This window comes from Grampus griseus (genome assembly GCF_964374135.1).
Source record: "Grampus griseus genome assembly, chromosome: 10".
Classification (NCBI taxonomy): domain Eukaryota; kingdom Metazoa; phylum Chordata; class Mammalia; order Artiodactyla; family Delphinidae; genus Grampus; species Grampus griseus.
In genome coordinates, this window is record NC_139004.1 from 7,665,547 (window position 1) to 7,923,189 (window position 257,643).

Genomic DNA, 257,643 nt, shown 5'->3' on the forward strand with positions numbered 1-257,643 from the left:
GCATGTGGGATCTTCCCGGACTGGGGAGTGAACCCGTGTCCCCTGCATCGGCAGGTGGACTCTCAACCACTGCGCCACCAGGGAAGCCCACAAGTTTGTACTTTTTGACAGCCTTCCTCCAGTTCTCCCTCCTGCCATCCTCCTGCACCCCCTCAGCAACCCCCCTCCCCGTAACCAGAAATTTGATATCTTTTTCTATGAGTTTTGCTGCAAAATTTTTAATCTCTCCGTGAAATCTGAATGAAAGCCTTGCCAGGTAGAGTATTCTTGGTTGTAAGTTCACCTCCTGGTGGGTGTGGATGGTTGATAACATGGCCGGCTGTGGGTTCCATGGTCTCCCAAAGATGATGCTGGCCCACTGCTGAGCAGGGCTGGGTCCTCGTGCTACTGGCTGAGGGGTACAAGGGATCTCAGAGCTGGTCGGTCTGCTGGTGGGTGGAGCTGAGTCCCTGGGCATCCTGGGGCTGGTGTTGGCCTGTGAGTGGGCAGGACCAGGACCCAGAGTCTCTGGCTGCAGGGCCCTAGGGAACCCTAATACTGGTCTCAGCCACTGGTGGGTGGGGTAGATCCTGGGGCTGCTGGCTGAGGGGCCCAAGGTGTCCCAGAGCCGGTGCTGGCCTCCGGGTGTCTGGGCCATGTCCTGACATGGAAGGCTGTGGCGTTATGACAGTCCTGTGGCTGATGTCTGCCTGTACGTGGATGGGGCCAGACCCAGGGGCCCCGAGGGCTGACTCCCACCCACTGGCGGGCACAGCCAGATCCCAGGATCTCTGGCTGCGGTGCCCTGGAGGTCCATGAGTTTGTGTGTCAGCCACTGGTGGATGGGCCCAGGGCCCGGGGGTTCCTGGGGCTGCTGCCTGCTCCCTACTGAGTGAGGCTGGGCCCAGGGCTAGTGCTGGCTCACTGGTGTCAGGGCGGGGTCCTGAGCCCTCTGGTGGACAGGGTCGCTGCCAGGGTGGCTTGGGGCTCAGGGGATCTTAAGATAGCAGGCCTGTTGGTGGGTAGAGCTGCGTCTCCGCCTGGCTGCTTGCTTGGCCTGAGGCATCCTAGTACTAGTGGTGATAGGCCAACTGGCAGGGCCAGTCCTTGCGCTAAGAAGCTAGAGGGAGAATTCCAAAATGGTGCTTCCTAGCCCCCGTGTCCTCGTGGTAGAATGAGCTCCCCCAAAAGGCTGCCTCAGTGTCTGTGACCCCAGTGTGACCTCAAACTGCCTCCTGCTTCTCCGGGAGGCCCTCCAGGATCAGCAGGTGGGTTGGACCGAGGTTCCTTTCAAATGATTGCTTCTGCCCTGGGTCCTGGAGTGTGTGAGATTCTAGGCGCACCCTGTTGAAACGAGTGGAGTTTCAATTTCCCACAGCCCTCTGAGACTCCTGAAGGTAAAGCCCATTGGCCTTAAAGCCAGTGTTCTGTAGGCTCATCTTCTCAGTGCAGACCCCTGAGCTGGGGTGCCTGACGTGGGGCTCAGACAGTTGCACTTGTGATTATCCTCCTATTTGCGGGTCATCCACCTGCACGTGTGGGTCTTGACTGTACCGTGTCTCTGCCCCTCCTACCCATCTCATTGTCGTTCCTTCTTTATACCTTTAGTGGTAGAAGATCTTTTTTTCTAGATTCCAGTCTCTCTCATCAGCAGTGGCTCTGTACACAGTTGTAATTTTGTTGTGCCCATGAGAGGAAGTGAGCTCAGCGTCTTCCTGCTCTGCCGTCTTGGCCACTCCAAATAAGGCAAATGTCCTATTGGGTTCTTTTTTATGTTTTCTCTTTGTTGAACTCCTCATTTTGTTCTTGGATGGTTTCCCTGATACTGTTGAATTGTTGCTGTTGTTGTTGTTTTTTATTTAAGAAATGTTTATTTAGCATCTTCTATGTTCTATATTTAGCTACTGTATACTATATTTATTTGTAACAAAAATAACTGCATATGTTGAGAAGTCTCTATGTCCTATACTGTGTTTTTTGACACCTTTATTAGAGTATAATTGCTTTACAGTGGTGTGTTAGTTTCTGCTTTATAACGAAGTGCATCAGCTATACTGTTAAGTTGTTCATCTGTGTTCTCTTGTAGTTCTCTGAGCATCTTTAGACAATTATTTTGAATTATTTGTAGGGCAATCTCCATTTCTTTGGGGCCAGTTACTGGAGGTTTACTTTCTCCCGTTGGTGGACTCTTGTTTCCCTGACTGCATGTAGCCTTGCACAGGTGTCTGCACATTTGAAGAATCAGTCACGTCTTTCAGACTTTATGGACTAACTTCAGTAAGGGAAGACTTTCACCTGCAGGTGGGGATGCCCTGGAGAGGGCTGTGACCCCAGGTCTCGTGGTGCAGAGATCCAAGCGTAGAAGCCAGGTGTCTGGGGGTTGAGGGTGTAACGTGTCTTCAGTTCAGGCTGCTGGGGTCCCCGGCGTTGACAACTGTGTGGTCCTTGGTCAGTGCTCTGGGGGAGTCAGCAGGAGCTGCAGTGGCTGCTGGGGTCTTCAGTGGTCCCTCCAGGCCCAGCGGCCAGGAATGAGGGCAGGCAGTGATGGTGACAAGAGCCAGCAGTGTGCATACACTCCGCCACTGAGGCCAGGTGCAGGTGTCTGAGAAGCGGCAGGGCCGGATGCAGACACACACGTGGTGCTGGAGGCCGGGGCAAGCAGCAAGGGCCAGGACCGGCTGGGGGTGACCGGCAGCGGTGGGGTCCCTGGCCGTCAGCCCACACTACTGTGGCTGCTGGTTCTTGCCGTGGATGCACAGCAGTGATGGGGGTAGGGCAGGGGCCATGCGGGTGCTTAGCTGTGGGGGCTAGTTCTTTTTGTTGGGTTTTGTTTCGTTTTGTTTAAATTTTTTTGGCTGTGCCTCGAGGCTTGCAGGATCTTAGTTCCCCGACCAGGGATTGAACCCGGGCCCCCTACAGTGGAAGTACCAGAGTCCTAACCACTGGACCACCAGGGAAGTCCCTGGAGGGGCTAGTTTTATATGAGTACAGGACAGAGGCAGAAGACGGGGCCTGATTTGGGTCCACAACCAGCTACAGGGGCCCTGGCTCTCAGGCATGCTCGCCCGTGGCTACACAGCCTCCCCTGAGGCAAACGCATGCTCTGGCCGCTGGCCGCGGGTGTCTGGCTGTCGGCATGTAAGCGCACAGCTGCAGGCGCTAGCCCCGAGTGCACCGTGATGATGGGGTCTAGGGTCAGCTGTGGGGTTCTAGGCTGGCATCCTCCACTCACAGGCTGCAGGGGGCGGGGCTTGCTGCTGGTGTGTTCCCTGGGCTCCAGTGGGGACGGGGGAGGTGGGGAGGGAGAGCCGAGGGGCTCAGGTGGCTGGCGTCAGCGAACTTGAATACGGGGGCAGTGGCGGGGAGCTGATACCATCGGCAGGGGGCCCACAGGCAGCTGTACTGGTCACTGGTTCCTTCTTCAGTGGCAAAAGCTGCTGGGTTTGCATGTGTGGCAGGTCACTGTGAACCACAATTGCTCCCACTGTCTTTGGTAGCCTTGCTTCTCTTCCTTATTCGTAGCCATCTGTGTCAGCTTTGCAACCTTAATGGAATGAGACTGAAGCAGGCCTTCGGATGGCACCCCGGAAGGCTGGGGCGGCCGGTCGCTCGCGCTGCTCTTCCTTTCCTGGCAAGGGGACCTCTTTCTACTGCTGGTGCTGAGCACTGCCAGCCCAGGGATGGGCTGATGAAAGCAAAATTAAGCTGTCTTCCTTCTCTCTGTGTGCACTTATTCTTGGGTTTATTGTTCTGCTCTGTTGCTGAAGTTTCTTCAGTTGACTTAAGTGGGCTCCAGAGCCCTCTGTTTTTGTTCATGGATAGCCGTGTAATTGTGGCCCTTCGCAGGGGTGGGGCAGAGCCTGGGGTCTCCTATGCCGCCATCTTGGTGACATCATTCTAAGGGGCACATTAAGTAGGACATGTCAATGCCCATCAGAAAAACTCCCTTCTTGGGACTTCCCTGGTGGCGCAGTGGTTAAGAATCTGCCTGACAATGCAGGGGACACGGGTTCGAGCCCTGGTCCGGGAAGATCCCACAGGCCGCAGAGCAACTAAGCCCATGCGCCACAACTACTGAGCCTGCGCTCTAGAGCCCGAGAGCCACAACTACTGAGCCCACGTGCCTCAACTACTGAGCCTGTGTTCTAGAGCCCACGAGCCACAACTACTGAGCCCGCGTGCCTCAACTACTGAGCCTGCGCTCTAGAGCCCGAGAGCCACAACTACTGAGCCCGCGCACCTACAGCCCGTGCTCCGCAACAAGAGAAGCCACCACAATGAGAAGCCTGCGCATCGCAACGAAGAGTAGCCCCGGCTCGCCGCAACTAGAGAAAGCCCGCGCAGCAACAAAGACCCAACGCAGCCAGAAATAAGTAATAAGTAAACTTTAAAAAAAGAAAATGAGAAAAGAAAAACTGCCTTTTTGAGAAATCCCTGGCGGTCCAGTGGTGAGGACTCTGTGCTTCCACGGCAGCACTGCAGGGGGCACGGGTTCAATCCCTGGTCGGGGAACTAAGATCCTGCATACCTCACGGCATGGCCAAAAGAAAAAGAAAAATTCCCTTCTAGGTTTGGAAGGTGATTGGATCCACCAAGTGGACTTTTTGGACACCTGGGTCCATGACATTAGTGGATGGACGTGAGGCGTACTGCAGCAATGCAGAGAAGGACTAAAGTGAGACGCCTTCTGAGGCACAAAACAATAACCAGAACTGTTCTGTCTGTCAACAAGAGAGACAGAGAGTGCAGGTGACTATGGGGGAAATTCCCTGGGGGAAGGCCTTGCACATAGCTGGACTACACCCCAGGGGACTATGAATGGGTCGTAACAGTGATAGACGCTTACTCTGGAATGGGCTTCGCATAGGCAGTGGTAGACACAAATGCTCAAAATACTGTTAAAGGATTGGAACAGAAGATCCTTACCCATTTGAGCTGCCAAGTTACATTTCTTCAGACCAAGGGATGTCCTCCCCAGCCCATAATATCCAACAGTGTCCATTATCAAATGGACAAATTGCATTGCATATCCTCATTAGAGTAATGGTTTAATAGAGGAGCGGAACAGACAGTTGAAACGTTCGTTGTCTTAAACCGGGGGTGGCAGCGGGGAGAGAAAGGCATGCAGGGCAGGCTTCCATGCCTCCCCGAGTGTGTGCTCACACTGCACAAGAGGGGGCCTCAGTAGATTCCTCTGCTGGGGTGGGGGGCCGGTGTGGAGGAGAGGGGGTGAGGGAGGATGCTGGTGCGACTCTGTAACTTTCTTTTTTCCTACTCGATGCAGTCACCCCAGGACTAGGGATGCAACTGCAGGTGCTGGAAGCAGGGATGATTCTTTTTTCTTTTCTCAATATTTATTTATTTGGCTGCACGGGTCTTAGTTGCAGCACGCAGATATTCAGTTGCCGGGTTCGGGATCTTTTAGTTGCGGCATGTGGGATCTAGTTCCCTGATAAGGATCGAACCCGGGCCCCCTGCGTTGGGAGCACAGAGTCTTAACCACTGGACCACCAGGGAAGTCCCAGCAGGGATGATTCTTGAGCAAGTAACTATCTCTTTCAACCTTTGTATCAGAATTCCTACAGTCCTGATAGGGTGGATTGTACCTTCACCCTGTCTAGAAAGATTGGGGTGACAGTGAATGCACTGTTCTGCAGCTGTGTAACCCTACTCTATACGAATGGGAGGGGTCCAAGGGGGAGACACTGGCTAGAATAGTATTGCTGCCAGCAACCTGGACCAGCACACAGGCCGAAATGAATGTCCCTTCCAAAGGTGAAAAAATCTTGGTAAAAACAAATGACAAATGGAGAGAAGGAGAGATCATAGCTGAGAGGAAAGGAATGAATAAGTGGGGTATGCAGTGAGGGAAATCCAACTTTATATTATTGATAATACCTCAAAAGAGGCTCAGAACGAGAGATTCATATTATCTTTCAGGACAATTGTGCCTGACACCTGGGAGGGTAAAGCTATGTTTGCCAAGACCAGCCCAGGCTTTGGAACCTGAAAAGGTCTAGCGGCAGCCTGTAAACTTGAGTGGCATCACTCTGGGAGTCGTGCTAGACAGATGGTTAATGACTAAATGGACTCTGGTTAATGACTAAGAGGACATTACTAGACTCCATTTAGTCATTAACAATAAGTCCAGTTTTGACTCTAGTTTTTTGACTCCTATTTTTTTTTTTTTTTCGGTATGCGGGCCTCTCCCGTTGCGGAGCACAGGCTCCGGACGTGCAGGCTCAGCGGCCATGGCTCACGGGCCCAGCCGCTCCGCTGCATGTGGGATCTTCCCGGACCGCGGCATGAACCCATGTCCCCTGCATCGGCAGGCGGACTCCCAACCACCGCGCCACCAGGGAAGCCCTTGACTCCTATTTTTCAGGCTATATTTACTGCAAGGAATTTGGGAGGGAATTCTGGGAGCACCCCTTCCTTCTGGGACTTCCAGACATGAGGTGTATGGCTCCTAGTGGAATGATCTCTGTGTAACCATGAACCTTGATGACCGAATACTTGGAAAGGTCCCTGGTTATAGTGGACAAAATACAATGGCAGCATGTCCAACATGCCACTGCTATGCACGAATGCACATCACCCCTTTTTTGTGGATGGAAAATTATGAAGCAGAAAAGAGGAAAACAATAGGTGTCAGATGAGATTATAACATAAGCACCATGTGGTGGATCCAGGCGCCGCTGCGGTATAGCCCCGCTCTGAGACAAGAAGGATGTGGGAGGCTTTGTGGCATACTCAAACTAAATTACGTCTCCTTGTGACTACCACTCATCTACCCCTATTACGGGGAACCCAACATTCTGGGGTGCAAAATATGCATCCCACTGCACCCATGCTGCAGCACACGATGCAACAACGTGCGTGGTAGATTATACAACACTGGCCCACAAGACGGAAAAAGACCGTAGAGGAGAGAGGTGCTGGCCCGGGTAAGAGGGAAAAGACTGATTAACTAGACTAGGCGGATTAGAGGGAGTTCTCTTCCTGGAAGAAGGAAAGTGTTGAGTCAGCCTGGAAAGAAACTGAGGCTTTAGCAAAGTGAGGCAGACTCAGCAAAAAATGCTGGATGATGCTAGAACCCAGCTTTGGGAAAGGTTCTGTGCCGCCACCCAACGGAGCCTCTTAAGTATTTTAAATACCGGTGGAGGCTGAAGCAGCCACGGGTCTTGTCCCTCAATCCTAGCTGCAGCCGGCCGCTCACGGGGCACACCTCTGGGAATCTCGTGGTTCTCCAAATTTATGGAAGTTTTCTGGGGGCACTTGTAACTTACACTGATGTACTGTGACTGTTCTCCCCCCGGAGTAGGTCAAAATCATATCGGGACTTCCCTGATGGTCCAGTGGTTAAGACTCTGCGCTCCCAACGCAGGGGGCCTGGGTTCGATCCCTGGTCAGGGAACTAGATCCCGCATGCCGCAACTTAAGGTCCTGCACATGGCAATGAAGATCCCACATGCCGCAACAAAAGACCTGGCGCAGCTAAATAAATATTTTAAAATAAATAAATAAATAAAATCAAAATCATATCATGTCTGCTCAAGCCCTTCTTTGGCTTGCCTCATAGTAAAAGCCAAATTATCACAAGTGCCTGCTGATCTGGCCCTGCTGCCTCTCCTCCTGACTTTCCTCTTCTCATCCCTTCCTTTCTCTCCTCACTCCTTTGGTTCCATGTTGCCATGTGCTGTTATTTGCCTGTGCCAAACACAGTCCCACTTCAGGACCTTTGCATGTGCTGCCATCTCTGCTGGATTGCTTTTTCTCCAGAAATCTTCAGGACTCACTTCTCCTCCCCATTCAACTCTTTGCTCAATGGTCACCTTGATTGAGAAACCCCTCTGACCGCTCAGTTTAAACGGCACGTACCCCCGCCCCATTGACCCTCACACTGTCTATCCCTCCACCCTGCTTTGATTTTCTCTGTAGCACCTGAAGTATTATACATGTGTTTGTTTATGTGTATATTAGCTCTGTGAGTACAGGGGCTCTGTCTTAATTTCTGAAGTATCCCCAGAGCAAAGAACAGGCAGTATCCCCAGCATCTTGGCACACACTGGGCGCTCAACCAATACTGGCTGAATGAATAATAAATAGCAGATAAAACTAAAGTTTTAGTGACTATACTGTACCACTGAACTGTTTGCATTTTACTTGAGGCTTAAAAAGAGACACTTTCATCTGAAGAAATGGATGGTGAATACTCGCAGAATCTTCCTTGTAAGTGAGGGAAATGTTTCTGGTGGAGAGGCCTTTCACATACCCTCCTATTACAGCATGTCAGAGAAATTCTGCTCTTGCTCCCTGCCAGCTGGGCTGTGTGTGTGGGTCAGGGATGGAACCCCGGATCTAACAGCCCTGTCTGATAGCACCTTCTACGCTGATGGAAATGTTTTATACTTGTACTTTCCAACAGGGCAGCACAAGCCACGAGAGTGTGGCAGTTGAGCCCTTGATATGCAGCTAGTATGACCGAGAAACTGAACTGTCAACCTATTCAATTTCAACAGCTCAGGGGGCTGAGTCCAGATGACCAGGGTCATCTGAAAAAGAGAGCCAGAGAGCTCCCTGCAGGCTTCGTGACAGACCCCGCCCCCAGCCCCACCCCAGTGGTATGGACCAGCCCCATTACTTTTCCCCTGTAGCTTCCACCAAGGTTTAAAAGGACCTGAGACAATGTGATTCCCTAGCTAACTAGTTCTCTAAGGCCCAGCCCAGATCTATTCCCCAAGAGTCCCATGACCCCATGAGGTAGCATCCTGTCTCTCTTGTCAGGAAGAGGAAACTGACTTACAGTATAACTGTCACGAGCTGAGGCCTCAGAACAATTTGCAGACTAGGTGAGGCTGGGCTTAGCTACATTGCAACCCTCACCCACTCAGCAGCTGGGTGGGTCTGTGACATAAATACAAACCTGTTAGAGCCTAGGCGTGATTATAATAGCTTTGATGGTATGCCAGATACTGTTCCAAGTGCTTTACAGGATGGAGTAGATGCTAGTATTATTCCATTTCACAAGAAACTCATGTACAGACAGGTCAGGTTTGCCAAGATGATGCACTTTGTGTGAAACGATCAATGTTTTAAGCTGCTACATGTTGGAGAGGTTTGTTATGCAGCAAGAGCTGACCGTTGTTGGAGCTTTCTGGGAGGGCTCTGGTATCACGGCTACAGCAGGCTGGCCCGTTGGCCAAAGATGGCACAGCAGGTAAACGGTAAAGTGAGGATTCAAACCTGGGAGTCTGATGGCAGAGCCACTAACCATGACTGTATCAGCTGAGGTTCTTGGTGGCCAGCAACAGAAAACAATGCTTGCTAACATGCCTTTCAAGTTTTTGTAGAAAAGGCGATAGCACGGCCTGTGCCGTTTCCCCATTCTCTTTGGGATCGTGACCTTCTGCAAAGCCTGGGCCTCTAAGGTGACTGCTCATCTTTATTGTCCTTTCCTACCTGCTCTTTTTTTTGTTCTTTTAATTAATTAATTAATTTTTAAAAACATCTTTATTGGAGTATAATTGCTTTACAATGGTGTGTTAGTTTCTGCTTCATAAAAAAGTGTATCAGTTATACATATACATATGTTCCCATATCTCTTCCCTCTTACGTCTCCCTCCCACCCTCCCTATCCCACCCCTCTAGGTGGTCACAAAGCACCGAGCTGATCTCCCTGTGCTATGCGGCTGCTTCCCACTAGCTATCTATTTTACATTTGGTAGTGTATATATGTCCATGCCTCTCTCTCACTTTGTCACAGCTTACCCTTCCCCCTCCCCATATCTTCAAGTCCATGCTCTAGTAGGTCTGTGTCTTTATTCCCATCTTACCCCTAGGTTCTTCATGACCTTTTTTTTTTTTTTTCTTAGATTCCATATATATGTGTCAGCATACGGTATTTGTTTTTCTCTTTCTCACTTACTTCACTCTGTATGACAGACTCTAGGTCCATCCACCTCACTGCAAATAACTCAATTTTGTTTCTTTTTATGGCTGAGTAATATTCCATTGTATATATGTGCCACATCTTCTTTAACCATTCATCTGTTGATGGACACTTAGGTTGCTTCCATCTCCTGGCTGTTGTAAATAGAGCTGCAATGAACATTTTGGTACATGACTCTTTTTGAATTATGGTTTTCTCAGGGTATATGCCCAGTAGTGGGATTGCTGGGTCGTATGGTAGTTCTATTTGTAGTTTTTTAAGGAACCTCCATACTGTTCTCCATGGTGGCTGTATCAATTTACATTCCCACCAACACTGCAAGAGTGTTCCCTTTTCTCCACACCCTCTCCAGCATTTATTGTTTCTAGATTTTTTGATGATGGCCGTTCTGACTGGTATGAGGTGATACCTCATTGTAGCTTTGATTTGCATTTCTCTAATGATTAATGATGTTGAGCATTCTTTCATGTGTTTGTTGGCAGTCTGTATATCTTCTTTGGATAAATGTCTATTTAGGTCTTCTGCCCATTTTTGGATTGGGTTGTTTGTTTTTTTGTTATTGAGCTGCATGAGCTACTTATAAATTTTGGAGATTAATCCTTTGTCAGTTGCTTCATTTGCAAATATTTTCTCCCATTCTGAGGGTTGTCTTTTGGTCTTGTTTATGGTTTCCTTTGCTGTGCAAAAGCTTTGAAGTTTCATTAGGTCCCATTTGTTTATTTTTGTTTTTATTTCCATTTCTCTAGGAGGAGGGTCAGAAAGGATCTTGCTGTGAGTTATGTCATAGAGTGTTCTGCCTATGTTTTCCTCTAAGAGTTTGATAGTTTCTGGCCTTACATTTAGGTCTTTAATCCATTTTGAGCTTATTTTTGTGTATGGTGTTAGGGAGTGATCTAATCTCATACTTTTACATGTACCTGTCCAGTTTTCCCAGCACCACTTATTGAAGAGGCTGTCTTTTCTGCACTGTATATTCTTGCCTCCTTTATCAAAGATAAGGTGACCATATGTGTTTGGGTTTATCTCTGGGCTTTCTATCGTGTTCCATTGATCTATATTTCTGTTTTTGTACCAGTACCAGACTGTCTTGATTACTGTAGCTTTGTAGTATGGGATTTATTCCAGGAATGCAAGGATTCTTCAATATATGCAAATTAATCAACGTGATACACCATATTAACAAATTGAAGGAGAAAAACCATATGATCATCTCAATAGATGCAGAGAAAGCTTTCGACAAAATTCAACACCCATTTATGATAAAAACTCTCCAGAAAGTAGTCATAGAGGGAACTTTCCTCAACATAATAAAGGCCATATATGACAAACCCACAGCCAACATCGTCCTCAATGGTGAAAAACTGAAACCATTTCCACTAAGATCAGGAACAAGACAAGGTTGCCCACTCTCACCACTCTTATTCAACATAGTATTGGAAGTTTTAGCCACAGCAGTCAGAGAAGAAAAGGAAATAAAAGGAATCCAAATCGGAAAAGGAGAAGTAAATCTGTCACTGTTTGCAGATGGCATGATACTATACATAGGGAAACCTAAAGATGCTTCCTACCTGCTCTTGCTGCAAGTTCCTGGTAGAACTCCCAGCCAGAGTTCACACATCAATTCCCTTTGTTGAGAAAACACCCTCAGTGTCTGGAGAGTATTTGTTCCCAGCAAGAGTTGGGCAACTCTTTTTTCCCACCACCTACCTCACTCTTGTTGGCCCATGTCTCAAGATTACATGTTCAGATTTGGGGCAAAACGGGGTAAAGGGGACATTGTTTTCACATCCTACAATTTCTATACCCCTTTCTCTCAAGGAAGAGGGTCAGATGTTTATCTGTTTGCTTTTTTTTATTTTATAAAAAAAATAGATGTAGAACCTGAGCTATGGGCCTTCAAATCACTATTAAGCAGAGGTCATTTTTTTCAATTGAAATATCAATACATTTGGCACATAACGTTGTGTAAGTTTAAGGTGCACAATATGGTGATTTGATACGTTTATATATTGCAGTGTGATTGCCGCTGGAGCTCTGGCTAGCACCTCTGTTCCATCACCTAATGATTCAACGCATGAATTTGGGTGGAACACAGTTTCATCCAAAACAGTCTTTCTCCAAGAGATGATGAAAGTAAGACTGAGAGAGGGCATACCCCTTGCCCAAGTTCACAGTGAAGACGTAAAAGAACAAGGATTTGAAGCCACATGTGTTTGTCCTCAAAACCTACACTCTTAGCCAGCACACCACACTGCCTCAGGTGTCAGGACAGAGAAGGCAGGACTGGCACACACTGCCTGCTGCCCTGGTCCCGCGGAAAAGTGGGGTGCTGGCCTACCTAGTAGCTTGTGCAGGGAGGATGCTCTCTCTGTATGTTCTTAACGACACCGATGATAAGCGTGGATTACTGTTCGCCTGTGGACACGTGTCAGGAAGAGAAGGCAGCAGGGCCCTTGCAGGGCAAGCCTGGCCAAGGGGGGCACAGAGCCCAAGCTTTCCAGTATCTATTAATCCACCAGGCATTTATCAACAAGTCTCTTGGTTTATCAGAAGGGCGGAACGTTTGTCTAAGTTAATATTTCTATCCAATCTTTCTAGACCCAAAGTTTCTTTTGGGGACATCCCCAGCTACTGGGGTTCCCACTGTAGCCGTCTGTCCAGGCCCACCCCTTTGGATGCTACTTACACAACCCCCTCTCCTTTGTTTGTTCATCTGGTTGTATTGGAGACATTTCCTAAGGAGGGGCTCTGGACTCACACTGTACTCTTGTGAAAAGAGCAAATGAGTGAATGAATAAAGGAATGAATGATATTAGAAATCAGACAAACATGTCTCCCTTCAGCTTTTGAAGGACTCCAGAAAGTAATTCAAAGAGACCACAGGACATGAGCACTGATTTCGTAAGCTAATGATTTCCAATGTGATGCTTAGTACAGAAGAGCAGTAAGGAGAGTGGACACTGTCTTCGATCTGCCCGGGTTTGAATTGCATCCCCACTGCTGCCAGCACCATGTGACCTCAGCAAGTCACTTAAGATCTCTGTGAGTCAGTTTCCTCTTCTGCAAAGTAAGTAACAGGAGAGCATCTAATTCACAACGGTGTTGTAAAGATGAAGTGCGTTCACACCGATAAAGCACTCAGACTAGGGCCCAGCCCATGGCAAGATCTGTGTGTTACCTGCCACTGTACTGTTTTTATTTTTACAATGAATGCTTCAGATAGAGCTGCTTGTGAACCACACTCACCGTGTGGCTCTCCTGAAATGCCTCACATGGGCTTTAGCACAGGAGTAGTAGGTGCCCAATAATGCCATGACAATAATATCAATAATCACAACCATAGTGACAGCTGTGTGGCAGGCACTGTGTACCATGCGTTCCACATGCATTCTCTGAAACCTCCAGCAGCCTTGCAGGATAGTCATTTAATCCCTGTTTCCCAGAAGAAAGGATTGAAGCTCAGAGGGGAAAGAATGTCTTGCCTAAGGCTACATCATCAGAAGGTAGAGTTGGAATTCTCACCAGAATTGTCTGAAAGATCATACAATTGTACTGCTTTAGGCTAACTTCTCATTTAAAATCATTTAAATTAGAGATGAAGATAATAATTGTATTCATCTCTTTCCCAGCATCCAGTATGTGCAGGACACGGTAGAGGCTTTCCATGCAATTATTCAATTCTTACAAGGACCCTCTGAAGGAGTAAAGATTATTATTCACACTTTACAGAGTGTGATGGTTAATTTCAGAGGTCAGCATGGCTAGGCTCTGGTGCCCAGTTACTTGATCAAACCCAGTTTAGATGTTGCTGTGAAAGGATTTATAGATGGGATTGATTACTGATATAATTAAATCAATTGACTTTGCTTAACGGAAATTATCCTTCGTGCTGTGGGTGGGCTGCATCCAGTCAGTTGAAGCACTGGTTTTGATCCGAGGAGAGAGGGTGAGACAGGATTCATGGGGCCGCCTAGACCCAAGAGGTGGGAGCCAGTCTCTGAGCAATTTTAAGAGGGAGAAATGTAAGCGACCACATGTTTCTCAAAGCAAGGTTAAAACTGGGGCAAGATCAAACTTGCTCAAGCATTCTGCCCAGTAACTGTATTTGCACCGCAAAGGGACAATCATCAGTCCTAGAGAAAGGGCGCTGGGAGCTGGGGTAGGGGGACGGGCAGTGCATACCTTGGGAATGTACCCTCCTCTCCGCTCCCTCAGGGCTCGCAGGGGACCAGAGTCCGAATGCTCCTGGATCAACGTGAATGTCTGAATTATCGAGGCAGTCCGCCCCAAAATCCGTTTAGTTAGCTAGTTAGGGGACTTCCCTGGTGGTCCAGTGGGTAAGCCTCCACGCTCCCAATGCAGGGGGCCCGTGTTCAATCCCTGGTTGGAGAACTAGATCCCGCATGCCGCAAATAAGAGTTACCATGCCGCAACTAAGGGTTCGCACGCCGCAACGAAGTTCCCTCGTGCCGCAGCTAAGACCCAGCGCAGCCAAAATAAATCAAGCAATCAATCAATAAAAATAAATAAATAAATATTAAAAATAAGTTAGCTAATTAGAACTGCTCCTCGGGATGGCATTCCAGACTAAGACTGAGATCATGATGGCAGCTCCAGGGCTACCCAAGGCCAGCTCATCTCCATGTTGATGACTAATGGTTTTTTACTCCATAGCCAGTCTCAGTGTTGGGATTTTACTGCAAAGATGTGGGGTTCTGGAAAGTTCTGAGATTGTACCACTAATGCCTGGGGGGAGGGTTACCAAGGAAGGGAAGATGAAGGAGGGAGTTGGCCCAGAGATAAACCTATAAGGGGTGTGTGTGTGTCTGAATGTCTGTCTATCTTTCATCTAGGCTCCTCTGACTTCAGAATCTTGCTCAAATTTACACAGTAAGTGCAGGAACCAGAACTCTGCTCTTCTTACTAGAGCAAACCCAGTAATAGGATTGTGCGCGTGCGTGTGCGCGTGTGTGTGTTCACCTTATCCCAAACTCTTCTGGAATGTTATCAAATCGATTATCAATGGATGCCACAATTAATGAAAGAACACTTACCCTTATTCTCTTTCTGGACACAGAGGACCTGAGGTCAGTTTTTCACTTAGTGGCAGATTAAAGCTGTCGATGTTTAAGCTCCCCTAACAGTGTGGAACTTAAGCCAGTTGGCACTTGGGGCACTCAGGGCTCGTGCTGGCAACGTGGCGGCAGAACTGGATGCTCCAACAGCAATGCTGGGATGGTCTGAAAGCCAGGCTGCACCCCTAAGTGTTTCTTCCTGCACAGTAAGGGTCCAAGCTCAGCTTTTGCTTGAATAAAAGCTGCTGATTCGATTTTTAAGATACATTTTACTTTGGAATAATTCTAAATGTACAGAAAATTTGCAAAGATATTACAAAGGGTTCCTATATACCTCCCATCAGTTTTCGTTTCTCCTAATGGTATCATCTCTCGTTACCTTTGTGGTATGTTTGTCAAAGCTTAGATATCGACGTCAATACATTACTAATAACTAAACTCCAGGCTTTATTTGGATTTCACCAGTTTTTCCATTAATGTCCTTTTCTGTTCCAGGATCCAGCTCATGATACCTCATTCACTTAGTTGTCCTGTGTCCTTAGTACCTCTGGTCTATGACAGTTTCTGTCTTGCATTTTTTGCCTTGACTGTTTTGAGGAAGACTGGACAGATGTTTTCTAGAATGGATCTCAGTTGGGGTGTATCTGATGTATTTTCTCAAGTTCATAATGCGATTATGAGTTTGGGGGGAAGAATACCACAGAGGTGAAATGCCCTTCTCATCACATCCTACCTGGGGGTCTCTGACGTCCACAAGATGCCATTGAGGTGTTGACTTTGATCACTTGGTCAAGGTCATGTTTGCCAGATTTCTCCGCATTAAAGTAACAGTTTTTGTCTTTCCGTTTGCTATTGTTTGGCAGTGAGTTACCAAATCCAGCCTACCCTCAGGGGTGGGGGACTTACCTGAGGTAATTCCTTTACCTCCTGAGGCAGGAGTAATTTGATTTGTTTTTTTGAAAACTGAGGATCACTCTGCTATATCCGACCTCGTTTATAATTTGCCATTTCTTTATATTATGTGAGGGAGAATGTGTCTATCATCTTATAGCTGATTTAGGGATTAAATCAGGGACATGGGACATAGGGAAGAACAGGAAATACACCGATGAACAAAGTGGATGGTGAGGCAGGCGAAATGAGGTTTATGCTCACATATGAAATCGCTGTGGAACATGCTCTGAATTGAAGCAGTTTCATCTAAAAAACTTGAAATGATATCATCTATCTTCTTGAGTAATTGTGAGAATTAAGTTGTACAAGGAACCTGGAAGTACTGAGCACAGTGTTTGGTATACAGTAGATACTCAATAAAGGTTAGTTGCCTTCCTTCAAGAAGAAAATGACATAATGTAGTTTTCAGGAGCATGGATCCTGGCTCCTGGCCCCAAACTGCCTGCTTTTGAGACTTGGTTCTCCTGCTTCAAGCTGTGTGACCTTGGGCCAGTTACTTAACCTCTCAGTGCCTCAGCTTTTTCTTGGGCAAAAGGGAGATAATAATAATATTCCTCTGTTGGTGGCAATGTTAATTGATGCAGCCACTATGGAGAACAGTATGGAGTTACCTTAAAAAACTAAAAATAGAGTTACCATATGATCCAGCAATTCCACTTCTGAGCATATATCCAGAAAAGATAAAAACTTTAATTTGAAAAGATCCGTGCACTCAAATGTTCATACCAGCACTATTTTTTTTGTGTGTGCGGTACATGGGCCTCTCACTGTTGTGGCCTCTCCCGTTGCGGAGCGCAGGCTCCGGACGCTCAGGCTCAGCGGCCATGGCTCACGGGCCCAGCCACTCCACGGCATGTGGGATCTTCCCGGACCGGGGCACGAACCCGTGTCCCCTGCATTGGCAGGCGGACTCTCAACCACCGCCACCAGGGAAGCCCCCGATACCAGCACTATTAATAATAGCCAAGACATGGAAGCAACCTAAATGTCCATCAACAGAGGAATGGATAAAGAAGATGTGGTACATATATACAATGGAATATTACTCAGCCATAAAAAAGAATAAAATATTCCCATTTGCAGCAACAGGGATGGACCTAGAGATTATCATACTAAGTGAAGTAAGTCAGACAGAGAAAGACAAATATGTGATATTGCTTATATGTGGAATCTAAAATATGACACAAATGAACTTATTTACAAAACAGAAATAGACTCACAGACATAAAAAACAAACTTACGGTTACCAAAGGGCAAGGAGGGGAGGGATAAATTAGGAATTTGGGATTAGCAGATATACACTACTATATGTAAAATAGATAAACAACAAGAGCCTACTGCATAGCACAGGGAACTGTATTAAGTATCTTGGAATAACCTATAGTAGAAAAGAATCTGAAAAAGAATATATATATACACACACATATATATATAACTGAATCACACCTGAGACTAACACATTGTAAATCAACTATGCTTCAGTAAAAAAAAAATTAGTATCCCTCTCATGAAGAATAGTCGATATGAGTTTTAAATGATTTATTGTATGTAAAGGGCATAGAACAGTGCCTGGCACATTTGCAAATATTCCATATCATTCAATACATTCATAGCTTGGGCATCAGGAGAAAAATACAATATGCATTATTTTAATATTTAACCATTCTCTGGATTACTATATCCCACTTTTTTTCTGTCAGATTTGTCCTCAGCATTATTGGGGTATCACTAAGATACAATAAACTGTCCATACATGTACAAGTGAAAATTTTTGACACATTAATATATCTGTAAAGCCATCAGTACAATCAAAATACTGAACACGTCCATTAGGCCCCCAAAGTTTTCTTATGTCTCTTTATAATTCCTCTCTTTTTTGCTTCCTGTTCCCGGGAAACTACTGATTTGCTCTCTGTTACCATAGATTTATTTGTGTTTTCTAGATATTTCTATGAATGGAATCATATAGTAAGTACTTTCTTTTTGGGAGGTGTGGCTTCTTTCAGCCTGACTATTCTGAGGTTCGTCCATGTTGTTGCTTGTATAGATAGTTCATTCCCTTTTATCCTGAGAAGTATTCCATTATGTGGCTATATGATAATTTTTTTTTTTTTTTTTTTTTTGGTACACGGGCCTCTCACTGTTGTGGCCTCTCCCATTGCGGAGCACGGGCTCCGGACGCGCAGGCTCAGCGGCCATGGCTCACGGGCCTAGCCGCTCCGCTGCATGTGGGACCTTCCCGGACCAGGGCATGAACCCATGTCCCCTGCATCGGCAGATGGACTCTCAACCACTGTGCCACCAGGGAAGCCCTATATGATAATTTTTTAATCCATTCCTCTGTTTATGAACATTTGTATTATTTTATTATTTATTTTACTATTATTATGGTTTGCTGTTGCAGATAAAGATGCCCTGAACAGCCATGCCCAGGACTATATATGAACACATGCTTTGATTTCTCTTGAGTAAACACCGTTGATCCTCATTATTCACCGATTCTATATTTGCAAATTTGTCTACTTTCTACAATGTGTAACCCCCAAAGCAATACTTGAGGTCATAGGCCCACTTGTGCAGAGCAGCAAAACACCTGAGTCGTCAGACTTGTACGTTCCCAGCTGAGGTCGAACAAGACGATGCTCTGCCTTCTTGATTCTGCTCTAAGACGGCTGAACTGAGAATGGAGATGGGGGCGGCAGGGTGCCTCCGTGCCATCAAACGACCCCAGCTCTGGGGCCAGTCGATGGGGCTTGAATCCCCACTCAGGCTCCTATCAGTGGGGCGGCCTCAGACAAGTCACCTCACATGACAGAACTTCTGTCTGGGTGGGTTTCTGTCCCTGGCAACCACGTGATTCCTAAGCCCCTCACCAACTGGGCTGCGACTCTGACTCCAGAAGTCCTTCCTTCCTGTTGTCTCGGACCTCTGGTGTTATACTGGCCTTGCTCTTGCTGATTAAGTATTGGTGGTAGTGGTTACCAGGGGCTGGGTGGGGAGGGGATATGGGAGTTGTCGTTCAATGGGTAGAGAATTTTCCTTATGCAAGATGAGAAAGTTCTGGAGTTCTGCTGACAATATGCATATAGTTAACACTACTGTGCTGCACACGTCAAGGTGGTTATGACGGCAACGTTTATGTTATATGCTTGTATGCCACAATAAAATTTAAAAAAATGCTTTAACAAGTCTTCAGTGCCAGTGATTAGGGCACTAATATGAATTTTCCAGGTTTCAGATCTCGGTATCAGAGACCGGAAGGGGATTCTGTGTTAAATCTTCCTGGGTCAGCATGTGCCCCTGATTCAAAACTACTCTTCTATTCAGCTAATTTGACAGAAATGCGAGAACGTGTCAAATACGGAAGGACAGAAGTAGGGGACTTGGGGGGGGGGAAGAGGGGTGAAAATATCAGCAATGGCCTTCACAGTGGGGACAATGGGTGAGTGCGTGGAAATGTGCTGATGGATTGGGTCACCTCTTGTTTTTATGAGAAATAATCTACGTACAGAAGATAACTAAGGATTCAGAGGACAGTCATAAATACAACTGTCATTAGAATTAGATGCCCTTAACAAGAGTTTTGAATAAACCTGTCAGTTTTGGTCGCAAAGTTTCCAAAATTGTCTTTGTTTGGCTTTGGATGTATTTACCTACTCCTGCTAAGACTAGCCCGAATGCTGTATGAAAAAATAAATAAAATAAAATTCAAAACTTAAAAAAAAAAAAAAAGCACTAGCCAGAATAAGTGTTATCACATTGGACTTCAAAGTGCAAATATGTTATCAGCCTCTTTTAAAAGCACAAATATTATCTTTAGCTTAGGTTTCTAAGGGTAGAAACTGAACTGAAGACCAATCTCATGAAGTTAAGATAATCTTGTGTAATCTGTCCTTCAGTTGAATAGGCGTATAGAAGCACTTGTAAAATGCTGTTTCCTGAAATCCTTATCGAAAGGAAGGAAACATTTTTGGAAGCAGCACATTGCCTGGATCAGCCCTGACCAGCTGCCCCTCCTGGCTGTGGTGCTCACGGCTGTTTCCTTCTCTGAATGGCATCCTGCTTTCCTCTGTAAAATGACAGCAGGTGATGAGATGACCTCTAAGCTTCTTCCCAGTTCTGTCACTGGACAGTTCTCTTATGTGACCGTTTAACTTTCCTGGAAAAAAAAAAAAGAATTAAAAATTTGATACTCAAATTACATGAGAAGAATTAAAATTAAATGATTTGATTTTGATTTGAGTGTGCCTAGAACATTGGGGAAATTTTTATTTTTAGGACTGATATCTAATTCTGCAAATGAATAATAGAAGTGATGGCACACAACCATGGTGCATCCTACTGCCTTCATATGCTCTACAGGCTGCTCAGCTGTCCCTGCCGGAACATAGCAAAGAATCCCCAAGAGTACTCCGTGCTCCAGACCTTGCTTGCTTTGCTTCCATCTAATCTAACCTGTCTCTTGTCCCATTTTTTCAGAACCTTCGTTAAATGTCATTGTTTCCAATGACTTTTCTTTTCTGTCTGCGCCACGCAGCATGCGGGATCTTGGTTCTCCCGACCAGGGATCGAACCATCCGTGTCCCCGGCATTGGGAGCGTGGAGTCATAACCACTGGCCTGCTAGGGAAGTCCCCCAATGACTTAATGAGATGTATAGAAGTTATTGCTATGGCGTTTTTCTGGAATAACTCACCAAAACAATTTGCTTGCTTAAGAGACATCTTAAATGTCCTTATGGAAACCGCGGCTGGCTGGTTGGGTTGGGACCTTGAGGTCTGGGAAGTTCTTCGGGGTCGCTCACATGCCACATTGAGCCCTCCTCCTGTGTCTTCAAAGACGTGTTCTTCCCTCCGAGTTGCTCCCAGTCTATTGGGAGAATAAAATGCTGTATTGGCACAGAAATTCTCCCTTCCTTCCATGCACAAGATTTTCCACCTTGTCCAGCTATGCTGTACAGGGCCAGTGTGTGGCAGCACCACGTTTTGCCAGAGTTTGAGAAACAGTGGAGTCAGGCAAAGCAGCGTGCTCTGAATTTCCGGTTCTCTGGAGGTGCAGGTGAGCCTCTAAAAATGACCGTCTGCAACTCAGCAGTTAGCAGTTTTAGTAGTCAGTAGTTTTCTGTGTGCCGAGGTCTGAGCAAATGGCATTCCACTTATTAACCCATATTCATCCGCCAAACAAACTTACTGGTATTTTCTTTATTTGACAGATGACAAAACTGAAACAGAAAAGCAAAGCCCCTTGCCCAAGCTCATACCGCTAGGAACAGCAAAACCAAGATCCCAACCCACCCAAGTCTCTCTCTCTTTTTCTTTTTGTAATAACTTTTTTTAAGCGAGCATTATACATTTTTATTATTTTTTATTATTTTTTTAAATTTTAACTTTATTTTTTATACAGCAGGTTCTTATTAGTCATCCATTTTATACACATCAGTCAGTGTATACATGTCAATCCCAATCGCCCGATTCATCCCACCACCATCCCCACCCCCTGCCACTTTCCCCCCTTGGTGTCCATACGTTTGTTCTCTACATCTGTGTCTCTATTTCTGCCCTGCAAACCAGTCTATCTGTACCATTTTTCTAGGTTCCACATATGTGCATTAATATACAATATTTGTTTTTCTCTTTCTGACGTACTTCACTCTGTATGACAGTCTCTAGATCCATCCACGTCTCTACAAATGACCCAATTTCATTCCATTTTATGGCTAATCTTCCATTGTATGTATGCACCACATCTTCTTTATCCATTCGTCTGTTGATGGGCATTTAGGTTGCTTCCATGACCTGCCTATTGTAAATAGTGCTGCAATGAACATTGGGGTGCAGGTGTCTTTTTGAATTATGGTTTTCTCTGGGTATATGCCTAGTAGTGGGATTGCTGGGTCATATGGTAATTCTATTTTTAGTTTTTTGAGGAACCTCCAAACTGTTCTCCATAGTGGCTGTATCAACTTACTTTCCCACGAACAGTGCAAGAGGGTTCCCTTTTCTCTACACCCTCTCCTGCATTTGTTGTTTGTAGATTTCTCTCTTTAAAGCACATGCTTTGCTACTAAATAGGATGTCATTCTAGCATTCGTGAGGAAATCTAGAAAATACAGGAAAAAGTGGTAAAGTTGTACAAAGTCCACAGTAGAAAATATACTGGTTTGCAGAGACATCAGTAGTTATAGGGGAGGGATCAAGAAATCTTTTCTGTCAAGAGCCAAAGAGTAAATATTCTAGTCTTGGGTGGCCAGATGGTTTCTGTTACAACTGGTCAGCTCTGCTGTTGCCATGGGAAAGCAGCTATGGACAATCTGTAAACCAATGGCTATGTTCCAATGGCATTGTATTTATGGACACTGAAATGTGAATTTCATGTATCATGAAATATTCTTTTTCTTCAAATTTCCTTTTAGCCATTCAAAAATGTACAACAGTTCTTAGCTCACAGGCTGTACAGAAACATGTGGCAGGTGGATTGGCCCACACCCATGATGCCCATTGTAGTTTTGTCCACCCCTGGTATAGAGGGAAGAAAAATGACTAGACTTAATTTAATGATGACCGCCTAACATCAGCGAGGTGCCAAAACCCCAGTGATCAGTAGACAGAAATCACTCTCCATAGGCTAGTGGTGGGGCAAACAGACAAGCAAAGAGAGGGGCACCAGGTCCTAGTAGAACAGGTGGAAGGGCTCCTAACCCAGACTTGGGAGGGCAGGGAAGGGGTGCCACATGGGGGGCCTGATGGACGGGACGAACTCATCAAGAAAAGGCGGGGAGCGCATATTCCAGGTACAATATTCTCGACCCTATTAGGGTTGAGACCTCATGCTACCATGAACTCATTATTGACCCTCAGGCAAGTCAGTGCATGTGTGGGCTTCAATCTCCTCTTGTGCAAAGTGGGTGTAAGGTCAATGCTCACCTCCTAGGTTGTCAGTGAGAAAATGGAGCCAAGAGGGTGATAGAACATCAGTGACAGTTCGTTTTCAAGATGCTCCATTTGTGACTTGAGCGAGCTGGTCTGAAAAAGCTGCAAGATTCCTTCCAGTCCCACGTCTCTGAATTCTTGATTTTTATCTTTAGGTAAAGAGAAACCCTGCTTTCAGCAATTCTGGGAGCTGTCAACATTAATATCAGTCACTGCTGGTGGTGACCTGCCTCACAACAACAACATTTGTGACCTGCCTCACAACAGCAACATTTTGGGGATGTGGCCCCAAATTGAAGAAATATACCGTCCCTTGTGGTCAAACATGATGTCGGTGATGGTGAGGGTGTCCCTCTCCGGGGTAAGAGGGCTGTAAGACGGACACACGTTCTACCCCCACCCCCCGGGGGAACACCTTGAGTCGGCAGCCGTGACAGATTTGTTAGGGTCTTAACTTGAGATTGACCTGGACCAAGGTGCCTAACACTGCTCAGCTGTTGCTCCGTTGGCCCCAGTGGCTCATGTTCTCAGATCCACTCAATCCCTTCATCGTTAGAGAAGAACTTCAGCTTGTGGTTGATCCACTGTCCCTTAAGTGAGTGGCAGTATTTCTCCTCTTGCTCAAAATAAGAAGTGGGAGTAGATTCCCCAGCAGTCGGGGGATGGACCTGAAGACTGACTTCAGCAATGATATGAAGTGACAAACACAGAAGAGATGGCAGGAAACATGAAGCTGAAGGTGTTTGAGTTCGTTGTAGGGCTTATGGCCGTTTCTCTAATTCTTTTGTTCCTCTATACCAACAATTTAGTCCTGCCAAAATACCTTCCAGCGGGGAAAATCTCAAACTCTTCAGTGCTTGCAGAAGTCTGTGACATGATCATAGCAGGAAAGAAAGTCTTGTATGGAAATATACCAATGACACCACTGAGAAACATAACTTGCCAACAATACTTGACCCAGAATCACTACATAATGAAACCTCTGTCCAAAGACGAAGCTGAGTTCCCTTTGGCATACGTCATGGTCATCCACAAAGACTTTGATACATTTGAGAGGCTTTTCAGGGCTATTTACATGCCTCAAAATGTCTACTGCGTTCACGTGGATGAGAAAGCCACCTCTGCTTTCAAGGATTCGGTAGGAAGGCTGCTGAGCTGCTTCGCAAATGCCTTTCTGGCTTCCAAGAGGGAGTCTGTGGTCTATGCAGGAATTTCCAGGCTCCAGGCTGACCTGAATTGCCTGCAAGACCTCATAGACTCAGAGGTTCCCTGGAAGTACGCCATCAACACCTGCGGGCAAGATTTCCCCCTGAAAACCAACAGGGAGATCGTTCAGTATATAAAAGGATTTAAAGGGAAAAACATCACCCCAGGGGTGCTGCCTCCAGCTCATATTATCAGAAGGACCAGATATGTGCACTTGGAGCAGAAATACCAATTGTTTTCCTTCATGCTGTGGACTTGGATGAGAAAAATGTCTCCTCCCCATAATCTCACCATTTACTTTGGCTCCACCTATGTAGCCCTTACAAGAGAATTTGCTAATTTTGTTCTCCAAGACCAGAGGGCCATTGATTTACTTGGGTGGTCGAAGGACACCTACTCTCCTGATGAACATTTCTGGGTGACACTTAACAGGATTCCAGGTATGTGGAACTTGATTTCCATTCTACATAAAGTCTGGAAGTATTTGTGTGTGTGTGTGTGTGTGTGTGTTTTACACTTTGAAAATATCTTAAATTGCATTATATATATTCACCTATGTTTCCAGTTTTATGGACACCCTGTAGACTGTTTTGTGTGTCTGTTTCAATGGAATTCATATAACCTAAGTTACAGTTCTTACATATCAGTTCTAAGGCTCTGTCTTTGTGACTCTGAAGGACAGGCCTTTGGGGGTGAGATTCAAGGTAAACAGAACTTTGCACTTCCACATTCCGGCTTTTGCTATTCTGCTTTTATTTTTTTTTAATGTTATTTTTTCATATTTATTTAATTATTTATTTGGTTGCCTCAGGTCTTAGCTGCCGCAGGCAGGCTCCTTAGTTGCGGCTCCAGGTCTCCTTAGTTGCGGCATGCGAACTCTTAGTTGCGGCATGCGAACTCTTAGTTGCAGCATGCATGTGGGATCTAGTTTCCTGACCAGGGATTGAACCCGGGCCCCCTGCATTGGGAGCGTGGAGTCTTATCAACTGCGCCACCAGGGAAGTCCCCTCTTATTCTGCTTTTAAACAACAGAGGTAACTCCATTAACTGCCTCTACCTTAAAGAGAAGGAGAGGATTCGCATTAGTATGCTTCCAGGCAACTTTATCCTCCTGGGAATGGAGAGAGTGGTAGGAAGGGGCTGATTTGCTGGAAAACTACTGGAGGGAGGAGGTTGGAAGGAGATGGTTTTCTGGAAACATTACCTCATCTCTTTAATTGAAGTATAGTTGATTTACAACGTTGTGTTAGTTTCTGGTGTATGGCAAAGTGATTCAATTATATATATTCTTTTTCAGATTCTTTTCCATAGTTCCATAGTTTATTACAAGATGTTAAATATAGTTCCCTGTGCTATGCAGTAGGAGCTTGTTGTTTATCTATTTTATCTATAGTAGTTTGTATCTGTTAATCTCAGACTCCTAATTTATCTGTCCCCTCCCTTTCCCCTTGGTAACTGTAAGTTTTTATGTCTGTGAGTCTATTTCTGTTTTGTAAATAACCTCACTTGTATCACATTTTAGATTCCACATACGTGACATCATATGATATTCGTCTTTCTCTGTATGACTTACTTCACTTAGTATGATAATCTCTAGATCCATCCTTTTTGCTGCAAGTGGCATTATTTCATTCTTTTCTATGGCTGAGTAGTATTCCATTGTATATATGTAATCACATGTTCTTTACCCATTTATCATTTTTTAAAATAATTTTATTTATTTATTTATTATTTATTTTTGGCTGCACCAGGTCTTCATTGCTGCTAGCGGCTTCCTCTAGTTGTGGCGAGCAGGGGCTACTCTTTGTTGTGGTGCGTGGGCTTCTCATTGTGGTGGCTTCTGTTGTTGCAGGACTCGGGCTCTAGGCATGTGGGCCTCAGTAGTTGTGACTCACGGGCTCTAGAGCACAGGCTCAGTAGTTGTGGTGCACAGGCTTAGTTGCTCCGCGGCATGTGACATCTTCCCGGATCAGGGCTCGAACCCATGTCCCCTGCACTGGCAGGCAGATTCCCAACCACTGCGCCACCAGGGAAGCCCTCCATTTATGTGTTGATGGACATTTAGGTTGCTTCCATGTCTTGGCTATTGTAAATAGTGCTTCTATGAACACTGGGGTGCATGTATCTTTTCAAATCAGAGTTTTTGTCTTTTCTGGATATATGCCCAGGAGTGGGATTGTAGGATCATATGGTAACTCTATTTTTAGTTTTTTAAGAAACCTCCATAATGTTTTCCACAATGACTGTACCGATTTACGTTCCCACCAACAGTGTAGGAGGGATCCCTTTTCTCCACACCCTCTCTAACATTTATTATTTGTAGACTTTTTTTAATGATGACCATTCTGACTGGTGAGAGGTGATACCTTATTGTAGTTTTGATTTGCATTCTCTAATAATTAGAAATGTTGAGCATCTTTCCATGTGCCTACTGGCCATCTGTATATCTTCTCTGGAGAAATGCCTATTTAGGTCTTCTGTCCATTTCTTGATTGGGTTGTTTGTTTTTTTGTTACTGAGTTGTATGAGCTGTTTGTATATTTTGGAACTTAAGCCCTTGGGACTTCCCTGGTGGTCCAGTGGTTAAGACTCCACGCTCCCAGTGCAGGGGACCTGGGTTCGATCCCTGGTCAGGGAACTAGATGCCGCATACTGCAACTAAAGATCTAGTGCAGCCAAATAAATAAATTAATTTTTTAAAAAAAAGGAAATTAAGCCCTTGTTGGTCACATCATTTGCAAATATTTTCTCCCAGTTCGTAGGTTGTCTTTTTGTTTTGTTTATGGTTTCCTTTGCTGTATAAAAGCTTATAAATTTGATTAAGAAATATTACCTCTATTTAATCCCCAATAGCATTTTAAGATCTAGTAGCCGTGTACTCATGTGGGCTACACTTATGTTTTTTGTTTTTTGTTTTTGCTGTACGCGGGCCTCTCACTGCCGTGGCCTCTCCCGTTGCGGAGCACGGGCTCCGGACGCACAGGCTCAGCGGCCATGGCTCACGGGCCCAGCCGCTCCGCGGCACGTGGGATCCTCCCAGACCGGGGCACAAACCCGCGTCCCCTGCATTGGCAGGCGGACTCTCAACCACTGCGCCACCAGGGAAGCCCTACACTTATGTTTTATATTTCCAGAATCTAGCACAGTGCCTGCATAAACTAAATACACAAAAAATGTTTGTGAATGAATGAATCATTTGATTGGGGTACATGAGATTTCTGTTTCTAAAGGTTTTTCAAAGCAGAGCACTTATTAGTATGTTGTTTCATTATGTGATATACTTACCGGTGATCATGAATTTTCATGTCTTGTTAAGTCATTAGTATCCATGTATATCTTAGTTACAACTTTTAATTTCTTATTAAAGGACAATGTTTCTAATTAATGGTTTGCACTATTTTCCTCAGTTCCCTTCAGTCAAAGGGAAAATGTTTCCAGAATTTAATAAAGTACTTGGCACCCTCTGGCATTTAAAATGTGCTTTATTTGATTAGTCACTCCACACAACATTCCTGTGAGGAATGAACTTCATTCGATAATATGCAAAACTGATAATGAAGCCCTGGACCAGTTAGAAAAGTGATGAGGGGGGCTTCCCTGGTGGTCCAGTGGTTAAGACTCTGTGCTTCCACTGCAGGGGGCGCAGGTTGGATCCCTGGTCGGGGAACTAAGATCCCACGTGCCTCGAGCCATGGCCAAAAAAAAAAGAAAAATTTTGAAAAGTGATGAGGTCATTCTGCAAGTAGTTTCTATGAAAATCCATCTTCCAGAATTAAAGACTGATCTACATGGGCTTCCCTGGTGGCGCAGTGGTTGGGAGTCCGCCTGCCGATGCAGGGGACACGGGTTTGTGCCCCGGTCTGGGAGGATCCCACATGCCGTGGAGCAGCTGGGCCCGTGAGCCATGGCCGCTGAGCCTGTGCGTCCGGAGCCTGTGCTCCACAGCGGGAGAGGCCACAACGGTGAGAGGCCTGCGTACCGCAAAACAAAAAACAAAAAAACAAAGACTGATCTACTAAGTAAATTCAGGTTTTGCCAAACACAAAGCTAGTTTTCTGTCTTCCATACTTTTTCAGTCTGGGCTGTTGATGGTCATCTGTTGTAAAGAAGGTCTTTCCCCATCCAGCTGGCCAAATAGAGAGTAGGCATCAGGTTCCTCGTAGACTGTGAGCTTTGAGAAGAAATGGGGTTACTGCGATCCAGCACCCAGGGACCCAAAAGAGCAGGAGATCCGTTTCTTTGCACTCTGTTCTGATTGAACAGCATATTGCAATCGGAAGGAGGGGGCTAGTGTCTTGCAGCACGTAATTCTCAGTGATCAGAAGCTCAAGGTCTCCCCAGGCTGGGAACACTCGCTGTAGCAGAGACCGTGAGTTCCTGTAACTTCAAACTCAAATCAAGGACTCTGTGGGGAGCAGAGTGGAGGAAGGAAAGAGCAGAAGTCTAGACAGGTGAAGAGCCCAGTTGGCTCTGGGATTGGATCCTTGTTTTACCTTCTCCTTGTGACACCCAACCTCTCAAATCCAGCCAAAACTCAAACCTGAGGCCTTTCTGAGCAGAGACATGTTAGACTGTGAAAACCTCTGAGGTTCTTGGGCTCAGCTGCCTCCTGTTAGCCTTTGGCTTTGAAAGCCGAGGGTTGTCAGGTACCCTTTCAAGGGCAAGTGCAGCTGGAAGGGGCTTTGGGGGCACAGACTGTACTTAACGCTGAGGTGCTCTTCATCTGTCAGCTCTTTGCCTCAGCTTTGTGTGCCCCAATGATATCTAATTGACTGTTTTTTCTTGCACCTTCCTAGCATTCTATTTGCGGTGATTTTATGTTAAATAATTGCTACCCTCCTCATTTCCTCTCTTCACTCTTTTCTTCCCAGTGGCTTTCCCTCAAGGTATGAAATTAGCTCTGATGTCTCTGGCCAGCCCCCAGCTGGGTGCTTTCTGTGTGTTACTTCTGGAATCCTCCAGCTGCACCAGGAGGTCATTGTTGGAAAAAACTCAGGCTCAGAGGTGTAGGTGACGTGGTCGGCAGGAAGCCACCACTGGGGACCCCGAGGAAGAACAGGGGTTGTTTTCTCAAATTCACCCCAGAGGAAGCTGTGAGGTGTGAGATCAAATCACTGGTTCAAGGGCTCCCGGCTGTCAAGAGTGGCTTTGGCCCAACTGGAGACCTTCTGACACACAATCCAGGCTCTCTCTCACCACCCTCCTGGGCTATTTTAAGTCCTGTTGCTTCCAGCTATTTCCTGTGGCTAAAAACAAAAACAAACAAACAAACAAAAGCAGTGATGATGAGAAAACAGTGTACAGAATTTAACATAGTAAATACATAAACAAACAGAGAAAGAAGATGGAGGGAGGAGAGAGCCTGGGCAGAGAGAAAGAGCTGCAGGAGTCCAAAAAGACAAAATGTCACGTGCGCTTAAAACCAGTTTAACCCAAGCTGCTCTTTCTCTGTGACCTCTGTGGACGCTGAGAAAGTTTCCATTTGGTTTCCCTGGTTTCTTACTTGGGCACAGAGGTGATGTCATGATGAAACGAATACTTGAAAAGTGGTTTGGGTACCACGTGGCCCCAGGAATAAGACAAGCATGAGGCACAGTGCATCCACATCTGTAGAAATGGAGCCCTTTTCTTCTGCTCCCTTTCTACAGTCAGTTGTTGAGATTAAACTCTAAGCGCAATTTTCTTAATGGAATAAAAATTAGTTTATGTCCTGGAGTGAGAATTTATAAGAGTGTACGTTACATAGAAATAAGCAAGTGTAGGTTGAATTCTGGGACATCAGTGAACACCTCACCACTTACAGAGCGGCCAAGCCACAAGTCTGTGTTGGTTGCCAACTTCTTCAGAATTCTATCCTACCCAATCACTGCCTCCAACTTAGAATTTGGGATATTAATTTTGATGTAATGTTCAGGCTGGGATAAAGGAGAATGTCTTTTTTTTTTTTTTTTGGTCACTCATTACCATCCCCTTCTACTATCTTGCACAAATGGCAAGAGCGTTGTACCCAGAATTTAGAAGAATGATGAGTGGTATATTGCAAAAGGTCCTCAGGAAAGTCAGGAGGGTCCGGAGAACCAGCGTTTCCCACATGACCACCGGGAGAGTAGACATCAGATAGCACTGGGGTGATGCACAAAAAAAGATTGATTCCTGTAAAAAATGGCTAGTATTGCCCAAATCAAAAGACCCTTGAAGCATTTCAGGTGAGATGCAATTAAGGACTCCACTGCAGCAAAGTGCCAACTTGCAAACGTTCTTTACCCTGTAACTTTAAACTCAGGGAGCTGTAAATTCAGAGCAGAACAGGCAAATTATTAGAGATGCTTTTATGCATGAAATCTCTGGAGGGATGGAATTGTGTCAAGAATGAGGAGATAGCCAAAATCAACAAAGGAAGAGTTGATGTAATCATCTGAATACATTAGGAGAAAAAGTTGTAAAAATTATTCAACTAGTTTAGAAAGCATAATTAGGCATTGATGCCACCATTTATTTATTTTATAATTTATTTTTTTAAGTATTTATTTATTGGTTTGCACCAGGTCTTAGTTGCAGCAGGCGGGCTCCTTAGTTGCAGCATGCGAACTCTTAGTTGTGGCATGCATATGGGATCTGGTTCCGTGACTGGGGATTGAACCCGGAGCCCCTTGCATTGGGAGTGTGGAGTCTTAAACACTGCACCACCAGGGAAGTCCCGAGGCCTCCATTTATTCATCCCTATAGTCGATTTCATTTGATGTGGGCAGTGGCTGCCTAGAGAGATATTACAAATAAAACAAAAATTAACAAAATTTTAGTCATCATTTTTGAAAAGATTGCTCTCGTATGACTACTGTATTGAAGAAATGATTTGTTCCAAAGAATTCTAGGTAGACACATGAAAGATAGTTAAGTAAATAGATATTTGAGTTGTTTGAATTCATTTTGGGTCCTACAGACCAGTCTGTATTCACTTGAATCATATTGTATGTAGAATCTGATTCCTAAAACAAGTAAAGTCTGACCCCTTGGTTCTGGAAAACTTCCCTAAGTCCTTTCTTATCATCATTTCCTATGCTCCTGAAGATTATGAAACAGAGTTGGCAACCTTCTTGTTAATGCATTAGTTTTCAGCTGGGGTGGGAACAAAACAACAACAAATAATAACTCCAGTCTTGGGTTCTAAGGTAATGGTGTGAAGATGATGTCCAGTGAAAACTGAGTAGCACGATGGAAAATGTTATGCTCGGGCTTCCCTGGTGGCACAGTGGTTGGGGGTCCGCCTGCCGATGCAAGGGACGCGGGTTCGTGCCCCGGTCCGGGAAGATCCCACATGCTGCAGAGCGGCTGGGCCCGTGAGCCATGGCCGCTGAGCCTGCACGTCCGGAGCCTGTGCTCCGCAACGGGAGAGGCCACAACAGTGAGAGGCCCGCGTACAGCAAAAAAAAAAAAAAAAAAAGAAAGAAAAAAAGAAAATGTTATGCTCTGACAGGAAGTGCAAAACGCAGGATGCAAACTTGCATCTCCCATGTTCTTGGTAAAATCAGAATGTGTGTATCTATGGACAAGAGGGAAATGGGAGCACAGGACATGAAAACACTGTGTTCACAAACTATCTGTAATGTTATGTTGTCTTTGTAATTAAGATGTTTTGGAAAAACTAGGTACTTTGAACGTCCCCACATCCACAGGTACAAATAGAGATCACAGATGACAAAATATAAATCACAAATGTAGGAATCTCACACTAAGGTGATCAGGGAAACAGGGAATGCAAAATAGAGCACTTGATCGATAAGTGTCTGATTGCCTAGTATGTGCAGACAGTGATGGGAGCCAGAAACAGATGAGCCACCTGGGAGCCCAGCGCTGATAGCCCCTCCACGTGTGCGCACAGTGTGCTTTCACCCCTGTGCAGCTGACTACCAAATAAAACAAAACTGATCAGAGTTATCCTAGATGTATACTACTTGGCATGGACTCACAGAGGGAGGAGTAGGGAAGACTAAGAAGATTTCAAAGGAGAGATGGTAACTGTGTCATCTCCTTGATGTGCGTGTTGGGGGGAGGGGCTTTTGTTTATTCTTCTCTCCCAGCCCTGATCTCACGGGCCACAGGGTGAGGTGGCTTGAAGAGAGTGCGGAAACCTAACCACTAGATCACCAGGGTCAGCAGGCTTGAAACAGGACCTCAGTCCTTGTCTTCTCTGAAGAAAGAATTCAGCACAGAGACAAAAGCGTTTATTAGAAGAAAAGTACGTGCAGAAAGACATGCAGGCAGGCTCAGAGGGAGAGTCACGCTTTGGGAGTGGCAGGAATTACTTATATGGGGGAAGTTTTATGGGTTCCTTCTGGCCAATCATCTTGCTTTGTCTTGCTTCGTGCCCAAACTGGGTCTGACTCAGGGCCCTCCCAACGTGCCTGCACATCTTTTAGCCAAGATATGTTCTAGTGCGAGGGTCTCTGGGAGGCTGGCAGGACATATTACGGGCTAGCGCCCCCTCCCTTTTTGTTTTTTGTTTTTTTGGCTGCATCACACAGCATGTGGGATCTTAGTTCCCCAACCAGGGATCGAACCCGTGCCCCCCTGCAGTGGAAGCGTGGAGCCCTAACCACTGGACTGCCAGGGAATTCCCACCCCCTTCCTTTTTTGACGCTAAGGAAACTTTCTGCACATGTGTAGTCACGGAGGTCTCCTTGACCTCAAGAGTGAAGAATGTGGTTGTCTTATCTTTTTACTCAAGCAGAGCTCAGCTCCTCTCTGCTACTGCCTTTTTTTTTTTTTTTTTTTTTTTTTTTGTCTGTATTGGGTCTTTGTTGCTGCATGCGGGCTTTCTCTAGTTGTGGCGAGCAGAGGCTACTCTTCTTCATTGTGGTGTATGGGCTTCTCACTGCGGTGGCTTCTCTTGTTGTGGAGCATGGGCTCTAGGCACGCGGGCTTCAGTAGTTGTGGCACGCGGGCTCAGGAGTTGTGTCTCACAGGCTCTAGAGCACAGGCTCAGTAGTTGTGGTGCACGGGTTTAGTTGCTCTGCAGCAGGTGGGATCTTCCTGGATCAGGGCTCGAACCCGTGTCCCCTGCATTGGCAGGCGGATTCTCAACCACTGTGCCACCAGGGAAGCCCCTCTGCTCCTGCCTTTATTTTACCTTGAAGCACCAGCATCTCAGCCTGGGGCCCAGCTATCTTCTATCTCCGCCTCATTCATTGCTGGGCAGGCCATGAACCCTTGATGCGCTTTCTCATTGTATTCTCACGACTGACCTATGAAGGTGATAAAATTATTCTCATGTTTTACAGGTAGGGAAATGGAATGGTTTATATATATGAATCTAATAGTTTGGAATGGTTTATATATATGAATCTGAGAGCCTGTCTCCTTAAGTTCTAAAACATCCCAAACTGAGATGATTCTTCTCTCCTGCCTCTCCCTGCATCCTCCCTGGGCTTGGGTGAAATAAACTTGACATTCACTAACTTCAGCTCTAGCAATTTGGGGGTTACAATGGGCTGTCAGTTTTTTGGGGGGTTGGGTTTTTTTTTTCATTAGCCTTTATTCATCATACTGTGACGAGTTAGGTGGGGAGGTTCACTTGCTAATGTGCCTTTTTAAGGACCTTACCTCCTAGCAGAGAAAATTAAGTGCTGGAAAGAATGGCTCAACAGTTAGTCATATGCCGTGCTTTAATAGCATAGCCAGCCAATATGGAGAGGGGGGTGTGTGTGGAAAAAGGCAAGGTTAAGTGATTAATTTTTAAGCACTAAATATTTATTGACAGAATATCTCCCCAGGCAGTGTTCACATGCTTAGAACCCAGGCTTTTAACTTGGCAGTGCTGTTTAAGCAAACAAACTCAGTCAGTTGAACACAATGATTAACAGGAAGTTGGAGCTGACAGAGTTGCCAACCTTTTGGCCAGGAGAAGAGGCTGGGGTTAAAGTCTTAGTGCAATGGCTTTCAGAATAGTCAGTTCACCTCTTGGTGATTTTCCTGTAGGGAAACGTGGACACATTGGAGTCAAAACCTCCCTGAGGCAACTTGTTTTTATGTAGAAACAGGTTGCAGGAAGGGGGTGTGGGGACTGAGCAAAGCAAATCCCAAAGAGTTACTTCAGAAACGTGAGGCAGAAAGGTGGAAATGCAATGCAGTGGCAAACGAGGAGAAAAGGAAGGCAGAAAGAAAGGACAGGCATGCTCAACTGGAAGGTTCCGGAAGGTTCCGGAACAGCCGGCCAGAACTGCACCTACCAAAAGGATGGTTATGGATTCTGGAGAAAATGTAAGTTAAATCTACCCACGCTCTGATCAGATCCCAAGAGACATTTTACTCATTTCCTGGTTTTGAATGATGGGCTCTTGGAAGCAGTGTCTTTTTTTTGTGTCTCTGGTCACTGGTCTGATTTTTGTGTTTGTTTACAATCATGAGTTATGGGAGAATAAAAATTTCCTGGGAGCATCTCTGTCCAATGCTTCGCTATTAGCAGAAGCCTGTCGTCAGATTTTTAAGGGGAAGGTTTTTTACCCAACAGAGAATGCATTGAAAACTGCCCTCAGTGAATCTACCTGTTATGAGTACATAGCTCAAAGTCAGTACATAACAGAAGCACTCTCTGAAGAAGAGGCTGGCTTCCCTTTGGCTTACATGATGACCGTCCACAAAGATTTTGGCACTTTTGAGAGACTCTTCAGGGCAATTTACATGCCCCAAAATGTCTACTGTGTTCATGTGGATGAAAAGGCAACAGATCCATTTAAAGATGCAGTGAAGCAATTACTGAGCTGCTTCCCAAATGCTTTTCTGGCTTCCAAGATGGAGCCCGTGGTCTACGGTGGGATTTCCAGGCTCCAGGCTGACCTGAACTGCATCAAAGATCTTGCAGGCTCTGAGGTTCCGTGGAAATATGCGATCAACACCTGTGGGCAAGATTTCCCCCTGAAAACCAACAGGGAGATAGTTCAGTATCTGAAAGGATTTAAAGGGAAAAACATCACCCCAGGGGTGCTGCCTCCCGATCATGCTATTGGACGGACTAAATATGTCCACCAGGAACTATTGAGCAAAAGAAATTCCTACATGATTAAAACCGCGAAATTGAAAACTCCACCTCCTCACAACATGACTATTTACTTTGGCACTGCCTACGTGGCCCTCACGAGGGAATTCGCTAATTTTGTCCTCCAAGACCAGCGGGCACTTGACTTACTGTCCTGGTCCAAGGACACCTACAGTCCTGATGAACATTTCTGGGTCACACTCAATAGGATTCCTGGTATGTATGTCTCTTAACTTTTGTTTTTATGAATAAACATTGCGTGGCCAATACGGAACGAACCACTGAAAAATAGTAAAAAAAAATTAACATTTTTAAAGATCTTTACAGTTTCAACTATTCATTAAAAAAATCTGTACAGCAGCTCTGCTCACAGAGTGGGTGATATAACTCATCTCCATTTTACAGATGAAGAAACTGAGGCATAGTGATTAGGGCAGAGGTAGAGACTGACTGTTTGACTTGATTTTGCTGACATACCAAGCTACCTTTCTGAGCCCATAGACCCACTGCGAATATGTGCTGTAGTCTTGAGACATGGCAAGGAACTGAGGAACACTGACTGGTGAATGAAAGATTAAACACAATTCTCCTTTAAATGTGATGGTATTTAAAATCAGGCATAAATATGATAAATTTGAGCAGCAATTTGAACACGTAAATAATACCTTTGCCCCTATTGAAGCTCCAATAGCTAAATTCAGATCATTTCAAAATGAGAGCAAGATACAACTTTAACAGTTTTCATTTGCACGTTCTTTCCTGGAACTGAGTCCAAAATTTAGAGCGTCTTAAAGCTTCCTAGACCAGCGCCTTTATTTTATAGACAATGAAACCAGTGTGGTTATATGATGTGCTCAAATTACCCTGCTAGTAAGCAAACATGCCAATTATAAACCAGGTTGCCTAAGCCTGATGTTCTTTTAAGGTGATTTTCAATTCGGTCTCAGTTGTTCCTAAACTAACTCCACATTTCCTTGGTCCAAGTTCCAAATGACTTGAATAATCTCCAGTTGTTTACAGTGAACTAATTCAGTTCTGCTAGTTCAATTTGAAATAAAAATTCAGATTCACATTTCAATTCACATTTCAGATTCAGTTTTCAAAGGAAAACTAACTTGAATCAACATGAGCATCAAGGTCATGGTTTCTTGAGATTAGTGGTTCAACCCTGGATACATATTACAGTCGCCTGGAGCTTTTAAAAATGCATTTCCTGATTTCCTGGGTAGATGTGGACTTCAGTATTTGTTCAGCCTCCGGGAAATTCTCAGGAACAGCCAGGGCTGTGAACCATCGTGGATGCTTGTTTTTGATGTTTGTATACAAAGCTTCCTAGATTTAGAATGCTTTTTTTTAAAAAATTTTTTTCCTTGGTAATACTTGGCAAAATTGTGAAAACAGAAAAATCCACTGGGGAAAAAGTAGTTGCAAAAGAAACAACATACAGCCAGGTTAATATCTTTAACACATAAATACATCTCACAAATAGGAAAAAGGAACACATCAGATTAACCATGACATGTAGAAATACATATGCTAAACAATCATATACCAATGCTTACCACCAATACAAATTAAAATAAATGATTACAATTCTTTACTTCTCAAATTGGTGTTAAAAAAAAAAACCTAACTCCAGGATGGGCAATGAGTGTTCCAATACAGACCACTAGAAAAAGTATAAACCTGCACAGTCTTTCTGAAGGACAATTAGGCACCTATATACCAAACGGCTTTGAAAATGTTCATATCCTTTTACTTAATTTTACTCCTAGGGATTTATTCTTAAAAAATAAACAGAGATAGGGAAAAGATTAATTTAAAAGTATTTTCATCATAGTGTCACTTATAATAGCAAAAAAAGAATAATATTCTAAAATCCTAGTAATAGAGGACTGGTGTAGGCATAAAAGCAAAGGAAATACAGCTACTTAGAAGGCAGCTATGATAGAATGCTTTTTAAATCTGTGGTTTTCCCAAAGCGGGAAGGGGTAATGTCCTAGTGATGAAAGAAATCAGGACAGGACTCCCCTGGTGGTTCAGTGGTTAAGAATCCGCCTGCCAATGTAGGGGACACGAGTTCGAGCCCTGGTCTGGGAGGATCCCACATGCTGCGGAGCAACTATACCTGTGTACCCACCACAACTACTAAGCCTGCGCCCTAGAGCCCTCGAGTCACAACTACTGAAGCCCACGCCACCACAATGAGAAGTCCGCGCGCCGCAAGGAAGAGTAGACCCCGCTCGCTGCAACTAGAGAAAGCCTGCACGCAGCAACGAAGACCCAACGCAGCCAAAAATAAATAAATTTAAAATAAATAAATAAACAATTGTTAAAAAAGAAATCAGGACAAGGACCTACCGTATAGCACAGGGAACTATACTCAATATCTTGTGATAACCTATAATGGAAAAGAATCTGAAAAAAGATATATATATATGTGTGTATATATATATGAATCACTTTGCTGTACACTTGAAACTAACACAACATTGTAAATCAACTATGCTTCAACAAAAATTTTTATTTTTTATTACTTTTTTAATTAAAAATAATAAAAGGACTTCTTTTGGCAGAGATCACGGTCAAAAAAGAAATCAGGGCTCAAGAAATTGAAGTGGGGAGTCATGACCATTAAGCTGTTTATATGGGATTGTAGTACCCAGAATAAGGGAGGTAAAAAGGCCCTCTTCTCACTTTTGTGTTGCTTGGACCAAATATGTATTGACCATTCAGGTCTGGGCACCAACCTGTAAGGGGAGACATTCACAAAGCAGATTCCAAAGAGAGTAGCCAAGAAGGTTAAAAGGCCAGACCCCATTTTTCAAAGAAGGGACCAAGACAAACAAAAAGGATATTCAATCTGCAAAAGACTTGAAAAGGGATCACTGCCTTCACATAATTAAAACGTTTGCCCAGCAGACAGAAATTGAACCAATGCTGTAGTTTTGGAAGAAGAATCCAGGGTCAGTGGTGGGAGATAAAAGAACCCACGGATCTGGGATTAGAATGGGTAGCTTCCTCAGTGGTGAACAAACCCAAGGGATATTCGGAAGCAGAGGCTGAAGAAACCCTGTCAAGGAACTCAATTATCAAGTGTCGGACAAGATGGCCTGTGAGTCTCTTCCGCTCTGAAGTTCGTGATACTAACTAATGATTCTAATCAATGTATTGAACAGAAGTGTTGAGTTCTCAACATGATTTCTCTATTGCAACTAGATTTTTACACCTCTGGTAAATACCAGCAATTACAGATCAGCAAAACAATGGAAAACAAATGGACTGCTCCACGCATTTCAAAAACTTAAAAGAGTGAGCCCTTAAAATTGTTTCTGCGTTATGGGTATGGGATCCTCGTTAGAGGCCTGTGGCCCTTCACTGGTCCAGCCAACTCTTGCAGGACCTGAGGTAGGCCTGAGTGTAGGGCTTAGTCATGAGGAGGTAAGGGAATCAGAAACTTAGGTGGCTGTCTTGTTTAACTGTTCCTCCTGCTATGTGAAAATCTGGGTCATTTCTGTTTTGAGGGTCACTCTTTGCTGATGCATGCGTATGTTCGTTGTTTGTTCTGGACATTTTAAGATTGTTCTAGTTGATTGCAGTGATTGGGGCTTATTAGGTTTCTCTAAGGAGTAATAGGACAGAAGAAAAAAGATCTCGCGGTTGAAACGGCCTCATGGGGAGCTAGAACACCACCTGATAGAAATACAGTGTGAGCCACATGTGTAATTTCAGGTCTTTTGTGGCTACATTAAAGAAACAAAAATTAACAGGTCACATGAATTTAAATCATGTATTTTATTTAACCCAATATACCCCAAATATCAGTTGTGCCCGTGGCTACTGTAGTGGACAGAGCAGGCAGCCAGGCGTCCTCCCTGCTCTGGGGAGAATGGTCAGCCAGCAGTGGTGCCGTCCGAGAGCCACGCGGAGAAGTCGGCCGTGCTCGTGTGTCAGCATCTTCGTTCTGCTTCTTTTTACTTATATGAAAGTCTTACCTCTGCTTCAGAGTTTTCACTTGCTTGTGGGCCCCGCGGCTTGTACTTTCCATGCCTTCCCCTTGTGTCTCCAGCCAGATTCTGGGCTGTTCCCGTTGATGGTAATTCCTCTGTCTCCTGCAGATATTTATCCCCAGAGAGGCTTGCTGTGGGTCGAGTTGTCACTGTACAACGAGCATCCCTTTTCTCATTCCAGGCCACTTCCTGGGCTGTGGCTGACCTCTGTGTAGACGCGCTGCCCTCCATCGAGGCCCCAGACCATTCGGGTCAGGTGTCGCCAGGGTGGCAGTGTCAAAACGCAAAACAAAACGTGGTCTCCTCATACATAGTAAGGCTCTTTGGCCATGACAGGTCCTCTGGAAGCCTCTTGGAAGATGAGAATTCCTGGGTGGTCCACTCAAGCGGACCATGAGGACAGAAGTGTTACACAAAGAGAGTTCACAGGGGCCTTGAAAGATACTGCCCACCAGACTTCACCAGCTGTTGTGAAATGAGGGTTCCTGCCTTCCCCACTTCTCCTCCCTCCATCTTTCCCCCACTTTCCCCCCACCTCTCTCCTCCCCAGTTCCATTTGTTAATCCGTCTACAACAAGATGGCCACATTTTAGTTTCTCATCTGACTCAGCTGTGGCTGACTTCCAACTGGAGAAAAGATCCTTTTACCAGCCAGGCATTCAAGTTCACTGCCTCCTACTTCCCTTATGAGTTATGCGTCATGTGCTGCATGGCTCTGCCTGTGACAGGGGCTTTCAGTGGGCATGCTTCGTTCATCATGTGGTCCGTGGATTTAAAGATTTCAAAACTGACCAGTGGTTTCTGCCCCACTTGCTACAAAGGAATATTTCTGATATGATTCAGTGGGAGCTTATTTCAAATTCATATTAATGAATGAATGAGAAAAGAGCCTTTCCTCCTTTCTCATTCTGAAAAAATCTCAGAAAAAAAAATCTGAGAGCAGGTTTTGTTGGAGAAGGGAGAAAAAAGGAATGCCAAGATATCTGATGGGGAAGGAATAGAGAAAAGAAGAAAATTGGAGATCGTGGGCTTGGAAGACAGATTCTACTTGCTTCTTATTTCCCCCCCCCCCCCAGGAACCAGACTATGGACCAGCCCTTCTGGAATTCTCTGTCTTGTATGTACCCATGTGCCCTTGAAAGGGGAGGCTTGTTGAGTCTCTGCTATAGAGTCCATACTGGCCGGACTTTCTGTCATTATTGGAGGCTGGCTACTTGCTTTAGTCCCTTTATACGTACAGATGTAGTGCTGAGGTGCCAAATGCTGGAAACTTGAGAGGAGGGAGGAAGAACAGATCTAAATAAAGCTGCTTCTGGGAACTCGTAGTCGTGGCCCCAAGGATTTGGCTGGGATCTTGCTATGTCCAGAGGGAATTTATGTTTCTCAAACACATCACTGCGTGTATGGGCAGACTTGCAGGGGAAGGAAATTTGGGGGATAAGTTTTACTATTAGCTTGAACAATCTCTGTTTTTGTATCTGCTGGAAATACTGACTTTTGTCAACTGCATAGGAAAGGAAATCAGTGAGTTGGGATATCTGTGAGTTCTTTTTCAAGGAAATACCATCTCTCCTCAAAACAATTAAAAATAGAACTACCATACGATCCAGCAATCCCACTGCTGGGTATTTATCCAAAGAAAACAAAAATGCTAATTCAAAAACATGTATCAGTATATACCCCTAAGTTCATTTCTGCATTATTTAGTATAGCCAAGATATGGAAACAACCTAAGTGCCCATCAACAGATGAATGGATAAAGAAGATGTGGTATACACACACGTGCACACACACACACACGTGCACGCGCGCGCACACACACACACAGGAATATTACTCAGCCATAAAGAAGAATGAAATCTTGCCATTTGTGACAACATGGGTAGACCTAGAGAGTATTATGCTAAGTGAAATAAGTCAAATAAAGAAAGAAAAATACCATATGATTTCACTTATATGTGGAATCTAAAAAACAAAACAAATGAAAAAACAACAAAACAGAGTTGTAGATACAGAGAACAAACAGGTGGTTGCCAGAGGGGAGGAGGTTTGGGGATGGAGAGAAATATGTGAGGGAGATTAAGAGTTACAAACTTCCAGTTGCAAGATAAATGAGTCACGGGTATGAAACGTACAGCATGGGGAACAGAGTCAATAACACTGTAATATCTTTGGGTGGTGACAGATGGTAACCAGACTTATCGTGGAGATTATTTTGAAATGTGTAGAAATAGCAAATTACTGTGCTGTGTAACAGGAGCTAACGTAGGTCAATTATACTTCAAAAACAAACAAACTCATAGTAAAAGAGATCAGATCTGTGGTTACATGGGGGTGGAAATTGGATGAAGGCAGTCAAAAGATACAAACTTCCATTTATAAGATAAATATGGGATGTAACGTACGTCATAATTAATATAATGAACACTGCTGTATGTTCTCTATGAAAGTTCTTCAAGTAAATCCTAAGCGTTCTCATCACAAGGAAAAAGTATTTTTTCTTTTTCTTTTGTGTCTATGTGATGGATATTCACTAAACTTATGTGGTCATCATTTCGTGACGTATATAAGTCAAATTATTATGCCATATGCCTTACACTTATACAGTGCCGTGTGTCAATTCTATCTCAATAAAGACTTTTAAAATATCAAATTAATATTAAAATTTCATTAATTTAATGAAAATATTATTAATACTTCATATTCAGAAATAACATTTCTTCCTATGGTGACCTATCTTAATTTCATACTAAGGAAGCTAAAAGGAGATTGAAGACAAAAAAAAAATAGGAATTAGGCTCAACTGAACTAAAATCAGTGGTCACCAGTTGAATGCATTTCAGGTTTAAGCAACTGTAGAGTGTTTTTGACAAATGATCTAAATAAAGATCTGTTTACTCTGCAGCATCAGACGGTGGCTCCCAATTTGCTGGTGGGATTTAAAAGCAGTCCTGGCTCTGTCACCTGCAGTCTGCATAACATTGGGCAAGATGCTTAATTTCTCTGAGTCTGATTCTCATCAAAATATCTCCTTGTCAGGGGACTTCCCTGGTGGCACAGTGGATAAGACTCTCTGCTCCCATCGCAAGGGGCCCAGGTTCGATCCTTGGTCAGGGAACTAGATCCCATATGCATGCCGCAACTAAGAGTTTGAATGCCACAACTAAGGAGCCCGCCTGCTGAAACTAAGACTCAGTGCAACCAAATAAATAAATAAATATTTTTTAAAAAAATCTCCTTGTCAGACTGTGGGAAGGATTAGACAGTACACAAATTGTACCCGGTCCGTTGAAGAAACTCATTAAATGTTCAAAGAGAGGGGGAACAGATGAACTTTTTTTTTTTTTGCGGTACGCAGGCCTCTCACTGTTGTGGCCTCTCCCATTGCGGAGCACAGGCTCCGGACGCGCAGGCTCAGCGGCCATGGCTCACGGGCCCAGCCGCTCCGCGGCATGTGGGATCTTCCCGGACCGGGGCACAAACCCGTGTCCCCTGCATCGGCAGGCGGACTCTCAACCACTGCGCCACCAGGGAAGCCCAGATGAACTTCTTTGATGTGGATTGTTGAACTTTTAGTGTTACAATTTTAAAACTTCTGTGTGTGATCAAAGAAAAAAGAAAAGAGAGAGAAGAAGAACCTTTGGTTTTGAAGGTACAGGGATAATTTTTTGCTAGAAACTCGGTATGTGGCCCACAGAGGTTACCCCTCAGCTGTTGCTTTTCTTAGCAACATCACATGTGTAGAGCCTTAAGTGGCTGGTTTCTCTTTCCTCTTATTAGGAAGCAGCATTCTGTGATCAGTTGAGAGCCTCTTAACTCTGCCAGGCTTCTGTCATCCTAACAACCTAGAAGACAAACGGTCTGCAGGCCCTTGCTCATGCCGTTCCCTTGTTCTGAAATGCTCTTTGCTTCTGCTGCTCATCCTGGCTTGTTCTCCAGATCTAGCTGAGATGTCACGTGCTTCCTCAGAGAAGCTTCTCTGCTCCTTCCCCCCTACCAGAAGCAGCCACCCTGCCCACCCACTTTACTCCTACTTTGGTCATAGAGCCACTTCCATCGCATCTTAACTGGGTGTGTGGGTCCTGGTCGCCCTCAGCCCCACTTCCCTACCTCACCCCCATCTCCTGTACCCCAAAAGTGAGAACGTGAACTGGATGATTGGCACCAGGACCTAGACTTCTGGCTTGGCCAGAAGTTGAGTGGCCAAAGCAGAATGTTGAATGAGGAGCCAATGAATGGGAGAGAAAAGAGTACAATTCTGCTTCCCTCCTTTTTAAAAATTTTTTTTTAATTAATTTATTTATTTTTGGCTGCGTTGGGTCTTGGTTGCTGCGTGTAGGCTTTCCCTAGTTGCGGTGAGCAAGGGCTACTCTTCGTTGCAGTGCGCGGGCTTCTCACTGCGGTGGCTTCTCTTGTTGCAGAGAATGGACTCTAGGCACGTGGGCTTCAGTAGTTGTGGCACGTGGGCTCAGTGGTTGTGGCACACGGGCTTAGTTGCTCCGCAGCATGTGGGATCTTCCCGGACCAGGGCTCGAACCTGTGTCCCCTGCATTGGCAGGCGGATTCTTAACCACTGCGCCACCAGGGAAGCCCTCTGCTTCTCTTAAACACGGTATTTTCTCCAAATGAAGGAAATTCTCCTGCAGTTTTGCAGAAAGTTTATTTTGTTATTTTCAATTCTATTTCAGCCTCTAAACAGGCCCTGGGGCAGGAATCCTGCCCCCTACTTCCTTTTCCAAAGGGCAGGCATCCTTACCACCTATGCTAAATCCATCAGAAAACTTTGGGAGTGTGGGTGGGTCTGCAGGAGTTAGGGGGCATCTGATTGCTGAGGTCAGCATACATCACCGTCTTCATGCATTTAGGGGATTGAAACTGTCTTAGTTCAGGGCTAGAAAAGTAAAATCAACAATTAAGGGAATCTGCCAGTCACTTTGACCCTGAGAAGCTCTGATTTTTTTTTTTTTTTTTTTTTTTTTTTTTTGCGGTACGCGGGCCTCTCACTGCTGTGGCCTCTCCCGTTGCGGATCGGCACAGGCTCTGGACGCGCAGGCTCAGCGGCCATGGCTCACGGGCCCAGCCGCTCCGCGGCATGTGGGATCCTCCCGGACCGGGGCAGGAACCCGCGTCCCCTGCATCGGCAGGCGGACTCTCAATCACCTCTCTCTGCGCCACCAGGGAAGACCAGAAGCTCTGATTTTAAATATTCAGAAAATGTAAAGTGCTTTATTTTGCTACCACTTGAATTCCATGTGTAATTGCTAAGCAGACCGCCTGGCCTTTCAGCCAGTTTTTCCCCTGGGCCCCTCTTTGCCTAGAGAAATCCTGATTATCTTTGAGGGCCCAGCTGTGAACTGTACTGAGCTCTGTGAAATCTCTGACCTCGCACCACCCTCAGGCAGAGTTTGTCCTCTGTGCTCTTTTTTCCTCCCTGGTAGCCCTTATCTTCTTCTGAGGGTTTATTGATGTTTCAGTATCTGTGGAGACCTGACAGAGTGCAGAGTCACGGAGAGACAGTGAGATTTCTATCTTTGCGAGCCTCGGCTCACACACAGTACTGGGCGTCAGACTGAATTTGATTCCCCTATGTTGCTACTATAAAATAAGCGTGGTGGGCTTCCCTGGTGGCGCAGTGGTTGAGAGTCCGCCTGCCGATGCAGGGGACACGGGTTCGTGCCCCGGTCCGGGAAGATCCCACACGCCGCGAAGCGGCTGGGCCCGTGAGCCATGGCCGCTGAGCCTGCGTGTCCGGACCCTGTGCTCCGCGATGGGAGAGGCCACAACAGTGAGAGGCCCGCGTACCGCAAAAAAAAAAAAAAAGCGTGGTGTTGAGACAGGTTAAAAGAATGACAGAGCCCTTGAGGACACGACGTAAACTGGTTAGAACCAACTAAGCCCAAGATGGTGGAAGATTCGACTTCCAGTGGACCTTGAGCCTCATTGTAATGCATCAGCTAAATGACACACCCACAGGCGCCATGACAGTTCCCAAACCAACCGTAAAAGGCCAAAAAGTGGGCGGTGGCCCAATGCCTGGAAGTCTCCGCCCCTTCCCCAAAATGGCTGGCATAATCCTCCCACTCATTAGCCTATGAAATTACCCAGCCCATAAAAACTAACAACCCCTCACCCTGGGGCTTCTCTCCTATGGAGTGTGTATCTGTTTGAAAAAATCTGCTTTCACTGTACTTCGGCTCGCTCTTGAATTCCTTCCTGCACGAAGCCAAGGTCCCTCACTTGGCAGCCCGTCCCAGGGACTCGCCTGAGACCCCGGGATGTGACCATCCTCTCGCGCCCCATTTTCTTTTTCCTGCAACAGTGTTGCTTTCATGCAAACCCAAAAGTCTTTTACTGCCCAAATCACTGACAGGTGACAACCAATCCCGGTCTAGTCACTACAAAAGGAGGCAGGTACATCACCATCACATGAGTTCTTCTCAATCTGAGGCACTGGACAAACTTCCTTTTTCCTCTAAGTTTACAGCTTTATTGAGGTGTAATTTACACACCGCAGAATTGAGGTATGTAATTCAGGTGTATAAATCCCATACCGTAAAACACCTGTTTCAAGTACACAATTCAGTGATTTTTAGTATATTTACAGGTGCACTGCCATTACCCCAAGTTAATTTAGAATACTTTTATCACCTGCAAAAGAAACCTCACGCCCATTTACAACCCTTTGTTTTCGGTTTTTGTAGATTTGCCTTTTCTGGACATTTCATATAAATCAAGCCATATATGTTTTTTCATGTCTAGCTCCTTCCACTTAATGTAATGATTTTGAGGTTTATCCAGGTTGTAGCATGAATCAGTACTTCACTCCTTTATACAGATGACTACTATTCTGTTTTGTGGGTAGATCACATTTTGTTTATCCATTCATCTGTTGTCAAACTTTTGTTGTTTCTACTCCTCGGCCATTATGAATAATGCTGCTGTCAACATTCCTGTGCAAGTCCTTGTATAGACACATGTTTTCATTTCTCCTGGGTAGATTCTAAAAGTAAAATTGCTGGTCCAGGGACTTCCCTGTTGGTCCAGTGGTTAAGACTCTGCGCTTCCACTGCAGGGGGCACGGGTTTGATCCCTGGTTGAGGGATCAAAGCCCCACAAGGGGTTTTTAAATTCACTTTTGACCTCCTGTTCTGTTTCCTCTTGACTCCCTTTCTGCTGGGCATTGCCCACTGGTAGGAAGGAGAGGTCGTCGGGTCATGGCTGAGGGTGGCTGGTGTCAGGAGCCAGAGTGGAAACAGCCTTGGTCTGCTTAGGGAAGAAGTGATGTGGGCTCTGGTATGTGGTCCTGCAGAGTATTTAATTAGAAGTGATAACTAGGGCTTCCCTGGTGGCGCAGTGGTTGAGAGTCCGCCTGCCGATGCAGGGGACACGGGTTTGTGCCCCAGTCCGGGAAGATCCCACATGCCGTGGAGTGGCTGGGCCCGTGAGCCATGGCCGCTGAGCCTGCGCGTCCGGAGCCTGTGCTCCGCAACGAGAGAGGCCACAGCAGTGAGAGGCCCGCGTACCGCAAAAAAAAAAAAAAGAAGTGATAACCATAAATACTAGTTATTCCCAGAAAGACACCTGATCCCCATTCACCTGGGAGACTCCGCTGGAAGAATATTTCTGGGAGAAGGACTCTGACTCATTATTTATTCATTCATTCATTCATTTCTGGTGAGATTATATAACATAGAAAGTGCACATATCATTAGGGTTCAGAATGATGCAGTTTCACAAACTAGACACACCCATGCAACCAGCATCAAGACACAGAAATAACCAGCATCCCAGTCACTACCCTGATGTCTGACAGCATAGATACTTTTACCTGTTTTTGTCCTTTATAGAAATGGAAATATACAGCATGTCCTTTTTCTCTCTGCCTTTTTTTGCTCAGTGTTATGTTTGTGAGATTCCTTTTTTGGTTGTTGCAGGCAGTTCTACTGATTCATTCTCGTTGCTGTGCAGAGAGAAGGAGGTGTGTGTGGTTGGGGATGGGGGATGATTTTGCCCCCCAGGGAACAAATGGCGATATCTGGAGACATTACTGGTTGTCACAACTTGGGGAGAGGGGGCAAGGGGTGCTACTGCATCTAGTAAGTAGAGGCCAGGGATGCTTCTAAACATCCTACGGTGCACCGGACGGCCCCCCCAAACAAGGCGTATTCAGCTCAAAATGCCAGTAGTGCTAAGGTAGAGAAACCCTGCTGTATAACAACCATTGGTGGGCATTTGGGTCTGTTATGAACACGGCTGCAGTGAATGTTGAGCTATGCGTCCTTTGATAAACATGTACGCAAATGCAAATACCTGGGGATGGAATTACTGGGGGAGAGGATATGTCTGTGCACAGCCTGAGTAGATACTGCCAGTTTTCCAGAGTGGTCCCAATTCACGCTTCCACCAGGAGCGCATGCATGTGTGTGTCTGCACCGATATACGGTATTTTCTGACTTTTTCTCTTTCTTTCTCTTTTTAAAAAAGTTTGTATCCTTCTCCTGCACCCTCCTCCATTTCAGCTTATGGCACACTAGATACTCAAAACATCACTGTTTGTCGGTAAATAGTCCTAATCTATATTTTGTGAAAGACTGGGGTTATGCACAGGTGTGCACAGTGTATACAGTAAATTAGAAAATGCATTTGGGGCAGGATGACCTGCAACTAGGGTTTCTCTCATTTAAATAACAGCAACTAGCACCTTTCTGTATATCCATTTTCTGCCATTCTTCCTAAAAGTACCAATTAACTTTCCAAAGGAAATCTTTTTTTTTTTTTTTTTTTTTTTTTTTTGCGGTACGCGGGCCTCTCACTGTTGTGGCCTCTCCTGCTGCGGAGCACAGGCTCCGGACACGCAGACTCAGCGGTCATGGCTCACGGGCCCAGCCGCTCCGTGGCATGTGGGATCCTCCCGGACCGGGGCACGAACTCGTGTCCCCTGCATCGGCAGGCAGACTCTCAACCACTGCGCCACCAGGGAAGCCCTATCCACCATTTGAATTCATGTTTATTAAGTATTTCCAAATTATACAGTATTGTTTATCCTGAAATATTGGTTGTTTTGTTTTGTTTACAATATATTGTTTAGTCCTAGGGAAACAGATCAGGTGGGGTCATTGAGGAAAAAAAAAATCATAGAGTTTTGGCATCTGAGCCGTTGGTTCTCAAACTTTTCGTCTCAAGACTGTTAGAAATGGAAATAATTAAATTCCACCTAAAACTAACTGATGTCTTGCGGCAGGGGCCCTGCAACCTGTATGTTAACAACCCCTCCATGTAATGAGATGTCAAACAGAAGTTTGCAATCTTTTGACCTAGACTATCCTTAACCTCAAGTCACAGGCACACCAGTTTGGCTTTTGGAAACAAGTGTTTTGCTGAAACAATGAGTCAGTTCTTCCAAGGTTAAGTAATTAATTTCCACAGGTAAATTCAGTGGTAAGTTTCATCCTGAAATGTTAATTGGCTGTGACTTTTGTGGGATGATTGATTGTTCATTTTCTAAGCCCCCCAGTTTCAGGCTGTTCATAGTACTAATGGCTACATTTCTGCTACTAAAAGGTTGCCTCCTACCTGCACCGGCTTTGACATTTGCCTCTGGGGATTTGTGTAGACTGTCTTTTGCAAATATTTGCTTAGCATCCTTTAGCATGCAGGAACTGTTTCCATGACACCTTTGCTCCATCAAAATCAGATGTAGATCACTTCAGCTCACACTACCATGATATGATCTAGTACCACCGCCTCCTGGACCTGCCACCTAGGCCTTGAAAATTCTGTGTGTTAAACTTCTTACCCGCTCTGAGATGAGAATTTGAAATCATGCTTTGCATCCGTAATCTAGACAGCAACTTCTCCTGTTGCTAATTAGATGAACGGGATAGAAAATAAAATGATTGGGTCCCAGGAGAAGGTGGATTTTCCCCAGTGAACCCCCTTGGAGGACTCCTCAATTATGGGAGAATTGTTGTTTTAGTGAAAGATGTGCTTCGGAAATATCTTCTTCTTCTCTTTAGCGTCATAATCATCACTGATAGGTAGGTAGGTAGATAGATAGATAGATAGATAGATAGATAGATATAGACAAATAAATAAAAGGCTTCATTTAAAAACCATCTAGCCACCCAGAACAGAATAACTTAACCGGTTGTCCAAAGTGGATTAGATTATCACCCTTCTTTACTTTCTTGTGAAATACTCTTAGTTCCAGGGGAAAAAAAGAAATCCCTATAGGGACTTCTTCGGTGGCGAAGTGGATAAGACTCCGCGCTCCCAATGCAGGGCGCCCAGGTTCGATCCCACATGCGTGCCGCAACTAAGACCCAGTGCAACCGAATAAATAAATAAATATAAAAAATAATAATAAAAAAATAAATCCTATATTTTATAATTAAGGAAGGAATCCCTGAGTCATCTGACCTGCTTCAGTAACAATGCAAACCACACAGAAATGACCTTCCAAAGAGCAGCCGGCAGTGAGACCAAGAAATGATACCATCTCACCTCAGTTACTAACCTCTTCTGCCGATACAACTTTGCCTCTCCATGCCACGCCAACAAAAACTTCATCAGACCCAGTCCTTTTGGTGCCCTTTTCACTATTTTAACATGATAAATCTAGCTTTTGCTCAAGCCTGTGTTTCCTCAGTTTCTTTCTCAACTCCAGGATAGCAATTAATTGAGAATGGAAAAACAAGTCCCAGAACAATTATGAAGGTATAATGAAGTTTGCATTAGTACATGCAATTAAACCAAGGAAAGATGCGTGAGGAATTATGAATAGAATTCAGTGCTGATGTGGTACATGTATAGTTAGGTCTTTGTACAGGCGTGTGCTAGGGGGAAGAGAGAAAAAAGCACTATTTGTACCGTAAAATCACACCTCCAGATAGCTAGAAATCGGCTTGAAAGAAAAAAATCATGGGGACTTCCCCGGCGGTCCAGTGGTTAGGACTCTGCGCTTCCACTGCAGGGGCACGGGTTCAGTCTCTGGTCAGGGAACTAAGATCCCCACATGCTGCATGGTGTGGCCAAAAAGAAAAAAGAAAAAAATCATGGATGGCTCTCCTAGCCTATGCTGTTCTAACATATAAATTAAAAGTGGGCAAACACGGGTTTCAACATTCCTTCTTCCACAGCTGAAAACTGCACTTTCAAATGCCCAGATGATTCTGGACCCATTCCCGAGCGTTGAACGCACCGTGTGCCAGGCCCTGGCTCAGCTGGTGAGCTGTGGGAGGGACAGGGGGCAGAAGTCCTTTTACTCTCACCCTCTAAACATGCCTGGTACTTTGAGGCTGTAGTTCACCGATTGGAAGGTTTTTATCTGCTGCCACGTCAGAGAAGTTCTAGATTTACAGCCTCCCTGGGAAGTTTCTCCACATTGGGCTTTCTTGTTTTTGTGTTCTTGCACACTCGTAATTTCTCCAACTGGAATGCCTTCTCGGTGTCTGTGTCTCACCACCGTAAGCCCTTTCTAACCACCCTGCCTCCAAGGGAACTGTTTCTCCTCTCCGAGTTCCTGTCACATTTGGTGGACATCCTCTTGTTTGGAACTGAGCCATAGTCTTTCCTGTTTTGTTGGTTATCTTTTCAGCTGTATGTATTTTGAATCCTAGTGAAGGTATACGCTCCTACAGGATAGGGGCCATACCTCATACTGCCTGGATTCCATCACTGCTGCTTAGCGATTCACCTTACAACAGACTGAATTGTAGCTCATTTTAAAAAGCTGCAAGGGACCAGGGAGAACATCCTTTATAAAGAGGAAGCGAGTAGGGGCCTAAGAGCACATAATCGGCTAAAGGTAGAAAAGTGACCAGAGCCCAGGCTTCCTGGTTTTTGCACCATATGCCCTGTTAGTTAATCGTGGGCGTTAATGACACACGAGACAAAGCACGTCTTGCATGGGTTCCTCCAGAAATTTGCTGAAAAGTTGTGTTTTTTTTAATGTCATTTAATCAGTCTGGTCAGAGTTTTTGTTTGTCAGAAAAAAAGATACCCGTTGCTCTGTTCCCAATTCCAGTTAAAAGAACATTTATCCATGAGCACCTGGAACCATGGGGGATGTGGACTCCATTCATTCATTCATTCAACACATTTAAAAATAAATAAATGACATAAATAAGGCAACATACGTATTTCTCACTACTAGTTTGAAGGAGTGGAAAAATAATAATACAAAGTAGACTTTCTACTAATTCCCAGTCCATTAATTCCTTAGTGACCTTGGGACTTTAAATCTTTCCCCTATCTTTATTTCTTTATTTAAGAAAAAACTCAATGCAGTATCTGAAGTCCTGTGAATATCTACAGGACTAAAGCCTCGACTGTAAGAGCCTTCGAACTATTTCTAGGACATGTAGTTAACTGAGGCATAACTAGCACATTTACCTCCTAGTTTAAGAGGCTTTACTTACTCGTTTTTGCACCATGCCCTGTTAGTAATCGTGGGCGTTAATGACACACAAGACAAAGCACATCTTGCATGGTTTCCTCCAGAAATTTGATTAAAAGTTGTTTTTTTTAATGTCATTTAATCTATCTGGTCAATCAATCTGGTCAGTAGTAATACTGCTACTGTTCTTATCGTTGACATGTGCCTTATGCGTTTACCGGCTGATGTGTACTTTCCACCATGATTTATTTTGGTCTTGTTCCTCCTCCAGTTGGCACTTGTTGCCCGGGAACTCCTCGACCTAACATCTTAGGCGGTGCTCCTTTGGCAACAAGGTGAAGTCCAAGGTTTTCAGCACAACATGCAAGGTCTTTTATGACATTTTCCTTACGACCAGCTGCCGCCTTCCTCAAGGGTGTGACTTAGCCTGGCAGGCAGCGGACTTCACGTGCCTCTCCCTCAACTCATCCTTCTGTAGGCCTTCCAGAGTCAGGCGAGTGTACCTTGCCCCTTGCCACAGAAAGCCTAGGGGTGCTGAGGCTTGCCTTTCCCCCTTTGATTATTTCTTTATTTCACTGAGATTCTGAGTCTTCCAGTATTTCACAAAAAGAATACGCTCTTCATTTTGGAGCTGTGCCCTAGATAGCATCATAATTGGAAAAATTCTTTTTTTTTAAGTTGCAGTATAGTTGATTTACAATGTTTCATGTGTACAGCAAAGTGATTCAGTTATACATAAACATATATTTATCTATTCTTTTTCAGACTCTTTTCCATTATAGATTATTACAAGATATTGAATATAGTTCCCTGTGCTGTACAGTAGGTCCTTGTTGATTATCTGTATATTAGTGTGTATATGTTAATTCCCAAACTCCTAATTTATCCCTCCCCCCTCCTTTTGCCTTTGGTAACCATAAGTTTGTTTTCTTTGTCTGTGAGTCTATTTCTGTTTTGTAAATAAGTTCATTTGTATCCTTTTTTCTTTAGCTTTCACATATAAGTGATATCATATGATATATGTCTTTGACTTACTTCACTTAGTACGATAATCTCTAGGTCCATCCACATTGCTGCAAATGGTATTATTTCATTTTTTGTGGCATAGTAATATTCCTGTGTGTGTGTGTGTGTGTGTGTGTGTGTGTGTGTGTGTGTGTTACCACATCTTCTTTATCCATTCATCTGTCAATGGACACTTAGGTTGCTTCCATGTATGTCTTGGCTGTTGTAAATAGTGCTGCTATGAACACTGGGGTACATGTACCTTTTCAAATGAGACGTTTTGTCTTTTCCAGATATCTGCCCAAGAGTGGGGTTACAGATCATATGGTAACTCTATTTTTAGTTTTTTAAGAAACTTGCATACTCTTCTCCACAGTGGCTGCACCAATTAACATTCCCACCATCAGTGTAGGAGGTTTCCCGGAAAAATTATTAAATGATGTAAAAAACAATAAAGACTTCTGAATGGAAGAAAGAGCAAGCTTTTAAGGCGGCCCGGAGAGGGTAAACATGTCTAGCCTGATTAATCGTCTAGTTCGGGAGTAACTGCTTCCAAAGTGAGCCAAAGGTGCGTCAGTCTTGTGCTGGCCTGCAGTCACGAGCAGGTAGGGAAGGCTGAGCTGTTCAGTCTCAGCAGCAAAAACATGCCTCGTGTCTGTGCTGGAAAAGCAGGTCACGTGGCCTATTAGGAAGGAACTGGAACAGGTAACGGCCTTCCCCTCTTACAAGTGGTTTTTAAAAAAGTTCTCCTGTAGGCGTTTTTCAATACCCAAGGACAGCCAAAAGGGCAGACAGGAAAAAGAGCCACATTTTCAACACTCGAACAGTGCTGTTTTAAATAACGGATTGAATACCAAACAAATAGGATGAAAGTTCCTAATCTGGCTAATGTCTGTATTTCTCAATATAGTAACATTATTAATGTCAGTGCCTAAGCCTGTATAAATCTGAACCCCTTGTTGTTGGCCAGTTGGAAATAATAATGTAAACAGACTCTGTTGGCCTCATTGTCATGTATCTGAACACTTTGTCAAACTGCAAATATTTAAAATATTTTAATATTCACTCTAAGCCAAAAAATCTTTGCCAAACTAGATACTGAAATTACTCTCTGTTGTGTTGAAATAGGATAGACTATAACCTGATATTTAAAGGTATTATTTGGGAAAAAAAGGAAGGTTGGGATTGAATTTTCCATTATCATTCATTTTCGTATCATTTACCATCATCATTCATTATCATATTTTCAGAGTCATTCTCTTTGCTGTGCTCCATGGGAACACTAAGAATTAGATTGATCTGCTCTGTCCAGATAAGGGCTCCGTTTACTTTTTTCCACTTTGCATAAAAAGCCAAAGGTGGGTTCTGTGTAGAGTTTATTTGTGATGGGTCTTAGAGACTGAGGAGAATTTAGTAAGGGAGAGAGAAAAATAATGTACTAGCTGGAATAATGAAAAATAGGAGTAATAAAAGCTAGAATGAAAACCTACCGTGGTTCAGGAGGTGATGAGTCATTCAGCAGAAGTGCAGCGAGCCTTGAATCAAGGGGGCTTAGCGCTGGTTTTCCTACCTCTGCTGAAAACAAGGAATAAGCATATTGTTCTATTAATTTCATGAATAGCAGGGTAGAGACTTTTCCAAAAGGAGGAGAGAAAGGGCATTAAAGGACATTTTTTCTTCATGCGGGGGGTGAGGGGTGGGGGGGGGTGTTCAGTCTCCGACAGTGAGTTACTGCTACAGGATGGAGGCTCGGAGGGGTTACGTTCACCTCAAAGGGAAGGTGAAATGGGAAGGCATGAAGTAGTTGTATGGGTATGTTAGAAGCCATCATAAGTAAAATATGTTGATCTGTATTAAAAAAAAGCTGGTTGGAAAAATAAAAGGTTGAAGATGAGAACCTTGTAAGTTAAAGAGCTTCATGTTCTTCAGCCAAAACTCTGCTATTTACAAATAGGGGCAAACAACATTCGTTTCCTAGGTGATCTGACAGGCTTAACCTGGCAGGTATAAAGCACTTCTCTGAGTATTAGATGATGTTCTCTGGGTAGTGAAAACCTGAATGCGCTCTAGGTGCCCTTATCCGAACATCATTTGTGCCAGGATTCGAGTGCTTTCCGGTGAAGTTTTAAGGTCTCATCTAAATCAGGGGATGTAGCTTGGCATTTGTTCATTGGACCCCAACATCCTGTTACCAAATCAGACTCAGGGCCCGCTCGCTGGCGGGCAGTAAGGCCAATCTAATGACACCGGGTTGTGGTGAAAGAAAGTGCAGCATTTATTGTAAAGATGCCAATACAAAGAGGATGGGTGGCTCGTTTTCTAAAACCCCGACGGTTTTGGGGGGAGTATTTAATGGGCAAAATTTGGGGTGAGGGCTACAGGGCTTGTGACTTTGTTCTGATTGGCTGGTGGCGAGGTAGCAGGGCGGTGCTCCAGGGATCTTGCCCTCAGCCTGAAGTTACCATCCTCCACCTGGGTGGAGGCCTTAGTTCCTGCAGAAGAACTCAAAGATATTGTTGTGTGTATCCCTTGAGGAAGAACCAGGACCCTGCCCCAAGCCTGCAGTATTGTTTCTAGGCGGTTCCTCCCTTGTTTCTGCATCCCCTCCCTTCCCTGATTAGCAACTGTTTGAACCTGCCCTTTGGAGCTCAGGGAACGTCCAGGAGCCTGAAAGAAACCTATTTCCTACAAACAAGAAAAGGGGGGGGGCACGGAAAGAATTTGTACCAGGGAGGACCCCACGGGGTCCTGCTCCGTTTCAGCCCTTATGATAAGCACCACGGTGGGAGGAGAGGGGCTGTCACGACGTAATCGCAAAGTCACAGGTCCCAGAGCCTTGCACTTTCAGATCCCCTAGGACTGGAACCCCGGTAAGCTCTTGTTTTAGAAAAGAGAGTGCCGGGGACTTCCCTGGCGGTCCAGTGCTTAAGACTCCGCGCTTCCACTGCAGGGGCTTCGGGTTCAATCCTCGGTCCGGGAACTAGGATCCCGCATGCCTCGCGGTAGGGCCAAAAAAAGAAAAAGAAAAAGAGTAGGGCGGGGCTAGAAAGCATTACAAAAGAGCCCGGTGGATGAGGTTTTTTTTAAAAATTTTCATTCTCGTCACTTCAGTCATGTTTTCACTAAAGCGGCATATTTGAGAACGGAGGCAACATTATACCCCGTGGAGTGTGCTCGAAGAGTCGAGGGACCAGGCTGTGGCTCATCGCCATGAGCAACAAGGGGGTGGGGGGTGGGGGGGGAGTGCCGGGGGCGGGGAGTGCCGCAGCTTGTCGGATGAGTAGCAGGAAACGGCACGTCTGCCAGAACGCATCGTTTCAACTTTCGTTCTTACTGTATTAATTCTCTGAATGACAGTAACAAGGGGGGCGGGGAAAACCTTCTGAAATGAAGCAAAAGAGATCTGAGAAACTAAATCTGCAGGGGAAAAGGAGACTAAAACCACAGTTTTAGTGAAACAGCCAGACTTTGGGAGCTGGGAGGCAGAGGGAGGAAAAAAGGCTGGGCTTAAGCAACCTGCTACCGGGATGTAGACAAAGGCGGTTTGAAAGGCAGAGAACGAGGCGGGATCAGTAGCTCTATCAGCATGGGGAGTGCGCCAGCCGCTGGATTCCCGGGATGAAACCGGATGAATTCACAGTGTCTCCTTCAGGGCACGAATTACTGGAGTATGCACCAAAATAAGAACTCAGAGAAAAAAGTAAGTTTGGGAGAGGACTTAGATTTTTGTCTTTGAAATCTCCTCTTGGAGGCATGCCTTCATTGATGCGTTACCTCTTTATAGTTTCTGTCTCTTGTGTAATCATTTTTATCGTGTTCTATGTGTTCAATTTTGGGGGCGAGCAAGGCTTCCAGAGGCTAAATAACTCGGACACTTTGATGCTGAGTCAAGTTTGCATATCCTTTATCAGTGGCAAAACACCTTTCCTCTGGAGAAACAAACTCATGATCTATGAGACGTCTTCTTGCAAGGAATACCTGGCTCAAAGCCACTACATCACGGCGCCGTTATCTAAAGAAGAAGCTGAATTTCCTTTGGCGTATATCATGGTCATCCATCACAATTTCGACACCTTTGCAAGGCTCTTCAGAGCTATTTACATGCCTCAGAATATCTACTGTGTTCACGTGGATGAGAAAGCGACAGTTGAATTTAAAGATGCAGTGGAGCAGTTACTGAGCTGCTTCCCGAATGCTTTTCTGGCTTCCAAGATGGAACCCGTGGTCTATGGTGGGATCTCCAGGCTCCAGGCTGACCTGCACTGCATCAAGGATCTTGCAGCCTTGGAGGTTCCGTGGAAGTACGCCATCAACACCTGTGGGCAAGATTTCCCCCTGAAAACCAACAGGGAGATAGTTCAGTATCTGAAAGGATTTAAAGGGAAAAACATCACCCCAGGGGTGCTGCCTCCAGCTCACGCAATTGGACGGACTAAATATGTCCACCGAGAGCACCTGGGCAAAGAGCTTTCCTATGTGATAAGAACTACAGCACTGAAACCGCCTCCTCCCCACAATCTCACCATTTACTTCGGTTCTGCCTACGTTGCCCTGTCAAGAGAGTTTACCAACTTTGTTCTCCATGACCCACGGGCTCTTGACTTGCTCCAGTGGTCCAAAGACACCTTCAGCCCGGATGAACATTTCTGGGTGACGCTTAATAGGATTCCAGGTATGTGGGATTTCCTATTTCACGTGAAGGCAACGTGCCATACTTGAAAGGGCTTTTTGAGAGCCAGCTCCTTTTTATTAGAAGTAGAAGATGAAAACTGAAATATATAGTTTTCACCTGCATCCTTTATAAACTCTAAACATCTAAAGAATGATGTTCTTTAGAATACAGTATTCTAACCAAGCCAGATAATACCTTTTAGTGGTATTGCTTTGCAGTTCAGCGTGTTCTTTTGCATTCATCATCTTATTAAATCTTTAGCCACAATCGGTATTATGGTTCTCCATCCCCACTGGTGTTCTTTCTTTCCCCCAAATTTGTCAGACTTGCTGTAACACCAGGGCCATTGCCTTGGCCACTCCCCTGCCTACCCCCAGACCTTCACAGGCTCCCTCTTATCAGCCAGAGGTCATCAGCTCAGAGAAGCTGAGCTGACCACCCCACCTTTTTCCTTCAAAGAGTTTATTATCATCTGGAATATCCTATCTACTTACTTGCGAGGATTTGTTCTTGGCCTCCTCTGTATTAGCTCCGTGAAGTTGGGTCATTTTCTATCTTGTTAACTGCTGTATCCTCCATGCGTAGAACACATAGCACATGCTCCATAAAAATGAATGAATGAATGAGTGGCAAAGCATGAGACTTTACTATGGCATCACAGCTGTCTCCCTAAGACCCCGTGAGCGGAGAAATACTTAGACTCATGCATGTACTGTACCACAGGTGTAAAGTTTTAAAAATATATGTATTTTAACTTCAGATAAATAATGAGATTCCAGGAGAAGCTCCTTCCTTTCTCATCAAAACAGTTCTATCTGTACTAACGGGCCAGATCAATTATTTTTAAAACTATATAAAACATGATAGGGTTTCGTCTGAAGGAAACAGCGTGCTTTGGATTCAATGAAAAGTACACAATGGATCTCTGATGAACTCGACAGCATTATTATAGCAGGAGAAAAGCAATCATTGTTCTGGTTTTTGGGGGGTTGCCAAGTTGGAAACACTGGTAGGTGCTCTCAGGCTGCAGGGTGGGGCCTGCTGGGCGATAAACATGGCAGCGTTCTCTGGAAAATACCGTGTTTGGTCTCTGAATCCCAGGGTGACTGGCCTGGTGAACAGGGCTTGCTCTCGCACTGTGCAAGCTCTCTTTCTTGACCTCCCTCTTCCTATGGCCATCTTTTCACCTTTTATCTGTTGTTTCCATCATTGGCATCTAATTGGTGAGCACTAGGTAATTAGAGGCAGATTTTCATATTTAAATATTTATTCCCTTTCTATTTTCACTATTCCCTTAGGATTTATGAAGATTTGACACTAGCCTCGTGGTTCCATAGATGTCGTACTAAAATGAAGGCAGTTCGTAACTTCACAAAAGCCTGAATTGTCGTTTCTTAAAAAGAGAAAAACATGGGTTTGTGTTAGTGTTAAATGTCTGTTTGGTTTGCAGAAGGATGGTCAGTCTTATCAATGTCAAATCAATTTAACAAAATCGAGGAAAAATAATCTCTAACCCCCCATTTTTTTTTCCTTACCCCCTTCTCCTTTCCAGCCCTGGTGAAGTAGTGAGGCAGGAGACAAGACCATTTTTGCTGTAGGTTTGTGGGGTGACTCGCTGGCTTCTACCCTCTCTTAGCGACAGTATGACCCCATATAAATAGCCTCTTGGAATCTCCAGTCTCCCCAGCTACAAACTAAGGGCCCCAGGAGCCAAGATCCTCTTCGTTCCTACATATGCCTTTCTTTGCAGAGGACACAGTACCCAGAACCACATAAACACCTAGCAGGCAGCTGTTGAGAATTTGTAGAAAGGCCAAAATGCCTTTATTTATAAATAAGTAAAGTGAGACTCAATAGAAAGTATACTCATAGAGGTGAGTCTAGACTCCATCAATCTTGTTGCCCCTTAGCCTTGGCAAATGCCTTTCATTACCCCTGTAGGAAATCGGAGATGAGAGCTCCGCTGAGAGAACCTCAGTGGTCTGATTCTTCAAGGGATGTTTTTCAGGATAACGTGACATTTCCTAGGGTCTTGCCTCCTTCCTCTGTTACAGTCCAGATGGCATCCTGGTTCAGGGAGCAAGCAGGAAGATATTCTGCTTGTAGGTGGGCCCTTCCTGAATTACAAGTGATTTAAAGAAAACAAGCCATCACATGCTCTAGCCCCAGGGATGGACCTCCCCATCTTCAAAGGCGATGCAGAATTCAGTCACATGCTCCAGTCCCTCCAGTGGTTTTCCACTTGAGCGCTCTTTGTGATTTAGGATTTGGTGCGTGAATCTGGTTCTTTATTACCAGACAACCTTTTACCATATCACATCTTCTGTTTTCAGTGTCATGTGTTAAGGGGAAAAGTCCTTCGGTAAATACAGCGTAAACATTTTTGCAAATGTGCGAGTTCAGATAGTGCAGTTCCTTGCCTCCCTCAAAGTTCCTTTCTGTTTTTATCCTAAACATCCTAAATTAAAGTGTTTGTGTTAGAAAGACCCTGCACAGTCATATCAGGCTCCCGGAAACACCCACAAGAGGACCAAGACCAAGAACCTGATTGGTACCCTGTTACTAGGTGATATCAGACAACAAAATGAGAATAGTTTAAAATCAGTGAGACTTGGGAATTCCTTGGCGGTCCAGTGGATCGGACTCCGTGCCTCCACTGCAGGAGGTGTGGGTTTGATCCCTGATTGGGGAAGTGAGATCCCACATGCCTTGCTGCACAGCAAATAAATAAATAAATAGAGACTCAATAGAAAATATACTCATAGAGGTAAGACTAAATCACATATCTTCACACTTTTTTTTTTTTTATGTTGTCTTTCTATTGAGAAAATGACTTCTCTCTTGGTTTTCAACACTTAAGTTTTTTCCAAACTGCATTAGATATAGAAATGGTGCCGGGCCATGTCCCTTGGGGGCCCCAGTCTCACATCCTTCTTCAGGGGAGGCCAGAAAGAGTGGTTATCATTCAATCCTGTGTGGCTGTGTACAGATGGGTTGTCTAGATTTCTCCCTTCTGGCCATATTCTCAAAGGAAACCCTTCTGGAGCGCAAATTTCTCTCACTCATCCTATAGCGCTTGAGGGTTAGGGTTAGGGTTAGCATGCGGCTCTGTCATATGCACACTGTACGGATTCTGGTGCACGCTGAGGTTTTCCAACTTCTCCAGTCTTTGTAATCACTGCTGTATGTCACCTTAAGAAAAGCTCCCATATTATTATTCCCGTAGCATTTGCTTTGGCCTACCTGCCCCAGGGCGGAGTGCCAGAGACCATTGAGATGTTTTGCTTTAAGTCTTGTGGAATTGTTGAGGATCTGCAGAAGCCTCTGCTGGTCCAGTTTTTTTACAGTCCACTTCCGTGGCTCACTTGTCTTCTTGTCCCACTTTACGGTGGGTCTGTCTCTAAAGAAAAGGCAAAACTGCTCCATGCTTTGACTTCAGCTACGTTTTTCCCCTCTCTGCCTAAGCTTGTTCTTTTGGATTTTTGCTCATGTGTTTCTCTGACCTTTCTCATGCCATGAGGTTTTTGTTCCATAAGAATGTTTTCATTTGCCTCTTCTTTTTTCCATTTTGTATACTTCTCTTTTTTTTTTTTTTTTTCCGGAGCCCCTTTGTCAAATAAATTACCTCAACTTCAGAAAGGACCACATGATCACATTTCTTCATGTTTCAATGCTAAAAATAGCTTGTTTCCTACTTTGATTTCTTTTGCTTTTTTAACTTTGTGCCTTATATGTGGACATTCTTTGGGCATGTGTTATGACTCTTTGAGTTGCATGTGACAGAAACACAACTCAAAGTTGCTTAAACAGACCCCAGAACTTACTGAGTCATAGAATTGAGGTGCCCGAGGAGGGCCTCCGAGTAAAGCTAGATCAAGGCTTGGAACGGTATGTGCGGGACTCTTTGTCTCTGTGAAGTGACCAACCGTCCCTGTGTGCCCAGGTCTGAGGGGCGTCTTGGGCATGGGACCTTCCATGCTGAAGCCAGGGAAGTCCCAGTTTGGTCTGAACTGGTCACTCTATCTGTCTGTCTGCCTGCCTGTCACTGGGTTGACTTTATTCAGTTTGCTCCTCCCCACATGGTGTCAGAGAGGCTCAGAAGCAGCTCCAGCTGCTTGCTTCTCACAGCCGGCACTCCCGAGAGAAAAGAAAGCTTTTCTTTCCTCATAGTTCCAGCAACAGCTCAGGGAAGTCGTCAGATTGGTCCTGCTCGGTCCAAATCCCTATCCCTAAACAAACCAGGGGCAGGAAGAATGCTGACCAGCTTCTCTTGGGTCACTTTTTCACCCTCGAGCTAAAAGTTCAGGGCAGGCTATGGTGAAGGATGGTTCTTCGCCCGTGATGCCTGCCAGACAAAAGCACACGCCCACTGCAAGGTGGTTCCGGGTCCTGCAGGCAGGGGGGTTTCAGTGAGCATCTCCACCTCGATTAGAAGGACAAGATGTAATGAGGTATACAGTTTTCAGCACTTGGGCAATTATAACTTGGAGAAGACTAATTAAATTACCATTGTGGAAAAGGCATGATCTCAATAAGCATACTTCTCTTCCCTCATAAAAACATTTTATTTATTTTTTTAAATTTATTTATTTATTCTTTAAAATAAATTTATTTATTTTTGGCTGTGTTGGGTCTTCGTTGCTGCACGCGGGCTTTCTCTAGTTGCGGCGAGCGGGGGCTACTCTTTGTTGTGGTGCACAGGCCTCTCATTGCAGTGGCTTCTCTTGTAGCAGAGCATGGGCTCTAGGTGCGCGGGCTTCAGTAGTTGTAGTGCACGGCTCAGTAGTTGTGGCACACGGGCTTAGTTGCTCCGCGGCATGTGGGATCTTCCTGGACCAGGGATCAAACCCGTGTCCCCTGCATTAGCAGGCGGACTCTTAACCACTGCACCACCGGGGAAGTCTGTCATAAAAACATTTTAAATAAAATTATATTTTATTTATATATATAAATAATAAGTATATCAATAAATAATTATTAATATAAATGTGATAATTTTATACAAATGTACCTTTATATTTCTTTTTAATAATAATTATTATATTTGGATAGTACTTAGTTTGCAAAGGAATTTCTAACACATTATCTCCTTTAATTCTTACAAGAATTCTATTAAGGGGAGGACTGTTGTTCCCATTTTGCAGATGAGAAATTTAAGATTAAAATAAGTGGCTTGTCCAAAGACAAATATTGCATATACCTAGCAAGAAATAAGAATGAAAAGAGGGAATTCCCTGGCCATCCAGTGGTTAGGACTCAGCACTTTCACTGCCGAGGCCCAGGTTCGATCCCTGTTCAGAGAACTGAGATCCCACAAGCTGTGCAGCACAGCCAAAAAAGAAAGAAAGAAAAAAAAAAGAATGAAAATAAACATCTAGGGGGAAATAGGGGGAAGCAGAGGTGAGATTTATGTGGTAAGCTTAGATTAAATTGAACCTAGTTTTATGAATTCTTCATTTGATTATTGCAATAACAGCAAGTGTTCAGAAGATGAAACTTAGCTAATTCTAAGTCTCATTAAGCTTGGGGAATGATTATATCATTGGACCCACCCAGGAATTTTCTCTCTTGTTCCTTATGTCATCTGGATACTTAGCCCATTTTCCTGAAAACATTGGCTTTTCCGTGCGAGCCGAAGGTACAGAAAAGATCAGGAGAGTAATGTTTACGAACATCTGCCCATGGGTCTGCGTTATCTCAGTTTAATCGTTGCAAGAATCCTGTTGGGTCGGTATCTAAATTCACATTTTACAAGTGTGAGGATGGGATCAGAGGGGCTGAGTGACGTGTCCTGCTCCCAAAGCCGGAAGCACAGTAAAGGAGAGAGTGCAGCGGGCACCTGGGATGCTACACGCTCAGAACTCAACCCAGGCTCGCCTTTGTGTGCCCCTCAATCAACACCGCCCTCTGTTAGCTTAGACCTGCCGGCCGGCTTCTCTCTCCTCAGTTCTCACCACCCCCATCCTTCCAGCCCTGGAGCTTGGTTTCCAGAGTCGAGAGGACCAGGTTGGAATCCTAGCTCCTCCATCGCCAGCCTTGTGACCCGACGACTGGAAAGCCCAGTCTTAGAGTAGCAGTGTAGCGTAGATGTTGAAAGCTCGAACCTGGAGCCAGACTGTCTGAATTTGAATCTCTGCTCTGCCATTTGTAAGCTTTGTGACTGTGGACAAGTTACCTAAATGTGGGAGCCTCCGTTTCTTCATCTATAAAATGGGAGAAATAATGATATTTACATCAAATCTGTGAGGTTTAGATGAGTTTGACCCGTGCCCAGCCCATATTTTGAGTGTTAGTTTTTATTGTTCTTACTGTTATTATTTTCTTCATCTGTAAAATGGATATTCATTCAATAAATTTATTTTATTTTATTTTTTATTGAAATATAGTTGATTTACAATGATTCATATATATATATACATATATATGTATATATATATATATGAATATATATCTCTATATTCTTTTTCAGATTATTTTCCCTTATATGTCATTACAAAATATTGAGTATAGTTCCCTGGGCTATACAGTAGGTCCTTGTTGGTTATCTATTTTATATATAGTCGTGTGTCTATGTTAATCTCAAACTCCTAATTTATCCCTCCCCCTCCCCCAGTAAATATTTATTGAGCCCTTAGATACTGTGCTGGGTACTGAGAAATAATAGTGAATAAGTATATAATAGTGAATAAGACAAATAAGGCCCCTACTCTCATGGAGTATTCTAGAAGGAGGAGACAGGCAGTAAAAAGTAGACAGATAAGATAATTAGAGATTCTAAGTGCTATGAAGGAGACCAGCAGGCTGACGCAGGAAGGGACCTACTTCTTAGTGGAAGTAGCACATGAACCGCACCTCCAAAATGAGAACAAGCCATCGGAACAAGAAGGAGGTCCCAGGCAGAGGGATGAGAGGTTGCAAAGGCCCTGAGGTGAGCAAGGGCTCCATGTGTTCAGGAGCCAGAAAAGCAGCCAAGGGGGCGGGGGTGAGGGCTGGACCTGGCGTGACGTGGGTGAGGCCCTCGTGTGACGGTCGCGGGGATGCCTTGACCTGGCGGCACCCGATTCATAGGGTTGTGGGCCGAAGACGCAAGGGGATGTGTGCAAGGGCTCAGCTCCTGCCAGGTACCGGGTAAACGGTTAGTGAATGGGATCTGGCTTTTGGCCTCCTTTCCATGGCTGGTGCCGCCATCCCTCTCTCTCTTCCTCTCTCTCCTACAGTAGCCTGATTTCTTTCTAACCACTTTCCCTGACTCCATTCTCAGCCTGCTTTAGTCCATCCTCCCCAGTGACAGAATGAGCTCGATAAAAATGCGCGTCGGTCTCATGATTACGTCTCTTTCCTTCTTAGAAACCTCCTGCGCATCCCCGTCACATACAGCCTCACGTCCTAGCCCCTTTGCTGGAAGGGAGCTCACTGCAGTGTGGCCCCTTGACCTCTGCAGCACCTTCTCGCCCTGTGCTCCGCCCCCCATCCCATACCGCACACCAGCTGTACCGGACAACTCGTGGGTCTCAAATGTGCCACTTTCAGCCTCGACTCATGCCAGCTCCCCTCCAGAATGCTCTAGAACGCTCTTCCTCCCTCTCCCTCCTCTGACTGGCACGTGCATTTCTTTGAAGATTCGGCTTAGAGTCATATTCTCTAAAGAGCCTTTCCTCATTCTTGCTGCTGTGGACTCCATCCCCCTGTATCACACTGTACTCCAGTTAGTCTGCAATGCTGTGTTTGTGCTCCTAGTGACCTTCTAGACTGACCTGCAGGGATGGCAGCAGCACCTGCTAATTTCGTCTTCCTCATTCCTAGCACAACGCCTGGCACACGAGCAATGGAGCCCTGGCTCCTTGGTGTCATTCCTCTTGCACAAACGCAACTGTTTTCTCTCTCTCTCTCTCTCTCTCTCTCTCTCTCACATACACACACACGTACACACATGCACACTCACAGTGCATGTAAGTCTAAACGGCCATTCCTCCACCACCCTCCGTTCCACCCAATGAGTCTGGGGTCCACAGTAAGCATGAGGCGGATTCTGCATTCCCATGATGGGTCTTGGTTCCCATGCTCACGAATCTTAAAGATACAGTGTGCATCTCATGACATGGTCCCTCAGCTCAAATTCACTTCTTCATCTGGTGCTCGTAAGAAGAAACCACCATCTGGGCCAAGATTAAAAGGAAAATTGTCAGCATTGGAATTAGGGAGAGACTCTGTGTCATCTTAACACGACATATTGCCAAAGGATTTCTCCAGAGGAATTTTGACTGTATGCTGTCTTCCCTGTACATACTGGCTTTGTAACCTAATCTCCCAGTAGGATATATACCTTCTCTAAATGTTTATTGGGTTTATTGATTGGCTAGTAATTGGCAAAGTATGGGCACAAATTCAGATCATCCTATTTCTAATCTAGTGTTCTGCCCCCATCCTCAATTCAGTGTATAGAATCGCTCTTTTTTTAAAAAAATAAATTTATTTATTTATTTTTGGCTGTGTTGGGCCTTCGTTGCTTAACATGGGCTTTCTCTAGTTGAGGTGAATGGGGGCCACTCTTCGTTGCAGTGCACAGGCTTCTCATTGCGGTGGCTTCTCTTGTTGTGGAGCACGGGCTCTAGAGCGCAGGCTCAGTAGTTGTGGTGCACGGGCTTAGTTGCTCCGCAGCATGTAGGATCTTCCTGAACAAGGGCTCGAACCCGTGTCCCCTGCATTGGCAGGCAGATTCTTAACCTGTGCCAACAGGGGAGTCCCTAGAATCACTCTTTTCTAAAAGTTGTTTGTACTCAGAAAAGGCAGATAGGGTAAAAGTGCCACGAAGAGACGATTATCTGAAGCCAGCAGCCTTTGGACAATACTTTTGTATGTGACTCAAAGTCACAGAACTTTGAGCAATAACTTCAACATTAAGAAAAAGCTATCGTGTTGCCAAAAGTGTTAAAGGGCAATGCTTTTATAATCCCTCTTTGGAAACTTATATTGAAATGGATTCTGTTCTTCTTATTTCTTGGTTACCAACTACTGAATTGAGACTTGGGTAACAGCTGATTTTAGAGCCACTATTCTCAGTGAAATGCATAACTAGGGAGAGTGAAGTTTTCAGTAAACAACCCCTGTGAGTCTTTTCCCCAGTTTGCTTTTTGGCCCTTGCTGTTCTCTCTCCCTTGGTGATCTCACTGGCCTCCAGGCTCATCACCATTCCTGTCCTGATGAATCGTGACCCTGCATCGTGCTCCCAGGCCTTCTCTGCGTTCCTCCCAGGCCTCTGGGCATCTCTTCCTGAGGGCCCCACTGGCACCTGCTCAGGTGCCCCCACTTCCATTGCCCTACTCACCAGAAACCCCCTTCTCCAGAACCTCTGGGACAGGCACTGCTGTCCTCCATGTCAGCCGACGTCTCCTCTTCCAACCCCCAACACCTGATCAGCACATTCTGTACACTGTGTGTGTGATAGGTTTCCAGGGAGTATCACCGATCGGTTCCGGTCATTACTGCTCTAACTCCAGCCCATCCTGCCCATCTCTCAAGTAGATTGTTAGACCCATCCATGCGGTCTCTCTGGCCCAAGTCGCCCTCTTCAAAACATTCTAACCCTCGACATATTTTTCTTCTAAGAATAACTTCTCAATTCCAAAAGCTTCAGTGACATTTTTCAATAGCTTATTGAATTATTCAATACAAACATCTCAATGTGGCACGTTGGATGGTTGCATATCCCTGTTGAAAATCACATCAATATCACTGATTAATCAATTCCCATGGCTGCCTTCCCTGAAAGGAACACTCCAGAAAAACCACGCCTTGTATTCCTGCCTTTGGTACATTTTTCTTCTCAGTCTCCTTCCTTGGGTCATTCTCTTCTATTTCTCCTATTTAAATAATGGCCTGAATAGGTCTCCATTCAATGCCTTGTCATTTAGGGAGTGTTTCGTGATTTTTTTTTTTCCCTCTATTGTACATTTCAATGCCTTGTCATTTAGGGAGTGTTCCCTGATTTTTTTTTTTTCCTCTATTGTACATTTTGTAAACCTTTGTTGTAACTCCTTTTTTTTTTTTGGCTGGACCTCCAGGGAAGTCCCAGTTGTAACTCTTTTATGCCATTCTATAATCTTCTTTGAACTGTAATTATGAATGTGGATATCATATTACCCTGACAACTATTATCTCTTCAGCGTCTTTTACATTTTTGGCAGCTCAACATAGGGCACATCCAGTGGGATAAGAATAAATATTTATTGAACTGGAAATAACTGAAATAACATTTAATATGCCCCTCAGCACGGCTGCCAAGTCAGCTGCAAATCACCCCCTCCACTGCCCCCTTCACCACCACACACACACACACACACACACACACACACACACACACACACACACAGCCTAGATTCCTTTGCCAAATCTTAGTAGGTCAGCTTCAGACAGCATCTTCCAGCATGTTCAGTTTTTCTGGGAATTTTCCTGAAGTCCTTTCTGCCCCTAGTCAACAGCAGTGGCACTGTTCTCTCTCTTCTGTTTTTCCAAAGCATCTTGCTCATCTTGGGAATGCTTCTCAATGCCAAGTTCATCCTGGGGGCAGCACCAGCTCAAGCCAAGGCCCAGCGTCTGTGAGCTTAACCAGTGGGCACCTAACTCTGCACCAAAGAAGTAAAAATAACAGCCTAACATCAGAGGACCCTATTTTAAAGACCAGATCTGGGTTTTTACAGGGCTGCTGCTCTGATGGCAGTAACCCATCATTTGATGAAGCAAATGACCCTGCTAAGAGTTTTAGTGATTTTTTTCCTGGGTCTTGGAGTGGGCAATTTGCAGTCTTAGAAAGCTACATCCAAAGCAACCATTATAGGGAATTTCCTGCGCTGTGCGGCCAAAAAAAGAAAAAAAAGAAAAAAAAGGGAACCCACTGAGTAGCAGTTATATCAATTACTTTTCTCTTTTTTTCATATTCATTACTTGTATTTTCATCATTACATCATTACTGATTGCTTGACTTTATTTAGATCAAGAATGATATGAAAGCAATGTGGCATGAACTTAAGGTAAAGAAAGCAAACATTCTGAGAGCCATTTTTTTACATGAACATGGATCATACCATTTAATGCAGACCAAAGGCCATGCAGTTTTTGCAGGTAGGTTTTACTTCCATTCAGATTCTTTTCATGTAGATCATAAAAATACAATACAGTGTGATGAGCCCAATTCAGAAATTACATGCTGCAGCCCATATTAACACTGACAGTTCCTAATAGAGGAAAAGAAAATTAAATTTTCTTTTTTTTATTTTTTGGCTGCGTTGGGTCATCATTGCTGCGTGTGGGCTTTCTCTAGTTGCCACGAGCAGGGGCTGCTCTTCGTTGCAGTGCGAGGGCTTCTCATTGCGGTGGCTTCTCTTGTTGCGGAGCACGGGCTCTAGGCGCATGGGCTTCAGTAGTTGTGGCACACGGGCTCAGTAGTTGTGGCTTGCAGGATCAGTAGATTTGGCTCACGGGCTCAGTAGTTGTGGCTTGCAGGATCAGTAGCTTTGGCTCGCGGGCTCAGTAGTTGTGGCACGCGGGCTCAGTAGTTGTGGCACGCGGGCTCAGTAGTTGTGGCTCACAGGCTCTAGAGAGCAGGTGCAGTAGTTGCAGTGCACGGGCTTAGTTGCTCCGCGGCATGTGGGATCTTCCCGGCCAGGGCTCGAACCCACGTCCCCTGCATTGGCAGGAGGATTCTTAACCACTGCGCCACCAAGGAAGTCCCGACAATTTTCTTGACCTAACTAACCAGTTCTTAATGTGGTTTCTCAACGCCTGTCTTTCATTCTCTGATCTGAATAGTACGTGACATTCTTTCTTGACATGCTCTTGGACAAAGCCATGAGTAGAAAAAGTTTTTTCCCAAGTATGTTTACCTTTTTTGAAAATTGAGATATAATTAAGACAAAATAGTATATCAGTTTCAGGTGTACAACACAATGAGTTAATGTTTGTATATCCTAAGAAATGGTTACCACAGTAGGTCTAGCTGGCATCCATTGCCACGCACGGTTGCAATTTTCTTTTCCTTGTGATGAGACCTGTTAAGATCTACTCTCTTAGCAACTTTAAAAGATACAATAATGTATTATTAACTGCAGTCACCATGCTGCACGTTGCATCCCTATGACTTAGTTATTTCATAACTGGAGGTCTGTACCTTTTGACCCCCTTCCTCCATTTTGCCTAACCCACCTCCACCTCTGGCAACCACCAATCTGTTCTCTGCATCTATGGGTTTTTTTTGTTGTTTTAGATTCACATGTGAGTGAGATCATACCATATTTATCTTTCTCTGTCTGACTTATTTCACTTAATGCCCTTGAGGTCATAAATGGCAAGATTTCCCTCTTTTTTATGGCTGAATGTATATGTGTGTGTGTGTTTGTGTGTGTGTTTTCAATTCCTTCAGATAAATTCCCAGAAGTGGAATTGATGGATCATATGGTAGTTCTGCTTTTAATTTTTTGAAGGAACCTCCACGGTGGCTTCACCAATTTACATTCCCAATAACAGTGCACAAGGGTTCCCTTTTCTCCACACCCTCACTGACACTTGTTATTTCTTGTCTTTTTTTTTTTTGCGGTACGCGGGCCTCTCACTGCTGTGGCCTCTCCCATTGCGGAGCACAGGCTCCGGACGCGCAGGCTCAGCCGCCATGGCTCACGGGCCCAGCCGCTCCGCGGCATGTGGGATCTTCCCAGACCGGGGCACGAACCCATGTCCCCTGCATTGGCAGGCGGACACTCAACCACTGCGCCACCAGGGAAGCCCTGTGCAGAAGGTTTTTAGTTCAATGTAGTCCCACTTGGTTTTGCTTTTTTGTTTTTTAATTTTTAAAATTTATTTATTTATTGGCTGCGTTGGGTCTTCATTGCTGCGCACGGGCTTTCTCTAGTTGCGGCGAGCGGGGGTTACTCTTGGTTGCTGTGCGCGGCCTTCTCATTGCAGTGGCTTCTCTTGTTGCAGAGCACAGGGTCTAGGCGTGTGGCCTCCAGTAGTTGTGGCTTGCGGGCACTAGAGCGCAGGCTTGGTAGTTGTGGCGCATAGGCTTAGTTGCTCCGCGGCATGTGGGCTCTTCCTGGACCAGGGCTTGAACCCATTTTCTCTGCATTGGCAGGCGGATTCTCAACCACTGCACCACCAGGGAAACCCTATTTTTGTTTTTGTTGCTTGTGCTTTTGGTGTCAGATCCAAAAAGTCATCACCAAGACCAATGTCAAGGAGCTTATCCCCCTACGTTTCTTTCTAGGAGTTCTGTGGTTTCACGTCTCACGTTCGGGAATTCCCTGGCCATCCAGTGGTTAGGACTCCACGCTTTCACTGCCGAGGGCCCGGGTTCAGTCCCTGGTCAGGGAACTAAGATCCCACAAACCACACGGCACAGCCAGGAAAAAAAAAAAGTCTCACATTCAAGTCTTTAATCCTTTTTAAGTTATTTTTTGTATATGGTGTAAGATAGGGGTCCAGTTTCATTCTTTTGCATGCAGCTGTCCAGTTTTCCCAGCACCATTTATTGAAGAGACTGTCCTTTCTTTCCAAATATATTTACTTTGTATCCACTTCAATGCCATGTTTTCAGAGAATGGATGATTGGAGGTTGTTCTTTCAAAGCCTTTACTCTCGAGCTCTGTACTTATTTCCATGATATTCATTCCCCCATAATCTTTCTCTTCAACCAGATTTAAAAGATCAGAACTTAACTGTGAAAATATCAGAGGATAAAACTGCAGTCTTGCCTAAGCAAGCTGAAGATGCTAAGCTCATCCTAAAGGAGTTAGCTTCCTGCCGTGATCAGCCCCCTCTTCCAGGTATTTCCTCATTAGGCACCCCCTTCCCTAGCCCCAGTCCTCACATAATTCCTCCTTCATCGAAAATCTGTAATTCTGCCCTCAGTTCAAGTTGGAGCTACTTCTTTGAGCTCCTTGGGGTTCTACAGAAAAAAAGGCCCTCCTGCCTAGGACTCCAAATGCCCTCCCATGTCCCTTATGAAAACTGCCCACCCCAGACCCTGAAGTCCCGGCTAGGTGTCGGGGGGTGTCCTGGAGAGGCTGAACACTTCCCCATAGGGTTTCTCCTCCCTCTGGACTTTGGTCTGTCTAGACTAACTTCTCGCCACCCCACTTCCAAGAAAGCCTTCTTGGTTTCTCTCTGGTCAGATGTGCTATCACATTTTCAACTTTCTCCTGCACTTAATCTAAGCAAAACTCCCTAAAGCAGTTTTCCTGTAAAAATAGCCTCCTCTTTATTCTGTGCAGAATCTAGAAATATCACAACATTTAGAGCTGAAAGGAGCCTTAGGGAACATCTTTAGTTCCTAAAGTTGTACAAATATGGAAATTGAGAGTCAGAGAGATCAAATGGCTAGCTGACTACACTGTTCCGTAAGATGAGTTAACATTTGCTGGCTTCATTGCCCATTTATTATAAATTTTAATAAAAGCATTTCCGTTAATAAGACCACATATTTTTCTATTAATTCCTTCTTTACAGAAAGATGTGCCAAGTCATATGTGGGGTGGAGGGAGGAGGGGATTTTAGATATAGTTAACACTATAATAACAGTTATTTTCCTTTTAGGTTCTCCCTTCATTGTATAGGTTGCTACTAACACATTCTTATAACCACTGGGGAACATCTGTGTAGTTAGAATGGTTTAAGTGTATTCTTTTAGGTTCACTATAAAGTTACCCCACAAACGTACATCATTTCGTCCTCATGCCTCAGTGGTTCAGGGATATGTTTGGAAGGGTCATGTAGAGTTTTTTTGCACTACAATTTGCAGAATTTTTATGACCTGCGTGCACCTTTCACCCAGATCAATGGTTTCAGCATTTCCTCTCCTTCGATACTGATCAGTTATTGAACATCCTCTAGTTGGTATATCTTTCAGCAGTGACGGCTTAGGACCGATGGTATCTAGGATAACCAACCCATCCTGGTTTGCCCAGGACTTTTTCAGTTTTAGCACTAAAACAATCCCATGTCCCGGGAAATCCCTCAGTCCTGGGTGAACTGGACAGTTGGTCACCCTAAGTACTGCCCTTACACATTCCTGCTCATCTTTCCAACGCCCAAGGCCTCTCAGGACTGAGAATTAGTGCCCTAGGTATTTATGTTCCACAGAACAGCACTGATCATTTACTGGAAGAAGAAAAAAAAAAAAAGAGATAACTGAAACTACTCCGTTCTGTAGGTTACAACACATTAAGACACACTGAGGGATAGTAATCAAAACTACACTATCAGACCCGAGAGCCCTAACCAAAGCAGACCGGGCCTGAGCCTACCCTATTTATAACAATTTTCCCATTGTTTTTGAAGGGACAGGATCAAGTTTAAGGATGTCATTTAAAGGGATGGATTGGTAAATATAAAATTTGAATCTAAAACCACTTGAACCAGTGGGAGAATCAAATGCAAAGATTTTCTTCAATTCAGTACAAACACAGAACATATCTTGGAGGCAAATTTTTTCCAGGTTTAATTTATGGGAAAGCAGAAGACACATCTGCTTTTGGGGATTTATCTAAGCACTCTGCCCTAACAAACTGTCTAAACTCAAGTAAATGACAGGTCCTATGGGGAAAGAAGCTAGTATGATAGTGGATTGAATAAACTGAAAACGAGTCAAGAATTTAATAGGGCTATTAAAATTATTTGTTGGAGGAAGCCACTGCCTATCTCTATTTTAAGACTTTTGTTTTCTTTGAGTATCTTCAAAATACAGATCTCTGGTAGCAGCTGAATGATAAAATATTGTCTCTTAGAAGAAATATCTCCTTGCAACTTCAACTTTCAAAACTATGGGGGTGGAGGAGTTTGGCAGTACTTTGTATGAGAAGGGTACCAGAAGAATATCCCAGATTTGGAAATATGTGGGACCTGCAAGGTCTTCTCCTTAAGAATTTGCCATTTTTTTCCTCAGAGCACACATTTGGAAACGGAAAAGTTGTATAGAAAGACAAAGAGTCACCAATTCTGTCCCTTGAGATTTAACAAAATATAGCCAAAGGTAAAATTAGTGTGTGTTTGTTTTTTTGCTTTTGTTTTTGCTTTTGCTTGGAAAACTGGAATTAAATCTGGGCCATTAACCACGAGAGGGAAAGAAATTTGCTACCCAAAGGAGGCTGCTAGGGACGTAGGAAAAAGCAGTGTGATCTTGGAAGAATGAAGCTAAGCTGGGGTGACGGTATGCGGAATAGTATATAGTAAAATACAGAAGGCTTCTTAGCCAGATTTACTTTCATAGACTTTCTATGATGCTTTTTTAAAAATTGGGACACTAAGGCACAGTGATCCCAAGAAACTTTCTTAAGGTCACATAGTAAACAGCAGAGCCCAATTTAAACCCTGTTCCAAAGCCTTGGTCTTCGCCAGCATGCTCTATCACAACCTTTTTGCAGGGTGCACCAGCTCGCTGGGTCTCTGGTGAACAGGTTCAAGAGACTGCAACTGGGAATGAAGGGCAGTTCCCTTACTCTGGGGTGTAGGGAGAGGGCTGAAGGGGCTGGAGCTGCCTTGATGGCTCCCATCTGTACTTTGGGGTCTTTTAAGTAAAGAATGACCCGTCAAGCACTACTGTTCTGCTTCACTAAAGGTACCTAGGAAGGTGGGTGGGTGCTTCAGTTTCTATATGAACCAAGTCTGGCAACAGAGAGAGATTCTGTAAGTTTTGTTGAGTACGCCTTCTGTGCAAGGCATTGCTCTAAGCTCTTTTTATGTACTAATCTATTTAAATCTCTTTGGAACGCTATGAAATCAGTGTTCCTAATATATTTGTTTTACAGAAGAAGGGAAGCCGAGGCATATAGCCCAGTGCTCTGCACTATAACCCCAACGGGGTATGCAAAGGGATTCATGCAGCAGGTACAAGGATGACCAGCATTACCATTTTCCCTCATTTCACATTTCTTCCTCTGGAAAGTGATTGCAAAGACTCTGATATTACAAAATTTAGGCCTGGAGAAACTTGATTATTATCCAGAAAAGAAATCAGCCAGTGACATACAGCCTGGGGGCTAAATCTGGCCTATTTTTGTATTGGCCACAAGCTAAGAATGATTTTACATTTTTAAATGGTTGTAAAAGAAAAAAAATTATTTTATGACATGAAAATAAGAAATTGAGATATCAGTGTCCATGAATAAAGTTTTAGCAGGACGCAACCTCATACGGTTATGGCTACTTTCAGAATTTTCAGAACACAGTCATAGAGTTGAGTGGTTGCCTCAGAAACCAAAGGGCTCTCAAGCCTAAAATATTTACTACCTGGCCCTTTACAGGAAAAGCACTGACGTCTGATATAGAAGCATGTGGTAGACATATTTGCCTAACATTTTTTTCAGAAAAAGTTTTGTCAGAATTGTGAGTTTCCTAGATAATTTAAAGGCTGCCCTTTTGTGCACAAAATGGTTAATTAAAAAAAAAACTATTTGAATAAACATATTTCAGAAATTCCTTTTTAAATAAACTATGCAAAATATATGTACAAGAATATATTAATAAATTTATATTTCACTGAGTGTTCCTACTCTGCTTGTTTTCAACCCCAAAGCACTGGGTTGGCCTTCACAGTTTTCAAGCCCTTTCATTAACTTATTTGATAATTTTAAATACTAGAGGTATTGATCTATAGTAATAAAATGGTCATGGGGCTGTACAAATGCCAGTCATTCTTTAATTGAATGATCTTGCACTGTTTTTAGAGTTTTTCTTTTTTTTTTTTAATTGAAGTATAGTTGATTTCCAGTATTATGTTAGTTTTAGGTATACAGCAAAGTGACTCAGTTAAGTGTGTGTGTGTGTGTGAGTGTGTGTGTGTGTGTGTGTGTGTGATTTTATTTTTAGATTATTTTTCATTATAGGTTATTACAAGGTATTGAATATAGTTCCCTGTGCTATACAGTAAATCCTTGTTATTTATTTTATATATAGTAGTCTGTATCTGTTAATCCCATACTCCTAATTTATCTCCCCCCTTTCCCCTTTGGTAACCACAAGTTTGTTTTCTATGTCTATGAGTCTGTTTCTGTTTTGTATATAGATTCATTTGTAGTAATTTTTAGATTCCACATATAAGTGATATCATATTTGTCTTTGTCTGACTTACTTCACTTAGTATGCTATTCTCTAAGTCCATTCATGTTGCTGCAAATGGCAATGTTCCATCCTTTTTTATGGCTAAGTAATATTCTATTTTTTATATATATATATATATATATATATATATATACCACATCTTCTTAAGCCAATCGTCTGTTGATTGGTACTTGGGTTGTTTCCATGTCTTGGCTATTGTAAATAGTGCTGCTATGAACCTTGGGGTGCATATGTCTTTTCAAATTCAAGTTTTCATCTTTTCTGGATATATGCCTGGGAGTGGGATTGCTGGATCATTTGGTAGCTCTATTTTTAGTTTTTAATGGAAACTTTTGGAGTTTTTCTCAAACCTACTTCACTCTGAGTATATCACTTACTGCTGACAATAGGGCATCCAATCTGCCAGTTCTATATTCCTCTTCTAATTTGTGATTTCTTATCTGCTTAGATCTGAGAAAGTTTGTTATGATTGTGTCTAAACTAAAAGTGAATAAGCTAAGCCTCAAGAGAGCTTCAGATAGAGGAGCTTTGATGCTTAAACCAAAGACGATAAACTGCATCCTGGGGGCCAGTGCAGTCTCCAGGGTGCATATGTGTGCATGCACTCGTGTCTTAAAAATTTGTTCATTACTTGATAACATTTAAAGAGTTTGGAAATATTTTCAAATAGAATTCAGATTTCTCCTTCCTCTCCAAATATCTGAGGAGCTGGCAGCACTGGCCCCATGACCCCACGTTATTCAGGGCTGACTTTGAGGAGGGACGTGCTTTAGGTGGGGCAAGCACCTGAAGGCTCTTTACCCCCCTCTGCACCCTCCCTCAATGTCCACAACACCGCGGCCAAGTGTTTGCTGCCGCTCGTGAACTCACTAGCCCTGTTTTTGTTGCCCTCCACCAGCTTCACCAGCTTTTTTCACTTACTTTTCTCGCTTACCTGCCTGTACACATTTGAGTGTGTGAATGCAGCCTACCATGTGTGATCATTATTTTGGTTGCTGGGAGACGTTTTCTTGTTTACTGTCTGGGTCTCGCTTGTGGCCAGTGTTTGAGGTTGTCAGAATGACATCACCAAAGCCTTCGATGAGAAGCAGGATGGTGTAACCTTGGGAGAGATGAGACGGCCTGGCAAAAAACATTGCCTTGATTCAGTAGCCAGTAACTGTGCCGAAAGAAGCAATCGGAGGTAAAGGAGAACTCTAAGGACTTGGGAACAGGTCAGGCCCAGGCTGTAGCCCTGCCCCTGCAAGAAGTCATTCACGTTTGCCTCTGAGACACCAGCGGGGGTAGGTGCACAGCTCAAATGAGGTTAATGAGAGCTAAAGTGACTGTAAAGGAAAAAATATCCCACCGCGTTCTCCAGAAGCCCCCCCCCCATAGCCTAGCCTTTTGTTTTAAGGTTTGAGCCAAGCGAATTATGTGTTGTTAGTGGCTGTCCTTGTGCTGTCTCCTTGATTGTGACAGTAAAGGTTATCCTGGGGGCAGAGAAAGGCAGGGAGAGATACAAAATGTCCACTTGACGACCGTTTTCAATATGGTAAGCCAGCTAGAGTGAAGAGAGCAGAAATCCTGTCCTTGTTGGAAGTTAATAGCTTAGTCTGCCCAATTATTTGCTGGAAGAAAATTCCTGTTCAGTTGCCACAGATACCAGGCCAAACAAACCTACAGCTGGGCCAACCGCTAAAAAAGGCATCGCATTCTAATCTCTGGCTGTTCATCTAAATCATTGTAAATAAGGCAGAACAGACCAGAGAAGGGGTTTGGGATCCTGCTATTTTGAGCTGTTAATCACATTGTACCCCCTTCTCATTTGCAACCTGCTTTGACTAAATCATGTTGAAAGATTTGTTGAGTTTGCTTTGCATTGGCATTGGATCAGAGCTCCCCCTTGTAGGATCAAGGGTCGAGACAAAAGGAGGGGGAAAACCAACAGAACCTGCAATGAGAGCCCTTTGTGCCCACTTCCCTCTGCCTCTCCTCCCAAGTTCTACTGATTCCTGCCATTCACTTCGCAGAAAAGGGTGTGGGTCTAGTAAGAACAAAGGGAACGGAAGGTATCAAAGCAGACTATTCAGTACTTCCCTTCATGAACCCACATTTCTAGGATTCCCCCACCCCCCAGGGGGGTGAAAGAAGATAATGATGGGGAAGGAAAAGAGTGAAATTTAACCTTCATTCTTTTAGAGTGGCAATAAATCAACCCATCTGAAAGCCTTAAGAATGTAAATGTTTTTCTTTTCCGTTACTAAGAACAGAAATCAAAATATCAGTTCCTTAACAGGGTCAGAAATGCTGGATGTTTTTCGAAAGGGAAACAACAGCAACAATAATCGCTAATGCTTATTGAACATACACGACCAGATACATAAACCCTGAACAAGAGTTATCTCACTTAATGTTCTTAACAACCACGTGATACAGGAACCACTGTTATTTCCCATCTTGCAGACAAAGAACCTGATGCTTAGAGAGGTTAAGTAACTCCACCCTGCTCGTATAGCTGGTCAGTGACCAGCTGGGATTTGAAGCTAATTAGACTGGCTCCACCTGGACCAGGGAGCTGCAGAACTAAGGCTCTGGCTTCTATCTGCCTGAGCGACTTTGAAAAAATCATTTGTATTGGTCTTAGTTTGCTCATCTGTGATATACAGAGTTGTGTTAGGTGATCTTTAAGAAGCCTGCCAACTCTTTGGGCCTATCTCCAAATCAGTATCTGTCATGTTGACTGAAAAAAAAATCACACAACCTAAAAATTGAGAATTATGTTTTATTCGGTGGACATTCTGAGGACTTCAAGCCTGGGACAGCTCCGAAGAGGTCAGGGAGGAACCAGGATACACAGGAGTTTTTGCAACAAAGACCAGGTAGTTGGACGATCAAAACATTACTGTTAATTAAAGAAAACCAGGCATCTCAAGTAACTGAATATAGCACTTTCCTATGTATGAGAAGATGGAAGTTTGGGCTCATCGAAATCATTCCTTTGGCAGGTACCTCAGCTCTCTGGGGCCAGTATCCTGTGCTTTCTCATCTCATCTCCCCAGGGTGCACCCCTGGGGGTGGCTGCAGTGGCAGGCATCATGATGGCTTCATGGCAGGCATCCTGTTTCCATCTTGAGCTCCCTCAGGGCTCCCCATCAGGGGCGGCTGTCATGTGATGGCTTGATGGCTACAACATCCTTTGTTTACTGATACGGCAGGCAACGTTTTTCATTCTCAGTCACATCCATGCTACTGTTGTCATTCATTAGTCCAGAGCTGTAGGACATGAAGGGGTGGTGTGGGACGGGAAGGGACACAGGGAGATTGCTGCGTTACACACCAGTGTCTTCCTAACAGAAGCAGCTGCTTCAGTTGCCACGTCAGGCCCAGACAGGTAGAAGAGTTGGGTTGACTGCGGGAGTGGGATGGGAGCAGGGCCACTTTTAGCTCCTGTGGCTGCCAGAGTTGATCCATTAGTTGGGCCAGTAACTTTCCTCCAGAAGCGTCCTTACCACGGGCATTAGTCTGCAACGCACTCCATGTTTGCTGAGCACTGGAGGCACCTGGCACAGGTGACCTAAGAGAAAGCATCTGCAGTGTGACCAGAACTGCTGGGCCTCTCTTCCTGGCTCCCCTGAATTACCCTGACGATACTTCCAGGAATTTTGCAGCAGCCCTGGAAGCCTTTGTTCTTTCTTCAGAGTAAGGAAGTGGGAGAGGGGGTTGCGTAGAAAGGAGAATCTTTTGAGTTCTATGAAACGACCTCTAATCTGAAGATGTCTGGCTTTTAAAGAGACCCAGTGGCTAGTCACTCCACATATGGTAGATAATACTGTGTCAACAGCTCAAGTTATCTGAAGCTCTGTGTGAAATGGGAACCAACTCTTGCTCTCTAGGAACAGTGAGTATCACCTTTCTCCCAGGGAGACGAACTAAGGTGTGTTTATTTCATTTATGCCTCCACACCCACCCTTTAATGTCAAAAGTCACTAGATTCCTTCTACCCTCATCTCATGCCCCCAAGAGTGTAATTCTTATTTCCCTCTACTCACAGCCTGCACAGACATATATGTACTATGTAACATCATCAGAAATTGTCTGATTTAATTCAGGGAACACCTACCTCTCTATTAGACTTTTTTTTTTTCCCCCTCGCCTCTGACAATCTTCTACTTAGGCATGTTGCAAGGGCATTTTTCCTTACCTGTGTCTGTATACACCCGGAGGTAGAGGTAACACTGAGAGGAAAAGAAGTGGCAGAGAAACAGGAAGAGAAATAAACCCGCGGAGCAGAAGTCCAAAGGCTGTAGTTTCCAAGGACTGCTAGCGGGTTGCGGGGCTAACCAGAAAAATGAGAACCACTTAATTCGAAAAGGAAGGGGAAAGCCTAAGACTAGAAGGGAGATCAGATCGGAATAGATTGGATGGAGGGGGTGGGATAAAGCCAGAGAAACAGCCTGGGTGAAACGAGCCGTCCGTCATTCCAGACCAGAACGCAACTTGCTAAGATCCACTGGCGTCTTGTATGCAAATGAGAAGGGCTTCCCGGAGGCTGGGCTGAGCCAGACGCATTCTGCTAGCAGCCGGGATTCAGCACCGAGGCTTGAAGACCAGTGCGCGTTAAGAAGCATCTCTGGCCATCACCAAGAGAGGATGGATGCCACCCAGAAGCAGAGAATAAATGAGGATTAAAGGACCCGGGAAAAGGAAGCCCTCTTGAGAAACTGTTGAAATTCAAGATTGGCAAAGGAGGTTCAATTCCACTTCTTCACACTTGTGGTTTCAAGAACCGATGGTTTCTCAATCCCTGGAGAGAGACTCCTTCCCCAGGGAAGTGAAAATAATGAGCTTTTGGAGGTATTGCTTTTTTGCTTTCACGGTGGTCAGTGTGGTTATTTTTGTGATACTTTACAATAGCCAGTTAAGCCAGCCAAAAAGTTACGGGAGGCTGAATAGTTCCAATGAAAGGGATTTTAGGATGCATGCCTGTAATTATGCCTTAGAAGATAAGTCATCCTTTTTGTGGGAAAAGACACTGACATCACCTGTGGGAAGTGTCCCTTGCAAGGACTACCTGATCCAGAATCACTACATCACGAGCCCCCTGTCGAAAGAAGAAGCTGTGTTCCCTTTGGCATATGTCATGGTCATCCATAAGGACTTCGATACTTTCGAAAGACTCTTCAGAGCTGTCTATATGCCCCAAAACGTCTACTGCATTCATGTGGATGAGAAAGCCACAACTCAGTTTAAGAAATCTGTGTGGCAGCTACTGAGCTGCTTCCAGAATGCTTTTCTTGCTTCAAAGGTAGAGCCTGTGGTCTATGCAGGAATTTCCAGGCTCCAGGCTGACCTGAACTGCCTGGAAGACCTTTTAGCTTCTGAAGTTCCGTGGAAGTACGCCATCAACACCTGTGGGCAAGATTTCCCCCTGAAAACCAACAGGGAGATCATTCAGTATCTGAAAAGATTTAAAGGGAAAAACATTACCCCGGGGGTCCTGCCTCCCAATCATGCAATAAAGCGGACTAAATATGTCCACCGAGAGCACTTAGGCAGAGGTGGCTCTTTTGTGAAAAATACTAATATTTTGAAAACCTCCCCTCCACACCAGCTGACCATCTACTTTGGCACTGCCTATGTGGCCCTTACCAGAGAGTTTGTCAAGTTTGTCTTCCAAGACCAAAGGGCCATTGATCTGCTACACTGGTCCAAAGATACCTTTTCCCCTGATGAACATTTCTGGGTGACACTTAATAGGATCCCAGGTAGGTACGAATTTCCATTCCCATTTTTTCTTATCCATACTCAGTTGAGTTTGCTAACATTCAGCTCCTCTTTGAAATGATCTGGAAAAAAAAATAAATGCTTAGAAAGCTATTAGTCTGCTTGCTTTTTAGTGACAGTTTGGTGACAGCTCTACTGTCTTATGACTGTGCTATATAGAGATAGAATAAATATGCCGGGTTCCCGGAGTTCCGGCAAAACTACCTTTGAAGGTGTATCACATGGTTCCCGACCTTTGGCTCAGTCTTTTTTCTTTAAATTGAGATATAATCGACATACAGTAGCTCAGTCTTTGGAATGAATGTCTTTCGTAGTCCTTGATAAGCACAGCTATAACATAATGAGACATTTTGAATAAGCATTGTAGAATTTAGGAGTTGAAATAGGTAGTGTTTCTTTCAGAGGCTGTTACACAGTATTACACTGATGCTTAAAGTTCACGGGTCGGGGGGCGCGGGAGGTGGGGGGGGGTGTCTGTTTTCAGAATCTTCGACGACTCTTTAGATGTTTCCAAATTATCACTGTGGCTTAAACGTTTCCAGTCTTAGGCCTGAACAGGTGTCCAGGTCTCAACCGACTGGGTTCAGTAAATCTACTCTGATACTTTATTGCCTGGAAGAATGGGTAACAGTGAGTTGAAACATACGAGAGAGATTCTAGCTGGAGTTGACCCAAAGTCAGCTCTCAATTTTTAAGCCCATTTTCTTATTAGAAGTTTGCATTTGCAGCCTCTTGTTTTTATATACTGTGAAGTCTTTCCCGTTGTTCATGATAATTTGGGGCCAAAGTATCAGAGGCGTGCAGGCAGAAAACAGCACCAAACTCCCTCTGTGATTTAGGACTGGGTTTCTTTTCAAAAGTCTGTTTTCCATATGTTGTCTAGGAAGACCTATGTGACCCGTAGGGCCTCTTCCTGGTGATGTCCCAATGCACCGGTTTCTACTATTGTACCAGCGTGGGTGTGGGCGTCAGCTCTGTGGGGAGGTGACCCCATGCCTGCCATGCTTGAAATACCCCCCTGCTCTTGCCTGTATCATCGTTATTGTTGACACGTGTGGGTGCTACCTTCATATCTGCAAGTAGACTTATAGCAATTATTAGGTGCTCGATGACTCAACGTCCCTAAGTGCTAATCTAGAATGGTGGTTATAGAAACCTACTTAGAGAGGGGCAGAAAAAGGACCTGCAAGGTGGCTGGGGACAGAGGCGTGCAGTTAATTTCAGACGATACTAGGTTAACAGTTCACAAAGACTTGCAGGAGGGGGAGTGAATCAACATGTATCACAGTGAAGTGAGCGTCCTACTTATTCACACAAAAGCATTTCACACACGTGTAAACCTACTGTACGTGGCATCTGACGCCGTTCTTGTTAATACAATTTGTGCCAGATGGGTTACGCTCTACATCATCTCAGTTGAAATATTAAGAGGGCAGGATCCTTCCTTAGAACATCTGGTTCCCAGGTAGCCAACCTGGGAACAGGTTGGCCCATCATGCCCTTCATTCTGATGACCAGAGAAAGCACTGGTACCCTATGTGAACTCCTCCAGTTAGTTTCTGTTTTACCTGCACCTGGTTTGAGATTCTCCCACTACTTGGCACTTACCCAACCCTGCTGTTTGTCCCATTCCTGGCCTACTCTTGGTTCCTGCGGTGGGCTTCTTCTGTTTGAATTTGACCTCAGCTACTGGCTTGGGGCAAAAAAAGTGAGCCTAAGGAAATGAAAGGTTAAGGAAAGACAACAATAGAAAGAAACTTGAGAAACATTTCTCCAGGTGTAGCTCTCAGCAAATGTAAACACTGAGTTATTTGGAAGGTATGTGTTGACGGAAAGGTTACCAGGGGCTTAAATCTGGGTGGGGCTGGCTCAGCCCCAGGCTTTTTCGAAGTATGTGTTGTGTTTTCTGTACATCAGCCTAAATTTACAGTTCAGTTGCTAGCACCACAAAGGATGCGTTCAGTTACACTGATTTTACCAGAGACCAAGAATTATAACCATTGATGGACTGGTAGCATCATGTTTTAATGAACATCATTAGAACATTCAGGTTTATAATAAAGTTATCTTGGGGGGGGCGGATGATAATCTACACTGGTACTTATTGTGTCGATATGGAGATAAATTCAGATTGAAGGAGAAATTACACAAAACAGACACTTCCTTGGCTTCTTGTCTATTGAACAGAGTTTTAGAATGACCTGACTTTTGTATGGCCAGATAATATTAAATACACATAATAAATTTGGACATGATTTTCAAAATGTTGTATTAGCTATGTGGGCTTGTTTGGGTTCTTTTGCCTCCTTGGTAAGTGCTCTAGGCAATTCTCGGGGCAGTCATTTGGGTGAGGTCATAGGGCAAGGCTTATAATCTACAAGGTATCCTGGCTCTTGGGAACCCAGATGCCATGCTCCTTGTAGAGAAACCATAGGCAGGTTACAGAGTATTTGCTTAATTAAACTGTACTGAAGCTGGAGCTATTTGAAAGCTCATTTATAATGCCTCTGGACATTGACTGTGCTGTATAATACTTGGATCATCTTCATTGGGGAATCTGTGCCCGAATATTTTTTGCCCCTGCTACCCTGTGAAGGAAATAATCTGGAAATACTGCCCTTAATTAGCTTTTAACCCCTAATCCCTAGAACAACATTATGCAAGACAAGAAAATCTGGATTTTAGTATATGTGCACATTTAATTAAGTACAAATACCGTTGCAATTGGTAAATAACCAATAAGCTGAACTTAGCATGAATTTAATTCTTGCAGAAAGGATTAATGTATTGATAGGTACTGCTTTAGAACTGGCAAGGCCATTTTTCCAGCTTTCATTCCACCTCTAGTTATTTTCTACCAACTGTCTGAAAGTAATCTTTTCTAGAAACATCAAGGTTTTAGGTTTTTTTTTTTTTTAACAAAGCATAGTATTGCATTTCAATTACTCTTTTTTTTGGCCACACCATGCAGCATGCGGGATCTTAGTTCCCCAACCAGGGCTTGAACCTGTGCCCCCTGCAGTGGAAGCATGGAGTCCTAACCACTGGACTGCCAGGGAATTCCCTCAATGATTCTTTAAAACAGTAACATATTAGTTGCATATCAAAATCATAATAGATATATAATCAGTGTCTCCATGATTTCGTTATCATCTGTATCTCTGCTTTCTCTGAACCACGGCAACAGAATCTCCTGATATCCCCCCTGGAGTCCACATGATACTATGAAAAGGCTTTGCAACCTGATAAGTGTAGTTTACGTCTTGGCTCCCATTACCTGCTAACTATGTGATACTGGTCTTAGTCTACGCTGAGTCTCAGTTTACCCATCTGTGATGATGGAAATAATAAATAGTATTTAGTTTCAGGATAAGTTATCAATATTAAATAAGATAATGTATGTAGTGCAGTGGTTACCAAACAGAGCAGGCTTTAGAATCCACTGTAGGGCCTGTTAAAACACAGATTGCTGGGCCCCAGCCCCAGGGTTTCTGATTCAGCAGGACAGGAGCAGGCCCCAGAATTTGTAGTTCTAACAAGTTACCAGGGGATAACCTTGCTAGAAGCCCACCTTGAGAACCGCTGGCACAGACCATCTTTTACAGATTGGCACGTTCCCAGGTTTGCAGCAAATGCTGGTTCTGTTTATTTCCATCTCCTTAACTGAGAAAAAAGGCAGCCACCAGTAAAAACGAAAGTGAATTTGTATAAGGCAAAGCTTTACAGTGTTGGTTGCTTATGGAGGATACTGTTAAAGTGCTGTGCAGATGACTGATGCTTGGGAAGGACTCGTGTCGAAGAAATATCCGGGGCTTTGGAGTGAGACAAACCTGATGATGAATTTCAGCTCCGCCCTTATTAGCTTTGTGGCCTTGTGTACCCGAACCTTAAGCTCCTCAACTGCACAGTCACAATAAGGTGGCTACTTAGTAAACTTGTTTTGAGAATTGAATGAAAATATTGGGAGTAAAGTGAGAGGTGAAGTGTTTTTCTATTTATTAATATGGTCTAGAATTCCTAAACTAATGAGATTCTCAAGGAAGGTGTTAAATAAAATCCATTTAAATGTCTTTTCATACAAAAGGACGTCTGCACCATGGCTCCACAACCATGTAAAACTAGATGTAAATACACCCAAAGAGGAATAGGAGGAAGTAGAAGAAAATTTAAGCAGTTTAACATGTTGGGATGAGTACTTATTTTTTATAATTTTGATTTCCCTTAACACTATTGGTGTAAATTCTGAATACTGAAAAACCTCACTTAGGTTTTACAATAATACTGTGAAGTATGTTCTCACATCCATGAGAAGAGTGTTTCCTTAAAAATGCAAAGGACGAGTGTCTTCAGTACTCTATTTTTGAGATCACACCACATGAAAGGAACAGGAGTTGGGATTAATAGGATTGTTTTATTTTCTTAAACCTTACCATGTACAGATGTCTGTTTAGAATAGATGTAATTTCTTGGAAAAGGAAATCAACATAGCCAAGACTTGAAAGAAGTTAGAGAGTCTTTTCACAATCATTCTGTACAGGTTTCTGCTGACTCAACCACATCCTTCCCATTTCAGTGTTCAAACAAACGTTGCCCCTCCTAGCTACTTACACAGGGATCATTTTAAAACTCTGTTATGAAATTTACAAACAGAATGGAGAATGATACAGTAAATCCTGACGTGCCCATCAGCCATTTTCAACAACCATCAACATACTACACATACCAAAAGCAAGAAAACTTAAAATTTATGACATCACTGAGTTGACTCAAATTTTCAGAAATGAGTAACTTCCTTTTTTTCAAAAGAAATGGAAAATGCCAATATTCCAGGCTAAGGCTTTCTATATATCCCATAACAACGATTTGCTGAAAAGTGAAAACCTTTTTAACCCAACTTTTCGGACATATTATATCAACCATATTGAGTTTTCTTCTTCCTTTTTTATTTTTATTTATTTGTTTTGGCCACACCGCACAGCTCGCAGGATCTTAATTCCCTGACCAGGGATTGAACCCAGGCCCTGGCTGTGAAAGCTCCAAGCCCTAACCACTGGACTGCCAGGGAACTCCCTCTTCTTCCTTTTTTAAATGGACAAAACTGAATCTATAAGCACAAGTTCTTAAAGCATTAGAGGCAATAATGCTTGTTAAGATGTTCATTTTCTTGGCCTTCCTCTTCCTGCAGGGAATGTGGGAGGAGTGTGTTACTAAGAGTAAGACTTGATTAGTGTGCAGTGTTTAGAGATACTTTTTCCATCTCTTCTAGCGTCTGAATATTCTGCTTCGTCTATATAGGAAAAAAAAAAAAGACGAATTGATAGTCTTATTATTTTATGAGTCCCCTGTATGTTTGAATTTGGAATTGACTTGAAGATATTTTGCAAATTTCAGCCAAATCTTAATGTATTTCCTGTTACCAGATGTTCTCATGGGCCTCTGTTGGGTTCAATCGTCTTGTTAATTTTTTATGTATATAATGTAATCTGAGATTGAAGGTTTCTCTGATCTTACAGGGCAGCGTGGAGGGAAGAAAATGGACTCTGGCCTTCTGGCCTTGTCAGCTAACAGCTTGTCTGACACAAACTGTTAACCAACCTTGGCCTCAATTAATTTGGGTTTTAGGACTTAAAGTTTAGAAGGAATTTCTAGCTCCAGCCACTGGACCCTGTAAGAGGGGCCAGTGACCTAGATATTAGATATGCACATGACAAAATTATTTTCTAGGTTCTAGGCTCTGTCCTTAATTAGCTGTTTGACCTTGGGCATGTCATTTAACCTCTCTGGGCCTCAGCTTCCCCCTCTGTAAAATGAGGAATTTGAGCCAGGTAGCGAGAAGGTGCCCACTGAATGTCGTTTTGGTGATAGGTTTTTTTTTCTTCTTTTTTTTTTTTAAGTGGATGATTCTGGAAGGAGTAGAAACTCGGAATGCCTACTTCAAAAATAACAAAATGATTTTGTGAAGTGGATGGGTAATTTCATACTAGAGTTGGAAAGGATAATCTCCTCATTTAAGATTAGAGAAACCAAAGCCCAGGAAGGTGAAGTGATTTCTTTGGGTCACATGCTTTAGCAGCTGATCTGGGTCACGAAGGTGGGACTTGTAAGTCATAATACAATAGACTTTATATATTTAGTGCTTCTCATAATTTCTCTCTGAAATACCCTAGGTACTGGAGGAAAAGGGCAGTAACTACATTTTGGTATGTATGTTGTCTAATACTGAACGATGGGTTTTAATGACAGGATTCCATAAAAAGTGTTCAGAATTCATTTTTTAAAAGATAGTGAATATTACTATTTCTCAAATGAAAAATTCCCTGGGTATACTACAAAATAGAATTTTAAAATTTATCCATTTACCATGAAGGAGATCCATTCTGTTATACATTGTTGCTAAATCTGAAACAGCCCCCCTTTTTATTTTTAAATTTATAGGCAGTAAAATTCATTCTTTTTGGTGTCCAGTCCCTTGCGTTTCGGCGTTTGCATAGAGTCGTGCATTCACTACCATGATCAAGAACAATTCCATCACCTCCAAAAATTCCCTGATGGTGCTCCTTGTAATCAACCCCTGCCCCCAATCCAAACCCTTGGCAAATCCTGACCTGTTCTCCATCCCTATGGTTTTGCCTTTTCCAGAATGTGGTAAAAATGGCATCATAGAACATGATGCCTTTGGGGTCTGGAAAAGCAGCTTCTTCTTCTTCCTTTCTTTTACTGTAATGACTTCATTTTGCATGTTCCAAGGTGAATATAATGGATCCTCTGGCAGGTATCTGTTGAGTGTTGGTTCCATTTGGCAAACTTTTCTTCTCCCATGTTATATATTTATTTATTATTTTCTGTAAATAATAGAAATAAATAATAAATAAATAATAGTTTGACCTCTTACTATTAAAAAAAAAAGTAGGGTCGTTTTTAGTAATATTATTCATTTGGGGTGATAAAGTAAATACAGAGAATTCCCTGGTGGTCCAGTGGTTAGGACCCTGTGATCTCACTGCTGAGGGCCTGGGTTCAGTCTCTGGCTGGGGAACTAAGATCCCACAAGCTGTACCGTGCAGCCAAAAAAAAAAAGTAAATACTAGTCATATCATTATGAAGCTTGAATTTGGTATGCTTTTGTTACCTTTGATTTGACAGTATCTGTGATTCAGAATAAATAATGGGAACCTCCTGAAGTTAATTGGAGAAGGGGGCAAGGAACTGAAGGGGCCAACATTTCTTTGAAGTCTCATGTTTTGTTTTACAAATTTATGTAAATATCACATTCCCACCTACTCTATAACTTTCTTAAACGTTTCACTGAAATACAATATCATACATACAGAAAACCGCACATATCAGAATCGAAATCACTGAATTTTCAAACGGATCCTCCCCTGAGTAACCAGAACAAAACCCCACGTTACTACAAGTACTCCAGGAACCCCCCTCTGCTCCCTTCCAGAAGTAACAATCATCTTGACCCTCTCAACCAGGTCTGCTGCTTTTGTGTCATCCTAGGGCTTCTAACTGTAGCCTAGTGCTTTTCATCCCAATGTTCAGGTTAAATAGATGCTTCGAGAAGAAATGCTTGGGCTATAGTGTGACTTCCTGTGTTTCTAAAAACTGCTGGAAACTCCATGGGATCGGGGGTGAGGGGTAGGGGTGGGGTAGGAGACCCACATACATCAGGCACATCCTAGGATACTTGCTCCCATGTTTCTTCTCTTTTTAAAGTTTTTTTTTCTAAAAGATGTTTCTCACATTTGCAGAAGAGTATAAACAGAAGTGCTTCTGCTGCTCTGTATAAAAGATTAGGCTTGTTACAGATAGGCACTTAGTTCCCAGAATTAGCAACCTATATATATATACCCCAGTGCATGCAGCCGCAAGTGGAATTTACCACTGACCTTCAGATCCTTTGGACCTGTCTTGGGTTGTCAACAGGGGTTAAAATTAGACAAGAGTCCTAAGCAATGGTGATTTTTATTTGGCTGCTTTAACATGGAATTGGAAGGAATGTTTTATAACTTGGGAGTGAATTCTTGATTTACATCCAACTGGGTGTAACCTGGCACCTTGTTTTGAAGGTGAGGAAGGGAAGGCACTGCATGCAGGGCAAGATGAAAATTTGTCTAATGGATTCATTAAGGACCTTTTGCCCAGGCGGGAAACACAGCAGTACAGGGCATGCTGTGTTCTATTGATTCCTATAAGGAACGAACTGGCCATGAAATTGCTTTGCGTAATGTAGTGAGAAAGACAATCAATACCGTAGATACTTTTATTTGAAACAGTCACATAAAATCTAGGAAATGCCGCTTGAAATGCATATACCTAATTCAAGCTATGAACAAACACATCTGAACAAATAGATCACAGAGAAAACTTATTACTTGATGTTCACATGATGCAGATAACAAAAGCTTAGGTCCTAAGGAAACAGGTTTTTGGACTGATAAACCTATAAAAGTGGTAAACATGTACATAAGGTGTGCCCAAACTCATTTAAGGAAACTCAACCCATACATCTTAATGGTAAAGGCCAGTTGTAAAAGGTTATTTGCAATCTATATTTGGTATAGTTTAGTCAACTAGGTAACAGCTATGTCATAGTCTTAAGGTGACATGGAAGTTATCTGTACAAAAAATGCTTTATGAAATGATGTTTTCTTAATGATGGTTACTTGTAAATGTAAGATTTTGTAGTGTTTTGGGTTTTTTTTTTAAACTTTCATTTTTGTTCTTTGTACTTTTATGAGTCATTTGAATCCATTCGAATAAAGTGTTCGATTTTTCACAAATTATAGAATAATATTTTTAAGGAAAAAAAGGTAAAGATTCATAAGGTGAATGCACTGGGATGCTTAACACTATCTAATTTGGGGGAATGGGAAAAAAAAATTGGTCTCTTCTCTGAACTTTTCTGTATTTTTGAAATCTTCAAAACTTACAAATAAAGTTGCTTTATTGGGTGAAAAATAAAATCTCTCCTTACCAAGGCATAATGTTTGGTGTTTTAGAAGCTGAAAAGTATTATCCCTATAAAGGGATGCTCAATGAAATAGTCTTTGAAAAGCAGGGATTCTCAACCATGGTATATTACACACTTCGCGACAACTTCATGAGGTGTAGGGACTGTTTTGATCCTTGTTTACAGTTAGGGAAACCCAGGAACAGAGAAGTTAGGTAACCTGTCAGTGGTCCCACAGTTACTAATTGGCCAAGCAGGCACTTGAACCCAGGCGATATAGTTTCAGAGTCTCTCCTTTTAATTACTATATTACATTGCTTCACAAATAAGAATTTACAAAGAACTTCCTTAAGACAAATTTCAGTACCTTCAATTGTCAAAGGGTATGCACGTTTTTTAAGCATTTTGGTACAAAGTGTCATACTGCTTTTCCAAAAATTGGTCCAGTTTGTACTCCCCCTGGCAGTTCTGAAACCCCTATTTCCCTACACCCTCTCCACCACTGGGTATTAACATTTTCTAAATCTTTGCCAGTGTGCTACATATAAAATGAGGAGAGGGTCAGGGAATATATAGGAAATCTATGTACCTTCCACTCAGTTTTGCTGTGAACATAAAGCTCCTCTAAAAAAAAAAGTCTATTAAAAAATTATTTTTTTAGGAGAAGAGGCTATTTTAGGATTTACACTTTACTAACTTTAGTTTCTAACAAGTATGAGCTTGTTTTCTTTTTTCTTTGTTTTAAAAACTGAGACATAATTGACATACAACGTTAGTTTCAGGTGTACAACATAATAAGATATTTGTACATACTGTGAAATGATCACAATAAGTCTAGTTAATATCTGTCACCACCACCATAGTTACACATTTTTCTTTCCTTATAATGAGAACTTTTAAGATTCTCTCCTAGCAACTTCCAGATATGCAGTACAGTAGTAATAACTACAGTCACCATGCGGTGCATTACAGCCCCATGACTTACTTTGAGTTTGTTTTCTTAGATATTTGCGTAAGTCAGGGTATAAAGAACTACGTGAAAATGGAAGACCGATTCGGGAATTCGCAAAAGGATGGCAGGACAGCTGGGTGCGTGGATAGTGATGAAGGATGACGTGGGCAGTATTGAGAGGTGAGGTGTGGAAACCCAGTGTTTCAGACTACACGTTGACAGGGCCAGGCAGACAGTGTGAGCCAGTGAAACACGGTGGGCAGCAGGGCAGCACGAGAGCTCCAGGCTGGATAAAGTTGTAGTGAATTGTGGGCAAGGGACTCTGACAGTCCAGACTTTCATGGGAAATCTTTTTCTTTTTTTTCCACTCTTCTACCCCCCTTCTAGGGGGGTCAAACCAAACAGGCCTACCAATCAGATGTGGTTTCTGCCCATCTGCCATGTGTAGTCTGGGGACATATTTGCAAAAATCCTTTTGTGCCATGGTCAGCATTTTGGTATCTCCCTGGTGTGAATGTGACCTAGAGCAGTGAACTGCTGGACCCAGCCAGGTTCATGGTTCTGAGGGGCTAGCTGGGGAATTGGTTAGTGACAGTCTGAAGCAAAAGAAGAAAGTGACAGTTTATACACAAGTTTTTGAGGGAAGAGATAACTTTAAACTGGGTCCCGGGAAGCAGAAGCAGCAATGTAAAATGAGAAGTGGAGTTGGGGAGTCGGAATTCTAGGAAGAGGTGGAATGGACACCAGCAGAAGGGGTTTGGGATGGTAAGTCTGAATTTGCTTTCGTTTGAAGGAGGGTGAGTGAGTGGTGGATAGGCATCTCAAAGTGGCTTGAAGAAGCAGACGCAGGGCAAACGGTTCAAAGTGATCCCGCATCCCCCAAATAGGAAGGCAATAGGGTCAACGCTAATTATAGAAAAAGCCATTTGCTGGTATTGCCAACAAATCGGGCAGACTGGAGGCAGAGAGGCTGGTTTGTAGGCAATTGAAATAGTCTTGGTGAGCGACGATGTCAAGCAGCTGAACTAGGGCAGCGCCCGCAAAGGAAAATGTTACCATGAAAAGCCAGGTGAGGCTTGAAGAACGGCCGGTAGATTGGAAAACAGTTGGGACTCAACTGAAAACGAGTTTGTTGCTAACTGGACTTACGGTGGTGATCATTTTGCAATACATACAAGTATCAAATCATTATATTGTACACCTGAAACTAATATAATGTTATATGGCGATTATATGGCGATTGTACCTCAATTTAGAAACAAAGAGAAAAGAAACTCTGAGACTAGAACCCAACAGTTTTTATTTTAAGCACTCCAGAAAGCTTTGATATATTCAAAGTTTGAAAACATGACTTCAAATTCTTTCTTCCTCTTCTTCCTCCTTTCCTTCCCCTTTTGCTCAACCATGTCCAGAGTATTTGCTAGTTATCTGGCTGCTTGTCTGAGGATAGATCTATCAAAGACATTATGGTATTTCTGGAATGTCTGATAAAAGTCTAACAGGAGAGTACTTCCCTCCTGTTCATGCCAGAAGTCAGCCCTGCCTGACGCAGCTCCCCCATCAGATACTCTTACCACCTCGGAGTGAATGGTTTGCCAACCAACAGTGGGCAGACGCTACCATGTGAGTTTTTTCTTCCAGGTGCTTTCATGAACCTTGAAATAAAAGGCCCACTCCTTTAAATGTGGCCACTCAATCTCAAACTTTCATGAGACATCATCATCATGAATTTGCTATTGTCTCATACTTGACTCACAAAACTTCACAGTCTCAAGAAAACAGAATAACTTGAGGAAAGTTACAAAGAAAAAAAGAATGATCAGGGCTCCTTGAACAGTACTAGAGAAATAATGACACAGAATAGTGCATATAAATGAACCCAGTTGCTCTTCATTTCAGTATTTCTTTCTTTTCTACATTGAATTCGCATAATTTTGCACTAAAGACAAGCAAATCAGATGAAAGGAGACTTATTTCGCTTTGGCATATTAAAAAGTACAACGTGTACCCACACAGACCAAACTCTTCAAAACAAAGTACAGAGAGAAGATGCTGAAAGACAAATCATTTATCCAAGTTTATTCTCAGAGAGCTAGAGTTCAGGAACTTGCTCTGCGCCCCTGGAAGCAATACTTTGTAGAAGAGAAATTGTTCTTAAAGTTTGATTTTTTTTAAATACTTTTCATTCTCTGTTAATATAATTGTAGGCCAGCCACGGGAGGGGTGGAGTTCTGTGCTCTTCTCAGATCCTCAAGCCATTTTTACCTCCAAACAATGACTGTGGGGTTGCTTCCTAGGCAATACTTTGAGCTCATCACACTCTCCCCGTCATTCAAGATCTGTCTCAAATTCTACCCAGCTACTTTTTTTTTTTTTTAATATTTATTTATTTGGCTGCGCCGGGTCTTAGTTGCAGCATGCAGGATCTAGTTCCCTGACCAGGGATCAAACCCGGGCCCCCTGCATTGGGAGCACGGAGTCTTAACCACTGGACCACTGGAGAAGTCCCTACCCATCCACTTTTTTATCTACTTTTTTGGTTTTCTTTCTTTTAAATTTTATTTTTATTTTTGGCTGCGTTGGGTCTTCATTGCTGTGCACCGACTTTCTCTGGTTGCAGCAAGCAGGGGCTACTCTTCGTTGTGGTGTGCAGGCTTCTCATTGTGGTGGCTTCTCTTGCTGTGGAGCATAGGCTCTAGGCCCATGGGCTTCAGTAGTTGTGGCACGTGAGCTCAGTAGTTGTGGCTCACGGGCTCTAGAGTGCAGGCTCAGTAGTTGTGGTGCACCGGTTTAGTTGCTCCCCGGCATGTGGGATCTTCCTGGACCAGGGCTCGAACCCTGGTGTCCCCTGCATTGGCAGGCAGGGGACATTCTTAACCACTGTGCCACCAGGGAAGTCCCTACCCATCTACCTTTTGATGGAGGCTTTTCTAAAGCCTTGTTAAAATGAAGGTCTTCTAGAAATAAAATCTGCTGTGTCCTATCCCCAGAGTTTCTGATTCATTCTGGATGGGGGCACAAGAATTGGATTTCTGTGCTTCACCACTATTGATCGAAGTTAAAAAAAAAAATTTCTTTTTTTTTTTTTTTTTTGCGGTACGCGGGGCTCTCACTGTTGTGGCCTCTCCCGTTGCGGAGCACAGGCTCCGGACACGCAGGCTCAGCGGCCATGGCTCACGGGCCCAGCCACTCTGCGGCATGTGGGATCTTCCCCAACTGGGGCACGAACCCGCGTCCCCTGCGTCGGCAGGCGGACTCACAACCACTGCGCCACCAGGGAAGCCCCAAAATTCCTTTTAAATAGCTTTATAATTGTTTTTTTGTTTTTTAAAGCCAGGTAAGACTTGCAGAGCTGCCGATATAGATTGGAATAGGCTGGGGGCTCCCGTACTGCACAAAATTTCAACAGTTCTAGCTGGAAGGGATGAACGTGAGTCTTGGGATTCATCACAAAGGTGGAGGATATAACTGAATCACTGTGCTATGCACCTGAAACTAATATAGCACTGTAAATCAACTATACATCAATAAAAGTAAAAAAATTAAAATATCAATACATATAAACCTTTCTGGATATGCTAGCCCAAAATATCAGTATCAGTAAATCAATACCAATAAATATAAACCCTTCTGGGTACTCTGGGCCGAAAGTTCCCAGAGCATCTAATTTGTGGCTTTACCCCCAGCATCTCCTGTGGAACACAGGAGGCCCTCAAGGAAACTGTTTGAATGAGTGAATAAATTATCTTGAAACAAAATCGACGAGTAATTTAGCATGTTCACACTCCCGGGCAATTCACTTAAATGTTCTAGGCTCTGTTTTGCACAACTTGGCAATGAAGGGACCATATTAAAATATTAAAACATGAAAATTTCTAAAATCCCTTCCAGTGTAAAATGCTACGTTTCTCTTCCTCATTTCATTTTTTCCTTTTACAACCATAGTTAATTTGTTGGCAATTATCAGAGGTGAACACTGAGAGGTCATGATCTCAGGGACTACAGAATTCTAAAAAAACATCCACAGGAAACGAAAGAGGATCACTTTTTGTAAGTTTCATGTGTTAAAAATCCTAAGTGGTTAATGAACCATTGGTAAGCGGAAACAAATGTACATTTTTATTTCTAAAAATCACCTCAAACCAGGGGCAGTTTTGCTCCCCAGAGGATATTTGGCAATATCTGGAAACATTTTTGGTTGTCACAGCTGGGGGTTCAGGGTGGGGGGCAGCTGTAGATGCCACTGGCATCTCGTGGGTAAAGGCCAGGGATGCTGCTTAAACATCCTGTTGGGTTGGGTAAAGATGTTACGGAAAAACCCGAACGAACTTTTTGGACAACCCAATATGGTGCACGGGACAGTCTCCACGGCAAACAATTATCCAGTCTAAATGCCAGTAGTACCGAGGCTGAGAAACTTGCTTTAGGTTATAGTAAAAAAGTAGTCTCTTCCACAGCTACTCCATCCCCTCCCTCCCCCCCCGTGATTTTAATAGAATGATTATACTTGCAACCATTTATTTAGTTAAGCCTGCCAGGCACTATGCTAAACACAGCACATACATTATCTTATTTAACACTAACAAAACCCTGTGAGGTTTCTTTTAACATCTTTATTAGCGTGTAATTGCTTTACAATGGTGTGTGAGTTTCTGCTGTATAACAAAGTGAATCAGCTATATGCATACATATATCCCCATATCCCCTCCCTCTTGCGTCTCCCTCCCACCCTCCCTATCCCATCCCTCTAGGTGGTCACAAAGCACGGAGCTGATCTCCCTGTGCTATGCGGCTGCTTCCCACTAGCTACCTATTTTATAGTTGGTAGTGTATATATGTCCATGCCACTCTCTCACTTCGTCCCAGCTTACCCTTCCCACCCTGTGAGGTTTTGAAGATTAGTATTGATACATGATGTCTTAAAGAGATTACCGTAACTGTTAGGTCACACACTGGGATTTGTTGAGTGTTCCCGTCTTGTTGAGTGTTTTATCTCCTCCCTATGCCAGCTGTACCAGACAGGACAGATGTGGAGAACAGATGACTGTTGGCTACCCAGGCAATTGCTGTAGGGCAAACTGAAAAGGGTTGGCCCTTGCTAAGAGGGTAGAAGAAATGCTTTTCCATACATGTCAACCATCTGACTTCAGAGCCTCTGCTGGTAGTCTTTATGCATAAATAATACCATAATGAACACCTTCATGTACAGATTTTCACATTGAAAAAGTTATTTCCTTAGCTTATTGTGAAACTAGTGGCTTAAAAGGCCAGAGGGAATTGGTGATTATAGTGGCTTCTCCTCCTTTTCTAAATTGATTTTCCAGAGTTTTGCCCATTTCCTGCACCACCATGAAGTTGTGAGAAAACCTCTTTCAATACACTGACACCAGCGTTGACTTTTGACATTTAAAACCAAAATTCTTGCTTATTTAACAAGCTAAGAAGTATGCATCTGAGCTTAAATAATAAGCAGGTGCTGGGATTTGTTACCACATATATGTATCCCCAAATGGGGACCACGCTGTCTAAGAACAATAAGGAGAAACTCAAGTCAGTACAAATAAAACTTGCGTTTCAAAGAAACACATTCGTTTATTCAACAAATGCAGTTATTTGTCCAATAAAGGCGAAGCCCTAAGAAAACATTCCTGCTTACTCTGTAAACACTATCTCAAATCTTTTGTTTAAATAAGTCTCTGAAGAGCAAATGAGAGAATTGGATTTTATAGTTTAAAATGTTTTCTCTGATACGATTAGTGTCCTTTTTGCCCCGTCCTAAAAATAAGGCAAAATAGATGCTTCCTAGGATACTTGTGGTTTGAGGTAGACGTCTACCCACATACCCCATAACTACCCTTCTGACAAACAATCATAATTATAAGAGCAACAATACTAACACAATCACCTAGTCCAGTATTTTAAAAATATATAGTATATATATAATATGTATCGTGGGATATAGTAGTATATCCCATTAGTGGATCATTTCAGTAGGGTTTTGTGTTTTTTTTTTGGCTGCATTGGGTCTTTGGTGCTGCGCGCCGGCTTTCTCTAGTTGCGGCGAGCGGGGGCTACTCTTCGTTGCAGTGCTCGGGCTTCTCATTGCGGTGGCTTCTCTTGTTGTGGAGCACGGGGTCTAGAGAGCAGGCTCAGTAGTTGTGGCACGCAGGCTCAGTAGTTGTGGCGCACGTGCTTAGTTGCTCCGCGGCAGGTGGGATCTTCCCAGACCAGGGCTCGAACCCGTGTCCCCTGCGTTGACAGGTGGATTCTTAACCACTGTGCCACCAGGGAAGCCCCATAGTAGATGTTTTTACGGGAGTGAAAGGAGCAACTGGACGTTGGCACAAGTAATGGGATCAGTAGCTTTGGGGTTTCCATGTATGTTTTAACCTAAGACAGATTGAACTGCTTACTGAATAGTGGTCACACTGTATATTCAGGCTGTTCAATCTTTCGCTTGCCATTATCTGCTCAAAATAATAAGCAAGGGATACCTACGAAGTATTCGAATAGAGCTGTCACCAGAGTCTTGCTGAGTGTTTGATCTCTCCCTAAACTAGTTGTGCAAGGCAGGACAGATGTGGAGAATCAATGATTGGTGGCCACCTAGGCAGTTGCTGTAGGGCAAACTGAAATGGGTTGGCCCTTGCTAAGAGGGTAAAAGAAATATTTTTCAATACTGAGAAGTAGGACGTTATTATACCTTCAAGTATGGTGGCCTACTGGGAAGCCAAGGTGGTAACCAGGCCTGTCTGGTCCACACACAGCTAAGCGGTCCTCACCATCAGCACCAAAGCCTAAGGCGGTGGCACATCCCTTGCGCGCCACACTCACCATTCCTTTAAGGTTGATCAGTATCTCCGAATGCTGGGCCAAATGCTGTGGAGTCAAAGGCACCGTGACAACTGGCCCTCCACTCAGCTGAGCTTTTCCCAGCAACAGGTGGGCTGATTGTCTTCAAGGAGGTGATCTCGAGGTTCAAATGCATAAACAGTTGACCCTTGGACAACGCAGAGGTCGGGGGGCAGACTCCCGAAAATCCGAGTATGACTTATAGCTGGCCCTCTGTACCCAAGTTTCCTGTGTGTCTGAGTGTCCTCTGTATCTGAGGTTCCCCTGTATCCAAGGTTACTCTGAATCCAAGGCTCTGCATCCATGGATTCAACCAACCTCCTATTGCAAAAGACTGTAGTACTTACTACTGAAAAGAATCCGCACGTGAATGGACCCTCGCAGTTCAAACCCGTGTTGTTCAGGGTCAGCTGTATTCTCAGCAGAGGGCACTAGGATGTAAGTACGAGCTTCCTTCATAAGAGCAGAATTTGAGTGAGAATAGGAGGATGAGAAGCTACCTGGAAGCTTGATGAAGGCTGAGGGGAGGACTTCCAGGAAAGGAGGAAATGAAGCTGGGTCCTTGGCAGTGTCGACTGTAGCCCAGGCTTGACTGTGCACAGGAATCTTCTGGGGACCTTGTGAAGATGCTGATTCTGGTGCAGGAGGTCTGGGCGGGGCCCGAGATGCTACATTTCTAACAAACTTCCAGGTGATATTGAAGCTCTCAGTCCAAGAACCACATTTCAGAAGCAAGGGTCTATTCCCATTCCTGCCGGATATGGCTGTGCCTCATGGGCTCTTTGCAAAAAAAACAAAAAGCAACAACACAAAAAACCAAAGTAGAATTCAACATTGTCTGTGTTTGTCCCTCTCCCTACTTCTACTCCTACAAATGTTATTTTTAAAGCACAACATGAATAGTATTTAAACAAACATGTTTGAGATTTATCATCAAATAGAAAGTATGGAAGTTGAGGTTTGTAATTTTATTAGCAGAAGGTTAATAGGTGTTATGCGTGGGGGGTTTTTTGTTTGTTTTTTTTCTTGGCCACGCCATGCAGCTTGTGGGATCTTAGTTCCCGGACCAGGGATTGAACCTGGGCCCTCAGCAGCAGAAGCACAAGAGTCCTAACCACTGGACCACTGGGGAACTCCCTATGTGTTTATTTTAAAGACAACAGTCATTAATTATAAATGTCATGGTCTTATCTCTAGAATAATGGAATGTGTTTCAGAATAAGAGTTTGTGATGATCAATATTAATGAGAATGAAAAGGAAGAAAAATATTTTGTCCTCTTAAAAATGCAATCCTTTAGAAGAGGTTAAGGGCAATGTTTTAAAATGTTTAAAACATTGTCATGGCAATGTTTTATTCATACTTTTCTGCTATAGTTATTTAATCAAAATAGACACAAAAATCACATCAGCTAATCTTGCTGACATGAGTCAATATACCAGATTATCTCTTTGCTTTCCAAACTGCCCTCTCCCCACCCCCTAACCTAACCAAGGCGAGTTTTATTCTAAATTCTTTAAAAATGTGTCCTAAGAACAAAATAAAGAAGCTTCTTTTTGGATAGGCAAGCAGTAAAGTAACTTTTAAAGTATTAAATGCAAACTAAAACAATAGGAAGAAATATTGCTTAATAAAGAGTGTTTTTCTTGAGTACTCCACATTTATAAACAAACTTTACAAGTTTGGCAGCAAGAAAAGAATCCTGCCTGATAGAGAGCCCTTAGGGGTGATGACTCATACCATTTTCAGAAAAGGCTGTGCAAAATTTAATTTTAGCTGGGCTGGGAGACCTTAGTACGATACTTGATTTAAATCCTCGTATATTATTATGTGACATGAGGGCAAAAGAACAGGGCTTTTTTTCTGTCTGAAAATGCACGTTTTCATGAGTGTTTTTAAAGAGGAAAAAAAAATTTGTAACTAAGTTTTATTGGAGTATGGTTGCTTTACCATGTTGTGTCAGCCTCCACTGCACAACAGAATGTATCAGCCATACGCATACAGATATCCCCTCCCTTCTGGACTTCCCTTCCATTTAGGTTACCACAGTGCACTAGGTGAGTTCCCTGTGCTATACAGCATGTTCCCATCAGTTGTCCATTTTATACATAATAACAACAATGTATGTGTGTCAATCCCAGTCTCCCAATTCCTCCCAAGCCACCCCTTTCCCCCTTGGTATCCATACCTTTGTTCTTAACAAATTTTTTTTTTTTTTTGGCTGCGTTCAGTCTTCATTGCTGTGCCTGGGCTTTTCTCTAGTTGCAGCGAGCTGGGGCTTCTCTTCGTTGCAGTGTGCGGGCTTCTCACTGCGGTGGCTTCTCTTGTTGCAGAGCATGAGCTCTAGGTGCACGGGCTACAGTTCAGTAGTTGTGGCTCGTGGGCTCCAGAGCACAGGCTCAGTAGTTGTGGCACACGGGCTTAGTTGCTCTGTGGCATGTGGCATCTTCCTGGACCAGGGCTTGAACCTGTGTCCCCTGCACTGGCAGGCGGATCCTTAACCACTGCGCCACCAGGGAAGTCCTACTGTATGTGATTAAATGGACCCTTCAATCTCTGTGACCCATCCAAAATTTATTGAGATGGAGGTTATTGGAGATAGCACAGTGTTCCTCAAATAGGGAAATTTTGCATCACCAGGGGACATTCGGCAATATCTGAAGATATTTTTGATTGTCACAACTGGGGGGATATGTATTACTGGCATCAGGTGGGTGGAGTCCAGAGATGCTGCTAAACATCACACAATGCAAAATTCTACAACAAGGAGTTGTCCAGCTTACGTTGTTAATAGTGCCAACATGGAAAAGCTCTGGTTTAGCAGAATGGCAGCCTAATGCCCTCCTCTCCCTTTTAAAGGCTTTTTACAGTTCAAAGGTGAGTTAAATATTAATTGGTAATGCATCAGCAAGTATTGGTCAGCAACTTTTGGTCAAAAGAACAACTGAAAGAAATAGAGAAGATGGGTAGATCAGTGTACACCAGTCTAGGAAAAACTCAAAGCTCAAAACCCATTGCTTGGGCTTCCCTGGTGGCGCAGTGGTTGAGAATCCACCTGGCAATGCAGGGGACACGGGTTCGCGCCCTGGTCCGGGAAGATCCCACATGCCGCACAGCAACTAAGCCTGTGCGCCACAACTACTGAGCCTGTGCTCTAGAGCCCGCGAGCCACAGCTACTGAGCCCACGTGCTGCAGCTGCTGAGCCCGCGTGCCTAGAGCCTGTGTTCCGCAACAAGAGAAGGCACTGCAATGAGAAGCCTGCACACTGCAGTGAAGAGTAGCCCCTGCTCGCTGCAACTAGAGAAAGCCCGTGCACAGCAACGAAGGCCCAACACAGCCAAAAAAAAAAAACCATTGCTTGGGGGCTCATCATCTTTACTGGATGATCAGGAATTGTGTCTTGTCACTTACACTATCCCTTACTGCCCAGCACAGTGGTTGGCAACACCAAATGCTCAACAAGAACTTCAGCATATAAAAAAGATATTGTGTTAAAATATTGCTTGAGTTCCATATGTCTAATATTGCAAACTTCATATAGGAGCGACCCTGGAATCTCTCTCACTTATTAGCACTAAAGACATCGAGTGGCCTGTTTTCTGAGCTTTCACTTTAAGATAAATGTTATCTGGGAAGTCCTAAAATTTTTTGATAATAGCACTATTTACAATAGCCGAGACATGGAAGCAACCTAAATGTTCATTGACAGAGGAATGGAGAAAGAAGACTTGCTTGGTACATATATACAATGGAATATTACTTAGCCATAAAAAAGAATGAAATAATGCCATTTCCAGCAACATGAGTGGAGTTAGAGATTATCATACTAAGTGAAGTAAGTCAGACAGAGAAATACAAATATCATATGATATCACTTATATGTGGAATCTAATTTTAAAAATGATACAAATGAACTTATTTACAAAACAGAAACAGACTCACAGATCTCAAAATTAAACTTATGGTTACCAAAGGGGAAACATGGGGGGAAGTGATAAATTAGGAGACTGGGATTAACATACACACACTACTATATATTAAATAGATAACTAATAAGGAGCTACTGTATAGCACAGGGAATTCTACTCAATATTTTGTAATAACCTATATGGGAAAAGAATCTGAAAAAGAATGGAAATACATATCTGATTCACTTTGCTGTACACTTGAAACTAACACAACATTGTAAATCAACTGTACTCCAATAAAATTTTTTAAAGTAAATTTATTTTTTTAAAATAATATTATTATTATTTATTTTTTGGCTGCATTGGGTCTTCTTTGCTGCACGCGGGCTTTCTCTAGTTGTGGCAAGCAGGGGCTACTTTTCGTTGCTGTGCGCGGCCTTCTCATTGTGGTGGCTTCTCTTGTGGAGCACGGGTTCTAGGTGCACAGGCTTCAGTAGTTGTGGCATGGGCGCTCAGTAGTTGTGGGGCACGAGCTTAGTTGCTCTGTGGAATGTGGGATCTTCCCAGGCCAGGTCTCAAACCCGTGTCTCCTGCATTGGCAGGTGGATTCTTAACCACTGAACCACCAGGGAAGTCCCTTAAAAAGTAAATTTAATTAAAAGGCATTGAGACCAAAAATCTCCAGCTTCTTCATCTGTATTATGTTTTCATGCAATGGCATTTCTTGCAGGCTTGGGCACAAATTATGAAAAAAACCAATGGATTGTTTTTACTGGTGGCAAGTCTAGATCCATAACTACCAACTATTCGCACCATAAGCCTGTGGGGTTTTGTACCAATGATGAAAAATCTGAAATGAAAGATAATATACTGGGAGAAAATAAACATGACTTGGAAGCTTAACTGATGAAATTGACACCTCTCTTTCTTGGTTCTCATTTCTGCTTTTCTTCTTCATCAACATTGCAGGTGTTCCTGGCTCCATGCCAAACGCATCGTGGGCCGGGAACCTCAGAGCTGTAAAGTGGTTTGACATGGAAGATAAACACGGAGGCTGCCACGGTGAGGCATTAATTTGAAACTGTGAGGCCACACTGCTTGTTGGTATTGGCATGAAGGTTGTGGAATACAGGGGTTCTCACAGAGAGCCCTGCTGGTTCATTTAGACCAATCTGTGAATTATTAAACAGAGTAGCAAGAGGCTTCAAGACACAGTCCTTGAAAAGTAAATCTAAGTGTCGTAAAGACATTCTCCAGCTTATAATTTCCTAGGGAGATGTAGAGGTGGGTTCAAATTGTAACGGTGCTTTCTTCTTGCAAGTTTCTGCCTTTTCCTTATTATTCATTCCTCTTTCTGCTCCTTTGGGCATGCAGCGGTTACGAGGAGACAGTGGTCAGGATGAGAAGTGACGTCATGTTCTTACCACTGACTCCCATCCCTCATGTCCGCCTCTGCTCCCCCTACGGACAGGTTTCCAGGTGGCTTGGAGGTGTTTGCTGCAGCTCTGGCATGATGGCAGGTGACAGCAACAAGAGAGGTTTCCCCTCCAAGTGGATAAGAACTAGAAAACAAGGAGTTTTCATTGCTACAGAACCTTGTAAAGAAGGCTTTTCATCAGTCCTGGTGTATATTCGAACTCTTGCCTGGTACATGGTGGGCATGTGTATTTGTTGACTAGGACTAACATAACAAAGTACCATAGACTTGAGTTTCTGTTTTAAACCACAGAAATTTGTTTCCTCACGGTCCTGGAGGCTGGAAGTCCGAGATCAATGTGTCAGCAGGTTTGGTTTCTTCTGAGGCCTCTCTCTTTGACTTGTAGATGGCCGTCTTCTCCCTGTGTGCTCACATGACCTACCCTCTGTGTGTGTCTGTGTCCTAATCTCTTCTTATAAGGACACCAGTCATATTGGATTAGGGCTCATTCACATGACCTCATTTTAACTTAATTACTTCTTTAAAGGCCCTACATCTAACACAGTTACAGTCTGAGGTGCTGGAAGGTTAAGACTTCAACATATGAATCTGGGGGAAATACAATTCAGCCCATAAGAACAGGCAATAAATATATATACAGTGAATAAGTGATTGAGCGAACGGATGAGTGAGTGAATAGGAAGGTTTGCCCCGTTCTCCCTGTGGTAACGAAGTTTGGCCTCCTCTCCTCTTCCACTCAGTCTACGGCTCTATCCTCAGCCCATCTTATCTACACCTAACATTTCAGATGAGAACATCCAAAGTGCTGCTTCTCTACATCTCTCCATTACACTCACCCTCTTTCCGGTGTCTGTCTCTCGGGGGTCCCCTTGCATTATGGATGACAGCATCCTCGTGTCACTGCACACTCTATTCTTAAGCATAGTCACATCTTTACCTCAATCAGCCCACATGTTCCCCAGAGGACAGCTCATTGCCACCTGCCTGCATTCTCATCGTGGCCTGCCCTCCTAGTGGGGGGAGGGGGATGGAGAGGAGGGTACTTTGCTCTTTGATCTCCTTAGAAAGTGGACCATATCCATCAGGCAGGGTCCCAATATTTGGGATAGGTTGCCTTCTCCACTTCCTTCTATAACGCCTATCACCTTCCCTTTAGAACCATCCTCTGATCTGGTCATCCTCTGATCTGCTTCTCCACCTCTTCTCCAGCTGTGACACTTGAGGACTCCAACATCCACGGCAAGGACCCATGTGATGTGATTACATTACAGCTCTAGCCCCCCCCCCCAAAGCTCCTATCCACTGTGTTTCAGCCACACACACAACCCCCCCAAGTAGAGCTTTACCTTCAGTCTCCTTGTCAGCACCTGTATCCAGGACCTACCTCAGTAGAGAAGGTATAGACAAGTCAGGTTTGCATTTTTATAGGGACCTTTACTGATCACATGACAGGTGGGGGCCATGAAGATAGCCCCTAGCCAGGAACCTACACAGGGTACGATGTTTGGGTAGCCCACGCCCCTCTCAAACAAATGTCTCGTTTTTTTCTTCTCTTAGTATCTGTTATGCCATCTGAAAGCCTTACAGCGTTCATAGCATAAAAAATGTTTGTCCCCAGACCACTATACAGGGAAAAGAAAAAGACATAGTCCAGAGGAAGTAGAACATTTTGCTAAACCAGCAAGTCAGTAATACAATCTGGACCTTTTCCGCTTGGCTGTGAGTAATAGGATTTGTTCCAAACCTGTGAGTGTACCCACTTTACAAACTCTCTTAGCATTTCAAATCACAGAGTACCATTCTAGACCTATGGTCTTTAACCTGGAGCTCCCATCTCTGATTACTATCTGTTTGTCACCCTACTAGTTTCCTTCACCAACTTACATAGTATATATTTTACTGCCTTTCTCCCCAGAACAGAACAGAAGCTCCAACGGGGCTGGGATTTTTGACCGATTTGTTCATTGCTGTATCCCCACATCTGAAATATGTTGTTGTTGTTGTTTTAAATGTGTTTGCTTTTTTAAAATTGGAATTTCCAGAGGTTCGACTTTCCTCCTCCTCCCAGTTTCTTTCTGAGGACCCCTCGTCCAGCCTGTGTACTGTGTCAGCTGTTGTGTGCTGTTCTTGCTAACATTTTAGGTTCCCTTGCTGTTTGATCCTACAAGGCTGATTCCTGCACGTAATCATTCCTGTCATCTGCTTTTTGCCATTTGTGGTTCCTGAAGCAGAACATTGTTGAAGAACGTCACAGAACTGCCCTAAATTCACCCACTGTCTACCTTCAGCTAGACCCTCTGGCTGCCTACTTACTCTTTTATTTACGTCGTTATTGTCCTGGTACTCTTCCCGGGGTACACCTTTTGAGCTTTTCTGCCCACCTTTAAGCTCCCAATCTTATGTTAAAACAGCCTTTCTGGGCTTCCCTGGTGGCGCAGTGGTTGAGAGTCCGCCTGCCGATGCAGGGGACACAGGTTCGTGCCCTGGTCCGGGAGGATCCCACATGCCACGGAGCGGCTGGGCCCGTGAGCCACGGCTGCTGAGCCTGCATGTCCGGACCCTGTGCTCCGCGATGGGAGAGGCCACAGCAGTGAGAGGCCCGCGTACCGCAAAAAAAACACAAAAAACAAAAACAAAAACAACAGCCTTTCTATTCTCAAAAGGTCATCAATTCAACTTTAGGAAGAACTTTGAAGATATTTGATTAAAATCTCCTTATCAATTCCTTTGTCATGTCATCCCTTTCCGCCATCTTAGAACATTTTGGACCCATTCTCTCATTGTTGCTTCCTGTTTCAAGAGGAAAAGTTACCTATCCTCACAACCAAGGTCAGCATCTGGTCTCAGTTGTGTGTGGATCCCCCTAAATTATCCCATTGCTCTCTTGCATTCTCAGTGTCTCCCTCTCTGCTGTTTCTTTTCCTAAGCAAAGGTGTACTTACTGCCTCTATCCTGAAGAGCAAGCTGTCTAGGCACCCTCTACTTCATCCAGCCTGGAATCTTCTCTCCTGTTCACTGCCATTTCTTAAGCATGGGCGTGCTGCCCATGTACCGAGTTCTTCCCACCCACTACCCGGTTATTCTTTAACTTCCTTAAACTCCGGCTTTTTTCTCCAGTGATTTTCTCTGTCTACTGAACTTCCTTCCAGCCACATTGAGTTAATCACCAAGTCCTGTCAGTCCTTCTGTGCTCTGCCTCTAATAGCCTTCTTTTCCCACTCATGGCAACCATTAACTTTGAACAGATTTGCTCTCTGGTTTACACAATTACTGTAGTCTCTTGACTGGTTCCTAATGTACCCTGCAAAGCTCTGCAAAATTAATCTTGCTAAAATCTATTTCATCATTTGATTCTTCCATTCAAAAAAGTTCTTCAGGGACTTCCCCGGTGGCGCAGTGGTTAAGAATCCACCTGCCAGTGCAGGGGACACAGGTTCGAGCCCTGGTCCAGGAAGATCCCACATGCTGCGGAGCACCTAGGCCCGTGCACCTCAACTACTGAACCTGAACTCTAGAGCCCGCGAGCCACAACTACTGAAGCCCGCGTGCAACAACTACTGAAGCCTGTGCTCCTAGAACCCGTGCTCCACAAGAGAAGCCACCGCAATGAGAAGCCCGCGCACCACAATGAAGAGTAGCCCCTGCTCGCCACAACTAGAGAAAGCCCGTGTGCAGCAATGAAGGCCCAACGCAGCCAAAAATAAATTTAAAAAAAACACAACTTCTCCAGCCCTTTCATAAGAAAGGGATAAAAAGGCCCAACCCCTTTATGGGATAAAAGAGGCCCAACTTTCATCTATTTTAAGTCAGTCAACCATAATAGTTCTACCATATGCAAAGAAATGCTGGAAAGAGTACCAACTTCCTTGTATTTAACCTGTTCCCCAACAAACTCTATTCTAGCAGAAAATTCTCATCTCTACATTTTCCAGAGGCATTTTCCCACCTGATGCTTTCCCATCCATCCGCCTGATGCTTCCCAATTCTACCCACCTGTGAACTCTCCACTCATCCTTCTCTATCCTTTTATTCAACAACTATTCATTTAACACCTAATATTTACCAGGCACTGTTCCATATGCTGGAGACACAGAAGTGAATACAATGGTCTCAAATTCTAGCTCTTCAGGAGCTTATATTCTAGTCTGGGGAGAAGGACAATAAACAAACACACACGTTTGGTAATAAGTGTCAAAAGGAAAATGAATCAGGAAAGAAGGGAAGGAGGTCAGAGACAGCCTCATATGAGAAGATGACCTTGACCTTGAAGCCGAGCCCTGGCTGGCGCCAGAGGGAGCCTTGAGGCTGTCTGGTAGCAGGACGTGGTACAGGGGAGAAAGCGCAAACACGGATGGATGCCCGGGGTGCTTGGGACCAGCAAGGGGGCCAGTGTGGCTGATGTGAATGTGGAAGGGTTTTTGTGTTTTTTTTTAAACATCTTTATTGGAGTATAATTGCTTTACAATGGTGTGTTAGTTTCTGCTGTATAACAAAGTGAATCAGTTATACATATACATAGGTTCCCATGTCTCTTCCCTCTTGCATCTCCCTCCCTCCCACCCTCCCTATCCCACCCCTCTGGTGGTCACAAAGCACAGAGCTGGGAAGGGTTATTAAAGGTTATAACTGAATGAGTAAGTGGTGGGAGGTGAGTCCAGGAGAGTCTGAGGAGTCTTGAATGCCATTGGTAGGAATTTGGCTTTTACTGCAAGTGAGATGAAAAGCCATTAGAGGGTTTTGAGCAGCAGAGACATCTTCTGCTTACATTTAAAACAATCACTCTGGCTGTTGTGCTGGGAATGTACTAACAGGCAAAAATGGAGGCGCTGGAAACCAGTTATTGTAACAATTCAGACAGGAAGATGGAGGCGGCTTGGACTAGGATGCAGGTAGTGGAGGTGGTGAAAAGTAGTCAAATTCTATTAGTATTTTGAAGGTTGAGCTGACAGGATTGCTACCAGATTGGATGTGGGGTGTGAAAAAAAGGGGGAGAAGTGCCCAGGGCACTGAAGAATAGACTTGCTGTGGATTGTGATGGGGAAGACTTGGAGAGGATTAAGGACTTGAGACCTGACCTATGGGTGAGGTTTATTACTCACCTAAGAGGAGAGATAAAGTAGGCACTTGGCTAGACCAGGCTGGAGCTCAGAGAAGAGACCTGACCAATACAGCCCATCAGGACTTCTCCCATCTCTACACTTGCAGAGCTTCTCATCCATGAAATTCAAAGTTCATGATACGGTCCACGAACGGCCTTGTGATGCCTGGTGTGTTACTTCTTTGTATTATTTAACTCTCATTTTCTTCAAATGCATGTTTGTACCTCTTTCTCCCCGTAGAAAGTTTAACGTCCTCGTGGGCTGGGCCAGCACAACGCTGTTTCATCACAATCCTGTAGCCCTTGACACAGTGCTAGCCACGCAGCAGTTAGGCAGTAACCCTACCATTTTGCAAGCTCACTACCCCTGACTCAAAAACAAGCCTGTTTTCACTGTTTCTTGTTCTCTTCTTTTACAGGCCACTACGTCCATGGCATTTGTATCTATGGAAACGGAGACTTAAAGTGGTTGATTAATTCGTCAAGCCTCTTTGCTAACAAGTTTGAGCTCACTACGTACCCCCTTACTGTGGAATGCCTAGAGCTGAGGCTTAGAGAAAGAACCCTAAATCAGAGTGAAATTGCAATACAGCCCAGCTGGTATTTTTGATCTACTGCCACTCACGACTGAAGGAAAATCGCAGCTGGAAAGGAGAGCTTTTCTTTGTGAGAAAAACTTACCGTGGGTTACATGAACAGTCTCAGGGCCAAGGTTATGGCTTCAGGACCTGACTACATTATTACATGTTAAAATATTCTCTGGACACCGTGAAATTTGCTGTCAGGGTGGTTGTGCAGAGTGATGCTGGCGCTTTGGCCACTCTGCCAGTTTCTTGAGGCTCATCTCTGCATCAGGCTAATGTTCTGATCAGTGATAAATAACTGTCCTCAGATTTGCATCTGATCTTCATCGTATATAAATGTTCTAATGAAAAGGAGAATTGTGGATAATACTATTTAGGAGAAAAAGAACTGGGTTTCTTTGAAGAAGGAATCTTTTATAACAGATCTCTAGCCACACATTGGTGGATATCCCCTGCTCTTTGCTTACCTGCATGTAGGCATAGAAATCGCTTTTTGGGTAACTGACCAATCTCCTTTACAACTTGAGCTCCTAGAACTGAGAACTAGATCTTGTTCCTGAGTTTCAACAGTAGCATTTTCAAGTTTCCTGTGTCTAAAGTTCTGGATAGAATTTAAAGCCATTCACAGGAGACAGAATTGGAGACAGCAGTCGCTGCCTGCCTCTTCAGTAAAAGGCCCCCGGGGGGAATCCGTTTCTTGAATATTTGTCGGAATGTGCTCTGATCCCTCTTTCTTGTTTTCCATTGAGAACATGGAAAAGTTCTTGAAGCATGAAGAATTTCTAGAAGAGAGGTGCTATTGCATGGGTTTAGCCTCAAGCCTTGAATATCTCAGAGTAAATCACTTTCCTTTATTGCCACTACTCTCCACCCCGACCAAAGTGATCTTATCTGCAAAGTGGAGACCAAATTCTGTCCCGTGAGCCTTTAAGGAGTCCATAGTGTGCTCTGGGTAGCTTTGCAATGCCTGGGGGTCATAGGAGTGCCTGGATTTTTAAAAGCTTTCAAATGTGTGTGAGCCTTTTGGTCACTTCGTCCCATTCATGTATCCAATTCATTCATTCAGCATCTGGTCAATAAGTATTTCTTGAGTGTTTATTATACACCAGACACGTGCAGAGACAAGGAGGAGAAGTAAGTCAGAAGCTTTTTCACTCTAAAAGTCCTGGCAATAACGTCCACGTTGGAAAGGCTGCTCTAGAGAATCTCACAGGGTGGTTGTATTTTAACACCTTCATGTGCGGGGTTGTAGACTGTGATACCAGGCCCAGGATATCAGAAATTACAAAGTGAGGTCTAAATCAGAGATTATTCCCAAGAGAGAAGGGAAGGAGGAGACGGAAGCCACAGCCGATTGTGTTCTGTAGGTGTTCTGCTTGCTCCTTTATGTCTCATGGCCTTCAAATCTCACAACGCTCTCGGGAAGCTCTCATGATCTGTCTGAGAATCGAGATTCTCTTATTGGTCTCCTCTGTTCATTTCCTGAGGTGGAACATTTAGAGAAGGTGAAGTAAAGCCATATTTAGCATCCCAGAATGGTCTCAGTGTTAATATTGAGAAAACGTCCTGTCACGTCAGAAAAATGTGAAATCTACTCTTATATTCCATCCAGTTCCTTGATATTTATTTATTCTAATGAACAACAGTAACTACAATTAATGATACATTTAATCCACGCAACGTTATTTTTTTCTGTAATTGTGCCTGTTGAATGTTAATCACATTTAATGACTTTGAATTTAATGACTTCTAGTGACTTTGAAGTAAAGCCTTCTTTTTTCCTGCTACCGAAAAAAAAAAAGATGGAACTGTATTGGTTGATGAAGAGTCCAGGGGTAGGGAACACACCCAGAGCTAAAGGCAGAATCTGAAGATACCTTTTTTTTCAACTAATTTACATGACACCACTTGAGAAGAAGGGTTGCTTTACACTGGATCTTTCTCTTGTAGAACAAGAAATCTTTTGGAATAGAAGATGTTTACATGTCCGTTGTTGGTCATTTCTTCTGTGTCTAAAGTACTTTAATATTGGAAGAGTGTAGTGTTTGGACTAGGGGATTTCTGCTAGCCCTTGCAGGTGCCCTGAAAACTTTGTTTTCGATGATGTTCCGTGTTGTTTTCTTGGAAATAAATTAATATATTGTTTTCCACCTTTGGGGCTATTGTGCATTTTTATTTGATTGGCATTTGAAGATAATTCTCCTAACATTTTCTAAAAAATACAAATAAATACATTCATACATACGCACATACTTGTCTAAAAATGCCCATCCACTGAAAAATAATTAAGCTTTTCCTCTGTGGAGTGTTGGGGAGAATAATTGGGAATGATAGAGAAGAGAATATAATGGAAGATCAGTTTCATTTAAATTGGGTACAACCATTTTAAAATCTGAGGAAGGAAGAAGTTAGCCTTCTACTCTTGCCTCCTTTATTTACTTTTTAAAAATCAAGGTACAATTTAGGAAAAAGACGTTAATATTATCATAATTATTCGATTGTCAAATGCCAACGTTTTTGAGCAGCCTTTCAGTGCTAGATTTGGCTAAACAAATTTTGCCTCTAACAGACACATGGAAAATGACAGAAATACTGAGGAAAATAACTCATTTAAACAACATCTGATGCACCATTTTTTTAATGCAAAATGTTTAAAAACTGAAGCGAAAAACATTTCAAACTACAAAAACAATAAAAATATATGTTCATAAGAATAGAAAGAATACATAAATCCAACTATGCTTCAATAAAAAAATTTTAAAATATGATAAAATCAAGTTCATAGGTTAAAAAAATAGAAAGAATACAGAAGAATATAGAATAAAAAGTGAATTCCTTTCTCCAGGAGTAATCACTTGATTGGTGTATATTCTGAAGTGTCTTTTCAGTGCGGTGATATCCTGTGGCAGTGCTATCCAAAAGAATTTCTGCAATGATGAAAATGTTCTGTATCTACACTGTCCAAGATAGTAACCACTCAATTTAGCCACTGGGCACTTGAAATGTGGCCAGTGTGACTGAGGAAATGTTACTTATTTTTAGCCACATGTGACTAGTGGTTATTGGACTACACAGTTCTATAGTTCTACATCGGTTATATACACGTGCTTGTGTATACGATGGAAATACACACAAAGACACATGTACTGGCTTTTTTTAAATGAGTTGATTATAGAGATGTATAATAGAAATTATATCTTTTTGCAACTTGCTTTTGTGGGCCCTTCAAAAATAAACTTTTACTTTTAGAATAGTCTTAATTTTACAGAAAAATTACAGATAATACCGAGTTCCCATATAACATAATCAATATATAACATTAGTATAATACATTTGTCACAATTAATGAGCCAATATTGATACATTATCACTATTACCTAATATTCATACTTTACGTAGATTTCCTTAACTTTTACCTAATATCCTTTTTTTGTTCATAATATTCATACTTTATGTAGATTTCCTTAATTTTTACCTAATATCCTTCTTTTGTTCATAATATTCATACTTTATGTAGATTTCCTTAATTTTTACCTAATATCCTTTTTTCGTTCCAGGATCTTATCCAAGTGCCACATTGGGTTTAGGTATGTTTCTCCAGTCTCCTCTGGGCTGTGACTGTTTCTCAGGCTTTTCTTGTTTTGATGACCTTGACAATCTTGAAGGGTGCTGGTTGGAGGTTTTGCAAAATGCCCCCCACCCATTGGTTTTGGCTGGTGTTTTTCTCATGGTTAGATTGAATTTGGGGGTTTGGAGGAGGAAGACCACAGAGGTAAAGTACCACTTTCATCACATGAAATGAAGGGTACACACTATCGACTTAGCTTATCACAGCTGATGCTGGCCTTGGTCACCCGGCTTAAGTAGTGTTTGTCAGGATTCTCCACCGTAAAGTGAGGTTTTTCCCTTTTTCCATACAACACTCTTTGGGAGGAAGTCGTTCTTCCGAGCCCATACATAAAGAATGGGGAGTTGGGCTTCCCTGGTGGCGCAGTGGTTGAGAGTCCTCCTGCCGATGCAGGGGACACAGGTTCGTGCCCCGGTCCGGGAGGATCCCACATGCCGCGGAGCGGCTGGGTCCGTGAACCATGGCCGCTGAGCCTGCGCGTCCGGAGCCTGTGCTCCGCAATGGGAGAGGCCACAACAGTGAGAGGCCCGCGACTGCAAAAAAAAAACAACAAAAAATCGAAAAATAGGGACTTCCCTGGTGGCGCAGTGGTTAAGAATCCTCCTGCCAATGCAGGGGACACGGGTTTGGCCCTGGTCCGAGAAGATCCCACATGCCGTGGAGCAATGAAGCCCGTACATCACAGCTACTGAGCCTGTGCTCTATAGCCCGCGAGCCACAACTACTGAAGCCTGTGAGCCACAACTACTAAGCCCGCGTGCCACAACTACTGAAGCCTCTGTGCCTAGAGCCTGTTTTCTGCAACAAGAGAAGCCACTGCAATGAGAAGCCCGCGCACCGCAACGAAGAGCAGCTCCCACTCACTGCAACTAGAGAAAGCCTGCACACAGCAATGAAGACCCAATGCAGCCAATAAATAAATAAATAAAATTTTAAAATAAATAAATAAAATAAAAATAGAATTACCATATGATCCAGCAACCCCACTCCTGGGCATATATCCAGAAAAGATGAAAACTCTAATTTGAAAAGGTACATGTGCTCCAATGTTCATAGTAGCACAATTTACAATAACCAAGACATGGAAGCAACCTAAATGCCCATCAACAGATGAAAGAATAAAAAAGATGTGGTATATGTATACGATGGAATATTACTCAACAATTAAAAAGAACAAAATATTCCCATTTGCAGCAACATGAATGAATCTTGAGATTATCATACTAAGTCCAACAGAGAAAGACAAATATGATATCACTTATCTGTGGAATCTAAAAATTAATACAACTGAGTTTATTTACAAAACAGAAACAGACTCACAGACATAGAAAACAAATTTATGGTTACCAGAGGGGGAGAGGGATAAATTAGGAGGGATTAACAAATACATAACAATATATATAAAATAGATAAACAACGAGATTTTCTGTATAGCACAGGGAACTATATCCAATACCTTGTAATAAACAATAAAGGAAAAGAATCTGAAAAAATAAAAAATTCCTTAAAATAAGTAACAGTTTTACCTTTTCCTTCTTTTTCTTGTCTTCTGACACGCAGAAATTTGCAATACAGTTTTAAACGGTAGCAGTGATAGCAGCTGTCCTTGAGTTGTTCCCAACATTAAAGGGCATGTTTGACTCTGGTACATGATGTTGGAGGTTTGAAGTAGATTTCTGGTAGAGATCCTTTATTGAGTTAAGAATCAGAATACCAGAAAATAAGTATAAATAAAAATATATTATGATTCTAATGTTTTTTAAAACCCCAGTTGCTATCTCTTTTTTGTTGCTTAATGGAATTATGAGTGACTTTGGTTTAAAATTTTTTTTTCTTTGCACATATTACTTCAAAAGGTAAGAGGGAAAGGTCACCACTGTTAATCTTTTTACACAGTAAGAATTTAGGATAGCAGGAACTTCCCTGGTGGCCCAGTGGTTAAAACTCCGTGCTCTCAATGCAGGGGGCCAGGGTTTGATCCCTGGTCAGGGAACTAGATCCCACATGCCGCAACTAAATATCCCACATGCAGTAACGAAGGTCCCTCGTGCCACAACTAAGACCCGGCGCAGCCAAATAAATAATAATTTAAAAAAAGAATTTAGGATCGCAGTCTATGCATAGCAGTCTATGCCAAGTGGGAAACGGGAGCAGATATTCACTTGAACAGACTAAGCAAATAACTGGAGTTTGGGAAGACTAATGCCAGAACTAGAAGTTTCCTGTTGTGACTACTCCCTCTTCTGGTCAGGATGGCTAAGGGCTTAAGAGATCAAGCCAATGGAAAGACACTGGAGGTCAACCTCCCAGGGCCAAGTTCTGACCTTGGAAAGAAGACTAACAGTGATATCTCTGAAAGGAGGTGGGTAAGAGGTGACTCTGACCATGCGCACTTTTCCACGAGGAACGCCTACAAGCTTTGAAAGTGGTGAGCTTCCGGGGTGGCTGTCGGGAAGATTAATTTTGGTGAGTCCTCGGGAGCCAGCCCAGGAAGCCTGACCTCCCTCTTGGGAAGGATATTGGGGGCTGAATGGTCCCAAACAAAAGGGTTCTTATGAAAAGAAGGCAAAATTCAGAAACCATTGGCCAGCATCATGTGTCAAACTGTAAAAGTGAATCTCAGGTGTGTGATCAAGAGCTGAGGCTGTTAGGAGAAATGGTTGAAAAAGTTAGTGCAAGGTGAAAGTGAATTATTTATGAACTTCAAGCCATTTATTTCTATTAAAGTGAATTAATTATTAGTGAGCTTCAGGGCATCAGCTGTACACAAGGCAACAATGGAAGGTTTTCGATGGCTTTCTAAAAGGTTTTATTTAAAAATAACTTTAGACTGCAGAGAAAAGTTACAAAAATGGTACAGAGAATTCTCGTAGACCTTTCCCCCAACTTCTAATGTTAACATCTTACAAAACCAAAGTTCAATGATCAAAACCAGTTTGGTTTGGTTTTTTAATTCTATGCTGGCTGTGTGTTGAGAGTCAGAGCCAGGTGACTTTCACCTTTGCACAGGACAGACCAGATGGGTAAGGTGAGTCCCAGTAACGTGTAGTGCCATCACATTAAACCAAATGACCGCAAGGGACTGGTCTCAAATGATATTTACAGATGAAAATTGCACTATGAAAAGGAAAATTCTGTACATTCTCTATTCTAGACTATGGAAATGAGATAAAAGAAAAGGATGGGGGAGGAGAGAAAAGCCATAGTCACATCACTAAGAAAACGGTGGGGAACGAAGCAGGGGTAGGGCAGTGAAAACGTGTCCTGCGTCTTACAGATCACCGGTTGGGAAACTCTAGATTCATTTTCTTAGGATTTTACTAGATAGGTGTAATGGGTCGTGAAGAGCAAGGAGGAAAGGCACTGATTACTGCCAGGTCCGCACATCGAAACTCTGGTGCTTAACACCTTTTGTGATCCCCTGCCACATACCTGTGAGCAGGTGAGGCATGATAACTCCATGATTAGCATTCCATGGTGGCTTTCACAGAGGACTCAGCAGGAAGTACCCGAATTAGACTTTCCAGTTGCATGGCTGTGTATCAGAGATGACCCAGTGGAAGAATGATGGTTTAAAAAATAACCACGGTAATAACATGAAATTCTTTGGGGATAACAACTACAAAAAACAACAGAGTGACTTAAATACAGGCTGGTAGAGAAATATTTGAAAATCTAGGAAATTTACTAAAACACTGATGTTGTAGTCATTGCCATACATGGAAATTTTCCTACCTGGATATGTGATCAAGAAAGTTTTCTAAGGGATGGTGGGAATCTGGGCAAATGCCATTTGAAAAACTTCCACAGTATAAAATGGGGGTAAAGAAATATTGTTGTGTTTTCATAGGATTTTTTTGAGCAGAAAGCTTCCACTCATTCCTCTCTATATTTAACAAATGCACTGGGCCAGTTTCAGGTTCTGGGTATACAGCCGTGGATTAAGACTGACAGATCCTTTATATCGTAGTTGAAGGGATAGAAAAATTACAAAAATATATCAACAAACAAGATAATTTTAGATAGTGATTAAGTGTCACTGTGAAGAAAATAAAACAGGTGAAGTGACAGAGGTCAACAGATGTGGAGAGAGTGGGTTTCTCCTAGATTAGGCTGTTAGGCAAGACCTTGCCATAGAGGGAAGATTTTGAGACTACAGTTTTGCTCTCTGCAATTGATCTCAAAGACTGTAGTTGGACGTTGAGACTTGCCTTTACCAATGTATTTCTTGGCTTTGTTGAAAATCCAGCGAGTCAAGAGATCCTTGAAGAAAAAGTTGGTTCCCGTGCTTGGGCAGGGAAAGTATAAGTCTGCAACATAGTGTAGCACCAGAAATTAGGGTAGTACTCAGAGAATAATGAGAACATATCAAAAGGCACAGAAGTCACCTTGAAGAGGCTCCTGCTGGCTAATCTGGGACACTTTGAGCATCCAAATAAATATGATAGTAATAGGTTGTAATTCAATAACTGAGTCCATAAATCCATACATGCATATATACATACATATGTACACACCTAAATGGAGGAGAAGGGAAAGCTCTTACAGTAAAAGACCAACTAATAAATACAGAAGGAATAATGGAGTTAGGAAATCATGAATGGTTGCTGTAACTAATGGGTGAAAGTTTGACAAGGAGCAGAATACTTACATAGTTGCAAAATATCTCCCCATAGATTACTTATTAATTTTAAGCATTCAATTGTAACTTTACAGTGAAAAAAAAGCCTAAACACATCATCTAATCAAGTGATCAAAGTTATATCACTGGGAATTCCCTGGTGGTCCAGTGGTTAGGACTCTGCCCTTCCATTGCAGGGGACACGGGTTTGATCCCTGGTCAGGGAACTAAGATCCTGCCAGTGGTGCTGCACAGCCGGGGTGAGGGGGGGAATTACATTGGGATATAAGTTACATAAAAAGTTACATAACACTGGGACAGATTGACTCACAGTCAATCTGATAGAAAGCGCTGAGGACATAACATCACTTTAGTGGTGTCCCTAAACTGAATAAACTGAATTTGTAGTCATGAGAAAACATCAAACAAACCCAAATTGATCAACATTGTAGAAAATAACCAGCATGGTCCTAGATTAAAGGAGATTACTGAGAAATGAAAATCAATGCAACACATGATCCTGGATTAGATCCTAAACTGGAGGTATAAAGGAAAGCTATAAAGGACATTATTGGGAAAATAGAAAAAAAATAGTATACAGATTATGGATTAGATAATACTATTGTGTCAATTTTAAATGTCCTGATTATACAAAAAAATTCTTTTTACTTAGGAAGTACCAAGGTGTTTAGAGTGTGAGGTAGCATGACGTCTCCAACATACTCTCAAATGATTCAAAATATGTACACGACACATACACACAGAATAGGAAAGCAAATGGAACGTATACAAACAATTGGTGGAGCTTGTACTATTACTTCAGCTTTTCTGTAAGTATGAAAATATATTAACATGAAGAGTTACCAAAAAGCCAACCAACTAGCAAAACAAAAACACCCCAAACCTCACTTGCTTAAGCTTCATCTTGGTGATATGACTGAAGTCATCATTTCTGAAGGAACTCTGACCTTCATGGCACAGCTGTGTATAAGGTGGAACTGAGCTCCTATTAACTTGTACCCTTGGACATGGTGGTACCACAAGCCAAGTTCCAAGCATAATCCTCTCTGCCCTTTGAGTACAGCAGAAACCTTATTTATCCTTCATAATCAACACTTATCAATCTAGTCAAAACCATGATCTTTCTAGGATCAGCTTGTAAATTTCTTTTTTTTTAATGTATGCCTCTTTTTTTAATAAAGTCTTAATCATTGGTAACTTTATTTTTAATTAATAAATTAATTGTTTTTGGCTGCATTGGGTCTTCATTGCTGTGCGTGGGCTTTCTCTAGTTACAGTGAGCGGGGGCTACTCTTCGTTGCGGTGCGTGGGCTTCTCATTGCAGTGGCTTCTCTTGTTGCAGAGCATGGGTTCTAGGCGCATGGGCTTCAGTAGTTGTGGCACGCAGGCTCAGTAGTTGTGGCGCATGGGCTTAGTTGCTCCGTGGCATGTGGGATCTTCCCAGACCAGGGCTCAAACTCATGTCCCCTGCATTGGCAGGCAGATTCTTAACCACTGAGCTACCAGGGAAGTCCCTCAGCTTGTAAATTTCTGATAAGAATCCGCTGTGATTCTTTGGAAGACATCAATAAAGTGCTTAGTAATCTCCTTTCATGGAAAATATGCAAAAGCCACAAGGAGAATGAGAACTAGAAACTCTAACTTGATGAAACTAGAAGAAATTGAAACTCTAAACCACAAAGTATGCAGAAGGGTTTCCAAAGCAGCAAAGATGGAATACTGTTGCATGTGAGAGGAAGCAGACAGGAGATGTGTATTTCTACAAATCTCCAAAAAAACCAGCAAAGAAGATTTCTCCAAGGTGAGGGGACATTCTCAGAGGTATAAACCCAAAAAGCCTTCTCTTTTTTACACTAATGAGTCCAAGGTGCCTAGACAGGCAATAAGAATGTCTATGAACCTGGTTTGGTTCCAAAGAGACAAAGGAGATGAGGCTAAATGAGAAAACTCACAGATAAGCTGAAGTTATAACTACGTACCAAAAAACCTACTGCAAACACATTATTCTTTTTTTTTAATCTTTATTGGAGTATAATTGCTTTACAATGTTGTGTTAGTTTCTGCTGTACAACAAAGTGAATCAGCTATAAGTGTACATATATCCCCATATCCTCTCCCTCTTGAGCCTCCCTCCCACCCTCCCTATCCCACCCCTCTAGATTGTCACAAAGCATCAGCTGATCTCCCTGAGCTATGCGGCTGCTTCCCACTAGCCATCCATTTTACATTTGGTAGTGTATATATGTCAGTACCACTCTCTCACTTCATCCCAGCTTCCCCTTCCCCCACTGAGTCCTCAAGTCTGTTTTCTATCCCTGCATCTTTATTCCTGCCCTGCCACTAGGTTCATCAGTACCGGTTTTTTTTAGATTCCATATATGTGCATTAGCATATGGTATTTTTCTCTCTCTGACTTATTTCACTCGGTATGACAGACTCCAGGTCCATCCACCTCATTACAAATAACTCAGTTTCGTTCCTTTTTATGGCTGAGTAATATTCCATTGTATATATGTGCCACATCTTCTTTATCCATTCATCTGTCAATGGACATTTAGGTTGCTTCCATGTCCTGGCTATTGTAAATAGTGCTACAGTGAACATTGTGGTACATGTACCTTTGTGAATTATGGTTTTCTCAGGGTATATGCCCAGCAGTGGGATTGCTGGGTCATGTGGTAGTTCCATTTTTAGTCACATTATTCTTTTTATTTTAAAATTTTTTTGCAAACACATTATTCTTAATGGTGGAATCTCAGAAGGATTTCCTTTAAAGTCTGTAATACGGATGTCCACTACCAATCCTATATTCAACATTTTCAGTGAAATTGTAGTCACCTGAATAAGGTAAGAAAAAGAAAAAACTTGTGTAAGAATTGGAAAAGAAATTAATTTGCCATTATTTTCAGACAGTGTGATTGTCTAGAAGGTAGATAAGCTAAGAGCCTATAGGAAAGCTACTAGAATTAGTAAATAAAATCAGCTGGTTGCTGAATATAAGATCATTATATATAAGTGAACGGTGTTTATATATACCAGCAAAGAATATTTCAAGCAATAATAAAAACCCATAAATTACTAAGGGTAAATCTAACAAAAGATGTACAGACTTTAACATATAAATATATAAATTTTATAAAAGACTTAAAAATGGACTGCTATAACAACTGCTGGGCCTGCGTGCCACAACTACTGAAGCCTGTGCGCCTAGAGCCCACGCTCTAAAACAAGAGAAGCCACCACAATGAGAAGCCTGCGCACTGCAACGAAGAGTAGCCCCTGCTTGCTGCAACTAAGAAAGCCCGCATGCAGCAACGAAGACCTAATGCAGCCAAAAATAAATAAATAAATTTATTTTTAAAAAGAAATAATTATTTTTTAAAATGGAGTGCTATACTATTTTCATGGATTGAAAGATTCAATATTTTAATTGAATTAAATAATTATCTCCCAATTAATTTATAAATTTCATGCAGTTCCAATAAAAATCACTGCAGAATTCTTTTTTTTTGAAATTTCCACATTCATTTTATAACCTATATTTAGTCTTTCAAGTTAGAATGTCCAAAGGTTACATAATAAGAGAGAAAGTTAATATAATTGTATCATTCAAGAAATAAATTTGAAGTAGCCATCTACTACAGAGACCATCTCAGAAACTTACATACACACAATGTACCTCGCACTGACAGGTTTACTGTAGTGGCCTTGTTGCTAAACTATGGGTACACATTTGTTAAGGACGAAAAATTCTTAGAGGTGAATAATAGCAAATAGTGATATGGTCATAAACAACTTCAGACAAACTATAGAGGTCTTCACTGCAGAATTCTTAACAGAATTTTACAATCTGATCCTAGTACTAATTTGCAAGTTTAAGGACCCAAAACTGCATGTCTCTATAGTTCTACTTCAGTTTTCTTTCGGTTATTAACTGTTTTCTTAGGTGGTGGTGCTTCTCTTTATTGAATTGGGGGGTTCTCTTTCATGTTTCAGTTTTCTTCAATTGTTTTTGATATTTATTGGTGTGTCCCAGCCACTTACACCAAGAACCAGCAACCGTTTTCTACGAAAGGCCTGAAGATAAATATTTTAGGCTTTGCCGGCCACATACGGACTCTGCCATATATTCTTTGTTTTTGTGGGGTTTTTTTGTTTTTGTTTTTAACACGTTAAATGTAGAAATGTAAAACCCATAGTCAGCTTGCAGGAAATACAAAGTAGGTCACAGGTTAATTGGTTACACTTGCTCTGAGTCTACACTCCTTCCTGTTGCTTCATGAAGGTGGAGGATGAGAGATAGGACTGACTTATCAGATTTCTCATGATTCAGTTTTCCAACCACTGTCCAAGGTTGGTCCACGGAGAATGCCACTGTGTGACAAAGTCTCACTGGTGCTTGGCAAAATGAGAAGAAAGGAAGAGCAAGTTTTTCATAAAGCTTGATTTCTAAAATTTAAAGAACTGGTCTTTCTTTTGGTTTTTTTGTTGTTGTTGTTTTTTTGCGGTACGCGGGCCTCTCACTGTTGTGGCCTCTCCCGTTATGGGGCACAGGCTCCAGACGCGTAGGCTCAGCGGCCATGGCTCACGGGCCCAGCCGCTCCGCGGCATGTGGGATCTTCCCGGACCGGGGCATGAACCCGTGTCCCCTGCATCGGCAGGCGGACTCTCAACCACTGTGCCACCAGGGAAGCCCAAGAACTCATATTTTATAAGAGACACAGTCAACACATGCATTGAAGTTTCAGCTGGTGTTTATGGGAGTCCAGTTCCTCTAAGAAGGCTGATCATCTGTTTTGGTCAAGCACACTTTTTCCATGCTGAGGATTCAGCTGTGACAAGTGAGTTTCCACTGACTTCTGCTGTCTAGTTCTCTCATAAGAGAGCCTAAGGGTCAGGAAAAGGAAATCAAACATCTAGTTCTAATCTACATCTTTCTATACTAGATGCAGGCGAGAAACCTTGTATTGTCTGTGAGCAGAGGAAGGCAGCAAATTATATCAGAGTAGCTAATGCCACCATCAGTTCAGGTTAGGCCCATCTCGTATTAAACCTATTATCTCTTTTTTTAAATTGATTTACAATGTTGTGTTAGGAAACCTATTTTCAAATGTCTTAACAGCGCAGCCTGTTCTACCATGATAGTTCTGCGACCTCTTCTGGCACTTACATAATATAACATACTTGGGGCCTCCCTGGCAGTCCAGTGGTTAAGACTCTGTGCTTCCAATGCAGGGGGCGTGGGTTCGATCCCTGTCTGGGGAACTAAGATCCCACATGCTTCGTGGCACAGCCAAAAAATGAAAAAACAAACAAAACCATAATGTAACCACACTTCTGGAAATGAATGTGCTGGTGAAATTTATTTACATTATGTTCTCTCATCTCAATCACATCTAAGTCTTGGAAATCTGTATTTGCATACAGAATCCGATACATTCCTGGGAGAATTTTTTTTTTAACAAAAACAAAACAAGATACAATCAATGTGATAGTTGGGTAGCTTAATGAACATCTTGCTTTTGGGGGGTCTCATCTGGGATTTCAGAGTGAACTGTATCCAGAGGCTGCCAGTGGCAATTCATGAGAGAGTCATAGAGTTCTTCACTTTCCACCATAAATTCTTTGTTTAACTCCTCAATATTCAAATGAAGATTTGGATCTGCAGAAGCCAAGAACACATATGAAAAAAAAATAGTTTTACAGGACACATAGTAGAAATGGCTTAAAATTAGAGCTTTTAAAAACACATTAGCAGGAAATATTGCAGACATTTAATGTTAATTTTTTTTAATTGTGTGTTTACTTTCAATAAGACCTAAAAATAGAAATTGAAGCTAAAAAAGTAGTGCTACCAGACTCAATGAGCGTCTAGATGGTGGAAAAGATGGAGAAAATGGATGGAATTGAGAGATAACACCTGTGGAGATGAACGGACAGGACTTGGAAATGCGTTAAACTTGGAGCAGAAGAGAAAGGAAGGGTTGAGGATGAGTCTTGAGTTTCTAGCATGAGGACTTGGGCAGATACAATGCCAAAGAGTGAACCAGAACTAAATCCCTACGACAGGGCTTTGAAAAATAATCATGCTGCTTTATCTGTTAACAGATTGTTATAAGTGAATAAATTGTTTATAGCAACTAATTCAGAAACAGAGGGAGACCTACACTAGAATTCTCTAGTAGGATCTTTCAGTTTCTAGCCAGCTGAGTGAATGAGGAACCTGGAAAAGGGGTTAGTTTTGTTTTCAACGAGGGCAACAGAAGTTTTCCGTTACCTTCTAGTGAATCTTCATCTTGGTTTTCAGCCAGAGCTGTGGTTTCCTACAATGAAAATCAGTATTTTAAGAAAAAACTAATTTTACTTCAAGGGTTACTCACTCTCTTGGAAGAATTTAGCTCTCAAAAATAATATACACTAAACTCCCTTTTGATCAACTTTACTTTGAATTTTGATTAAAAGAACCTTTCAATGATATAAGTGCAATGGGTGAACCGCGTCCATAGAAGAAAGTCACAAAGGCGTAACATCAGACAAAGGCGTCTGGCTTCTCTGAAGTTTCGGGGAACTAACTGACATCCCGGGGCCTGGGCGAGGAACCAGACAGCAGGGACCCTGGCATCAGACTCCACAGGTACTGTAATAGGTACCCAACTCTCCACCTGGAGCTCTGCCCTTCCTTCCAGGTGACAATCTGCAAAGTCTCCATGAGCACATACCCCTCGTGGCCTTCTAATCACACCCCCCCCGCACCCCATGTCTCAGCTAAGGACCAGGACAGTAGATGCTTAAGGAAGTGCAGAGGCTACAGAAAAGCAAACCAATCAATTATCTTCTTACAGTAAGGAATGAAGTAAATTCCAGAAGCACTCCCCAAATAAATCTTGGTTAGTTACTCCAGACTCTGTGGGCTCTCCTGGGACAATGCAAGTTTTTACAACTCCTCTCTGCAGGCGCCGGCTGGGAACCTGCCTTTGTCAAGGACACACAGCTGATTCCAGGGTCCCTGCTGTCTAGTTCCTCGCCCAGGCCCCAGGAAGCCAGTTAGTTCCCCGAAACTTCAGAGAAGCCAGACACCTTTGTCTGATGCTAATCCTTTGTGACTTTTCTTCTATGGACTCAGTTCACCCATTGCATAATTGGTTAATTTCTGAAGTTGATAATATACTCAAACCTATACCTCTCTATTTAAAGATACAAAGTTAACCACAGGAAGTCAGACCATCTCCCAAAAGAGCACAAAAAAAGAGAGAAGTGAAAGAAGAAAAATACGATAAAACCTCAGGTGGGAATCCCCTGCTGGTCTAGTGGCTAGGACTTGGCACCTTCACTGCCGAGGGCCTGGGTTCAATCCTTGGTCCGGGAACTAAGATCCCGCAAGCACCGAGGCACAGCCAGAAAACCCCCAAAAAAACAGGCTTGAAAAATTGGAAATGAAAGTCTGGGCAAAAAAATACCAAGCAAACGCACGTTTTAAAAACTGAAGGCTTAGGTGTTAAAGCCAAGGCTATCACACAAAGTGTTACTGTGCACACAAATTGGGGAAAAAATTTTGTAACACTTTGACTGCAAAGCGCTAATTTCCCTATTATGTAAATATCTCACACAGTCAAGAAAAGGGGGGGACACAAGGAAAAAGGTAGACAAAGGACATCAATGAAGTCACAGAGCACAGATACCAATAAACACTTGAAAGTTATTTGCCTCCAATGAAAGACAAATGCCTTCCTCACCTGTCAGACTGGCTAATCACACACAGAACTTCATGGAGAAGCAAGTCATACCATCAATGCAAAGTGTAAGCTCAGGCAGGCTCTTTGGAGAGAAACTTTTGCTGTTTAAGATGTTAAATGTCATATCCTTTAATCGAGAACGTCCCCTTCTAGAATTTTTCCCTTAGCCAAAAAACACTCAAATTCTTGAAAAGAGGTAAAAGGAAGTTTGTTAAAGCACCGAAAACATTTAAAATGTCAGTCGATAAGTGATGAGCTAAAATCACAGCACATCCCAATGGGCAACTTTTAAAGAAAGCTCTCCTGGTGCAACATAACAACAGCAAGCAAGGAACAAACTACTAAGACTATCCGACACTGTCCATTCTAGTGAAGGCGCCTCGAGCTCCCCAAACAGAAAGTAAGCCCATTCACAGTGACTTAGTGAGAGTAGAAGGGAAAATCTAGAGGCCATACATCCACTTGAACAATGCTTTCTTCTAAGCGGGGACGGAACGGGGAAGAGAGTGGGGTGGTGGAGACTTTCTCTTACTCCAATACCTCTTTTAAAGAAATATGTTACTTTAGTCATCAAAAAATTACAATGTGTTAATGTTTGCTGCTACAGCAAAAAAAAAAAAAAAGTACCTCTTGTCCAATTTTAAGTGTTTAAGGGTAAAATCTATTGAATGATGCTAAGCTACAATTTAGTAGCAAGAATTCCCGCACAGACTTCACCAACCTATTATGTTTGGAAAACAGTGAGGACTGAAATTGTTTGCAAGTCAAAATGTCTCAGGTCATCAGCTTTTCCTCTCTGGTACTAAATTAGGGAGCAGAAGCCAGGGCTGTGGGAATTTGAATGAGAGGATCTGGAAGCGTGAGGAAAGGAAAAAAGATGTTTCCATATGGGGCACCCAAACCACCCAGTATTAATGCCAGGGAGAGATACCTTGGGTGTAAGCGAAGTTTCAACTGGGTATCCGGAGGTCTCACACACAGAATAAAGGTTGGGTCCATTTCCATCCGTTCCATAGCCACAGCTGTAGCCAGAAGGAGGATAATAGCTGTGCTGTTGCTCGTACCAGTTGCCAAAGGGGTAACCCTGGCAGGAATGGAAGTCTGGCTTCACTCTAAGAGCAGAAGGGAAAGGACAGGAATGACATCACCAATCAAGGCAGAATCACTCAAAAACCCAGGACTCCCTCGTCTTTCCCAGACGTTACACGTAAGGATGATTTCCGCTTTCACTGTTTTAAGCACACCTATTTTCGAAGCAACAGTTTGTACACTGCCAAGTCGTATAAGAAACAGAACACTACCGGTCTCGCTTTTCGTTCAGAGTAGGAAAAATCAGCTCACCTTTGCCAGTACCAGTAATAATTATTTTGTTGCGCTATGCCGAAACCTGCAAAACTCTCTTGTTCAGCCATTTATCCAGACCCTTGATAAAACGATCGGAAATCCACACTTTTGACTCCTGCATACACAATTCCAGCTCCTGGTCTAAACCCGCTCAGCCCCACAAATAACTCTTACAGCTGCCTCAGGGATAGGAATTACCTGCGGTGTCAATTTCGGCCAGGTACTTAATTCCTTGACTTTCATGTGGGTGAAGGAGTGGGTGGGGTTGGGAAGGAGTGTATTGGGGTCACCTGGGGGAACTCCTGCAAACTTCCGCGGGCTTTGAGCTGCCTGCCCGCACCAGCGAGTGTCAGGCCCGGAAAAGCCAGACAGAAGGGGGAGGCTGGGGGCGGGGAGGGACCAGAGAGAGAGCGTGAGTTGGGCAACCGTGAAGCCGCAGAAGTCTCCACCCTACCCCCTACGATAATATGTAAGGGAGTCACTTTTAATCACTAAAGCCTTAAGACAAAGACTACAATTCGATGCTTCCCTCCTCAGTTCCATTATCTGCAAAGAATACCTATCAGAACAAGCATCTAGTGGACTTTTTTTTTTTTTTTGGCTGCGCCCTGCGGCATGTGGTATCTTAGTTCCTCCACCAGGAATTGAACCCATGCCCGCTGCACTGGAAGCATGGAGTCTTAACCGCTGGACCTCCAGGTAAGTCCCTGGACTTTTTTTTTTAAACATCCTCTGCAGGTTGTAATCTTTACCCCAACCAGCTGGTGGGAAGAAGCGGTATATATCACACATCACACACACACACACACCCCTACCTTAATGCAAGTGCAGGAAAAAATTTTAAAGACATATTTCTGTGATGCTGTGTGTTTTGTTTTTTTTTTTTAAAGCATGACAAAGCAGTGCTTCCTAAACTTTAGTGCGGGTTCAGATTACCTGAGCATGTTTAAAATGTGGGTTCGGAGTCCATAGATTTGGAGTGAAGCCTCAGATTCTGCCCTTCCAGCCAGCTCGCAGGCACTTTAAGTAGCAAGGCTACACAAAATGTCAACATGTGAGAAGATAACTTTTGAGTCTAAACAAGGACACAGGGTCTGGCCATTTCCTTGTAGCTTGTTGATTCCACTATTCAAATTCTTAATGTAGTCTATATTTACCTGTAATGTGAAAAATAATCATCATGTTGAATTCAAACCATTCAATCATTCACCCATCATTTACTGAGCTCCTCCTATATACAAGGTGGGTGCCTGGCATACAGTGGAGCTTATACTCTAGTGAATTTCCCCGTGTTCAAGGGAGATGTTATTCATTAGCAGCTGTGCACACATCGCTAGGGGTCACCCGATATCTGGTTTCCTTTTCTTCCTTAATAACAGAACCCTGGGACTTCCCTGGTAGCACAGTGGTTAAGAACCCACCTGCCAGTGCAGGGGACATGAGTTCGAGCCCTGGTCCGGGAAGATCCCACATGCCATGGAGCAACTAAGGCCGTGCGCCACAACTACTGAGCCTGTGCTCTAGAGCCCGCGAGCCGCAACTACTGAAGCCCACGTGCCCAGAGCCCATGCTCCGCAACAAGAGAAGCCACCGCAATGAGAAGCCCACGCACTGCAATGAAGAGTAGCCCCCAGCTCGCTGCAACTAGAGAAAGCCCATGCACAGCAACAAAGACCCAATGCGGCCAAAAATAAATTAATTAAAAAAAAATAACAGAACCCTGATTTTATTTGGAGGTAGCAACAGGCCTCGTGTCCAGGTGGCCAAAGTCTGGCTAATAAAATGTAAATCGAACTATCACAAGGGGATTGAGGACAGCATAGGCAGAGGGAGTTTGCTTAGCTGGAAGGAGGCCTTTCTGTCCTCCACCCTTCCCCCAGGCCTAGTGTTGAGATTACGGATGTGATGGCTGAAGACAAAATAACTGCACCTCTCTTGGCCTATGAGGTGATACGAAGGAAGAAGTCACACAACCAAACACAGGATCTTTTTTTTTTCAATTGGCTGCACGGCTTTCAGGATCTTAGTTCCCCAGCCTGGGATTGAAACCGGGTGCTTGGCAGTGAAAGCGCTGAGTCCTAACAACTGGACCGCAGGGAATTCCCAAAACACAGGATCTTAAAGAGAGAACAGATCTGGGTCCCTGATGACTGGGGTCCCTGCACCAGCACTAGACCAACCTACCTCCAGATGCCTTTCACTTAAGAAACAAGTATCTTGGGACTTCCCTGGTGGCCCAGTGGTTAAGACTCTGCCGTCCCAATGCAGGGGGCACAGGTTCCATCCCTGGTTACAGGACCTAAGGTCTTGCATGCTGCACGGCGTGGCCAAAAAACTAAATAAATGTCTTGTTTAAGCCACTATTGTTGTTAAGTTATATAAGGTTAAAAACAATTCCTTTTTTAAAAAACTATTTTGTTTCTGTTTTCTTTCAAAATTTTTTATCCAACTTTTAAAGGTTATTTTCCATTTACAGTTATTACACAATATTGGCTAGATTCCCTGTGTTGTACAATACATTCTTGAGCCTGTCTTACACCCCATAGTTTGTACCCTCCCCCCCCCAACTAGTAACCACTGGTTTGTTCTCTCTATCTGTGAGTCTGCTTCTTTTTTTTGTTATATTCATCAGTTTGTTGTATTTTTTAGAAAAAGACAAATTCTTAAATACTGGAGCAGCTTAGAAATCAAATTCAACATATCAGTTAAGATTCTTTCATAAAAACGTGAATATCTTTTTCTGGTCCTCTTATTTTAGGACTGACTTTATTTTTTTTGGAAAGAAAATCGGAATTTTGGCTATGAATGAGTGAGAGGGGTGGGGCTGTAGTTGGAAAGGAATGTGGGAGTTGAACCTTCAGACAAGGTGGTAAGGAGGCTGGGGTTGTAGGGGACGTCAACAGGGCATGTTGAACCCACCCAGGAAGGCGGCAGGAGCCGGGGAACCGAAGGCCATGAGCAAGGCTCCAGAGATGAAGATGGACATTCAGGTGATTTTTAGGTGATGGTGACAAGGAAGAGTTCACAAATCTTTCCTTGATCTCAGCCACAAGTGCAAACCTCTCAAAGCTCACGGGGATTATTCCCATGAAGCAGGTGAAGCAAATTTCTATCAGGCTGGTGTCCAGGGGAAGCAGCCTACTCTGCTCCACGCGCAGAGGAGACCAAAATCTTCTGAGAATACAAGCACAGGCAAGCTCGGTAGAGTCCCCAAATTTAACAGACTTGCTACCTGTCACACTGTGAAGAGAAGGTAACTAAGAGGGAATGTTAGACGCACATGATATTTCTAACAGGGCCGAGTTCTCTGCACTGTATCTTGCTTTTAGCTCAGTATATCCACTTTATCACCACCCTCACCCCCTCACCCCCAAAGGAAAACTGGCTCTTTTTTCTTTAGCGAACCAAAGCCAGGTACTCAATAAATATTTCTTGAGTGAATGAATAAATCAATGCATGGCTCAAGTGTAAGAAGCTTTTCTATCAATAATTTAAATGCAAAACTAGAAATCCTGTTGCGCTTTAGAGTTAATGATCCCTGGAGTGTTGGTTGTTTCTTGGCAACGGCTGTTTTCACAAGAATGAGATTGAATGGCTTTTTACGTCCTGAGTTTGGAAAGAGAACAGGAGTTTTGGCAGGAAGTATGCTCAGTTTGAATCCAGTTTAGCAGATATATGATATTGTATTGTGTGCTTCTCTTTAGACAATGAAAAACCACTTTTCTTTTCCGTTAAAGAGAATGTTCGAGCCCAAGGAAATGTAAAAGGCAGCAGCAACACCAGGGTCTACTGTTACCTAGGTGTGTGGAAAGAGTCCTGGACCTACTTCAGCATTTATAACCTCAGATTGGATTAGAGTATTTTAGCTTTAGAGGCACTAATCTTTCTGAAAATGTAATAAAATTTTATCAATGCTCTCCTCCATAAATGTACATACATAATTTTGCATATAATTTCAGGGCATTCAGAGGCCCAAAAATTTATCCATGAATTCCCCCAGATTAGGAACCCCTTGACTAGATGCTCTAAGGTCTTCTAAGCTCTATGATTGGTTTCACTAATTTTTAACAGTAAACAAAGAAAGAAAAGGAGTAAACCATTTTGAGTTATGTTTATGTCGCTTGCATTATGGTTTTCATTCTAGAACCAACTAGATTCTAAAAGAATCCTAGTTGGAGCAAAACCCACAAGTTTCTTCTCTAAAATGTGACAGATACTCAACTATACTCCAATAAAAATTAATTAAAAAAAATAAAATGTGACAATCTGGCAAAAGATGCTGACCGTAGCAATTATCCTGTTATCGTGATACATTAAAATTAATTTCAAATGAGAACTAATTCTTCTCAAACAGCAGTTGAGACTTCGCTGGGGTAATGAGGCAGGGCACCAGGGGGATTTCAGAAGCAACAAAATACATAAAGCACATGATTTTGAAACACAGTTTCAGAAAAAAGTTGGTTTTTTTTTCCTTTTCAATGAGAGACTGACTTCCTATTAAAATAAAGATATGTAAAAAGTCACACATTTAAAGACAAAATACGAGACTTCAAGAAATGTCCTGCTTACTCCTTTAAAAAAAAAAATTGAGCTCAGGCTCCGGACGCACAGGCCCAGAGGCCATGGCTCACGGGCCCAGCTGCCCCGCGGCATGTGGGATCCTCCCGAACCGGGGCACGAACCCGCGTCCCCTGCACCGGCAGGCGGACCCTCAACCACTGCGCCACCGGGAAGCCCGGGGGCTACTCTTCATTGCGGTGCGTGGCCTTCTCATTGCGGTGGCTTCTCTTCTTGTGGAGCACGGGCTCTAGGCACATAGGCTTCAGTAGTTGTGGCTTGCAGGCTCTAGGTGCATGGGCTTCAGTAGTTGTGGTGCACGGGGTTAGTTGCTCCGTGGCATGTGGGATCTTCCCGGACCAGGGCTCGAACCCGTGTCTCCTGTATTGGCAGGCGGATTCTTAACCACTGCGCCAGGGAAGCCCCTGCTTACTCATTCTTTGTCCCATGCCCAGGGGACAACCACTCCAGCAATTCACATTCCTCTGACCTTAGTGGTTCTCTGGTGGAAGAACCACCAGAAGAACTAACAAGCAGTAAATAGGAAAATAAATAGTAAAACAACTTGTGTGTTTTGGTAACGTAATGAGATAACTAGCCCAAAGGGAAGGAATTACAGGCATACTTCGTTTTTTGCACTTCGCTTTATTGTTCTTTACAGATATTGCTTTTTTTTAAAAAAAAAACAAATCGAGGTTTGTGGCAAGCCTGCATGGAGCAAGTCTATCAGCACCATTTTCCCAACAGCATTTGATTCCTTCGTTTCTCTGTGTCACATTTTGGTAATTCTCACAATATTTCAAACTTGTTCATTATTATTCTATTTTGTGCGGTAATCAGTGATCTTTGCTATTACTACTAGGACTTGCCGGAGCCTCAAATGATGGTTAGCACTTTTCAGCAATAAAGTGTTTTTAAATTAAGGAATGTGCATTTTTAAGACATAATGGTATTGCACACTTAATAGACCCCAGTATAATACAAACCTAAGTTTTATATACACTGGGAAAACAAAGAACTCGTGTGACACGTCATTGTGGTGGTCTGGGACCCAGCCCGCACTCTCCCTCATGGGTGCCTCTATTGTCAAACAGTGAAACTGGTTTTCAAGAGGCTGAGAATGAACTGGACTTCAGCATTTCAGTGCCTGAGGAGTCCTTACACATGGAGTCGCCAAAGCACACAGAAGACAAGGCTTCCCTTGTGCTGCAGTGACAACCAAAGCAACCAAAATGAAATCATTTCTACGGTATCCAAACCAGCATCAATTAAAACAACCCTGAGTAAAACACGGACTGGCGATTCAGAACACCGGTGAACAAATGTCCTCAAAGACAAGAGGGTCTAAGAGCTATAGGATGTGTTACAATCCATATGGGGGTTTAAGGGTCGACACCAACCTGTGTGTCAACCTCCCATCCGTCATATCCACCCGCTAGGGCGTTCACGAGACTATTTTTACGCTCCAAGATTTACTCTATTGTTAAGTCTGTGCGAAGCTGTCCTAACACATCTCTGAATCTCCGTTATCTCGTGAAAATCTCAAACCCAATTAGGGCTTTGCTTTTATTCACGTTTGACTCTGCACCTAACCTGGGGGAGGTGACGAAACGGAAATAAATGAGATTTCTTTGTAGAACCTGACCAAGGATGACTATATACCGTTCGTCCTCAAGTAATGTCTTTACTCCCCTCAAGTAAAGGGTCCTCCTCCGTCCCCAGGATGTGCCACAACGTTGGCCAATTTGCCCCCAGAGTTCGACAATCCATAACCGAGCTGCAAGGAAAGGTGTACAGGACGAGATTATCGGGCCCGCGCGGGAACGAAGGAATCGGACTCCTCTGATAACGGCGAACCCTAAATGCCACCCCTCCTTGCTCCGTTACAGAGAATGTGAGCGAAAAAAGTTTATTCCTCGACTTCCTGCACAACAAGGAGACCTAACTCCTGTCCCGCTATCACCGCCCACTACAGACACGGGTCCACGTTGACCAACAGCGCGGAAACACCGAGCCTTCTCTACGCCTTCCGCCCAGGCCGGAGGCTGCCCCGCCCCTTCCGTAGACGTACCGGAAACGAGGAGCTTCCGCAGAGGATGTCCCGCCCACTCGCCTCAGAAGCGCCTAGCTCAAGGCTCCCTAGAATATGCCCTCTAGTCCCCAGGTTTGTTTGTTTGTTTTTCTCCTTGAAATGAGAATCTCGTCATGGGGCGTCCTTCATTATTCCCTTCTTGGAAATTCCGCGTGATCTTCTAGCCCTGAAATCCCTCCCACGGATGCAGGCGCCTAAAAGGCAGCCCCGCGGTCTTGACGTAAACTTGAGCGCCGACGCAGGAAGGACCCCTTCCTCCCCCTTGCATCCGCTTTCGTCACTACCGGTCTGCGCTGAGCCTGCCTCCGGGAGGAGCCGCGTGCCGTGCTGCATGGAGCTGGTAGCTGGATGCTACGAGCAGGTACTTTTTGGGTTCGCTGTACACGTGGAGCCCAAGGCGAGCGGCGACCAGGAGGTGAGAGCCCGCGCGGGGAGGGGCCGCCGCGGGTGGGGCGGGCACCGTCGGGTCTGGTTCCCACAGCGCAGCAAGGGAGCGCGCCGTCTGATTTCTTAGGGATTCGGTGACGAAGCTCAGGAGACTTAAAATACACGTTAGCCTTTTAAAACACGGAAAAGGCATTTCATACGACGAGACGATGCCTGTCTTTCGTAGTAAACATTCCGACTACTGTGCACGAAGGAAGCTGGCATTTCTGCAAACGGGCCAGTGGGCCGTAGATTATGAATCCAAGTTGACAACCCGTGAGGTGTTCAGGGTTTAATGAAAGAACAGTTCGCTCTTTCACTGAATTTATGTTCCGGTATTTTACAAAATATTTGAGCTAAATCCGGAAAAACTCCTCACAGATAAAGTGACACCAGTTCATTATTGGGCCCTTACGGTGAGGCCAGTACTTGCAGTGAAGGTGCAAAGAAGCCAAAGGCATGGATCCTGCACTGGAGATCTTCCCGACATAAGGAGGAGAGGATGAGGGAGGCAAACACGTGCAGAAAAATTAAAACAAAATGTAAGAATTTTACTGGGTGTGTGCGTTAAAAGGTTAAGTAAATTAGCAGTAGTGAAGCAGATAGGACATACCCAGGACTAGAAGCAAGATCCCTTAACTTTTAGTCCTGTGCTGTTTTTTTTCCCCTAAGCAGTCCTAGGTATTTCCCAGAAACCTGTTTCATTGAGTACTTGTTTATGAACAAGTCAAAGTGTCAGTCTTGAATTAACTAGAAAACTGGAAGTATATGACTTGACTGATTGTTTTTGTTTATTTTGTTTTCTACTCTGGTGGTTAATCTGCCTTTGGCTGAAAGGTACGTGTTTTGAATACTCAAAGATGATGCTACTGATTGTGTTCTTTCTGTAATTACGTTGCGTCCCATGTTCCAGACACAGAGTAGTCCTCACAGCACCCCTCTGAGGCAGATACAGTTATTCCCATTTTACAGATGAGGAACCAGAAGTTGAGATAGGTTAAGCGACTTGTTCAAGGCCACAGAGCTAATAAGTGGCAGACCTCGGACTCAAATTCCCAGGTGTCTCTGATGCTTGAAGCACTTAACCATTACCCGGTACTGCTTCTAAACCTAGTCAGGCACTATTCCGGATAACCAGCCTTCCTTCTGTAATATGCACAAGCAAAGGTTGTTCTTTGATTTATGGCCATAGCAGCTCTTCAGGAATGTTGTACCTTTACTCAAGAGAGGCCCCCTGGGTCCTGATTGATGGAAGGGCTATCCTGCTGTCGTTTTTAGGAATTAATTTGCAATAACACATCCTAAGTGTGTTCAAACATGTTTGGTGATTTTTTTTTCTTTGTTGGTTTACTTGTTTTGCTAATACTTCTTGATGCACCTCCCTTAATTTGTGGGGTTTGTGTGTGTGTATTCAGCCGTCATCCTTCACACTCAACCAGTCACACTTACCCAATCCAGAAGTTTCATGGCAGCAAGCATAGAGTTCTCAAGACCTCATCATTGGTCATTCTCTAGGGCTTATGTTGGTATTAATGCAAATCCTGTTCATTTTTCTTTGTAGGCGTTGTTATGTTGATACTTATCTCTGTGACATCATATTGTGTCTTGTCTGTCCTTCCCACAGGAATGGCAACTCCCTTAGGATAAGGACGTTTGTTTCTTTTGTTCACTGCTCTGTATCCACTGCCTAAAACGGTGCCAAGCACATAGTAGTTATTCAGTATTTGAGTGAATAAATTCAAATCAAGATTTGGACATTTGAGTGAATGAATGGTATGAAAGTGTCACATCTAAGTAAATATATTAAGGAGTTAAGGATTTGGATGGGACCTTAAAGTCCCTGTAGCCCAGTCTTCATAATTGTTTTGATACTCAGCGATGCCTTCCCATCTCGTGCTTTACCTTCCTTATTCAATTCTCAGATTGTTTGTGTGAATCTCCCTTTCATTGCATAGTCTTTTCTCCATTTGTAGGATCTGTTGAGAGTTTTCATAGATCGCGAAACCACTTATCTCTTTGTAGAGAACTACGATACGATCGTGGCATGACACTGACTGTATGTATCACTCTTTAGCAGAAATGGACTCCTGTGGCCGACTTCACTCACCACGCCCACACTGCCTCCTTGTCAGCAGTGGCTGTCAGTAGCCGTTTTGTAGTCACTGGGAGCAAAGATGAAACCATTCACATTTATGACATGAAAAAGAAGATAGACCATGGGGCTCTAGTGCATCACAATGGTAAGAACATTGTATTCTTCAAGACAATAATGTTGAGGTATTATTACTTTACAGTTTGACTTCAGATGAACAATTCATTAAGTGTCTGATACGTAGCAGATTCTGTGCTAGGAAATATAGAAATGGAAAAAATGTGGTTCTTTGTCCTTAAGTTACTCACAGTCTGTATTGGGACAGAAGGGAGGCACTTAACCCAGTCTAGAGGGCAAGGAGGAGGAAGCGAGTTTTCATTGAAAACTTCCTTAAAGTGACACCTGCATAATTTTATAAGAAAAGTATCAGTTGTTGGCTAGGTGAAACTTGCAAGGTAGAGAAAAGGACATTCCAGGCAGAGTAGGCAGTGTGACGAGCACAAGTGGTAGCATCATGTGAAGAGCCGACTTTATTGAGGGCCATCAGGTACCCAGCGGTATGCCAGGAAGGTATAGTTGTATTGTCAGTTCGCAGAAGAGAAAGCCTAGGCTCAGAGATGTTCCATGGCTCGCCCAGGGTCACAAAACACTGGAACTGGAACTTAACCCTAGGTCTAGAGCCCGTTTTTTGTTTTTTGTTTTTTTAAAAAATATTTATTTATTTATTTATTATTTGGCTGCGTCGGGTCTTAGTTGCGGCACACGGGATCTTTGTTGCGGCATGTGGGACCTTTCATTGCGGCGCGTGGGCTTCTGTCTAGTTGTGGTGCACAGGCGCCAGGGTGCATAGGTTCTGTAGTTGCAGCCCGCGGGCTCTCTAGTTGTGTTGCAGCGTGTGACCTTAGTTGCCCTGTGGCACGTGGGATCTTAGTTCCCCGACCAGGGATCAAACTTGCGTCCCCTGCATTGGAAGGCAGATTCTTAACCACGGAACCACCAGGGAAGCCCGTAGAGCCTGTATTTTTAACCACTGCTGTGTCTGGGGAGCTGTAAGGGGCTCGCTATTATGAGAGGATTGGAATGGAGGTGGGAGTGGCTGGAGAAGTAGTTGGGGCCAGATCTCGGGGGCCCTTGCGTGGAGGAGGTTGGGGGTTGAATGAGAAGGAGGCAGCAGCGCTGAGGAGGGTGTTCGTGGTTTGGATGCCTCTCCTGGAGAGGTGCCAGGAACAAGTAGAGGCCTGACGAGGGCCTGCCTGACTGAAGTTGGAGGCTGTGGATGGACTAGCATGTGTTTGCAGTAAGCCACAGACATTTCTGGAGAGAGAGGACGGTTACTTGACGCGTGCAAGAGAAAGATCGATTTACAAGGGAATTGAGGGTTTCGGAGAAAGAATAGGTTGTCAGCCTAGAGAAGATAGGGTGTCAAGGGTCTGCAGATCTCCAGAGTAAAAAAAAAGCAGGTGAATTGTGAGTGGAAGAAGGGCTGGGACGATGTGAGGCTGTGGTCAGAGAGTAGAGTTAATGTGGAAAAGCTCTCGGTGGTAACAGTGTCCGGGCTGTAGGGGTGAGGGACGAAATACAGAGGAGGCAAAGGTTACTGGCATCGAGGAGGTCGGGGGGCTGATCTGCAAGCCACAGTTGTGTGTTCCACGCCAATGGTGCAGTTGACCGGGGTAATGGGAGGACCGAGGGACAGAAAGACTGAACAGGTAATTTTTTTCCCTGGTATTGAACATCATGTGCTGTTTTCACTGCATTTTCCCAGGGGACAGAGAAGGAGGGGTTTCACATGTGTTCCAGAAGGAAAAGGGAAAGGAAGAAAGAACTTAAGGCAGTAGAATCACTTAAATACATACTTAGTTTGAGGAAACTCAGCCAAGCAAGTTAGCTTCCTGCAGTGAAAGGCAGATAAAGACAGGTACCCTTTTTCTTACACTATCTTTCATATATTACAGAAGTTCCACACCAAGCATTGGCTTCTAGCAGTAAATTTAGAGTGATCAACGTCTTTCTTATATTAGATGGTCCTTAGCTACTTTGACAGGTGTCTCGTTTTCAGAAGCTCGGCTCTGAGTGATTTCAACGTACGTTCCTTTTCCTGTCTGTCTCCTAATCCCAGTTCATACAAGGAAGGCTCCTCTCTCCCTTAGACTTGGAGGAAATAAGTTAAACAAGTCTAGTCTGTCCAAACCCATTGGTACAGGTGTTCAATAAGAAGGGACTTAGAGTTTGGATAGGGGATGAATGAAATAGGGTTCCTGATTTCCTTCATTCCTGGTACAAATCCTGTTTTTCTAACAGTTGGTAATAGATAAGCTCTTTTCCAGGGAACAAATGGAGTCGTGGAAAGAAGGAGTAGGAGATGTGGGAAAGCAAAATTCCCAAAATGAGAAGTAGGGAAGGAGGAAAACATGGGCAAAGTGGCTGAAGTTTCCCACTTTGAGGAGAAGGGAGTCCATAAGCCCACATACTATTAGTGCTTTTTGGGGGTGCAGAATTATTCCTCACAGATCTCTGGCTCTTTCAATATAAAGGGCAGTGTAAAGGATTGACCAGGAGGTGTGCAGATGGACAGTAACGACACAGGGGTTCACACTCTTATTCTGAAGGACAAAATAGTCCTTCTTAGGCCTTGCGGCTGTACAGTCTCTGTTACGACTGCTCACTTTGGCTGTGCCAAAGCACCCGTAGACATTTTGTGACTGAGTGAGCCTGGCTGTATTCCAGTAAAGCTGCATTTACAAAACCAGGCCGCCAGCCAGATCTGGCCAGCAGGCAGTGGTTTGCTGACTCCTCAACTCTAGGGCAATTAAGCTGGGTGACACAGACTTTAAAGGATAAGGAATCTTACTTGAGGACTGATTTGAGGGATTGAGTACTGGGTTCTTCCATCACCTCACCTCGCTCCAGCCTTTTAATATTTGAGGAGCGCTGTAGGGGAAATTCATGGGCGATCCAGGCTTCAGTTTGAGTGGAAGGGAGTGCAATGTTTTGTAAAGAAGTTAAAAAGATGTAGGAAGATTTGTTAACCATGGAAGGAGAATACAGAAGACATAATTAGTGTATTGTTTTATGAAATTGTAATAAATTCTTATGACAGTGAATAAGAACTGTGTAGAAGTCAAATCAAAAGCAGCTCTGAGGCATAATAACTGCATTATGGGTGGTTGGGTAGCGAATTCACTGTTTGGAAAGTAGAAGTCGTATGGCTGTGCGTCTTGGTTTGATCCCCAGATTAGCTGGTTAGTTTTGTTTGACTTCTGCTCAAACTATCCTAGCCAGCCATCTCCAAAATTTATGATTATGGGGATGTAAAGCAAGAAGGTGAACTGATTAGTTCAAACCTGTATCTACAACTAGAGAAACGCTTTGCTGAAAATATTTACATAGGCTTGAGACTGTATGATCTTAGATGAAAAACAAATTAATTTCTTCACCCAACACTTCAAGGCATGTTTCAGTAATATAAGATATTGGATGTTTTCTTACTGCAGCATAGCCTTCAAGCCAGCAATGGAGTTTGCACTCAAAATGAATGTTAGTTCTGCCTGTCTTGGTTTTTCCACAGGCACAATAACTTGCCTGAAATTCCACGGCAACAGGCACTTAATCAGTGGGGCAGAGGACGGCCTCATTTGTGTCTGGGATGCAAAGAAATGGGAGTGCCTGAAGTCGATTAAAGCTCACAAGTGAGTCCAGACTTCCCCATCGGTCTCCAGGTGCCAGTCAGGTTGGGGACTAACTGTCAGTTTCCTTTTAGAGGACATGTGACCTTCCTTTCCATTCACCCGTCTGGCAAGTTGGCCCTGTCTGTGGGTACAGATAAGACATTAAGGTAAGTCATTAAGGCCCAAGAGCACCTTTACTAAGCTGTGGTCTTCGTTCTCCAGGTATAACAAGAACCCACCCCTGGGACATCTTTTACTATAGTAATTAGATTCTGTTTCTGTATTGTCTCACGTTGTCAGCCATTTGATGATATTTTGACACAAGGGAGAGGTTGAAAGCTAGTGAACCTTTTCATAATGGAAAAAAAACGACAAGCTCTATATTCAAACATGCAAGTTACATTGCAGTTGTAAGCTGTGAAGTAGAGGGTGATCCTAAAAAGAAGAGTTTTAGGGGGTGAAACCTTTTGAAAATACAGTGGACTCAGCATACATAGGAAAGGGCTGTGGGAACAGAGCGAGTTTTAATCTTGCTTGATAATACTTCACGTGGTGCTGTAAGAAAGAAGGCAGTTCTTCTGAATAGCCAAGTAGTTAGTAAATTTTCATTTGAGTCTTCCTTAAACTTACCTTTATACCTGGTCAGAGTTGGTGATCATGCCGTAAACGAGCTTCCTGTTTTGCAGAACATGGAATCTTGTGGAAGGAAGATCGGCATTCATAAAAAACATAAAACAAAGTGAGTATTTTTGTTTGAAATGTATTTGAAAATTTGATGGGACGTGAATGTATATACACACATTCTTGTGAGCATGTACATATACATTTATCTTTGTGCGTGGCGGTGGTTCCCTCTGAGAGCAAATGCGTTAGGTTAATTTCTTTTCCCACTTTAGATGGGGATTCTTGGTGTGGCTCTGCCGCCTTCCAGCTGTATGACCTTAATGAGTCTTGGAACCAGTTCATTGTCTACAATTTAACTCACAAAATACGTGTTATAAGTTTGTTGTGAAGATTGAATGGGATAGTGGATGTGAAAATGCAGTGTAAATATTTGCTATTTTTATTATGACCCTGATCAATTTCTTTTTTTATTCATGAAATACAACAGCTTTGTGCTTTTAACTTACAGATGCTCACATAGTGGAATGGTCCCCAAGAGGAGAGAAATACGTAGTTGTCATTCTGAACAAAATAGATGTCTATCAGCTTGACACTGCATCCGTCAGTGGCACCATCACAAATGAAAAGAGAGTATCTTCTGTTACGTTTCTTTCAGTAAGTGATCGGAAATCAGTGATGGGAGTTTAGTATGTGTGGTGATATTGTTGATGACATTGTTGATGTCATTGTTGATGACATTCTGGATAGTATGTCGATGACATTCTGGATGGTATTCTGTTTTTGCTCTCCTAGGAATCTGTTGATGACATTCTGGATAGTATTCTGTTTTTCCTCTCCTAGGAATCTGTCCTTGCAGTGGCTGGAGATGAGGAGGTCGTAAGATTTTTTGACTGTGATTCACTAATGTGCCTCTCTGAATTCAAAGCTCATGAAAACAGGTATTTTTTTCACTAATCTCTGTGTGCATGTACGTGTAGAATCTCTTATAAATGCAGTAGCTTCATAAAGCAGGGTGTATGTTTTTTATGAACGACCGCAGACATAGACATATCTACATATATATGATTTCTGGAACCTAAGAGGATAGTGGGCATGTTGTTGTCTTGGCCTGAGTGATACAGAAGTGGTGAAGTTGTCATCAGGACTAGTCACTTGCACGAGGAATTTATTTTCCCAATAATTTCATTAGACTTGAGACCTGAAATCCTCAATCCATGCTTCAGCAGGGAAAAACAATTAAACCATCTTGAGCTCTGCCCCTGACCACTCTTGTCCTTTCACTTTATTCTCCTTGTCCACTTCTAGCGCCTTTCTATGCTATTTTTTTTTCCTGCAGGAGAAATAAATGACATATTGACCTCTGTCTTGTGCCAGTTTGTTATCTCTTGCTCACTGTGTCTCTGGGGGTAAATGTGAGTCTCAGAGTAAACGGTTAAGTAACTGGACCAAGATTACCCCCCTGTTAGGTGTTGGAGCTGGGAGTCAACCCAGTTCTGTCTGACCCTGCCTCTGCGGTTTCCATCTGTAATTTTGAAAAAGTCGATTATGGATGGTTATACGTTAATGTGTTTTATTTGCATATTCTTTTATGTTTCAGACAACTCTTAGTTTTTATTTTCTAAATAATAGTTCAGCTTTAAGAAATCTCTCTTTGTAAATACTCAGAATACTGCAATAATTAGACAGGCCCTAGTTTTCCCCTGTATTGAGAAATGAACATATGCTTCAAGGCCGTATAGCACTCACGAAATTTGGCCATTCATTCATTTAACAAGTATTCGCTGAGCATCCATAATGAAATACTGCAACAAGAGCTTGCACTCTCCTGGCTCGTATAGTGGGGCAACAGAGAGACGATAAACAAGCAGGTAATTGTAACAGGAAGGACATGGGTATTACGATTTGGGAATAACACAGGTAACTTATTTAGATAGGTTGATCAGGGAAGGGGGAGTTAAGAGAGACCTTAGGGATAAAGGAGCTATTTCTAAAAAGAGGAGAGAACTGTAGGCACAGTGGCCCTGAGGGAGGAAAGAACTTGGTGTATTTTAGGAACAGCTAGAAGACCCATGTGACTGGGTCAGAGTGAGCCAAATAGTGCATGGCCTTGCAAGTCATGGTGAGGAGTTTGAATTTTATACTAAGTGCCTTTGTAGATATTGGTTTATCTATGTCCCACCACTTCCTCCCTCTCCCGTGTTATTTTAAAGCAGATCCAAGCTTTGTAGAATTTTAAGATGGAGTAACATGGTTTGATTTTTAAAAAATTGTTAGGGGGCAAGAATGGAAGCAGCGAGGCCGATTAGTTTACTCCGTAGTCCAGAAGGAAAATGATAGTAGCTTAGACTATGGGTGGCGGCACTGAGGACAAGAAAAACAGATGCAGAGGAGGAGGCCTCGGGTCATCTCTGTTGTCTTTTCTCTCGGTACTGACCTTGTAGTTTCCTGAGGTGAGGGGCTTTAAGTATCTTTATTTCCTTTATGATAATCTGATGATTTATAGTTATCTGTCACCATCTTTTCAACTTTTTCTTAAGGTATCATTGACAGTCAATTTTATCTTGGAATTTAGACCCTGAAAATGACTCACCAACTCATGGGAGCGTGAAGCATGTTAAATTTTAGGCACCGTTCATTGAGCAGTTTGGAAATACTTGAAGCATTGAGAAGTCAAGAGACTGTGCATAGAAGCTTTCTAGTAGTATCATGCTATCTGGAAGAAAGGGTCTTTTATGGTGTTACTATTTCTATCCTAGGGTAAAAGACATGTTCAGTTTTGAAACTCCAGAGCATCATATTATTGTTACAGCATCGAGTGATGGTTTCATCAAAATGTGGAAGCTCAAAGAGAACAAGGTCAGTGTCTCAGCACAATGTAAATACACTGAATGGGAGTCTTACTGTCAATATTAATTTTGAGTTAAGTGAGGTGGAATTTTTTTTAAAGGTCATAAGGCATAGATCTTTAAACTTTTAAAATCTCTTCCAGGCATGATTGACATTCATGGTTTTAAAGTTAGGGCTCTGTAGCACTGCCTCAGGAGTTGGTATTGGTGAGTCTGAGCTGGCAGGATTCCAGAACTCCTGCTGTTTAAATCAGAGAAGCACGACTTTCTTCTCTTTTGTATATTGATGTTCTCTGTAAGATTTTGTTAAATAAACATAGTGCCATTACTAAGGAAAAAAAATGGGGAATTTTTGATCAGTTGTAGAACTAACAATAGTTTTGAAACAGATAATTGGAAATTCAAATTCCCTTTGGTAGTCTCCCTCTTACAGATTCTTGGTTTATTATTCTTCATTCTCTGTGAATGTGGTTTGTTGAGTACCTACTTTGTGCATGGTTCTTTGTTAAACCCAGAAATGACCACGATAAAATGGTCGCTTTCTTTAGTGGAGCCCTTCTTAGAAATTGGCTCTCGTGAAGGACTTAGTCAAACCAATCATGAATCAAGATAATACATTTCTTCTAGGCAGTATATGTTATACTCAAAATACAGTGTAAGTTTTAAATTAAGGTAACATGTTTATGGAAAAATGAAAGTAATTATTTAAAATCCCTCTGTGTTAGTTATCACGAATTGCCGGTCCTGTTTCAGGGGGTTTCCCCGTCTTTGCTGTGTGAAGTAAACACTAACGCCAGGCTGACATGTCTTGGAGTGTGGCTGGACAGAGTGACAGACACGAAAGGAAGCCTGCTTCCAGCTGTAGAACCATCTCCTGGTAAATGAAATTGATCGTTTACAGAAACTAAATAATTTGCTATCTCTTTGAATCATTAAAGTGGAGGAGATCCAGATGACTTGACTTTATTGTGGGCTTGTGTTTATTTCAAAGGGAAAAACACTCTTTAAATGCAATGTCTCTTGTATTTTAGTAAGTAAACAAGAACAGTCCAAAAGGAAAAAAAAGGAATCTGGCCGTGAAGTCCAGGAGGAAGAAAGGCAGCTAAAACCTGACACGAAGAAATGCGGTTTAACTGGTGACAGTAATAAGCCAACAAAAGGAAGCAGCCTGGTGTCAACCAAGAGGAAAACAGTAGAAATGTTAGGAAAAAAGAAGAGCAAAAGGAAGAAAATATGAGTGATGCAGTGAACCCCAGATTTCTCCTAAGAGAAAAACTTGCAAATGTACTTTTTTTTTTTTCTGAGTAAAAGCTAGGAATTTCTTCTTTTGAAGAAAATGTACAGCTTAAAAATCACTTTCAGGATTTTGTTTTTTTAAACAGTGGTAAAACTTTTTGATAGGCACTATTTTATTAATTATATATCATGGCAATATATAGTAAGTTAATGTGTAATATATAATTTTTACTGTTGTGTAAGGCAAATAAAGATCTTTCTCAAAATATTATAGCTTAAAATAATACAAAATCTTGAACGCATATCTTTACCAGAAGTAGATAAAGGAATTGTTTTTCAGATTTTTCTCCTAAGTGAGGGAAGAATGAAAAACCTGCATTACTTTGGCTTTTTCACGTGGTTCTAGTAATTTTAATGCGGATTTTGTTTGTTTTGGTAACAAAAGATATAAAAAGATTTTCATACCAGGAAGTATGTTAAGACAAGCTTAAAAATTAGATATATAAAATAAAATATGTATGCGTAAAGCATATGCTTAAGTTTAGGGCTACGTACATAAGAAGGTTAAAGAGAGGCTTCCAAACTTCATGTAACTGTTCTGTTTCCAAGCAGTGGTTTGTTTAAGAGGTAACTTAAGGACAGGAAAATGACGTTTCCTTTTTTTATTTTCCCATCTGTTTCAGGGCATCCAAAAAACTCGCTTAGCTAATCTTCTGACAAAGGTGGTCTTAAAACTAGCCGTTGATGATACTCTTTTCTTACCTAGAAAATTAAAGCATTTTCCTTAATGGATTACTGGACGTTTTGAAGAGACACAGTAGTAGAGGATTCATAGGTCTGACTTAGCTGGGAAGATGTTAAATCCCTGAGGCCACCAGTGGACTGCCCCCTGATTAGGCAAAATGAGGATCTTAACACTTGGACACTGAAGTGCCGCTCACTTCATGAGAGGAAATCATCTAGGAAACGAACCAAACCATGTGTCTGACATTTCCATCCACCTCTTTGTTATCTTACTTCAGGCCTGTAAACAAAGATGAATATAGGTTTGGTTATTTTGTTTTTGAGACTTTACTTTTTTATAGCTGTTTTGGGTTTATAACAATATGGAGAGAAGGGACAGATTTGCCACTCTGTTCTGTTCATCTCTCCCCATCTCCACCACTGATGATCACTGAGCTTTTTCCCATCTCCGAAGTTCTGCCTTTCCCACAGTATCATATAGTTAGAATCATACAGTATTGTAGCCTTTTCAGATTGGCTTCTTCCACTTAGTAACATGCATTTAAGCTTTCTCTGTGTCTTTTCATGGCTTGATAGTTCATTTCTTGATAGTTCATTTCTTTTTAGTAATAAATAATACTCCTTTGGATGTACCACAGTTTACCGTTCACTACTGGAGGACATCTTGGTTCCTTCCAAGTTTTGGCAATTACATAAAATATTGCTATAAACCATGTGATTGGAGCATTTTATTTTGGTCTGTGCGCTTGTCTGCTCAGTGACCTCTGGCAGAGCTTGCCTGGTAGTGTACTTGGAGGCCATTGCACAAACCAGTTTGTATCAAAAAATATCTATTTGGGGGGAGTCAGGTTCATTTCCTTTTCCTCCTAGGAATGTATAGTCTGTTCATAATCTCAGCCATCTCTGTGCTGGATTGTCTACTTCGTTTGATATTAGTATGAGCAGCTCCTTATCGCAAATTCACTCCTCAGTATTTTGAAATCTCTGAAGGCCACCTCTATCTCCACTCTCCATTTGTTTATTCACTGGGCCTGCGATGAACAACGCTCACCATGTACCCGGCACTATCCTAGATTCTAGGGGCCGAAAAGGAAAAAAAAAAAAAGATCCCTACACAAAGGACAAAAGCTTTGGTAAGAAATGTATTACAGCCTGTGGTGGCTGGTGGCAGCTTGACTTCAGTAAGAGATGAGACTGAGTTTTGAACAAGGAGAAAAAGGCATTTCTGGCAGAGGGAACGGGATGCTACCTCTGTTAAGAAAGACTCAGCTGCAAGAAACAAAAAGCAGCTTTGGCTATCCCAAACTTCAGAAGGCACGGGGGTGGGTTTATGACAAGGACACAGGTGTCTGACAGGCCGGGGCTGGGAGAGAGCCAGACCTCAGAAAGAGGCAGGGTGCAGCCAGGGCAATCTCTCCCTCCTGTCTCTGACTCTGCCGGTTGCCCTCTTTCTGAAGCAGCTGCTGACTTGTCACATGTCCTCGGCCTTTCAACGCATGCTTGTGGGGCCGTGCTGTGCCAGGCAACAGTCCTCACTCTCGAGAACTTGCATGCTAGAGAGGGGAGGTGATTGCAACTCGTAAGTTATATACCACTTAGGAGGTAAGTGCCGTGGAGAAAAATAAGCTACGGAAGGAAATGCAGATGGTCGTAGTCTTAAATAAGATGATCCTGGAAGGCCTCACTGAGAAGGTGACATTCGAATGAAGATTTAAAGGAGATGAGGGAGTGAGCGAGAGATTATCTGGGAAGAGGGTTCCGGGCAGATGAAACAGCTGCACGTGCAAGTGCTCGGAGGTGCAAGCAGGGAGGCTGGAGCAGCATCAGCAAAGGGGAAAGGAATAGGAGCTGAGGTCCGGGAGGGAGGTGTGCAGGGCTTTGCGGGAGGTAAGGGAGCCACTGGAGGGTTTGGAGCTGAGGAATGACTGCAGTCCAATTTGTAACAGGATTGTCCTGGTCACGGTACTGAGAACAGACTAAGGGAGTTAGGCAGCCCTACCCTTTACTGTGTGACCTTATACCAGCTAGAGAACCCCTTTCTGCCTTAATTTCCTCCATGTATAAAAGCAGAAGAAAGTAATAGTCTGTACTGCATAGGGTTGCTATGAAGATTAAATGAGTTCGTCGATGTCAAGCACTTCAGTGTCCTGCGTGTAATAAGCTCACTGTATGCTTTGCTCATATTATTATGGCTCTAATATATGAGGTCCTAGAAGCACGTGGCAGATAGGGTAGGTTGAAAAAAATAGGCAGTTTTTTTTCATAATCTCATTTATTAATTTCTTGGAGAAAATTTTATTGAATGATGTCAATCTTAAAGCTATAAAATACTCCTGAAGACCTAGTAATTAGTATTGTGGATACTCAGCAGATGTTGACTTGCAACACTGCAACTGGCATTTGATTTTGACCATTTTTGCTTGAGCTCTGTTTCAGTGTAAATTCAACACATACAAAGCTCCAAAAATGATAAAATAATGCTCAGAGTGAAGCGCTATTCCTTCCTCGTGAGCTCTTCTGTTGCGGCAGATGGTCTTTATTGCTCTGGTTATGGGTGGGTGTACATGTGTGTCTAGCAGACAATCGTGACTTGAGGCCTCTGTGAAAAAAAAACAAAAACAGAAAACTAACAGAAAAACATCCCATTGATAGGCCCCAGTGGCCAGAGACTAAAAACTTAGTCCCTCACACAATCTTCGTCACGCCCCATGACACACTTGTGGTTCAGTGTTCCAGTACTATTCAGTGGGCTCCTAGTTAAGAGCTGAGCTATCTCCTAAAATATGCTAATGTCAACTAGAAACATTACTAAACACAAATCCTTGTGTGGAACCAACTGAAACAGAGCAGAAACCGGTTCCTTTCATTTCTTTTATATTTTATGATGGACTGCACATGAAACTATGCATTATAGTAGAGTTAAGGGTGTAGGACAACTTATTTCAAATAACAGCTCAACCAAGGGCTAGGACTATAGGTAACTAATTCTCTGTGGTTCAATTTCTTTAAGTCTAAAAGGCAGGGGGAGGATCATGGTGGGCTTAACTAAGGTTTGAAGCTTGCATCTGCATAGGGAGAAATGAATCCCTAAATCATCCCAGCTGGTTAAGGCAAGTCCTGTCATTTTTTTAAAAAAATAAAATTTATTTATTTATTTATTTTGGCCGCGTTGGGTCTTCGTTGCTGCACACAGGCTCCCTCTAGTTGCGGCGAGTGGGGGCTACTCTTCGTTGCGGTGCACGGGCCTTTCACTGCGGTGGCCTCCCTTGTTGCTGAGCACAGGCTGTAGGCGCGCGGTCTTCAATAGTTGTGGCACGCAGGCTCAGCAGTTGTGGCTGCGGGCTCTAGACCACAGGCTTAGTAGTTGTGGCGCACAGGCCCAGTTGGTCCGCGGCATGTGGGATCCTCCTGGACCAGGACTCGAACCTGTGTCCCCTGCACTAGCAGGCGGATTCCCAACCACTGTGCCACCAGGGAAGCCCCTGTCCCTGTTTTTTCAGGAGAGTCTTCCATTAAGTTGTTGAGGGTCTGGCCTAAGTGGAATTGCTCAGAGTTCTTAGTCACTATCAGCTTCGGTTGGTTAGAATCAGCTGTGGTAAACAGACTTCACTTTTGATATCTGAAAAGTAGGAGTTGCTGCAAGTGGAAGGTCTTCTTTCAGAGTATGTATGCTGCCAACAAAAAATTGTCACTCGCCATCTGCCTCTACAAGGATTAGGTCCCTAGCCACTGCACTCACTGACCTTCCACACACCATGAAAGGAGTTCTGGCTGCAGATCAGGAATGAGGCATCCCGTGCTCCGGGAAAAACTGGCAGAACAGGCCTTCAGAGAGTTAGATATTTTCAGGGGAAGGTTTTATGAGCCCAATTTCTTGCATCTTCTCACATCTAGAAAAGCACTAAAATCATTAACAGAGACACCTGCTCCTCGTGACTAGCACCAACCTTCTGTCAAAATGTGTGCTTGAGGGCACCCAACCCCCTTTACCAAAAGCACATATACTGACTCACCCCCCAGCCACCACCTCTTCGGAGCAATTCCTCAGAGCTACCTGAGAGGCTGTCTCCGGGGCTATAGTCCCCATTTTGCCCCCAATAAAACTTAGCTCACAACTGTCTCCTTGTGCATTTTTTTTCAGTTGCCAATGCACTGCAATTTGCTTTTTCACTCAAGATTGTATATATAAGATCTATTCTTGTTGATACTTGTAGGGGATGAAAGAGAGAGATGCCAAACGTGACACCCACCCACATTTTGGTGTTACAGCAACTGAGTGAATGGTGGTGCAGGAAACGCAGGGAAGAGAAGCAGATATGCAGTGGGAATGGGGATAACGTGTGGCCACGGGGGCATCACAGAGGTACTTGCAAATATAACTCACCCACTGTCCCCTCTTTTTTTTTTTTTTTTTTAATGCGGTACGCGGGCCTCTCGCTGTTGTGGCCTCTCCCGTTGCGGGGCACAGGCTCTGGACGCGCACGCTCAGCGGCCATGGCTCACGGGCCCAGCTGCTCCACGGCATGTGGGATCTTCCCAGACCGGGGCACGAACCCGTGTGCCCTGCATCGGCAGGCGGACTCTCAACCACTGCGCCACCAGGGAAGCCCCCCACTGTTCCCTTTTAAGATGCTTTTCAAGTAGCCTCACTCTTTGAAACAAACAGGGAAGTGAGCCACACTGTCTAGCCTGTCTAGTGGCCACCCTATCTTCTGCAGATAGAAAGTAGTCCCTTCCCATGGTAGCAAATAACGTGATCGGGCTAGAGTGACAGTCCTCCCCGATGGCCTGCATCTGGTTGACACCCGGTAATAGGGCCCTCTGTTGATGCAGTCCTTCAAAATCCAGCCTCGGATGCCCTTCACTCCCATCGGTGGCAGCCCCACCCCCTCACCGCAGACCTGGCCCAGCTCGCAAAGGCCTCTTGCAAAACTAGACTCCAAGCCTGTGCTTCCGGATTTAGGCCAGGCTGGCTTGGATCTGGGACGAGTGCTGGACGGCCGGCACCACGCCCAGCTCCCCGGATACACGGAGCGCTCGGCGACTCCCTGACCCGGGGACAAAGAGCACGCGCCGGCCTATCCGGCGCAAGCCCCGCCCCATGCCCTGCCCTCGGGACGCCCGGGGCGCCGCGACCTCTACCTCTAGCCCCACCCCGTGCCAAGCCCCGCCCTCGGACTCAGAGAAAGCGCTGCGACATTTCCGGCAGGAGAGCGACTCCTGGCTCGTAGGCGTGTGCACCCTCGTTCGCGAGTGCAGACCTTTGGGAAGGAGGTTCGTGTACTTTGGAATTATTATTACTATTATTTTACACCTGTTTTGACTTTTAGAAATGAGTTGAGAGGCTTTGCTGCCGCCTGCTCTTCGTCCTCCGGATCCAGGCGGCGGCTTTAGGCTGCGTGGTAGGTGCTTGTGTAGTCCCTCGTTTCCTGCTTTCCTTAAAGTGGGTTGTGAATCCTGCGGAGACCCTGAGCTCCTGAGGCAGATGCTTACCGAGGTAGCGTCGAGGTCATTAGTTTCCTGGAAGTTTTATTGGGCCATCTCCTTAAAAATCTCGGTGGCTCAGTGTTACGTCGAATTAATGACGGTGGTACAATTCCAAGCCCCCCCCCTTATAGACAATAATTTAAACAGAAGAGGTTATGTATTTTCAAGCTTAGCCTCGTTGGATACCAGATGCATTTCTTTAAGAAATTAGGAGTTACACCCTGCTTTGCCAAGGGTGTAGGGTTCTGCGTAATTATGACTTGGGCTTTGTATGTTTCATCCTTCCTCCTCGCTCCCCATCTAACGATAACTATGAGTGATGCAAAGTTAAATAACCATCTGAAAACTTTACAAATGTTGAGTATTGAAATCAATTCTTTGGGCAGGGGTGAAAAGCAGCACCCTTTCCCCCCAGAAAGGGCGACTAAAATACTTGAATTAAGGGCACAGGAGGTGTGTTTACTTTCCAGTTTAGTTATAATTTGGTTAGGTGTTGAGGAGATTAGCTCATTCACTGTACAGAGCTGGTCAGTGAAGTGTCCTGTGGGCCTATGTTATATTAGAATTTAGGTTATTACTAGAACGCCTGGTATCTGTTCAGCAATTACTTTGTGCAAAGCCCCTTTACATATTATCCCATTTAATGCCCATAGTAGCCCTAGGAAATTTGTACCGTTGCTATCCTCAGCATAGGTATGGTGAAGGAAACTGAGGCTTAGAGACGTTGGGTGGCTTGCCCATTCTTCTTAGCTCCCAAGGGGCTGGAGCTGGAACTTGGACGCACTGCTTCCTGGCTGCTAGCGAGCTGTGCTGTTAACTGCCTCTGATCCAGCCCCTCCTCCGCAGGTGCAGGCCTGGTGTGATCTTCCATTTGGACAGAGTGAAAGAGAACAATGGAGAAGGACTCTGGCCCACTGTAAGTGCCCCGTGAAATGGGGGTGGAATAGTCAGGAGCTTTTCAAAACCAGAGTTTCTTTCATCATCTGAAAAGGGCGCTGAGCCAAGACTGCTGGACAGCTTGGGCTGTGGGAGGATACGGACGTGTAGGCCAGGGACTTGTGTTCGAGTCCCAGCTCTGCCACTGACTCTAGGCAAGCCATCTAACCTCTCTGGGATTTATTTGCGTTTATACAGTGATAGGATGGTTCTGGAATGGTGACCTTTTTGATCCCATTCTATGGTCCCATGCTGTTTAGTTTGTTTTTTGTGTTTTCAACACGGTTAGCACCGATTTCTCACTGCTCCGTTTTCAGAGTGCCTATACATTGGATCGGCTTTGGCTACGCAGCACTGGTTGCTTCCGGCGGGATCATTGGCTATGCAAGAGCAGGTACGGTTTGTAGTTATTTAACCGCTTAAAATCTTATTCCCGGTGAAGAGTGAGTCCCCAGGGTCCTCAGACTGCAGTCTTACTGGAGTCAGGTTTGCTTTAGGCGCTCTCGCTGGAGTGCAGGCGAATTATCAGCCCTGTAGCTGCACTTGCCTCTGCGGTTATCCGGCTGAGCGACACCAGGCTTCTTGTCCAGTCACTTGCTTTTTGACTCTTTAGATAAAGATACCGGTTAAGGATGGTAGTAGATTGTTATTATCATCACCTGCCATACATCAGCCTTGACCCCAGAGGGCCATCTCTGCTCTTCAAGTAGAAGGAAACCTCTAGTCTTCGCAGAAGCAGTTTTGAGGGCTCCGCATTAAATCAGGCACAGGTGTGTCAGCGAACACGCTTGTTTCCACCCCACTCCTTGCCTGCATCCCCCCTGCCATCACACACACCAGAATTCTTGCTCTCCAGGTCATTTTTTAACTCACTGACCCTCTTTCCCTTTCCTTTGGGGATGAGCCCAAGGTCCTGCCCATGGAGAGTTCCAGTCCTTGCAGGGTTAATCAGGCCTGGCTCGGAGCCCTCCCTTTCTCCCTGGGAGGAAGTGTCCTGCCTGTTAGAGGAGAGAGGACCCGTGTGGTACGACCCTGACCTCTTTGGTAAAATGGCAAACTCCCCCACACATTTTCCTCGTTGAGAATGCCTTGGTCCTGGACCGCGTTGAGAGACGTTCTCTTTGCTGTTTTCCTCTGTAGGGGAGGGCGGCCTGGTGGATTCTGTCAGTGAGATGAGTGTCTGCCATTGCAGTGCAGCTGTGTGTTTGCTTCCCTGCAGGCAGTGTCCCGTCCCTGGCTGCCGGGCTCCTCTTCGGTGGATTAGCGGGCCTCGGGGCCTATCAGCTGTCTCAGGATCCAAGGAACATTTGGCTTTTCTTAGGTATGTCGGTTTCTGCGTCTCCCTGACGCATCCCTGGGTTGGTGGGATGTGACAGGTTCTTCACGTTGCGACGGTTTTACTGCTTCTGCCAAGTCCTAGACAAGGTTTGAAATGAGGGCGGCCGGGGGGGGGTGCGTCTTGTGCTGGTTTCTACGTATCTTTTATGTACAGAATATGGAAAGGTTTTCATACCTCATGAATGTAGATTTACCCAGTGAAATAAGTGTTAAACTCGCGTAAGGCAGGCATGTGTCTCTTAACCATTGTGATTCCCTGCTGAAGACCGTCTGCTTGAGCGTCACTGAAGGACCACGTGTCTGGGTTAGGTTTGCATCGGTATTGCATTTTTCCCATTTGAAAATCATTTGTTAGCCTTTTAGATGTAAACTAAGTGTGTAAGATGTAGGCCCTGCCTTCAGGGAGGCTTTACCTTCGCCGGGGACATAAAACGTGACTGGGGCTGCTGCCGTGTCCTCTGGGCAGCACAGACGGTGAGGGGCGCAGGGAGGGGAAGATTACTTATCAGGGTGGCTTTGGTGCGTTTTTCCTGAGCCCCACCCTGTGTCAGACACCCTGCTGGGTGTGTGGGCCCCTCGCTGCCCCCACAAACCCACAGGATGAGAAAACACGCGGTTCTGGCCCTCACGGGGAGCGGGCGTGTCACAGCGGTTTGTCCAAGTCGGCCTGGGCTGGGAAGGAGGAAGCGCCCAGCTCTCCGCTCTGCTCGGCGGCTCTCTTGCAGCCCCGGAGTTACTCTCAGGCCCCTTTGTCCCCTTTCTGACACCCCAGCGAACAACCTCACCATCTACTTGAAGACAAAACAGCAGCCGTCACGTGGAGACTCCCTCATGCCATCGCCTCTAAGCCTTCCCCTGTCCTGGTTCTTGTCTCCAAGGCTGGTCCCTCCACCAGGCTTTGGGTCTCTACTGCTTCACCTTCCCCAGAGCTTTACACCGTCACTGATGCCAGCCCTTCCTCGTATCCTGCCTCTCAGGTGGATCCCACCCAGTGATGCTCCGATGTGCTCATCTCTCACCCATTAAAAAAAAAAAAAAAAAGGACCTCTCGTGACCCTACTGCTTTCTTCAGTTGCTGCCCTTCTGCTTCCTCTTCAGGAACTTCTCTTAAAAAACATCCATTACACTCCCATCTTCACTTCCTCACCTCACATTCTCAACCCACCTCGGCCTCCACTTCTGTCCCCTTAGTCCACGGGAATAGCTCTCCCTGAGGCTGCCAGGAACCTGTGTGTTTCAAAATTCAGCATACACTTCTTAGTCCTCATTTTATTTGGCCTTTTAGCTGTTCTCAGCACAGTACACCAGTCCATTTTCCATTCTCTTGTTTTTCCTTTTTATCTTCTGATTCCCTTTTGTCTGTTTTGTCGACCTGTCTTCCATTTCAACCATTAGATATCAAGGTTCTTAAAACCTGGCACTTTTAATGTTCTTTATACTCTCTCACTTGGCAATATGGTTGAAGCCCAGGTCTTAAATTACCACTGATACACAAATGACTCACAAATTTCTCTCTCCTCCGAGCTTTACTCTCGTGTATCCAGTTGCCTGCTTGAAAGCTTTCAGCTGTGTCATGGCATCTGCCCACACCTGGCTTCCTATCTTCACACACGCTTGGTCTCCTGGTGTCCTCCTTCCATTTGGGTCTCCATTGCTCTCCTCCCCTCCATCTCTGTCTGATTCATCAGCAAGTCCTGTCAACACTACCTGCAACTCGTATCCCAGGCTGTCCCCTTCCCTACCTCCACGGCCACCGTCCATGCCCCAGTTAGCCCCCCTCTTGCCTGCATTCCCGAGGAAGTTTCTCAGTTGGTACCCTACCTCCTCTCTGTTTTCCCTGAAGTTTGCTCCCTATGGTACAGCCACAATTATATTTTCAGAATGCAGCTCTTTGTATGTATTCCTCTGCGTAATATATTTTAATGGCTTTCCATTGTCTTCGGAAGAAGACCACAGTCCGTCCCGTGGCCCTCGAGGCTCTGTAGGCTGTGGCCCTCTTTCTCCCTCAGTCTCAGTTTCTGTGCCACACCACGTCTAGCAGCCCCCTCTCACCGCAGGGCCCTGCGTATATTACGCCCTCTGCCTGGAATGTGCTTTCCTCCCCTTGAGCTCGTTAATCGCGACTCTTCACATCGCGGCTCAGTCTTCACTTTCTCAGCAAGTCCTTCTCCCTCAATGGGCTGGATCCCCTGTTCATCACGTTATTTGTATTGCATTAATTGGCGCCTGTAGCACAGATTATACTTCTGAGTTTTTATATTTGTGATTCTTTCAAGTTAGTCCTATCAAACTCCAAATGCCGTTAAGGCAGAGATCTTTTTGATGACAGTTGTGTTCCCAGCACCTGGTGCAGTGCATGGCAGGTGGTAGGTATTTGAATAGATGTCGAGTGGGAAGAGCCTAAGAGCACACAGGGTAAATAGCATCGGCATAGGAAAAATGTAGTTTTCTCCTACAGCAATTTAGGAGAAGACTAAGAAATTTATGGCTGAAGAGTGGTAGGAGGTGAGACTGGAAAGGCAGGCTGGGCTCAGACACTGAGAGCCTTTGACTCCAGTATTTGTACTTGGTCCCATTGACTGTGGGTGGCTGTGGAGCTCCCCGACTCGGGAAAGGAGGAGGTATGAGGTCTGGGCCCTTGAAAGATGGGTGGGAGTTTGGCCGTATTTTCATCCTCCAACATACAAGATGTAGTGATCTTTGACTCTCTTTATCTTTTCATCAGTTACATCTGGAACCTTGGCTGGCATTATGGGAATGAGATTCTACCACTCTGGAAAATTTATGCCTGCAGGCTTAATTGCAGGTGCCAGGTACCCTCTGCTCTATTGCTAGTTCTAGTTTAATGCCCCAAACACTTTAGACGTTCAAAATTTTACTTGTTTCAGTATATCTGATGCTGAGCATCGACTGAAATGATTTCAATTCATATACAAATAGGAAAGGCTGCAAAAACAGCAGATTTAATGTCAAAATGAAATAAGTATATTCGTTCACTTTGGAAATGGATTTTGCTTTCACATTTGCTCTCTGGTCCATCCTGGCCCCTTTCTGCAGTGGAGGAAGCTCCACGACTGCAGCCGTTTGTGTGACTTTTAGCGTGGGGTCCATGTTTCTTAGTTGTAAGGTGTCCTTTATTATTGAAAATTTTGCTGAAAGGGAATTCTGATTGAATCCTATTTAACGTCAATCGTGATTAACTTTAATTATAAAATCCAAACCAGATTGTTCTTAAAAATGTAGTCTTTAAGTATAATAAAGATACCCCCAAAATAGAATTTTTAAAAATCTGCTTTGGAAAAAGATTACTTACCCAACTTTGATCATAGTTATGATGCTGTCAAGAATCATGTTTTGTAACTAGCATAGACCAAGGTCAAGAGCTGTAAACTGGGAGGCTGGAGACCTACCACTGATGACCTGCCTGACTGGGGAGGCCTTGGTCTCTCCAGCCTTATTTTCTCATCTTTGAATTATTGGCTGTTAGATTAGCAACTTCAGCTCACGTGTATGATTTCAAAGCCCCAGTGCAGGACTGCCTTTCACGAGTTCTTCCTTTGGCACCTCCAGGGGTGGGAGTTCATCCCTGCTTGCTCTGCCTCGGCCCCTCCTCGCCATGTAGTTGTGAGGGACCTGCTGAGTCCCAGTCCCTTAAAAATAGTCAAGTGCCTGTGCTGTTCTTTATCTGATTTTTTGTTTTTTTTATGTGTTTCCTTTGAACAGTTTGCTGATGGTCGCCAAACTTGGAATTAGTGCGTTGGGTCAATCCCATCCGTAGTAGTCATGGCCCAGCTTGGACTCATGAAGAATTTTAAAATTTTCACTATTTTTAGCATATTAAGATAAATAAGTACAGCATTTTCACATATTCTGACATTTTACTTAAAACAAAAACAAACCAAAAAAACCCAACTTTGCAGAGAAGAAAGTCAGTTATTATCATTACAACCCTAAAGAGGTGGGTAGAGTGTAACACAAGAGCTTCTTCCTATAGTAGAAGCATACAGGTTGATTCTTGTATGTTGATATTAACTGTTCTTTCTGAATCTATAGGTAAAATCTCCAGGGATAAAATGTAGGGTGTCGCCATTGGGGCCCCTGAAACCCTGTACCCTACTCAGAGGGACAGTGTGAAAAAGATCTGTTAATGAGATTTAGGATATCTGTTCTTCTGCTTATCTTAGAGCACAGACCTACTTTGAAATTATGTTAAGTGAAATCAATGAAAATAAAGTTTACTGTAAATAATATTCTCTTCGGTGTCTTTGTTGCCAGAGCTGTCTAGAACATAGAATGAGATGTGAATAGCAAGAAGATAAAAGAGCATGAAGGTGTTTCTGTTAACATTTTATTTAGGAATTACCCATCCTGAATAACTTAAAGACCAAAGAAGGAAAGTTAGTTATCATTTGATTAGGCATTGCAATGAGCCTTGGATTTCTAAGATTAGTAGGACTGTGTAACCAAAAAAAGAGAAAAAAAGAGAAAAAAATGAAATTGTTGTTAACCAGCACTGAGCTAACTCGTTCTGGTACCCCTTACCTTAGTTTCCCCCTCTTTAAAGAAAAGGGATATTTGCTACTTAGCTCAATCCGAGCTGGTATTGATTGGATTTAGAATGTGTAATTCAGGCATATACAATTTTGTGGATTGGCTTAAGCTCCTTGAAAGGAGTCCTAGTTTTCTCATCTTTGTTGTGTGTGCCATGGTTTGACGTGTCTGCCAGGGCCCTCTTTTTTTTTTGAAATTTATTTTATTGAAGTTTAGTTGATTTACAGTGTGTTAATTTCTACTGTACAGCAAAGTGATTCAGTTATACATACGTGTATACATTCTTTTTTATTTTCTTTTCCATTAGGGTTTACACAGAATGTTGAATATAGTTCCCTGTGCTCTACAGTAGGACCTTGTTGTTTATCCATTCTATATATAATAGTTTGCATCTGCTCATTCCAAACTCCCAATCCATCCGTCTCCCACCTGCCCTCCCACTTGGCAACCACAAGTCTGTTATCTGTGTCTGTGAGTCTGTTTCATAGATAAGTTCATTTGTGTCATATTTTAGATTCCACATAGAAGTGATATCATATTTGTCTTTCTCTTTTTGACTTCATTTCGTATGACAATCTCTAGGTCCATCCATGTTGCTGCAAATGGCCTTCTTTCATTCTTTTTTATGGCTGAGTAGTATTCCATTGTAAATATGTACCACATGTTCTTTATCCATTTATCTGTTGATGGACATTTAGATTGTTTCTATGTCTTAGCTGTTGTAAATAGTGCTGCAGTGAACACTGGGGTGCATGTATCTTTTTGAATTGCAGTTTTCTCCAGTATATGCCCAGGAGTGGGATTGTAGGATCCTATGGCAACTCTGCTTTTAGTTTTTTGAGGAACCTCCATACTGTTCTCCACAGTGACTGCACCAATTTACATTCCCACAACAGTGTAGCAGAGTTCCCTTTTCTCCACACCCTCTCCAGCATGTGTTGTTTGTAGACTTTTTAATTATGGCCATTCTGAGTAGTGTGAGGTGATACCTCATTATCGTTTCGACTTGTAGTTCTGTAATAATTAGCAATGTTGAGCATCCTTTTCATGTGCCTATTGGCCATCTGTATGTCTTCTTTGGAGAAATGTCTATTTAGGTCTTCTGCACATTTTTCGATTGGGTTTGTTTTTTTATTATTGAGTTGTATGAGCTGTTTGTATATTTTGGAAATGAACAGGGCCCCTTCTTAAAGCATAATGCCCATAGCTCTACACAGATGGGGTGTGACCAGGATACTGGATTCTAGACCACACATTTCTGTTAGTACAACCAGAATCAAAATAAGATTTTTGGACAGCCCCATCACAGCAGTGACTCATTAAGCTTTTGGTCCACTGACACCCCAGTTCTTTTTCTCACATGCTGCTGTTAATAATAACTACTCATAGATAAGAAAGGGTTGATGCTTGATGTCACATACTTGCAGGTATTTTTTTTTTTTTTTTTTTGTGGTACGCGGGCCTCTCACTGTTGTGGCCTCTCCCACTGCGGAGCACAGGCTCCGGACGCTCAGGCTCAGCGGCCATGGCTCACGGGCCCAGCTGCTCCACAGCACATGGGATCTTCCCGGACCGGGGCACGAATCCGTGTCCCCTGCATCGGCAAGCAGACTCTTAACCACTGCACCACCAGGGAAGCCCGAGGCCCTGGATTTTCTTCTGTCATGAAGTGTTTCCTAAGGACACCAGTTTTGGCCACCTTCAGTTCTAGGGTTGGGGTGCTAGCCTTAGACTCTGAATGACAACGATTCCTTGGAGGTGGGAATCAGTTCAGGTCCTAGGTAGACCCCTGTGTGACTGCTCCTGTGGTTACCTCTGAGACTTCTAAGGCTGCCTACAGTTCTTAGAAGTCCTTAGAAGAAGGATGGGGTGTCTTCATTGGCCAGCAGCCTTGACAGTGTCCTTGCTAAGAACCCCTTCCTCTCCCTGGCCAAGTTTCCCAAGTACTTACTGTCCTAAGATTGTGCTGGGTCCCAGAAGGAAAAGAAAAACAAACCATGGCTTGCCATCGTGGAGTCTAGTGGAGAACACTGACATCTAGACAAACAAAGGCAACATAGAAATACATAGCTAATAGAGGTAGGTAGCCATTACCCCAGGGGCACAAAAAAGTGGTCAGTTCTTTTCAGGGAGTCTAGGAGGGCTTCACAGAGGAGATGGTGGTTGAACTGAGCCTTGAAGGATGAGGAATTCATAAACAAGGACAGACAAATGTTGCAGGTAGAGGGAAGGTATGTGCAGTGCCTCTGAGGCATGACACTGCCTGGCACAGTTGGGTACCTACAAGTTGGTGTGAATAGCATAGAGCGGGTGAGGTTGGCAACAGCAGGAGATGAGACTGAAAGGCAAGGTCGAATCTAGATGACCTTGACATCCCCAGCTAAAGATTTGAATGTAATCCATTTTCCCACTCATTTTTGTTGTATTTTGTTTCATCATTTTTGTTGGTTTTTGTTTCATAAAGATTTGTGGAAGTTCTCTGTATATAATGGGCACAGGTCCTTTATTACATACTACATTTTCTCCCAACCTATCGTGTCTTTTAACTTTGTTTATAGTTTCTGTACGTCTTTACATAGTCAGATCTATTACTTCATTGATTTACAAAGTTCTTTCTTATTCCAAATTATAAAAATACTCACCTTGGGCTTCCCTGGTGGCGCAGTGGTTGAGAGTCTGCCTGCCCATGCAGGGGACACAGGTTTGTGCCCTGGTCCGGGAAGATCCCACATGCTGCAGAGCAGCTGGGCCCGTGAGCCATGGCCGCTGAGCCTGTGCGTCTGGAGCTTGTGCTCTGCAGCGGGGGAGGCCATAGCAGTGAGAGGCCCGCGTACCGCAAAACAAAACAAAACAAAACAAAACAAAACAAAAACAAAAAAATACCTAGTTCACAAGGTCGTTTAAAATTGAGATAAAATATGCTTATGATAAAGAATGCATGTAAGACAGAAGGGTATACAGCAAAATTGTTTCCTTCTGATCCCAGACCCTTAGTCTCTCAACTTAAGAGGTAGCATTATTTATTTATTGTCCCAGAAGCTTCTGTGAGTATAAAACATAGAAATGTATCCTTTTTTGGTTACTGTTAAGACAGGTGAGGGCACAGAATTAACACTGAGTTACGCTTTGCTACACTGTATCACACTTAACACCTTTTCTTTATCTGGACATGGAGACTACCTCATTCTTTTTAGTGGCTTTTTAATTATATGATGTGGCTGTCTAGTTTACCATTCCCCTACTGACAGAAAGGTACCTTGTTTCAAGCTTTTCGCTATTAAAAAAATGCTGTACCAAGGAACATCACTAAGTCCCGGTGCACATGTGCAAATGAATCTTCAGGTTACATCCGTAGAAGCTGACTCAGAGCAGATGAGCGTTTACAATTTCAATTGTCCGCAAAAGGAGTTGTACGGATTTACACTCCCACCGATAGCGGTTGAGAGATTTTGTTTCCTCATCTTTGCTTAACATTGCGTATTATCAGACTTTTTATCTTTGACACATTAAGCTAGGGGTCTGCAAACTTTTTCTGTAAATGGCCAGATAGTAAACATTTTAGGCTTTGTGGGCCATACCGTCTCTCTCCAGCTATTCAGTTTTGCCTCGTAATGCAAAAGCCACCATAAACAGTACATAAACAGGTGAGCATGGCTACCTTCCAACAAAGCTGTATTTATGGACCCTGAAACTTGAATTTCATATCGTTTTCACATAGTACAAAATAATCTTATTTTGATATTCTTTAGACCATGTTTATTTTGATTTTTTTTTTTTATAAAAAACATTCTTAGCTTGCCAGCTGCACAGAAACAGACAGTGAACTGAATTTGGTTCACTGACCATGGTTCCAACCCCTGATCGAAGCCATTGTTTTATATCTTTAGTATGACTTATTAAGCATCTTTTCATGTATTTATTGACCAGTGATGTATATTTTTTCTGTAAACTGCCCTTTTTTGTTTTTCTAATTGGTCTGTGACTCTATAATCAGTGTAGATTGTACTATGTTTTGATATTTGGTAAGGCAAGTCTGTCATTGTTACTTTTCTGATTCTTCTTTGCATACTTTTCCAGATAAATCTAGACTTAGCCTTTCAGCTTTAAATTTTACTAGGGGTTTTGATTATGATTGCATTGAATTATAGGTAAATTTAGGAAGATTTGGGAGCTTTAAAACATTTACTCTTCAAAAAGTTTTTTTGAAATGTTGATTTACAATGTTATGTTAGTTTCAGGTGTACAACAGAGTGATTCAGTTATACATGTGTGTATATATATATATATATATATATATATATTCTCATTTAGATTTTTACAGGTTAGTACAAGATATTGAGTATATAGTTCCCTGTGCTATACAGTAGGTCCTTGTTGGTTATCTGTTTTATATATAATAGTGTTTATATTTTAATCCCAAACTCCTGATTTATCCCTCCACCCCCCTTTCCCCTTTGGTAACCGTAAGTTTGTTTTCTGTGTCTGTGACTCTGTTTCTATTTTCTAAATAAGTTCATCTGTATAATTTTTTTTAGATTCCACATATAAGCAATATCGTATGATATTTGTCTTTTACTCACTTCACTTGGTATAATCTCTAGGTCCATTCCTGTTGCTGCAAATGGTATTATTTCATTCTTTTTTATGGCTGAGTAGTATTCCATTGTGTATATGTACCATATCTTTATCCATTGATCTGTCAATGGACACTTAGGTTGCTTCCATGTCTTGACTATTATAAATAGTGCTGCTGTGAACATTGGGATGCATGTATCTTTTCGAATTACAGTTTTCTCCAGATATATGTCCGAGAGTGGGAGCATTGGATGATATGGTAGTTCTATTTTTAGTTTTTTAAGGAAACGCCATACTGTTCTCCATAGTGGCTGCACCAATGTATATTCCCACCAACAGTGTAGGAGAGTTCCCTTTTCTCCACATCCTCTCCAGCATTTATTATTTGTAGACTTCTAGATGATGGCCATTCTGAGTGGTGTGTGGTGATACCTCATTGTAGTTTTGATTTGCATTTCTGTAATAATTAACGATGATGAGCATCTTTTCATGTACCTGTTGGCCATCTGCATGTCTGTGGAGAAATGTATATTTAGATCTTGTGCCCAGTTTTTGCTTGGGTTGTTTGTTTTTTTTTATTTTGAGCTATATGAGCCGTTTGTATATAAAATATTTACTCTTCAATCCAGGACATTGTATATCCCTTCATTTAATTCAGTTTTTCTTTTTTTAATGTCTTAAAACATTTTAGAGTTTTATTCACTTAGTTCTTTGCATTTCTATTAAGATTATTGCATGATATTTTATAGTTTTGTTATTATTATGCGTGGAACTTCTTCATATATATTTTCTAATTAGATATTAATCTGAGCAATGAATTTCTGATATTAATGTATATGCGTCAGTCGACTCAAGCACATTGCTTGCCTTAGATTTTTGTCAACTACCCTTTATCTAGTGCTATGGCTTTATGTTGAAGTTAGAAACAATAGGATATTTGCTATCACTGATGATTCCTAGAGACACTAGACAAAGTAATAAAATAAGAGAAATAAATGATGTATAAAGTAATAGTGGAAAAGAAAGAAATCAAAGATTTTAAGTAGCTAATATAATTGTCTATCTAGAAAATCCAAGACAAGCAACTAAAATCCTATTATAACTAATGAGGAAGTTCTATAAAGCTGCAAGAAACAAGATCAGCACCAAAACCCAGTAGCTTTCTATCAGCAGCCATCATCAGTTCTCTTCCATACTATTGCTAATACCCAAGTCCAAGCCTCACTGTCTTTTAATCTTCTAACAGGACTCTCTGTTTTCATGCTTTGGCCCAACAATTCATTCTTTACCCAGCAGGCAGAGGCATATATCAAGTATAATTAGACTCCTAGTCTTAAAATTATTACGTCATCTCTCACTACATTCATATCCCTTCTTTAGTCTCTATAACATCCTGGGTTTTTTTTTTCTTTTTTCTTAATAGCACTTATAATAATTTGCAAATATACAGGTTTTTTTGTGTGTGTGTTTATTTAATGTCTGCGGAATGTACGTTCTATGAGATTGGAGGAAATGACCTTTTCTTTTCTACCGTGTGTACCATATATACTACACTTAGTACATAGTGGTTACTTAGTAAATATTTGCTGAATGGATAGATTGATCAAATTTATTTCTTAAAAATAGACTTTATTTTGTGGAACAGTTTTAAGAGACAGTACAGAGAGTTCCCACACACCTTACACCCAGTTTCCCCTATTAGTAACATCTTACATTAACATGATACATTTGTTACAACTAATGAATCAATACTGATACATTATCACTAACTAAAGTCCATACTTCATACAGTTTTTCTTATCTTTTAACTAATATCCTTCTGTTTCAGGATTTTACCCAGGATACCATATTACATTCAGTTGTCATGTCTTCTTAGGCTCCTCTTGGCTGTGACTCTTCATTAGACTTTTCTTGTTTTTGGTGACTGAGTTTTGAGGAGTACTGATCAGGTATTTTGTAGAATGCACTTCCATTGGAACTTGTCTAGTGTTTTCCTCATGGTCAGACTGGGATTATCGGTTTTTAGGAGGAAGACCACAGGGGTGAAGTGTCATTTTCATCACATCATATTAAAGTTACATATACGAACATGATATTACTGTTGATGTTGACCTTGATCATCTGGCTGAGGTAGTGTTCCTCAGGCTTCTCCATTGTGAAGCTATTCCTTTTTTCCCCCTTTCCCATACTGTACTCTTTAAAAGAAAGTCACTATGCATATCCCACACTTAAAAAATGGGGAGTTGTGCTCTGCCTCCTTGAGGGCAGAGTATCTACATAAATTATTTGGAATTCTGCTGCATGGAAGATGCCTCTTCTTCCCTGTCTATCCATCCAACCATCCACTCCTTCACTGTGGAATCATGTATATATATTTCCTGGTTTGGGTTATAATCCAATACTTCTCCATTAATTTTCTTGCTCAAATTGTTGCAGTTTTGACCATTGGGAGCTCTTTCAGTTGGCCCATGGGTCCTTTGACATAGCCAATCAGTGTAGGCTTTTTTTTTTCCCCTTGTTTTTTGTTTTTATAGAACGTCCCTACTTTCTGGCACTGTAAGAGGCTCCAGGCTCATCTTGTATATTTCATGCTCCCATACTAGAATCAGCCATTTCTCCAAGTAGCCCTGGTTTCTTTTATTGGACAGTGATATTAGAAACCGAGACCTGGTGCTGGATAATGTTTGTTACTACTAGGACATTATTTTATATTTTTCATTCCTTTTCACTTTTTAAAGCTGTTATTCCTTTTTCTAGTTTCTTAAGCTAAATGCTCAAATTCACCATGTCTTCAGTGTTTTTGTTTTTCTCATAAATGGAACAAGTGTATAATTTTTTTTCTTTGAGATCTGTTTTGACTGAGTTTTATAGGTTTTAATACAGAGGTCTGTCACTGTCCATTTCTAAAGGATGTTTATTTCATTTTTGATTTTCCCTTTTGACTTTGTAGTGGTTAGAACAATGTTATTGAATTTTTTTTTTTTTTTTTTTTTTTTTTTTGTGGTACGTGGACCTCTCACTGTTGTGGCCTCTCCCGTTGAGCAGCACAGGCTCCGGACACGCAGGCTCAGCGGCCATGGCCCATGGGCCCAGCCGCTCCGCAGCATGTGGGATCTTCCCAGACCGGGGCACGAACCTGTGTCCCCTGCATCAGCAGGCGGACTCTCAACCACTGCGCCACCAGGGAAGCCCTGTTTTTGAATTTTTAAGTGGATGATTTTGGAGGCATGCTTTTTTATTCTACTTTTATTAAACTGTGGAAAAAAGTTGTAGCTTACATATTTCAACATTTGAGAATTTGAGATTTTCTTTTTGGCCTAAGATAAGGTCAATTTTTTGTGCATGTTACATGTATAGTATTTTGCCTTATTGGTCAAAGTTCTATATAGTATGTATGGTGGGTAAATTTTGTTTACTGTGTTACTCATGTACTTATTTTAAGGCCTCTAGATCTGTTTTCTAAGAAAAACCTCCCACTCTGTGGTTATGTCAATTTCTTCTTGTATTTGTGGTTAATCTTTGCTTCACATATTTATGTTGTTTTAACATATGATTTTGAAAATTTTCAAATTTAGAGAAAAGTTTGTCTTTCTCTTTCTCTCTCTCTCTCCCTCTCTCTCTCTCTCTCTCTCTATATATATATGTATAAACATATGAACATAGATGCAGAAATCTTCGGCAAGATATTAGCAAATCCAATCCAACAATGTATACAGAGAATTACATAATATGATCAAGTGGGATTTATTCTAGGTATACAAAGCTGATTCAGCATTTGAAAATCAATTAATATAGTCCATCACATCAACAAGCTAAAGAAACAAAAATTGTATGATCAGTGATTATCAGTAGATGCACGAAAAGTATTTGACAGACTCTAACACCATTCATAATAAAAACTCTCAGCAAAATAGGGAGGAGTGTCTTCAACTTGATAAAGAAAATCTATTAAAAAAAACCCCAAAACCCTACAGCTAACATCTTTCTTAATGGGGAGAAACTAGATGTTTTCCTGCTAAGATCAGGAACAAGGCAAGGATGTTCACTCCCACCACTTCTGTTCAGGATTGTACTGGAAGTCCTGGCTAGTTCAATAAGAAAGAAAAGGAAATAAAAAGTACGCTGATTGGGAATGAAGAATAAAACTGGTTTTGTTTGCAGATGACATGATTGTCTATGTAGAAAATTTCAAAGAATCAACAAAGAAACTCCTGGATTTAATAAGTGATTATAACAGGAATTAGGATACAACTTTAATATAGAAAAGTCATTTGCTTTCTTATTTATAAGCAGTGAACAATTCAAATTTGAAATTAAAAATTGCATTAACACTAAAATAAACAGGTATAAATCCAACAAATCTGTGTAAGATCTATATGGGGAAAATGACAAGACACTGATGAAAGAAGTCCAAGAAGATGTAAAAAAAACAGAGCGATAGTCCTTGTACATGGGTGGGAAGACCCAGGAGTGTCAAGATGTCAGTTCTTCCCAACTTGATCTGTATTTTTGCTTGTTCACTGCAATCCGAGTCAAAAATCCCAGTTATTTTGTGGATATTGACACTGATTCTAGAGTTTATATGGAGCAGTAAAAGACCCAAAGTAGCCAACACAATATTGAAGGAGAAGAAACAAAGTTGAGGAACTGACTTAGGTGACTTCTATAAAGCTACAGTGATCAAGACAGTGTGGTATTGGTGAGAGAATAGACACATAGATCAGTGGAACAGAATAGGGAGCCCAGAAATAGATGCACACAAATACAGTCAACTGATCTTTGACAAATTAGCAAAGGCAGTTCAGTGGAGAAAAGTCCTTTCAACAAACGACGCTGGACAATAGACATCAGCATGAAGAAGAATCTGCAGCAGATGATATACCTTTCAGAGAAATTGACTCAAAATGGATCATAGATCTAAATGTAAAATGCAAAACTGTAATACTCCTAGAATGTAGGAGAAAATCATAGGTGACCTTGGGTTTGGTGATGGCTTTTTAGATACAACCCCAGAAGCATGATCCACGAAATAAAAAATTGGTAAGCTGGACCTCATTCAAATTAAAAACTTCTCCTCTGCAGAAGACCTTAAGAGAATGAAAAGACAAGTCACGGACTGGAGGTAAGATTTGCAAAAGACAACCTGATAAAGGTCTGTTATTCAAAATATACAAGGAACTGTTTAAGTTCAACAATAAGAAAACAGACTAATTTAAAAATGGGCAAAAGATCTGAATAGACAGCAAGGAGATATACAGATGGCAGATAAGCATGTGAATAGATGCTTCACATCCTATGTCATTAGGGAATTGCAAATTAAAATAACAAGATACTGCTACACACCAGAACAGCCAAAATCCAAAACACTGACAACACCAAATGCTGGTGAGAATGTGGAGCAACGGGAACTCTCATCACTGCTGGTGGGAATGAGAAATGGCGCAGGCACTTTGGAAGGCAGTGTGGTGCTTTCTTACAAAACATACTCCTACCATACGGTCCAGCAATTAATCAAGTGAAGTGAAAACCGATGTCCACACAAAAACATGTACATGAATGTTTATAGCAGCTTTATTCATAATTGCCCGTACTTGGAAACAACCAAAATGTCCTTCAGCTGGTGAATGGATAAATAAACTAGGATACACATAGGCAATGGAATACTCTTCAGTGATAAACAGAAATGAGCTATCAAGCCAAGAAAAGACAGGGAGGAATTTTAAATGCACATTACTAAGTGAAAGAAGCCAAACTGAAAAGACTGTATACTTCTTAATTCCAACTATATGACATTGTGGAAAAGGAAAAACTATGGAGATAATAAAAAGAAAAGATCAGTGGTTGCCAGAGGTTTGCAGGGAGGGAGGGAGGGATGAATGGGTAGAGCACAGAGGATCTTTAGGGCAGTGAAACTATTTTGTATGATACTGTATTGGTGGATACATGTTGTCAAAACCCACAGAATGTACAACACAGAGCGTGAACCCTAATGTAATCTATGGCCTTTAATTAATAACAATGAATCAATACTGGTTCATCAGTTGTGACAAATGTACCACACTAATGCAAGATATTTATAATAGGGAAAATCGAGGAGCGGGGAGATTAGGGAGTATGTGGAAACCCTGTACTTTGCAATCAGATTTTCCGTAAACTTAAAACTGCTAAGAAAAAAAAAAAGTTGACTAATTAACAACAAAAAAAGGCCTCAGAGTATAAGTATAAAGTTTAACAATGTAAGGAAAACACACTAGTTAACCATATTAATTTTAATATCTATTTGGAGTTTAAAAGTTTCCCAGCAACACAAAATAATATTTTTGCTTTGAGACATTAATTAAAACTGTACAAATATATATATAACCATTACCACTAACATAAATTACTCTTTAGATTTTAACATTTTTCAAGAAGGTGAGCTGAATCTTCTGTACAAAAACACCATGTTCTTACTATGCCTTTGTATAATGTCCACAAGATGATACCAATTACATTAGCATTTGTTACAAAGTTATAAAATACATAAAAAGTGAGCAGTTTGATAACATTATTCTTTAAAAAGAATATTGAGTTCGTAAAATGACAGGCTTGAATAGAGTAGTCCTAAGTTCAAAATGTCTATTTTAACTACCAATTTAGAAATAAAACTAAGAAAACACGTAGTAAGTGAAATCACTGCGATAGCAACTGAATGCATTTGCTCTTCAGAGCAAGTGTGAAGGTCAGAGCTGAGTCTGATCTGTCTGCAGCAGCAGCAAGAGTTTGCTTTGGGGAACGAGCTGGTATACTTCATCTTTGTGCCTCGTGGGAATATGGAAACAAATGTATTTTGAAAGTCTGATGAACACACTTGATGTGAAGATGACAGAACCTTGACTTGGTTAATTTGCAGTCATCAAGCCATTGGGTTTGATAGTCACCACGAATTCATAGCAGTTGTATTTTTCAAAATCGAACAATCGACTCTTCACTAAAATCAGGTGATGTGATTTTGACATCTCTATGTTAAAGAAATACTTATTTCTAAGAAAGATGTCCTGCTTTAGATTAGAATTATCATTGCTTCCATAATTCCAAAGTAGAAAAATGATAAATCACCATCTTTCTGCCATTGCCAAAATGGTAGAGTAGAACCTTGGCCAAATAAGAACCGTAACTGACAGTCCACAGACATCTATGTAATTGCTATAAAAGCCAAAACAAAACAAACCTCTGAGGCTAAACAATGAAATATTAAATAGTTTGGGCAAATATAAAACACTCTAAACACTTACTTCTGGAGGCATTTTTTTAAAAAAAGCTGCTTATTGTACTTAGTATCTATTTGTATATCAAATACTTGACACTTTGGCAAATAGTTTATTCAGTACTTAGTAAAGTCCTACCCATATATCAGCGCTGTGGGCAATGACGCCCAGAAAATGCATTTCATTTCTAGGAAAGAAGGAAAATAGGAGATGAGTTTTGCTCTTCAGAGTACCCACTATTACATATTTCTTCCAGAACTCAGTAGAAGTAGACATCTGTAGACATTTCCCGGGGTCAGGGGACTTGCACAGACTCTGGAGCGATGCTGTGGGACTTCACACCAGACTCCTATCGGTGGCCTCCGTACTTGGCCACCCAGTCTGTCCTCCCGTGCACGGAGGAGACTGGCTGTGCGCGGTTCACAATATTTAGATTCTTGGCTGTAGGATTATAAGTAGGTCCTGAAAACTGCCCCTGACCAGTTTTTGTGTTCCAGGGATATTCTGAAAGAAAGCAGAATCAGAAATTAGAATTTTATTCAGATGATTATTAAATTCAAAATAAAGCAGTTCATTTTATGGGGGAAAATCTGAATTTATCTTTTTTTAAAAAAATTATTTTTGGCTGTGTTGGGTCTTCATTGCTGCGTGCGGGCTTTCTCTAGTTGCGGCGAGCAGGGGCTGCTCTTCGTTGCGGTGCGCGGGCTTCTCACTGCGGTGGCTTCTCTTGTTGCGGAGCATGGGCTCTAGACGTGCGGGCTTCAGTAGTGGCAGTGCATGGGCTCAGTAGCTGTGGCTCGTGGGCTCTAGAGCACAGGCTCAGTAGTTGTGGCTCACAGGCTCTAGAGCACAGGCTCAGTAGTTGTGGCTCACGGGCTCTAGAGCGCAGGCTCAGTAGCTGTGGCGCACGGGCTTAGTTGCTCTGCGGCATGTGGGATCTTCCCAGACCAGGGCTCGAACCCATGTCCCCTGCGTTGGCAGGCAGATTCTTAACCACTGCGCCACCAGGGAAGTCCGAAAATCTGAATTTGTCTTTAAAAGATTAATTCAGTGCTCTCTAAGTTTTTTTTTTAATTATATATATAAGCCAAAAATTCTATTGTAGTATTATGCTGACCCCAGTTAGTGTTTTCAGCAGCTTAAGCGCCATAATTTCTGGTTTATAGTTCTGACACTGCTCCTGTTTCTTATTTGGGCTCACTGAAGTGCCCATCATATTTTGGTAGGCAATGCCAACTTGGATGACCAAGAACAACTCCTTGGTTTAAGTTCAATGGGCAGTACCCACAGTGTCAGTGACTGTTGACAATCACACTGTGGTTACATCTAAATAATATCTGAGCACAGTATCACTACAGGAAATGTGTTCAGAATTGTGAATCCTGTAAAGCTCTGGCTTCATGGAGCCACACAGATGGGGTCACATAGCAGGGTTCTCTTTAAACATGAAAATGTGGGTTTTGGAGTCAAGAAACTTCATGTTTTATTGGGAAATCGATGGATGATAACAGAATCCCTTTGAAAAGTGAGCCATTCTTAGGATCCCAAACCTTTCATCACAAGGTTTGTTTTATTCATACATGTATTGGCTGATGAAAATTTTGTGAAAATTTTAATGTGTTAGACATTTGTTACCTGAACAATTTATAAGCTCAGATTACTTGAACATGTCAGATGACAAAGCAGTAAATCATTTCAGAGAAAACTTTAATATCCTCAGTCCCTCCTTCACCCCTTCCTCACTTCAGGCTGGGAGCTAGGTCTCAGAGCTATTCTCTCTGATGTTCCGTCTTTCTGTTTGGGATTTAAATATCTTTTCACACTATGTGGTAGCTGCCATTCTTGTATTATACTCTGTAGGCGTCAACTTTGAAATGACCCTCTAACCATTCTGTACACCTAACACTAGCTATACTATATTTATTGGCATGGTTTTCCCAGTTTTTTCTTATAGTTTTACTGTAGAATTGGAAGTATAGGAGGAACTTACGGGAACACGTGGGTCCTGATGTGTTGCTAACCTCAGCTTAAAGGGGACAAATCCTTACGTGAGGAGCTGCCCTGGTGACAGTCACCCCAACTGCTTTGTGGTTCAGTTGGGACAAGGAGGCCAAGAGTTCTTCCTTGGTTTGACGGGTCATTTCATCCCACTCTTACTGGGTTTAAAGTTCTCAAAGCCAATAAAAAGCTCCTTAAGAAAGACAGGGACAGTGTCTAGAAGGGCCAGTTAAGTGCACCATATTTTCTAGGAATAGCCCTTTAGTCATAACCCTCTGGAATGTAGACCAGCATCAGTCTGATAAATTAGTGCACTCACACCAAAATGGTACCATGGGCAGAGGAGAGCACATGGGAGGGGAGGGCAGGAGGGAGGAGACAATAAGTCCCCGTGACTGAGAGAACGGAGAAGGGAAAACCCATCCTTAAGCTAACAGTAGGTGAGAAGTGAGGCGTTTGGGGAGTAACATCCAGAGAAGCTTTTTTTCCAGATGATGACATAGTCTAAGTCAAGTCCTAAATGCATTTGAAGGAAACTGTGTCCAGGCCAACATTTGTAAAACCTTCTTTGAAAAGGGAATCATTTTGCCAGTAAGGCGGTAGTGTTGACATTTAGGATTCCTTTCTGAGAATTACAGCGTTTTAGGACTCCAGCACCCTTGGTGAAGAACTTAGTAGCTGACAACGGAGCCCAGGTCTCACGTGGGGCAAAGAAACACTTTGTTCAGCAGCTGGCTGTGCCCACACCTCCCCACTCCCCAGAACGGAGCTGGCAGCCCTCTAACATTTGCTGTGCATTTATCTTAAAACCTGCATGTGTCCAAGGGCATTTAACTTCTTGTAGGAAATGTTGCTGCAGGAAAGGGTGTTTGCCTCTAGTTAAGAATGTAATCTGTGTCACTGCTATATAACTTATGGCAAGATAGAAAACTTCTGTAAAATGGAGATAATGATGGTACCTTCTGTCTTAGAAAGTTCAGTGAGTTAATGCATGTACAGCACGTAGAACAGGGCCCCGTGCTTCTAGAGGGCGGCTGTGTCTGAAAGAAGTCACTCCTCTAGCAGGGGACAAGGAGGTATGAGGGGGTTTGGGTTGATAGATGACATGGGGAGGGAGGAAGAAATTAATGTGATTTTTCTTCTCCAGTCTTGAGGATGAGGAAGAAGAGTAGAGAGGGAGGCTGAGAGAAGGGGAGATAGTCGAGTAAATACGGTAATGACCTGGTTGTATTCTCTTGTGGGAAACTGTCACACCAGTGGGAGGGCTGGAAGACACATCTCTTACAGAACAGTGTTTTCCTAAGGATTTGCATTGACCACTTGAGAATGATTAATATTTACTTCTTTTTTTTTTTACCTTTCCTCCTATCATGATCTGTAGGAAAATCTGATAAGCAGAGTAAAATGAAGAGATGAAAAGTTATGAGAAAGCATTTTACTTAAAAAAATGAAAACAGGAATATGCATGCTAATCTGACAGAATAATTAATATATAAAGGCCTCCAATCCCTTATAAAAATATGTTCAAAAATACCCACTTGCACTTTCTAAGAGCAGGTACTCAAAATAATTTGAGACGTTATGATTTTCTGCCTTCATATTAAAAATTGCTACCAAGCTGTGGCTAATGACTCATGATAAGGCTGCCCTAAAGTATTTAAGGCTTTATAAAAATTACTGCTGTATATAAAATGTTTATTTATATATTTTGTTTCAGCAGAGAGATAATGAAGCAGTTCTTTTCGCAGATAAGGTAACTGAGTACTGCTTAAGCAGTTCTGCCATGGTAAGAAATAAAAAATTACGGAAGTCCAGTGCTTTCTACAATTTTAGCTCCAAGAGCATGAACTTTAAAGACTGGTAACTCTAATCAGGAGATCTATAATATAAGATCCTGGCTGGGACAGACTAGGAGAAGACTTTTGAAGTCAGCTTTTAAATTAAACTGTAACTAGATACCTTATCAAACTTGTAATTATCTGCCTCAATGTTTATTTTAGGTGCTTTAAGAAGGGTATCTATTTTAGACTGAAATAACTTAGAGAACATTCATAGTCAGATCTGGTCAACTCAAGTACAGAATCCTCACATCAGTTTCAAGAGCGTCCCCCTGAATGTGGCTGTCACACGCCACGCCACTGCAGAGCAGGTGACCTAATTAGTCATAGCATCGGAGGGTGGGGAATAAAACTTCACCACCTAATATATGACAGAGCAAAAGCCAGTCAAAGTTCTGCCGCAGTTTAGTTCTAAGCCCTAAGGTGGAGCTGCAGAAGGACTACCCATTAACTGATAGATAACAGAGTCTCAGCATCTGCTGCGCTTTCCGCTCCGTGCCAGGTACCAGGCGGGAAGCTCTGAAAAGTGCATCCTCGCACATCTCGTCGTGTAGCATAGCACACTCTTCGGAATTAGACACTGTCTATCCCAGCTCCGCTGTTTACAGGCTGTGTGACCCTAGGTAGATTACTCAATGTCAGTTTCCTCACCTGTAAAAGATCTACCTCATCAGGTCATTGGGAGGATTCGGTGGCACAATCTGTGTGTCGGACCGAGAAGAACCACTGAATCAGAGGCAGCTCCTCTTATTAGACTCGCAAACCACATCTTTGGGAGAAAGATGGGACATTTTGCCAAAAACAGAACTTCAGTTGATAGCTGAGACTAATTTAAAAGTCTTCACTCAGGAAAGGTGACTATAAACTTTAAAAAGCTCCTTTCTGATCAGAATTCTCAAAAACTGTATCTGAACTTGTTCTTACCTGAAGCTGTCGCACCGAGTGGTGCTAAGTGTATCCTCTGGCCAGCTGACCCCACTTCTTTTTTGAGAAAGGAAGGAATATATCCTGACTGATTGTAAGTAGCATAACTTCCAAGATTTCCTAGTGACGTATCATAAAGTTGCAGAGTCAGAAGGTTAATATTTTAAAGCACCGGAGAGTAACTTTGATTACAACCACTACTAATTCTAAATTCTGTTTTGGGGGCATCGTCTGTATTTCATGCGCGGCACTACGGTTTTACAGATGTTCCCGTTCAGTCCATATAACAACCCTCTTAGATGCATGTTACTATCCACACCTGACTTGGCTAACTTCTCGCAGTTAATAAGTGACCAAATTAGAATGTGAACCCAAGGTGTCCCCCTGAATGTACCCAGGTTTTTATGACTCCACTTCTTAACCTGAAAGTATATTTCCTGCCAGGAAGCCCCCATCCCTGCGGTGCTCTCTGAGCACTTCTTCATCTTGTAAAGTCACCCTGATAAAGTGCACCTATTCTCATAGGGGTTGTTGTAGGGATTGAATGAGATGAATGCAAAGCACTTAGCATAGGCTCTGCTGTCCAACACGTGTCAGCTGTCACCATCCTCATCGCTATTAGTGAATGATCAATCTGGGGGAAAAAGTAAAGGCAGGAGACCAGTCAGGCGGGCACTGCTGTAGCTGAAGTGAGAGAGGAAGTAAGAGAGTCTGAACTTAGACCGTCATGGAGGGATGGAGGAGGGAACCAGCAGGTGTATGGGGTGGGAGGGGTGGGAAAGAGAGCAACATAAACCCCTAAGTCTGTAGCGTGGGTGACTGAGAACAGGATACAGGGGAAGAGTCAGGTGTGGGGTAAAGACCTGGTGCCCGTGGGAGATTCAAGTCACAGAGGTCCAGCAGGCCTGGAGATCTGGAATGATCGGGGCATGGCGGTGATGATGCCATGGGCTTGGAGGAGCCAGCCCAGAGGGACTGTGGGATGTGCAAAGACCCAGAACAGAACAGAACCCGGGGAACAGAGCACTAAGGGGGAGAAAAGAAAAGGACCCAGCTGGGGAGAGGGTGGAGAGGTAGACGGTAGGAATAGGGTCTGGAAGCTCCAGAGAAGACAGAGTGTGACGAGGAAGGAGCAGCAAATAAGGCAGAGGTCTGGTGGGGTTGGCACCGCCCTGGGATTTGGCCGCTAGCAGGACAGGCCGCGGCAGGAGCTGTTTCAGCGGCCCGAGGCAAGCTGAGGACAGACTGCAGTGAGCTGAGGGGTAAAGTGGAAATCAGAGGAAAAATGAACGTAACTTCTCTTTTAAGGAGCCTGGCTACACCAGAAAAGGGACAGGTTTGTCAGTGAGAAGGTGAATCAGGGCTCTGACCGCCTTGGTGGTTTCAAAGAACCGTTCATCTGGCAGCTACGACTGAAGCTTATTTTCACATGGTGTCATTTGACCACAGGCTGGACTCTGCCTTCCTGTGTCCCTGACGTCTGTCACGGTGCTATGCATAGCAGGCGCTCAATAAGTGTTTGCTCCTGGACCAACACATGTCAAACGGCAGTGTTATTTATCAGACCCTAAAGGTCGCCACGCAGTAAACACGTTATCAGTTCCTACGATTTTTAACACTGCTGAATTTTGCGTAGGCATTGCTGCCTCATTTGTCCTTTCTTTTCGCCTTGAGGTACTCGTTCTAATTCACGAATCAGAAGACTTCAGAAGACTTTTTGAAAGTTCAAGGCAGTAATCCCATTCAGTAGCAGCCTGAGAACATATCTCCCGGGACATCCATGGCAATCCAATGGTTAAGACTCTGCACTTCCAATGCAGGGCAAGCGGGTTCGATCCGTGGTCAGGGAACTAAGATCCCACGTGCCACGTGGCATGGCCAAAATAAAAAAGATCTCTCCCACCCTCATCCCCATCATCAGAGCAAACACTTATTAAATGCTTATTGTGTGACAAAAATCCTAGGGGTGGTCGTATAATACTGCCTCGGTCAGTATTATTTCCTCTGTCTTACAGGCGGGGAAACTGACTTAGAGGACCCAAGTAACTTGTCCAAGATCACAAGGCTAGTGAGTGAACAGGGACACGTCAGGCTCTAAAACCCATGCACTGATCGGTTACAGGATGCTTCTTCCTATTGGAGGAAGAAGTTGCTAAGGGAAAATGCATAGAAAATTAAGTCTTCTTAAATTATTTTGGCTTTTCATTTGAAGTACCTTGTGAGCTGCAAATTTTTAGGTTGGAGCCAATAGTTAGCACTGTTTAAACCACTGACAGCAAAATTCTAGGAAATCCATCATCTCTGTGAATTTGGTTAACTTTTTCTTTTAAATGATGGTTCATGCTCAGAAATGAGTCTCAGAACTTACAAAAAAAATTTCCAGGAATATTGATTATAAAATTAGAAAATATTCTTTTAATTATTTTTAGTAGATTTGCTTGATTTCTTTAACTTGTCATAATTAATTTAAGAAGACAAGCATAGAGCCTTTTGAGAGCTAATTACTCTTAGAATTCCAACTACCGAAGAAAGAGGTTCTTGGTGGTGTGGACACTTCTGTCTGCCCGAGTCCTGATCTGACCCCTAAAAGCAGGTGACCTTGGCCTTCGTAGTAGCCTTTTATGACAAGATTTGGGGTCAATGTTGAGAAGAAAATTGGACAGGAGATTCAAAGAACTAATTGTACTCATCTACAAGGCCCAGAAATTACCTTGTGAGTCCTGTAATTTTTCAGGAAAACTTTCATTGCATGATAGTTTTTCAATTGGTTTAATTATGCTTTCTTCTAAAGAGAAGGCAGATGGAAGGAAAGAATGAACAATAAGGAGGATGTTATAGGAAAAGCAGAGAAAAAATGGATTCCATGATCAATGAAAAGATGCAGAAAGAAACCTTAAATGTTTCTCCGAGAGAATGTTCTCGGTGCTGTCTCAGCTTTCATTTGATGTCAGTCGTATATTTCCCCGAGACTCAAAGTTGTGCGGCTGTCATTTCACCTGATTGTATTTAACCACTTGGTTCAGTGAATATTATTTTTAAATAACAGAAAAAATTAGCAAATTGCAGTGCCACAGCACTGTTAGATGGATACAATACCCGGAGCGTTTGATGTCCCATCAGAACACCTCAGGAGACTCCTCAGTTGCTACACAGTGACCCTCAAACTCTTCTGATCCAATACCACCTACATCTTTTTTAAGAAAGAACTCTCTATCTCTTCAGACACTTTAAGCTGATATCTAAAATGTTTCCTCGTAAGTTTTACAGTTGCAAAGGATTTAACTTCTGGCATACTGTAATTAGAGACATTTAAAAATAAAACTCTTACATCTCTCTTTTAAATATCATCAGTGGAATCTAAATACCATAGTGATTTTATGCTCACCAGTACTGACTTAAGAAATACATGACCACATGGGACTTCCCTGGTGGTCCAGTGGTTAAGACTCTGCCCTCCTACTGCAGGGGGCACCGTTTGATCCCCGGTTCGGGAACTAAGATCGCACATGCCGCGTGGTAAGGCCAAAAAAAAAAAAAAGAAATACATGACCACAGTCCTTTTTAACAGGTAGAAATTTCACATGAATCCCTTTTCTCTCTAAAATTTTATTTTCATTCACATGTCAGCTCCCAGATTTTATCTGAGTATAATTTTAAAGTCTTTAAATTAACAGTCAAAAAATGTGTATAGATTGAAACCTTTAAAAAAATTTCTTATAACCAACCATAAGTATATTAAAATACTTTTCTCTGGATTAAGTTAATTATAGTTAGAATGATTCGTTGTATATAATTTATCAAAAAAGATGAATATTATAGAATTTGATTATTAAAAGTGAAAAGTCAGATTTTTTTTGGAAATTCATCTCTTAATGAGAAAGATGGGACCTTTTTCAAGTGGTTCATGTATCCATCAATAAATATTACTTATTGCTAAAATCAGACAGGATTCAGCTTCATTTTTTTTTTTTTTTTTTTGCGGTACGCGGGCCTCTCCCTGCTGTGGCCTCTCCCGTTACGGAGCACAGGCTCCGGACGCGCAGGCTCAGCGGCCATGGCTCACGGGCCCAGCCGCTCCGCGGCATGTGGGATCTTCCCGGACTGGGGCACGAACCCGCGTCCCCTGCATCGGCAGGCGGACTCTCAACCACTGCGCCACCAGGGAAGCCTCAGCTTCATTTTTTTAAAGATGGGAAGCAAGGACTTATCTTGTAAATGCTTAGTAGGGAATGAAAGGTGTTTTGTTACAGCTCTGTTACTATAGTCTTTGAACACTATTCAGAGTTACAGATCAAATATCACAGTGATCTCATAAAAAATGATTTTCAAAAAAATTTTCATTTTATATTGGAGTACAGTTGATTTACAGTATTGTGTTATTTTCACAAATGATTTTTAATTATCTATTAGCTATAACTCAATTAGGTTCTCCTTCAGTTTTTTAAAAGCTAAGAACTGGAAACCACTTGACTTAAAAAGGATTTATTTGTTCCCCAATCATCAGAGTTACTCACTTTCTCAACACTGGCACCAGTATATCAAACTAGTCCTTTGACTGGCACCCCACCTATTTTTATACTTTGGGGAAAAGGGAAACATTTAAAAGTAAAAATCCGCAGAAGGAAAACAGTGTAAGTTCATACTTTAAATGTAGTCTTGCCTTACCTGCATTACTCCCTTTGAAAGCAAGTTCTGCCCCCGTGGGTCCCAGCGACTTAGGAAATAGCTGGCTATTCCAGGTGTATGGGTTCGTATCCTTCCCACTGGCTGTCAAGGACACGTTCTTGGGGTTTACACCTTAGAAGAACAAAACAGCCATTTCAAAGGTTAGAGTGCGATCATACACTTGAAGGAAAAATATACGTTCAAACTAGACTAGAAAGAACGCGAGGGAATGGAAATAAATTTTGGCTACACTGTAGCAAATACTTGCTTTTTGATGGACCCTCACATGATCCTCAGCCCTAAATACAATAACCTGGAATCCTCACGGTGTCTTTTAGAAACGTTAAGTTATTTTCTGTAATACAAGTAATGATAAACATTGGACATTTCTTGCTAAATGTCTTTTTTTTTTTTTTTTTTTTGCGGTACGCGGGCCTCTCACTGTTGTGGCCTCTCCCGCTGCAGAGCACAGGCTCCGGATGCGCAGGCTCAGCGGCCATGGCTCACGGGCCCAGCCGCTCCGCGGCATGTGGGATCTTCCCGGACCGGGGCACGAACCCGTGTCCCCTGCAAAGGCAGGCGGACTCTCAACCACTGCGCCACCAGGGAAGCCCTAAATGTCTCTTAAAATTTGAGGTGGCACAAAAATTTTCTTCCAAAAGATATTTCCATGTCATACACTTATTTTGAGTGTTTGCTCTGGGCCAGACCCTTGAGGAACAATTGGGGTAGCTGGGGAAAACAGACATGCGGCCAAGAACCCAGGGGGACTGAGAAGTTCGGAAGTACATGTAGAGATCCATGTGTGACGCTTATCTGCATATCGGATATAGTAAAATATAAACAGTTGTTCATGATTTTCTGAAATCTGTGAAATGTGGACTCGGCCTTGGACTTTGGTCCCAGTGGTCAAAGGGTGTTGTTTTAACCTAGTTTTAAGAGATTTGAGAACTTCCTGAACTTGCTTTCTTTTGACTGATAATTAAATTGGGTTCAGCTTAGCAGACGCCAGAGACATCACACTGTCTAAGCCTCTGGGTCATACATGTGGAGTTCTCTTTAGTGTAGAAAACATCCTTACCGAGGACTGCTAGTAATGTAGAGAGAGGGTCAGTCCCTGTTTCAAGGGAGCTTTGACTTTTCCCAAAGTGAACTCCTTGGCAAGATTTCACATTTATGAGACATATAATAATATTCCTTGTTCTAAAGCCAGAAACAAGCCTGGTGGTTCCGAACCAAGCCGCAAAGTTACCTGTCGTCAGTTCTCTAAGGAAACACTCCATCAGGTAGATCATTTCCCTTTATTAGAGGATATTGCTCTTTATGGATTTTGGTTTCTAATAAAATACCTACAAATAGAACTATAATAGACAATTCCCTGACAATAAAGAAGATGCACTAGGTAGCAGTTACTCAGGTTAAAAACATCTTAACACACACACACACACACACACACACACACACACACACACGATATTTACCCCCAAAGAAGGTGCAAGGTAAGGGGAGAAAACTACAAATCTCTTTAGGTGAATATTTTTTATAAATACAGTTCAACAAAGAATGGGCCCTGAATGCTTAAATTATTTTAATACGATTAGCCTTGCGATATCCCTAGTCTTTTTTGTTTTTCAGTAAATACATACTACACTGTCGAAAATAATTGCTTTAACTCTTTGTTAAAAGAGTTCAATTTTCTTGGAAATAGACAATATCTGGAATTTTAAAACATGTATTAGTTTACAAGCTTTTCTGGGGTACCTTCTATAACCAAACACCGTTAAAGAGAAGCAAAAATTAATACACTATCATCCTGTCCCCTCAAAGGATATTAAAAAGTCAGTCAGCAAATATTTACTGAGCACCTGCCACGTGCCAGGCAGTGTGTGTGGCACTGGAGAAAAAGTGGTGAACAAAGTAGACCAGTTTCTGCGCTTGTGGCTCTTATAATCTACTCTAGTGAGAAGGGAGACGAACAGTTATAATTAGGTGAGTAATTAGCAGTGTGCAAGTTATGCAGAAGAATCTGGTGCTGAGGCTGCAGAAAACAGAAGCCACAAAGCCAGTCTTCTAAAAAGGTAATTTTAAGCTGGAATGTGACTCATGATAAGGACTGGGTAGGAGTTGGAGAGGTGTGTTCCTGGGAGAGGCATCAGTGTGGGCAGTGGACCTGGGAAGGGGAAGAACTCAGAGTCCTCGGCAAGGATGGAGCAGGGAAGGGCGTGGCCCAGAGTGAGGCTGGAGAGGGGAGCAGGCAGCCGATCACAGGGGAGTTCGTGGGTCTCGCTAAGAAACTTAAAACGCAGTAGGCGAGGCACATGTACAAATGACACAGGACGTTGGATACACTGGGTGGAAGGAAGGACCGTAAGTGATAACGGGACTCGAGAAGGATCCACAGAACAGGGTTTCAAAAGTGCTGGGGCCGGGAGGGAGAGCAGAGGGCACCACCGAGATCGTTAGCACCTCCACTGTATACTCTATTTGCAACAACTACCTTGTGATAATTAAGTACCCAAGGCTTACGGGGCGAGCTGATGGATGACTGCAGTCCCATCGTTAAGTAACAGAAAACAGAATCTCAGAGTCGTGCTCCAGTACACAGCCGGTCAGTAGCAGGTCAATAACTATGACTCTTGCGTCCCTCTCCCTGAAGGCCAGTGTCACAGATCTGCCAATCCTTGTAGTGTAATGTCAGGCTGCCCTGAAATTATATGGTACATTTCTAGAGCTCCCATGATCCTAAAAGTTGATGCTTAATAAGACCTTAATACTTGGCTTTATGGTAAAAAAAAAAAAAAAAAAAAAAAAAAGAGGAAGGCCCCCCCCCAAAGATAATACTCTTTGTTATTCCTGAGGATATTCAGTGAATTAAGTACAGACCATAAGTAAATGTCAAGGATCACTTCTTCTTTGCTTTTCTGTCCTCTGCACTTGCTGGATCACGATAGGTGCTCAGTAAATGTTTGTCAAGTGACTGAGCTGAGCTCAGTTCTCGTTTCAGATCTCACCCAGCTCTAGAGGGGCCACATCTTTGAGACCAAACATGCCAAAATAGGGTACAGTCAGGCTCAGGTTTAGATTTCAAACAGTTCGTTCTAATTTTGAGTCTGTTTCTTAGGCTTCAATTACAGCCATGCTTCTGACCCAGAGTAATTAGTAGAATTTGTTAGATCTTTCTGGTGAAAAAGGAAATGATCAGATGGGTCTCAGGTGCCCTGAAATGCGTTCCTGAAAACCGCATGAGGGGAGCAGAGCTGGGAAAACAGGTGTCTGCTAAAAATTTTACAATACCCTCTCCCACCACCAGAGGGCGCACTTCTACAGCGAAGATGAAGCGCTGATTTTATTTTAGTGAAATGAATTCAATTTTCTTTCTTTTTTAAACAGGGAAAAGTGTCCCCCATGAATCTGTGTTCTGGAAGCTTTATTTACACCCCCACTTTTGCAGTCAGATCAGAACTTCCTCATGGTTTCAGCACCGAACCTTACTAACCAACTGGTGTCTTTGCACCTTTCAAAAGTGCACCCTCTCTTACGGTCTTAATTCCCACTCCTCTCACCGTCCTAGGGAACAAGGCATCACCCTCTCTATCCAGACGTGTGCAGTGGCCTCTTGACCAGTCTCCTTGGGCCCCTCGCCCAGTCCCCTGCCCTTTTTGAGCCCCTAGCGTGGTCTACCTAGCAGCCAGAAGGATCTGTTAAAAACACAAATCAGATCATTTAGGAAACAGTATTACTAAAATTCTGCCTCTTGTAAGAACTGGTAGTGGGAGTGCAGAATTGTCTGCATACAGTTCACAGAAGGCATAGCTTTGGTGGGGGAGGGTGGTATTTTCTGAAGCATCCTCAACATCTTGATTGGTGGCTGCCAGCCATTCCCTGAGCGGACTTCACAGAGGCAGGAGGTCCAGAAACGTCCCGGCGACAGGCTGAGCCCGCAGGGAGCGCTATGATTGTATTTCACTGGTGCCCTTTCTTCAGAGATTCAAAGACCCTGGAGCGTGACCTATTAACTATTCCAGTTACCAGGAAACATTTTATTTTCTCTGCTTACCTGGAAGGTATCTTGATTGTTTCAAATAGTACTGTTTAGCTGTTGAAGCAGTTGACAATTCAGAATCAGATTTTAGGGAAATAGCAGAGGGTAAGTTCTTGTTTTCCTCTGTTGAGTGGTTGGGGCCTGCAGGTACTGACTCTGGAAGCCTTGAAAGTCAACATAAAGTAGCATCACCGGGTGAAGAACGGGAAGATGACGGCTGCTATGCTCTCGCCCACCCGCCGCCCATCTTTCCAAGCCAGTCAGTGGTTTCCATCAGAGACCTTCTGCTGATAGGAGCGTTAAATGACAGCCCCTCTCCCCGAGTAGATATCGGGCAGTGCATAGAATCCTTCCTAATACTGGACAGTAGGAGGCAGAAAGCTTTGTAACTAAGCAGCAGGTTGCCTGTGTGCAGTATGTTTCCATTTTTCCTGCGACTGCCGCAGCTGTGGATTTGTGATGTGGGAAGACGGCATGTTGGAAGGGAAGAGAATCACAGCCATCTCCAGCTGGCTACTCCAGCAGTGTGTAACCACTAAGGTTGTTAGAACACGGTTTGGGCTGGGCTAAGAGAACTGAAGTGGGGAAGTGTTAGGAAAGTCCCCAAACAATTTCCAAAGAGCCTAATGACATACAGAGACATCATGCATTTGTTGAGATGTGCCTGTTCCCCAGAAGGCAGAATTGACTTGGGCGGTGGCGAGCGCCTGGCGGGGTGCCTCTGTCCCCCAGTGCCCGGCCTCCTACGGCCCCAGTTCTGTGTAGGAACGGAGGCCTTCCGGCATCCAGGCGTAGCTCTGTCTAGTTCCCGAGGCCATCTGTCCGAGTGGCAGCCTTCGCTGCCAGAGGATGGGGCTGCGATTGGTTTTGCTGCCTGTCGCTCTGTGTGCAGCCCTGCACCACGACCTTCTCTCCCACCTGTGACCGGGCCTCTTCCCGTGCAGAGGCCTGGCCCCCCTGGCCAGCTCTCGTCACCTGTCTGACCCCAGGCCTCCGCGGTTCCCCCTGGGAAAGTCCTGCTTACCACGTCAACCCTCTGAGGGATGGACACTGCTGTGATTGGCCCTTTGGACTGCTGGCCGCCACTTTGGGGTGGCCCTGGGCACAGGGAGCCCCCTTCATTAGAAACAGCCCTACTCATTTCCGACCACTGTGTTTACACCCTGCTTTCCAACACAGGCTAAAATACCCTACTTCTAAATGCCAGGTTTTCCCCTTAAGAGAAACACATATGGACCAGGAAGGGTGCAGAGCCAGTCTTCTGATCTGTCCCTTTGGTTAGCACCTCAGCGCTTGTTACACCCTCGTGCCCGGCAAGATTGGAAGTGGCTGAGAGGTGTGACTTTCTGACTTAAAAGTGGAAGGGGATTAAGCAGGTTTATTCTGTTTCTTCTCAAGTTTGGGGATTTTAGGGAGGAGTAGCTGTGGAACTTGGGGATCTGGAAACTGACTGACTGGGAATTATCTCCCCACGGAAAGTCTTCATATACCTTCAGAGATATGTGTTCTCCAAAGTGAAGGCTTCTGCGCTGGACAGTGCCGAACAGCTATGAGAGAAATTTCCCTGACTCCTGCCTCATCTTTTCTCCCTGTTCCTCTTCTGTTCCAAGGCGGGGCAGGGACAAGGAAAATATTTTCCCAAAATATTCACCAAAATTTCACCCATCTTCACCTCAAAGTTGAATAATGCACTCATGATGATGCCAACTGCAAAGGGATTGCTAGAGATACCAAGCTTCCAGGGAAAGTTCAGAAAATGATCAAAAAAGTTGAGAAGAGCAAGCAAGTAAATGATTAACTCTGAACACCACCACCAGAGGAGGCCATTACCTTTGTAGACTGTGCTTTGCTGTCTGAGAAGAGGCATGTGGATTCCAAATGGGAATTATGGGGATCATAATTGAACAGGGGACACGAAAAACTGAACTAGAACTCCCTCTACACACGCTCAGCCACTGGTGCCGGGCGTTGTCACTGTGAGGGACTCGGAGTCTTACTTTTTCAGAGGTGAGCACAGAGGTCTGGATTTGACAGGAGAAACAACATTAAGTTGCTTCTTGTCTTTTAACATGTACACTCATTTATACGTAATGAGTCAAGTTGATGCCTGATGAAAACATATTTTCCCGAGAAATGTGAAATCTTACCAAGATGGAGAATCTGTTTTCCTCGTTTCTTTGAAAACGCGCATGCTTGGCTTCTTGGAATGGGAGACCCCGAAGTCACATTCCTCAAACTCTTCCCAGCCGTCTTCAACCTTGAACACAGGCTGACCCCAACGCCTCCTGGCACCTTTATGGCCCAGAGTGCCATTTGGCTTCTGTGGTGGGAAACCGGTGTCATCTTTGATCGGGTGCTGAATGCCTTTTATGTGCAAGCTGTTATATTTGAGGCTAAGAGTCCCCATCCTCAAGGAGCTTTCCATACAGTGAAGGAGATAACATACATACACATTTAAAAGTATTAAGGAAAATAGGTAGCGCATGCTAAAAATATGATAGGAAATTGAGAGAGGACAGATCTCTGTGAACTTGGGTTGGGGGAGACTTGAATACGTAGGATCAGAATTGACTCTTCGTTGAAGTGTAATTGCCACGTGTGGCTGTGTCTCTTTGGGCAAATGACTTAACTTTTCAAAGCCTTAGTTTCCTTCTCCTTAAATGGCGACATACAGCATTTATGTAATTTAGTGTTTTCGGATTTGATAGTAAAATGCATCGAAAGTTTTTAGGATAGGGCCTGGCACATAAGCGTTACTGTAGGTTAGGTATTATTGTTGTGGTTGTTATTCTAGAGTTTGGAAGAGGAGATGCGTGGAGTGTGGCTTTTTAATAGGAGAGTGCCAGAGTGTGTTCCGCGGGGAAAGGGCGGACTGCGTTTACTGAAGCAGATGGTTCGTGCTGGAGGGAGGACAGGGTTGTAAAGACAGGCCGATGCTATATGATGAAGGGCCTTCATTGTATGCCTGGGACATCGCAGCTGTCCTATGGGCAGTGGAGAACACTGGATGTTTTTGAGATTAAGAAGTGATGTGATAAAGGCAGCATTCGAGAAAGGTCCTGCTCCTCAGATAGGAGGCCTTTGCAGTGAACAGTGGCACGCGGTAACAAGAGCCACGGATTCATGGTGGTTGGAATGCTCAGGAAAGAATACATTTGCTGTTAACAAGAAATAAAAGGTCTGGACTTTTTCCTGTCTCTCTGAACTGAGGTCAAGGAGACTATAGCAGACGCTGCTTCCTCACTAAGATCTTGTTCAGGGCAGCAATATGCCCACGTAAAAGATCTGAAATGCCAGCCTCCCTTGCAGCTCTGTGTAGCCATGGGACACGACCTAGCCGGTGAGTTGTAAGTGCAAGTCTGTTGGGAGGGGCTTCCACGAGAAACAGTTCAGGCTCTGCCGGCCTGTACCAGTGTCTTCCACTCTTCCCCCTTCTGGAAGGCAGATGCAACCCCAGAGGAGCAGCAGCCAGCTGTGGCCACAGGACCGAGAGCCACCTGCTGAGGAGGGTGGTAGAGCAGGAAGACAGAGCAGTCTGGTTCCTTTTATGAGCTGCACCAGCCCTGGCTTACCCACCACCCACCTTCTCGCTGTGAGAGGAAAACAACCCCTTGTGGTTTAAGCCACAGTGGTCAGGTTCTGTCATAAGTCACTGAATGTAATCCTGTTGGACACAGAGAAGGAAAGGCAGGGATGGCTTTAAAAATGTGAGCCTGACTGTCTCCGAATGGTAGCTCTGTTAACAAAAATAAGGAATGAGGAAGAAGACCTGGTCTGGGGCAGACCGTGGGGTGGTTTGGGGGCATATAAACTGAAAAATCCAAAAGGCAATGGGAAATTGGGGAATTTGGAAGCAAGGTCATCAAATACAGCTGTGTTTGAAGTAAGAAGATGCTTAAAGAATGGATATGCCATTGCTTGAAGCTGATGGTGCCACAGTGATGGATGATGAACAAAAAGTGGTATTTGCTAACGTCTCTTACACTCTTGTTTCTTGGTCAGAGAGAATGAGCCCCAGGTGAGCAGAGTTAATGAAAAGTCATACTTGGCTGAGGCCGAGACTCTTATTATTTCATTTGAACTGTGTGTTAGGGTCCTGCTGAACAGTGCCAGTAACATCAAGTCGTCTCATGTCTAAGAAGATTGGAAAGGGATAAATACTAATAATTTTTATAAAGTAGAAGGTGGATTTTTGCAAACTCCACATTAATAAGTTTGGTACCAGATGAGGGCAAAGATTCTAACGGCAGTTATTAAAGAGAAAGTTTTTGAGCCCTAAGGAGAAAAGGTGGTAGATAACACAGACCACCATTTTTCATAAAAAGCAGACAGCGAATGCATGTACTCTATATGGCCTTCAGCAAAGGAGGTGACAGGGTCTTCTTTCATGCTATCAAAGAAATGAAGTAATGAAAGGACAACAAAGGAGCATCAGTACTGTCATGGGCTGAATGTTTATGTCCCACCAAAATTTATACCCCAACTCCGATGGGTTGGTATTTGGAGATGGGGCTTTGGGAGGTAACTGGGGATGAGATGAGGTCATGAGGGTGGGACCCTCATGGTGGGATTAGTGCCCTTAGAAGAAGAGAATCCAGGGAGCTGCTTTCTCTCTCTGCCATGTGGACAAAGCAAGAAGGTGCTGTCTGCAAATCAGGAGGAGGGCCCCACCAGGAATCAAGTTGGCTGGCACCTTGATCTTGGACTTCCCAACCTCCAGAAGTGTGAGAAAGTAAATTTTTGTTATTTAAGCCACCCAGTCTGTGGTATTTTCTTATGGCAGCCTGAGCAGACTGAGACAAGCACATAGTTCAATAATCTGACCAAGAGTACTGATTAATGGGTCAGTATCCGTCTAGAAGAAGGTTCTAGTGGCTTGCTATCCCCAGGGCACATTGCTATTCTGTTCATCCTGAAGGTACAGGAGGAAAAAAATGAACAACCATTCCATAGCTAGTGACAAGCTGGGCAGAATGGTTAAACTGAGAAGACAAAATAAGGGTTCAAAAATACTTATTAGAAATGTGAGAGGTAAAAATAAGGTCTTCCAATTTTTGAATCCTAGAGATCAAATGCACAATGAGAGGTATAGAATATGTGATTGAACAGAAGCACTTGTACAAAACAGACTTGGGAATTTTAGCTAACAGAATGCTCAGTCCCAACTCCGCAGCTCATTAGCCATCTAAAAACTGCGGGCTAGTTTATTGGGTACTTTAACTTGGTGAATGCATACGAGAGGGCGGGAGGGTGTTGCATAGTGCATGGCACTTAGTAGCTATTTAGTAAGGTTAACTTCCTTTCCTTCCCTCCCAGTGCGAGTCAGCATTTTATGGGCCTTCCAAGAAAAAAAAAAAAAAGTAGTCCTTGATGGCATGAGTGAACACAGGTTCTGGAATGTTGGCGGTGGTTCACCCTGTTTCGTGTTTCCTACCTACTGTCTGCCTCTGGTTCTGGCAGGGGAAACAGGAGGGTGAGGGGACTCAAAGGCTCCTTCAGACACAGGAACCGAGGGTCACTCAGTCATCGGTGAATGACATCCCTGTGGAGTACGTGAAGGAACTGAGGGTGTTTCTCTTAGAGAAAGGGGCAGATAATGTAAGGGCGATTTTCAAATATCTGAAAGGCTGCCTTTCTGGAAGAGTGATTAACTTCTATTAAAAGCTACAGAAACCAGATTTGAGCTCAGTATGAGGAAGAACTTTCTAGTAGTCAGAATTGCCCCAAAGATAATGTGGACTCCTCAAGACCCTGGAGGTGGTTCAAAAACGGTGTGGACAATTATTCATTCATTCATTCAACAGATATTTGTTGAGAATTTACCATGTGCCAGACACTGTTTTGGGTTCTGGGTCTGTATTGAGAAACGAAAACAGACGGACATCTTTTATATCTTCCCCAACGTGTTTAGAATGCCTAGAGACAAAATCCTAATGGAACCAAACCATCGCATCTAAAGTGTCATTATGGGCTACTTACGGTTGGCATGTTTTTGACGATACTTGGAAATAGCGTTGGCGGCTGTTTCTGTTGATTCTGCTGCTTGGGCGGTTGCTGGACACCCGTGTTCTGTGGCGGCTGGATGGACTGCAGTGGCTGGTGGCTGTTTTTCGGCTGGGACTGTCCGGCAGTCTGGTCACTTATGTCTGGCAGAGGCTTAGGTTCTAGATCAACTACAGGTGGCTTTGACTCTAGTGGTTGCACGTGCTTATTTAAAGTCTGTTTCGGTTCCAGATGATGTGAGGAAGGGCCTAATACTTGACCGACTTGAAAATATGGGTGTTTCAATGCCTAAAGAAGCATGGAAATAACAAATGGAAAAAGGTTTCACCTAAATTTATTGCATATAAACTCTTGTCCAGCGCTGGGCTAGGCATATATCACTAGTCTAGGTAAGTTTCAGAGATTTAGAAAGCATCCAGTTTTCCCCTTATGTGATGACTTTAAAAAGATACCCAGAAAAAAAAATGATTTGAGAAGAAAATTTCATTAAAAAAAATGAAAAAGTACATATTAGTAGAAAGAATGTATAACTCACTTGTAATTTTAACATCCAGTCAAGGCAACTGTTCTTGTAAAGACTCCGTATAGAACACAAAGTCTAGCTTATAAGCAGTGGCTGAATTTGAGGGATTAACTCAAACTAAAACACTAGATACTGATAATGTTTTAGACTCCATAAAGGCATTAAGAAATGAGTTAAGAAAACCTTCCTTGTAGTTTATTTTAAATGATTAACTCTAACATCATATAAAATTCAGGGTTATTTTTAGCCTAACTATAAGTATGTGTCTACTAGCAATAAAAAAAAATTCTAAGAAATTGAAATAAGCTTTAACACTATAACAGCAAAGAGAAAGTACTTATGGGAATAAACTATACAAGTACTAGTAAAAATGGTCACTGAGTTTTCACTAGATCAGTCATCAAATCACTGTTACTGCATGGAAGTGGGGGGTAGGGGACAGAGCTGGTGACCATCTGGGTGACACAGGCTAGAGCAGTGGTTCTCAACTGGGGGTATTTTGCCCCTTCGGAGACGTTTTTCTTACTGTCACAACTCGGGGGCTGGGAGGCGCTCCGGGCATCTAGGCACGCTGTCAGAGATGCTGCTTAACATCCTACGACGAACAGGACAGCCTCCCCACAGCAAAGAATTAGCGGGTCAAAAATGTCAGAAGTACCGAGGTTGGTGAAAACTGGTCTGGAGAGTGTCTGAAGCTCTCTGTGCAGCTCAGCTGTGGATACAGGTCCCCTTATCAGTACTGCATGTCTGGGTGGGGAGGGAAGTTCCCAGTTCTGCTGTTTTGTGTGTGTGTGTATCGGGGAAGGGGCTGCCCCTTAAGATAATGAAGCCCTGTTCCCCTGCGCTGCCTGCCCTAAGCCAGTACCCGCCTACGTGGAGGCGTAGCCCTGACCCACAGTTAACTTCTCGGGCGTGCAGGGGCAGATTTTAGATGGACAGAGGCAACTCCTGTAACTTAACCTCTCCCTGTCTCCCTGCTTCCACTAAAAAGCAGGGCAGTGAAATAGTAAACAAGGAAGAGGTGAAGGGCAGGGAGGTGTATATTTTGGCAGAGGTAGAAAAAGTGTTTCTTCTAAGTTTCCCCTTAGAAACTTCGTTGTGTCCCCTACCACGCCTGATGTGTGTGTTAACTACGTGGACATTGCTAAGTGGAACTCAGCAACTGTAGACGATTTAAATACATCAGTACCTGACACATAGAAGGACTCAGGTTCTGGATTAAGTAGCCCCATTAATTAGTATGTCACTGTTCCTAAGTCAATAATGTACATTTTGGAGCTAGAAGCTTTATGAATGTTTTGTAATTCCAGGGCTTCATCTGTAACTTTTCCTCTTTAAGATACCAGCTACCATCCTTAAAGAAACAGAGGATCTTTAAAAAATAATAACTTCTTTTTTCCTGTTTGTTAAGGGAATATTGATTGAATAGAATAAGGAATGTATAGAAAGTTCTCAAGAAGAAATTAAAATCATCTCGAAAGCCAACACCAGGAGAAAACTACTGCTCACATTTTGATGTTTCTCTTTTCAGAACTTCTTTCTAGTCTTTCAGGCACATACACACATATATATATAGATTTTACCTTACACAGACTTGCAGCTTCTGCAACTGTAAGTACCTCATGCCAGTACCCCACTGTTGTAATTACTATCACTTTACAGATTATTTTAACGTCTGATAGGGCAAGCTGTCTAACCCTACCACTGTGCTCTGATTACTTATTACTGTTCAAACCTGTCTTGGCTATTCTTTCCTATTTGTTCTTCCAGTTGACCTTTAGAAAATATCGTCTCAAGTTAAATTTTTTAAAAGCCAAATAATTATTTGGTTTATTTCAATCCTCAATTTATATTTAAATAACAATAAGAATACCATAAAGCCTGTTAGGACTTTTTTTTTTTTTTTTTTTAATTTTATTTATTTATTTATGCGGAACACGGGCCTCTCACTGCTGTGGCCTCTCCCGTTGCGGAGCACAGGCTCCGGAAGTGCAGACTCAGAGGCCATGGCGCATGGGCCCAGCCGCTCCGCGGCATGTGGGATCTTCCCGGACCGGGGCACGAACCCACGTCCCCTGCATCGGCAGGCAGACTCTCAACCACTGCACCACCAGGGAAGCCCCAGGACTTTTTAAGTTAAGCCCTTTGCAGATAAAACCATGGCGTTTTTAAGACCATGAGACAGGGTTCATCTGTAGGTGTTGACGGTATAGTCACAAAGGAGCCAAGCATGGGTATCACACGCTGCCCTCTTGTGGGAGCCGGAGACGGAGCATTACTCCAGTCCTGTGGAGGGATGATGCTGCCGTGTCGAGGGAACCCGAGTCCTCTACCCGGTAGGAGAGCGTCGGAAAGTCTACGAGGTTGTCTAACTGAAGAGATGCTCTTTTATTACCTGTGACAAGTTTCTTCCTAATTAGCTTGTCACGTGCCTGAATTTTTTTTTTGACTTTTACTTTCTTCTTTATTCTTTTAAACTATGAAATGAACACAAGCTCATCATAAACATTTGGAGTCATACACAGAATACAAACTATCCTGTGCAAATCAGGTCGACATTTTTCTAATTCTAAATCTGATTTTTTGTTATTTCGTAGTTGTCTTTCTAGCCCATTTCCCACCATTGCCCCATTCCCATTCATCCTCCAGTTCTGCCACTGCCTCCATGTTTAGAGCTCTATCACTTTGCCAGAGAATGAAGGGAAAGGAAGATGCTAGATGGAAAAAAAGTGTGAGCAAATTCCAACATTTTTAATGCCTAGTGTAAATGTCATTTCCTTGCAAATTCTTCCTTAAATTTTACCACCATCCTTCCTCTGGGTGGAAGGATCATCCCTGTACATCTGTCTGTTAACTGTCTCTAAATTATCAAAGCCCTCTGTCCCCCAAAAAAGTGTGGTAGAAAATTGAGTACTTGCAGGATGTTCCACCAGGCCAGGAAAGGGGTCGTATATTCATATCTGAAATTCCAACCACCTCACATACTACCAGGCACTTAGTTTCTTAGTTTGTGCTCAATAAATATTGAAAGAATAGTGATTTCAAAACTTCCTTGAAAGGTTATTGAAGTGGACATTCATTCTCTGTCCAGAAGCCACTGTGCCTTCATAGCCAACCACTTATTTCGTTTGGTGGTGGTGGAGGGATCGTTTTTCTCCTAGTGTACGTCATCTAAGTGGAATAGTAAATCCAAATGCCTCTACCCCCACCTCAAAAGCCAGAGAAATACAGCCTTTTTCCCCCAGACAGTTATCCTCACCGTTTAGTTTTCTAAGGCTCTTGTGGCTTAAACAACAGAAATGTATTTTGTCACCATCCTGGAGGCTAGAAGTCAGAGATCAAAGTGTCGACGTGCCTGAATTTTTATCATTAGAGATTAATTCCTTTCAACCTCAACCTCCACAGGGTTCCTCATTTGAACCACAAAACAGAAAATCATTGGAGTGGCTATTTTTGCAATTCTCCCAAGAATCTTATATGCCTAGAAGTTAAATCATAACATACACTAGATGCTTTAAGCTTTAGGGCTTAATTCTCTTGGTAAAACTCTGGTTGAAAATAGACTTGTCTTTGTAAAGAAAAATATCCCCGATATTGTAAAACCTCAAATTAAAAAAACAAACAACCCCCCACACACAACTATACCAGGGAGATCTGTCTTACCTGGCTTGCTGTTGGTCGTTTCTTGGGATTCCAACTCAACATTTCAGTCATAAGCTGAATAGCTTCACTACTGGCATTGGGAATAAGAGTTTTTAAGTTTATAGGAACACACTGGGGAAAGCGGAAATTCATAGAGGATGCAAGCTGGTACCCTTCCGGCCAGTCACTCTGTTTAAGGAATATATAAGTGGGGGAGGGGAGGCAATAAGTAATTTGTTTTTAATGATCAATTTAAAACAGAGTAATAATATAAAAATCACTGTGTATGAAAATTTTAATGTTGACTCATATAAATAAATGTGAAAATGAAATACCAGACCACATACACAATTCAGTGCTATAAACAGTCTAGAAAGAACAGTGAGTTGAGAATTAGGGAAAAAATGAGAAAGCACTTTCATAAATTTCAAAATGTTAAACTCTGGTCTTTTGGATCTCGATGGTGATGATGGTACTCAGGTGGCTCTGAACAAGTAAGGACAAGCGATGTACAAAGACACTGATTATTACAAAGATCCTCATTATATGTTATACATTGCATCCAATGTCAAAAACTGCACATAGCTGGGAAATGAGTTACGTTGAAGCTTTAATAGCTGCGTTAACTTGACTAATGTTAACTACGAGGCACACACTCATTTAATTCAGGTGTAATTATACAAACTTAAACTTATTAAATAAGTGCATCTCAGAAAGTGAAGTCTAGCTGAGTGCAATAGTTAATTGAAAAGTACTCAGTTCAAGAAATTAAATATCCATGGCAGAGGTATATAAATGTAAACAAGAAAAGGTTAAGAGAAAATAAAATCCAGGACACCTGGCATTAAAGCGTTGATCCCAATGGACATTCACAGAACAGGTAGGAAAGAGGCTAAGCATGTAGTCATCGGCTGGTCATCAGACCAAAGTTAAATACATAGAATTCTAAATATAGAGAAATTTCCCTTAAGTTCTTACAGAAAGGTAAGCCCCTTTTTTCTACAGTCTGGTGGGATTCTGGCTTCTTGCAGCCCTCATCCCATCCCAATACAAAAAAAGACTGATGATAAGAAAATTAACCCTTAAAGCGTCAGCCTTTTTGAAAATGAAAATATCAGCTAGCTGCCCCAAAGTTACAAATAATCAAAAGTGACAACAACTTACGGACAAAAGTACTTACTTTTTTGGGAGTCCCTAAAACTTGGCAAATCTTAAAGATTTCATCGACCTCACTTGTCCCTGGGAAAAGTGGTCTTAACGTGTATAGTTCAGCCATTATACTCCCGACAGCCCACATGTCAATGGGAGAGCTATAAACTGAAGATCTTAATAACACTTCAGGAGCACGATACCTATGAAAATGGAAAACAAAACAAAACAGGCCATTGTGCCTGTAGTTTCAGGGGTGGAATGGCAGTAGTGTGTTGTTTGGTCAGGCATTTCAACCGAGAACCAGGTATTAACTGCCTTCTCTGTATCAGGCCTCTCTCTGCACAATGTGTTGGGTTTATATTGACTAGCACACATTTTTCCTGACCACAAGCAAGTAGTGGAGCTCAAGACAACTATAAACGAAATGTCCAAGTGGCCTAAGACAGGGACTCCAACAAACAACTGTGGAAATGCTATATAATACATTAAGAAAAGGCGGAGAAGCTCTGAATGGAAGCAGATACGTTCTGAATGGGAGCAGTCGTATAATTTTACAACACATTAAATCCTGATGTATTCACATGAAGGATCGAAAACAAAAGATTGACAAAGATTATCCCTGAGTAGTGGGCTTTCTCCCATCTTTTTTTAAAAAAATTATTTTATTGAAGTATAGTTGATTTACAATGTTGTGTTAATTTCTGCCGTACAGCAAAGCGATTCAGTTATACATATATATACATTCTTTTTTGTAGACTTTTCCGTTATGGTTTATCACAGGATATTGCATATAGTTCCCTGTGCTTGTTTATCCGTCCTTCTTTTGGCTTATCTGTTTGAAAGTGCTGATTCCTCAATTGACTCAATTTCCTTAATTGATAATATTTCTAATTAGAAAAATACTCTATTTATAAGGCAAAGGTAGCTGGTGGAGGATATTCTCAATTTTTTTTCCATGTTGAAATGCATAAACGTTTCAGCCTAAATGCTTTGCAGTGTTGTCCTTTGGCTTCCACTCAGAGTAGCTGTCTTGGACAGCTTTGAGATATAATTCACATAACATACAGTACATCCATTTAAAAGCATACAGTTCAGTGGCTTTAAGTATATTCACAAGAGTTGTGCATCCGTCATCACAATCAACTTCAGAACATTTTCATCACCCCCAAAAGAACCCCCACACCTCTCCAACAGCCCTGCACTCCCATTTCTCTAATCTACTGTCTGTCTGTGGATTTACCTGTTCTGTCACTTCACATCAATGGAACCATACACTGTCTGGTCCTTTGTGACTGGCTTCTTTCACTGAACATGTTTCCAAGGTTTATCCATGTTGTAGCATATATCAGTACTTCTTCCTGTTTATTGCCGAATAATATTCCACGGTATGGCTAGACCACATTTTGTTTATCCATTCATCAGCTGATGGACATTTGGGGTTTTCCCACTTTTTGGTTATTATGAGTAATGTTGCTGTGAACATTCGTATACAAGTTTTTGTGTGGACGTACGTTTTCATTTCTCTTGGGTATGTACCTAGGTGTGGGATTTTGCTGGATCACATGGTAACTATGTGTTTAACCACTGAGGAGCTGCCAGGCTGTTTTCTACCATTTTTCACTCCCACCAGCAAAGGAGGGTTCTAGTTCCTCCACATCCTTGCCAACACTTTTTATTATGTTTTGATATTTTTAGGAGACGAAATTGTTTTGAATGTTTTGCCAAATTTAGATACTGAAAACAAGTATTCTCAATTTCATTCCATTTCAGTATAGAATCTAAATTTACCCAGTTGAAAATAGAAGCTCCTTAAAAAGATTCTTCCCTGCAAGAGGAGATTTTCCAATTCTAATTATACATTTAAAAAAGATAAAACTAGGGCTTCCCTGGTGGCGCAGTGGTTGAGAGTCCGCCTGCCGATGCAGCGGACACGGGTTCGTGCCCCGGTCCGGGAGGATCCCACATGCCGCGGAGCGGCTGGGCCCGTGGGCCATGGCCGCTGAGCCTGTGCGTCCGGAGCCTGTGCTCCGCAGCAGGAGAGGCCACAACAGTGAGAGGACCGCGTACCACAAAAAAACAAACAAACAAACAAACAAAAAAGATAAAACTAGCACACTTTGAGCTCTTATTTAATTTGTTCAGTTCCTCCTTTGCTTTTGTAGGGATAAATATCATTATCTTCCTGTTTGCAAACTTCATTTTCAATAATTGCAGTTTCCCGTAAACTTCAAAAGCTTTGGGGTTTTGGCGTCCATTTATCAAAAATTCTGAATGAAGATTTCCAAGTGATTTGAAGCAAAATGCAACCAAGATATGAAGGGATTATTTACAAGAAAAGCTAGATACCACTGTAAATCATTTAAATTGACTTACAAAGTAGTTTTTCAAAGGCTCAAACAATTCTAAACTTCGAATGACAGACGGCAAAGAGAGAACGCACACGCAGCCGTGCTGCCGCCGTTTCTGTAGTCGGCATCAGGAGCGTCACAGAAATCCTGCAGTGCAGTTACCCTCTGCGTGTATGTGTAATGTGTAAATTCTGACAACTGCAGCTTATTTTGCTCGGTAGAATGCAAATTTAGCAGCTTATTTGGATGCAGTTACAAAATAGATATGCATCTTAACCAATCCAAATAAATGTCTGCTTTCTGGGTTTCTTAATTTAGTAAGAATACTGTTTTTGTGATGCTAGGCTTCACTAAAACTTGTATTACCACGGCAAAAATAAGTTTATTTTCAAAGGTTTTAACTGAAGTTAAATAGCATTCATAGCAATGTCAGACATTTCACTTTTCAAGGAATGACCTTCCAAAAGCTTCACTTTGATTCTCCGAATTGTGATGAAAAAAATCAAATGATTATTAGAAATCAGGTAACTGATTTTTCTCTTCGAAGCCAGTTGGAAGGCACTCATTTAAAACTGACATGGTTAATTAGCCATGTGTTGAAGTGTGAACTTGGTTTATGGGTCTCTCATGTCACCAGATCGGACCAGGGAGGAATCGGGAAGCATACAGCGGAGGTCGATCAGACGTGTCCCAGCTTGTTTTAACGAAACTGTTGATAACCGAGACTGTCCGCAGCAAACCGGGACATATTGTCACTCTTTCCAGGCTCTGTCCTCAGACTTCTTTTCTTCTCTAACCACACTCAGTCCCTTAGTGACCTCACCCAACCCTGTAATTTTTAACACTGGGGTGTCCCAAGTTTACATCTCCAGCCCAGCCCTGCTCCCTGAACCCCAGGTTATAGGTCCCACCGCCTACCGTGACATCTCCCCGTGGTTGTCTCAGAGGCACCCCTCAACCCGAAACACAACTGCGCCTCCCCCCACGAGCTCCACAGCAGCCCCGTCTCCATCAGGGCTGACTCCAGCCCTCTGGCTGCTCATGGAAAAGACCATGAAGTCTCTGACTCCTTCATCTTATTCCCCACATCTGCTTCACCAGGAAATCACATCTGCTCTGTTTTAAAACACACCCAGCATCTTACACCTGTCACCACCTCCATGGCCACCAGATCCAAGTCACTGTCATTTTCTGCCCAAGATAGTGCAACAGCCTCCTCCTTGGTCTCCCTGCTTCTGCCTCTGCTCCTCTAGACCCTTTTCAGGACGGCAGCTCAGAGCCCTCCAGGGGCCCCCTGGTTCTCTCCGATGAGCATGACATCCCAGTCCTTACATCCGGCCATCCCACAAACGCTCTGACCTCATTTCCCGCTCCCACCCTCCTTATTCACTCTGCTCTTTGCAGAGTCCACGGTGGCACTCCTGTCCGTAGGCCTTTACGCTCAGCATTTTCTCTGCCTGAAAGCCTCTTGCCTCCCAGCATCTCCCCAGCCCGGCATCAGTGAGACCGCCTGTTGAAAACAGCAACATACCCCTTCCCTCCCCTGTCTCTTCCAATCCCCTGTCCCTTTCCAGACTTTATTTTTCTGTATAATAATATGTAGAGATGTACATGTATCACTATCTGATACTCAGATATTCTTAATTGTTTTTATTGGAATACAATATACGTACAGAAAAATGCACACGTCCTAAGAGTACAGCTTGCTGAATTTTCACAGTTAGAACATACCCATGGGCCCAGCACCCAGACCAAGGAACTGCGTGTTACCAGCTCCGCAGAGGGCCCCTCCTCTGCGCTCTTCCAGTCACTACTGCCCCTACCCCGACCACGTAACCGCTATCCTGACTTTTAACAGGGTCGTTCTATTTTTGTACTTTATATAAATGGAAGCACATAATGTGTGCTCTTTCTCTGTTTGGCCTCTTGCTCACAACATTGTGTCTGTGAGATTCATCATATTGTTTACGTAGTTGTAGGCCTTCATTCTCTTTGCTGTGAAGTAGTCCACTGGGTGAATATATATGCCTCTGGTGATGGACATTTGGGTAGTGTGCAAGATGGGACTGTTACGTGCTTGTGATGAACGTGTGTATGTCTCTCTGTTGGTAACTCAGGACATTCTTTGTTTGTTTATGTATTGGCTGTCATGTAAGCAGCATGAGGCAGAGATTCTTTTCTGTTTCGTTCACGTCTGTGTTCCCAGCGCCTAAAATAGTATCCAGCACATAACGGGTTCAATAAATGTTTGTTGAATGAATGAATGGATGCGTGAAATCCTTTTTCCTTCCCTTTTCATTTATCACAAGAGTCATGAGGCAATCCTTCTCTCTCTCCAAAGAATACAAAAAAAATTCAGTTCTACATTTTGCTTTAAATACTTGATATGGAACCTCCAGAAAGATGTGTAACGATCTACTTACTGTAGGAAAGCGTCAACAGAGACATATGCCTCTGGACCGTTGCTAAAAACTACTCACCATCTGGTGGATACATAATCAGTATACGGTGGCTGTGACCTTAATTCTCTTGCCAGTCCAAAGTCGGCAATTTTCACAAGTTCTGGGCCCATACAAAGCAAGTTTTCTGGTTTCATATCCCTATGAAAAAAGCCTTGGTAATACAGAGAGGAAAAACAATAATAAATCATCGTATCTAGACATATTTGATTTACTAACAAGATAGCTGAGCCTCTCTGTTCTAATTAGGAAGGTGAGCTTAGGAAAAAAATAAACCATATTTATTGTCTGCACAGTGATGGGAGGTGGGGACCCTGCTTTCAAAATAATTTGGCGAGGAAGTTCATACAGTATATGTGGCCATTAAAAATAAATATCCACATGTATTTCTGTTTGTGGATCCGGTGAGTTCAGGCACTGGGTTAGAAACTGCCACACTATGATTATCTCCGCTAATTTGAACAACACCCTTAAGGAGGTATTATGATCACCAGTGGGTAGCAGATGAGGAGGTTGAAGCTTGGAGAGAAGCAGTCTAGTGAAAGCTGAAGGAGCGCTGCATATCAGGCTTCAGTCAGTGAAGCTGGTCTTATCACTGCTCTACCACGTTGTAGTTTAACCTGCGATTCCTTGAGTATAATCACTTTGAGAAGTCCATTAAACACAAATAGAACGCCACACATTTGAATCAACTCCTTCCTTTAAAATTATTTAACAGCTCAGTTCTCCCCTGGTAGCTGCGTTGTTGAAACAACCCCAATAATTATAATGCTTATTTACCAATTTAATGTATAAAATAAATGGTTAGTTACCAAAGCTGCATGGCAGCCCAATGAAAATGAGGGCAGAAAGCCCTCCTTGCAAATGTCTAAGGAATAGGTAAAGCACACTGGTTGTACACAGATGACTTGTATCCTAATGACTTTGCAGGGTGGAGAATTAAGAACGGGCCTGGTCATCAATTGTAGGTGACCATCGTCATCACCAGAGGGTTTTCATGCAGATTTGAGCTAGGAAGTCTTTTCTAAACCTAAACTTTTTTAACCCCTTCAAAGCCAGCGTGGGCTCTCCGTGACATCTACAACAGTTCTGTACTCTGCTTACCTGGTACTCCTTACTCAAAATAGCTACTGAGATCCATCCATTTCGCTAACTTCCAAGAGAAACACATCGTAATTTCATAATATGAAGACAGGAATGGGAGCACGTGTGATGGTGAAGTGACATTAATCCATAAAATCTTAATTAAACCACAGTTAGGTTTTCCCCATCCTCACTAATATAAATATATTGGTAACTTGGTCCTAACTTTAACTAAAATATTAGTCCATTTCTTTTGACAGCTACTGTTTTTAAAATATCTATTTTCTCAAAGGATTACATCTGAGATGTTTACGAACTATGGCAAGAATAATTTAGCTTTTGTAAAAATGTCTATTGTTCCTGGAGTCTGGTTTCCCAGATCACTATGTAGGCACTTATAAAGCCAACTCTAGATTACTCATATGTTATTTACTTTCATCAACAATTTTTAAATTCCAAGCTGGTTTCCTCCTTCAATCCCTTATGCTCTGAAGTTGCTGATAGTTGATAAATATCCAAGGAATCTAAGCCAATTTTATTACTAGCCTAAAAAATACCAGCAAAACACAAAACTCTTTCCAAAAAGCAGAGAATTCCTGAGGCTTTTGGTTTTCCACATCACACTTGCTTCCATTAGCATAAATTAACGCAGGCAAATATCGAGAGTTAACCATGCTGACCAGAGTTTAAAAATGAGTTGAAGACCAGGAATCCAATATGAACAATTAAAATAGCATATATCCTTTACATTCCATGTAATTAATAAATGACTGACTTTTATCAATGGATTGTAATATATTTTCATGGGTTTTAGGCTTTTAAAGACCTTAATAGTTTACATAAGACAAAAAACCCCTGGGGATTCAGGAATGTTCTTACAATGCTTATATGGAATTCTGCATAGCATTTCTAGAAAATAAATTATTTCCTGTAGCAGTTAAAAGAGAAAGGAGAAAAGAAAATATAAAATATAGGATGAAACATGAAAGGAGGCTAATGGTGATTTTTGAATGCCTGTTCTCACAGTGCAGCAATGGTATGATATAAACTATCCTAATTTAATATCTAAACATCTAGTGATGCTAAACTAGAATCATTAAAAATTAATGATCATTAAATCACTAAAATTTTTCGTAATAATATTAACTTTATTTTGGTTTGATAGATACGCAAAAAACTATAAATTAAGATTACCTAAATAAGAAATGCATAAAAATAATTTCTCCAAATATAGAAATAACTAAATGTAAATACTAAGGAAGACTAGAAAATACCATAGCACAGGTGCTTTAAACTGTTTAAGTGTTAATTATTGATCATGATAGATCAGAGCATTCCAATCTTTTCCAAAAGAGGGACCTGTTTTTTTTTTTCATTTCCATGGTAAAATTAGGTGGAATGAGGTAGCAGGATGGGGTTAACTGAGACTAAAGGCTGATGATCAAACTGTAAAAAAATTCTGCTGTAGAGGAAGATAGTTACAGATTATAGAAATTCTATTTTCTATAGAATTATAGAAATTCTAAATTTTTAAAATAAAACTGTCAGTTAGTAGGCACATACTCCAAACTTGTAGTTATCCAATATAATATTATTTAACAGTTTATATACAATTCCTATGCATGACTGTGACAGTAATCTAAAGGGGCAGGGCAATGAAACCTACCATGTTTATGGATAAATGCCAGCCCTTGCAATATTTGATACATAATATTTCTGATGACCGACTCAGGGAACAACTTGTTTCTGTGAAGAAATGAACAAATAAACAGTGATGTAATTCAATTTGTAAAAAGAATGCTGTACACTAAAGGTTCAGTTATAGTATCAGAGCAGAGGTTTTGTATATTGGTCTTCAGTTGACATGGAAAAGAAGTTTACTTGAATAAAAAAGGCTGGTAAATTAATCCTCAAAAACAATATTTCAGGAAGTTAAGCTACCAAAAACAAAGTGTAAAAATACCACTAACCTCAAATAGCCCTTTACCATGTACAGTTGTTAATGGTTTAAATTATACTTTTGACATTGAATAGTATTCTAAACAATATCACTTTAATTTCCTTTTAATTTAGAAATCCAGAATTGAATCATGAAATTCCAAAGTTGAGTCTTTTTAATGTTCATTTGCAATTGCATTCACCACTTCCACTTATATATATATTTAAAATCATATGAAAGTATAATATTTCATGTATTTACATGTACTTAATTTTTTCTTCAAAATTATATCTCAGTATACCATGGATATGTTTATCATTTCATATATTTTGAAGAGCATAAATTATTATTAGAAGCCCAGAAGATTACCCATAATCCCACCACCTGATAAGGAAACTATTTTGATTTTTCAGCATTCTAATCCAGCCCTAATCCATCTGTGTGTATAACTTTTATATTAGGTGTCAATGTTACATAAATACAACTTTGGTTTCTGTTTTTTATTCACTTATAAGCACTCTTATAATCTTCATAATTATCACTTTTAATGGCTACAAAATAATGACATCAGTATTATACACTGTAATTACCAACCTATTCTCCCATTGATAGTTATTTATTTTAAATAGTTCAAAGAGGTAAGTGAAGCTTGGTATAGTCATTTAACAGAACACACTAGCTATGGTAACTATGAAGATTATGTATCAGCATTAAAAAATGCCCATAGGGCTTCCCTGGTGGCGCAGTGGTTGAGAATCTGCCTGCTAATGCAGGGGACGCGGGTTCGAGCCCTGGTCTGGGAAGATCCCACATGCCATGGAGCAACTAGGCCCGTGAGCCACAGCTACTGAGCCTGCACGTCTGGAGCCTGTGCTCCGCAACAAGAGAGGCCGCGATAGTGAGAGGCCCGCGCATCGCAATGAAGAGTGGCCCCCACTTGCCACAGCTAGAGAAAGCCCTGGCACAGAAACGAAGACCCAACACAGCCAAAAAAATAAATAAATACATTAATTAATTTTAAAAAGTGCCTATAAGTGAATAAATCAAACAGAAAAATGCATCACCACTAAAATTACAACTACATAGAAAATATGCATGTCTGTATACAGGAGCTAGAAAGAACTCTAGAAAAATAAACACTGATTTGAGAGGTAGAATATCCTTTACTTTTATTTTAACTGCTATTAATGTCATAATGATATCAGCCTGAAACATAACAGGCATTCAATACAGTATTTTTTGAAAGAAGGAATGATATGATTAAAGAAAAATTCACTGACCATCCTTAGACCTTGAGAGAGAGAGAGAGTGTGTGTGTGTGTAAGAAATATATAGAGAGAAATCAACATCATTCTACTGGGAAATTCATTTCATATTTTAGGCCCTTTTGCTGAACAACTCTGGCTTTAAAAACAGACAAAATGGACATTAAGCTCCCAGATGTGACCAGCAGCTACCACCAAAATGTTATCCTCTCCAAGCTCATGGCAGGCGACTGAAACTCTCCTTCTTTAGAGATTCTGTTTGTTTGTTTAAAAATTAAAATGAGAATTTCCTTGGGACTGGTAACACATTTTTATGATTCACTTAAGCATTCTAATAAACAAGTGTATTAGATCCTTTCTTAAAAGCAACTTCATTCTTTCCTCCATTCCTTCATTAACCTTTTGCAAGATGCTTGGGAGAGTAAGAAAGAAAATTTTCTCGATTTTGCCCAAGGCCAGCTTTATTATTGAGTATTAAACTATAGATAGATTTTTGTTTCAAAAAGTATAGCTAGATAGTGTGTTTATATGAAATATTTACCTTGACTTTTAAGTTATTACCATGGAAAAATGATGGTTCTTCAACGTTAGATATTATCCTTTGATAAAGATAACTAATTTAAAGCTACCTCATGGACTGATAGATCTGTACATTACCAAGTGTGACATAATGAAGGGATCCAAGGGACCCATGGAGGAGACAATAAGGAAAAAGTTTTCATAAAGACATACCTGTCTTTCATTAATTGATAGAGGTTTTCTTTCATATATTCAAATATAAAATAAAGATGGTCATTTTCTCTGATAACTTCTTTCAGTTTAATCACATTGGCATGATTAAGTTTCTTCAGAGACTGCAATAGAGCAAATGAGCATTAAAATTCTAAAAGCAAAAAAAAAAAAATAAAAATTCTTAAAGCAAAGTTATAGAAGTTGGCACAATCTCATCAATGCTAGGATGATAAGTACCTTAAGTAGTTTTCCATTTCTTCTAAATTCATTAATGAATTTTTAATATCTATAAAAATTTCCATGTCTAAAAACATCTAGAACATCTATTTAAGTAAGCAGTGGGCTTCCCTGGTGGCGCAGTGGTTAAGAACCTACCTGCCAATGCTGGGGACATGGGTTCAAGCCCTGGTCCGGGAAGATCCCACATGCTGCAGAGCAGCTAAGCCTGTGAGCCACAACTACTGAAGCCCACGTGCCTAGAGCCCGTGCTCTGCAACAAGAGAAGCCACCGCAATGAGAGAAGCCCTCGCACCGCAACGAAACGTAGCCCCCACTCACCGCAACTAGAGAAAGCCCAAGCACAGCAACGAAGACCCAATACAGCCAAAAATAAATAAATAAATAATTTTTTTAAAAATTAAAAAAATATAAAGTAATCAGTAATTGTCTAAGTAATGAATATAAGTGCAAAAATAAACCAGGTCAACAATAGCTGCAAAACATTTGTCACTTTTTTTTTTCTTGGTCATTAAATAGGTTTAACTTTTTCTGACTTAACTATGTGGAAAGCCATGCAAAAGTCTCCAAAAATTTATCCAAGTTATACAACATAAAATATAAAGAAATGGTATGTGGTAATTAAAAAAATTATCTTTCCTTTGATAATATGGATTAAAATGCTCTTTTAAAAGTGAGAGTATACTTTTAAATATGAGGGTAGTTACTTTCTGTTCTCCACTGACATTCTGATGAGAAATGAGAAATTAGGAACATAAAAACATAAGAAATATAATTATCTTTGGTCTGCTTCCCTCAGAGAACAGAACCATCTTCTTAGCTACCATCCTCAGAAATGAGACACATGTGAGGTAGAGCTAAGGCCTTCTGGGGTTCTTTTCATCTCTGGGATTTTACCTTAACTTCTCTCAAGTTCATACATTCATCCCAAGAATAGAACTTTCTCTTCATTCTGCAATAAAAAAAGAAAAGTTTAGTGTGTGGGGACCAGGGATTTGAAGACACAATTTACACCATTGGCTTTCTTACTCTATAATTAGTTCACTTTGGGCAAAAAGCTGTGATATCTCTTTTCCTTCCTCCTTAAAAGGATATCATCTCCCTTCTGTGTATCTCAAGGCCATTTGGTGCAGGTTCATGACTGTGTCACTTCTTGGGCAAATTGCCTAATGACTTCTCTGTGCTGCAAACTGCTTAGCTATAAAGTAGGAACTACTGCATAAGAAAATCCTATTGTAAACTGCTTAGTTCAGCACTCAGTACATGCTATTGTAGATCTCCTTATTTTTACTGCTTTCTGTGGTCAGCTACAATAAGGTATGAAGGGCATCACTACTATTATCTCTAAAATATCCTTAGTGAATCAGAATTTCAGTTATACTCATTCAGGCGCTAGAAATTTATGAAGGAGCTTGAAGAAATTGAGGGCTTACCAACTTACCAAAAGATACGTTTCAGTACTATAGACTTATAAATGTCTTGCTAAAATGATAAAAGTAAACCTAGCACAGTGCTTAATTTGAAATAAAATAGAAGTCAATTCAAATATAGTATAAAAGTATTTTAGTAAATTGATCAAATCCATGCAAAACTATACATATAATCTCTGATTCTTAAAAAGTAATTATAGAATTTTTCATCCAGTGTTTTAGAGGCTAGTTAATATATCCAAGTTCCTTTTCAAAATTTAGTACAAATTGAAACTTTTATTCTTCTTAAAAATCTGTACTAGCTGCATCCACATATACTAATATGCTGCTTTCTTTTCAGCAGTTACTAGTTATCAATACTACCCTAAGGTAACCCACGTATCTATATGCAGCAAATACAGAAGTTTCCTTGCAAAACAATTATCCCGCTTTCTAAAGGAATTAATTATAAAAAATTAAACCAATTTGTTAGAATTCCTTTTAGATTCCCTGCCATCTTCTCTTTCATTTATTGATTCATCCAACACCGACATGCCAGGGTGATGAAATCAGAGATGGTTACCCTGATGCTTCCCATCTCACAGGAGATAGACTTTAGTTAACACAAAACAGACATACAAATGAGCTTTCAGGATCATGAGATGAATTGGCCAGGCCCCAGGCCTTTTTGATGAGGCAGTATTTCAGATGAGACCTGAAAGACAGAAGGTGCCAGCATGTGAAGGCTGAAGAAAAGATTCAGCCAGACAGAAACAGCTAGAAAGAGCTGGGCTGGTTAGCGGAAATGAGAGACCACCTCACGTCGATCCTTGTTCCTTTAATGCCCGGAGCTGATTTTCATGGCTGTGAGGTCACCGTTCCTGCTCTGCTTTTTCTCCCGTAGCACTTTACCCACCTTCTTGCATACCATATAGTTTACTTTTATGTTTAGTCCTTCTCCCCTCTCCTCACACGCAAGCTCCTTGAGGACACCTCCACATTTCTGCTCAGTTTCTGGCACATAGGAAGTGCTCAATCAGTGTTTACTAAATGGATGGATGGATTTCGAGACCCACAGCTGGGGTCCTGAGGAGCTGTCCCACAAACAGGAGACCCTCAGGAATGGAATAGCCTCTCAGGTCCTTAAAGGGCAGAGAGCTTAGGAATATTTGTTAATTTAATGAGGTGCGGGGATCTTACCGACACCCCCTAGAATGAATTCTGTTACAGATTTTTTTTGGAGATGGCAACAGATACCACAAGGTTCTTACCAGTGACCTAAATTAAATTTCCCAAGGGAAAAACTCTCTTGCTTCTAGGCCTTCATACATATTATTCTTACAGCTTGGAATATTCTTCCCCTCCTCTTGAGAATTTTTGTCATTCTCAAGATCTCATTTTATGGGGGAAGCCTTCCAAGATACCTCTGCAGCATTGCTCCTCTGTGCTCCCATAGGCCCCGGTATCCCCCCATCATAGGACTGATCATATTTTGTGTTGTCACTTTTGTAATTTGTTGGTCTATTTATAACTCATCTGTCCCATCCCCATTTGTCCCGAGCACCAAGTGTAATCGTAGCTTAACAATTACGTGTTGAATGAATTTTTAAACTTTTTGCAAGCCTTCCAAATGACTCATCCTCTTCTCATTCATTTTTACTCTGTCTTTAATTAGGGTAGGAACACTGTCTGGCACATAGTAGATACTGAATGTGGCAGACACTCTGACTTGTCTATCCAAGAGCCACTTTTCTTCTCTTCTTTATTAACATAGATCAGCTTTAACCCAGGGATACAAAATGGCCACCGAAGTACTCAGTTTCCCAGCTTCCCTTATTGCTACGTGTGCCACGTGACACACTCCTGGCCACTGAGGAGAAACCAGAAGTCTTCTGGAGAGGGGTGGGGGGAAGCTTTCGCTTTCCTAATGAGAAGAAAGTACAGCAACTGACTGACAGTAACAGTAACTGTTTCAGCTCTTCCTTATTTCTTCTTACTCGGAACTCACTCAAGGTCTAGACTGCTACAGCTATGTTTTTAAATTTTTTTATTCAAGTATGGTTGATTTACAATGTTGTGTTAATTTCTGCTGCACAGCCAAGTGACTCAGTTATATGTCTATATATATTCTTTTCCATATTCTTTTCCATTATGGTTTATTACAGGATATTGAATATAGTTCCTTGTGCTGTATAGTAGGACCTTGTTTATCCATTCTCTATATGAGTTTTCATGTATCTGCTAATCTCAAACTCCAAGTTCATCCCTCTACCGACCCCCTCCCCCTTGGCAACCACAAGTCTGTTCTCTATGTCTGTGAGTCTGTTTCTGTTTCACAGATAAGTTCATTGGTGTCATATTTTAGGTTCCACATATAAGCGATATCATACGATATTTGTCTTTCTCTTTCTGACTCATTTCACTTAGTATGATAATCTCTAGGTCCATCCATGTTGCTGCAAATGGCATTATTTCATTCCTTTTTATGGCTGAGTAATATTCCATTGTATATATGTGCCACATCTTCTTTATCCATTCATCTGTCGATGGGCATTTAGGTTGCTTCCATGTCTTGGCTATTGTAAATAGTGCTGCTATGAATGCAGGGGTGCATGTATCTTTTTGAATTATAGGTTTTTCTGGGTATATGCCCAGGAGTGGGATTGCTGGATCATATGGTAGGTCTATTTTTAGTTTTTTGAGGAACCTCCATACTGTTCTCCATAGTGGCTGCACCAATTTACATTCCCACCAACAATGTAGGCGGGTTCCCTGTTCTCCACACCCTCTCCTACTGCAGCTATTTTTTGAAGACAAAAGAACCTAGGTCTGTGATAACAGCATTGAGACAAGGTATGAGCCCTGGGCTGCCTACCTCAAAACATTTTACAATGTGAAACAAATAAATCCCTATTTAATTTACTTTTGGTTCGTTTTTTTAATTTCATACACCGAAAGCATTCCTAAATTATACACGTATGACTTCTTCTCAGCATTCAATCTATTTGACTTCTTAAAGGATTTGACCTCTCACTTCTCTCAAGGTCTTACCCAGCTCTATGCAGGTGAGGCCCAATTCCCCATTTTATGAAACTGAAGACTGAAACAAACACATGATCTTGCCACACAGAAGCAATAATGAACATTTTGTTATAGAAAACAAACCAACGGTAATAACCTTAAATGATACCGCGAGACCCAACCCTCATTCTCATTTTCTTACCCCCTCTCCTCGGAAGCCACAGATTTCACGAAGTTTATGTAAATCTTTACAGTCCTTTTAAAGATATTTTTACGTATAACCTTATTTATGTGTAATGAAGTATTCATCTGTGTGAATTTACATAATTGCTTAACCCACAAATAAGGATGATTTCATCTCATTTTGTCTGATACTTACACCTCATTTATTATTTTTTTCTCTTGTTGCCTTAGTTAGGGTCTCCAGTTCAATCTTGATCAGTAGGGGATATAGCAGGCACTCTGGTCTTAAAACCAACTTTATAAGAAGTACCTGTAATATTTCACCTTTAAGTCAGGGAAGTTTCTTCTTTTTCCTATTTTTCATTTCAGTTATTGTATATTGTACATTTACTTATTTGATAATAATGGCTATTTAACAATATTTTATAAAAGTATTTTCTTATATATGTAAAGTTTTAGATCATGATAGTGTAAAGTTTTTAACATTTGATAAACATTTGTTAAAGCATTTAAATTTTAGATCATCATTTAGTTGATGTTGTAATCAGTTTCCAAGACTCGTTCTGGGGAAGCCAATTGCCATGTCATGAGGACACTCAAGTGACTGTCTGTGGAGCCCCATATAGAGAGAAATTGAGGCCTCTTTTTGTCCTTATAAAAAAAGGAAATTTGGACACAGAGATAGGCATCGAGGGAAGCTGATGTGGGAGGGATACAGAGAGAAAACACCATGAATAAGTCAAGGAGAAAGGCCTACAATAGATCCTGTCCTCCGGGCCCCCAGCAGAAACCAACGCTGCTGACACCTTGATTTTAGACTTCTAGCCTCCAAAACTGTCTCAATAAATCTCTGCTGTTTAAGCCACCCAGTCTGTGGCTTAAACTTTGCGACAGAAGCCAAGTATGAGCCAAATGTTGCTCTAAATTCCTACGTTGAAGTCCTGACCTCCCAGTACCTCAGAGTGTATTTGGAGGTAGACCTTAAAGAGGTGATTCAGGTTAAGTGAGGTCTTTAGGGTAGGTCCTAATCCGATATGACTGATGTCCTTATAAGAAGAGATGAGGACACGACATGCACAGAGAGACGATCGTGTGAAGACATGGGGAGAAGAGAGCCATCTACAAGCCAGGGAGAGAGGCCTTACGTGAACCAACCATGTTAGCTGACACCTTGATCTCTGACTTCTAGCCTCCAGAACTGTGAGGAAATAAATACATTGTTTAAATCACCCAGTCTGTGGTACTTCGTTGTAGCACCCCCAGCAGACTGATACAGTGAACCACCTTGGGCATGGGTGCTCCAGCCCTGGTTCAGCCTGCAGATGACTGTGACCTTGGCCCACCTCTTACTGCCACCTCACGAGAGACCTGTAGCCTGAACCACAGCTGAGCTACTCCTAAATTCCTGACTCACAGAAACTTTGAATTAATCAATGTTTGTTCTTGTCTTAAATCATTAAGCTTTGGGGTAATTTTTTTTTACATATGATAGATAACAGATACAGTGGATTAAAGAAATAAGATAATTAACTCTATTTAATTGGTAAGGTCCGGAAAATTCCATATGCCACTCAGAACTCAGTTTGATACTATGAATACCATCTGATTTTGAGACCTATTGTTTCAAAGAAACAATAAGCTCTACTCTGTACTCAGCTTTAAGTTCCAAAATTACCTTCAGTTTCAGTTCAAATGTATCATGCATGAAAAGCAGAGGCCTTATATTTTTTGATTTGTCCATGTAGCTGGACAAATCAGAAAATTAACATATGTGGGGATCAGCTGAACTCCTTTTTGGCAGTGTTTTCTCCAGAATGGCGTTCGATACTAGCCTAATGAGCGTGGGGTCTAAACCAGACTTCTCTCTGTACTTGTATACAGTCTCAAGCAAGCAAAGGAAAAGAAAGATTGGCAAACTTGGCAATGTTGCCCATGGTACCTTTTGATGGCCACCAGCTCCCCTGATTCGATACTCTTGCCCATCAGCACACTCCCATAAGTGCCGTCCCCCAGCTGTCTCATGGTTGTGTATCGGTTCATCTTGGAAAAATAACGCAGCACAAGTTGTTGACTGAAATGACTTCCTTGTTGAATATAAATGCTTCTTTATTTTTGTTCGTTTTTGCCCTTAGACTGTTGTTGCTACACTGGTGACAGGCTTGTCATCATTAAGCACAGGCTCTTCCCCAAGATTATGTAGGTTCATAAGATATAGCAATAAGGAATCTGGCAAGGAAACAGTGCTTCCATTCTTATGAACACCCTGTAAAAAAAGCAAAACAAGAATAAAAGGGATTTTCATTAAAGAACCTCTTCCAAAAATTTACTGGTAACCTAGGAAAATTATAAATACCAACGTGTTAAGCATGTGTCATTAAATCAATTGTGCGATGCGAACGATGTTCACCTATAAAAGACTGACGGTACTCACTGGTGAATGCTTCATTTACACGGTGCCATGTTACTTATCGCATGAACGTTCAATAAATACTGGCTTAATGATTTGCATGATTGCTTTTTTACTGACTATATAATGTAATCTATGTTAGTCCAAATCAGATTTTGGGAAGTCAGACGCTCTACTATGTCCATTCCTTGAATCAATGTTTGCATCATATTTAATTTGGACCATAATCCCTTATTTGAAACTCCTGGGCCAGACGTGTTTGGAATCCAGGAATTTGCATATTTTAGAAAAGTAATATGGTACGTAACACCTCCCAAGCCGCATCTTAATGTGCCCGTAGAAAAATGTTTGAAAAGTACACTAAGTAAAATAAATGAAGACCATAAATGACCTCGCGTCATTCGGGTCATGTTTTGTTGCAGATGAATTTGCACAGATTAACTTTTTATTTTTTATAAATTTATTTTTTTGTTTGTTTGTTTTTATTTTTGGCTGCATTGGGTCTTCGTTGCCGTGCTGGGCTTCCTCTGGTTGTGGTGAGTGTGGGCTACTCTTCGTTGCGGTGCGCAGGCTTCTCATTGTCATGGCTTCTCTTGTTGCGGAGCATGGGCTCTAGGTGCGCAGGCTTCAGTAGTTGTGGCACGTGGGCTCAGTAGTTGTGGCTCACAGGCTCTAGAGTGCAGGCTCAGTAGTTGTGGCGCACAGGCTTAGTTGCGCGGCATGTGGGATCTTCCCGGGCCAGGGAGTGAATCCATGTACCCTGCATTGGCAGGCGGATTCTTAACCACCGTGCCACCAGGGAAGCCCCAGATTAATTTTTAAAAATTCATCTTTCAGAGCTTTGAGGGTTTCAAAACTACAGAAAAGGGATTGTGGATCTGTATATATTTGAAAGGTACAAGTTTCTCTAGGTTCTGATTTTGTAACTATTATTAAAGAAAACACACAAAGCACATAAAGCTTTAGTGTCTACCTCATTAAAACAGCGTTCAGTAACTTCCTCCCATTGTTCTGTCTTAGTTCTGCATTCAAGGAACAATTTCGCATTTCATACCTGTTTATCATTCTTATGTTGCTTTAAAAAATCTCTATCATTCTGTTACAAGGCTGTATGCTTAGTTACAAAGCGCAACAACATGTTTGGCACTATCAAATAGTTTGTTTTAAAATGCCTTTTACAGGGACTTACCTGGTGGCTCAGTGGTTAAGAATCCGCCTGCCAATGCAGGGGACACAGGTTTGAGCCCTGGTCCAGGAAGATCCCACATGCTGTGGAGCAACTAAGCCCGTGTGCCACAACTACTGAGCTTGCGCTCTAGAGCCCGCAAGCCACAACTACTGAGCCTGTGTGCCACAACTACTGAGCCTGTGAGCCACAACTACTGAAGCCCGTGCGCCTAGAGCCTGTGCTCTGCAACAAGAGAAGCCACCGCAATGAGAAGCCTGTGCACCGCAACAAAGAGCAGCTCCTGCTCGCTGCAACTTGAGAAAGCCCGTGCACAGCAACGAAAACCCAATTCAGCCAAAAATAAATAAATAATAAATTTGAAAAAAAATAAAATACCTTTTACAGGGAATTCCCTGGTGGTCCAGTGGTTAGGACTACATGCTTTCACTGCCGAGGGCCCGAGTTTGATCCCCGGTTGGGGACTAAGATCCCACAAGCCGTGCGGTGTGGCCAAAAAATAAAATGCCTTTTATAATCTGGTGCTTAACTCAAAGATTTTTTTTTTTTTTTGCGGTACGCAGGCCTCTCGCTGTTGTGGCCTCTCCCGTTGCGGAGCACAGGCTCTGGACACGCAGGCTCAGTGGCCATGGCTCACGGGCCCAGCCGCTCTGCGCCATGTGGGATCCTCCCGGACCGGGGCACGAACCCTTGTCCCCTGCATCGGCAGGCGGACTCAACCACTGCACCACCAGGGAAGCCCAAAGATTTTTTTTTTTTTTTCACTGTAGCATGATCTCCACGACATAAAATCATAAAAAATTGCTTCTCTATTAGATGCAGAAATTTAGGAGCGACAAGAATATGTTTTAGTTGTCAAAGTACCTAAGGCTTCCAAAAATAGGCTTTCTGAGGAAACATGGCAGAGAAGTGCGCTACAGCTGTGTTGTTTCCTTTATACAGGAACACATTTGTCCACAGGACACTTTGGAAGAAGCTGTGGGGCTTTTAAATAACAGGGAGTGTGTGTTAATTTGTCATTTATTTTACTTCATATAGAGAATAATCACTTCAAAGGCACATGAGAGGTAGTTTAGGCCATGCTAACTCTGTGGCCAGGATCTTGAAAAAGAGATCACGATAGTAAATTCCAGTTCTGTTTAGTGGTTCCTTCATTTTTCTCAGCTTAAATCTGAGCAAATGGTCTTAACACATGCCAGCAAATGGTTCCCCATTTGCCTGAAAATGAAGTTCTTTTGTAAGTGGTCATTACATTATACACAGACACAGATTCTAAATATTAAGGCATTAATATAGAGAAAGGTAACATCCCCGCCTCCTCACATATTTCCTGACCAAAACGTGTATTTGCTTTTCTTCATTTTTCCTTTATCTGGATAAGGAAATAGAAGTTTGAAAGCTCTTTGGGGGGTTGTTTTGTACCCTGTACTATGATTAAACAAAACATGGACTCTGAAGTGTATTTCTTCTGATCACTTAGACTCTTATTAAATCAGTATTTTGCATTTTATTATCAGCATGTTAAATTGTTTTTCTTTCTTTTCTTTTTTTTTTTTTTGCTGCACCAGGCAGCTTGTGGGACCTTAGTTCATCAGTCAGGGATTGAACCCCATTCACTGCAGTGAAAGCGTCGAGTCCTGACCACTGAACCGCCAGGGAATCCCTAAATTGCTTGACATTCTTTTCTAGCTTTTCTGTTTAAGGTGACATACACTTATCTCTTTCAAGGAAATGTGCTTTCTAGAGGTTTACTGATTCTTTCTGGTTAAGTAACAATACAGAGAATAAATTTGTCCAAAAGGCCATGGTGTTTATCATATCAGTAAAATTATACAGTAAAAACACAGAGGGATCAAATGACCTATGAGCAGTCAGAGAATCAATGATGGAGTCAGTGGAATACTTGCATTAGCCTGAAGCTGTTTGGGTTTTTAGTGCAGTCCCCAGCTGCTAAACAACCCACTCCTGTCAGCTTTTACAATCACTGGTGCACCTAAAGGAACCACCGCTCTCTGCTGCCAAACCATATAGAAACTACCCCGCAATGAAAGCTGCCCACCCCCTCCACCCCCTAAAGATTCCTAACTCCTCACCCTAAAACGCCAAGATGCTATAAACAACCGGGAAAGTGCACAGGGTGAGCCCCACCCTGGCTACACCCTGGGGCTACATCTGTCTCGTCCTGATACCTGGAAGGACTTAGTGAAAAATTATAGGCCAGAAACAGTGAAGGGAAAGAGTGTGAGTGGGGGAGAAGGGAGTCTTCCTGGAGTTCCTTAAGAAAATTATTATTTTTACCCAACCCCCCAAAAGTATTTAATTAAGAATTTTAATGGGATAAATAGCATCTTCTTTTCTTTGCAAATCTGCTGCACATGTAACAAATTGTTTTCTTGTTCATACCTCACTGAGGACAGGTATTGAGGGTCTGAGAGGTAGGCAGTTATGTAGGCACTTCTGGAAAAGGACAAACGGCTTGAGAAGGGAGTGAAGGAGGGAGCGGCACAGATGGGGAGAGAAGTTCAGAGTAAGAGATGCCAGAAACATTGAAACTTCCCCTTGCAGCGGCTCAACAACCTGCAAAAGTGGGATTAACTGCCTCTTTCCCATCCACTATTAAGACCATCAGCCCACCATCATCAGTACTGTTAGCACAACAGACCATTCAGTCATTGGCTCCTTTCTGCATTGCCCTGGAAGCCCAACCGGTTTTGGAGTGGCTATTGTAGAAACTGCACTCCAAGCCTAACCAATCATCTTCCAAATAAACACTGGAAACGCAAAGTTTGTTTCAAGTGCTATAGCATAGGATACTTATATTCAGGGAAAAATAAGTAAGGGACACAGCCATTTCCCAGTTTCTTTCGTTTGAGGGGTAAAGATTATGGATATGACATAGATTTTAAAAAGCTCTGATTTGTGGCTCTCAGAGAACTGGGCCAGTTTACTAACCTTTAAGTAACACAAGTTTACATACTATGCTCCCAAACAAAACTTTAAAAAGGCCTCTTTTGAGTCATGTTAAATACAAAATAAACAGCTCTCCAGGGTGAGAAGCTGACCATTTCAACTGTCCCCTTATCCCCCTAAAAATATAAGGATAATGGCCTAATGGCATAGATACATAAAGGTAAAGGATTTTTTTTTAAATCATTACTCCCATGTACCTACTCACTGATAGCATATAAACAACTATTTTTATCAGTGTAGAACAGGAAGGTCCTAAACAGATTACTAGTCAAAAACAGTATATGTAACTTAAAAGACAGACTGCCTATGGGTCCCCAGTTCACACCCAATAATATTTCTCTGCAAGTTACATATATTCTTCTCTGTGGACCTTTGGAAAGATAACTCTGCAAAACAGGGATGTATTGACATGATTTCTTATGCACATATTTCCATATATATGCAACAAAGCAAAACAAGTAAATGTAATGTAACTATGATCCTCAATTAATTTAATAGAACTGTTAGGAACTTGGAATTTTCTGCAGTCCAGCTCCAGTACTTACTGACTTCCTTATGAGTTATACAAACCTTATATTCTGGTTTAAGGAAAAAGACATTTATTTAGAGGCTCAATTATAGGCCTGCATTAGATAAATGCCCTTATCATTTCTCTCCCATTCTAGTTGTCTTACTTTTATCGAAGTGCGCAATTACTGTAAACTTGAGCTTTATTCTCAACAGCTTCTGCCAGCTAATAAGGGATTTAGATAGGATTAAAGAAGATTAACAGAGAGGGCAAATGGAGGGTAAAATTCGTGTCTGCCCAATCACTGAGCAGATAATGTTTCCATGTCTTCAACTTGTCTTTGTAGAATCTGCTGTAACGTTATTACTCTAAGGCTGGCATTAACGTTTGTTTAAAAAAAAAAAAAAAGTAACGCCATAAAAACCATTAAGTCGTTTCAAAAGCAAAAGAGAAAACAGATTTCAAACTAACCAAATCATACGTTTACAGAAATTAAAAGGGGAGATTTTACAATGGGAAAACAGGATTCTGTGTTAAAAAATAAATAAAAGCATGGTGCTCTGTGCTAATATTCACAAACGTTTAAAACGAAGCAAAACCAAACCAAAGTAACCCACCCCAACGAAGAGATGGTACAGCCAGCTTTGCGTAGGCAGAAGGTGGCCGCCCTGGGAGGGAGGGGAGGGTTTGTCCCTTCCCGGTCACTCGGCGGTGAACAGGGCGCGGGGCCGATAAAGGAAAGCCAAAAGGCTGGAAAGTAACGTTTGCCTCCGCCACTATTTCGACTGAACGGGTCGTTTTTCTGATTAAAATCACTCCGATAACTTTGACTCTCTTTATGAGAATTCCGTTACAATTAGAACAAATGCCTGATCATTTTAAAAGATTATCTAAACACAATCACATACATTTCTTTCCTTTTAGAATTGAGATTACAAACCACTAAAAAACCAGTTTTATTGCCCCCCCCTCCCCCGACTCCAGCCCTGTCCTTAAACTGACCATGTCTCAGTCTTATTTGTAGTTAAGAAGCAGTTTTCGTTCCCAGACGCTCTGATCTTTTCTCGCAAACCGGGACTTTTAAAAGACTCCCGTCTGCGGGCAGGGCTCGTCCCCGAGGCCCTGCGTGTCCGGCCGCAGCGGGCAGGTGATCCCCTGACCCCCTCCCCCCGCGGTTGGCTCGGCGTGAGGACTGGGGGCGCCCGCTGGTCCACCCTGTGCCGGGATTCCGCTTTTACCTGGGAGTCATTTGGGAATGCACGAATGAGGACTGAATTTGGACCCAGTTTCTCTTTCTTCTTTCTCCTTTTCAATTTTGTAACAGTTTTGAACTCAATTCCACTGCCTTCTCCAGACCTGATCCCGCCCCTCACTCCTAAAAGTAGCGTCCCCTCCAGCCTAAGCACTAAAGGGAGCGGGGGAGAGCAGGGGGGTGCATTGGGAGACCCTGGGGTAGAGGTTCGGGGGTGCGGGTCCCTCAGACTGGTGGATTCCCGCCGTCATCCTCCAACCCAGGACTGACCGCGCCGTCTAGGAGCGCAGGAAAATGGTCGAGGGGGTCTCGGAGCGAACCGACAGCTATAGGAGCAGGTTGACCGCCTCCTGCCCGTCCCGCCCCTCCCCGAATTCTCCTCCCTCCAGTCCCTCCCACTACCAGTGTCCAGGCCCCTTCTCTCGGCGGAGGTTGGCGCTGGTAGGACAGGGAGCCGAGGGGACATGCCGGGCCGCCTCGCAGGACAGGCTCGGGCTGGGTCGGACGGAGGGTGGCGGCCTAGCTGCCCGCTCGGGATTACCTGCCAGCGCCGGCCGCTTACCTTGTTCACTCCCTTGTCAAGCTCTGGCGTGCTGTGTGTTTCATCTCCTAGGAAACTGCGGGGATGCTCCAGCTCAGCCCGCCCGCTTACGCCCCGCCCACGGGGCGTGATCGAGCCGGAAGGCCCCGCCCGCTACGCGCACGCCCCGCCTCCGAGGGGGCGGGGCTTCCGGGGACACCTGGGTGTCAATGGAGTTAGCGCTCTGTGCCGTTTAATTGGGGGCTTGGGAGAGTCCTGATTACATTTGTAGTTATTTATTGGAAGTTGGTTTCTTTGCTCTTTATTTTGTTTGCTCCGATTCATTCTACAAAGTCTTGATTCATTGACTCTTGTTCCCAGACTTGTGAAGAGCAAGTGGAAGGCTACGTTTGCCTCCTGGTCCTTGTATTTGTCTATACATGAACTGCCTGGGGAAAAACTGCACTGGGTTGCAAGTCCAGTTGCAATCCAGAGCAGTCAACTCCTCAGGTATGTGTCATCTCCATTTTCACTTATTCGTTCAGAGTACTTACTCGTAGCAGTCACAGTGTTAGATCGTAGTGATCCCAAGGTAAATGAGTGAATGTGTGAATAAATGAGTTGTGAAAGAAGGGCACACTTGTGTTATTACCAAAAAACAAACAACAACAACAACAAAACTCAATTGGCTAGCAAAAAAAAAAAGCCCGTAAATCAAAAGCATGAGACATGGGGTAGTGATGTACCTATTAGTAATTATCCATTAGGTGTCAGGCTCTGGACCTGGCACTGAGAATAATGCCAGGGTAGCAGGACAGACATGTCCATGGTCCTCTCACAGCTTAAAGCTAAAAAGACAGGGGAAGTAAGAAGCATAAGTAGATCATGGAAGTCTTATATGCCCAGTTATGAAGCCTAAGCCTTATCAGGCAGTAACTGGGGAACCAGTGAAGAATTTTCTACAGAGGAGTGATATGTTCACGTTTGCATTTCAGAAAGATCACAAAAGCAGCAGTGGGTAAGGTGGATTTCAGCAGTGATCGTAAAGGCAACAGAATAAAAAGGAGGCTATGGCAATCGATCAGGAAGAAACGATGAGGATCCAACTATAGCAGCGAGGCTGGGAATAGGACAGAGAGGGAGAGAATCCAAGGGCTATTTAGGAGTTAAAAGTGACAGGACCATGTGGCTTAGATGAGTGGTGTCATTCCAGTGCTAGGATCCTCTGCACCTGCCTCAGGGTGATCCCAGAAGTTTCAGGAAGAAGCCAGGGAGGGCTCATACCTAGGAGATCAAAAGACATTGAACCCAAAACATTCAATTGGAAATTCAGCCACAAAACATCCCTATGGATGACTTTGACCATCTTGAAGGGCCACAGGACAGGGTTGGGAACCTGAGATCTGGCCTGTCTGTCAAGAAACAGGTACTTCACTGCGTTATGTTTAAACAGATTATTCAGTTCACTTCGTTCCTTTTGCAAATAAGTCTAGAGTCTGTCTTGCTTCAGAGGAAGTCATAAATTATATCCTCTCAAGTGTGTTTGCTTCTGTCAAATGAATTTGAGGAGCTGATCTTTATCAATATGTTTCTAGGTCCAGCAACTTTGTTTATATGTTTTATTCACTGACTTAGAAGATTCTACTGTAATATGATATATCATCAAATTCCTGCCCAAAATGAAGTTTGAAAGCTCTGAAATAAAAATTTTTAAATACTAGAGGGACATCATAAAGACAAGTGACTATTGAAATTAAAATTTTCATTCCCAACTTTTTTCATTTCTTAAAATGCATACTTTTTGATTTGGGTTATGATGGGACATTTGGGGGAGGTTAAGTTTAAAAACTCAGGAAATCAATGCAGCTTTTTAAAGTACAGGAGGTAAATGTAAGCTTCACATTTTTAAAACACCACACAAGTCTTTGATAAGTATAATTTTTTTTTTTTTCTTTTTTCGGTACGCGGGCCTCTCACTGCTGCGGCCTCTCCCGTTGCGGAGCACAGGCTCCGGACGCGCAGGCTCAGCGGCCACGGCTCACGGGCCCAGCCGCTCCGCGGCATGTGGGATCTTCCCGGACCGGGGCACGAACCCGCGTGCCCTGCATCGGCAGGCGGACTCTCAACCACTGCGCCACCAGGGAAGCCCGATAAGTATAATTTTTAATTGGCTTCATATGGATGGAGACTTTAGAGGTATTTCTTTAGATATGTTTGTATTTTATTTATTTATTTATTTATTTATTTATTTATTTATTTATTTATTTATTGGCTGCATCTCCCGTGGCTGGCAGGATCCTAGTTCCCCGACCAGGGATTGAACCTGGGCCCCTGGCAATGGAAGTGTGGAGTCCTAACCACTGGAGTGCCAGGGAATTTCAGATATGTTTTAATTTAAATGTCAAGATCTATGGGTTTTTTTTTAACAGAAAAGAGTTTGTTCTCTTAAGTTTACCAGTTATTAATTAAAAATTCGTCCAATTCACTATTCAGTTCATGCTCATTTTTTGTTTACTTGTGAACAGTCTCACAAAGCCTAAGTCTTGGGTGAATTAGGACAAGTAAAGTACTTTTTCCTGAGGATAAATGTAAAAACATAACTGCAAAGACTAAGTGGCAAAGGAGAAGGAAGCTGATTCACACTCCAAACTCAGATGAAGTTCAGCAGTTGAATGTTTTTGCGGGACTCCAGAGAGTGGCTGAGGTGGAGCTGAAGAAAAGAGGCTTGGCTGAAAGTCTGTGAAAGAGGCAGACCCCAGGTCTTATCCTCTAGCCTGTCCGAATGGGCGATGCCCCTCGCTAGCACAGCAGAAGCCTGGATGAGGCAGCTGCTGAAAATAGGCAGGTTAAGAAAGAGAGTGCATTTTGAATGGTGAGACCCTGGACCACTTTCTCTGCTTGGCTTCCGGAAAGATGGCAGCTGGCTCATGCCGTAGGTCATAGATTAGAACAGTACTTTCTGGGCAAGTGGATTCGAATAAGAAAAAATCCTGCAGGTCCTGAGAGTTGAGCCCTCCGGGTTGACAAGCCCCATCCAAATAAGGACTGTGGCCACTGCTTAGGGCACTGGTTCTCAAACTGGGCTGCACATTGGAATCAACTGGTAAGATTTACAAAAAATACTCATGGCCTGTGTCCCACTCCCAAGGTAATCTGATGTCATTGGTCTGGGTTGCAGCATGGGCTTTGGAAGGTTTTAAAAACACCCCAGGTGATTCTCATGCATGGCCAAGTTTTAGAACCATTAGTTTAGGGAAGATATTAAACCTATTTTTCACCTTGCCCAAATTCTGGTTAAATAGCTTTGTATAACCTACTAGTAAAATATGCCGCAGTGTTCATGGCAGCATTATTCGCAAGAGCCAAAAGATGGAAACAACCCAATACCCACTGATGGATGTGACTGGATAAACAAAATGTGGTCTATACATATTACACAATGGAATATTATTCAACTTAAAAAGGAATGAAATTCTGATAGATGCTACAATATGCATGGACCCTGAAAGCATCATGTTGAGTGAAATAAGCCGGATATGTCATGATTTCACTTATATGAAATTCCTAGAATAGTCAAATTCGCAGAGATGGAAAGGGGAATAGAGCTTACCAGAGACTGAGAGAAGGATGCATGGGGAGTTACTGTTTAATGGGTGTAGAGCTTCAGTTTGGAGATGAAAAATGCCTGGAAATGGATAGTAGTGGTGGTTGTACAACATTATGAATGTTCTTAATGCCGCTGAATTGTACACTTAAAAATGGCTAAAATGGTAAATTTTATGTTATGTATATTTTAGAACAATAAAAAATATTTAAACAAACAAACTAGGCCAAATAAGGACTGTGAGACTCTTAAGGAGATTCTGTGACTCAGAGGAAACAAACAGTACAGGGAACATCTTCTTAAAAGGCAATACAAACCCAAACTATAATTCATATTCTCCAAGCCATAAAGAGAAAATACTGTGTCTGTGAATGTAACAGGAAAAGGATCCTATAATAGGAACTAATATTCAGGGAATAATAAAGAGCTCTTAGAAAATAAAACTAGGTAGCAGAAATCTAGAATAAATTAATAAAATAGTTGAAGATAAATTTAAGGAAAACTCCCAGAAATTAGGACAAAACAACATATAGTTTTTTAAAAAAAAACAAGAGAAAAGATTAGAAAATAAGAGGATCAAGTATTTCCTCTAACTAATGAATGTGCAGAAGAAAAGAAAGAGGAAGTGGAATCAAAAATCAAAAAACTAACACAAGAATAGCACAGAATTGAAGGACACTTGTTTCCAGATTCAAAGAGCCCACCAAACACCCAGTAAAACAATAGGGGGAAAACCCACACAAAGACACATCACTGTGAAATTTCAAAAACTTGGTGATAAATAGAAGATTCTATAAGCTTCCAAAAAGAAAAAACAGGTCACACACATGTGATTAGGAATCACAGTGGTAAATGATGCTGAAAACTGGGAATATATCCAAGCAAACAAAAAACTCTTAGCAATGAAGAGACCATAAATTCGATAGCTGCCCGTTTCCACACCTCAACAAACGCAATTCCATATTTCTAACTTCGGAGCAACCTGAATCATATTGACAGTTTCCTCAATTTTCACATTCACTTTGTACCAAATGATATATGCTGGAGGAGGGTTATCATTGGATTTGATCAGTGGGTATCACTCTTGCTGGGTCATTTTAGGAGAAAGCTGTAACCTCAAAATGTGCAGGATCGCTACGTATTTCTCTGCTCTTTGCATTACCAAGAAGGGGTGGGACATTAAGTGATCCGCAATGTTGACCTTAGTTCATACTCCTTCCATCAACCTAAAGAGGTTTTTTTTTTTCTTTAAGTGCCTTGACATAATCCCAAAATGGATATCCATCTTCAAGAATATAGCAGTTTCTCACCAAACACTCTTCAGTAGGATTAAAGGATTTCTTTTTAGACTATTTGCCTCTCTCCAAAGTTATTTCATTTCTAGAGAAATGTTCATACAGAGGCTACTATTTTATTCGAGGAAATGCAAAGAATTGAGTTTCTAAAAATTCGAGGCAAACTTTACATACATTGAAATGCCAGACCTTAAGTGTACAATTAATCAGGTGTTTATAAGTGTGCACACCTGTGTTATTACCGCCTGGATCAAGATACAGAACATTCCCATCATCCCAGAAAGCGCTCTTGTGTCCCTCAACAGCCAATCCCTACTCCTTTCTCCACAAACTTCAACTGATTTCTATTATCATGTATTAGTTTTACCTGTTCTTGAACTTCATGTAATTGGAATCTGGAGGATTTAGTCTTTTGTGCCCTGATGCTTTTGCTCAACATAGTGTTTTGAAACTCATCTGTGTTGTTGTGTTTATCTGTAGTTCATTTTTGAAATTACGGAATAGGAGTCCATCATTTGAATTTACCATCATTTATTTGTTCATCTTCCTGTCAGTTGACATTAATCAATATAAATAAAGCTGCTATGATAATTCCTGTTCAAATCTTTTAAATGAAAATATGTTGTCATTTCTTTTGAGTAAATATGCAGGAGTGAAAAGGCTGGATCATAAAGGAGGTGTATGTTAAACTTTAAACGAACTACCAAATGGTTCTCCAAAGTAATTGTACAATTTAACAATTTTACCAGCAACGTAGGAGAATTCAACTTTGCCCCACATCCTTGCTGACATTTGGCACTGTACATTAAAAAACAATTAGCCATTCCACTGATTGCAAAATTTCTCATTTAGTTTTAATTTACATTTCCCTGATGACTAATAATTTTGAGACTCTTTTCATGTATATATTAGCCATTCATACGTTTTCTTTTGTAAAGTGACTATTCAAGATTTTTGGCAATTTTTTATTGGGTTGTTTGTCTTCTTGTTACTGATTAGCTTGAGTTCTTTATATATTCTGCATACAAGTTCTTTGTCAGATATATGTTTTGCAAATATTTTCTCTTTGTGGCTTGCCTTCTCATATTCTTAACTATGTCATTTGATGAGCAGAGGTTTTAGATTCTGATAATGTCCTATTTATAAGTTTTTTCTTTAACAGCTAGTGCTTTTCATGTTCTAAGAAATCTTTGCCTACCACAAGGTCACAAAGATATTCTCCTATGTTTTCTTCTTGAAGCATGTTTATACTTTTAGCTTTTACATGTAGGTCTATTAACCAACACAGATTAATTTTTTTCTGTATATGTGGGAGTTGCAGTTTATTTTCCCCCCAGGTGGATATGTAATGAATTACATTATTTTTAAAAATATATTAATATTTATTAGCACAATTATAATGATCAGTATTAATATTTAATGTTCATTATTAACATACGCTACTATGTTAATATAACAGATTATATACAACAAATATTTAACATATTACATTCTAGTCACTCATCTAGGTAAGTGGATCATATTTTTATGAGTTTGAAAGGTTATTTTCTTTTTTTAAATTATTTTTTAAATTGAAGTATAGTTGATTTACAAAGTTCTGTTAGTTTTAGGTGTACAGCAAAGTGATTCAGTTATATCTATTTTATATATGTGTGTATCTGTTAATCCCAAACTCCTAATTTATCTCTTCCCTGCCTTTCCCCTTTGGTAACCATAAGTTTGTTTTCTATGTCTGTGGGTCTATTTCTGTTTTGTAAGTAAGTTCATTTGTATCATTTTTCTTAGATTCCACATATAAATTATATCATATGATATTTGTCTTTCTCTGTCTTATTTCACTTAGCATGATAAACTCTAGGTCCATCCAGGATTACATTAATTTTTAAAATGTTAAGTCAAAGTTATAAACCCCACTTGAAAATGATGTATTATCCTTTTTATATGTTGCTGGGTTCAGTTTAATAATATTTCCATAAGAATTTTTCAATTATGTTCACGAGGGATATTGATCTGAATTTTTTTTTCTTGTAGTGTTTTGTCAAATTTTCATATTACGGCTGTGCTAAACTTGGGAAAACAGTTAGGAAGTGTTCCTTCCTCTTATTTCCTGAGAGAATTTGGGTAGACTGATACTAGTTTTTCTTTAAATGTCTGATAGCCTTCAACGGTTTAATTATCTAGGCCTAGAGTTTTCTTTGTAGGAAGGTTTTTAATTACAAATTCATCTTCTAAAATAATTATAGGGTTATTCATAATTTTTATTTCATTTTGCATCCGTTTTGGTAAGTTTCTTTCAAGGAATTTCCCTCATTTCATCGCACTCGTCTAATGTGTTGCCTTCCAGTTGTCATAACATTTCCTTATATCCTCTGGATGCCTATAGGATGTGTCTTTATTTCTGCCTTCACTTTTTTTTTTTTTTAATTCTATTTATTTATTTATTTTTGGCTGTGTTGGGTCTTCTTTTCTGTGCGAGGGCTTTTTCCAGTTGTGGCGAGTGGGGGCCACTCTTCATCGTGGTGCGCAGGCCTCTCACTGTCGCGGCCTCTCTTGTTGTGGAGCACAAGCTCCAGACGCGCAGGCTCAGTAGTTGTGGCGCACGGGCCCAGTTGTTCCGCGGCATGTGAGATCTTCCCGGACCGGGACACGAACCCGTGTCCCCTGCATTGGCAGGCGGACTCTCAGCCACTACGCCACCGGGGAAGCCCCTGCCTTCACTTTTGAAACACATTTCTGCTGGATATAGAACTCTGGGCTGACGTGTTTTGTTTTGTTTTTCTTTTGGATATTTGAAGATGTGATTCTGTCCTCCATTATTTCTGATAAGTCAGAAGTTACGCTTATTATTTTTCCCTCATTTTGTCTGAAGATTTTAAGATTTTCTCGTTATTTTTGACCTATCAACTGTTTGCCCATGATGAGCCCAGGTGTGATTTTCTTTGTGTTTATCATTTTTGAGATGCACTGATCTTTTCGAATCTGTCTGTTGTTTTTCCACCAGTTTTGGGACATTTAATAGAGTGATGATTTTTGTTTTAAGTAGTCAGTTATGTTACTGACTCATTTGTGGATGCTTGGTATTGCACTTCTTTTTTTTTTTTGGCTGCTCGGCTTGTGGGATCTTAGTGTCCTGACCAGGATTGAACCCAGGCCCCTGCAGTAAAAGCACCGAGTCCTAACCGCTGGACCACCAGGGAGTTCCCTGGTATTGAACTTTTGAAGATGGATTTGTTTTAGTTTTGCCATTAGTTTTAGGGTACATTCTTTGGACCTAGGATATAAACTTTACTCCCTACGGCCCTTCCAGGGTTTCGATGGAAAGCCCATGGTGTTTGCCAGGCCCAACCTGGGGAGACTTAACTCCTCATTCTGCCTCCGTTGCAGCCGGCAGATGAGATGGTTGCTGTGTTCCTGCAGCTTTTTCAGCTGTTGCTTTAACAGTCCCCTTGGAATCTCGTCTACGCACGCACAGGTCAGGGGTCAATTTAAAGTGAGTTTGTACCGAGATTTAGGGGGCTTCCTCTCTGTGGCTTCTCTTTTCCAAGGTTCCTCCCTCAATTTCCAGCTGCTCTGGCAGCCCCAGTCTCCATCCTCTGACAAGCCAGAAACGCTGGGTTCTGCTCCGGTTCCAGCTGCCCCGTGTCCTGTGGACTGGGATGTGTCCTGAGGAGAGAAGCTGTGTAGACGTGGACCACAGCCATCGTGATTCCCTTCCCTCCAAATTCCCTCCAATTTCTACTTGACTTTGGTGATTTTTCTAAGGCCTTCACGTAGTTATGCTTTATATTTGTCCAGAGTTTATAACTGTTACCTGAAGGAGAGTTAGTCCAATACAAGCCACTCCACCATTTCCAGAACTAGAAATTCAACAATTTACTTTTGAGTGTTGATACTTCAAATATTCCAGAGCAATATTGTATTCTGTGACCTTAATATTCCTATTTGTATTTTGAAGGACTGATGTGTAGATGTGTAACAGCAAAATGGCAAAATATGTATTCTGAGTCTCAGCATAACATCAGGATTGGCGGTGGCTTAATGTAATCATTATTTGGGGGAGTCCCTCCTATACATCCTCATCCTTGTGCTTTCCATAAATTGTTTCATCCTCAAATAATAAATTTTTCAGTGGTTAAACCTTAATTGAGGACTTCCCTGGTGGCGCAGTGGTTAAGAATCCACCTGCCAATGCAGGGGACACAGGTTCAAGCCCTGGTCCGGGAAGATCCCACATGCCGCGGAGCAACTAAGCCCGTGCGCCACAACTACTGAGGCTGCACTCTAGAGCCCGTGAGCCACAACTACTGAGCCCACGTGCCACAACTACTGAAGCCTGCGTGCCTAGAGCCTGTGCTCCACAGCAAGAGAAGCCACCGCAATGACAAGCCCGCACACTGCAACGAAAGAGTAGCCCGCGCGCAGCAATGAAGACCCAACGCAGCCAAAAAATAAATAAAATCCTTTTTTAAAAAACCCTTAATTGATGTTTCTTCCAATTCTCCTTACAGGATGGAGTGTTGAAAAGAAGTGTGTATATTTTTAAACTACCAGCATATTCCTTATCAAAGATTGGCAGCATATCCTTCAGTACTTGATTCCTGTCAAGACAAGGGCTGACCTAGCAGCTTCACGGTTCTTTAAGACTGCATTTCACATTTGAGCTTTTCCTTTCTTAGGAAGATAAGCATTCTTGAAGATGTCATTACATAGCCTTCTCAGAACTTCCAACTGATAATATTTTGTAAGCCTAAAATCAATAGAGAATCTCTGAACTTCTTAGTACTTAAGATCAGCAATAAAATACTTGAAAGACAGAACAAGAAAAACTTAACACTTGTATATATCCTATTTTCCAAAAAAAGAGTTCTATTAAAAATATCTTTCAAGGGCTTCCCTGGTGGCGCAGTGGTTGAGAGTCCGCCTGCTGATGCGGGGGACACGGGTTCGTGCCCCGGTCCGGGAAGATCCCACATGCCGCGGAGCGGCTGGGCCCATGAGCCATGGCCGCTGAGCCTGCGTGTCCGGAGCCTGTGCTCTGCAAAGGGAGAGGCCACAACAATGAGAGGCCCGCATAACGCAAAAAAAAAAAAAAAAAAAAAAAAAATTGAAGTATAGTTGATTTACAATGTTCTCTTAGTTTCTGTTATACAGCAAAGTGATTCAGATATATATATTCTTTTTCAGATTCTTTTCCATTAGAGTTTATTATAAGATATTGAATACAGTTGCCTGTGCTATACAGTAGGACCTTGTTGCTTATCTATTTTATATATAGTAGTGTGTGTCTGCTAATCCCAAACTCCTAATTTATCCCTCCCCCCCTTTCCTTTTTGGTAACCTTAAGTTTGTTTTCTGTGTCTGTGAGTCTGTTTCTGTTTTGTAAATAAGTCCATTTTTATCATTTTTTTTAGATTCCGCATGTAAGTGATATCATACGATATTTGCCTTTCTCTGTTGGACTTACTTCTCTAGGTCCATCCATGTTGCTGCAAATGGCATTATTTCATTCTTCAAAAAGTATCTTTGATGTTCCAAACAGAAGGGTTAGCGGGTCAATGACTGCTACTGTGTTATATTCATGAGTAATTACTAGGTAATGATACTTTACATGTGAATAGCATTTTACAACCAACCAATTACAAGTTTGATTGTATGCTGACGATTCCCAAACTTGTATCTCCAAATCTGTGCCTCCACCCTGTACTCTAGACTCAGATGCCAACAGCCTACTCAACACTTCACTTAGAAATCTAAGAGTTTGAACTTAACATGTTCAAATGCAGCTCCTTGCCCCGCTCTCTCCTTGCCCCACTTCCCCAAAGCACTCCCCCTTCAGCTGTCCCCAACTCAGTTGATATAGATATATCACCACTGCAAATGTCCAATTAAAAAAAGAAGAATTCATCCCTTACTCCATTTCTGCTTTTTCTAGAGGGGGGTGTGTGTGCCACATGGCTTGTGGGATCTTAGTTCCCCAACCAGAGATCAAACCCGTGCTCCCTGAGGTGGAAGCACGGAGTCCTAACCACCAGATCGCCAGGGAATTCCCCATTTCTACATTTTAGAATTGATTTCTGACTTAGTTTAGAATTTCCCTTGGAGAACACTTGAAGAGTAAGAGGTAACTGTGGGAGTTCAGATTGTATTTATCCATTCTTTGCTAGATTATTTAAAGTAGGTATATTTATATTTTTGAGAACAACTTTTACATTTACAGTCCAAGGAATACTCTAGAAACTCAAGGTTTTGGAATGCCTGATGTTCCTAGCCAGCAGCCATTTTTGATTTACAATCTATTACAAATACCCGAGAAATCACCTTGAAATTATTTTCCTGGCATTCGCACAACTGATACAGGTCGCTGATAACATTTGTTATTCTGTCACCACTTGCTCCGCCCTTCAAGTTCAGCAAATGCTTGGTATAACATTTCCCAGACTCAAGGCAACTTGTCCTCATTAAAGAAATGAATCTCCAGGGTCTCATGACAATCATGCGTATCTCTTCAGTGTTTTCCACCAGCAGTGCAGGCTGTAGAAGAATGGCATTTGCTACCAAATAGTAGCGAAGGAAGAGTTACAGATAGTAGAATGGTGAGGTTACCATGCTAATGAGTAGAATGGTGAGGTTACCATGCTAATGAGTAGAATGGTGAGGTTACCATGCTAATGAGTAGAATGGTGAGGTTACCATGCTAATGAGTAGAATGGTGAGGTTACCATGCTAATGAGTAGAATGGTGAGGTTACCATGCTAATGAGTAGAATGGTGAGGTTACCATGCTAATGAGTAGAATGGTGAGGTTACCATGCTAATGAGTAGAATGGTGAGGTTACCATGCTAATGAGTAGAATGGTGAGGTTACCATGCTAATGAGTAGAATGGTGAGGTTACCATGCTAATGAGTAGAATGGTGAGGTTACCATGCTAATGAGTAGAATGGTGAGGTTACCATGCTAATGAGTAGAATGGTGAGGTTACCATGCTAATGAGTAGAATGGTGAGGTTACCATGCTAATGAGTAGAATGGTGAGGTTACCATGCTAATGAGTAGAATGGTGAGGTTACCATGCTAATGAGTAGAATGGTGAGGTTACCATGCTAATGATGAGTAGAATGGTGAGGTTACCATGCTAATGATGAGTAGAATGGTGAGGTTACCATGCTAATGAGTAGAATGGTGAGGTTACCATGCTAATGAGTAGAATGGTGAGGTTACCATGCTAATGAGTAGAATGGTGAGGTTACCATGCTAATGAGTAGAATGGTGAGGTTACCATGCTAATGAGTAGAATGGTGAGGTTACCATGCTAATGAGTAGAATGGTGAGGTTACCATGCTAATGAGTAGAATGGTGAGGTTACCATGCTAATGAGTAGAATGGTGAGGTTACCATGCTAATGAGTAGAATGGTGAGGTTACCATGCTAATGAGTAGAATGGTGAGGTTACCATGCTAATGAGTAGAATGGTGAGGTTACCATGCTAATGAGTAGAATGGTGAGGTTACCATGCTAATGAGTAGAATGGTGAGGTTACCATGCTAATGATGAGTAGAATGGTGAGGTTACCATGCTAATGATGAGTAGAATGGTGAGGTTACCATGCTAATGATGAGTAGAATGGTGAGGTTACCATGCTAATGAGTAGAATGGTGAGGTTACCATGCTAATGAGTAGAATGGTGAGGTTACCATGCTAATGAGTAGAATGGTGAGGTTACCATGCTAATGAGTAGAATGGTGAGGTTACCATGCTAATGAGTAGAATGGTGAGGTTACCATGCTAATGAGTAGAATGGTGAGGTTACCATGCTAATGAGTAGAATGGTGAGGTTACCATGCTAATGATGAGTAGAATGGTGAGGTTACCATGCTAATGATGAGTAGAATGGTGAGGTTACCATGCTAATGAGTAGAATGGTGAGGTTACCATGCTAATGAGTAGAATGGTGAGGTTACCATGCTAATGAGTAGAATGGTGAGGTTACCATGCTAATGAGTAGAATGGTGAGGTTACCATGCTAATGAGTAGAATGGTGAGGTTACCATGCTAATGAGTAGAATGGTGAGGTTACCATGCTAATGAGTAGAATGGTGAGGTTACCATGCTAATGAGTAGAATGGTGAGGTTACCATGCTAATGAGTAGAATGGTGAGGTTACCATGCTAATGAGTAGAATGGTGAGGTTACCATGCTAATGAGTAGAATGGTGAGGTTACCATGCTAATGAGTAGAATGGTGAGGTTACCATGCTAATGATGAGTAGAATGGTGAGGTTACCATGCTAATGATGAGTAGAATGGTGAGGTTACCATGCTAATGATGAGTAGAATGGTGAGGTTACCATGCTAATGAGTAGAATGGTGAGGTTACCATGCTAATGAGTAGAATGGTGAGGTTACCATGCTAATGAGTAGAATGGTGAGGTTACCATGCTAATGAGTAGAATGGTGAGGTTACCATGCTAATGAGTAGAATGGTGAGGTTACCATGCTAATGAGTAGAATGGTGAGGTTACCATGCTAATGAGTAGAATGGTGAGGTTACCATGCTAATGAGTAGAATGGTGAGGTTACCATGCTAATGAGTAGAATGGTGAGGTTACCATGCTAATGAGTAGAATGGTGAGGTTACCATGCTAATGAGTAGAATGGTGAGGTTACCATGCTAATGAGTAGAATGGTGAGGTTACCATGCTAATGAGTAGAATGGTGAGGTTACCATGCTAATGAGTAGAATGGTGAGGTTACCATGCTAATGAGTAGAATGGTGAGGTTACCATGCTAATGATGAGTAGAATGGTGAGGTTACCATGCTAATGATGAGTAGAATGGTGAGGTTACCATGCTAATGAGTAGAATGGTGAGGTTACCATGCTAATGAGTAGAATGGTGAGGTTACCATGCTAATGAGTAGAATGGTGAGGTTACCATGCTAATGAGTAGAATGGTGAGGTTACCATGCTAATGAGTAGAATGGTGAGGTTACCATGCTAATGAGTAGAATGGTGAGGTTACCATGCTAATGAGTAGAATGGTGAGGTTACCATGCTAATGAGTAGAATGGTGAGGTTACCATGCTAATGAGTAGAATGGTGAGGTTACCATGCTAATGAGTAGAATGGTGAGGTTACCATGCTAATGAGTAGAATGGTGAGGTTACCATGCTAATGAGTAGAATGGTGAGGTTACCATGCTAATGAGTAGAATGGTGAGGTTACCATGCTAATGATGAGTAGAATGGTGAGGTTACCATGCTAATGATGAGTAGAATGGTGAGGTTACCATGCTAATGATGAGTAGAATGGTGAGGTTACCATGCTAATGAGTAGAATGGTGAGGTTACCATGCTAATGAGTAGAATGGTGAGGTTACCATGCTAATGAGTAGAATGGTGAGGTTACCATGCTAATGAGTAGAATGGTGAGGTTACCATGCTAATGAGTAGAATGGTGAGGTTACCATGCTAATGAGTAGAATGGTGAGGTTACCATGCTAATGAGTAGAATGGTGAGGTTACCATGCTAATGATGAGTAGAATGGTGAGGTTACCATGCTAATGATGAGTAGAATGGTGAGGTTACCATGCTAATGAGTAGAATGGTGAGGTTACCATGCTAATGAGTAGAATGGTGAGGTTACCATGCTAATGAGTAGAATGGTGAGGTTACCATGCTAATGAGTAGAATGGTGAGGTTACCATGCTAATGAGTAGAATGGTGAGGTTACCATGCTAATGAGTAGAATGGTGAGGTTACCATGCTAATGAGTAGAATGGTGAGGTTACCATGCTAATGAGTAGAATGGTGAGGTTACCATGCTAATGAGTAGAATGGTGAGGTTACCATGCTAATGAGTAGAATGGTGAGGTTACCATGCTAATGAGTAGAATGGTGAGGTTACCATGCTAATGAGTAGAATGGTGAGGTTACCATGCTAATGATGAGTAGAATGGTGAGGTTACCATGCTAATGATGAGTAGAATGGTGAGGTTACCATGCTAATGATGAGTAGAATGGTGAGGTTACCATGCTAATGAGTAGAATGGTGAGGTTACCATGCTAATGAGTAGAATGGTGAGGTTACCATGCTAATGAGTAGAATGGTGAGGTTACCATGCTAATGAGTAGAATGGTGAGGTTACCATGCTAATGAGTAGAATGGTGAGGTTACCATGCTAATGAGTAGAATGGTGAGGTTACCATGCTAATGAGTAGAATGGTGAGGTTACCATGCTAATGAGTAGAATGGTGAGGTTACCATGCTAATGAGTAGAATGGTGAGGTTACCATGCTAATGAGTAGAATGGTGAGGTTACCATGCTAATGAGTAGAATGGTGAGGTTACCATGCTAATGAGTAGAATGGTGAGGTTACCATGCTAATGAGTAGAATGGTGAGGTTACCATGCTAATGAGTAGAATGGTGAGGTTACCATGCTAATGAGTAGAATGGTGAGGTTACCATGCTAATGAGTAGAATGGTGAGGTTACCATGCTAATGAGTAGAATGGTGAGGTTACCATGCTAATGAGTAGAATGGTGAGGTTACCATGCTAATGAGTAGAATGGTGAGGTTACCATGCTAATGATGAGTAGAATGGTGAGGTTACCATGCTAATGATGAGTAGAATGGTGAGGTTACCATGCTAATGAGTAGAATGGTGAGGTTACCATGCTAATGAGTAGAATGGTGAGGTTACCATGCTAATGAGTAGAATGGTGAGGTTACCATGCTAATGAGTAGAATGGTGAGGTTACCATGCTAATGAGTAGAATGGTGAGGTTACCATGCTAATGAGTAGAATGGTGAGGTTACCATGCTAATGAGTAGAATGGTGAGGTTACCATGCTAATGAGTAGAATGGTGAGGTTACCATGCTAATGAGTAGAATGGTGAGGTTACCATGCTAATGAGTAGAATGGTGAGGTTACCATGCTAATGAGTAGAATGGTGAGGTTACCATGCTAATGAGTAGAATGGTGAGGTTACCATGCTAATGAGTAGAATGGTGAGGTTACCATGCTAATGAGTAGAATGGTGAGGTTACCATGCTAATGAGTAGAATGGTGAGGTTACCATGCTAATGAGTAGAATGGTGAGGTTACCATGCTAATGAGTAGAATGGTGAGGTTACCATGCTAATGAGTAGAATGGTGAGGTTACCATGCTAATGATGAGTAGAATGGTGAGGTTACCATGCTAATGATGAGTAGAATGGTGAGGTTACCATGCTAATGATGAGTAGAATGGTGAGGTTACCATGCTAATGATGAGTAGAATGGTGAGGTTACCATGCTAATGAGTAGAATGGTGAGGTTACCATGCTAATGAGTAGAATGGTGAGGTTACCATGCTAATGAGTAGAATGGTGAGGTTACCATGCTAATGAGTAGAATGGTGAGGTTACCATGCTAATGAGTAGAATGGTGAGGTTACCATGCTAATGAGTAGAATGGTGAGGTTACCATGCTAATGAGTAGAATGGTGAGGTTACCATGCTAATGAGTAGAATGGTGAGGTTACCATGCTAATGAGTAGAATGGTGAGGTTACCATGCTAATGAGTAGAATGGTGAGGTTACCATGCTAATGAGTAGAATGGTGAGGTTACCATGCTAATGAGTAGAATGGTGAGGTTACCATGCTAATGAGTAGAATGGTGAGGTTACCATGCTAATGAGTAGAATGGTGAGGTTACCATGCTAATGAGTAGAATGGTGAGGTTACCATGCTAATGAGTAGAATGGTGAGGTTACCATGCTAATGAGTAGAATGGTGAGGTTACCATGCTAATGAGTAGAATGGTGAGGTTACCATGCTAATGAGTAGAATGGTGAGGTTACCATGCTAATGAGTAGAATGGTGAGGTTACCATGCTAATGAGTAGAATGGTGAGGTTACCATGCTAATGAGTAGAATGGTGAGGTTACCATGCTAATGAGTAGAATGGTGAGGTTACCATGCTAATGAGTAGAATGGTGAGGTTACCATGCTAATGAGTAGAATGGTGAGGTTACCATGCTAATGAGTAGAATGGTGAGGTTACCATGCTAATGAGTAGAATGGTGAGGTTACCATGCTAATGAGTAGAATGGTGAGGTTACCATGCTAATGAGTAGAATGGTGAGGTTACCATGCTAATGAGTAGAATGGTGAGGTTACCATGCTAATGAGTAGAATGGTGAGGTTACCATGCTAATGAGTGAGTAGAATGGTGAGGTTACCATGCTAATGAGTAGACAAAGTCTTACATACATTAACTTTGCGTATTATTAGTTCTCTTTTCTTCTCCACATAAAATATATTTTAGTTTTTAATGCATAATCTGGTCTAATCTTAAATTATGCTAATTAAATTTTGTCAAAACAAACCAAGCCTTTAAAGGCTAAGTATTCTAAGCCCCGTTTTATGTTTAGGCAGTTTGTAAGTCTGGCCTGAACTTTTGTGCAGAGGGAATCATGGAAGAATACAAAACAGGAGATGTGTGATGGAATCGATATTTGAAATGTTGGAGTCTTACCATGTATCTTCCTTCTAAGGATGTCCTGAGTCGCAGTCTCAAGAATTCATGGATTCCAAGATCCATGGAAAAGATTCTATGATAACAAACCGCTTTTGCTTAATCTGATGCGTTTTTCTCCAGTCTTTTCCTGCGTGTCTTAGATGGGTTGCTTCTAAGCAAACTTCTAGACCACATCCTTTTTTCTGGCCCACATTCACTCTTTATTTTAGATTGTAAAGTACGTTTCCCATATTTCTGTACAAATCCTCCAAATATAATTTAGAACCTCTGCCCCTGAATAAGAAGGAGAGATTTCAGTTTCCCTGAGAGGATGCAACTACAGCCCTCAATTCTTCCCAGAAAGGAACTGCCTTCCCCATGTTCACTGAGGTGCATGGAAGGGCTGGGTCCAAATCCCAGCTCCCTCTAAACAGCTGTGGGAGCCCTGGCAGAATCCTTTCTCGGCTCACTATTTTCAGTTATGTCTGAAGCCCATGACCCTAAATGCCACACTATACTACAGTCCCATCTCTGCTGGAGGTGACTGCAAATATTTCTAGGTTTTATCATGTCCCATCTGAGTCTTTTCTTCTAAGCTAAATATCCCTGGTCCCTTTAATCCACCTTTATCAAGTGGGAGGGTTAATTTTATGAGGTTACTGGCTAGGCTAAGTTGTTCGGTCAAACATTATTCTAGATGTTTCTGTGAAGGTGTTCACAGATGTGATTCACACTTAAATTGGTCGACTTCGAATAAAAGCAGATTGCCCTCCATCATGTGCCTGGACCTCATCCAGTCGGTTGAAGGTCTTAAGAGGAAAGACGGAGGTTGCCTGAAGAAGAAGCAATTTTGCCTCAAGACTGGAACTAGAAACCCTGCCTGAGTTTCCGGCCTGCTGTCCTGCAGAATTTGAACTCAAGACCTGTAACATCACCTCTTGCTAGAATTGCCAGCCTGTGGGCCTGCCTTACAGATTTCTGACTCGTCAGACCCCACAATTGTGAGCCAATTTCTTAAACTCTCTCTCTCTCTCTCTCTCTCTCTCTATATATATATATATATATACTCATCTAGAGATATATCTTATTGGTTCTTGCTAAATTTGGTCCAAGCACCACCAGTCTGATCAAAATCCTATACAAGAAAAAAATGCCTTTAAATAGGACACAAGCGGGACATAAGGTTTTTGATACATAGATAAGGACATTTTTGTCCTAGTGAAAGGCTCTGCTCTGTCATTCCTTTGTGCCTGGGATTTTGCTGTCAAACGTGGAACCCAGGAGGAGGAATATTTATTTTTTACTTTTTTCTTTTTAATTTATTTTTCGGGTGCGTCAGGTCTTAGTTGCAGCACATGAGATCTTCGTTGGGCACGTGGGCTTCTCACCAGTTGTGGCGCGGGTTCCAGGGCACATGGGCTCTGTAGTTTGCGGCTCGGGGGTCTCTATTTGAGGTGCACGAGCTCAGTAGTTGTTGTGTGTGGGCTTAGTTGCCCCGCGGTATGCGGGATCTTAGTTCCCCTGTCAGGGATCAAACCCACGTCCCCTGCATTGGAAGGTGGATTCTTTACCACTGGACCACCAGCGAAGTCCCTACTTTTTACTTTAAATAGACCTTATTTTTTTTTTTTTTGCGGTACGTGGGCCTCTGACTGTTGTGGCCTCTCCCGTTGCGGAGCACAGGCTCCGGACGCGCAGGCTCAGCGGCCATGGCTCATGGGCCTAGTTGCTCCGCGGCATGTGGGATCTTCCTGGACCGGGGCACGAACCTGCGTCCCCTGCATCGGCAGGCAGACTCTCAACCACTGCGCCACCAGGGAAGCCCTAAATAGACCTTATTTTTTAGAAGGGTTTTACATTTACAGAATAATGGAGAAAATGGTACAGAGTTCACATATGCCCTGCACCCAGTTTCCCCTATTATTAACATCTAACATTAGTATTGTATATTTACTATAATTAATTGATACTTTTTTTTTTTTTTTTTTTTTTTTTGCCGCACCGCGAGGCATGCAGGATCCTAGTTCCCAGACCAGGGATCGAACCTGTGTCCTCTGCATTGGCAGGAGGATCCTTAACCACTGTGCCACCATGGGAGTCCCTGAGGTGCATCCTTGATACTAGGATTGTTAAGGCTCCCCAGGTGATTCTAATGTGTAGAGGGATGTTGTGAACCATAGAAAGAGGCAGTGAGAGACCATTTATCACTTTCTTTTGTTGTTTGTAAATTCTATTTCCAGTGGTTTTCTTAGCACAACGTCTCACAGAATATTAGTTAAAATCATTCCATAAGATCCGAAAATTTTGGGGCTTCCCTGGTGGCTCAGTGGTTGAGAGTCCGCCTGCCGATGCAGGGGTCACGGGTTGGAGCCCCAGTCTGGGAAGATCCCACGTGCCACGGAGCAACTGGGCCCGTGAGCCATGACCACTGAGCCTGCGCATCCGGAGCCTGTGCTCCTTAACAAGAGAGGCCGCGACAGTGAGAGGCCCACGCACTGCAATGAAGAGTGGCCCCCGCTTGCCACAACTAGAGAAAGCCCTCGCACAGAAACGAAGACCCAACACAGCCAAAAATAAATTAAAAAAAAAAAAGATCCTAAAATTTGAAAAGAATTCTGTTATCTTCTCCAACAGATGTTCCATAGAAACAATTTGTCAGAGGTTAGGTTCAGTACTTTGAAGTTCTTCCGGGTAAGTATATCAAGTCTACTCCAAGACTATGCACTATTCATGGAGAGGAAAGAATGGTTAGCAAGTGAATAACTTGTGTTTCTGTTCAGTACCCCATGGCACTGGTTGAGTCTAACGGGGGACAGTTGATCACAGGGGTCACCTCTCAGCCTGGCCTCACCTCCTTTGCATTATCCTCTGCTCTCAATAGCTGATACAGTAGGTGTCTGACTGAAGGCTTGGGCTCAGCCCAGTCATGAGCTGATCAGAACCAAGTATGTCAGAAGCTTTGGCTGCTCTAATTTACACCGGCCGCATTTGAAGGCTGTAAATTAGGAATCAAATAGTTATTACTCATAACTCATAGTCATAATTAATATTTCATATTAGTAATATAACGATTAGGCCCTTGTAAGTTCCCTACTTCCTTTCATTCTCCACAAAACTCTTCTGCCCCCTAATAAGATCAGCTTTTTAGAGCAACACATATGACCCAGTCTAAATCTTCCTGCGCCTTCTTCAGGTGGCTCAGTTTGCAAGAACTCATCTGTGCTGCACAGACACTCTGCCCTGGAACCTGGCTCTTTGGAGGATGGCATAGCTGGGGCCCCCAGCCAACACTTGAGGTATGTTCTGTCTTCACCCCCTCCCCTGGGATCAAGTCCCACAGCCTGGCTTCTGAGTGTTGCCCACTGTCTGGACTCCTCAATACTGGGGTTACACTTGCAGATGTCCAGCGTCACACCTGGGCTTGTTTGCCCCATAGGCTCCAGCTTTATACAATCTTGTTGTCATCACCATTTCCCATTTTCAGCTGAGTCAGTTATTTTCCGCCCCCTGACCCCTTGCTCTAGGAAACTATTGTTACTGAGTCCAAGCTCATACTGCTGGCTGAGTGACAGGCCAATAAATCAAGGTGTTAGGGCAAGGAATAGCGACTTTATTCGGAAAGCCAGCAGACAGAGAAGGTGGCAGGCTAGTGTCCTAAAGAATCTTACCCAAGTTAGAATCCAGGCTTCTTTTATACTAAAAGAGGAGGGAGTATAGCCGATAGCTGCAAACTTCTTGGGGTCAGCCAGACCCCAGAAAGGATGTGATAGTCCTTTGTTCTAGCAGTTGTCCAGGTAGGTCCAACCATAAACCTCCAACATGACAAATGTTATTCTCTGTTCTGCAACTTTTTATCTTTGTGTGAATGAAAAATGTCATACCTTTAAAGGTCAAGCCTGGGAGACAGAGCCTTGAGAATGGGCTATCCCATATATTTCAGGCTCTAGGCAACCTTCTTTTACAAAGGTGCAGAGCCAGCATGACTAAGCACAGGCAGCAGAGCACAAGCTCTCAACCATTTGCATGATTTTTTTTTTTGCTTTTTCTTGTAACATCTGTGCTATTATTTGCTTAATACTTTTCCTTACGTTACCTTGCCTTAAAACAAAAACAAACATTGTTTTGCTTTGTCTAGGCAAAAATATCCTGAAATCATAGGTTTGATGTGTTATTTATATCTTTCCCTATTACACATTAACATAAATCCATAACTATTAACATAAAACATTGGTGGACCGTCTAGAATCACCCTGTAACCTGGAGCACACTTGTACCACACTTTGGGAAATGCTTACCTCAGGGCTTTGCCTAGAGTCTGCTTACTCCCATCCCTGCCCTTTCTACCCACACTGCGGGGATCCTTTGCATCCAGTGTTAGGACATAAATACTTAGAAGTAATAAGACTCTCTACTTCATGCCAAGTACAATACTTGCGAAGTACGAATGGGATTTCATTGATAAATAACTAATCAAAGCTAATGTAATGTGGTGCTTAAAAGCAGGGTCTCTGGAGATGAATTCAAATTCCAGCTCTGCCACTTACTGTGAAAATCATTTGGCCTCTCTCAGGTAGCTCAGAGGACTGTTATGAAGATTAAATAAATTAATACATGTTCAGGGCTTAGAACAGTGTCTGGCCCACGTAAGTGCTATATAAATGTTGTATGATTAGAAGCTGCAAGTTTTGGCAATGGAAGTCTAAAGAAAAAAGTAGTCCCTGAGTGTACTAGGCGTCCTTTCCTTTGAGAAAAAGTTGGCTAGGGAATAGGCGTGTGATGATATTTATTTAATCTTGTGGCCAGTACTGCATGTATTTACTACATCAGTGTATGAGGGCTTTCTGAATCAGGTGAGCAGTATGTAAGTCTCAAAGATTTAAAATGGCATCTGATTTACTGCAATTTAGTTGTGCAAATTGGGTTATTCTATGCAAATTTGAGGATAATCCTTCCCCCACTCCATTCTCAAAAATTTATTTACATAGTTTGTTTTTATTTGAAAACTGAATATTTTCACTAAGCACTGAGAGCAGTGCAAAAGGTGTGTGTGTGTGTGTGTGTGTGTGTGTGTGTGTGTGTGCACGTATGCGCACTGTTTCGGAGAGGATTTCCGTTTTCAGCATAGCAAATAGTTTTTTCTAAAAGTACAAAACTTAAATAAACTAATATGTTTAATCTATTATAACAGCTGTTTCCCAGGTTATAATATGAACATTTTTTCCTATTTTTGTTTTGAAATAACTCAAGCATCAGCTACATTATTTTTAAATGTCTTCATTATGTTTAATTGAATAACATTATCAATTACATTTATGAGGAGTAACAAAGGAACAGTAAAGCTAAATTTGAATAAAACATCTCTATTCTAATTTTGAAACCTAACTGGAAAAAATGTGTATTATAGTACAATAAAAATGAATCAAATACATATCATCAGTGTTAGGCTGTCTCTGTTAGGAAAACATTCATCAGTGTTAAGAAAAGGTATTCAGCTGATACTGGAAAACAAAATTCTCTTAAAAACAACTGCACTTTATCATTGCAACACGGTAGATTTCTTAAAAAGCTATAGATATATACTTTGCAGGTAAAATGATCAAAATTACTTCCTGAAGTTATTTTAACAGGTTTTAAATGCTAAGTAAAATCTTAGGAAATGACTCAGGAGATAAGATTGTAAAGATTTCTTCCCGAGGATATTTTGACAACCCCTAAGGGCCGAAGAGAGATTTGTGAAATTCCTTAATATGATCCAGTGGGGAAAGGCTTGGGGTGAGAGCCAGGATTCTTGACTTCTACTCCAGCTAACAAACTAAATGGGCTTACTTAGCTCATTAACTTTCATGCTTATTTGTTCATTTGGAACAGTCTCATTGCAGACCTAATTCTATGTACTGTAGTGGGTTTGAAAATGCCATGCAGGGACTTCCCTGGTGGTCCAGTGGTTAGGACTCCGCGCTTCCACTGCAGGGGGCCCAGGTTCGATCCCTGGTCTGGGAACTAAGGTCCCACAAGCCGAGTGGCATGGCAAAAAAAAAAAAAAGTAAAATACTGTGCAAGATTTCTCTAGATTATCTAAACATTTCCAACCTATAATTTACAACGCTGATAATTGGTTTTACTATTATCTATATACATATATAATATATATATATTTCTTTGCATGCTAAATGAATCTCCCAACTTAAGAGAGAGTTGCCATGTCATGTTCTACCGCCTGCATGGAGACCAATATTATGCTGTGCCCCAGGACTGTTGTTCAAAAATCCTCATGGTCATAGCTAAAGAACGGACTGATTCTCTCTGAATAACCAATTGTAGACCCCGGTCCAGATGGACACACATCCCACGTCTCTGCTCCATCTGTCCAGGAGGGTGCTGAGTCTTGAGGAAAAGGCAAAGTGTGTCTGATGGTCCGGCAATCTCCAGGAATTTTCAAAGGAAGTGATGCTGTTGGAGAGGCTGCCATGGCGACTGTAGCTGGAAGGTCCAAGTCTTCCAGATAGATGGACATTTGGGTGTTTTCAGAATCATAGTTACAGCCAGAAAGGCTCGTAACTTCCCGCACATTGTCACAGCATTTCAGAGCAGGGGGCTGGTAGGCCTGGTAGGACACTTTGGTGGTGGTGGTGATTACTGTCTGCAGGGCTGGAGCAGATGGCGGGGCCGTCGTGAGGTACCTGGAGGGAAGCTCTGGGTTGTAATAAGGGCGAGCGGCCGCGGCCTGGAACTGTCCATGGTCAGTGCTCTCCCCAAGGTCAGCTTTTCCAAGAGCTGGTTTCCAGTCAGGCTGTTTACTGGTGAAATCAAAGCTTCTCTCAAAGCTGCCGTAGGAGTTGATATTGTATTGCAGTGCATTCAGATGAACCCAGTCCGTGTCATCAGGAATACTGCTGGCATCTTTATAAAGGGTGGGATAATACGGGCCTGAATTTGTGTAACCAGGGCCTGCCAATTCATAGCTGCAGGGTGGCCTAGGCAAAAAGATTCTTGGGTTTGGATATTTCTGAAAGGGTGGTACTATATCTCCTTGAAAGGCAGCTAGGTCACAGGTAGCTTTGTAAGCATCCGAGTTTGGAAAGGAAAAGCAAGGCTGCCCTGGAACAGGGAAGCCAGTGTCAGGAATTATATCAAACTCCTCTGGGTTCTCCAGGGAAGGTATGTTGCTGAAATGGCCACCGTTATCTTGATTCTCTCCTGCCTAAAGAAATGACACAAATTTTTATTTGTAAATAAAGATGTAAATTGCGTGGACACCCTCACCTGTAACGGTCGTCAACCGACCAAATAACAAGCTTTCAGTTGGTGGGCTGTGCGTTAGGAGCTCAGAAACATGATCTGAGCGCATGGTCCGGGAACTTCACAGCTTGAGCTCAGGCTTGGATTCCACGCTGCTGAATTAGGAGGGCCCGTGGTAGCCAGGCAGGGTGGGTCTGAGTGGCAGATGGTCTGTTCTCCCTATACTATGTGCATAACAGTAGAGGCTCAGGAGCCTGACGCAGACCTGGGTTCAAATCCTGACTGTCCCTCACGCACTGAACAAGTTACTTAACCTCTCTGAGCCTCAGATTCCTCACTTAAAAATGAGGCTTAAAGAGGGAGGAGATATGGGGCTATATGTATACTAACACACCATTGTAAAGCAGTTATACTCCCATAAAGGTGTTAAAAAATGGGGCTTAATAACAGTAATTTCTTCTTAAGGCTTTTGTGACCAATTCACGTGTAAGACTTAAACCCTATGTGCGTGGCACATAGAAAGTGCTCAAACAAGGCCAGTGTCTCTTATCCTCCAACTAATATTCTGCCTCCTTGGCATACTGTGGTTGAACAGCCAAACTGGATCAAGTTGCCCAAAGAAATTTTATCTGTTCTATGTAAATAATGAAAAGGACCCTCTCAAAGATGCACCGTTCAGTCATTGGTATGCACCTATTTCTTTCTGTATGACCATTCGATAATTGCCCTTGTATTAGGATGTCAGCTCACATGCTCACTCTATCATTAACTGTAGAGATATTCTGCTTTTTTATCAAGAAGAAGAAGGAATTAGAAACCCTATTCAAAATGTTGATTCAATGACATTGTTAGAGGTATATAATTTTCACATAAAATGAAACCTTTTAAATTATTTTACATAATTCTCAATGCATTTTGTGATGACGGTGAACACAGACCACAAGTGTAATGTCAGCTCCCTATTACCTCGGGTTCTCGAATTCTCTTTTTCTGGGGTTGGTAAAAAGAAGCCATTTGTCTCTTGATAGCACTTCTTCGAGCTTCTGTCTCTGATTTACTCTCTGGTCTTGGGTGATCATGAACTCCCTTGGCCTGCATTAATAAGGAGATGAATCACATTATTCCTCTGAGGGGAGCTGGCAACACTGGTCAAAAATTGAGTGTGCCTTTCCCAGTGCCCCAAGTTGTTTGTTTTTTCCAAGAGACAGGGAAAAATTTTTTTTTTTTTTTTTTGCGGTACGCAGGCCTCTCACTGCTGTGGCCTCTCCTGTTGCGGAGCACAGGCTCTGGACGCGCAGGCTCAGCAGCCATGGCTCACGGGCCCAGCCGCCCTGCGGCATGTGGGATCTTCCCAGACTGGGGCACGAACCCGCATCCCCTGCATCGGCAGGCGGACTCTCAACCACTGCGCCACCAGGGAAGCCCAGAAAAAAATTCTTGAACAAATAAAACTGCACCAATAATAGACATCTTAAAAGATGACCTAACAGTCCTTTTGCCATATGAAAACAACTATAAGTAGGTTCACCCTCTCCCCCTTAGAGAGCACACAGTAGCTGAACTAATTCCTAGGAGCCTGGTAAGGCCCTGGGAACCCCAGCACCTATTTCTGGCCACCAGAGCTGTATCTGGTTTGGTCCAGGGCTCCTGAGATACATGGCAGGAGGTTTGGTCCCTGTGACATGATGAGAATGTCCATCACAAACTGTGGTGTCCCCCCACGTACCTGAAAAAATATTGCATTGCCATCAAGCCGCCAAAAGTTGGTTACAGGGTACCCGCTGTGCCCTCGACAGGGGATCAACTCCAAAGCAGCATGACAGTTGGGGCATGCCTTCTCTGCAAAGCCAGAGGCGAGAAATAGTAATAACAACCTGACCCCAGAGCCTCCGGAAGGAAGGAAGGGGAAATTCGCTGGGAATAGGGAACTCACGACCGCAAGGCCACCCCGTTCCTAGTCCCATAGCTCACTCTGCTGCTTCAGCCTGGCTTTGTCGCAGATGGCAGGCCGCAGCTGCAGACGGGAGCCGTCGGGCAGGGTGCAGTCCCGCGCACACACCACCACGCCCAGGCACGACTTCTTGAGGATGTGGCCGTTGTGGTTGTTGGTGTTCCGCATGGCCCAGCCGCTCAGATGGCGTTGCGCCTTCTTCTCGCCACTGCGGTAGATGAGGCGCACGTAGCCGTCCGGCCACTCGCAGAAGCGGTCGAAGTGGTCTGGCTCCTGGGAAGGCGCCCAGAAGGACGGGTGGTCAAGTTCATCAAGCCCAAACCGGAGACAGCACGGCTTTAATCTTCCCCAAGCACATTAGGATAAAACTGGGTCTTTTTAATTCCAGAAACTGTGCTCTTACAAAATGTCACTCATCCTGTGTATGCCCTTCTGACAACTGGCTATAAATTGATGCTTACATAGTGCTTATATTCTAAAAGCTGTACATGTATTCGTTCATCTAGCCTTCATACTGCATACAGACAATAGGTACTATTATTATCCCCATTTAATAGAATAGTAAATGGAGACCAGAGAGCTTCATTGACTTGTCCAAGGTCACACAGCTAGTAAGACTTGGCTCTAGGATTTGAGCCCTCACAGTTTGACCCCAGAGCCTATTCTCCTTACCACTATGTTATACCACTTCTCGGTGTATTTAAATGTTACAGATATTTTCTAGTTGATCAGTAAAGCACCAGGGCAAAAAGTGATTGGAAAGTTCTATCGCTGACATACAGTTGAGCCTGTAAATACCTTTACTTCCATCCAGTGCTTTTTCTTCAAAAGCTCTTGGCTTGATACCCAGCACAACATCAGAGAGACATGAACAGTTTCCCAAATTAGCCCTCCAGGTGTACAAGGGTGTTATGATGACAGCCTAACCATAAGGTAAACCCGAGCATTTGGTGGAGCCTGCTAAGCTAACCTCTTCCCAGAGCAATATGGACTGTCATTCTACTACACAAAGAACTGCATGGCTAAAATAATGTTATATGTAAAATACTGAGCACTGCTTTACTATTCACATTTGGCGGTCCTTTGTCCATATTCTGCATTATTTATACTGCAATATGGTTCTTGTACAAACTAGGGACCATGGGCCGAACCCAGCCTGCCACTTGTTTTAGTACAGCCCACAAACTAAGAATGATTTTTATATTTTTTAATGGTTGGGCGGAAAATCAAAAGAACTACATTTTGTGACACACGAAAAGCATATGAAATTCAAACTTCAGTATCCATAAATAAAGTTGTAATGGGACATGGCCATGTACATTCGTCTATGTAGGGTCTGTGGCTGTTTTCTCACTACAGTGCAGAGCTGAGTATTGGGGACAGAGACAGTATGGCCCATAAAACCACATGATGCAGTATCTACAATCCTCACAACAACTTTGCCTCTTAGGCATCCTTCCTCTTATTTAATAGATAAGGAAGTGGAAGTTAGATGGATAACCTTCTCCAGTGGCATAGCTGGGATTTAAAAAGAAGATCTGTGGCAGCCGGGCCCCACTGACCTTCCTGGTATGATAGAGGCTCAGAAAACTATTATTACAGTAATAAGCCATGTACACCTTCTCTCCCTTCCCCCAGCCCAGGATAATTAGATCCAACATCTGCAAAGCAAAAGTATTCTTAGCTGGACAATTCAGACTTGTGTACCACGTTAGTATTGTACATTCTAACAGTAATAGGTAAATGGGCAATTTTGTTTCCAAAACCGCAGAGATGTTGTTGAAATCGTTATTATTACTAATAGGCATTATTTATCTTTTCTCAGAAATATAATTGACATAAGTCAATACATTAACTTAAGGTACATCACAAATGAAATATATAATGATGTGCTAGCAACTCTAAGTTTACGCTAAATGCTATATCTTTGTGTTTAAAGTGAATATTTCAATTTAAGGACCTTAGTAACAAATAGACAGTTTTCCAGAAGAGAATATTTTGTTCGCACTCCCCTGCAAGGGTACAGACTAGACCCCCACTACCAAAGTAGTGCCACTGAAAATGAAGACACAGAGACTGCATTTTAAAATCAAAACAAGAATGGAGGACTCCTAGATTGGGTTTCATTTGCTCTAATGTCTTGGTGCAGGGGGGCACATGTGGTCACATACAGACAAGCGTGCACACACCGAACATGACAGTAGATCTGGACGACAATTTAAGATTGTTATCTAATTCCACGGCTTGATGACAGGTGAGCAACCTGAGACTAAGGCAAATTCAGGAACTGTCTCAAGGTCATACAGCTAGTTTAGCTCTTCCTCCTTTGGTTTGTCAGAGCAGGGCTAGGATCCTCTTTCTCCAGTTCTCTTTCCATAGCCCAGTGCACCTGCCTCTTTTGAGATGTCACGCGCGTGCACACACACACACACTTTCTCTCTGTTTAAGGACCAATCTCCCAGAGGAAAAATTATTCACATTTACATGGGAAGTCCAGAATAATACTCATGAGAGGAACCATCCTTCCCTTATTTGGATGTGGCTCATTTCTAAAATGCAAGATTAGATTTTTTTTTCCTATGAAGATGTATGCGGACAGAAGTCAGTGAGAATGAGATGCCCTTGCTGTACTGCGGTCCACTTTCACAAAAATGGCACAGTGTGGCTCTAAAGTAGGCAGACTTGAAAATAAACTTACTGCAAATATGTACATCCCCAAAAGTACTGATCTCTTTGAGAGGCTAGACAACCTTGCTAATGAACTGTTATATGCGGCACATAGTAGATGCTCAATAAAGGGCAAGTCTCTTACCCCTATACCACAGCATTGCCAGGAATCCGCCTTTGCGAATGCTTCCCAGGTCGCTCCTAACTCTCCCTCCACCTATACACCCAGGACTTTAAAGTCACTTTGCAGTTTTTCCCCAAACCAGTATGGCCAATTATAACTGCCCAGCTCATTCCCTGTACTAGACTCCAAACCCCTTCGTTCCGTTAAAACAAAACAAAATAAAACAAATTCACCCTAAACGGATGATGGTGATTTCCTTGTCATTAGAGAAGTAATCTCAGAAGTTGCGTCCAAAAGCCGGATTCCAGGGGCTTCCAGGCGCCTGTGCCCTGATTGGCATGACTAGAGAGGCCCCCCAGGAGCCGCGCTTCATCCAGGCAGCCGGGGCAGGCGTCTAATAGCCGAAGTCCTGCTGTTTAATAAGAGTCGGGTCACCGAGATTTACGGTCCTATCTCACAGTTTTGCTGCGTGAGAAGCACTGATGTCTACATTAGCCAAGATTCTCCCCTACCTTTCTTGTGGATGGCAAAGAATGGATAAGGAGAGACTCAGCGGATTATGGAGAACAGTATGGAGGTTCCTTAAAAAACTACAAATAGAACTACCATATGACCCAGCAATCCCACTACTGGGCATATACCCTGAGAAAAACAAAATTCAAAAAGAGTCATGTAGCAAAATGTTCATTGCAGCTCTATTTAACAATAGCCTGGAGATGGAAACAACCTAAGTGCCCATCATCGGATGAATGGATAAAGATGATGTGGAACATATATACAGTGGAATATTACTCAGCCATAAAAAGAAACGAAATTGAGCTATTTGTAATGAGGTGGATAGACCTAGAGTCTGTCATACAGAGTGAAGTAAGTCAGAAAGAGAAAGACAAATACCGTATGCTAACACACACACACACACACACACACATATATATATATATATAACACATATATGGAATTTAAGAAAAAAATGTCATGAAGAACCTAGGGGTAAGACAGGAATAAAGACACAGACCTACTGGAGAACGGACTTGAGGATATGGGGAGGGGGAAGGGTGAGCTGTGACAAAGCGAGAGAGAGGCATGGACATATATACACTACCAAACGTAAGGTAGATAGCTAGTGGGAAGCAGCCGCATAGCACAGGGAGATCAGCTCGGTGCTTTGTGACCACCTAGAGGGGTGGGATAGGGAGCAGGGGAAGGAGACTCAAGAGGGAGGAGATCTGGGGATATATGTATATGTATAGCTGATTCACTTTGTTATAAAGCAGAAACTAACACACCGTTGTAAAGCAATTATACCCCAATAAAGATGTTAAAAAAAAAAAAAGAAAGTGAAGGACAAGGTGTCCGGTTCCCGCCAGATGACCTGGAGCTTGGAGCCTGATTGACAGTTCCTGTTGCTTTCGGCGTGTTTTCTAACAAGCGCGAGGTAAGAGCTGGGAGAAGACACATCTCTGAACCCAGCTCTGCCATTTGTGGAGTCCTTGTACACTGGAGGACTCTCAGGGGTGTGTGTTTGGGGGTGGAGGTGAGGTCTGTCCACAGTCTCTGCAAGGACATCCCTCCTCTTTGGATGGACAGCGCCGCGCGCGCGGGGGTTTCACGCACCCGAGGCATCTGCGGGTCGTTGATGTCCCAGCTGAGCTTCATCCCGTGGGAACACGCACCGTCCGCCTGCTGCCCCGCCTCCGCCGGCATCTGGCCCTCCTCGCTGGCGCTCTCCGCCCAGGATCCTGAAAGACAGAAGAAAAACAAACCAACCCAGAGGTGCCCAAGGTGATTCTCCCCCTGTCTTAGGGGAAAGTGGAGAGAGACAGAGACAGAGAGACTGATTTCGAAATCCAGAAGCGGCGAACAAGGGTTAAGGACTCGGGCGGAGCCATGTCCTTGGCCGCGGTGCTGAAAGGTCTCCCGTCGGAGCGCAGCGCGGGCGCCAGGCAGCTGCCCACACGTTTATACGGATACACCCCGTCCCTCCCCGTCCCGCCCCGCTCCGCCTTTCCTCGCTCACCCGCCAGCTCCCACGCTCCGGGCACTAGCAGGGCCTGTCATCCCCTCCCGGGCAGAACTGGGACCGGAGGGGGAGGTTGACCTGAGCCCTTGGGGTGACGGGAGACTGAAGCCAAGGCGGGCCAGGGCGGGGGGGAGGTTGGAGTGTCTCATGTAAGTTGAAAATCAGTTTTGTTTCCCTAACCGCGCCCCGCCTCTGGGGTTTCGGATTGGATCTAGAGGGAGGCTTTCCAGATAGTCTTTCCAGCAAAGTCCCGAGAGACAATACTCCATTGCCTGGCAGCCCGGGGACCGCCTGTAAGAGCCTCGGCGGCCGCGCGCCCTAGCCTGAGTAGATGAGCGCAAGCCAGCTGGCTTTGGGCCGACCCTTTTCGGAGATTTTGTTGTAGCTGGTGCGCGTGGTCTGGAATCTGTGCTCATCCTCGGGGGGAGGTGGGGGGAGGAGGGACGTCCGAGGGAGTGCCGAAGGTCCCCGTGTGGTCGTCGGCCCAGGAGGCCGCCTGCTCCCGGGGGCTGCGGAGAGACCTGGCCCTGTGGGAAGAGAGTCCTGGAAAGCGAACCCGGAGAAGGTTGGGGAGATGAGCTAGGGGGAGGCGGAGGGGGAGGAAGGGGCTGAGTTCTGCCCCCAAACCCGTAGTTCTCTCTGCCGCCTCGGCTACTTCTGAGCCTGTTTCCTTATCTGTTTGAAAGAGGCTTTGGGGCTCAGTGAGTTCTCAATCGCCATCCACCTGAAACGACCCTTAAAAAAAATAGTCTTCATCGGTATTGTCGTGAAAATACCACGACAAAATTCTATTTACACCCCTTCCGTCTGCGGAGGCTTTCTGGAGACTGGAGGAACCAGGTGAGAGCGTGGAGCGCCGTGGGCTCACCAGGGCTGAGCCCAGGCCTTCTTCACCTGTGCCTCCGTTTCATTAGGGTGATTGGAAGCGCCCAATACAAGAAACCGATTGAAGTGACTTAAGTCGCTCTTTAGCCGCTCCGGGCAGCAAGGGAAGGTGGGTTTCCGGAGCTTATTCCTTGCGCCCTTGTTCTGCGGGCTACACGCTCCAGTTCCCAGCCGTAGCCAGGGAGAAGCCGGCCTCTAAAGGCGGATCATTGTTAGAGGAGGATGCTCGCAACCTACATCCCGGCAAATCCCGAGACCTGCGGGCCCTAGACTCAGCACCGCCGAGCGCGCACCAGGGGCGCGGACTGATGCTTCTTGGGAGCCGGCCTGGAGGGCACCCAGGCCAGCGCCCGTCGCAGGATTACAGCCTCTTCTTCTGGCGAAAGGCGGGAAAAGCAGATGCGCCCTTACAACCCCAGGAAGCGAACCTCGTCCACGCTCCGGTCCTCTTAACCTGCCTGGTCGGGGGCACAGTCAGGCTTGTTAGAAAAGTCAACCCGATAGTGAAGTTCGACTCCGAGCCGCCGACCGGCAGAGAACTCCCGAGACGGGAAAGGCCAGATTTGGGTAATTACACGAATTTTCTTCTTTCTCTGGTTTCAAGCTGGGATTTCTCCCCACCCTTCCCCCACCCCCAAGCAGAGGCGCAAAGTTCTCAAACAAGAAAGTGACTAGTTCATCCCCCAGCCTCTTCCCACCCCCTCGTCCCCAAAGTTCTCTTTGGTAGTGTCGGTCAGCGTTTCTGGTTAAAATCACTCTCACAGAGTTGCCGCGGAGGTCTGGGAGGAAAGGAGGAAACGCGTTCACTCTTTACCTACTAGTTGCGTCCACAAACTTTCATCATATTAACCGCCTACCGGCCCGGCAGCCCCCGTTATTCAGTTGCTTTTTTGCGTTGTTTTGTTTTTCAAAGGTTAAAATTACTGACACTTCTCTATTTATTTATTTACAAATTGACATTTCTTTGTGAAGTTTAAGATAATGTACTCTGTAAAATGTTCTTTACATAACTTCAAAAACTAGCTTAAAATTATTTCTGAGAATTCATAGAAACTAATTTCTGGTCTTACTGTAAACATTGTTAAGACTATTTCTTGTCTCTGTAACTTTGGAATATTTCTAGAGAGTCCTTACCCTTCAAAAATATAAATAAGTACAATTTTTTTAAAAGTTAAAGCTAAATCAATTAATCAAATACTTTTTTTCCTAATTAGATTCCGGTGGCCAAAGAAATGTCATTGTCTCCACCATATTTAGTTTGAGCAGAATTAGAATACGTATTCCAAGTTGCCCTAAAATTATGTCTGGGGAAAACATGTTAGTAAAAGAAGCTAATCAAAGTGAAAATATAACAAAATATAATAAATAAATGGTGTTGTCTGTGGTGTTATCTTTAATTTCTCCTGAATTTTTGACTGTGTTAACAACCATATAGTTTGAAAGGATGTATGTTTTCCCCAAAGTCTGAAAATAATTAAAACTTTTAAACTAATATTAAGAAAACTTTAATTTTGTTTTATATTATATTCTTATTGTATTACCTGTTTTATTCTCTAAAATAGTGTGCTTTTAAACTGTATTTTATTTATTTGTTGTTATCCTTCAGTTTTTCCTGCACTAATATTTGCCTTGATTCAGAACACTTTATATTCACAGCTGGCTCTTCCTTGGCTAGTATTTTGAAATAGTAAAAGTCCATTAATACAAAAGCAAAGGAAAAGGGCTTTGAATTTCCTTGGTTTAGATTAAAATAGGTACATTAATGTAAGTATATTTACGTCATATTTGCCAGGAAATGGATATGATGAGTTTTGAAATAAGTATGTATTGTTTTGAATGGACTGGAGGTACAATGCAGAGATTCTGGTTATATTATGTTTTGGTTTGATGTAAACAAATATCTTCTGTAAACCTCATGACACGAAATACCCATAGCATCTACTTATAACACAAGTTGATTTTTTACAAGGAATGTTTGGATTTGAGGGGTCTTGTCTGCTTCCTTGCTTTTTAAAAGAAAACTCCAGTCCAACTTATTTTTGCCACCCTGTTCACATAACAGAACCAACCTATCAGCCTAAACCGGGCCGTAAGTACACATTCTTGTTGGATTAAAGGAAGTGGGCAGAAAACAAGCAGACTGGATGGAAATGTTTGTTTTTATTTTATTTTGACTGAGCACACAGGGGTATGTATTAAAACAAAACAACAAAACACTTCTTTTGTGATATTAGGAATAAACTCACAATTTCGGAGACTAATCTGGTTCCTATGGGGGAAAGTTCGATTTCAGTCTATAGCAGTAACAATGGATCACAACCAGCTCTACCAGCCGTTAAAGGTGGAGAGAAAACAGCCGGCTTCCGCACAGGGGACGCCTATCAGCGTAGAATTTCTCCGACAGGTTTATGTCCTTTAAGTAATCGCTTTTCCTAAGGTGCTTGTGCGTGCGCCCAGGTGGCCTGACCTTGATTGCCAGCTAACTCGCGAGCTTTTCTCGCTTCTCAAACACGGGACTCTGGTAGATTTTCAGGGGCGGGTTTATTAATTAGAGTTCCGGGGAAGCTTGGCGTCCGGGAGCCGTGGGCTCCCCGTGCTCTCGCCGCAGCGTATCCTCGCCCGCTCGGGCCTCGGACGGCGGAAGCGCGGGGGCTGAGAGCGGCGCAGCGGCGGGGCGCGTCCTGGTCCGGGTGTGCGCCCCGGGGCGGGTGCGCGGCGGCCTGTCGGGAGCCTCGGGATGCAGGAGGTGAGTGACCTCGAGCGGAGCCGGGCACCCGTCGAGCCCCGGCCTCCTCTCCGCCGTTCTAGGCGGGCGCCAGGGAGCGCGTCCGTCGGCCTCTGGGCTCGGAGCCTCGCTTGCTCGCCCAGAGACCCGGCGCCGGCTACAATCCCCGGCCGCCGCCGTGGGAAGAGCTCTTCGGGGGCCCTTGGGGCGTTTCACGTCCTCACGTTTGCTTGGAGTTTATTGGCAGCTTTCTGTGGGTGCATGAAGCAGGGTAGAAACGTGTGGTCCCTCGCTAGTAAAGCGTTCGGAGAAGGGGGAACTGAAATATTGATGTTTGAAGGCGACGAGATGATTCTTTTTTAAGTTGCTCGGGATGGGATGTTTTCCCAGCCGCTTTTCTCCCTCGCTGAGTAGAAAGTGCAATGACGTTAACCCACTCGGGGCCCCAGATCTACCCCAAGTGCTGGGACCCGCCGCCCAGGGATTGGGGTCGCGGGCTGGGAGGTGGATTGGTACCGTTAGTGATTCTACTTTTCAGCATTCACTTTACTGAATACACTGCTGGTGGGAAAAAAAAACAAGTATGGATTTTGGTGTTTGAATTCATCCTGTTTTTCATATTTATAACGATATTGTAAAATATGCTGACATTTAAGGACTGTGGTCAAGTACATATAGGACCGTTAGCCCAAGCTAGATTTTTTTTAAACCTCTTTGGAAGAGGTTAATAAAATTTTTTTAAATTATTCTTTGATTTTGGGGATGAAGTGAGCAGATGAGATGCTGTTATTTAGCATGTTTGTGAAAACGAGGTTGGTAGATCCATGGATTACTTCTTGAAGAAAACGTGTAACAACCCATTACTCAATGTTTTGTAAATTTTCTTGTTGTTGCTGTTCAATCCTTGAAGTTTCAGTTTTAAGTCCTAGAGTCACTTTTTTTTTTTTTTTTTTGCGGTACGCGGGCCTCTCACTGTTGTGGCCTCTCCCGCTGCGGAGCACAGGCTCCGGACGCGCAGGCTCAGCGGCCATGGCTCACGGGCCCAGCCGCTCCGCGGCATGTGGGATCCTCCCAGACCGGGGCACGAACCCCTGTCCCCCGCATCGGCAGGCGGACTCTCAACCACTGAGCCACCAGGGAAGCCCTAGAGTCACATTTAAAATTCATATAAGTCAGGAACATAAAGCTTAAACTCATGACTGGGCTTGAAACGCACTCTGAAAAACTTTATTTTCCAAGCTCTCATTCTAAAAACCGCTCATTAATTCAAAGTCTTTTTTATAGTTGCCATTATAGAGTTTAAATTTATTTTTTTGTGATCATTTATTACAGTGATGTTTGCTTCTTGTAATAGTTTGTATTTGTCAGAGGCAGTGTTAAAGAAGGTTGGATAAAGCTTTTGGTGTTTTTATTATTTTTTTTTTTTTGGTTTTTTTTTAAGGTAGTGTCTTAGATCTATAATCACTGGCATGAATGAACAAAAAGCTTTGTTCAGGAAAACAATATGAACCTTTATATTAAAACTTAATGCATTTCTTTGAAATAAAATTTTTTAAAAAATCTATTTTTGTACACAGGAGAAGGAAGTTCCTTTGCAGTCTGTTCAGGAAAAGGATGGGAGCGGCACGGCACAGGATGCTTTCTATGTAAAGATCAAGTTTGTATTCTTTGTGTGCTCTCTCTCATTCTGTGTTTCCTGGGCTGTCAGCATACTTTTTCCTCCAGTTGCTCAACAAGAGGCAGAAGAATCCTCTTCTCCTACTTCCCTAATCTCTCACATCCAGTTTATCACCACGTCTTGTCAATTTTGCCTCTGATTACCCTACTAATATCCTAATCTATTTTGTACCTAGCACTGTTCTAGGTGGAGGTAGACAGTATTGAACAAAACAGACACAATGCTTGCTTTCATAGAGCTTTCAGCCTGGCAGAGAGTCAGAGACAGATTAGGAACAAAAGTAAGGTAGTAGGAAGAAAAGGAACGGGGTGTTGTGATGGAGAATAATTGCTGGGGGAGGGAGGCAGTTGACTAACTTTAGGTCCTGGAAGACCTACTTGAAAAGATGATACTGAAGCTGAGATCTGAGGGGTGACAAGGAGCCAGAATGGTAAGTGGTGGGGAGAAGCAGTCGAGGCCTAGAACAGCCAGTGCAAAGGCCCTGAGGCACGGAAGAGCTTGACTTATTCTAGGACTCAGCAGGGCAGTCAGGCAGGAGAAGCTGACAGAGATCAAATCGTGCAGAGCCTTGCAGACCAAGGCAAAGCGTTTGGATTTGTTCTGAGTATAGAGAAGCCAGGCAGAGTTTTAAGTAGGAAGAAGCCTGAACTGCTGAGTCAGAGAATCTGAGTGTGAATCTCAGCTGTGTGATCTCATACAGCCTTGCTATTATTATCCCCAGATAAAGAGTCTAACCGCTAGATTGGTGGTGAGGATTAACACCTGCAGAACACTTAACCCACTTGGCTCAAAAAAGCTTACTGTATGGTAACTTAAAAAACCTGTTTAAATGTTTAGTTTCAAATGCTGTCTCATTATTTAAATCAATACTAAGAAAAAGTGGAATTTCAGGCTGTATGTAGTAAAATGACTCCTTATGAAAAGAATATTGTAATTTAGCCTGTAGAACTGGACTGCATTTTAAAAATATCTTTTGTAGCACAGATGTTTAAGAATGTATTTGTTATTCAAATATATATATACACATACACACTTAGAAATAGGTCTTAACAAGCTTTCAGGCAGAAAAGTTCAATTTCATCATGGCAATTTGCATATTAATTGCCTTTAACTAATTATTACTGATGAATCCATTTTCTTCTATTATGATCATTTATGTAACTTAATAAGTGGTAATAGTGAATTTTGAATTTTGAATTTTATAGTGTTTAGAATTTCTAACATTACTGAGGATAAAGTCTTTACCCACAGATACCTGTAATTCAGGTGTAGTTTTCCTTAAGTCAGCGGTTCTCGAAGTTTAGCATGATGAGAATCACCTGACGGCCCTGCTCCCAGAGTTTGACTCCTACCAAGTCCCCAGGTGATGCCCATGCTGCTGGTGGTCCAGGAGCCGCATTTTGCCAACTACTGTCTTAAGACAACAAAATCATTGTCTACGTGATTACTGTTCAAGATATAACTCTCTATATTTACCTTCTATTTCTGCACTGAATTATTATTAATAATGATAGAAATAGTACTGTGAAATAAATGTTCTTGGGGAAAAATGGTAATTTTCATACTATCAACTTTCCAGCTTCAGTCACTTATTACTAATGCATTGCATGATGAAGGATTTCAGAAAATAAAAGAATATTTTCGACAGAGAGAGCGCCACGTTCCTCAAAAATATAATAATCTTTTGTTACACCATCTTGACAGATCAATAAATAAGGCAAGTGAGTTGTTTTTTTGGTCTGTAACCAGAATGCCAATGTGTAACTATATGTAAGGTTTTTAACTTAGTGTGGTCTAATCCCAAGGAGCTGGATAAAAATGAATTTCTGTGTGCTTCGCTATTGCTGAAATGTGTTCAGCGATTCTTCATTGATGGCCTCAGAGAAGATGAGCCTTTGCTCATTCAGCAGGGACTGATCCCAAAGATAAGTGTCATCTTTTCATTTCGTATGGATTAAAGAACTAGAGAGGATTCAGTTGCCTAGTTTGGTATTTTATGTTCCTTTGAAATCAAATTTGAAAAGGAATCGGCACCAGTGCTTGTTGCCTACATCCAATCAAAAATTAAGTTCCACATATGTTTCCTGATGTATGGGCTGGGCAGGGCACTTTGGGGAGTGGACGGGAATAAGTCGGACACAGCCCTCTTCCTCCCTTCGACAAGCCAGTGCAGTAATAGTATGTTTATTATTAGTGAATTTAACTTGGAGATACAGGAAGATTGGACCTGGATAAATGATCAAATACTTCCCCTAGCCACAGCCCACTTTCCAACTTTCTAAAATCCTAGCTGAGTCTGAAAAAAATGCCAAAATACTTTTTACTTATTCTAGGTCACCCCAGTTGCGCAATTCTGACCTGTTCTTAATGAATCAGGAGGTAACATCATGCGTGCCTTAACAATGGCATCTGGAAGCAAAGCAGAATTTGCAAAGTCTCTTGCTGCATTTCTCTGTTTTTTCATGATAAGATTTGCAGCCCTGTGATTGATTATTGGTGAGAACATGAGGGCAGAAGGATGAGCTAGCTGCCATTAAATCTCTGATTTACCCCCTGGACTTTAGTACCTGAAGTTTATCAAGATCAGGTTGGGCAAAGGAAATGTCTCTGTCCTTTTTCACTTTAAAATGCCTCTGATTATGGGGCTGCCCCTCCATGGGGGAGAGAGAGTAAACTCCAGGCTTTCCTAACTTCTCTCAGGAACTTTAAAAGTGTTTGCGGCTAGGGTAGGGGGTGGGTGGGAGTGTAAGTCTCAGGGCTGTATTTATGCAAGCCGTGTCTATTTCATTTTGAATTATATATTTCATTTAGCCCCATCTAACTCCCTGATACACTTAGGCAGATAACAGGAAGCAGGGAAAAAGAGCAAAAACTCCAAAGGAAAATGGGGCAGGGATGTCCCAGGGGTACTTTGGAGGCTTAAGCTGATTTGGGGGGATGAATTGGGATCTGCTCCAAACTGAAATTCCTTTTGAGGCTTAAGAATGCCATCCCAAGGTTGAAAGTGTCAGATCAAGTCTCCACTGGAATTTTGAAACCAAACAGGAATTTCCACATCCCACTGGAATTCTAGCTGGTGATGGAAACGCCATAGCCATAATTTAAACACATACATTAAACACATTCTAAAGCACGTACTATTAATTCATGTAGGTTTTGGCCAAGGAGAGTAGATTGATATTATCAAAGTGGATGGGATACAAGATTTTACACTTCAAAAGCCCACTGTGTTTGCAGGCTCAACATGAAGTGTGCTGGGAAGTTATTCTCCATAGAATAAGAATTTCCTACAGAAAGGAACATATTTGGCCCTGTACTTGAAGATCCAGAAGGATTAACTTGTCCTTTACCATATGCTTAATGAGTAACAGCTATTGCATCTGTCAGTAACCATCTGGCTTCTGGCAATGACGCAGCTGTGAGGGCAGCTGGTATATGGGTTACCATGTATGATCACGGCACATAAATGGCTTCAGAGTGACTTCCTAGTACAAGTCTTGATCAAGTAATGTGGCATTTTCCTCACTTCTCTGAATCTATACTCAGCCAGTGTACTTTGGTGGGCTAGGAGGGGGTCAGGATTTGGGGGCATAAATAGAATAGTGACAGAAATGTATTTAAAAGCATAGAATTTTGAGTATGAACATGGGGAGGGAGGAAATGTCACCTTAGCGGTGAGTTTTGCTGTGTAGAGGGACATTTCTTCCCTCGGGCTGTTGGAGAAAGGTTTGCTTCAGGAGGTGGATGATTCAATCAAATGTAAATATTTGTCTGATTTGAGATAAAAGAAACATTGCCTAGTGACTTCCAAACCTTGCTGTACCTTAGAATCACCTGGAGACGCGCTGCGTGGGTCCCATCACCAGAGATTCTGATTTTCTGGATCCATGACGGGTCCCACGCATCAGGGCATTTCAAAGCTCCCACGTTTTCCTAACGTGCAGCCAAGATGGAGAGCCGATGGGTTTGTCCATGGTCTTCAGCTGGTACCTTGGGTTCCTGGCTATAA

The 257,643-nt window shown here is 42.8% G+C and overlaps 7 protein-coding genes across 15 annotated transcripts; 4 read left to right on the forward strand and 3 right to left on the reverse strand.

Moving 5' to 3' along the window:
- Positions 1–23,603: 23,603 nt before the first annotated feature.
- Positions 23,604–28,455, forward strand: LOC309829090 (N-acetyllactosaminide beta-1,6-N-acetylglucosaminyl-transferase-like; the record flags this gene model as incomplete). Its single annotated transcript, XM_082664790.1, has 2 exons — positions 23,604–24,534; positions 28,358–28,455. 2 exons carry the CDS (start codon positions 23,604–23,606, stop codon positions 28,453–28,455), a joined length of 1,029 nt encoding a protein of 342 aa, XP_082520916.1.
- Positions 28,456–34,417: 5,962 nt separating this feature from the next.
- On the forward strand, positions 34,418–110,991 carry LOC309828804 (N-acetyllactosaminide beta-1,6-N-acetylglucosaminyl-transferase; the record flags this gene model as incomplete). 3 transcript variants are annotated; one of them, XM_082664362.1, is made up of 3 exons in its annotated part: positions 34,418–35,342; positions 102,722–102,814; positions 108,708–110,991. In XM_082664362.1, 3 exons carry the CDS (start codon positions 34,418–34,420, stop codon positions 108,896–108,898), a joined length of 1,209 nt encoding a protein of 402 aa, XP_082520488.1. In that variant the 3' UTR covers positions 108,899–110,991. The 3 variants fall into 3 exon arrangements, with proteins under 3 accessions (XP_082520488.1, XP_082520489.1, XP_082520487.1); XM_082664363.1 differs by lacking the exon at positions 34,418–35,342 and adding an exon at positions 56,117–57,210; XM_082664361.1 differs by lacking the exon at positions 34,418–35,342 and adding an exon at positions 80,123–81,062.
- An 11,655-nt stretch (positions 110,992–122,646) lies between these two features.
- LOC309827837 (uncharacterized protein C6orf52) lies at positions 122,647–126,287 on the reverse strand (the record flags this gene model as incomplete). Its single annotated transcript, XM_082662721.1, has 4 exons — positions 122,647–122,804; positions 123,420–123,465; positions 125,807–125,987; positions 126,217–126,287. 4 exons carry the CDS (start codon positions 126,285–126,287, stop codon positions 122,647–122,649), a joined length of 456 nt encoding a protein of 151 aa, XP_082518847.1.
- A 6,838-nt stretch (positions 126,288–133,125) lies between these two features.
- Positions 133,126–145,142, forward strand: PAK1IP1 (PAK1 interacting protein 1). 3 transcript variants are annotated; one of them, XM_082663810.1, is made up of 10 exons: positions 133,126–133,283; positions 135,369–135,534; positions 138,955–139,075; positions 139,147–139,221; positions 139,741–139,793; positions 140,187–140,332; positions 140,519–140,616; positions 142,435–142,534; positions 143,278–143,401; positions 143,556–145,142. In XM_082663810.1, the coding sequence occupies exons 1-10, from the start codon at positions 133,200–133,202 to the stop codon at positions 143,759–143,761; spliced, it is 1,173 nt and encodes a 390-aa protein (XP_082519936.1). In that variant the 5' UTR covers positions 133,126–133,199; the 3' UTR covers positions 143,762–145,142. The 3 variants fall into 3 exon arrangements, with proteins under 3 accessions (XP_082519936.1, XP_082519937.1, XP_082519938.1); XM_082663811.1 differs by having other exon boundaries at positions 133,166–133,283; positions 135,372–135,534; XM_082663812.1 differs by having other exon boundaries at positions 133,166–133,229.
- Positions 145,143–149,676: 4,534 nt separating this feature from the next.
- Positions 149,677–156,515, forward strand: LOC309828586 (transmembrane protein 14C). Of its 2 annotated transcripts, none has more exons than XM_082664018.1 (6): positions 149,677–149,778; positions 150,838–150,907; positions 151,245–151,321; positions 152,147–152,248; positions 154,991–155,078; positions 155,989–156,515. In XM_082664018.1, the coding sequence occupies exons 2-6, from the start codon at positions 150,885–150,887 to the stop codon at positions 156,041–156,043; spliced, it is 345 nt and encodes a 114-aa protein (XP_082520144.1). In that variant the 5' UTR covers positions 149,677–149,778; positions 150,838–150,884; the 3' UTR covers positions 156,044–156,515. The 2 variants fall into 2 exon arrangements, with proteins under 2 accessions (XP_082520144.1, XP_082520145.1); XM_082664019.1 differs by having other exon boundaries at positions 154,991–155,071.
- Positions 156,516–168,987: 12,472 nt separating this feature from the next.
- Positions 168,988–210,141, reverse strand: MAK (male germ cell associated kinase; the record flags this gene model as incomplete). 4 transcript variants are annotated; one of them, XM_082664369.1, is made up of 14 exons in its annotated part: positions 168,988–169,142; positions 173,399–173,518; positions 176,109–176,183; positions 178,064–178,195; positions 182,121–182,269; positions 184,253–184,425; positions 188,085–188,396; positions 192,295–192,462; positions 193,454–193,625; positions 198,254–198,386; positions 200,982–201,061; positions 203,252–203,373; positions 204,386–204,440; positions 210,041–210,141. In XM_082664369.1, 14 exons carry the CDS (start codon positions 210,139–210,141, stop codon positions 168,988–168,990), a joined length of 1,947 nt encoding a protein of 648 aa, XP_082520495.1. The 4 variants fall into 4 exon arrangements, with proteins under 4 accessions (XP_082520495.1, XP_082520496.1, XP_082520497.1 ...); XM_082664370.1 differs by lacking the exon at positions 176,109–176,183; XM_082664371.1 differs by lacking the exons at positions 173,399–173,518; positions 176,109–176,183.
- A 30,463-nt stretch (positions 210,142–240,604) lies between these two features.
- GCM2 (glial cells missing transcription factor 2) lies at positions 240,605–248,030 on the reverse strand (the record flags this gene model as incomplete). Its single annotated transcript, XM_082664791.1, has 5 exons — positions 240,605–241,546; positions 242,551–242,676; positions 243,311–243,423; positions 243,556–243,808; positions 247,941–248,030. 5 exons carry the CDS (start codon positions 248,028–248,030, stop codon positions 240,605–240,607), a joined length of 1,524 nt encoding a protein of 507 aa, XP_082520917.1.
- Positions 248,031–257,643: the final 9,613 nt, after the last annotated feature.

What these genes read in the sequence shown, in the direction of transcription:
- PAK1IP1 (XM_082663810.1), top strand. Translation starts at nt 133,200, where the DNA reads ATGGAGCTGGTAGCTGGATGCTACGAGCAGGTACTTTTTGGGTTCGCT. An exon ending in GGCTCTAGTGCATCACAATG is followed by an intron (nt 135,535 to 138,954) that starts GTAAGAACATTG and finishes GTTTTTCCACAG; the next exon opens with GCACAATAACTTGCCTGAAA. An exon ending in TTCAAAGCTCATGAAAACAG is followed by an intron (nt 140,617 to 142,434) that starts GTATTTTTTTCA and finishes TTTCTATCCTAG; the next exon opens with GGTAAAAGACATGTTCAGTT.
- LOC309828586 (XM_082664018.1), top strand. Translation starts at nt 150,885, where the DNA reads ATGGAGAAGGACTCTGGCCCACT. An exon ending in GAGAAGGACTCTGGCCCACT is followed by an intron (nt 150,908 to 151,244) that starts GTAAGTGCCCCG and finishes CTCCGTTTTCAG; the next exon opens with AGTGCCTATACATTGGATCG. An exon ending in GGCTTAATTGCAGGTGCCAG is followed by an intron (nt 155,079 to 155,988) that starts GTACCCTCTGCT and finishes TCCTTTGAACAG; the next exon opens with TTTGCTGATGGTCGCCAAAC.